This window comes from Thermobia domestica, chromosome 7 (assembly GCF_964235325.1).
Source record: "Thermobia domestica chromosome 7, izTheDome1.hap1.1, whole genome shotgun sequence".
Lineage (NCBI taxonomy): Eukaryota > Metazoa > Arthropoda > Insecta > Zygentoma > Lepismatidae > Thermobia > Thermobia domestica.
The window spans coordinates 293,203,071-293,491,428 of record NC_137460.1 but is presented as its reverse complement, the minus strand read 5'-3'; the positions used below and the strand labels follow the sequence as shown (position 1 = coordinate 293,491,428).

Below are 288,358 nucleotides of genomic sequence, written 5' to 3'. Positions count from 1 at the left end.
TCAGAAGACAATAGTACAAGCTCGTTTAGCCGAGTACGAAATTCCTTGAACGGAGTACAGCAAGAAATATTTGATATCATAGAAATAAATTTCTTATTTGAACTGTTTATTAGTCTGAAGTAATTACTGTATATCAAGACATAGATATGATCGTACATAAATTCACGTTTGATGTTTTTAGAATACTATATTCACTCACCTTCTTTGAGATTACGCAGAGTTACATGAAATACTTCTCAGTCTAGAAGTACGAGTATCGTCCACAAAAAGCAACATATGATTTTCTTTTACAACTGCTTTCATATTTACCTGTCGTAACTGTCTTTGCTTTGAGAAAAACAAATACACACATTCACAATAATACCAAGATTACAAGCTTCAAATGTTGAATACTGATAATATTAATCTTCTTTCTTTCCTTCTAGTTAAGATCAACTACGAAATAATTATCGGTACTATATCACTTCACCAAATAAAATAATGACAAAAAATGTTGCTAGTTAAAAGAGATTGTAAATGCTTTGTGCAGTTCAATTTCTTAAAACGAGCAGCGAGAATTCTGTTGAGCTACTCCCGAAACATCCCATTTACATAATAAAAACTAAAATAACCATATATATGCAAAGATTATCATTCCTGTCCATAAGTATTCAAAAAATATGAAAGAAAAAGAAAGGAATACACTAACATGGCTAAATATGACCAATGAATATAATGAAAAGGTAGTTGCTAAACTATTCAAATAGTTTGCTAGGAAAAGTTCCCTTTTATAGCACTACGACACTCTTTACTTCGTATGTTTTGTTTAATTAGAAAGGACTTCGATATTCCAATCAACAGATAGCTTCATAATTAACTAATATATTGAATGTGAGATACCAAAAGTAGCAACTGTTTCACTATCTCCAAGTTGACAGTTAAGCATGCACTAGCAAACCAGTACGATACGAAGGTAATCTGTATTTAGTCCTCTTATACATAACATGATCCACTATACTTCATCTGTGCCGGAATTCACCATTGGCAAGTAGTAGATAATATCACTACGAATCTCTGTTCAAGGGATGAAAATTTGTATTATTCCATGTGACAAGTTATTCTGGATAATATTCAGTATTACTTTACGTCATTCAACCTTTTCAGCTCCAGGAATTAACTCACAAAATCAAACTGTTCACCAACAATCTCCTTTGTTCATTGAACGTACACTGCAGCTTGTATAAACTGGTTTTGGTATGATCCCATTTGAGAATCAAAACACTTCACTTTATGCAGTACTAGCAATACATTGTACTACAGTAGTTCGTACAAATTATAAATGTTACTTTTCTCAATGAGTAATATTCTTCCTTTATCCAAAATATACAATGCACACGTGACAAAGTTGCGAACTATGTCAACGGAATATTTTTATAGTACGTCGCAAGAATTTCAACTTCACAATTCTTTCACCATAACTACAGGTCAAAAGCAAACTGTATACAACAATTCTATAATGGTCACACACAAAAAAACTTTCATAATCAAAATTAAAATTTGTAATTCAACAATGACTTCCTTTTGTATTAATTTTCTTCCCATCAGTGCACAGAATAACGTGCGCCAATTACCCATTACCAAATAGAAGAAGAAGACAACGAAAGCTAAATAACTAGCACCAACAAAGAATGCTGAAATGTCCTTATTTAAGGATTAATATAAGTATATAAACTTACTGTTATTTTTGCATCATATTTACCTGCAACTAAAAGTTAAAATGAATGTCACAAGTAAATAAATATACATACATGGAGTAACCAAAATAGGGTTACGACAGAGTTCCCGTGTGGTCGAAAAAAACTGAAGAGTCAGCGGAAGTGTTTTTATCTTGAATTTTCTAATAGCTCTGCCTTCTTTTCCCTAGAACAATTCAGTAGCTTTAAATTAGAGAAGTTTTGAGTACCTATTGGCTTACCATCTAATGTACTTAATTGGGCACTGTTTCTAAATATTCTTTCGACAAGATACGGACCAATGTAACAGTCTAAGTATTTACCAATTCGTTTATGCAAAGCAGACCTTTGATAATGAGTTTTTACCATTACTAGATCGTGTTCATGTAGTTGAGATTCCGCTAGAGATTTCTTGGTTTTATTCTTTCGTTGATTTTTAGTGACATTCACCTCTAGCATCAGATGTTTCTCTTGTGGCGACATCTTAAGTTTTTCAGGACATGGATACCTGGACTTAAAATTATCAATGGCAGAGAAGTTCAGGAACAACTCAGCCGGAGCAAATCCTGTAGGGATAGATCGCGAATTATTTAACAAAGTTTGAACTTTGTGCAATTTAGTACACCATTAGTGTGATCCTTACTACAAAAACATCTAATAAGCTGATTTATTGATCTATGCTGCCGTTTAACTGGATTAGCCTTTGGATTGTAACTGCTAGTAGAAATGAGCTTGATACCCTTTTTGCAGTAAAACTCCTTTTACAGCCTAGAGGTAAATTGACTTTCTTGATTAGTGATGACATGTAAAGGATATGGATAATGATAAAAGTATCTTTTCTCCAATACACCTAAAATTTCATTAGTATTAGCAGTACGTAAAGGGTAAAGACATACATAGCGAATATATACATCCGAACCTGACAGTATATAGTAATATTTGTCACTCCTAGGTAGCTTACCAATTAGGTCAATACTGAGCTTTTCGTGTGGCTTCGTTGCTTCTATATGTATGGTTTGCCTGGTGATTAATTGAGATGAAGGTTTAATACGAGCGCAAACAATACAATCATTTATGTACTTAGCAAAATCCTTTTTCATGCTTTTCCTATAAAATATTTGCCTAGCAAGGGAATAACATTTTATTAGTCCAAAATGACCTCGATTGTGAATTTTAGATACTATTTCATTCACTAAAGACTGTGGTACTACCAAACGCCACTGGACTTGTTTACTGGTTGAAGATTTACTGAAAATCAAACCATTATATACCTGCAAATTCTCATTTGAATTTACTTTACGTGCTAATGACAAATAATATGGATCTTTAGTCTGTTCTATCTTCCAAATTTCATGGTCCAAAAATAACTTATTTATTGAAATACGAAATTCACATTGAATTCTTTTGTTTGTCCATTTTTTCTGGAGGATTCCTTGACAAAGTGTCTGCTACAAAATTGGGCTTTCCGTTAATGTGAACGAATTTTAGATCAAAATGTTATAATCTAAGAAGTAACTTAGTAGTACGTACATCTAAATTTTTAACAGTAAATGCATGTGTAACGGCTTTGTTATCTGTATGTACTATGGCAGGTCTACCTCTAATAAAGCAAGCAAAATATACACATAAACAACAGCAAGAAGTTCCAATTGATACATTGACAACGACAATTCGTGTGGCTTAATCCGGCGGCTGGCATACGCTATTACTTTCACATCATCTTCATCATCAGGGATTTGAGAACATATCCGGCTAAACTCTCGGAATTTGCATCTGTAAATAGATGGAACGGTAATTCAAAATTAGGTTGACAAAGTGCGGAAGGGGAACTTAACAACCTTCTGAGAATATAGAAGGATTCTAAAGCTTTCTCGGTCATCACAATTTTCGCTTCCTTCTTTGTGAGATCAAACAATGGATTAGCAATAGAAGTATAGTTATTTATGAACTTTTTTCTCCACACAGCTATACCTAAGAATTTTCTTAAGTGCTTCTTAGTACGTGGTACGGGGAAGTTACGAATTGCTTCATTCAGTTTTGGGTCAACCTTAACATGTTTTCCACTAACAACATGGCCTAAAAATGTAATCTCTCTCATTAGGAATTTAAACTTGTTTAGATTCAAGGAAAGATTTGCATTCAAGAGAGTTCTGAAGAGTCGCTCTAAATGTTCAAAATGATTATCTAAATTCTCTGAAAAGGTCAATATATCATCAATATATATAATTACAAAGTTTCTAGTGTTCAAACTAAAAAGCTGATACATTGTCTTGATAAATAGCACAACTGGACTTCAGACCCATTGGTAAAACACGAAAGGAGAGCTGTCTACCTTCAAACACAAAAGAAGTACACTTATAAGAGTCAGGTTGTAATGCCACTGAATAATAAGCATCCTTGGTATCACATGAAGAAAAGTAAGAAGCTCCCGCAACTCGGTTCAACAGGTCATTAATAGGTTCTACCTGAATATGAGGCGCTTCTACTTTCTCATTAAGAGCTCTTAATACAGGGCGTACACCACCATTTGGTTTCTTTACGCAGTGCATAGAGTTTCGGTATGGACTTGGCATCTCTACTATTATGCCCCAATCCAACCACTTCTGGATATGAGCTTCTAATTCTTTTCTCATGCTACACGGCACTGGGTAAATTAACCCTACCACAGGTTTGTCGTCACTCAACCGGATCTTGTACGGAGAAACATTGAGAAGACGAGGTTTCTCTAAAAACAAAGTTCGATATGTTAATAACAGCTTCAATAGACGTTCTCTGACATCAGGATCCAAGTCTGACCTAGCACTTACAGTCATAAATTTCTGTCTCAGAAACTAAATGTCTTTCATCAATATCAGCTGAAGAGCTATTAATTTGCAAACCTGCAAGGCAAACATTAACCTGAGATAAATTTATTTTTACTTGACAACCATGCTTATCTTCAACTTCTAAAATATTCTCTCTTAAATTTAAAATAGCCTTGTATTCCTGAAAGAAAGGCATACCTAAAAGCATGCCAGTTTTTAAATTTTTAATTACATACACAAGCACTTCAAACAATGTTCCATTAATGTTTAAATTTAATATCTGCATTCCCTTTACACTATAGTTAGTAGGACCAGCAAAACCTGAAAGTGAAATATTAGTAGCAGGCAAAAGCTTTGCCGAAGGAAATTTATCTTTAATTTTTAACCACACTTCGTAGTTTAACAAGTTTATCTCACTGCCTGAATCTATAGTACATTTCAATTCCATGCCTGCAATGCAACCTCCTATAGTCGTGGACCTATAGGTAACAGAGTTTAAATCGTAGGTATTAGGTAAATCTTCTACCACGAACCTTACTTGTATGGCTACTGGCCTATCAAATTGCTTGCTATTAGACGGAAATTCCAAATTCTTATTAGTGGGATTAACTGAAATAATTTTTTTAACACCTAAAAGATTATCATCAACTATACTTGAACTATTCTCGAAAACAGACCGACTTACACCTGTTACTTCACTGCAGCCAATCAGCGGCCTGGATGATGACTGCATGAGAAGTTTCCCTCATTACTACCCCTTACTGGCGCAGATGGGTAAGTTCGACAGTGGTTTGTAATATTAACTGAATCGTCTTCAGCATGCACTTCAGCCTGACAAACTTCAACCTCTGAACGCGATTGTGCATTTCTTCCCTTAAACGTACCATGATTTGCATCATAACTCGTGCTCTTGGGTTCAGTTGGCTCAGTGTTGTTAAGCTGATTACTTATTTCTTGATTGTTTTTCTCTGCATTGGTATTATAATACGGACGACGATTTTTCTTAAAATACCAATTTTTCTTCTGATTATGGTATTCACAATTACAGTTACATTTTCCTTGCCTAGCAGTACTACTCTGACTGAAAATTTTCTTGTCAGCAACAGTATTAGCATGTTTATCTGAATAATTAATCACTTGTTTGTCAATAGTACCATTATTCTTTTCATTATTGTTATCACTCCTATCCTGCTTTCTACTAGAGTCAAATGGTACATTCCTTACATTAAATAACTTTTATTATCTCTTTCGTAATTTACTTTATGTGTTTTACCAAAACCGTAACTCAACTATATTCCCAACTTACTCTTTTCTTCAAGAACATTCGAATCTAATTCCATTTCAGTAATGCACTCTACTAATTTTCCTACTGTACAACAATGCAGTAATCTTAGATATTTAGCATACGAGGAAGGAATAGCGTCTAAACAAAGATTTACAACTTTTTCCTCATCCGGGTTTTCTATTAAGTTGGAATATTGGTAATATAACGACCACACAAAGTCTGCTATGGATGAATATTCCGTACTATTGTATCTCAAAGACTGTAACTGCTTCAAATGAGCTCTAATAATTCGATGATTGGTATACTGCTTGAGAAACAGGATGCGAAAATCTTGGTAGTTTTGTATCTGCTATTTCACGCTATTAAACCAAGCTAAAGCAGACTCACGAAGCCTCTTTCCAACAATTATTAGCTGATCTGTTTTATTTATCCTTGCTATTTCAAAATCTTGTTCTATTTCTTTCAAGAACTTTTTGGCACTATAGTTTAGAATTTGACCGGTAAATTCAAGAAAATTAGGTAAATCAGAAAGCTTCAATGCTTTTCCAACATTTGTGTGGCTGAAATTGTGATTTTGCCGCAAAGAACTTCCTGTTTCTACCATTTCAAGTGTTTTGATCGAACTTTGGAATAGCGGCTGTCCATTAATTAAATTATTCAAAGAAATAGGTGATGAGTGCTTACATGTAGGCAAAAACTCACTGTGAGCGGCATCATCAAAACTAACAATAGGTTTGCTTGTGCTAGTGAACGTAAGACCTGTATTACTGGTTTTATTGACCGAAAAGTTTGAATTATGAGACAAATTACTGGGAAATGGCAAAGATATTAATTGATTGGAAACCGATGTTCCAGCTATAGTATTAACCACGCTACTAGTAACTACGGAACAACAGCTAACTGTTACCGGTACGGTTCCTAGGTAAGTATTAGCCGAAGAATTGACCAAAATTTCTCTTTTATTAGTTTCCTTAACTACCGAACTCTGTTTCCGAATGCTTTCTACGACTGAACTTAATTCGGAACGAATTGACTCAACTTCACTTACAAGAGAATTCTCTCTACTCTTACACAAGTGAATTTCATTCTCTATCTCCACGAATCGATCATTCAACCCTGACATTCTTTGTTCTACATCAGTCTCTACATTATTTATTTCTTCTCTTAAACTAACATTCATCTCATCAGTTTTATTCTCAAGTGAATCTACTTTTAATATTATTTCACGTAATGCCTGTTTAGTTATTTCAACAACCTGTTTAACCTGACCCTTAAGTTCAGCACTTTCTTTAGTAACCTCATTAAATCTTTGATTCATATTTTGATTCAAACTATCTAAATTTCCTTGCCTAGTATTCTCGAAACTAGCTAATTTCTCTAGGATCAACATTATATTAGTAGTTTCGCTTCCAGTATCTTTAATCACTGAAGACGCTGACGCCTGACGACATTCCTTACACACAAAAACAACAGAAGGTTCGGTTAGCGTAGCATAAGCACTTGCTGCTAACCCTTCACATTTTAAGTGCCTCCAAAATTTACACTTACTACACTCTACAGCTCTACCTGTAGATTTATCACAACATGAGAATTTACTATCTACTAGGTCAACGGTTTCTTCTATGTCTGACATTTTTTTTTACCAAACTAAAAGTTATGCTGAACGAATGAAATATGGATTTTACTCCCAAATAAAATTACTCAAAACAGTGAATAGCTCAACTTTCTCACGCTCACCTTACGGATTTGAACCGCAATGTACACATTCGATCCCTTTTTTTTTACTTCCGATCAATTAATATCATACAAGACAAAATCCTGGCTGGGTCGCCATTAAAATCTGTAGCACCTACTATTTATACGTACCTATGTTATCTACAGATAATCAGAAGGCAATAGTATAAGCTCGTTTAGCCGAGTACGAAATTCTTTGAACGGAGTACAGCAAGAAATATTTGATATCATAGAAATAAATTTCTTATTTGAACTGTTTTTTAGTCTGAAGTAATTACTGTATATCAAGACATAGATATGATCATACATAAATTCACGTTTGATGTTTTTAGAATACTATATTCACTCACCTTCTTTGAGATTACGCAGAGTTACATGAACTACTTCTCAGTCTAGAATTACGAGTGTCGTGTACAAAAAGCAACATATGATTTTCTTTTACAACTGCTTTCATATTTACCTGTCGTAACTGTCTTTGCTTTGAGAAAAACAAATACACACATTCACAATAATACCAAGATTACAAGCTTCAAATGTTGAATACTGATAATATTAATCTTCTTTCTTTCCTTCTAGTTAAGATCAACTACGAAATAATTATCGGTACTATATCACTTCACCAAATAAAATAATGACAAAATAAAATGTTACTAGTTAAAAGAGATTGTAAATGCTTTGTACATTCAAATTCTTAAAACGAGCAGCGAGAATTCTGTTGAGCTACTCCCGAAACATCCCATTTAGGCCTACATAATAAAAACTAAAATAACCATATATACGCAAAGATTATCGTTCCTGTACATAAGTATTCAAAAATTATGAAAGAAAAAGAAAGGAATACACTAACATGACTAAATATGACCAATGAATATAATGAAAAGGTAGTTACTAAACTATTCAAATAGTTTGCTAGGAAAAGTTCCCTTTTATAGCACTACGACACTCTTCACTTCGTATGTTTTGTTTGTTTAATTAGAAAGGACTTCGATATTCCAATCAACAGATAGCTTCATAATTAACTAATATATTGAATGTGAGATACCAAAAGTAGCAACTGTTTCACTATCTCCAAGTTGACAGTTAAGCATGCACTAGCAAACCTGTACGATACGAAGGTAATCTGTATTTAGTCCTCTTATACATAACATGATCCACTATACTTCATCTGTGCCGGAATTCACCATTGGCAAGTAGTAGATAATATCACTACGAATCTCTGTTCAAGGGATGAAAATTTGTATTATTCCATGTGTCAAGTTATTCTGGATAATATTCAGTATTACTTTACGTCATTCAACCTTTTCAGCTCCAGGAATTAACTCACAAAATCAAACTGTTCACCAACAATCTCCTTTGTTCATCGAACGTACACTGCAGCTTGTATAAACTGGTTTTGGAATGATCTCATTTGAGAATCAAAATACTTCACTTTATATAGTACTAGCAATACTTTGCATGTAACGCCCCTATACAACTTGTCTACAATTGTATTACTAGTATAACTTACAGTGTACTTCTTGTAAATGTATGCATTTGGCAACCCTGTTGAAACATCATGTTCGCGGGTGCGCGCAAAGGATTCTGGGTACTCAACCAGGAACATGAAGATGTAATGGGTGATAGTAATCTTCGCCTGCTAACATAATTTTGTTACATCTTACTTATTAGGGGTCATCGTAGTATTCAAAATGGTTTTAGTTTACTCTGCAACCTAGGGAACAATTTCTCACAGTTTTTCGTGTGCAACTAGTTTGAATAGCATCAATTTTTAGATGGTGTTGGGAAACAGTCTTCCGCCTTAGCCCACCACGTGAGTCGACATTGTGTGTGCGAATTTCTCAAGCTTTCTCTTATAGCGTTGTAAGAACATATGTACATTTCCAGTGCACAGTCTTGTGGAGTGGTTTAGTCATCATGTTAGTATTAGCACACATTTTCAAATTACGGCTTGAATTAAATAGTATCATGTGCAGCTAAGCTCTTAGTTGCGGGGCCCCACCCGTCCACACTGTCCATGAAGCAATGTAATAATTGAGCATCCTCTCCGTCTGTTTTATCAATTTACATCAGTGCAGTTATTTACTATGGAAGTACCAGGAGCGTATAGTAAACCCATCAGTGACAAGATAACTTTCTGTGAGTGGACTCCAGGAAGCAGCCAACTCTGCAAGCCAAGTGAATAGTACGTATGGCTGCGTGATTACCGTATTTTCATAATAATCTTGAATTTATTGCTCAGCAACTCAAGCTCATGTAACCCTTTAATCAATGTGAGCAGTCATTTTCGTTGGCTACGCACGAGGTTGAAAATGTAACATCACGTCATGTAGATGAAGTGGAACCTTGTATTTTATATATATGGAGTTTCAGTCAGTGAGAGTTATTTGCACGTATTTTTATCAGTCGTCTCTTCAGAATGTTGACAAGGCACCCAGTCTCCAGTTTATTGTAATAACCCAATGTTCGTGCTATTCACCTGTTGGATTCAGGCTTATAATCTCAAATAGGTGTATCATCACCCTATCATCCGGACTGCCCAGTGACCTCCAGGAAGTGGATGCACCACCAGCTCCTCCCTGCCCCGGGATAGACCGTTTGAAATGAAGATATTTTCTTACACTGAATCTCCAATGCTAAATAATCCAGGGGACCAACCCAGCAGTAGTGATTGGTTAATTTATCCAAGCCTCAGCGTCACGTGTGTGGTTGATGCAGTAATTTGTGTGTATCTCGTGTAATTAGTGTTCTTTTGGAAATGTTTCTCGCTTGTGTCGAAAGTGCATTTGTGAAAATTATAGTAAGTCACATCTACCCCATACCTGCCATAAGGGTAAGTACCTTGTGTTATAAGAGCCCGCCTTCGCAGCCGGCTAATAATTCTGCTTCGCACAGAATTTTTGTCTTCACTTTTCGTGATTTGTTGACGTAACGAGTACATATTGCACCCTCATGTGGATTTGCTGGTGCACGTTTAAAGAATGTTGGTTTGCAGGTATTTATTTGTACTTATCAATGTCTTAGCTACGTCAGAAGCAGCCTATGAGTAAGATAAAGTGCATAGCTCATTACAATCCCTCGAGATTATTACTGTTAAGCCACGAGCACGTCTCTCACGTTTAAAGTTTGCTTGGCCATCTAGCACAGATTGGTCAAGAGTGTTGTCCTCTTAGTTTATTATGGTTGTGTGACAACTGATTTAATTTTTGCAAATTCATAATGGTCTCTCTCTAGTTCTTTCTTTTTAATCTCTGCCTGAGGTGTTCAAGCCGCAGCGATGTTCCACTGCAAATTGATTACATGGGTTTTTATTAAGTATGTCACTATGTCTACATTACTATGGTAAGTCACAATGTTTATTGGCGTGACTGGTTACAATGTTTTATGGCTATATTTGTCTAATTTGTCTACCTCCTGTCCACTGTAGAAAGTCTTATTCAATCAGGATCGTTCGTTCGTTTCGGGCGACGTTTACCATAATTAAAACCAATCTAGCATGATGTTTCTTTTGGGGTTCATTAGCATTCTGATAATAATTCATTGGTATATGATGGTTATACTTATGCATTACTTAACTCTATGTCCACCCGGCTAGTCGTGGTTAGTAAAATTGACTCGCTCGAGCTATTTTGTTATTATACATGTCAAAAACCATGGTGAACTCATTAACATAACAGTCTTCTAGTAGTGTATATTATTTGCGTGTTTGTTTAACTATATACTATGTTTAGTTTATCACTAGTGTTTTGTTGTATCCAGTATAAGTCTATTTAGTCATGTAACTGTGTAAGTTAAAAATGTCACAGAAAGTTCATTAACTGATTCTAGTCTCACTTTCAGTAATCTTAATTGTGAAAACATACTTGGCAAATAAATGTTACTACCCATATAATCCCAAGTGTTATATTCCATGAAACCAAACTTTACAGGTTCATCTTTTAGCGGCTCAGTTTTCTTGGATTATTTATAGGTAAGGAAATCACTACACGAGGAAAGGGCTGTTCTCTGTGCACTCGTAGAGTGTACAGGGTGCAGTCTCGCACATGTTGGATTCGTTTACCGTTGTATAGTTGTGTTATGTCTTTTCCTTTTGGATCCTTTAAAAATGCAGATTTATCCTGTTTTTTTGGTGTTTGTTTATTTCTTTCCTGTGTTCTAAGCAGTTCACAGGTGGCGACCCTGTTTTTTCAGTTATTAACTCGGTGCTCCGGCACTGAGCGTTCAACTTAGCCGTAGCCTGCCAGGGATTAGGGCCCTCTGGGGCGCTACATGTACTACAGTAGTTCGTACAAATTATAAATGTTACTTTTCTCAATGAGTAATATTCTTCCTTTATCCAAAATATACAATGCACACGTGACCAAGTTGCGAACTATGTCAACGGAATATTTTTATAGTACGTCGCAAGAATTTCAACTTCACAATTCTTTCACCATAACCACAGCTCAAAAGCAAACTGTATACAATTCTATAATGGTCACACACAAAAAAAACTTTCATAATCAAAATTAAAATTTGTAATTCAACAATGACTTCCTTTTGTATTAATTTTCTTCCCATCAGTGCACAGAATAACGTGCGCCAATTACCCATTACCAAGTAGAAGAATAAGACAACGAAATCTAAATAACTAGCACCAACAAAGAATGCTGAAATGTCCTTATTTAAGGATTAATATAAGTATATAAACACACTGTTATTTTTGCATCATATTTACCTGCAACTAAAAGTTAAAATGAATGTCACAAGTAAATAAATATACATACATGGAGTAATTAAAATATTGTTACTACAACCTTTAAATAAAAATGTGGGAAGTTCATCTGGGCCACTACTCCTGCTAGATTTCAATTGCTTTATTGGTTGCTGAATTTCATTTTTACAAATATGTGTTATTGCTAAGCTATAGCTTATAACTGATTCATAATTTTCATTCAAAGTATATGTAGTTGGATTGGATCATAAACACTGCCAAAATACTTAGCGAACCCATTTGCAATTTCTTGAGGTGAATTTAATGAATCATTCCTGTATTGCATTACAGAAATATTAGATTTTCTTTTTCTTTTACTATTCAATAAGTTCCAAATTTCATAGGGTCGTGTTTGATTATTTCTTTATAAGATTTAATGTAGTTGTTATAGGCAGTTTTTATCAATTTTTTCGAATGTCTACGAAATTCATTATATTGTTCGTCATGATAATTTGAAGTTCTTCTGCGTCTTCTATGATACTCTTTCCTTTTTAGAACATTAATTATTTCATTATCGAACCAGGGCGGAAATGTTCTTCTATTTCTATTGTTAAACTTAGGTACGTGTGTTTCAATAATTTTATAAACTGTATCATAGAAAATATCTAAAGCGTCATTTATATTCCTAACGTTTCTTAAATCATTCCATGTTTGATTCTTTAAGTCTCTATAGATACTACAAAAACTTGCCTTACGATAATTATAAGAACAGACGTCACATCTCTTTCTGGTATCCTTATAATTACATGGAATATTAAATACCAACGGTGGGTGATGTACATCAACTGATACCAGAGGTGAGGTGCATAACTCAACTTTAATTACATCACCATAGCCGCATAAAACCAAATCACGTGTTCTGTGATTAACATTTAAGACATTATTCACATTTGTTAACCCTAACAATAATATAAAATTATTAATTTCTGTGATGAAATTATCATTTGCATTCCAATTTGTTGCAGTACCGATAAGTTATGGTATGTTAAAGTCACCTATAATTAATAATTTATCATTATATTTGACAAATAAATACTCTATTTTTGAATACAACTCTCGATAAATATCAAACTTGTACCAGGAGGTATATAAAGCACAATAACCATTATCCTAATAGCTCGTATTACAATTCGTGTACAAACAATTTGAATGCCATCGATACTAGTATCAATAGAATAACTATTATATTTGCCTGTAATGGCTAATATTACACCTCCTCCTGTAGTCCCCAATCTATCCTGTCTATAGATTATATATCTGTTATCTAATATTTCTTTGTCAAAAACATTACTGGTAAGCAAAGATTCTGTAATAGCCATTAAATCATAATTCTCCGCCAAGGCTTCCAAATACAAGTCACATGATTTGTTATTAATACTACGGATATTTTGATAATAAACAGATAAATCATACTCACTAAACATGTCTACTTATGCGAGAGAGCTTGTATATCTGCCATCGAATTCAATGTGTATACGCGTCTGTCATTGACTGATTTTCTAAGCTTAATCTTACAAGCCCAGTCTATCCAAACAAACTCATAATTATTTTCAAGCTTCATCTTCCTTGCTTCCTTGAACAAGTTTCGCCAGTAACTAGTAAGGTTCGGATTGACATAGATAGGGTTATTAACCTTCAATCCAATATCACGACAGGAAAGATTACGTTTAACCTTTCGTTTTTGAAGGAATGCGTCCCTATCTTTTCTCCGGACTAACTTTACAATTATGCCTGGAATGGAGTTACCTGCTGTAGAACTTAATCTATGACAAGTATCGATCATAGAAGTGTCGAACTTACAATCAAACGCATTACCTACATCTTTTATTATTTGGGTAACATTTTCGTTATTCGCAACTGGAATACCATGCACTTCTAGTGTATTCCTACGACCATATTGGTCCAATTCTTCAATTCTTGACTCCAGCACATCAAGTTGCTTAACTAAATTAACAGTTTCACTTTTCACTTGTTCTTCTTGCTCAACACACTTTTTAAGGTCACTATTGTATTGCTTTAGCATGTTGTTATTTTCTTCTATTTTCTCATGAATAAATTCAATCGATTTTCCGAATTCCACTACCACTGTTTTATTCTCCTTTTTTATTGTCTTAGTTTCCTCCTGTATTGACAATAAAAGTTGATACACCTCTAATAATATAGGACATGAATTTTTGGGTAATACAGGAGAATCACCACCACCACTTTTCCTCCGAATATTTACATATGTGTCACATCGCCACGGATTTTTAGAATTACGTATTGATTTAACATTCTCCTCTTTCAAATTTGCGCATTTAGAATGAAACAGATTATTACAGGAAGTACATCTCACTTTCATATCTTTGTCCAACCTGGAGACGGATTTTGTACATTTTCCACAGACACTAATTTTTATAAAACTACGATAGTTTCGATTTCTCGATTGTGCTCCAATAATTCTTAACTTAGGGTTTGCAACACAGATTTCGACTGTCGTTTGTTTGTTTACATTCCTCGCGAATTCCAGACAAGAGTTAATTGTTTTATTTTAGTTAATTTTGTATAGATACTGAATACCGGTACTTATTATTCTATTTAATATTAGTACTTACTTGGTTGTAATATGCCACATTACATGCACACGCTTCTGGAAACCCCACTCAAATAACATAATTTCAAAAGCACAATCACAAGCTGCTTATCACTCGAAACCATTTTGTATATTCTTTTTTAAATGAATACCGACTGTACCTTTTCCATGTATACGAGGCAACCCTAACAAGAAATTGAACTGCATATCTTTTGATGTATGACCATTGTTAAGTATAAGTACCTGAAGGAGGGTCAGAGAATCATTTAAAAGAAAATACGATTTTCAGTAATTAAAGGGATAGGATAGTCTGAAATATTTTTTTAAAAATTAACCAGTATTTCCGGTGGCCCCACACCCGTGCTTACTGAGAGAGAAGTAGAAATCATTTGTCAATAATCTAAAGAGGAACATGATTCCCAACCCACCGAATTCCGTGCTTTGTTGCTAGATTTTTTCTTGATATTTGGTTGATGGCTTGGCATTTTAATTTGTGATAATCTGCAATAGTGCACAGAATATTATTTTGCTAAGTCAGATGTTTCCGTTTTGTGAACAAATAGAACATTTCGTTGACTAAAGCTTGATGTGCATATGTAACATGACGTGAACACTAGAGTATAATTTTCGTGGCATTTCAGTATGCCATAGCATAGCATTATCAGCGTGTACCCTCCCTCACTCCCATTTCAATTTCTCCCAGTTACTCTTGTCTGAAGTGGATTAAGACTCAATGTACTATACGTTGACGCAAACTTTATGTTATGGTTTTATCTTTTTCAATGAGTTGGCAATACTGTGTGTGGTGACTTACAATGCCTGTTCAAGGCACAAAGGAAGATAAAGCAGCAGTAACACTATAAATAAATAGTTCAACTAACTCCAACATCATCGATGCTTATCCTTATCATTTTTAGTATTGTGATTATGTAACTTTCATAGTGAATAAAAATGACACTTGACGATATGTATGCTGTCTATGAAAAGGTGCTATTCAATAATAAGCGTAGTTAGTATCTGGCGTAAGAATACAGACGCTTGATGCAAAAACGCGCGAAGGTGTGCTTCGTGACGACGGCTGCATAGACAAACCCTAAAATGCGGCGTGTGTTAAAAAATCTTAAAATTTCTGAACCATCGTTTTAAGTGTTGTCGAATTAGTATTGGAAATTTGAATTATGATTAATGCAATTATTTAGACATGAAACTTTCATAGAATTAGTGAACGTATGTATAAGCAAAGGATATTATTGAAAGTAGTACGAGTCCACGCTATAAAACAAGGAATTGATGCAATCGCAAATTTGATTATTGTCAAAGCTGAGCGGCAATAACCTGGACCTAGCCAGAGATGATTATTGGAGAAAGGACATAAATCTGTAAGGAATTTCTTCACAGGAATAACTACAAGGTCCCCCCCAAATTTCAACAATCTGTAGTTTGGTGAAGTGGAGTGTAAATGAATAACGTATGCTTAGTGTTAATATATCGTTCAAATTTAATTTTAGCCGGCAACTACGGTGTGAAATTTTTTTTAAAATTAATCTTTCATAATCATTTCTTCATATAAATCTCAAACAAAATTCGAAATGGACTAATATGTTTTGAGTACATATTCTAATAGAGTTATCAATAAAGTTGTACACGTAAGTAAATCTAATATGTGACTTGCTTTAATCAAATAAAATTTACTTCGTGTATATGTTTTGTTTCCAATTATCTTTACCGTATTCATTACATGAATCACTGTCAAATCGTGGGTATTATATCCTGGTGCTTGTGTGCACTCTGTAGACGTTAACGGGCTTACCGAAGACGGTGGGTACGCGCGACTGCAACCTCAGTCTAAGTTCAAACTGGTTCGTGATCCAACTTGGAGGTTTGCTTGTTCTTTATTGTAGCATTACTAGTTGCGGAGTGAAATGCATGTTCTCTCTAATCACTAAGTCTACCATAAATGAAAATCTTTAGTGCCCGAACGAGAGAATCTAACCCAGCCGGGTCACAAGAAAGGCGTACCGAACAAGATTGGTACCCAGGCGAGTTACAAAAATGGCGCCCGAACAGGGACCTAGTAGAACCTGACGACCTTCTACACCCGAAAGCTGGAATGTTAGCGGTACTTTACGTAATAATGATGTTCTAACATGGTTCTTTAATGGATGTTGTCAGACGGTTTGGTAGGTCATTAGGGGTTGATGACATGGATTTGGAAAGTTGTTATATTTCTGTTTTTAGTTGTGCTGACATGGAAAGGTCATGTACTCTTTTTCGAGTGTGTATACGTGTCTGTAGAGACTTTATACTGGGTATTTTTAAAAATAATAATAATGGAAATTTGAATTAAATCTGTTGATACGTCATTCTGAGAGAATAAAAGATTACACGAACAATATGTGGAGAGAGAATAATATATTTAACGGTTCGATTTCTATGAAATCTCATAAAGTGGTAGGAAATTTGTTTTATTTGTTAAAAAAATAAGATGTGAGAGAAAATAAAAGATTACACGAACAATATGTGAGAGAGAATAAAAAGATATTATACAAATGGATTTAATTTAACCTCTCGTAATAAATTTACTCGAGAAATATATATAATTTGGAAAAATGAAATATTTGAGTCCCACCTGTTGGGCTAAAGGAGATGGTGATTATTTTATTTGTTAAAAATAAGATTACTCGAACAATATGTGAGAGAGAATAAAAGATGTGTAAAAGTTTATGTGATACGCACTGGGATTGAACCCGGGACCCTTATTATTGGAGCTGAATACTGTATGATGGGAGGGAAATATTTATTAATGCGGGACTTTTTACTCATTCGTAATATGTAAAATATTACTCGTTGGTAATAATCTGAAAGACGTCGTGTATAAAATATGTATACTTTGGTATGATATGTAATGCCGGTACATATACAGAGCGTGGTTTCCGTACGTCTTTTGCTGATGAACTTAAGACATGAACTGAACTTTTCCCGCGCTTTTGGAAACCCGGTTGGGTAGGAGTGATGATGTGTGCTTGCACGGCGTTGCTAAAACTTGAATTTTAATACAAAGGAAGATTGCTGACACGTTTGGTAACCATTACAGAATGCCGCCAGACTAATAGAAATAACTTTGGCGCCGCGGTAGGTGAACAAAAGGAAGATTGCGGACGTGGGAGATAAGCATCACAGGTTGGAGACAGACAGACCAATAGAAATAACTTTGGTGTCGTGGTAGATCCACAAAAAAGACATTGTTGGTGAAAACATAAAAGAAAGATTGCACACGTAGAACATTAGAAATTGGGGACAAACTAATAGCAATAACTTTGGCGATGTCGGTGAAAACATAAAAGAAAGATTGGTGACTTGGAAGATAAACATCACAGGTTGGAGACAGACTAATAAAAAACAAGTTTTATGATAGTTTGTTAATAATGAATACAAAGAAAGTTTTTACATTACGAATGGTAGAACATATGAGGTCATTGAACGCGAATGCAAAAGAACATTCACCTATTGAATGATGATCATGTTGAAACATGAAGGGATGTTAAATACGATTGCAATAGAAGATTGTTATATTAATGAATGAATGAATGCAAATACAAAGATAGTTTGTGGCATCCGTTATTTTACGTGTACAATATGCTGCTGTATGTAGGGTCAATGTCTTGTTTACATGAATAATAATAGAAGTTGTAAATAACAGATTTTATTTTAAAAGCATGTAAACTATTTATTTACACGTGATGTATCTAAATCTGCACATAGATGACAGATGATTAAATAGTACGTCTTATGAATACCGTTGTAAAATTGAGAGGATTGATTTTACCAAAGTGAAAATACCAAATGTTGATATTTTAAAAGATTATATGAGAACATGTTTGCTATTTCTATATTTATAAAAATTCCATAGAGAATTGGAAAAGTACATATGAAAATATTTTAATTGGCGTGGTAGGACTGTTTGAAAAATGTTTAAAGTACCACGTGATATGATGTTATCGATAAAGTTTTTTCCTTATATACTGGTTATGATGAGAAGACTAGCATAGTATCATCATGGATTCGTCTGCCAGTATAGTACAACGAGAAATTCAACTTTGCAACGAAGTAGATTGGGATTCTACATCTGACTATGTAGAATCTCCAAGGAAAAAGTTCAAATCCAATAGAGAATCTCCGGATTTGTTTATCGATGAAGAAACTTGCTATTTTTCTCCAGCATCTCCAGATGTTATTATAGAGGAAGAAACGTGCTATTTTTCTCCAGCATCTCCAGATGTTATTATAGAGGAAGAAACGTGCTATTTTTCTCCAGCTTCCCCTGATGTTATTATAGAGGAAGAAATCATCGATTTAAGAGAAGATCCAGTATTAATCCCAACATCCCCTGTTGGATTAAGAATAACCTTACCTGTACCAGTAGCAGAAACACCAAACCAGAAGTTTCAAGTTCCATCCATAAAGTGGACACTTGCTAAAGAAGCAGAAGAAGAAGAAGAAGAAAGACCAACATCTCCCGATTTATTTAATGAGGAAGAGGAGGAAGAAATTTGTAAGTTATTGAGTGAGATAGAAGAGTGCAAACCCAATACGCCATCACCAAGTGTTTCACAGTTGGACTATCCATTTTCACCCCAAAAGGCACCATTGGATTTGCGTGTGCAGAGGAAACAGTGTCAGTGCAAATGTAGTAATGACTTTATAAGTGAAACATGTGTTAAGGATAGTATTTTAAAGTGGGAGCCAAATACAGTTTTACTTTGCATGGCTTGCAACCTAAATTATTTCAATCAGTTGGGGCATCGGTGCCTTCTAGCAGATATATTGACTCTTGAAGCAGAAGCATGGCAAATTATGAGCAACAAAAATGTGCGACACAAAGTGTATAAAAAATATATGAAGTCACATCCTGCTAACAAAAGAAATGAACATTTATTTAATGAAAATTATGACAACTTATTAAAGAACCCGAAATATATTGAAGGACTAGTAAACATCTTATTAGAAAAAGATAGAAACAGTGCAAACTGATTTCTTTTTTTTTGTATATAATATAATTTGTATATATATTATTTTCATAGTTGTGTGTGTTATTATTATGTTTGTATATATATATATTATTTTCTATTCTTGTTTGTTTGTTTGTTTGTATATATCTTTATATCCAAATAAATTTATACGAATTTCATTTCTTTATTTTTATTTAATATTAAAACTGTCCTAAATAAAAAGTATTATTGACATTTTACAAGGTGAAACTCATTTATGCTTTCTATCGTGTACTTTTTGGAAAATCGTTTAAAATGAGTATTTGATGACTATTTTTTTTATTTTTACTAATACTTTGAAGTATTTAAAAGTTTGATGAGTATTTTACATTGACAAGCTTGCGATTTTTGAAAACAGTTCCTCAAAGTTTGTGTAACAAATATAGGTTGAATAAGAAAAGTTTATATTTTTCTTGATTTTTACTAATACTTTGAAGTATTTAAAAGTTTGATGAGTATTTACAAGTTTGTGTAACAAACAGCTTGAATAAGAAGAGTTTATATATATATATATATATATATATATATATATATATATATATATATATATTATTTTTACTAATACTTTGAAGTATTTAAAAGTTTGATGAGTATTTTACATTGACAAGTTTGTAATTTTGAAAACATAGTTTCTTGTAGCTGCTCTTACGACTTTCTATAAGAAAGGAGATTATAAAAATAAGATACGAACCAATTTTAATAACGAGCTTAGTATTTTCGAAATTATTTGTAGGTTTACACTACAAGTGTTCTGAGATTTCATAGAAATCGAACCAATAAATAAGTTGAATTTGCTAAGCAAATGAACGAATAAATAATCACAGCGTAGCTGCTTTTATGACTTTCTAATTTTAAAAACGAGCTTAGTTAGTATTTTCGAAATTATTTGTAGGTTTGCACTACAAGTGTTCTGAGATTTCATAGAAATCGAACCAATAAAATAAATTAACACGGAACTTCTAATGAAGTGATTGAACAAAAAAAAGCAAATGAACGAATAAATAATTAATATTTCGGAACATCTTTAGTATGTTCACACGAAGTGTTCAACTAATTTACAAGCTCTCAATTTTTAGTATTTTCGAAACAAGTTTCTCTTTATGAGATTTTATTCTTGAGAGTTTTCGTAGAAACAAGTTTGTGTAACAGACGAGAGAATAAATAATTAATATTTCGGAACATCTTTAGTACGATCACACGAAGTGTTCGAGTAATTTATTAGGAGCTTTTTAATATTTCGCAGGGTAGCTGCTCTTACGACTTTCTATAAGAAAGGAGAATATAAAAATAAAAAGCGATCCATTATTAAAATTAACCGACTTTGCAATGGCATAGGAGAATATAAAACAGAAACTCAGTAATATTATAGTATGATCTATATACTTACAAAATGCAAAAAGTTTTCACATACATGCAGAAACTAATTTTACAAACGCGAATCCTAACATGCAGAAAGTTTTTTCACATACACGTGATATAAATGTCGAAAAGTGTTTTTTCAAAAACAAATAATTAACACCAATTTTAAAAAAACGAGTCTGTGTAAGTGTTATTTTAAATAACACGAACCAATTTTAATAACGAGTGTTATAAATAACACGAACGAATAAAATAATCGCAGCGTAGCTGCTCTTAGCCTGTGTACGAAGCAATCGGTAAAAGATAAGAAAGGAGAATATAAAAATAATATACGATCCGTAAAAAATATGAAGTGATTGAACAAAATTAAAAGTGAAAATGTAATTTTCAAAAAAAAAATTTTAGAAATGCAAGTTACGAAAACGAAAATACAAGTTGTCAAAATGAAAATGCAAGTTGTGAAAATGCAAAACCGTAAACTAAAAAATGTGAAAAGCGTTTTTCACATGCATGCAATATAAAACGCACAAACAAATTTTATGTAGGCGAATCATAACATACGGATTTTTGTTATATGCACATGTTAAAGTCCTAATTTCATGAAAAAAATTTTTAAAGAATTTTTCCCTACGTATAAATTGTAAGTCATATTTGAAACATAGTTTACTTTTACACTGTAAGTGTATTGAAAAAATTTTCGCGTTGAAGTAAAATATATAAGATGTGTAAGGAAATAAATAAAACATGTAATATAAAATGAAAAAAAATTTTATTTACAAATTTCAATAATATAGATATATATAGTTTACATACAGATACATTCCTTGATATATTGTTTAATACAATCTATATTTATATTAGTATATGCACAAATACATACTGGCCAATTTATTGCTGAAAGTCTTTTATCACTTGCTTTTGTTAATTTATACACATTGTTTTTATTATTATTATTTTGTAATTGATTACCAGAAGAGTTTTTATTTTCCATTATTACTATTTCTTATGCATATTATAATGTAAATCTTTTACTAAGAATAACTCTGTAATTAACTGAATGTTATCTTTGTTTAATAAAATGTTATATAATGTCCATGTAAATTCCCAATCATCAATTTCAGTATCAGAATGCACTCTTGCAAATTCTTCATATAAATCATCAAAAGTTTGTCCGCTTACCATTGTACGCCATGCATTATAACATAACATATTATAGTCCGAAGTAATACAATCGTGTTCTTCTATTTTGCTCTTGTTTTGAAAACACCCATAACACAAAAGTTCTCGTGGTGGTTTCCAACGATCAATACACATTAATACACATTGTTCTTTTATAGAAAAAGAAGAACATTGATATTCGCAATTGTCATATGTTTTTAGGAAACGACATTGGTACTCACAGTCTGGATTGTTGATACACATATTTATCGTGCTCAAGATATGCTTCTCTTAAGTCAGAAATATGATAATCATTAAACGTGATTTCTTGATATGAATAATTAAATTTGTTTATAAGATGGGGAATAATGTTTACATCTATATATTTCACATGAATCTTTAGATAATGTTTTAATATTTGATCACGTGTTGATTTTTTGATTAGGAAATTCCACACAATAGTATTTAATTCTTCATCACTTTCACTCACACATTTATGATCAGTTTCTTTCTCACTACGATTCGCACAGCCTTCACAAAGTAATGGTTCAGAAAGTTTATATTTTTCTAGTAACTGTTTTACACAAACTTCATTTACTTCATTAGGAGTACAACCACACTTCACACCATTGAATATCAAAATATCATTAGAAATTGTATTTTGATTTACTACAACTTCCTCTTCAAAGGGTATTTCATTTGGGTATCTGAAATTTCGTCTATACACAGCATCGTCTATGGTAATTTCCTGTGTTGGATAAATAATCCTATATCTTTCAGCGTCTTCTTCAGGAATGTCAGGATCATTTGGATGTACAAGAATAATTTTCTTTTGTTTTTCAAGTTGAAAACGTTTTTCACGTGGTGAAATGTATTTAGATTTTACACATTCACTTTGCAATAAAGAAAGATTGGTTTCAATTTCACTTTTTCGTTTCTTATTATTATGAGATGAAGAACTAGAATTTGTTTTTTGCTTTTTAACTGCGGAAACAAATTGCTTTTGACTGTACATTGTAACAACGTATTACTTCCTTTATATGATTTACTACAGCTATACGCATGCGCGCTTTTATATTATATTGTGACATGCGCGAAGCCCAAGTACAAGTATACATACACATCTGACATGCGCGAAGACCAAGTACAAGTATACACACGCATCTAACATGCGCGAAAATCTAGTACGAGTATGCGCACGCATAGAATTTATATTGTTATTTCTAAATACATCGTGAAAAGAAATAGGTGTGATTATATAAAGTTTTTTTTTCATACCATTATTATTATATCATTAGAACATTTATATGTAATAATAATCATGTACATGATTTGTTAGGGATGAAATTAATAATATTAACAATTTCATACTTTGTAACTCATTTACTAACACTTAGTGTTTGCTAAAGCAATCTTGGCACAAACAATATATATATATATATATATATATATATATATATATATATATATATATTGAAAAGTAAATAAATAAATAAATAAATTATGATATCAGAGAAAACAAGATTGGATTGTAATTCATGTGCTTACAAACTTAGTAATTCAGATAGTTTGTTTAAAGACTATGTGAATTCTTTCCTTCAAATGAAGCAGGAATCTTCAGGATTTCCTGTTTGGTGCAAAACCAAAGGAGACAAACAAAAAATACATTAAAGAGTATCATGCCCACAAAGGCATAGAGTTAATGGAGAATAATATCAGGAAGAACCCGAGATTGAGGTATATCTCCAAAGTATTCCTCAATTCGCTTTATAGGAAATGGGGACAAAGAACGGACTTGTTGCAATTCATGATTGTTAACACACTGGAAAAACTTTTTGTATTATCTATGGGCACAACAATACGAAGTACAAAGCGTATTACCCATTGGAGATAAACATCTTATTCTTACGTATCACAATACAGAGAATAAGAACAAACCATGGAAATTCTCAAACCTTGTTCTTGTGGCGTTCAATACGTTATGGGCACGGTTAAAACTGTATGACCTATTGACTGCTGTAGGGACTGAAGCCATATTATATTGTGACACGGACAGCATAATGTTTGTACAACACCGTGATGAGAAATTTCCGCTTACATTAGAGCCCTACTTGGGTGAACTAACCAACGAAGTAAAAGATGGGTGGGAAATAGACAAATTTATAGGTTTTTTTTATTATTATTATTATTTCAGTAGAAGAATACATTATTTCGATTACAGATGACTTCTACAAATGTAAACGAACTAACTCAATTGTTAATCATGGCAAAACGGTTCGGATATGAAACATCCGAAGTTGTTTACTACAGATGGAAAATGATAGTAGATAAATTTCATAGCATTGGGTGCATGTACGTAGTTTTGAGTAGAAACGATTTTTTTTTGGAAGCGTTTGGTGGATACTTATCATTCTAAGGGTGTGCGTGTACCCAATGAAAAATATTATCAAATGTTAACAGAGTTATTAAAACAATTTAAAGGAAGACAGGATGTTATTTTGGCATCCTGTGAAACCGATGCTGATATTTCTGATTTATACCAGTGCGGATTTTTCCACAAAGATGATATAAAAAAAATCAGAATTGTAAAAAGTTCAAGCAGCATGTAAAACAGCTCACTTATTTGTTAAGGACAATGCTAAACTACTATTAGGCAAGCTTACCACGACCAAGTTCTCCTAGTTTTGGGGAACCTAAGAACTAAAATGGGTTTTCAAGAAGTACCTAAGATAATGGATGTATCAGAATTTGAAATAGTAAAGAGTATATCATAAACATATGCGTACTTTGGGTTAAAAGGGGACAGAAATAACCATTAAGTGTATGGAATCGAAGATCCGGAAAAATATATACGAAATCTGTTTGATTTCGGAATAACCCATACAATAAAGGGATGTTGACAAGAACACCTATATAGGAATAACTATCGAGAGCACTACCTTAAACTTAAAACATTGTACACAACATGACGTCCTAAAAAAAGGAATTGAACCCGGAGGCCCTATTCGCAATAGTGGAAAATACCCTCAATAGCAATGAGAAAATTTTAATTGAAGGTGCATCTCCGTAAAGGAAGAGGAAAAAAGGTGGATTGTAAGATCCACATTGATAATCCATGCAAGGGAAGATGTCGAACCCGTGGATCGACCAAGTATGAGGAATATACAACTCTTTTGGAAAAGTGTACCATCCCATTAAACAAGGACATATAATGTCTTTCTAAGACTATTATCCTCGAAAAGGCTAGGGCCGATCAAAAATATAAACAAATGTATAAATTAAAAAAAACAATCCTGAGCGATTGTTGAAGCAGACTAAGGATTTGTGTGATGATGTCAATGTTACTATTGAGCATCGAAATGGATGTACTATTAATGATTTGAAAAATTTCAACAATACCTGACACCCAAGTACCAAATCATTGTCTTTGAAAAGAAACTTAATAGTCGTGAATTTTATGTGATATATTCAGAAATAAAGGGTGGTAAGCAAATATATTTACTGTACAAAGATAATTACTACCAATTAATAACTAGTGTACGTAAACTTTTGCTAGCCGAAGGCTTTTGCGATTATTGTTTACAAAAAGTACAATAAAAAAAAATCTACGATTTATTATTATTCAGCAATATGAAGCTTGTATAAAGTCTTCATTTATTCAGCAATATGAAACATCTTTCATTAGTTTATATTGTTTTTTACACAAGTTTTTTAAAAATGTGTATTGTGTTAATTAGTTTTCAACTCATTCACATAAATATTTGAAGAAATGTTTAGTATGATAGCACTGCACTGTACTACACAGTAACTATTTTTTCTTAGATATTTACTTGAGTAAGATTTACTTGTAACGTTCACAGAAAAAAAATCATGGCAAATTGTACCTTTTTACAGTTTGTACATGTAATATACCTACAGAAGAGTAACATTTTCATCCATACGTCTTCATATTTTTTTTTTCAATCACAAACACTATCACTATCACTTTGTTTTTTATTCCAAATTAAGAATTTCTTAAAATCTTTCTGCAAAAATATTTCTATCAGTTGATTAACAAATGTATCATTATGAATGGCATCATCATATATATGAAAAAACTGTTCTAATTTATTAAAAGTATTGTCGTTCATTTTTTGAAAAGTATACCAAATTTCGTTTTGTGTGTCCATATCCATAATAACATTTAGTACTTTTGTTTTCAATATATTTTTATGTAACAGAATGCAGTCATGGTTTATTGCGTCTTTCAATCCACGTGCACACCCACTGCAAAGAAGCATACTTCTTCTTTTAGATTCCCACATTTGAAAAGCATTTATTAAGCACTGAATGGTGATGTGAATATTATCGCAGAAACAGACCAATACGTTTTCAGCATTAGACATTTTTCAGTTCGACAAAGTAAACGAATTATATAATAGTTCACAACGTAGTTGCTTTTACGACTTTTTAATTTTAAATAACACTGTAAGTGTTCGAGTAATTTATTACGAGATGATAAATTAATATGAAGTGATCAAACTAAAATAAAAACACTAGGCACAAATATCTTCATTGACCACCATACAAAGAAGAAGAAATCTTTTCATCGACTACAAACAGTACAAGAATATTCTTATGTAGCTTTCTTAACCGCGGTATTTATACTTTTCACCGTGGGATGTAATGACATGTTTGAATTAACCAATGAAAACAAGTTTAAGGTAGACCTCAAACTCATAGTTTCCACCCCCTATTAGTTTTTAGATACTATTCTTTTATTATCCAAATTAGCTTGAATATTTCATCTTTGCATCAGTTTTACAAGCGACAAAGTCACCCATACCGTTTACTGCGCGTGCTTGAATTTCTATATATTCACATTGAAAGCAATAATTAGAAATCACTATACCTGAAACCTTAATAGCTCCTTTGTATTTACTTGTCTTTTAATTAGCCTGTTGGATTTCAACGTATCAATAAATAATAATGCTTTTTAAATCCATTTTTAAAAATATACTTTTGGTTATTTTACATTTAAGACATGGTGGATTACTTCCTTTTGTGACAACTTTTACCAACGAGTGGTGCTATCTTATCTACAGAATACTCCACACTTGAAAAAATTTATTACTGTTGTTATCATAAGACAATAATTATTGAACTTTCGCTAAATATGTTTACAGATAAAGTATTGCGTACAATAGGGAGAAACAAAATGCTATCGAAAATTCGCCAAATGTTAAGGATTCTTGTAGACAATCCCTGTAGTAAGTTGTGAATATATGTTAAAACTGAAGCCTACATTATATATTTGATCAGTGCTAGAAATCCCTGTGAATTTTCATTAGGTAGTCTATATGTTAAAAGCATAGGAAAGAAAAAAACTAACACCAACTTTTGCAATGGCAAAGGAGAATAAATTGTTTCACAAACTTCTTCTTCTTATGTCTGAAGTTTCATGAAAGTAAAATTTATTTATTTGTACAAGTAATCACTGATTTATTTCCTATTTATCTGTATTCTTTTTTCATGTCTATATGACATATATTCAAAGATCATTTACTTATTTAAACAGGTTTTTTATGTCGATGCGTTAGGTTATATATCTCTATTGTATTGAATTAGATTCAATCTCCCAACATGACCCTCCTCCTCTTTGCTAAACGGATAACGTACTTGTTATCGGTGGTAACAGACCACAGCCATGTAGAAAATCATCATTATTTTAGTTACACTTTTCTTCACGAACAATAACTTTGTAAAATTATATAAAATACCCATTACTGTTCAAAGGGGCGGTCAACTAAACTACCGCCTTTTTCCTATCATTTCATTTTAACCACTTGTTTTTTTTAAAAAAAAAGAAGGCCAGTAGAAACAATTTTCAGTTCAAGTTTTTGAAAACAACCACCTTTTAGTATGTATTAATCTTACTTATTTGACACACAGTTGTTTATTAATTTTACTTATGTACTGTTCAAAACAGAAAAGATTTGTTCAAAGATTTGATAATAAATCTATAAGTACGTTAGCCATAGTTCACTATTGTTTTTTATCGAGACCAAACTTTTATTCTTTCATAACAGGTCCGTCCCATGATTCACATTTAATTTTAACACTTTTGAAAATACAATTTCCTTGAGCATCCAATAAAATAAAATAAAATTATATGGATTACTATGCTGACAAAGTTTCAATGTTTAGTTTTTCAGTGCTAGTTGGTTTCTACAGTTAGACTTTTCTTCATTAGGTATTCATTTATCAATATAAGATCATAATGGCTCAATGGTAAAGGGTTCATTTTCACTATTTAGGGTTTCTGGTTCGGTTACCGTTTACATCAATTATTTCATTTCTCATAGCTGAGCCATAAGGGCTCAGTGGTAAAGCGTTCATTTCCACTGTTTAGGGTTTCTGGTTCGATTACCGTTTGCATCAATTATTTCATTTCTCATAGCGGAGTCATAAGGGCTCAGTGGTAAAGCGTTCATTTCCACTGTTTAGGGTTTTTGGTTCGACTACCGCTTGCATCCATTATTTCAACATTTTTTATGACAACATTAAGTTTGGATTTATTTCTTATAAATTGTGCTGAACAAACAAAGTGTTCTCCCACTTCTTCTTCATTCCACCAATTTCATAACCTTTTCTAAAGTGATCCGACATAATCGTGGGACTCACAGATTTCATTTATTATTCAAAATAATTTCATAATTAAGCGTACACAGATACCATAGTAAGTAAGTAATTTTTTATTTCTAAGAAACAATTTGCTATTTAATCTTTACAATTATTCAGAGTTCGATTCCATGCTGCACAAAGTATCTAAACTGAACTGAACTAAAGTTCTTCTTTGGGGATTGCGATGGGTTAGTGGTCACCTTTAGTGCTTGCTCTCGATCCTAGGATACTCCAATTATTTGAACATTTTATGACAAGTATTTGTGTTTCTCATGGCCGCTTTTTTATAAAGTGTCTAAGAGACAACAAATCTTCATGACCTAAGTGTACGGGACTCCATTTCATCCAAATAAATAATGGTATGCCAATTAACATATATGTCATTCTACACTGAAACCCTTTATTTATATTTACCTTAAATAGTTGGATATTATTGTGTTTTTGCACAAATTTTATATACAATACCGTGGTTCGCAAATCCACAGCTTCAAACCCAAAAGAAATACCTAGTTAATTATTCAAGGAATAAAAAAAACTGATTTTATTATATGTTCCCTGCCACCAACTACATTTTTAGTGTTCACAGAAGAAAAAAAGTATTCAAATTCTCTATCTTGTCTTCATAAAATAAGTTGCTCTGAGTAATTTATTAGGAGAGTATCTTTTATTCTCTTACATATTCTTCGAACATCTTATACATGTGAGTGAATAAAATAAATTCATTCACTCATCTTAAACGGATTTAATCAAAAAGTAAAAATTCAGACCTTTCTTTCAGTATACTATCATTTAATAGCAACAACTAATTAGTAAACGAAAATGTTGTTGTTGTTTTAATTCTTATTTATGGACACCAGCAAATATCTCATTAAGCTTGTTTCACCCTACAACTATGTATTTTGGTTAAAAATAAAAGGAAAACTCATGTACAATTTGATATTGAAGGGAAATCAAATTATTTATGATAGCATAATTAAAATCTTTTCAATTGAAACTGTTAACTAAATAGTGCAACGTACTGAAAAGCATAAAGATTTTTTTTTCCTGTTTTTTTAAAAATTCTAACAACAATTCTTATTCAGAAAATATCTTTTCTATGCTTCGAAACGTTACTGTTAATAAAAGGTATCTATAAGTTCAATATGACACGGAAAAAAAGTTAGACATTTTTATGATCTTTGTTAGGTAGGTTTTAAAAATTCAAAGGAAAGGAAACTCAAAATTTACCCATTCACCCAAAAACATGATTTATTTACATTATATTTACAACTATTTACAAAATTTTAGAGCCCCAAAATTACCTCCCCTCCCTCCCCTTCTTCTTCCTGATCCATTTCTTCTTCTTCTTCTGCCTCCTTCTCTGCGTCTTGCTTTTCTTCTTCTTTTTCCCTCATCCGTCCCTCCAAGTCCCATGGTATCCCGATTATTTCCCCATCATTACACTTTCTGTCTTTTTCTTCTATATACATTTTTAAAAGTTCCATGTTTACACACATATCACATGTATGCCATTTTTCAGTTTTGTTTTTATTTTGTGGGCATACATATGATAGAAAATATGATTTTCGATCACCACGGTTTTTTATTTTTTTACGGCAGTAGTCGTTTGCGGTGTACGCTTCAAATTCAATTTCACTCATTTTCTTCTTCTGCAAAATAAAGAAAAGTATTATTATTAGTACAACTTATTTTCACCAGAATGGAATCAATTATAATCTACACTAATAAAAATTCTATTATTCTAATCACAAACTCAATTACATTGTTTACCTTGGACAACTTATGTATAATTTTAAAGGGGTTAACTTCACAAAGATTTGACCGCTATGTAAGAAGTTATGTTTGGTTTCCGGTGTGGATTTTATGGTTCCAATTAGTGCTAAAAAATTTCCAGGAGCAAAGTTTTAAATCTGTGTGAGATATATATTTAATTTTCAGTTTTTTTTGTTCTGAAAAAACCTATAAGAAAAATATCAATCTTAAATCAAGTCTAGTGTTCCTGTGTAGCCTAACATAGTGATTAACGCTAATAATCACGCTATTGGTACAAACTGTCCCGAATTTAATTTCCGGTGGTGGTAAAATACTAGTTTCATATAGCCATGCTACTGAACAAAACAGTAAACTTAAAATCAATTCACTTTATGTAGGTACATGTCTCATATACCCATGTTACTGAACGAAACAACAACAAACTCAGAATCAATTTAACTTAGGCAATAGCATACGTCTCGAAGTTTTCAAGTTTATTTTCCAATAATTATTAGTTAGTTAATAGGTTCATGTTTCATATGTCAATGCTGCTGAACGCCTTGATTAACTGAAATTAAGCTACTATTATTAAATCTTACAGTATGTTCTTATATTTTAATAAACGCTGCTAACAAACACGAATTCAATTTCCGGTTGTATCCTAAAAGTTTCACGTTAAGGATGGTGCATTTTGTTAAAATGAATCACAATTTAATTTGTAATGGTTCGACATGTTCTAACCCTTAATGCTTTTGCCTTTGGTGCAAACAAAACCATGGTACCGTATTCACTAAAGTTATCATCATCTTTACTGCAAACATATTTCCGTTCTCAAGTACAAATTTCACATGTCATAATTTTTTAATGTTATTGCCTTTCGTGCTAAGACGTACAATTTTAATTTCCGGGCAAGTCTACCCGCATAAACAAAGTCACCTTAACATTAAAATGCGGATTTAATTCCCGCGTAGACCTGCCACTGGCGTGCAGGTTCAAATTCCAAGCGGTCCTACGCATATAAGCAAAGTCACCTTAACAGCGGCGTTCGGGTTCAAATCCCAGGTGCGCTTACGCGTATAAACAAACCACTCTTAAATGCCCTACAGCAACAACGCTATAAAGGTTTGGAAATTAATTTTCAATAATAAATATTATATTTAATCTCGGGTTTTATTCAATGTTACTCCAATCCAGTTAGCTATAAAATATTCTCCCACATTCAAATGTATTCTGCGATATTTAAATATATCTTTCACGCCATTTCCCTCAAAATCTGACGGACTAAACAAATTAAGTTATTTTTTTTTCACTGTATATAAATCAAATTTCCACCCAGACAAACTCAAACAAAGTGATTATTAAAAATAAAATACGTTCGCTTCATATAAGCATTGTCTCTAGTTCAAACCTTGAATCGGTCATAAATAAACAAACGAAATGTATATCAGTTTTCTTATGCATCTCTATATCAATTTTAAACTTATAAATATTCTTTCAACAAGAAACAAAAATAAGATTGTGTATGTGTTTTCAATAACCATATTAAAACAGTAAAATTACATTTCTTTTTCTTCTATACTTTTTTTTCTTTCTTTCATCGAATAATCCCGTACTAATTATTATTATATAATTCTCTTCAATCATTTGTTTTCATTACTTTAATACAAAATCAACTATAATAGAAAATTGTGGTTCTATGCCATCTGTCGGAGAAATTTTAAATTAACTTTAGTTTAGTATAAGCCGTGTGCCGTGTTGACGTATTTATTATTAGTCCTGAATATATATTTATATTTTAAAGGTACAGTATGATATATATTTCTTTTTAGCCATTAAATACTACTGATAGCATTAAATAAGTACCCTTCTCGCAGTTGTGTTCTGTTAATAAAACATAATTTGTGAGGGCATAGTTGATTCTTCTTCTATCAGTAAACCACCAAACGTTCATTATATTACAAATCCCTAAGGGGGACCCACCAACACATATGACCCTTCAGTTGAACATAATTATCATCATCATTATGTTATTACCTATTCAGAAAAACCCGTAATTGTAAAAACTAACTAATGGGGAACCGGTAAAAACAACCCCACATAATTCTCTTTTTTACTATAATATAATGCTGCTAAAATCTAGGATCGCCTATAACTAATGGGCCCCGCCAGTTATAGCTACGTAATTTTCCTTTTGCTATAATGTAATATACTGTTAAAATCTAAGTAAACCTGGGGGCCGTGGTGGCTCGGTGGTAGAGCGTTCACCTTTGGTGTTTGGGGGTCCCGTGTTCACACCAAATATTTCAACATTTTCATGACAAACATTGTTTGGATTTATTTTTTTTATAAATTGTGGTGGACAAATATCGTACATATGAAAATTTCTCGGTAGTTTTCCCGTTTCCTCCCACTTCCTATATACTTTTAAAAGCTTATTTTAGCTCCCATATTTAGTTCAAACACCTTATTTTTAACAACGAGTTTGCACAGCAAACGATTTATTTTGCAAGTTCACACTGTAAGTGTTCTGAGCTTCTTATAAAATGGTTTTCTACCACTTTCTATATACTTTTAAGAGCTTTCTTTGTAAAGCGAAGCAATATAAAAACCGGCATAACCGTGGGACTCAAAAATTTCTAAGTAATCCTGTGACTGGGACCCGCCAGTTATACTACAAATAGGACTACATAATTTCCTTGTAATACAATACTGTTTAAATCTAGAGGAACCCATAACTAAGAGGGGAAGGGCCCCCGTTACTTGTAAAAATATACTACAAATAGTCGTACGTAATTCTCTTTTGCTATAATACTGGTAAATTTAGGCAATCTATATGACAGGCAAAAGCCCCTCGTTGAGGGACATGGGCTCTATCTGGGAGGCAAAAGCCACTTAATTGGAGGGACATCATTTCAATTCGCTTCATTATAATACAATACTGCTAAAATCTAGAGGAACCCATAACTATGGGGGAAGGGCCCCCGTTACTTGTAAAAATATACTACAAATAGTCGTACATAGTTCTCTTTTTGCTATAAGATAATACTGCTAAAATCTAGGATCGCCTATAACTAATGGGCCCCGTCAGTTATAGCTACGTAATTTTCCTTTTGCTTTGCGGATATACAACAGGTTTTCAAGTCAAAAGACAGTGTTCAATAACCAATGTATTTAGGGGTTTCCGTAAATTTTCTTTCTTGACATTAAAGCTATTGTTTGCGCTATGTGGCTACCACCCACGCAAAATAACTAACATTCAGTAATATTTACTATTAAAACACGATAATGTTGGGGGAAAAGCGCTCCCCCCAAGACTAAAACATTTCTTTTTGCAAATACTAGTCTTAGTTCAAACATTTGCGTTCCTAAAAGATTATCATTTGTGTTACCAAAGCGTAGTAGTATGCCATCTATTGGCAAATGAGCTTACTTAAACAGTTCAAGTCCCATCTGTACAACGTACATATATTAGGTATAAGTGATTTAAAGTGCTCGGTATAACAGTTAAAAAAAATCGTAACAAATGAATCAAACATATTGTAATTAAGCATCCTATAATTAAGCAAATAAAACTCTACAAGTAAATGGTCCGTCTTTTATTTGTAGGTTCACATTTTTAATATGTTCTGAGCTTGCTTAGCATACAATCCAATAAATAAGTTGAATTTGCTACGCAAATGAACCAATAAAATAAAATAACACGAACGAATAAAATAATCGCACTACAAGTGTTCTGAGCTTGCTTCGCATACAATCCAATAAATAAGTTGAATTTGCTACGCGAAAGAATGAATGAAATAAAATAACACGAACGAATAAAATAATCACAAATAAATTTGTTCAGCGTATAACATACGATCCGTAAATAATAATAATAATAATAATAATAATAATAATAATAATAACTTTAGTAATCGAAAATCGTAATTACATTTCAAGCGTTTTCAGTATATCGCAAAGCTTATCCTCTTGCATGATTACAAAAAAATGGTCGTAGGTTTATTTCCCGGATAATGTTTCTCAGAAGCAAATCGTGTAGTTTTTCAATAATTATTCAAAAACTCATTATTATAATCAAGTAAATAATACACGGTATTAAAAAGTTCTCACCTTAAAAAATCAGAGTTCGTTCTGTTAAATCAGTCACAAAAAAGTTCAACACACAAAAAATCAACACACACACACACTATGAAACGGTGTAAAAACAATAATAACAAACTTCATTTCAATACTATATATATATAAGGATTTCATTATGTCCCTCCCCCAAGCATCATGTTTTCATCGGGTTTTCAGCCCGATTTCATTAATTATAAATAAATAAATAAGGTCATCATATCCGCTAACATCGTTTATTCAGTGTTACGGTAAGACATCTAAAATTTCTTATTTTTCAGTTCGTCAACCGCTGGAGAAATCTCATTCAGACAGGGTATCGATCGATCAACATTCAGGACAGGCTATGTACGGTTTTCATCTAATTAAGGAAAATGCTTACATGTTCATCAGATATTAGATATTCTGCCAAAATCAGATATTGCCACAAAAATACATCTTCTAAAGAGAAAGAAACATAAAATTTCTATCTGTCTTCTTCATCACTGCAGATAGTTATCGCAGTGACAAACATCGTTAATGGAAAAATATTTCAGTATGTCATCAGTCAAAGTTCCAACAAACAAGGGAGAAAGTGTCTAAGGTTATTCCAGTACAAGCGGAAATAAAATTAGAAAGTGCATTGACACTCTATACATGCGTGTCACAAGTCATAGTTCTAACGGATGCCTGGAGAAATCATGTAAGGCAACGACCCGGAAATAATGGCATTTTACAAAAATAAAACTCTATTCATTCTAAGACAGCCTTCTCTCAGAGACGGAAGAACAATTCACTCGCTCCGTATTTCAAACTTGGCTGTAAACACGAAGTTAACTATAAGGAATAAAAATAATGAATATTAACAAAATAAATAAAGCATTCAATCATACACACATTTAGTATTTCCCATATGTTTTTTTTTCTCACCAATTTACATGTGAGAATTGCAATAATTCTCAGTACAATACAGCGTTCACCATTGGTGTTTGGGGGAGTCCCGGGTTCAGTCCCCGTACAATTCAACGTTCACCTCTGGTGCTAATGGTACCAGGCTCATTTTCAGTACAATACAGCATTCACCACTATTGCTAAGGGTCCCATATTCATTCCCCGTACAATGCAACATTCATCTCTTGTGCTAAGGGTACCAGGCTCATTTTCAGTACAATACAGCATTCAGCACTGTTACTAAGGGTCCCATATTCAATCCCCGTACAATGCAACGTTCATTTCTGGTGTTAAGGGTCCCATATTCAATTCCCATAAAATACAACATTCATCTCTGATGCTAAGGGTCCCATATTCACTTCCCATAAAATACAGCATTCATCTTTGGTGCTAAGGGTCCCATGTTCAATCCCCGTACAATAGAGCATTCATCTCTTGTGCTAAGGGTACCAGGCTCATTTTCAGTACAATACATTGTTCACCAATAGTGTTAAGGGTCCCGGGTTCGATCCCAGTGCGTATCACACATTATAAGTGTTCTAAGCTTCTTATTTTTAACAAATAAAATAATTTCCTACCACTTTATGAAATTTCATAGAAATCGAACCGTTAAATATATTATTCTCTCTCCACATATTGTTCGTGTAATCTTTTATTCTCTCAGAATGACGTATCAACAGATTTAATTCAAATTTCCATTATTATTATTTTTAAAAATACCCAGTATAAAGTCTCTACAGACACGTATACACACTCGAAAAAGAGTACATGACCTTTCCATGTCAGCACAACTAAAAACAGAAATATAACAACTTTCCAAATCCATGTCATCAACCCCTAATGACCTACCAAACCGTCTGACAACATCCATTAAAGAACCATGTTAGAACATCATTATTACGTAAAGTACCGCTAACATTCCAGCTTTCGGGTGTAGAAGGTCGTCAGGTTCTACTGGACCTACGAGCATCAAACCCTTCCGGTTACAAAAATGGCGCCCGAACAGGGACGAAACTCCTGCACTGTTAAAGCAAAAGTAGTGATTCATGTTTAGAAACGTAAATATAAGTTTCTGACTCGTGTTTAGAATTTTTATATAATTGTGCAAAATGGATGAAAGTAATGTAAAGTTACTCTTGGACACAATTAATGCAAATAAAGCTGAAGTGCAAACTCTGCCCAAATCATTAGAAAATAAAATAAAAAAATAATTAGTCTTTAGAAAGTAAAGTTAAAAAGTTAGCGAACAAACTAATAAGGTACATGAATCCTTAGAAAGCAAAATAGAAGAAGTGAGTGAACAAACTAATAATGCACCTGAGTCCTTAGAAAGTATAATAGTTGAGATTAGCGAATCTTTCGAAAGTAAAATGTTAAAAATTAGCGAAATAACAAAAAAGCAGATTGACAATAAACTTGAGGTACAATTAGAAGTAGTAAGGAAAGAAATGTTGGGTAAATGTGAAGAAAAGGCGGACGGAGCATTCGAAAAAATTGAATCAATCGAAGCGCCAATTGAAAAGTTTAGTTGTGCAGATGTAGAACAAGGGTGCCAAAAGTTTGTACATGATTCAGTCGTTGCTAGCGCTTGCGCTGTTAAACAAATAAGTAGTCAGCCAGTGTCAAACAAATGTAAAGGTTCAGTTAGCCAAACTGTTACGTCAAGTAGGCCTAATGTTCGTTCGAAGTCTAAACAGCAGATAGATGTGTTGAACATAAAATATTTGTCATGTTGCGGAGGAAAGTGCATTGATAGGTTTTGTGCGTGTAATTGTACTAATCTAGTAGTATTAATTAATGGAGGCAAGAAATTGTGCTCTTTACTCATTAGTCACATTTTGAAGTTAGTGGAGCTAGGATGCGTCCAAAGCACGTCACAGACAGACCGGTTAGAATGTATTCCAAGTAATGGCATATGTTCGTACTTCGTGAACATAGTTATGGTTCAGATTGACAATAGGCAAAACAGCGGTAACAGTTCCCACTTGGTAGTGACAAATGTGTATGTTACGAGCTTCAAGCGCATAAGTTTTTATTGTTTTCTATGCACCCAAGTATGTGTAATGAATGAGGAAATCAGTTCAGGCACTTGTAGCATTAATGAGAAGAATTTTGGCGAAACATCATGGCGCAAACCAATTGAAATTTGTCAAAATAATTTTGGAAAGTTAGAATATACTTTGAGTAAATTTGTCAGGAAGTACAAATATTGGTCACGGCTTAGCAAGCATAAGCACGGTAAGAAACAAAAGTTGAGTAAACTAAAACGAAAAATAAAAGGCATGCACAGAATTTTGCAATCTTTTGAAAAATTTTCAAGATTTGTCCGTAGGAATGTTAAGAAAACCCAATGTCAGCGTAAAGGAAATTGCATGGTGGCAAGTATTAATGAAAAGAGCAATGTAATCACTCTAGAGAAATCACGATCAGAAAAGGTAAGCGAAAACCGAAGTGAAAAGTCAAAATTTGGTAAGCATTGTAAGTCGTTCAAAAAGTTAAAAGTCAATAAGAAAGGACACTATACGCGGAAATTAGTCGTAAAAATTATATATGGCGCCCGAACGGGGACCGAAGATAACCAAATAGTTCTATTAAACCCAGCGTAATCGATGAAGATTTTTACTATTTTTAATATTCTAATTATATTACTTTAATGGTAAATACATATAACACCTTTCGATATTTATATTCACTGTAAAAAATACTTCGTATAGATATTCTTAAAATTTTTCTCCGTCACCACAAGCGCAAACATACAGACGCTTGCTAGGACAAGGGCGAGAACGTTGCTATGCCGATGGAAGCCACAGAAGAAAAGATGTTAATAACTTACCATAGAAGTCAATAAATAAGTTGGTAATCGTTTATATTATTGTGCTAAAAGGTCAATTTTTGTATTGTGGAACTCACATAGTTTCGTTACATACGTAAGTTGAAGTGAATTTTAACGAAAATACATCGAAATAACTTGACTTATCTAAGATCAAGGATAAGCACATTTCGGGAAGTGAGAATGTTGCCAGCGATGCATTGTCAAGAATAGTTTTGGCCCCTCCTAGTGAAATTTTAGACATAAACAATTTAGAAGTCCTCCCTTCATTCTTCAGAAATCTCACACCAGGAGAGTTAACCGAAAAACAAAAAGAGCATCCTGAGTACAGTAAAATTATTAAATTTTTAGTGAAACCGAACGATCCTTACAGTAAAATTCAAAATAGAAATGTAGAGAAATTCTACAAATTGGAAAACGGAATTTTGTTTTATAAGAACTTTCATTTCCCTAACTGTTGGAGAATTTGCATTCCACCATCTTTAGTAAATCTGGTAATTGAAGAAATGCATAACAACCGTGGACATTTCGGATGGGAAAGAACAGTAAGCTTCATCAGTGAATACTGTTATTGTAAATCTAAGCGGCGAGACGTGATGAACTGTATTAATGATTGCCTCGAGTCTAAACGAACTAAAGTTGATACTCGACCCCCAGCTAGACCTTTAGAAACTGTACAGGTGAAAGGCCCTAGGAGACTGATTTCAATTGATATCATTTGGCCTCTCGTGCCATCTTCAAAATGTATGTTTATACTTTCAGGTTTGAACGTTTTTACTCGCTACCTTGTTCTTTATCCGATCCGAAACGCTACTACGAAGTGTGTAGTTAAACGTTTGGAATTATTGTATTTTGTGCACTTCAGAATGTCTTCAGCTATATTGGCGGACAATGGTAGTTGTTTTATTTCTAAAAACTTCAAGCAGAAAATGGAAGAATATGGTGTTAAAATATTTTATTCCACGCCGTACCATCCAGCTTCGAACGCAGTTGAGAGAATCCATAGAGAGACGAACAGATTATTCAGAATATTTTGTAAGGATGATCAGGGTTCCTGGGAGAAACTTATACCACAAGTTGTTGTATTATTGAATTATTCTATATCAAGTAGTCTTGGCGCAAGTCCAGCTAGTTTACATTTGAACATTCAGGCTAAAAAACCTATCTTCGAAAATTTTGGCATTTTTACGGATGATACAAGTGAAAATGATAATGGAAGTTGGGACAATAAATTGGTAATGGCAGATTTCAAAAGAAAAGAAGTGGTTCGAAAGCGAAATGAGAGGTACAACTCCCAACAGGAGAGTAAAAAAATACAGGTGAATGCTTGTTTTTTTTTGAAACAGACAAACTTAAGTTCCGCAACAGACAAGAAAATTTCAAAATTCTTTAATGTGTTTAAGGGACCCTATCTTTGTGCCAATAAACCATCAAATTCAGAAAAGGTGTTCGAATTGTTAGATTCTTTAACTGGTAAGTCAATTGGAATGCATTCGGTAGATCGACTTAAGGTATGGAAACCTACGAAACAAACTCGAAATATTTGGTTCGATTTAGCTGTAAGCACAGTTCTCAAAATATCACGAGGTAATCTCGAGTGAATTTAAAAATTCAGATTTAGAAAGTAGTATTGAAACAGTTTTTTGCAACGCATTAACCACTGTACCAGTATGTTTGTCTCAGAGGGTTCAATCAAGAAGTAATAATGAACGAATACACAAAATTTTGGAAAAAATGTTGGATGTTGATAAGTATTTGAATTTTCTGTACTGTAAAAATCTATGCTCATCTGATGTATTGGAATTTGCGTTGGTAAATCTACAAAATCCTTATGTGTTATTAAATGAGCGAGTCCAAGGTATGTAAAAAGAAAGAAAGGTTTTCTGATATGATATAAGCAGGCATCTGTGATTAGCTATGCGATTTCCAGATGGCCTTTGATATTTTCTTTTCAAAGGTAATGGAAAAAATAGCAAAGATATATGCCAAGTCATTGAGATGAGGTTCTCCCCCCATATATTTTGGGTAATATAATATTTCTTTAAAGCTCGCAGTAAGCAATTTGGTAAGTCCCATTCTTTATTATTTTGAATTTTATCCTTGTGTTCTATATTCCAGCTTCATGTCGGGATGGGAAACAAATGATTTGTTGTAGGTAGGTATCTTCGAAACTTAGACAGGTAGACCCTTGTCAAGTGGTTAGAGAGAATCATAACTGAATTATTACATTGTAAAAATTTAGCTGTGGATCTTAGAGGCGACGATGAATTTTATTAAATCTCGACAAAAACGTATATTATTCAATATTATGATGAAAATAAATTTTTTAATGTGTAATATGTTTTGAAAAATTATTTACTAATAAGAGAATTTAATTCGTATGTTCATGCTACTATATTATTGCATTGTATTTGAAATTAACTCAAAGTTGATATAATGTCGTTTAAATGCTGTATTTTACATGTCTGATTAATGAAAATAATACATGATTAAAAGTTATTTTGAGAATTATTTATAGGTAAATATATATACGTTTTGCATTTTATATTTCATTCTCTTTAAAATATTGAAAATTTCATATGTTCAGTGTAATATAATAAAAATGTTTAGTGTAAGATGTAACAACACGAGTGAGATACTTCCAAAGAAGAAAAAAAGAGGTTGAAATTTTCTGATCTATGTAATGGTGTAAGGAATAAATTGGTCATTTGATATAAATAAACATAATAGGAAAAGTATACATAGGTGATATAAAATGAAAATATAATAGATAATCAATATGTTATTCAATTTGTATTAAAACATTGTGTTATGAGCAAAAATATAATCTTGTACTTGTACAAACAAAAAAGAGCCCATTTAAAGTGAATAGCCCATAAAATAAATAGCCCATCTACGTTTGTGTAAAGTGTTAGTGAACGATAATATATCAAATATTAATAGTGCAATTAAGAAGAGGAGTAATAACCGAAAAAATTTAATTTTAAGAAGAGATAAAGTTCAAGATTTCAGGATTCTCATAATCTTCAAAGATCATCGTCCCTTCCGCGCGCCATATATGAGCGTGTACCTTCCCTCACTCCCATTTCATTTTAATTTTTCCAGTTACTCTTGTCTGAAATGGAATAAGGCTGCATGTACTATAATTTGACGCAAACTTTATGTTATGGTTTTATCTTTTGAATGAGTTGGCAATACTGTGTGTGGTGACTTACAATGCCTGTTCAAGGCACAAAGGAAGATAAAGCAGCAGTAACACTATAAATAAATAGTTCAACTAACTCCAACATCATCGATGCTTATCCTTATCATTTTTAGTATTGTGATTATGTAACTTTCATAGCGAATAAAAATGACATTTGACAATATGTGTATTGTCTATGAAAAGGTGCTATTCAATAATAAGCGTAGTTAGTATCTGGCGTAAGAATACAGACGCTTGATGCAAAAACGCGCGAAGGTATGCTTTGTGACGATGGCTGCATAGACAAACCCAGAAATGCGGCGTGTGTTAAAAAAATCTAAAATTTCTGAACCATCGTTTTAAGTATTGTCGAATTAGTATTGGAAATTTGAATTATGATTAATGCAATTGTTTAGACATGAAACTTTCATAGAATTAGTGAACGTATGTATAAGCAAAGGATATTATTGAAAGTAGTACGAGTCCACGCTATAAAACAAGGAATTGATGCAATCGCAAATTTGATTATTGTCAAAGCTGAGCGGCAATAACCTGGACCTAGCCAGAGATGATTATTGGAGAGACACAAATCTGTAAGGAATTTCTTCACAGCAAGTAACTACAAGGTCCCCCCCAAATTTCAACAATCTGTAGTTCGGTGAAGTGAAGTGTAAATGAATAACGTGTGCTAAGTGTTAATATATCGTTCAAATTTAATTTTAGCCGGCAACTACGGTGTGAATTTTTTAAAAATTAATCTTTTATAATCATTTCTTCATATAAATCTTAAACAAAATTCGAAATGGACTAATATGTTTTGAGTACATATTCTAATAGAGTTATCAATAAAGTTGTACACGTAAGTAAATTTAATATGTGACTTGTTTTAATCAAATAAAATTTACTTCGTGTATATGTTTTGTTTCCAATTATCTTTACCGCATTCGTTACATGAATCACTGTCAAAATTGTGGGTATTATATCCAGGATAAAATGGAATTCATTATCAAACATTGTCCGGGGAAAGGGGAAGAAGGGAAGTGACCTCCGACCTGTACATCAGGTACCATCTGAAAATTTGCCTGGTGAAAATGAATACACCCTAGCAAACACTTCACTCGGACTCACGAAAGCCGTTACACGGTAGCCGTGAAAAGCCGTTACACCTTTGCGACCAAATGCCCCTTCAGGAATCGAAACCGGGACCCCTCGCATTTTAGTTGAGACCGTTAGTGACTGCGCTATGCAGAACTATCTAATATGTATTATGTTTTTTAATTATTACTTCACTATTTTGGAGGAATTGGATAACTCGTTAACGAAGTAAACATGACGTATGGAGCACGAGTACAGCAGGTCAAGGTTTTCTATTTAGCACTTTCAGAAAAATGTTCAGGACACTGTAACAATTGCTATACCGTCGTATTTTCACATTTTGTTTAGTAAAAATAAATATTTCCTTGAAAAGGTCTTAATTTAGGATGCTCACTCTGTCTTAAAAAGAATGTATTTATTAAGTTTCTTTCTTAAAAGGAATGAATTTCAACAAAGCAGAATTCTGAGGTGATCAAAATTATGCCTGTTGTTTCCCAAATTTTCACAAAGATTTGAAACCTTGCTATTTGTTACTTTCTTAGCTCCTTAATTATTAGGTTTTTTTACACGTTTCTACAGACCATCAATTTCCATTCACCCCTTACGTATCCTTAATTCGTGAACAAGACTATCTGAGATTGACTTTTATTATTTTGCAATGTTAGCGCATTTAACGAAGACATAGTTGTAACATTATTTGTATTACCAAAGTATAATAAAATTTACGGATCTATACAAGTTTTAGAAATTCAATCATGATCTGCATCGCCGATACATATATATCTTGATGCTTTCGTCGCAGATAATTTGCTTGTATTAAAATAACACATTACGGAACAGGCGTATGCTCGAATTTAAGTTCCTGCGTTAAGTTTTAAGAATACAATACAATCTTAATTTTCACAGAATATAAATGACTATCAAAGTAAAAAAATATTGTTGACAGTTACTTAGTGAACAAAAATCGTTACAATCGAACATCATTTTAATAAATAAATCATGCATTACAATTATTTTGCAGTTACACTATGTGCTACACCTCCAGCTACAGAAACATGCTTTTTTAAATTGTGTATTTTTATTTATTATTTTGCGATTTGTATACTACTTTGTTTGATAATGAATTCCATTTTATCCGTTTGTCTTTCTTTAAACTATTTCGTTTGTTGTACAATTGTTTCTTATTTGACAGTTATAGTTTTATTTTTATAAAAAGGAACCACATGTTACATCGTAATAATTTTAGCAACGAACGTTATTATAAAGAATGCGAAAGAATAAATAAGCTAAGAATATTATTGTAAATAATACGAACGACTAAAATAATCACAATCAAATATTTTCTGAGCTTTTGTAGGGATTGTAATATTTTCGTAGCTTAGCTGCTCTTCCGAGATTAAGTAGAACTAACTAAAGTTGCTATGGAATTATTTAGAAGTTCACAACTTTTTAGTATTTTCGGAACAATTTAACAACGAGTATGCTTTGGCACACGAACTAACATATATGGTGAACTTTCTATAGAAACGGTCCACAAAAATTTTTAGAATATAACTAATGAAATTTCGTGAGGAATTATTTAGAACTTCCCAATAAGTTTGGTCAGTTGGAGTACTTTATTTATTTATTTCGTCGCAACGATTGCTCTGAGTTTCTTTTCGTAACAAACGATGCGATGAATAAACAGTTATATTCTTATTGATTTATCGTTGTGTTTATGCATAATTGATATTCCATTTACACGTATCACATTCTATGAAGTCCAAATGATCTCAATATAACGAAATGAAAATAACAGGACTATAATTTAAGTTATGATCCAATAGAAGTACATCAAGTATCATTATTCATTTTGTTGTTTTCAATGCTGCAAAAATCAAATTGAAAACCTGCATCATGTATTGGAATAAAATTTCATTTATCATCGTCTTTTAAACTTTTGATTTTCATACACATACATTTACAAAAAATAAAAATTAAAACTTTAAACTAATACTGGTAATAGAGTTATTTGTACGGTCACAACTTAGCTCCTCTTATGAGATTCCACCAGGAATCGAACGAATTAAAGTTAACAACGAGTTTGTGTAACAGACGATAGAATACACAGATATTCTGCAAGAAATGAATTATTTGTGGTATCTCAGCGTAGCTGGTTCTATGAGATTCCACTAAGAGTGGAAAGAAGTGGAGTTAGCAACGACTTTGTGTAACAAACGACAGAATACATAAGCAGAATTTCTGGAACAAACGATTAACTTACATGTTCACAATTTTTCACTATTTTCGGAAGATAATTCTTCTGAGCTTCGTATGGAAGCGATCCATAAAAATTATTAGGAGGATATAGGTAAGATGAGATTCCAACAGGAACGAACGAACTAAAGTTTAAAATAGTTGATTTATTTACGCAAACGAACTAATTGCTATTGCAGAACTGAATGAATAAGATTAGGAGAAATAAACAGTTTTATAGAAATTTTTCTTTTCCAATGTTTTTAGTTAAATTATTTTAGTTAAATGAAAACATTAAGTTATTTTCTTAAATTTTGGATCAGATCTTTTATTTTCTTAATTTTTCTTTCGCTTTTAAGGATCGTTTCCTTGAGAAACTGCTAGTTAATATGTGTAGATGTACGAGTGTGTGTATGTATATAAAGTAAAGTGTTTTAGTATGCATTCATTTTCAAAGATGTTAGGGTTTCAACATTCCCCTACCATTTTAATTGCTTGTTCCTCACGAGCAAGTAAAACCTGTTTTGTAATTTTTTTTGTTAAATGGACATAATCACATGTTTACTATAAAAATTAATGAAATTGTTTGGTGCAATCATACCAAACTTGGATGCAGGTTCACAAATACGATTCGTCGAAGGTATTACAGATGTGAATAATTTCGAAATACATGAAAATTCATTATTAATATGAGATGATTTAATGTCTTAAACAAATGATGAGGTAGCAAATTTATTTACAAAATATGCATATGATAAAATAAACTAATATGCATTGTATCCTCGTCGCCAAAAGTGCCTTTACATCGCCGTGACTGGTATGTGACAGCGCAGTACTCTAAGGAAGGGATGGTTGCATAAGAAATTTTGATTAATTTTGAAGAGTTTTTATTTTGACTAGGGAAATAACGTGGTATAGGGAGTAAGGGCATAGATTTAAAGCATGAGTGCAGTCATCTCTGAAAAGATTTGTATTCTCAGTTTTTCAAATTATTGTCTTATATGTTAAGTTAAAAACTGCTAACAACTGCTACTAGCGCTGTTACTCTTCAGGAATTTACTACGACATGTTCGGGCTTGAATTATTTCATTCGCCTCACTGTAATTATTTGAGAATGGAAACTGATTAAGCTGAACATGAATATGTTTCGTTCTCTTAAAGCAAAGGCCGTAATAAATGTAGATAAGGTTCTTATTATTATATAAAACACATAAGTATTTATTCCGTGTATAGAATAATATAATACAGTAACTAGGCAACATCATAATCACTAACGCCCGCAGGATTTTTTCCAAGGGGGGGACCGATATAGAGTTTTTCGTTTTATTCCATATATATATTAACAGTCATAACATTTATCATTGATAGCGTATATCGTCTTTCGCCACTGTAGCCTATTAGTCAGAACATTCATCTCCAGATATGATGTCGAAAGAAAAAATAAATTGATATGACAGTGATGTGATTAATTTTACTGCACCCTGGATCGATCTATCTTCGATTTACTCATACTCCCCCAGGCCCCCTGCCCCAGGTATTTCAGCTGCTACGTTATATATATGGTTCCATGTCAGAAGGGCCCGACAAAAGGGCAAAGACCGAAAGGCCAGAGTCAAAATGGCCCGCGACAAAAGGACCCGAGTTAAAACGGTCCTGCCTCAAACGGACCCGGGTTGAAAGAGACCCGCTACGAAGGGGCCCGAATAAAAATGGCCCATGTGAAAAGGGCCCGGGTAGAAACGTCTCCGCAACGAAAAGGCCCAAGTGAAAAGAGCCCGAGTCAAAAGGGACCACGCCACAAAAGAGCCAGACCACAATGGCCGCGCAACAAAAGTGCTCGAGTCAAAAGGTTTCCACAACAAAAGGGAAGGAGTCAAAAGGGCCCGAATCAAAACGACACTCATCAAAAGGGCCCGGTGAAAAGGGTACCATGGCAAAAGGGCCCGAATAAAAAGGGACTTGCCTCAAACGAGCCCGGCTGAAAAAGAGCCCTGCTACAAAACAACCCGGGTCAAAAGGGACCCACGACAGAATAACCCGAGTCAAAAGGCTCCGGATCAAAAAGGGGCATCGCTGCAAAATGGCCCCAGATAAACGGCAAGTCGTCAAAAGGGCCCGGTTCGGAAGGTCTCCGCAAAACTGGGCACGAGTCAAAACGCCTTTCATCAAAAGGACCCGAGCCAAAACTGTCCCACGACAAAAGGCCTCGTGTCCCAAGAGACCTGCGTCAAACGGGCCAGGGTCAAAATGGGTCCCGCTACGAAAGGACCTGAGTGAAATGCCCCGCGTCTAAAGGTCTCCGCAACAAAAGGGCCCGAGTCAAAATGGGCCGAAACAAAATCCCCTCATGAAAATGGCCAGGACCAAAGAGTCCCGTTACAAAAGAGCCCGAGTCAAAACTTTCCCACGTCAAATGGGCCCGGGTCAAATGGTCTCCGCAACAAAAGAGTAGAAGTCAAAAGTGTCTCCTCTAAAAAGGGCTCGAGTCAAAACGGGTCCACGAAAAAGGGGCTTGGGTCAAACTTCTCCGAAAGAAAAGAGCAGGAGTCAAAAGAGCCCTAATCAAAATGGCCGCGTCAAAAGGGTTCCACGACAAAAGAGCCCGAGTTAAAAGAGACCTGCCTGAAACGAACCCGGGTCAAAAGATGCCCCGCTACAAGAGGGCCCGAGTGAAAATGGCCCTCGTCAAAATTGCCCGGGTCAAAACCTCCGCAACAAAAGGGTTTGAGTCAAAAGACCTGAATCAAAACGCCCCTCATTTAAAGGGCCCGTGTCTATAGGGTCCCATGACAAAATGACCCGAGTCAGAATGCCCCGCGTCAAACATGCCCGAATCAAAATAACCCTCATCAAAAGGTTCCCACTAAAAAAGGGCTCGAGTCGCAAGGGCTCTGCGTCAAACGGGCCACAGTGAAATGGGACCCCGCTACAAAAGGACCCGAGTCAAATGACCCCCTGTCAAAATGGCATGGGTCAAAAGGTCTACGCAACAAAAGGGCCCGAGTCAAAAGGGGACGAATCAAAACGCTCCTCATGAAAAGAGCCTGGGTCAAAAGAGCCCCACGACAAAAGGGTCCGAGTCAAAAGGGCCCTGCATCAAACGGACCCGAGTCAAAAGGGGACCCGCTACAAATGGCCGAGCCAAAACAGCCCCGCGTCGAAAAGGCCCGGGTCTAAAGGATTCTGTGACAAAAGGGCCAGAGTTAACAAGAAACTGCGTCAAACGGGCCCTGATCAAAAGGGGCACCACTACAATAGGGCACGGGTCAAAACTACCAGGCGTCAACTGGGCCCGAGTCAAAAGGGCCCGCGTCAAAAAGGCACAAGTCAGAAAGACCCCGCGTCAAAAGGGCCCGGTAAATACGGTTCCACGGGTAAAAAGCTTGAGATCAAAGCAAGAGTGGTTATCAGGCATACACAAGAGGATTTTGTCCCCTTAGTAAGTTGAAGTGTTTGTGCAAATGAAGGAAATATATCTGTAGTTATTAGTAACAAATAGGAAATTTGAATGGTAATATTAGTTTTGTTTGCTTGTTGATTGTTTTGGAACACTTGCTATCGCTTAAGTCGTTCTCCATGAAAGTTTGCTTGCACTCCCGTCATAGGCGGACTGGGTGTATTAGGACCTAGGCCGCGGTTACCATGGAGGGCCCTCAGACTATAACACCAATTTCTAAAATAACGTAAAATCAGTGGCGCAACCAGCTATGAGCTCGGGGGTCCATGCCCTCTCCGAAACAAACCTGGTCTATCTTATACAGCAGCGCTGGTGAAATTTCAAAATAGATCAATGCGTAAATGAATATTGAATTAAGTCAAAGCACTGTACGAAAGGAGAAATACCCTGTGAAAACCCCTACATTAATTTCTTAGAGTAATAAATGTTAGTAAAGAGTGCGTCATTTTATGCAAAAATAAAGATGTTCAAAATAATTATTATAGCGCAAATTTTAAAACTTGTAACCGTTAGTAATAGGGAGTTTGTGAATTGGAATTTTCATTTTAAGGTTTTTTTTAGCATGTTAATGATAACTAAATTGCTTCTAATTCAAAATTTCAATTTTCTCCACATCAAGAGGTGCAGCACGTCGTTTGCAGACTACTGTACTGGATATTCTTAGCCCCTCCCGAAATAAAATCCTGGTTCCGCCACTGCGTACATTGAACATCTGCGATGAGCCATCGCGTTAAGCAGTTGTAAATTCGTTGTTACTTGATAGTTGTTGAAAGCTATAATTTATCTTTGGTCATTGGAAATTTGATGTCACAGCAAGCACAGGATTTCCAGAAACATAAACTATCAAGAGAATATTTTATAATTATTATTGTATTACCACACGGGGTGTCTAAAAAGTCCCCTGACATGGATAACTCTGTTATTATCAGAGTTACAGCAAAATGTAAGAGGAGAAACCGCCTATTTTAATAGACAGTAAGTTCATTCATTTATGTTGTGGGTCCGGATAAATGGTAACGTTGCATTTTCATGTAACATTGGGCGCATAAAGTGTACAGCCCAAACGGCTGGTCCGATTTGAAAAATTCTTGCACTTGAGATTGAAAACATCATATTTGGAGACCGTTTTCCCGTCTATATTTTGTTATAACTCTGATAATAAGAGAGTTACCGTATGTCATGGGACTTTTGAGACACTCTGTATAGTAGCTGAAACACTAAAAAATAATAGCGAATAAGTTTTACTATGGAATGAGCAGGACAGCTTACTAAAAATTGTAACACTAAACAACTAATAATAACTTTTGACTGTGAAATGAACACGATAGTTTTACTGAAAATGATAAACACTGCTAAACCACTAAACAAATAATAATTTTAAAAAGTTAAAATTCTTTGCAGTTCAGCTTATGAATTGCGGTGTTCCTGAATAACTTCGTTCACAGACACTAAATTTAACATGTCTTTTTCCATATTCATTAGTAAAAATGTGTCCAAAATATCTTCACACAAACTAGCTCTGAGATTTGTTTACTCTAACTTTAACTTTGAGAAGCACATTCCACATGTCACTTGCGTGCATGATAGAGACAACGCATGTTTGTATACAATGTATAAATTATTAAAGCAACTAGACTGACAGAAATTGGTACAAAATTTTCCCTGCACATGACAAACAATTTTTATACAAGGTGTTTGCAGCATCATTATCACTCTTACCGTGCATCCCGTCCAAAGATGTTCCATCTCCCATAGCATGCTCAGATGCTTAATCATCATCATCTTCTACGGATTCAGGGGCATCCTTCTCTTCAGGATCATCAAAAACCAGAACGTTTTGTGACAGTGAAATACACGACAGAGAACTGCTGGAGCTCTTTGTATATTTTCTCCTGTTTTATATTTAGTTTTTTTTTCGCAAGAACTCTGAAAGCTCTTGCAGATACATCATTCTTCTTGATTACTGAAAAGTGCTTGGGTTCCAGTATTTGGAGTTCTTTTGGCTTCTGAAATCTATCACTGACACATGTAACAGCTGTATTCAGAATTTTCGTTGAAGTTTTTTATTCTGAATAAATCATTTTCACTTATATTTAAGTTCTTTTCCAGTTCATCTGCTCTCCTAGCATTTTCTTCTTCTTTAAGATTATTCTGTGCAGAAAGTCTTTTTCCATTGCTATCTCTACACCAGATTGCGCAAGCTGTTGATTTATTTTCACACAAAATATTTTTGTATTTTCGTAAAGCATTAAACAGACATCTTTTGCCTCTATTTTCTTCTGAAGCTGCGGCTGCAAATTGTCTAGAAGTCTCCAGGTTGTAAGATAGTCCAATCCGTGAGACTTCAGGTATTTTGAGACAGGCTCCGTTTCCGTAAATAAGTCCTGAAACACAGAAGTCCTCATTACAGTGTTAAATTCTGTCCATTTATTCAGCAAAGTTTAGCTTAAAATTTTGATTTCGCATTAAAACCCCTGTCCTGTACATCATCACTGAGGAACAATAAAAATGAAAGAAATCTTGATGATAGACAGTCGTCCTCGTCTTGGCTTCATGTTTCGTAGCGAAATTCGTTAGTGTCCACTAATGCATTCAGTGCCTTGTTTCTGCTCCATCATTGTGTCGTGTCAACTTGAACTTTTCGTAGTCTGTCATGTCCCTCGTGGCTTGCATCAATCATTTTCTTACAAACATCCTTTCTTTTCTAGTATTCAGACAGAACGCGGCACTGGTTTCAAATAAATTTGCAGCTTCAGGGATCTACTCAGTCGAATTTGTCATAACCAAATTAAGAGCATAAGCCATGCATTTGGTGTAAATGGTTTCAGAATTATCCTTCTCCAGTAATGCTTTAACTCCCTAATAGCAGCCACTGAAGTTAGCAGCTCCATCAAAAGAGCAACTTACAATATCAGACATCAAAACATTTTTGTCACAAAGTACTCTTTTGATTTCATTATAAGTTACTTGTCTTATAGTGTCACTGTTTACCACTGGCGTCTCTGGCATATACAATTTGGGGAGGACATCAAAGAAAGTTATTTAAATGGTACTATCTAGCCCAACCTGTTTATTATCTTTAATTCCATTTGTTACATTTCTGCTTACCTTCACTGACCCCGTGAGGCATATCAAGAACTCTGTTAACAGCCTGAATATTATATGACAAATAAATGTAATTATTATTTATATGTTATTCTGTCGTTAGTAAATAAATTAAATTAGAACAAAATATTGAATATTTTGTACTTCATGCTTCATGTACGCGTCCCCCTCTTCCCCAGCCAGAGACGCCCAAGCTGTTTACGACAACTGCTAACAGCCGCTCAAATACTTGACCGTTTATAACGTAGATAATTACTATATCCAGCTGATTAAGCCCTGAAACATCTTGGATAGAATCAACCATTATGTTGAAAATGCCCGCTTTCTTGGCGTCTTCGATTGTTTTCTCCTGTTATTTTGTAAACTTTTTGATAGAAGAAAAATTTATGAAAATGCGCTGTTTTTCCATTTTTGACATCAAATATAGACCTACAAGATGTGTTAACATCCATAAAGAACCAATCAGGCTGTGGTTAAATATGAACCCAGCTACAAACCAGGCACCAGTCTTCAGCCTTGAAAGGGCCACAACTACCCAACATTATGAAAGAGAGGTCCCAGGTCCCAACAGCTCAATGTAAAGAAAGAAGGCCCCAACTGTCCAATATATTGAAAGAAGGGCCCAAGGCCCCAGCTACAAACTAAATCACAGTTTCTGATAATAAAAGACCATAGTGAAATATGGACCTAGCCACAAATCTAGTAACAAAAGGACCCTATTGAAAAAGATAACTTACTGATTGATGGAAAGATGGAAGAGGAGTGTGTGTTGGTAGCATAATAACACTGAGCTACCGAATTATTTAGCTCTCTTTTGTTTTAGCTTTTCTTTATCTTTCTTTCTTTATTCTTTCATCATTGTTTTCTTAGAGGGCCTAGGCCGCGATTGCGACCTAAGGGCCCTGGCCAGTCCGCCCCAACTACCGTCTTTCTGAGTTTGTATTCTCGTGACATAGCCCAATCAAACTTTATCTATTGCTGACTTTCTCCTTACTTCTAAAATTCCATTTCTACTCCTGGATCAAAGTATGAAAATACATATTAGTATGAAAAATATTCTGTGGAAAACATTAGCTTAATTTTGCTGTGAGAAGACATATGTGGATCTGTATACAGGGTTATTGAAAAGTATTGGGACAGAACAATAATAACGACATGTCAATTGCATTGATTTGGAATGTGGTCACCATGGAAGGCATCTTGAATTCCGCCATATTGCATATCACACAATATTGTTTTAAATGTAAAAGGTTATGATTTTACACTTCAATTTAGACTTAAATATTCCCACAAATGAGAATGTGAATTCATTTTTGACATTTCATCTGTTTGAGACAGGGTGTGCTATGTTTTACATATGTATCAAATAGGGAAAGTATTATGACAGGGCTGTAAAAAAGCGACATATAGACGGAGGAAAAGCAAATTTTACAATTTGGCATTGGTGTATAAACTGCGTTAAATGATTTAGTGCACATCATGGCAGCCATCTTGAATTCCGAATATTGTATACCACACAATATTTTTAAATAGAAAGAGGTATGTATTGAGTTTTGATTTAGAGTTTAACGTCCCGTTCAGCAGTGATGTTATATGAAAATAGATATGTGTGTCACATATATTGATGCTAGAATCTTCGTACAAACTACATTCATCGTCCGTTTCAAAAGCATCTGAGTCTACATTATTTATTATTTCCATAATTTCTCCGGACGAAAATACACCACTATCATAAGAACCACGACTTGTCGCGGTCGTATTCATTAGGTATGGCCTTTTTCAAAAAATCTGTTTTTCGATTTTCGAAAATTTCATTTCTCGTTTTTTCGTTCGTTTTTCAAAAAAAAATGTTTTTCGTTTTTCGGAAATTTTTCCGTCTTTCATTTTTCGAAAAAAAAATTGTTTTTCGTTTTTTCGAAAGATTTTTCGTTTTTCGTAAAAAAATCGTTTTTCGAAAAAAATTCGTTTTCCCTTTTTCGATGATTTTTCGTTTCTCGAAAAGTTTTCGGAATTCGTGGAATGATAATGTGGGAGGAAATGAGAGTATCCCGGGAAAATACACGGACACGATGTTGTCTGCCACGAACTTACTTGGCCTGGGATCAAATGCACAAGAGGAAAGCGTTCTAACACTGAGCTACCGTGCTCCTTGGATTTGGATCTAATGAAAGGATAGTGTGTAGTGCCTACTATTGATGAAACTCATACAATCACGACCAAAATTAGTATGGTTGCGGACTGCAAACTATTTAGTACACACGTTAAATATTATGGTGTTTGGGACTTTGGTTCCAGAGTTATTGCTAATCAAATTTGTGTTTTAAGTTAGTGATATCAAGAAATTTCACTAAGTCGCATTTGATTAAACTCAAATGATCTTGACGAAAGTTGGTAGGATTGTAAATATTGACAAGCTTGGTGTGCATGGAAGCTCATGTAAAATATTATGATGTACAGACTTTTTGTTCCTGAGTTATTAGCTATCAATGTTAGGTTTGGAATCAGTGAAATCAAGAAATTTCATTAAACCGCGAAAGATGGAACTCATCCAATTTTTACCAAACTTGGTAAGGTGGTAGATCTTGACGAGCTTAGTAACTATAAAGGTAGCCAAGAAAGATATGTCGCTTTTTCACTCAAGACCTTCAAACATCGATATTTAACCTAAGACATACCTGGAAGATCAAAAATAGTCTCCTTCTGCCAACGTTTTGGAAGGCCATGTATTCCATCGCGGTAGAACTTGGTGGGCCGTGAATCGAAGAAGGTATCAAGTGCATTTTGCACCTCTACTAGTGATTTGAACTGGCGTCCTCTAAGCTGATTGTCCAAGGAATGGAAAAGGTGGTAATCGGACGGTACAATGTCCGGAGATTATGGCGGATGCAATAGTGTTTCTCATCCAAAGTGTAGAATGGTGTCCCGGGTCATCCTAGACACGTGGGGCTTAGCGTTGTCCAGTAACAGGAGGACCCCTTTGCGATTCAGAAGTGCTGGCTCCAGAGTCTTGGGTTTTTCTTGAACACGGCTCAACTGCTGACAGTACACAGTTGCATTGATGCTATGACTAGCCTGTAGTTGTATTTTTTCTCAAAATACTGTCCACAAAAACTGGACTTGAACTTAGTTAAATTAATAAATTTCATTAAAACGCGTTAATCTCATCCGATATTGGCCAAAGTTGATATGGTCATAGACTTCAACGAGTCTGGTACGCGTGCGAGCTCAGCGTGAAATATTGTGATCCACAGACCCTGGGTTCTCGATTCTTGAGGGATATAAATTAGAAATAATAATTCACAAAGGTAAACAGTTGAAAATTTGTATTTTACAGAATATTAAAAAATAATTATTTACTAATAGTGATTATTAATGGGTTATCGACAATATGGCATTACTGCTGAATCGCCGGACCAATTTGAAAATCAAAAAATGGAGCAAAATATATTGCATTCGGTTATATTTGGTTGGATTGCACTAAGTTACGTTAGATTATGTTTTTAGATGCGCAGTTTTTCTATACGGATCCATAGTATAAGTAGGAGTAGGAGTAGCAGTAGTAGTAGTAGTAGTAGTGGGAGTAGGGGTAGTGATAGTAGTAGGAACGGATTAGAAGCCCCACAGGGGTTTGTTGGTTTCTGTTCTCGACATGAAATGGGCAAATTAAAGATTGCTCAAATTTATCTATACATTTTACAATCTATGGATCCGTATAGTAAAACAAGTGTACCTCTCCGCGAAATAGTCTGCCGCTTACAACATCAAAAACAACCAGCAAATACAATCACTATCTGAGCTTTTGCAATTCCCCTTACCTGACTTTCAATCACTCTTCCTCATAAACTTAAATAAATTCCCCAATTGACCCGGTAAATTTCCTAAAATTTGTCCGGCGATACAGCAATTAGCCCGACAGTATATTTTATAATGTAAAAAAAAAAAGACTAACAAATTACCAAATAGAAGGATCCTGTATAAACCGATCGTGATAGTGTCAGGCAACTCTGTAATAAATTCACTTTTAACAATTGATTTTAACAAAATATGAAACATGAAGTGATCATATGTTCTGATATTAAAGACTTCTCACTAAGATCCCTCATTCATTTCTCTTATTTTCTATAACTAATTAAGTCAGTATCAAAAACCATTTGATTCTTTCAAAAATAGGCAATTTAATACTAACAAAATACTATTGAATGGTTTATTTGTTCTAAAGATGTTTTATATACGGTAGGACAAAGAACTAAGTATCTGACTATAATAATCTCATCAAACGAGAATTCAAATTTTAAATAGGTGGGTCTTCGTTTTCGTATTAGTTTTTACTGCTACTAACTTCAGTAGAAGAATACTGCTAAGATGAAAATTTTTTATTTGGTTGTTTGTTGAAGTTCAGCGTCTCTTTTCAGTATCGAGCAAGACTATACAAGACGTAGACCTACATTTTAAAGTGGAAACCGAACCACCATAACACGTTCAATGTTTTCCCACTCGGGACCCTGTGCATCAAAGGAATACCCGCTAGCAACTAGACCAATGGCAGGGCTTAAAATCTTTTCTTGGAATAATGAAATTATATATTTAAAAGAAACGTTTGTCGCTTCCTAGTACTTCTCTCGTTCGATGAGAAAAAAGATTGTAACCAGATATATAGTAAGTATTTATCACTTTCGGTTGCATGAAACTTAGAGATGGAAACTACCATTGTGGCACAGAATCCATATCAAAAACTGCTTCCGGCTATCGTCTTTTCTTTACTATGAAATCGGAAATGGTAGTTTCTCACTATTTCCGGTTTACATAGAAGGATAGCGATCGATATGACAATCTTCGAATCCTGGATTCATATATATAAACATATCTCATTATCTCTTATTATCTTTGCTCTATGGTGATCACTATTGAAATTAGAAGTGGTAGTAAATTTCTACCACAGGATAAAACTTGGACATAGTCTATTGCGAAGGTACTGAATTCATGCTTCTCGCTATTACCATGCTTGCTCTATGGTGATCAATACTGAAACCGGGAGTTGTGATCAGGGGCGGATCCAGGACGGACTTCTGGCGGGGGTTATAATACTGCTACTTAGAGCTATTTTTACGAGCTCCAACTCTGGTATGGGTTTTATTTATATATAAAATAAGAGTGTTCTCTTCTGGGGGGCGATCGACCCCTGGATCCCCCCTGATTGTGATACATGTTTCCTACTTCCTGTTTTGTAGAGAAACAAATTAGTTTCGTTTCACAGTGTAAAACTAAAATAAAAAAAAAAAACTAAGACTTGCTATTCATGCGAATTGAATATTCAAACTTCAGTACAACAAGTAGCACAACTAACACTCTTGGTTGGAATAGATTAATAAGATCAAAGATAGAATCTGTTCCTCGGATGCTGAATCTGTATCAGAAAGCTATTATTAGCTATCACTTATCGTTTTTGTTCTATGGCGATAAAGATTGAAAGCAGGAATGGCTAATTTGAACCACTTCCGGCTTGAATAGAGGGTTAAGGAAGGAGACGGAATCTATTTTTAGGATGCTAAATCGATTTTAGAAAACTTCTCGATATCTTTTATAGTTTTTGTTCTATGAATATAAGTATTCGAACCGAAAGTAGTAGTAAATTTCAAGCATTTCCGTTTACAACAGAGTGAAGCAGGTTATGACGATATGTTCTCTTAAAACGCTGAATTGATTCCAGAAAATTGCTTGTTGCTATCTATTACAATTTTTGTTTTATCGCGACAAGTGTTAACACCGGAAATTGTTAATTTGAACACTTTCGGTTCAAATAAAGTGTTAACGAAGAAGGTGGAATCTATTCTTGAGTTGCTGGATTAATTTATATAAAAAAAATGCATCTCGATATCTCTGACCGATTTTGCTCAATGAAAATTAGTATTACCTACAAAATCAAAAATAGTAATAAACTTCAACCATTTCTGCCCTTGTGGAGTGTTGCTGATTGTAATTGTATTTCCTCTCGAGAACCTGAATCGATTGTAGGTGAACCACTTGACGCAATCTATTACCAATTTTGTTCTGTCGCGATTAATGTTGAAACTTGTAATCGTTAATTTGAACCACTTCTGGTGTGAATAGAGATCAAGGGAGAAGGTAGAGCCTATTCTTAGAACGCTTAGTCGATCGCGAAAAACCGCATCACTATTTCTTCAATCTTTTGCTTTATAAAAATCCGTATTGAATCCCTATTGAATATACTAGTAAATTCAGCCACTTTCAATTTCGATAGTATTGTGCGTTGAGATGATATATAGCTTATATACTCTTGAGATGCTGTATCGATTCGTTTAAAAAAAAAACACACACACACACACTTGTGGCTATCTATTACTATTTTTGTTCTATATCGATCAATGTTAAACCGAAAATGATTATTTTAAACAACTTCCGATCAGAATAGAGGAATAATAGAAAAGATAGAGCTATTTCTAGGTAGTTGAATCGATTGCAAAAATCTACATCTCGATATCTCGTAATTCAGTATTGAAACCGGAAATAATAGTAAATATAAACAATTTCTGGTTTTGATTGAATGTTGTGGATAGTTGTATGTTGTCTTAAGACGCTAAATTGTTTGCAATAAATCGCTTCTCGCTATCTATTACTCTTTTCGTTCTATAGCGATACAAATTGAAACCAAAAATGGTATTTGAACCACTTACGGTTTTAAATGGAAGGTTAATTTAGGAGATCGAACCTGTTTTAGGGGTTCTAAATCGACTTCTCATTTTAGGGGCAAGAAACGACTTCTCAATATTTGTTACTCTTTTGCTCTGACACCTCTCGACAGACAGACGGACAAAGCCATTCTAAAGACTTCCGACAGTTATGCATAGCTTAAGCTGCAAGTGTAATAAGGGCGAACATTGAATATATTCTTGGGACACTGAATTGGTTCTGGAGAACCGCGTCTTTCAATATGTTACCGTTTGTGTTCTGTGTTGATCAACAATGTAGCAGAAAGCGATAGATCTCTACCACTTCTGGATTAAATAAAAGTCAAATGCATTAGATGAATCTATTCGTGTTGCAAACCTATGCTTCTCGTTATTTCTTACCGCTCTTGCTCTGATACCAGCTGACAGACGAACGGAGGGATAGGCAGACAGATGAACATAGCCGTTCTATAAGACCTCCTATACGTATGCATAGTATACTATAGTTTGGAAGTACTATCAAATGAAATAAATTCAGTTTGTTTTACAAAAAATATCCATTTTCCGTTTCTCGGTAGTTTTCGTTTTCCGTTTTTCGAAAAAAACGTTTTTCGTTTTTTTGTAAAAAAATTCGTTTTTCGTTTCTCGAAAAAATTTTTGTATTTTCGAAATTTTTTTCGTTTTCCATTTTTCGTTTTCAAAAAAGTATTTTTCGAAAAAATACGACCATCGCTAGTATTCATAGCCGAAAGCTCAACTAAAAAGAGGAAGTGAATGCTAAGCAAGCTACAAGAAGGATGTCAAGTATATATGTCAGAAGCTTTCACTGGCTAATAGAAAAAGGAAAACCAAAGTAGCTACAGATTTTTGCCTTTTGGTTACTCATATCTTTTGGGGAATATATACTTGACATAACATGCCTTTTAAATCTATGTGAGCTGTACGCATGAAGTTAAAAAAATATTCGTAAAAGGTAAACAAAAGAGATTAGTTTTATGCTTCTGTTTCCTAACAGTCAACTTCGTGTTCAACTGCAGGAACTGACCTTGATACCTACTAGTTGACTGAACGCCTTGTAACAAGAGGGCAACTATAATTACCCATAGGTCTCTTGCAGCTACACAGCGAGCTGTGTGTGTTATGTGTCACTCCCTCTCTGCCCCTAGCTGTGTTCGCAAAAATATTATATGCTTTTCATGCTTTGAGAGAAGGGGTAAGACACCCTTGCACACCTTCGAACATAAAATGATCGAAAGACGACCGATGTTAATGTAGAGTTCATAGTTTCAAACAGTGGCGTATACTGGTTTGAAGGCATGGGCTACCACTGACCTTGCATATTATTATTATTAATAAAAATGGTAATAATAATAATAAAAGTAATATAATAATATTTGGTCTAGGAATTAATTCGTGCGGGTGGACAAGAGATGGCGCAACGAACGGAGCGTCCCACAGTTCCGTGCATCCACACATGTGTTGCAAACCCCTGTCATCGCGTATCGTTCGTAGTATAGGGCAGTGGATTAAAGCGTCAACAACACCAGTTTGTAGTTAAGTAAACATGGCGCAATTTGTGCCTGATAAAGTGTTTTTGCGGGGTGTCCTGCTGCATTACTTTAACATGCAGAAAAGTGCGACTGAAAGTCATCGTATTTTTGTGGAAGTGTATGGTGACCATGCTCTAGCTGAGCGAACGTGTCAGAAGTGGTTTGCACGGTTTAGAAGTGGTGATTTTGGCTTGGCAGACCAAGAGCGAGCTGGACAGCCAAAAAAATTTCAAGACGAAGAATTGACAGCATTGCTCGAGCAGGATTCGTGTCAAACGCAGGAACAACTTGCAGCAGCATTAGGTGTTGATCAAACAACAGTCTCCAAACGCTTGAAAGCCATGGGAATGATTCAAAAGATGTCAGATTGGGTTCCACATGAATTGAAAGACAGAGACGTTGAAAGACGAAAAACCATTTGCGAATTGCTGCTTCAACGACAGAGCAGAAAGGGGTTTCTGCATCGAATTATTACGGGTGATGAGAAGTGGATCCATTACGAGAACCCTAAACGAAAAAAGGCCTGGGTGAAACCAGGTGAACCAGGTCCATCACAACCAAAACGAGATATTCACTGTGCAAAGGTTATGCTGTGCATATGGTGGGATATGAAAGGTGTGGTGTACTATGAGCTGCTGCAACCGGGTGAAACTATGAATGGAGAACGTTATCGACGACAATTAATGCGTTTGAAGCAAGCTCTGGCCAGAACACGACCAGAATGGGAGAACAGACATGATAAACTTATTGTTCAACATGATAACGCTCGCCCACATGTCGCAAAACCGGTCAAAACCTATTTGGAAAATGTCGGATGGGAAGTTTTACCCCACCCGCCGTATTCACCAGACGTTGCTCCTTCGGACTACTCCTTGTTCGATTGCATGAACAACGATTTGATTGGACAGCGGTTTACATCTTCAGAAGATATCGAAACATGGGTCTCTGACTGGATCGCTTCCAAGGATGAGGACTTCTTTCGCCACGGAATCCGTACATTGCCTGACAGATGGGCGAAAGTGGTGGCCAGCGATGGACAATATTTTTCTTAAGGTATTTATGCATTTTGTGTTTGTACTACAGCTTCAATGTGTGCATACCAACCGCACGAATTAATTCCTAGACCAAAATAATAATAATAATAATAATAATAATAATAATAATAATAATAATAATAATAATAATAATAATAATAATAATCACAATATGCATAACAATGAAGAAAAGTAGTTGATGTGTTTTGTTTGATCTTTTGTTTTGAGACTGTTATTGCGTTTGCACACGGCAATGATAATATCGGTGGAACCACCGATAATGTCGGCGGTGAAATGGACTTCAATGTATTCAAATCGTAGCTTGCACACGCCACCGATATTATCGGCCGATCCTTCGGCACGCAGATGCTGTCGGCCAAGCCCCCGATACTGTCGGTGGTATCGCCGACACCGATTTTGTCGGGGTCAATGTTTTCTTATGATTGAATGCACACGCCACCGATAATGTCGGCCGGCCAGCGGGTTAGATGAAGAGAGTGAGTGACAGGGCGCTGTGTATTTTTGTTTCGTTTCTTGTCTTTGGAATTTTGTTGTTTCCAATTTTTCTATTACAATTGTATATTATTATTATTATTATCTTGTCCTATAAACTTCGGAACAGCTTACTTTTTTTTTACAGTCTCTGTTTTGGAGTAGCTAATTCCCTTTATTAAATAAATATAAAATGTGGGAAGTTTGAAGAGTACTGGTTTCCCTCTAAATAGCTATTACCAAATAGAATATAGGAAATTTAGATAACCAATTTCTTGATTATTTTCCACTCCTTTTTTATTTTTGTTCTTTCTCTCCCTCTCACACACACACTCTTTGATGGTATATTTTTTTTAATCTATTAATGCTTTTAAATTTTAATACATTCTGGAAATTAACTTAAGCGTAATTTTCAGTTTGATACACTGTGAACATAAGCATATGGAAAAAATCCTGATTATTATTACTTTCTTTTATTTTCATCAGAATTGTGTGCAGATCACTTTTCCCGGTTCCACTCAATAAGCAATGATTGAATAGAATATTTGTTGACAAGTCAAAGTAGAATTAGTATTATTATTATTTTGAAACGAAACCAGCACAATCAAACACTCTTTTCAAAGCTCCAAGGACAAGTTACTCATTTGGCATTTTCTTGATTGTGATCTCAACAATAGGAATGTGACTTCATGCTTCACTTGTTGCAGATTTTTCCTCTCATTTCCAAAACTATCCCAAACCTCCCCCTTTTAAAAAATAATTTGTGGAATGGCAATTGAAAACAAAGACCAAAGCTATGTATCCAAGTTTTTCCTCTCCCCTTTATACCGGGATCGACCCCCTGATAGAGTTCTGCAGTTTAGCTACAGTGACTGAATGAAAAGGTTGTGTATTATTGCATTCGTATCTTTCTAGTTTTGCTTAGATTTTTAGAGATGGCAGGAATTTTTCCATTTGATATTTTAACCCTTATTGAACTTGTGGAATGTAGACCTTGCATATGGGATAATATAACAGACTCTTTCAAGGACAGAATTCAAAAACCAAAAAGCATGGCGAAAAGTTTATGCAAGACTTGCCCAGGATTTTGAGTTTATGGACAAAAAGAAACGAGAAACGCCAGGTGTGTAAGCAACAGCGCAAATCTGTCTTCAGCATTGCGGGGGGGGGGGGGGGGGATAAGATCGTTCCCATATTATATATATAGGAATGTTCAGACTACTTCTGTAGTCGAGAAACAATGCTGTCGAGGATCAGGGGAGCAGAGTTGTCTTCAACATTGGGAGGCGGGCAGATTTGAGGCTTATTCTGAGTGGACATTAATTTCATCTCATTTTCCTTTCTGGCGATCGGACACAATCAAATTTCTCTCCCAAAAAGCACATTTCAAATCGGTTTATTGGGGGAAGGCAATCTCCCCAGTTCCAAGATTGGAGGTGACATGTCCCCTTCATCCCCCCGGGATTTGCGCCAGTGTATGTATGGAGCAATGTAAAACAGAATTACTAATTTGAGTCTTATCATTTAATCTACTATGACATTAATGTTAATTGCATGGAAAACAAAATAATATACATACAATATGTAACAGTGTTCCAACAAAAAATAAAACTAATGTAGTTTCCAATGTACAGCAGCATCAATTCTCATCGAAACGAAAATAATATGTTTGCAGCATCTATTTAACACGGCACTGTTAAATCTAAACATGTTTAGGCATAGGACTATTTTCTCTAAGTTTTGTACCGTCCTCCACACCTCTTCAGAGCAGTTTTTGTAGTCCTTGTTTTAAAAAATAATTTTCCCAATTATTATTATTATTTTTAATTTGTTTTCATATATGGAGAAGATTTTTTGTGTGTCGCTTACTTCGCTTATCACCGGCAACGATATTGTCGGGGCTTCCACCGATATTGTCGGCGACGTATGCAAAGTACGCCGACACCGACATCGCTATTATCGGGGCTTCCTCCGATTTTGTCGGTATCGTGTGCAAACACACTTAATGTTTTCCACCGTAAATGAAATTCCACCATACATTTGCGCAGTTAACTTCTTGTAGATTGCGTTCGTAAAATGTTAATTTTTACCAATGTCACTTCCCTCAAGAGTCGCCTCTGTTACTGACGTTGCTTGTCATTCCGTACCAGTCTACACAAAAATTCTGCTGACATCATTATAATTGTTATGTTTATTATCCCTATCTAAATCTCAAATTTTTGCGTTGTGTTAACAAACGATTCTCGGGCCCTTTTGTTGCGGAGACCTTTCGAGCCGGGCCCTTTTGATGAGGGGCGTTTTGATTCGGGCCTTTTGTTCAGGAAACATTTCGACCCGGGCCCTTTTGACGCGGGCCCGTTTGACTCCAGCTTTATTTGACCAGAGTCCGTTTGACGCACGGCCTTTTGACTCGGGTCCCTTTGTCGTGAAACCCTTTTGACACGGGTTCTTTTTATGAGAGGCGGTTTGATTCGGCCCCTTTTGACTCCAGCCCTTTAAACCCGCGACCTTTTGACGCACGGCCGTTTGTCTCGGGCACTTTTGTAGGGGGACTCCTTTGGACTCGGCCCCTTTTTATGAGGGGCGTTATGATTCGAACCCTTTTGTTGTGCAGACCTTTTGAACCGATCCCTTTTCATGTGAGGCCGACTTCACTCGGGCCCTTTTGTAGCGGGGTCCATTTCGACCCAGGCCCGTTTAATGCAGGGCCTTTTGACTCGGGTCCATTTGCCGTGGGACTCTTTTGATTATGGCCCTTTTGATGAGGGGCGTTTTGATTCGGGTCTTCTGGCTCGGGCCCTTTAGTTGAGGAGACCTTTCGACTTGGGCCCTTTTGACGCGAGGCCGTTTGACTCCGGCTTTATTTGACCCGGGTCCGTTTGACGCAGGGCCTTTAACACAGGTAACTGTGTCGTGGAACCCTTTTGACCCGGGCTCTTTTTATAAGGTGCGTTTTGATTTGGCCCCTTTTGACTAGGGCCTTTTTAACCCGCGACCTTTTGACGTGCGGCCGTTTGACTCGGGCCCTTTTGTAGCGGAGCCTTTTTTAACCCGGGCTCATTTGACGCAGAGCCATTTGACTCGGATCCTTTTCTCGTGGGCTCCTTTTGACTATGGCTTTTTTTATGAGGGGCGTTTTGATTCGGCCAGTTTTGACTCGGTCCATTTTGACGCAGGGTCGTTTGACACTGTCTCTTTTGTAGCGGAGTCCCTTTTGACTCGGGCCCTTTTTATGAGGGTCGTTTTGATTCGGGGCCTTTTGACTCGGGCCCTTTTGTTGCGGAGACCTTTCGACCCGGGTCCTTTTTATGAGAGGCGTTTTGATTCGGACCCTTTTGACCCGAACCCGTTTGACGCAAGGCCTGTTGACTCGGGCCCTTTTGTTGCTGAGATCTTTTGACTCGGGCCCGTTTGACGCAGGGCCCTTTTTGACTTGGGTCTTTCTGTCTTTGCCCTTTTGTCTGGCCCTTCTGACATGGAACCATATATATAACGCAGCAGCTGAAATTCTGGGGCAGGGGGCCTGGGGAGTATGAGTAAATTGATGATCGATCGATCCAAGGCGCAGTAAAATTAGTTACACCACTGTTCATATCTATTTCTTTCTATTCTCTCGACATCATGTCTGGAGATGAATGTTCTGAATAATAGGCTACAGTGGCGAAAGACGATATACGCTATCAATGATAAGTGTTATGACTGTTAATATATGTAGGGAATAAAACGAAAAACTGTATATCGGACTTCCCCCCTCCCGTTGGAAAAAATCCTGCGGGCGTTAGTGATTATGATGTTGCCTAGTTACTGTATTATATTATTCTATACTCGGAATAAATACTTATATGTTTTATATAATTATAAGAACCTTATCTACATTTATTACGGCCTTTGCTTTAAGACAACGAAACATATTCATGTTCAGCTTAATCAGTTTCCATTCTCAAATAATTACAGTGAGGCAAATGAAACAATTCAAGCCCGAACATGTCATAGTAAATTCCTGAAGAGTAACAGCGCTAGTAGCAGTTTTTTACTTAACATATAAGACAATAATTTGAAAAACTGAGAATACAAATCTTTTCAGAGATGACAGTGCACTCATGCTTTAAATCTATGCCCTTACTCCCTATACCTACGTTATTTCCCTAGTCAAAATAAAAACTCTTCAAAATTAATCAAAATTTCTTATGCAACCCTCCCTTCCTTAGAGTACTGCGCTGTCACATACCCGTCACGGCGATGTAAAGGCACTTTTGGCGACGAGGATACATAACTTATTTCCGAAAGGAAAACATGCACGTGATATAAGTTTAAATGTACATTATATTATAGTATTTAAAATTCTACGTGATAAATTTCAAATACAACATTTAGTTGGACAAATTATGCCACGTTATAGTAAATAAATAGCCAATGTGTTCGAAGATGTAACACGTGAACCTCAGACATTTTTATTATTTGATTTAACGCAAAAAACAAATAATGCATGCGATTGCATACGAAAAATTTTCCTGATGAAATATTGCATGTATATGCAAATGTAAAATGCAGTAGTTCAGTAGTTCACCTTTACTTTAGTTCAAGATGGTGATGGTGAAGCAACACATTGATCCGTGCTTTGTGCAAATGTAAAAGTGCAACGTGGGAACAAATTATACGTCATGCATCCGGTGATTTAATAGTACTATTTCACAAGATGCTAAGAATACAATAAAAGGAAGCGTTCCGCTGAATGCTCATCAGAAACGTTTACGTATACATAAAAATATATTGCGTGTTTTATCTGCACAACGTACAGCATTTAACAAGAAAAAGAAAATTTTATTACAAAAAGGTGGGGCGTTTTTATCATTAATACTAGGACCATTCCTTGTGTCAATAGCAAGTAGTTTATTTAGAAGGTAAATAGATCAGAATTTCGCTAAATGATATTAGTTCCTGTAAATGCAATGAAACAAATGCTTAAGAATATAAAATCTATAAATACACATTAATCGCAGCTAGATGAAGAAGTGAATAGTATCTTAAAACTTAATGATGTTAGTATTGAAGAAAAATTTTAATTGTACCAGCAAGCATTGCACCAATATTTAAATTATAATTCACCAGTTTCAAAAAATCCGATTACATTACCCATTATTGAAAACGAAGTTCAAGAAATAATATTTGAAGAAAATAAAATTAATTACCGGTATATTTTATCCTTCGTATCGGACATTTTACAATCAGTACATCGAAGGAAAACAGAACTATTATTAAAACATTTGACAAGATCAAATAAAATGCATTGGAAACAATCGGGAATTGTAGGCATTTAAGGAAATACGATAACAAGTTCTAATATTATAGCTTTGATAAATCATGTTGTATGTACACGGAAATATTCAAGAAATACAATAGGTATTCATGAATTTAAAAGTTTATAAGATTAACTTAACGTAGCACTTGAATTTGTTTCTACACCTATAGTGGAATCACATAGTAAAGTTAAAAAAATAAGAAGTCCTTCAGCAGTAGCAAATATATTTAAAAATTGAAGAGAATATAAAGTGTAAAAACGGTAAAATTGTCAAAATTATACTATTATTATACGATTCCTGCTTGTTTCACAAGTATTAAAACATTACAACAGAAAACAAAATTATCGAAAAAGAAAATTAAAGATTGGTTAGTATCTCAAGATGTATATGCATTACATGCACCAGCACGTAAAGTGTTTGAACGTAAACAATATTGTTAGTGGAACGAGTGAAACATTACAAATGGATTTAGCAGATATGCAAAATATTGCAAAGTATAAGAAATTATAAATATATTTTCTGTTGTATATATATATTTTTACGACACACGTTTTGTGTTCCCTTAAAAATAAAAATAGGTCCTGAAATGCTTAAAGCAATCACAAAACGCGTGCACGAAGGGTGTTAGCTTCGAAATTCAGACACATTACAGTTTAGACTTTCTCATTTCTAGCATTTGTATTTATCACGTAATAAGTTCTTAAAGTCTATTCATGCGCAATCGTAATGGGTGTATATTTTTAGCATTATAACTTCTCTTTGTGCAAATTATATTTCTGAAAAATATTCCACTCTTAATTCGTAAACTTTATATATTCTTTGATCATTCATAAACATTTACATGTTTTATACATCGAACTTCAGAGAAGAATGAAAATGATATTTTTGACTTTCTGCATAAATGGCCATTTTATCCATCAGGTGTGAAGGATGACGTCCTTGGGCGATCATACCACCCTGGGAGGAGGGGAAGGAAGGAAGAGCATAGGACCTTTCTGTTAGGTATCATCTCTACATATCCCGGGTGTTAATGCTGGGACAATTTGAGTACAAATTTTAGTAAATTAAAAAGAAAGTAGTTTTTTGTACGACCATTGTTGCGACAGAATGTTTTCTTTAATTTTGAACACCACGAATTAACTATAATTATAGAGATATCCGGCAAAGTATAGTTTAATGGTAAGGATGTTGCTGATAGTTCACAATATTCAAACAGAAGACAAGCACTTTTTTAAAATGCAAGAGAAAAGGAAACGTAAGGTTTAAGAATTAAGGAACTATGTTATAGACTTCCTTTAAATACACAACCACACACTAATTTTGTTAACGAAACTGGACTTTATTCTCTGGTTATGAAATCAAACAAGGAAGAAGCGATTAAATTTCACGATTGGGTTCCCGAAGTAGTTTTACTGGCAATTAGAAAAACAGGAAACTGCGAACCAGAAAAGCCTAATAATACTTTTCAACTGCTTACATCTTTTAAAAATCTACTCGCTATTACATTTCGTCAACTGGAAGCACATATTTATTTTCTTAAACACAGAACTCAGCAGTTGGGTATTGATCTTTTTGCCCAGTATATTTAAGGTTTAATCCATCTTTAACTACATCACTTATAATTTTATCAGGTAAGTGTTTCGTAATTATAGGTGGAAGAAATACTTTATAATTATCACACATAACTAAAATACTTCTACCCAATTTATTTTCTACTTTTTCCATTATTGAAATCTGATGTTCTGTGTTTAACTCTAACTCTTGTAAATCTATAACTGGTTTCTAAGTTGCCAAGCTTATTTGAAACTAAGTATGTTCTAACGTATTGATTTAATAGAAAATTTTTATTTACAAAATCTTTTTACCTACCTTTATGATGTGTATCTCGTAACAACTCGTATGAGAAATATACCTCATAAAAGTTCTATAAATTATATCTCCTGTATTTATCTTGTCTTTATTTTATAAAAGATCATCGTCTAAGTAAACATTTAGAAGCTAAGATAAAAAAAAAATCCAATGTCTTTAGTGGCACATACATTTTTCGAGACATATTTAATGAGATACTTCTCGTGGATCCCAACAACGCGAACACTACCTTTTGAATCGGTAGATAATTGTCGGCTGTGGGAACCATCAGAACACGTCAAGAAAGAATGGATTGAAAAAGCAAATCAAAATGTGCCAGACATAGTTAACGTGAACTGAACAACTGTAAGAAATTGTTGCGATCATTATTATGAGGATCGGGATTATATATTTGCCTAGGTGTTAACAATTGTGTGACGTCACTATGAACTTTATCTATAATATCAGGGTCCTCGAACTACTCTCCAGTAGTGCGGTACCATGTATCGCCAGTCAAAAGGGCGATAATTATATTAACGTTGGGAACTCAGATAATAGAGAGTAATAGATATTCCAACACTTACAAAAGAAGAATTTTCCACACTGGAAACAGCAGAAGATAGAGGGGAGCAAGGAAACAATAGGGTAAAAACCTATTAAAGAATAATGATAGAAGGATCTTACGATATATGAATCATCTGTCAGCATCGAAAGAGGATACTTGTGTTTACGTTGCAACAAATAGCAACTTTGTAAATCTAGTGTTTATTGACCTGATGTCGAATGTGAAAGATGAATATTTGAATATTTAAGAGGAGCATTGTTCATTAAAAAAGTGGGCGCACGCCAACGTAGTGATAAGAAAAATTCGAAGGTACAACAGCTATCCATTGTTATAAGTGATTAAGAAGTGTAAGTTGTGTGTGTTATATATCTGCAATAATGGTATAAAAGTGATTGTGTATTTTCTGATATTTACTCTATAATGGTAACCATCGACTTGTGTCGCCGTGTGGCTACGACCATTAGTACACATACAGATATCTAAGAATATAAAAATGAGTGATATTAGCATTAGTGGATGTTGTTGCAGTATTTAGATGTGAGGAAGTTTTACGCTCTGCATCAGCATCGGGGCTAAATTGTTATGTGAAACTACAGTTTAAATATATCTCTTTCTGTATTTCTTTATAATTATTGGGTATATTTGTATTTTCTTTCACGAGCCATTAATATGCATTGCAGATTGTCGAGTTCATCATTTTATAGTCTAATCGAAATTGGGGAGATCAAAATCTATAACCGTTGGTCCGCGAAGACTTGGTGTGTGACCAGCGCTCTGAAACGTATTTTATAAATATTTCCTGTTTATTACGTTTAAAGGAAGTTTTGTTTTTTAAATTTAGGAAGGGAAACAGTGTGAACGTCCTGAAACTCAAGCTACTCCTATGCCGAAAGCGTCGGTGGCTCAGCGATACGCGACTAGTGACCTCTCGGGAAAAAATGTCTGCTTCGCAGCTACGATCCGCTTTGGCCCTACTTCTGTTTTAAAACTTACACCATCAGCAGCGAAGACGCACCAAAGAACCATAAAATTATTCTCATAAAATATGTTCAATCGCCTTTATGCGTGATTGTTTACATTAAAGTGAGTTTAAAAATAGTAAAAGAAGTACCCCGCGGTGGGCATAAACCATTAATCTTTTGACCTGTAGGTGCGAGTTCTTCCGACTTCGCCACGGAGAAGATGAAGGAGACGTCGCATGTAGAGGGATAAATCATTGAGGTCTTTTTAATTTGGCCAATCAAATTGTTCGTTATTGTAAACAACTTCAAACTCAAGGCATTAGCTTTTTACCACACGAGGAAATTTAAAACAGTTTTGAAGTTAATAACATTTGTATTAATGATCTTCATTTTGGAAGAAATGTTAAAACAAGGGTATTTTCAAATCTGCCTCTTTCCCATATAAATTCAACGGAGTAAGGTTTTAAATTCATATTAATAAGTTTTGAACTCCATGGTTAGTGAAGCTCATGAGCTAAAGAATCAAATTAATTTTATAACGCTAGTTACAGGCTATCGTTAGACCAGCCGTGGCGCAGTTAGTAAATCATTAACTGCGAATCTGAAAGTCGTTGGTTTATCACGTTACGTTCTTTAGGTTAAGACTACGAAATCGGTTTCAGAAATGGTCCCGATTTACATTATTATTATTTTTTACCTTCTAGCATCCAACGAAGAAAACACGGTAGAAATTAGTTTCACATTTTTTGAATTATACCAACACGTGTAGAAATATTGCGTTCTAAGTTTCTCCAACATAAGTACTAGTTTATTTTCTTATATTCGTATGAGGGATTGATGGCAGTGAGAAAGAATGTACTGCCATTAGAGCGATCCGGGTTGGAATTACGTTGTGGAAATTATTTTTTCTTTATTGGAAGGTATTGCTTTTTTTTAGGTAATTGATATCATAATTCTGTTATTCCTTTATTAATGCAAGGTCGAAATTTGGCTATATATTTTATATTTTATGAATTTTCTAATTGGATTTCAAGTCTTTTTTTGTAAGAATCAACACACTCCATTGTCGGAGGTTTGGGGGAGGGAAATATCTTGTTGCTTTTTGTTTGTTTACTTGCACGCTACACCAAGCCTGGATACTAGATTTCACCTTACTATATCTACGAGAAGTACGCTAAATTTTTTGAGGATCATAAGGAAGTAATTGAGTAAGTGATAAGATCAATGAAATTTCCACATTAGCAACATTTAAAGTATCAGGTTGCCGGAAAAGTCATGACTATTTCGGTAAAATAAGACAAATGATGATATGTGGATATACTAGAGTTATTCGGATCATGCAATAGTTATGTCATGAATAACTATGATGTTGAACGTTTTGTGCATTAATATTGCTCTTTATTTCGTTTGGTTTTACAGATTAGGCAACACAGAAGGAAGACTCCATTCCGCTCGCTCCCCTCATGGCACGGTACCTGGCTTGTTAACGGTTCGAAGCTCTCAAAAAGGCAAGTTTTTCCTTCATGGCCTTCCATGTTTTATGTCATTTTACTTGTTAATTTGAAGTTCAATTCTTTGGACTATTCTTTCTGAGTAGCACTAGTATTTATCATCACTGAAAGCAGAAAGTTTTATGATTATAACATTGGACTCGTAAAGGTGTGTGATTTACTAGATCATTGCACATTCAGTTTTTCCCTTCCCGCAGAACAGGATTGAGTTAAAGTAGTCGCTTAAGCGTTAGTTTCAGAAGGTTGGGGTCACGGGTTCGATTCCCGCTTAGGTAATTAAACAAATTTTTATGATTTGCAATTTTTATGATATTGTTAATTCTGATATATACAAACATAAAAATATCAATTTCCTTGTGTCTCAGAACTGTGACGATTTTCCTCACTGGTGAAATGCCAACAACACAAAATTGCGTCATCTGTATCGACCGTGGTTCCTACAGTGTGGGAGCGTAACGTGTTTAGCCAACAATAGATGAATGCATCAGGCTTGTCCCTACTGTTAGTATGGGCCAAAGTTGTGTTGCGGCTTCGTAGGAATTCGTTCCTACTGTGAACAAATTACAAATATTGGTCGAACTTACAACTCTAGTCAGGGGATTGATTCTATTTAAGTTGTCTCTTCACCTTTCTACCTGGAAGAGGGAAGAAACAAAATTCATAACCGTTATCAGGTAACAAATATTTATACTAAATTTCTTGTGGGCAAAAAATGTTAGTTCTATCTTTAAATCCATACACGTAATATATGGCGTTTGTGTGTAAACCTTAGAAATATCTGACATATATCTTCCGTTCCCATGAATAGCTTCGACTGTTACCTTTCTTTCCTTCCTTTGCCATAATATAAATAATAATATTAACAAAACAATAGAATTATATCAATTAGGTAAAAAGAAAACCTTCTAATAAGGAAAAAAGTAATAATTGCCACGACAAGATTGAATCTGGAACCAACAGGAAACGCGTAAAATATAAAACAACCCATATTGGTATCGAATCCATATTTTTTGGGGTCCTGAGAAAAAAATAGTAACAATCCATTGGCCGCTTGAACCCATTTTAGCCCGTATTAGAACTCCTAGGTTATGGGTAGGTTCTGAAATTTAAAAATAATTGAAATATTCATATTGTTTTGGAATCCATAGTTCACGGTGAGCTGGGATTAATAAGCGCACTGCTGATAGCGTTGAACCTCCATCGGCATGAGGATGAGAAAATGTGAAAAATAAACAGTTTCAAGTTATCTAGATTAGAGTTAAATTTATAGTTTTCGGGGTCACTAAGCCGCTAGCCAACAATGCTGATGACATTTAAGCGTGAAGAGAAGAATGAAAACTCCGAGCTGGATTGGGAATAAGAGTTATTGGTTGCATACTATTATATATATATATATATATATATATATATATATATATATATATGAAATTCTTTTCTAGCGTAACTCTGTAACGCCTGGCCAATTTACACCAAAGTTGGTAGCTATATTACAAAGACATTCAGTAACTACTATCTTATCATTTTGTCAGAATTGAATTACTTGGAAACGGAATTCTTGAAATGTAATGGAGAATTCCAAATCCGTTCAATCGTCACTTATGAATCAATATTTTTGTTATAATCAAAGATTTCTTGCGAAAACAAACTTTAAACAAATATTAAATTACAAATTGTCCCTTTGAAATATTATTTTTTAGTTATGTGTATACTTAGTTAAATATTAATTTCTAATTCCGGCAATTTTATCGCTCTCCCTATTTTTACAAACCAACAGTACAATGACGTTAGTTGGTGGCAACACAAAGGATATGAAAAACAAAAGGATTGGGAACTAATCCTCTTTTCTTGGAACAAATGGTTTCTCTCTAACGAATTAGCAAGTTTTTCAGACATAGCATCTGACTTGAGGGTCGTAGCCAGAGCCTTAGTGTAAAAGACATACAGACAGAAGCATATATAATATATATGTACAGAGCTCAAAAAATGCTGACAGGATATACGAGTGTTGCTCGTAATTAATATACGTCTAAAACATGTACTGGTATATCCAATGATTTAAAGAAAGTGGTTTGCGTCAATCAAAACTCTTAGAGATACAATTGCGTTCAACTGCCTCATATGGAAAATGGATTCAGAAACAAAATTTCGAATTCTTCGTTTAATATATATCAAAGCATAACTGAAAGTTTCATTAAGATGGCCGGAAAACGTCAGTATTATAGTGTTTGAATTAGAACATATACCTTCTCACATTCAAGGTGGATCAAATTCTCTTCACCAGTTTTGGCGTTTCTCACGCGTACCTGTAAATCGTTGCTTTCAACAGTTTCAAATTTAAGTAAATTCTTTCTAGCACTGTAGGCACTATGAGGTTTCTAACACTATGTATATTATGTGCGTTACCAAACGCTGTTTAGTAATAAATTCATCTTCATACGTTTGATATATAGGATGACAATCTCTTTATACAATGTAACCACTTGTGAGGTATTTGGCAAGATTTTATTAAGATGCGTGTAGGCACATGATATAACAAATCTTTTGGCACACCCATGGTAAGTGTGAGGTTTTTCTCGTATGTATTAGCATGTGTTGTGCTAAATAGGATCTTGGAAGAAATCTTCGTGATAGTATTGTCAGGTCTGTGACGTTTTACATCTCTTTTGTTTTAACATGTGTTTAGCCAAAGTAGACTTAATTAGGCCACATTTTCATTTTTAAGGTTTAATAATCCGTTAATATGTTCTTTGCAAAATTATTATTTTTGACTAAATTTTTCTTAAGTCCTGACGCTTGTGGGGTTACATACATCTATGTATTATTACATGTTTTCTTAAGCTACACTTATGTCTAAATTCCTTTTTACACTCATGGCACATGTAAGGTTTTATTCCTCTATGTATTAACATGTGTTTTGCTAAAGTAGGCTTTTCCCTAAATCCTTTCTTACACTCTTGGCAGTTGTGAGGTTTTACACCTGCATGTATTAACATGTGGTTTGCCAAATTGCTCTTATCACGAAATTCCTTCTTACACTCTTGGCACATATAAGGTTTTATACCTCTATGTATTAACATGTGTTTTGCTAAAGTACTCTTTATTGTAAATACCTTTTTACACTCTTGGCACTTGTGAGGTTTTACACCTGTATGTATTAACATGTGGGTTGCCAAATAGCTCTTATCACGAAATTTTTTCTTACACTCTTGGCACATGTAAGGTTTTATACCTCTATGTATTAACATGTGGCTTGCCAAATGACCCTTTCTTCGAAACACCTTCTTACACTCTTGGCATTTGTGAGGTTTTATACCTGTATGTATTAACTTGTGGTTTGCCAAATTACGCTCCAACCTAAATTCCTTCTTACAGTCTTGGCACATGTAAGATTTTATACCTGTATGTATTAACGTGTGTGCTGCTAAATGACTCTTTTGTCTAAATTGCTTTTTACATTCTTGGCACTTATAACGTTTTATACTTGTGTGTATTGACATGTGTGTTGCTAAATGACTCTTTTGTCTAAATTCCTTCTTACACTCTTGGCACATGTAAGGTTTTATATCTCTATGAATTAACAAGTGACTTGATGAAGTACGAATTCTTCTAAATGCCATCTTACCATCTTGGCACATGTAAGGTTTTATACCTTTATGTGTAAAAATGTGTCTTGCTAAATTGCTCTTTTGGCTAAATTTTTTCCCACATTCTTCACATGTGTGAGGTTTTGCACCTGTATGTAGTAGCGTGTGTCTTGCCAAGCTATTCTTTTGACTAAATTCCTTACAACACTCTTGGCACTTGTAAGATGTTATACCTGTATGTATTAACATATGCTGTGCCAAATTACCCTTTTTACTAAATCCCTTTCCACACTCTTGACACGTGTGAGGTTTTTCACCTGAATGTATTAAGATGTGTCTTGCCAAATAAGACCTTCGAATAAATCCTTTTCCACACTCTTGGCATGTATGAGAATATTCACCTCCATGAGTTTGCATATTTCTTCCCAAATATGATCCAGTATACTCCTCGCAAGAATGCGATTTCTCATCTGAGTGGAAAATTGCTGTCTTTCGAGGGGCTTTTATGAAAACAGTATATTTATGGAAGCTGTAAATATTCAATAAAGAAGATAACGGAAGTAAACAATATGAAACATCTAAGAATGCAAACGCTTGTATGTAAAATAAAGCAACAAACGTAAGATACTTTTCTCTTGATAGTGTATATTCAAAGCTCTGGGTTTCCAAACTCTCATAATTTAAAATAAATGATAAAAGGAACGGAGATGTAACGACGCGTTTCCACATCATTTATATTCTCTGACAAAGAAAATATCTTTTTGTTTTTTCTTTTTTTTTTCGACATCTCGACTTCCATCTACATTAATATACACAGTATCAGACTTAAGTACATAGCAAGGTTCATATGTTACACTATGGAACGAACATATCATTATAGATGAAAATGGAGATATGAAGTCACAGAAATGTTTATGTATTACTGATGTTAGTGCCAGAAAATTTAGCAATTACGAGAGTTTCTTGCGATAAGCACTACCAGGATCTAGGATCTATTAATATAACGACAATTAAAAAGGGAAGACTAAGAACTCTTCAAATTTTAAACAAAATGTAACATTTCAATGTATATATCGATCTCTACATATGTTCTTAATATTCTCGGAATGCTTTGAGATATTAAATTTTAATATTTAAAGATCTTCACGTCTGTTCTAATATATCTACATGGTTAGATATCATACATAACTAACCACTTTAACGACAAATTTATTTTCATAAACTTTAAGTATTCAGTTTATTCTAACCTTTCACCTATTTACTTGAAATAACAGACATTATGATTGAAGACTTCGAAGCTAAGGTAATAAGCAGATGTGTTAACTCATTCATCGCCCTTTGGTTATTACTGTTGGAAGCTTCTAACGATATCATGCTGTAATGTCCTTGGTTTCCAAGACAGAATTAAATGTGATTATTCTATGTTTTCTCTTTACCTAATGTATGCCAGTCGAGAAATTACAATTCAATACTGGGTGTGAGAAATTGCTATTCCAGGGTGTGACTACAATAAAAACTTCCGAACGTTATTTGCATCGTGACAAACTTCAATGTTTATTATTTATTACTTTAAAAGTTAAAATGGCGTGTAATGTCAAATGCTGTATATTAAACAAAAGAAACATTTTATACATTACATTCAAGTCAGAATGTGTTTGGTTATGGTGTATTTTTCATTAACGTGAATATGCTAATAATTACAACTTATTTTCTCAACGAAATAAAGCAATTATTTTGTTTTACTTTCCTTTTCTTACTGTATATCTCTCTTTATTTCCCTCTCTGTTTTACCAACTTGCCACAAAAACCAGATTCACTGCGCAAATGTCTACCATCCCAAATTGGGAAGGATGCATTTCGATACAAACACCGTTAATAGGTCTAAAGTGAATGTTTTAATTAACTCAATGCAAATTGCATGATACAACTGATTTGACATGAAATGAAATTCAACTACGTAATACACCAGACGTATAATCGTAACTTTAAATTACATCCCATGCAGATTACACTAACAATAATACTCAGAATCTACTATTATTCGATTTAGAAAAAAAATAATAATATACCATTTTCGGAGCTCGGCCCTTTTACGAATGATTATCGACGTATTTATCAGGTGGCTATTGCATTAATATGTCTGTAATACTCACAACGATTTCTGTTCAATAGGTTAAACCTGAAGTTCACCATTGTATCGTCCGACCTTACAAAGTTGCAGGGGCCCATAGCTGATCCTATGAATTGCACGCCGAAGTTTTTATGCTTTCACGCGCTGAAATCTTTAGAATCTTCTTCGTTAATACATTAGCCCATGAAGCTTCACTTTGAATAATGGCAACATATTAAAATATTATTATCATACATATTAACCTGAAGAACAGTTCACTTCTTCAATATAAAGCTCACCAAAGCCCTGCTGACAGGATGGGTGAGCGAGGTTTTGCGCTGCTCCTCTTTCGAGATCCGAGTCCACCGCCCGAATGAACTGTCATTTCAGCCAATTCCAATGTAGTCTTGGCTCTAAAGGGAAATTCCCGATAATCACTTCCAAAGTCGGGACTGAACCCATGGATAAATTAAGGATAAGACCCTTCTATGGAATGCACTGCCGAATGATTTTCTTCCTTTTTCGCCATATGAGGAGCTCTTGCGATTCGATCGCAGCAACTAACCTACGGACACAGATGCAGACATGTATGTATATGCTAGCGAGAGATTTTTCCGAATTTTGTTGATACGAGGTCTGTTTGATAACATTGAAAGTTTACCCTGCTTAGATTTTCTCCTTTTGTATAAAACAATGAGCCTCAGAAAAGTAATAGAAAAGGAGACAGACAAACCATTAAAAAAAAATTCTAGTATGCTGAGTGCGTACCTCCAACTGGGTATTTTTCATGTTACTTTCATTGAAATGTGTATCATAAGGAGAGGGGGGATTAAAAATGTGCGCCACTCACGAGTCTCTCTTGCTAGAGAGAGAAAAATTTTAGACTATAAGCTCATCACTTAAAATAAAGTGGTGCGTCCACAGCTTGTCTCTAATTAGCTCAGGAAACGGGTGAATCACTTAAAATTAAATTTCACATTGCAGGTAACAGTGTCTCTCATCCGGTTATTTTCATATTTTTAACGTTAGTTTCATTATAATTAGAATCCTATGAGGAACAAAACAAATTTATATTGTACACCGAGAATAAAGTGTCTTAAGGTTGGACTATTTATCGAAGCGGAAAATACTACGTATTCTTTGCTGAAAAATAGTAGACAAGTGACCAATGGTTTAAGCGATGAAAGCTGACAGTTTTATAGTGGCCTCAGTAATAAAATTACCATATGATATGAAATATAATATTTGTTGTACAGATTCCATCACGCATCATCAGATGTTATTTAGTAACGATTTAGAAGAAATATTTTCTTATGCGAATATCATGAACAGATATTCAGCAGTGAACCAACAAATCTAAAACAAAAAATATTGATTGTTTCGGTATTTTAACATTCGAAGCGCCTACAAGTCTACGTCCCGTGGCATAGGACCTTAGAAATCTCCCCAGACAAATAAAACAATTTGATCGTTATTCTTGCGTAATTTACATTCATATTTCGTGTTGCATTCTCTGTTTTCTAAACTACATCTTTCATGGGAAGTAACTTTAAGGACTTCATACATGATATACATTTTCTAATTGAGGGAGTAAATATTACGAGATACCTTCTTTTCCTCTCTTTACCAACATATTCTGGAGAAAATAGATAATTAATTTATAAAGATAACGAAAAAAGTTTTATCGCTTTTTCGCCCAACACCTTCGGACATTGGTATGTCACAAAACACGTATATGGAAGATCAAAAATAGTCCCTATCAGCGCTGACGATCTTTTGTCAACGTTCTGGAAGTCCATGGATTCCATCGCGGTAGAATTTGGTGGGTCGTGAAGTAAAGAAGTTATATCAGTTATATTTTGCACCTATACTAATGATTTCAATTGGCGTCCTGTAAGGTGATTGTCCAAGGAATGAAACAGGTAATAATGGGAAGGTGCAATATCCGGGGGGTATGGCGGATGTAACACGAAGCCACAGAATGGTGTCCCGAGTCACTCTAGCCACGTGCGGGGTAGCGTTGTTCTGTAACAAGAGGAATCTTTTGTGATTCAGTGGTGTTGGCTCCAGAGTTGAGTTCCTCTGCTACTCGGCTCAACTGCTGATAGTACAGTTGCATTGGTGTTCCGACGGCTGGTACCAGTTTCCGATGCACGATGCCGAGAGTAGTCCACAAAAAAAACCCAGGAGGTCCTTCTGCCGCAGTGCTGGTTTTGACTGTTTGGAACTGGTTCACGCGATACAAACCAATGACGACGGCGCCGTGGAGCTTCATACAGGACCCAGTTCTCACTACATGTCAACACCCTCTCCAAGAATGCCTCCTTCCTCAGACGAAACAGCAAATAAACAGTTATGGGCTCGCGCCGAATTCTGGCCCGGAGTCAAATCACGTGAGACCCATCGGCAAATCCTACAAATCATGGAGGGAAGAGGGGGACATGTCACCTTCAAGGTTGGAATTGGGGGCTGACTCCCCAATAACCCGATTTGAAATGTGTGTTTTCGGGAGAAAATGAAATTTTAAGTTCTACTTCACACGGCTATGCCGGTTAGGCTAAAAGGCGGCGGTGATGATGAGGGATCAGTGAAATGGTGGAATGAAGAAAGTGGGAGGAAACGAAAGAACCCCGAGAAAATTCACGAGCACGGTGTTTGTCCACCACAAAGTTCACACAGCGCGAGCTGGCATCGAACCATGGACCCTAAGCACCGGAGGTTTGTTTTGGGGAGAATTGTGATTGTGTCTAACTGCTGCAAAGGAAAGTGAGATGAGATTGATGCCCCTAGAATAACCCTCAAAGCTGCTACGCTCCGAATGTTGCAAAAAACTCTATTTTCCTGATCGTACACAGCATTGTTTTCCAACTTCATAAATAGTTTGAACATCACTTAAAAAAAATTATAGGAACTGTCTTGCACGTCCCACCAATGTTCAAGACAGATTTGAGCCGCTCTCAGCGACCCAAATTGTAGTGCTTCCCAAGTTCATGGAACTGCTGCCAAATGGTTTCTCCATTCACACTGCCGCGAGCCGCATTCCCAAAAGCTCTCCACTGACTTCTTTCCTTAGCCAATTGGATCCAGTTTCTACTTTGTATTCCAATTTTTGGGAGATCCATCTTAACCCTAGGAACACTAAGGTATTTTTGGGTTACATGGAACACCACGGGGTCCTCTGAAGTCCATATCATAAAGGCCTTTATTTCTCACGGAAAATAATTTATTCTTGTCTGATATGAACTTAAAAGGTCTAAGACATCATATAGTTTTATTCTCTATTACTACTAGGTTTGTAAGGACAGTGCTACCAAGTATATGTGGGCAATTGTTTGTTACCATTTTCTATTTATGTCAGTAACTACGACTTATTGATTGCGTTTGTTTGTGTAGAAAAAAATATCAAACAGATTTCCAACATCAGGTACAGTACACACCGATCAGGTTATTGCATTCAGAACACAGATACGCACATACATTTGACATACAAACAACATTTGCATCTTGGTTTTACTTAATTAACGCAAGTGTATGAAAAAGTTGAGTTGATTTTAGTTTAGCGTCCCTTTCAGCAGTGAGGCTATATGAGACGTGGACCTACTGATTAACGTGGAATCCGAACCACTTGAGCTCCCGCCGGGAATCGAACCTGGGTCTCCCACGCCAAAGGCGCGTACGCTAACCGCTTTGCCACGGAGGAGCTCGTGTGTGTGAAAAAAATGTTTCATATTTAATGCGAGGTGTTAAGTTTAATAAGAATTCGTGTTAAAATAATGTGGCCACATTTAAGGTATTTCAAATTGAAGTGATAGAGTGTGAAGTTTTTACTTTGAAAGAACGAAACAGAAATAACTAAATTACCCGTAGTTTATCGATATTATTGATATTTACGTTTTGGAAATTTATTTGTTTATGATTTCATTGATTCGGGCTTTTACATTTTGTATTTTGAGTTAGTTGATTATAATTTCTATGGAGTCCATTATGGTAGAACAATTTCAAGCATGCTCTAAGAACAGTTAGATCAACAGTCCACTAAATTAGATCAATCAATAGCTGAATCAACAAGTCAAGTGCAAGCAATATATAGCAGAGTTAGCTCTCGAATTTAAGAGAAATCGAACTGAATTGGATACTAGGTTAGATAGCTTACGTAATGATATTATAGTAACTAATAACACCATAAAGGAAGTGCCTCTTGAATTAGCTAGTGTAACCAAAGTGTCGATTCAGGTAGGGAAGAATGTAAGAAAAGAGTTGACGAATTACGTGAATTTGTACGAACGGTAGAGCAAGCCAATGAAAGTCATCAGCGTGAAATCGATACCATTAGACAGGAAGTGCGAAGTGTGAAAGATCGGGTTGACGAAATAGAAAGGTAACAGGCGCATACATATAAGAAATAAGAAACTACCAGCTTTCGTATGAATAAGCATGAAAGTGTCCCATACATTAAATATGTATGTAAAGAACTCGTGGAAAAGACAGGTGATATAAGTGAGGAAGTCCAGGCCCATAGACAGGTTTTAGAAATGATCAACGAACGTCCAGATGAAATCGAAAACATTCTAGAAAGTTCTAGAGGGCATCATTAGGTACGGATGAGTTAATAATTGAGAATTTTGAAAAACAACTTGCCATTATTTTAAAATGCAAAGATAATCGAGATATTAGTCTAAAAATGCAGAAATTAGAGAAGATGAACCGTGAGTTGTTAGCATACCAAGAACATATTGAAGAAAAAATTCAACGATTACAGATAAATGTGCATCTATCACCGGATAGAAAGAACAAGTTCGATACGGTGTCTTCCATTTCAACTCAGGCAAAAAAATATAAAATTGTACCACCACCATCTCAGATATTGTTGAAACTATTTTATAGCAACTAGACATGTTTTTAAGAGACCCATATTTTTTTGTTTTCTCGAAAAAAAATTTCCCGCCAAGTAATGGGCCATCAAAGACGGGGAGTACAATTTATGAATTGTAGAAAACATGGAAAATAGTCAACTTCGGAGCCTCACAATTCGGCTATGGAGACAGGTCGAGTTATAATTCTTGTTGTAGTATGTACATAGGGATACAAACTATATTTTATTATAGTTTGGTTTGCGCATGCGTATCTTTTTGTACATAAATTAACAAATGAACTTCAATTTATCTGAAAAGTCGAAGATTGCGAATTTTTTTCAAGCACTTCAGGTCCGAATTTTAAAATTCTGTTTTCACAGTTGATAAGACCTGGTTACCCGCTTTCGGAAAATATTTTTGTATCACTTCTGTGTGCAACCGTTTTGTCGCAAAAAATTCGAGAAATTGTAAAATTTCCATAAATGGCCATTTCTGGGCGCCATTTTCTCGAAAACACCATCTTCTAAAATTCTGAAATTTTGTCAGATGGTTCAACTTTATATGAATAATAAACACACCAAATACCATTCCTATCAATGCTTCATGAATTAACTGCAGCCTTTTAAATTTAGTGAAGTTTCGTTAACTTTGATGTCACAGTTAGCAACACTGGGAACAATAAAATTGCAATGATTTGATGATGTTTGTGGTTCACATTCATTAAATGAAGAATAAAAGGTTTTCTTGACTTTCTTTTATTATTTTGATCAAAAAGGCTCTCTGAAATAGTAAAATGAGCCTCCCCCTACTCTTCCGTTTTCTTAAACCGAAATAATCTGAGGTGGAAATTACGATTACGAAACGTACAAATTTCAAGTTCACTTACTTAAAATGGTCTTCGAAAACCAAATGTCACTGTTTTTTATTTTATTTATTTATTTATTATTATTATTTTTTTGTACATGGACCAATCATTTGCTTGGTTGGTGTCTCCTTCGCCAATAGTATGTAAATATGCAGGTGCTCCAATAAGTGTTGGCTCACTCACAACTCGTCCAGGAGTGGATCTAGGGGAAAGAAGCTTTTTTATTTTATATATAAATAAAACCGATCTCAGAGTTTTGAACTCTTAAAAGTAGCTCTAAGTAGCAGTATTACCCCCTCCCCTTCCAGAAGTCCGTCCTCGATCCGTCCCTGCGTAGCACATTGTCGATAGTCACAAATGCTGTAGGTCCATGTGGAAGCATAAACAGCCCTTCAACTTCACGTAATTCATGATTTATTCATAATATTTCTCCTACGCACCACTGGTTATCATACATGTATGTATGTAACAAAAGTTCCTTTTTGCAGATTTCTTAAATCCACACTTTGAATTGCAGAAGTTCGATTTTGGGGGAAGCATGAAATTAGTTCATGGTGACCCGTTACTGCCATAAAAATTTTGCCATTTTCCGAAAGCCGAAGATGACTTCGTTGCATACCAGTTACCGGTCGCATACTTCCCTTTTTTCTTCCGGAAGTCGTCGAATTCAGTTCCAGGGAACAAAACGAGAGTAATACCCGGAGTTTGTACTTGCACTATACTCACTAATTCTTCTGCGGTTTTAGTGGGGGCTCGGTGGCTCAGTGGTAGAGCGTGCACCTGTGTCCCTGATTCGATCCCAGGTCACGCCGCGGGCTTTGTGGTGGACAAACACCGTGCTCGTGGGTTTTCACGGGGTTATCCCATTTCCTCCCACTTTCTGTATTCCACCATTTCATTCATTTCTCATAATCAGTCTCCTTTAGCCTAACCGGCATAAACGTGGGACGTAAAACTTAAAGATTTCATTTTTTTCTTCTGCGGTTTTAACACTGTGTATCTGTTTTTGCCTAAGGTTATGCCGCGTTTCCACATTCTTTGCACCTCCCCCCTCTCTTTCAATATCTTCCAAAGACCCTTGCATGCCCGGTTTCACTGCAAAACCACTGCTTTATCGGACCTGTCTGGATCTCGAACATCTGAATGCGATTTTTAAAGTGGGATGCAGCACCATCAGAAATCACTGACACGGTTTGGGAAATTGTACTCTTATTTTCTTGTATTCAAAAATTTTTCTATAAAATATATTTTTTCTTTTCTTCGAGTATTTTTAGAATCTTGTCTACGGCTATGAGGACATGAGCCGAATCGTGTGTTTTATCGTCGTTTATTACAACAAAACTGTCAGTTGTTTCATATTCCGGTGATAACTCAGAATTTCACTTTGCAGAATAACAGTCCAGTTTTCAGCGAAGTCCACATGAAGTAAAATAGATTTTGTATCTTGAAATTTTATACGGTACTTTTCGGTAGCAATTAATTGTCTTTGAATTTTCTTGATGTAGTTATGAATTATAATTCTTACAGTTAAACCAGCAATGTACGATACGAAAACAGAAAGTGGCACAGTTTTTTTAACGAGATCATTGTTTTCCCATATGGCATACGTAACACTTCTATTTTCATCAGGATCAATAATTAAAGAATCCACACTTATTCCTTCCACTTCAGGACATTCACCACATTCTTGAAGAAGACAGTCGTCATTTTCTATGGATCATCTACTACAGAAAATAGCTCTTTTACGACAGCTTCAATACAGGCTCCACCTTTAATTTGTAGCAACGCAGCAGCAGCTAACTGAAAATTTGCACAATACAACCCCCCCCCCCACACACATACAAACTTCCCTCGCAGGTTGCGGACTGACCCACTTTAGTCAAATATTCTAAAATTCCGGTGACCCATTCTTATGTTGGAATTGTTCTGTTTAAAAAGTCAGTAAATTTCTTTGGAACGCGTAAGAAAACGTTACGATTTTTTTAAAACTTTTTGTCCTTTTTCGATCACTGTAATGACATCGCACTTAATTGAGACATTGTGTGGAGCATTCCAAATCATCAGAGGTAATAGTTCAGGCTTTTCGTAGATCATCAGAATTTATTCGATGGCCATTTGAAGTAAACTTAAAATTTGCGTGTTTCGTAATCGTAATTTCCACCTCAGATTATTTCGGTTTAAGAAAACGAAGGAGTAGAGGGAGGCTCATTTTACTATTTCAGAGAGCCTTCTTGATCAAGATAATAATAAAAAAAAAGTCAAGAAAACCTTTCATTCTTCATTTAATGAATGTGAACCACAACATCATCAAATCATTGCACTTTTATTGTTCTCAGTGTTGCTAACTGTGATATCAAAGTCAACGAAACTTCACTAAATTTAAAAGGCTGCAGTTAATTCATAAAGCATTGGTCGAGAATGTTATTTTGTGTGTTTATTATTCATATAAAGTTGAACCATCTGACAAAATTTCAGAATTTTAAAAGATGGTGTTTTCGAGAAAATGGCACCCAAAAATTGTGATTTTTGAAAATTTTACATTATCTCGATTTTTTTGCGACAAAACTGTTGCACACAGAAGCAATATAATTTTTTTTTTTCGGAAAACGGGTAACCAGCTCTTACCAACCGCGAAACCAGAATTTTAAAATTCGGACCTGAAGTGCTCGAAAAAAATTCGCAAACTTCGACTTTTCAGATAAAGTGACGTTCATTTGTTAATTTATGCACAAAAAGATACACATGTGCAAACCAAACTATAATAAAATATAGTTTGTATCCCTATGTACACCTTGTCTCAAAAAGGTTGAGCGCATTCTTTATTGGTGTTTTGAGGGAAAAATTTTCTAAGTCCAGCTTCGGGTATCTTCGGAAAAAAGTAAATCAGGTTCGAACCTCCAAGCCAGCCTTTGCAATCGGGAAAAAGTTTGCAGATGTGTTTTTCTTCTTTTAAATATAATAAGACTTGTTATCAAGTGTAGAAAAAAAGCAATATTGATTGAAATACTTAATGATACAATATTTCGAAACCTTATATTAATGTCAGCACATTCTTGTTTGCCATTTAGTTCTCCATTCGTAATTGAACATTTAGATACGTTAAAGAATCTTTCCATATGTAAAATAATGCTCAAAGTTAAAACATAGAACGCAATTATCGCCTCAAAAACAGCGTTTGTACTGAATATGAATGTCATAATTTTCTTGAGAGCAGTTACACATGTTTCGCTAGAAGAATTTTTCTGAAATCCTTGTGTTAGCTCACTGGTAAGCTGTCGGATTTCAAATCGTAAGGTTGTGAGTTTGATTCTCATCTCGGTCAACGGTTTTTTTAAAATTATATTTTCAGCAATGCATGAAAAATTATATAAAATAATTACATTAAAATACATCAGTTATATATATATATATATATATATATATATATAACATAATCATTGCAGAACATAGTAATTATTATGTTTAAAATATAACATCTGAGATAGGTAGGTGTTCACAGCAGGTGGGTATTATATGAGAATGTTAAATACAAGTTAGGAAAATCGTTCAATAGCAATAAATAAATTATGTAGTGTATTTATTTGCAGCCATTTGTCATATAGAGGATACTTCTCAATATTCATATTACAGCATATCATTTATGTTCTTGAAAAATTATTCGATGCATAAAGAGAGGATATAAACAGAGAATCCAAAGTCGGAACGCTCGCAAGAAATTCATGAACCCCAAAGGTCACGTGAGCAGAGTGGAATTGTCCTTATGAAGCATGCCACAGCAGAAAGTCTTTAGATAGATTTTCAATTCAATTCCCATTGGCGTAACTAGGATATTTTCCTAAGAGGATGGGGGGGGGGGCTTGGTCTATTAGTTCTGAAAAATTGGAAGAGTCTTTTAGAAGACCTTGTTATGATGTCATATATAGTCTCCCTTACCCCGCACTCATTATCAACTCCAAGTTATTTAGTTCTAACACGACACTGTCATGTAACACTTCAGTGAAAATTTATTTTTTTGAAATTTACTTAAAATTGTATATTCCCTATATTCTGATACTACTAAATAACTACCTAAAATCTACTCTAATTATGAAAACTAATAATGTTCTATTACTGTTTTACTCGAGCAATTCTGAGCGAAAATACATTATTCGTAAACGTTAACTGTCATGCTCTCAGCTTACTCTTACACAAGGGTAAAAGTGGGTCTGAAAAGATAGGGGGACGGTTGACGTCACGCCGTCTTCCGTGCCTATTTTTGCCCATTGTATTTTTTTAGTAATTGGAGGGGCACCGTAGATAGTTTTGGAAGTGGGAGAAGGGTGTCCTCCTGTGTTCCCCTTTACTTTTACTCCTGCTCTTACATCTTTTAGAAACAAAAATAAATATACAAGAAGTGACATAATTTAAAGTTATAACTTTTCAAAAATCAGTCATGGGCTATTCATTGTCGTTTACTAATGTTGCAGTTTAATTACATAAATCTTTGCGAACAAAGAAATGCAATACATTTTTATACACAAAGCATTTTTAACTAAAAAAACAAACAATGGTATACAAAACAGTGGTAGAAATATAGTTGGCTAACTCCCGAACAACTTAAATATTAAAAAAAAATACAATTAGAGTGAAGCAGATCAACAATACGAGAGGAGAAGACATGTAGACGGACTTGAGGGACCCGTTTTCCTATAAAAGATGTTTCCCATTATCTTTTCAATTAAATATTAAATTACACACCTTTCAATTTTCGGGAGGACGTATGATAAGTGGCCCTGATGGATAAGCTGATTTGATTGTAAAACTTAAAACAACAAACATTTAATGAAACAAAGACTCAACCAGCAGAATTGATTGATAATAATGTTTATCACCACATTTTAAGAGAGAGAGAAAATATATCGACACTTATAATATTCCTGAATTACATTATGAGCTTTTAAGCGTATTGTTGTAGTTATATCGTTAGCGTCAACGGTTGGGAAATATTATTACAGCCAGGGGACACCCACAAAGAGGTCCACCGGACCCGAACCCTCAAAAAAAATATTATATATATATATATATATATATATATATATATAATGATTGTGTTTTGTCTGTACCAGGGAGCACTGATGGGAAGTCCATCCAATTTGGATCGCATGAAATCTTAGTGACTTGACATACATATGTGCACTTCCTTAATAAAACTATACTTGACTTAACAGTGAAATTATTATTGGTTTATTTCCGACGAACAAAGAAAAACTTAAATATTTATATTGGCTAATCAGTAAGCGCAAGAATTTTTCTAGATTAGGGAAATTTCCCTCAAACTACGAACACTGCTTGTTATTGCTGCGATACCCATGTAACTTTTACAGCATGAAACTACAATACCAGGTTATCAGGAACATATTTTTTTCTTTAGCATAGCACAAATACACTCCCTTTTCGAAAGCAAAATATAAAAATTGTTCATGTGGTGCACAATTTACGCTACTTGGAAATTATTTATGGTTTACTCGGACGCAGAATAACGTCATGTCTGTGTCTTGCAATATTGTACCCCTCCCAACTTTCGACACACTGAACAAAAATGTCTGGGTGCGCACCTGATTACAGTTTGTACCTTAAGAATGTAACTACAAACTTCAGTTCATAAATAATACTAATACTAAGAAGAAGGATGAAAAGCGACAAACGATATTGAATAGTGACTTTTGAATGGGTATTATATGCGTAATTGCTTCAGTTTAGCAGTTCAAGAGTTCGGCTTCTTTTTTTCTTTCCTTTCTAATTTTTTAGTGTACCTTAATAATTTGCTCTGAGAATCGTAACTGTTCAAACATTACTACAGTATGCTATAAATAAAATAATAACAATAAGACTGATTTATCACACATATATAAACAAGAAAAAAATACTACGTCAATAAGTGAATTACTTGAAAGAATACAAAAATAATTTACATTAATGAAGCTATCAAATGAAAAAAGTCGCATACAGCTCAAGTCGAGAGGTCACTGTACTGCCCGTTATCACGTTAGTCCAGGTATTTTATTACATTCAGGCACAAGGCCATAGACCCACCATAGACCCATATTAAAAAAAGTCGATAGGCGGACGAATATAGACACTATTAAACATGTCGAATGCAAGCATCATTAAAATTGTTATGAGTAAATTGAGATAAATTAATAACATTATTTTCATCCAGTATAAAAATTCTGGGGAGGGCCAGCTTTGCTTCTAGGGGGAGCCGGCACCCCCTGGACCCTTTCTAATTCCGCCTATGTCAATTCCTGATATATGCTTTTGCAATGTGGAAGTGGTGATGCCTGAGGCACAGTTGGCCTGAGGCAGATCCACCAAGAACTCAGGATGACCTGTGGCATCTTGTTTCCGGAGCATGGCTGGAGATAGGGTAAGGAGATAGATTTGTCACCCATTTAATAGATTCTATGCCCAGAAGAATGGAGCGTGTAATAAATTCAAAGGGTCTTGGACACAATATTAATGTCCCCGCCTTAACTCCCGAAAACAGCTTTTTTCAGGGCTAGCTAAACGCTTCTGAAAATATTTCTAGAAGTAAATCACTCCTTGTATCCGATTTCAGTGCAATTCTACTAACAAAAAAAAAGCGATAAATCGCTGCAAGCTTTGAACTCAAGACCTCTTCATTACCAAGCCCTTACTCTACCAGTGAGCTAACATGAACACGCAACCCAAACACGATTTTCAATTTCTGGTATTCGATGACAATGATGCTCATATACTTTGCAAATGGTGTATTCAACTTGGGATATTCCGCAACACACACACACACACATAAACAAAGCGAGAGAGAGAGAGAGAGATGAATATACAAAAGCATATTCAACGTATTCGAATGAGACTCTAAGTAACGACATTCCGTTATAAGAGAATTTGTGTTTCTTCCCGTGACGTTAAGGGGATCGGGAAAAATTATATGTCTTCAAGCAGGATCCGACTTTGGATACTCTGTTTATCCACTTTCTATATCCGTAGGCATATACTGTATTTCACGAATGTAAACACATGCTGTAATGAGAATATTGAGATGTTACATCTGTATGACAAATAGCTGCAAATAAATACACTACATAATTTATTTATTGCTATTGAACGATTTTCCTAACCTGTATTTAACATTCTCATATATATATTACCGACCTACTGTGAACACCTACCTATCTCAGATGTTATATATTAAACATAATAATTACTATGTTCTGCAATGATTATGTGATATATGTACAACTGATGTATTTTAATGTAATTATTTTATATAATTTTCCATGCCTTGCGGAAAATACAGTTTCATAAAAAAATTACTGACCTAGATGGGAATCGAAGTAGTAACCTTAAGATTTGAAATCCGACACCTTACCAGTCAGCTAACGCAAGGACTTTCGGAAACATGCTTCTAGCGAAACATGTCTAACTGTTCTCAAGAAAATTATGACATTCATATCCACTACAAACGCTGTATATTTCTACTTTGACTTTTATTTTAGTACTCAGGAGATAATTATGTTCTATGTCTTAATTTTGAGTATTCTTTTACATATGGAAAGATTCTTTAACGTATCTAAATGTTCCATTACGTATGGAGAGCTAAATGACAAACAAGAATGTGCTGACATTAATACAAGGTTTCGAAATATTGTATCATTAAGTATTTCAATCAATGTCGCTTTTTTTCTACACTTGGTAACAAGTCTTATTATATTTAAAAGAAGAAAACCACATCTGCAAACTTTTTCCCGATTGCAAAGGCTAGCTTGGAGGTTCGAACCTGGTTTACTTTTTTCCGAAGATACCCGAAGCTGGACTTAGAAAATGTTTGCCTCAAAACGCCAATAAAGAATGCGCTCAACCTTTTTGAGACAAGGTGTACATATTACAACAAGAAATATATCTCGACGTGTCTCCATAGCCGAATAGTGAGGCTCCGAAGTTGACCATTTTCCATGTCCTCCAGAATCCATAAATTGTACTCCCCGTCTTTGATGGCCCATTACTTGGTGGGAATTATTTTTTCGAGAAAAAAAATATGGGTCTCTTAAGAACATGTCTAGTTGCTATAAAAAAGTTTCAACTATATTAGATGGTGATGGTACATGCTCTGCCTGAATTGAAATGGAAGGCACCATACAGAGTACCACGACTCAGATTATAAAAGCGAAGAGTTCGAATCTGATGGATTTGATAGTAGTGTGAAACGAGTTTATTTAAGTAAAACTCGAGCTTCTTCGTGGTTAAGCAGTTAGCGTACGCGCCTATGGCGGGGAAACCCGGGTTAGATTACCGGCAGGAGCTTATGCGGTTCGAATTCCACGTCCCATATAGCATCGCTGCTGAATAAAAAAAACTCAATATCAAGTCAACTGAAGCAGAACTCCTAAACCATTGCGTATTATTCGAGTAAGGGACTTACAGTACCGTACTTGCCAAAATATACAGGGCTCCCTCATGGTATAAGTGCTCGCTCATATATTCAAGACCTGAAAGAAAAGGCTACAGCAGTAGGAATATACGATGATGATTTAGTTCATATCTTACCTTGTCTTGTTGAACAAATGGCCAAATAATGGGTCGCGAACTATCCGAGAAAATTTGAAACTTTCAATGAGTTTCAAAAGGCATCAGTAGATACGTTTGATTCAGATACTATTGTGGCTAGTCAGATTACTTCATGTAGAAGTAGAGGTTTCGACCAAAAAATCCATGACAGTGTTCCCATTTTTGCTACACGGCAGTATCAGTTATTAAAGGATTTAAATCTGAAAAGTTCACTTGCCTAAATCATTGCGAGCATTATTGATACTTTACTCCGAAGTTATCGGGAGAGTTAACGTTGCCTCTATGCACTTCGCTCCAACAGATTTTGGCCAGCATTGCTAGTATCGAATCGTTAGGGTTAACGGAAATCTGTAATGCAAGGCGAGGTTATAACATACACAATAGCAGTAATTATAAGGACAATCGCTCTTTTCGAGTGCAGCACGTCAAAACGATGATAATCGACGGAACCAAGGTAACGCAGTAAATAACGACAGGGAGAATGCACGTACGAATAATGAACAAGATCTGTCAGAAGAGCTTCGCAGTTATAGAGATAAAAATTGGCGTATTAATAACCGTAGATGTGGGCCACATCGAGGAAATAACCGAGGTCGACGAAATAATGGCTATAAATGGAGAAACTAAAATAAAGAGAAGAGAAACCGGGATCGAAATCGAGACCAGTGAGGCGAGATCACTCAAAACTGGAAGGATATGGGTTTCAAGTTGGGATATACGTGAAGATAAAGAAAATAGTGAAATCACGAACAATGAATTTCGCGTACGAAAATTTACACTTGAGTCTGACTCGCATTCAGGACGCAAGAACTTTCACTGAAAAAGATAAATTTGAAGAAACTGTTGTTAGGCCGAATGGTGACAATATCTTGCCTATATTAACACTCATATGAACGGCATAGAAGTAAAAACATTATGTGACACGAGACCGGGAACGTCGGTAGCGTCTTGCGATCTTCGAAAGAAAATTACAAAGGATATTTCATTTCCTAAATTACGATCAGCTGAATACGTCCCCATTATAGATTATAGTGGGAAGTTTAAGAGAAAATATAGAGGCAGGACTGTCATCCCCATTGAAATAGATTCACTTGCATTCACATAAGAAGTTTTTGTCGTAGCCGACCTTAATGAGAAATTTATTATGGGTTAGAATGCATCAGGGCAATTACAAAGTATCAATAATCTTAGTCACGATAACATTTAATTAGAATACAATAACATTAGAGCAGTAGTCTCTCTTTTTCCCATTGAATCAAAAAATTGCGGTGATGCTGATGACACTGGTCGAATCTGCTGTTGAATAATATATCAACACAAAAGTAATATCAGTTGTAGTCAAGATGATACGGTTGTTACAAGAGTTTGATTAAAACATAGAAAATCAGCTGTTAGTCGTACATGCGCACAAGATCACAGCCAAAAGAGCAGTTATAGGATTTATTGTTTCAGTATAGAGATATTTTAAAGAACTACTCCGGCAAGTTCAAAGGATTCCAATATGAAATGGAAATCGATACTAATGAATCAGTGGTTCGAAAACAGTATCCAATCACGTAGAAACACTTACATTTGTACGAGGTGAGATCAAAAATTTATTGCAATTGTGGATTATTACAAGTTGTCAATCCATTCACAGTAACCCTATTTTAGTTGTTAGAAAGAAGAATAAAAATAAGCTATGTCTCGATTTAAGATCCATTAGTCAGAATTGAGGTTTGTGGCTAATTGAACCAGAAGGAATAGAACATTTGTTGGTTAAATTGCAGAGAAAACCGTTCACCTCTGTTCTGGACCTCCATTCTTTGTACCAACAGTGCTACTTGCACGCGAAATAAAGATTTACAGCGTTCCATTTTGAGGGACAGTGCTATCAATATCAGAGAGTACCCTTCGGACACCGTAATGGTGGACGAGCCTTTAATGCTATGATGTGTCATGTGCTAGGCCCAGACTCACACAGCAAGATCATCAAATATACCGATGACCATTTGGTCAAAAATAACAATTACGAAGAACATATGAAGTTATTAGAGCAAATTTTCGCAAAATTTAAGGAACATATCATATAAATACATGTTGTCTGCACTGCAACTATCGTTTTAGGGATATGTTACTAGCCCAAAGGGGATAAAGAATGATGAAAAACTATGAAAGCAGTATGGAATTACCAAGGCTCACTAATAAAAAGATTGCAATCTGCATTGGGATTATTTGCGTGGTGTCGCAACTTTTTAACTTGGGCTATCCAAGCCGCCCCATTATATGAATTGCAGGCTAAAGACCGGAAATAGCAATGGAGTGAACAGTGTGAACAAACATTTAATAAGATAAAAGACGATATTTGCACTAACGTTTTGTTAGTAAATCCAGATTTTTCAAAACCCGGATTCCAGTCGATTACATTCAAGTGGATGATTCAACCGTCGGATTGGGCTGTACTCTTTGACAGGTACAGGGTAACAAAAAGCGAATTATTCAGTGTATTATCCAGCCGTACTTTGACTGCATACGAACATCGGTACACAATTAGAGAATTGGAATGCTTACCAGTGATCTACGCTTTAAGAAAATGGAAACCTATGTTACGAGGAAGACGCATAATTATTGTCACTGATCATCATGCTCTTTCTCTTCCTTAAACGTGTGAAACCATGGAATAATAGATTATTAGACCGAAGTGCGGAAATTACAGAATTTCAACACGATGTAGAATTTGTGCAGGGAAAAAAATGACAAATTCAGTGACACTCTTAATAGATTGTTTCCATCAGATGAACACAGGCTACTTAAAGTACATTCATTCTGAGAGGCATGAATTTACCTCGCACGTGGATGTTGATAACGTTTACTGAGTGGACAAAATGATCATATTTGAAGCACTTTTGCGTTGTAAGCAATTAATTTTAATTGAATGGCAGTCAATCAGAAATAGTCACTGAGGGCAAATTTAAATGCTAAAAGGTTATTTAAGACCGGTGTCTTCATGTGGTTTTTTTTGCAATATCCGCATGTAAACGTGATGCAAAAGACCGTAAAGCGCAACTCACTATTGAGGATGAAAAATTATATAAAATCTTTGATTTTTACCTCCCACGATTAGGCCGGTTAGGATAAAGAAGACGGTGATTATAAGGAATGAATGAAACGTTGGAATGAAGAAAGTGGGGCGAAGCTGGAAAACCCCGGGGAATCCCACGTACACGGTGTTTGTCCACCACAAAGTTCACTTGGCGGGAACTGAAATTTTATATATATATATATTATAATCAAAGACGATTTGGAAAAGAACGATTATGTTTTTGTATTTGATTATTAATGAAATGATTTTTAGTTTGCATAGTTTTTGTTATTGGATCAAATGTTATGAAAAAGGTGCATATACAAAATACTACACCACTATACACTCGTTAGAAATTTCGATTTTTTCGTACAAAAAGAAAAAAAAATTCAGGCAACACTTGCGAGACCAACACACACAACATGCATTTTTGTTTAGTATAAGTATTTTGGTGTTTGCGTTATTTAATATGCTGTTGTTTTCATGATATGAAGTCATATAATATACTCAATTAAAAAGATTGAGAAACCTATTGACATATATATTTATGGTGAGAAACTAATATTTAAAAAAAAAAAACGGATAAGAAAAAATAACTATATTAATGGTGGCCTAAAGGTGGCTTTAAAGTTATACAGGGTGAATAGTCTTATGTTTAATCAGACAACATGTGAAATGTGCTCTACTATATAGTGTTGTCCAATATGCAGTTCCCCACGGTGAATTCTCCGTAACTTGGAAGAATATACAGTGTGTTCCTTTTCACATTCAAGACTTAGTGTAAGGACAAGATTTATAGTAATTTACTCTTACATTTGGAAAGTTATTTAACTGTCGAACTGTCTCACCTCTTACAAAGTTAAGCAATAGGATGAGTTCTATTATCTGTGCAAATTTTGCGGTTCCATTAAACGAAAAAAAAATTACATATTTCATTAAGTATTAGAAGTATTGAAAAGATGTCACCGTTTTTCAAGCTTATCAATTGCTTTGATCAAAAGAATATAGAGAGTTTGTGTTAACTTCCAATTTATTAACCAAGGCTCGTATAAAACACGGGAGAACTTTTGGAACAGCATCTGTCACAAGCTTACACTTGTATGTTTGTCTATGTTATTGACCGCTTGGCTTCGCTCGAAGCACATTATATGGAGAAAAAGAAGGAAATCGCCCACACACGCACACACACTGCCTTCCTTAGGACTGTACTTTCGAGGAAAAGAAACCAAAAAAGAAGAATATGAAATGGACGGACATAAAGAAGTATAGTGACAAAATAAGAAAAGGCTTTATTAATGGTAGCTTAATGGTGGCGTAAAGCTGGTTTGAATGTCATACAGGTTGAAGAACCTTATGCTTAATCAGACAAGTGAAAATTGCTTTACTATATACAGTGTTGTCCAATATGCCGTTTACAAATTTTGAATTCTCAGTGACTTGAATGTATATACAGGGTGTTTCTTCTTACATTCAAGGTTTGGTGTAAAGATGTCATTTATAGTAATTTACTGTTACTGTTATGTCCTAAAACTTACAAAGTTAAGCAATAGGTTGAGTTTTTTCATGTGTTCAAATGTTTGCGACTCCATTAACTCAGTTTGTGGTAATGGAAAAAATGCATATTTAAGTAAGTATTGAAAGTATTGAAAATATATCAGTGTTTTTGAGGGTTATTGTTTGGATTAAAAGATTATAGACAGTTTGTGCTAACTTCGAATTTATTAACGAAGCCTGTTATAAAAGATGGGCTAGGACTTGGAACAGCCTCTCTCACAAGCTTACACATGTATGTTTATCTGTTTTTGTGCGCTTGGCTTCGCTCAAAGCACATTATATGGAGAAAAAGACAGGAAATTGCCCCCCTCCCCCCACACACTGCAATGCTTAGGAATGTACTTTCGATTTGGTCCCGTAGGTATGAACTTTCCGAAAACTTTCTCCCTGCAAGCGCTTCGCTGCATGGAGATTGGCCGGGGAGGAACATTTATTCGGGAGCGTAATTCCGAACTGCTCAGTACGGCTGTGATGAAACGCGCTTCCCGCTTTATTATCATGGATCAGTGGGTAGATTATTAAGATTAGTAAACTGTGCGGAAACTATATGTATTCAGATGTGATAGCTCAGTATGTTGAAACGCGCTCCCCAACCCATCGCTAATGTCTAAGATGGTCGAGCATCACGAACAATGATTTTTTAATTTACACGTGTTTCAATATTATTTTGTGTCTTCATATATCGAGCAAAAGTGTGTTGTTTAAGCTATCGAAGGCAAAAATCAAAAGGACCGAATTAGAACGCATTCCGCACTGACGTGGACAATGGTGGATTATCACTCACAGAACCACCTACTGACCCCTGCAACTGCTTCTGACACAATACCAAGACAGCGACGGCCTTAAAGTGGATTGGCCGGTCGAGCGTTCTCGTATCATAAACACATTCATGAGAAAAAACACCTACAAATCGTTAATAATATACAAAAGGTAGATCTCAGGAAAATGTAATATTATTAATTCGTGTAATTAAAAAAATAGTAAGTTTTACATATTTGTACGATTAATGTAACTTGCACATAATTTAGTTAAGACGCACGATTATATGCGTTACATACTATGTAGTAGAATTTTATTTTCTTGTATAGTCATTTTTAGCTTATTATTTATATCGAGTTAATCTACATACTCATTAGAAATTATGAGCACTTATTCTCATATCTGTCGCTCCCAGCTCCGGAGGAGCTTGGGTATAGGAATGGTAGAATCGGTTTTATTTGTGGCAATACTGGGAAAATAGAGATGGATATAGAGACGAAACCAAAAAACTAGCATACTCGTGTTAGATAAAAATCAAACCAGTTCGAAAAACGCGATTTCGAAAAAACATATTTATAAAAACACAGCTATGACGAAATAATGCATTTAAACATACCTGAGGCCCTGAGGAATGTATGTTCCTCGATTACTATTTTCTTCAACGTCTTCGTCCTGTCCGTTGTTGTCAATAATAGTGGCAGAGATGTGACTGCTTGACCCTTTTGTGTTGTGTGTAAAATCGGAGGATTTTGTCATGTTGTTACTGTTGAAACGTTTGGCATTTCCAAGTAATTCACTTGTTGGTAAACGCCTGACCAAACATATTGCTTTTGCAGTTAGTTTCCAATCTGATACTGTTTCATCTTCATTACTTTCTGAAGTGATATTCTCTCCTTCCTTTCCACTTTTTCGTTCCTTACATTCCACTCGTATTCCAAGAGAATCTTTATGATCATTGATGTTACTATTATACAGTTTATAATTACATTCTTTAATGGGCTCGTTTTCTGTTTTCACTTCAACTTTAATAGGAACGTCTTCTGCTTTCATTTCAGTCTTATTAGAGACAAATTTCAAATAATGAAATGGCATTTTGCTTAAAACTTTAAGTTTGAGATTTGAAACCTTCTGCAGATAATGTGAAAGGAAAACAAATAAATCTGAAAAGATAAAAAATATATTATTCGCTTTAACAAAATTTATAAACGAGCCGGGAGAAGACAACGGTGAGCACAATTTGAGTTAAGTTTGTCGCTTGAATAATCTGAGATCAGAATAGAAATGTAAAAAATACTGAAACCAATATTTTATAGCATCCGAGATCTTGTTACGACTTACACAAAAATAGCGAAATATCTAAATACCAAAAATACAAAACCATACTGAAAATATGGAAATACTGTCTAATATCCGATTTTTTTCTTTACTGACTAAGGCAAAACCTAATATATTTGTTCTCTTTTTCTTCTATTATAGGCCTTTATTATGTTTCATGTATATTATTATCGTCGTTTTTGCTATACACAGATACATTTTATGAAAGTACGATTCTTGTTCTCTTTTTCTTTTTCTAATTAAATGAAGCTACAGATTCTCTAACTACGATCAACGTTGCATGAGGAGAGAAAAAGCTAAAAAGTTAAAATTTCCTGTGCTAGATTACTAGCTCATATCTCTGAAATAAAACATGCAAAAAAGAGTTATACATATATTGTAGCGGTACCTGGTTGAAGTCCCCGCGAGGGAACAATATTCTACAGCGGTCGGTGGTTTATTCCTCGTTGGACATATTTCGCTACTTTCAACGTTAACGTACAGGCTGGTGGATAAGTGTTCTTATAGTGCTTCTTTGCGGATTTTTAATTAGCTTTAGTGTTTAAGTAAAGTAACGTTCCATTAACCAAAAAAGGACTTAACAGCACGTTGCACTATTGTTCGCTTTGCAAGTGCCCCCAGCTACATTCCGCCCGAGTATACTATGTAAGAATACCATTTTTATTACATACTGGTTCCGCGCAAAAACAAACCTGAAGGCACCCACAAAGTGTACCTGCCACAACCACCTTTTCCAACCTTTTTGACCCAGAGTACGAGAAGCAATACGTGCTTGTGTTACCTCGTGTAACGGTACAATATTAAGATGTATCAATAATTCTGACGCTAGACATCATATTCTACGTATATACGGACCTTTTAGTTACATGCTTGTGTAAAGTACTTTGTTTTTTTTTTGCATACGGAAGATCAGAAAAAACAAAAATATCATGCATAACTAGGAATTTATATATATAACCAAATATCACTACACACTTATGATAATTATTTTTATACAAATCGTATGTATTTACGTTTCTAAAGCGCGCGGTCGTCACGTTCGCGTATTACTCGTAAAGGGGGAAAAACCTTTCATACCTAGTACTTATCTGATTTATAGTAGTCCTTGTCCGTCCAGCTCTCTTAGCTAAGAAGACAAAACACTTTAGGCGAATACCATTGTATTTGATGAGTTTTCAATCTTCCACTTTATCGTTTTTAATTTACTTAAACTGAAAGTTTAGGAATCTCATTCTTTGAGACACCAACAATTTTGATGCAACAAACTGAAGTAATCCACTTCCTCTCTCCATCGTCCATGACAGAATGCATTCACTGCTCCCAGCCTCTTCTAACCCGGGGTGCTCCCACCTACCAACGCAAAGCAGTGGATAACGTAATAGTTAAAAATAGCCATGAAGCAATGCGGTTAAGACTGCATTGGGAGGAAATTTTCTCTTTGCACTACATTCCATAATCACATTCGAAGAAGTGACAGGATTTTCTGCGTCGCAAAGGCACATACATTCATATACACATTTGTATGTTTGCGAAGAAAAATTTCCCAGAGCTGCCTTTATGCGAGATTCACTTAAAAAGTTAAGATTTTTCTTAACCCACATTGAATGAGTTCTAGTTTACTGTTATAATATTTCACTTAAATGCAGATAACCTTTTCAACACGTATTAAACACATATTTGCTTGTTCTTTGCAGCTTTTTGTCTTAACTCAAATACATATGGTGCTACATATTTCTTGTAAAATTTATTTTACAGTCGTTATTGTATGCTTTTATAGTCAGATCTTGCAGTTTTTTGGTATTTTCGGTTATTGTCACTCGATTTTTTCTAGTAACTTATTTCTTGGTGATATTGAGGTATAGCGTTCATTCGAGTACTAATGTTATTTGAAACATAGAAGTACTGGTTAATGTTAGGTCCTAGCAGCATGTCGTCCCTTTCCGGCATTAACGCAGTAAGCGACATTTTTTTCGAAATTGACTTTTTACAGTTTTTGGCTCAGAATTTTAAGGCGTATCGAATGGTCTAATCGGCATATTTCTACTTTTATCCGTTGCCGGGATAGCTATTTCGCTTACATGGGTGTAATTAGTCTTACTGGAGGCAAAAATGTCGTATGTAACACTCAGTCGTTTTTATTAACTGTTTAAATGTTTTCGATGAAACGAAGATATTGACTTGTAGTCTAGATTGCTTCAAACACCAAATCATTTTCGTGCTTGGAGCAAATAAATGTGGTATGAACATGATTATTAAATTATTTCATGGCAATAGTGTAGTAAGCGACCGCTTGAAGTCGGTTCTGAGTCGCTTGAAACAATTTTGATGTAATTATATCAATGATTTCCAGTAATTGTTTCAGTTCTATTTACCTGCTAAGAACACATACTTTTCCTTACAGCAATTTTGCTATCTTAAAAATATACCGCAGAATGGGGTGAAACCGATCAACTGCACGTACCTGCATTGAGAGAGTGCTGTCATCTCTCAGTTCAGGTCGAATGTAGGAAAGGAATCATGAGAAGAAGGATGATTAGACAGGAGATCAGTGAAGAAAGTTAGAGCATGTTGCATGCAGATTCTGTGTATACTGCAAATTTGCTTAATAGTAAAAATGTACTTATTGTGGAACCCTTTTTCCGTTATATTGGTGTGACTACAGTATGTAGTTTATGGCTTTCGGTAAGACACTATATCGTAACAAGGTAAAACAGCTGGCCTGGTGTATGTTTGCATAACAGTATCAAAACTGGTATAGTGAGGGTGGGTTGCTTTACAAATTTATGCCAAGTTTAGGGGTGAAACCGATAATGCCGAGAAAATGTTTGAGACAAGTTAGTCCGTATGCTCTGCATAATTATATTGTAAAACATGAGGAAAAATGCAAGATGTACAGAAGGGTAGAATAAGTATCCGAAAGGCAGCACAAAATTATAACGTCCCATATATAACGTTTTGTGATAATCCTAAAAATAAGGACAACAAGAAATATGGTGGTCAAACAGTTCTCTCTGAGAAGGAACAGATGCATCTTGTTGAAGGACTGTTATGTGCTAAATGGCGTGTAAACTTCCCTGTGAGCAAAACCCACATTCGTTACTTTATTGGACAAGCGACGCACGTCTTTGAGTTCAACAGATAAGAGGTAAAGTTTCTTAGTAAAAAATGTAAAAAAAAGCAGGTTATATTTATGTTCCCGGATATTCCTGATGTACCTGTCTGATCTTCACCAGTCTGTCATGATTGTGACTAAAAGATAGGTGTGTCGGCGAGCTGTACAATTTCGAGGTCTCGATGTTTAAGGCGTGCAATAACTGTCACAGTGGACGTTTCTTTTTACCACCATTGTACGTCTCTATTCTTTGTAGTGTGTTCTGTGCTCTGATATTTACTGACAATATATGTTTGAAAGGTTCCTTCATGCTATGTGTTACCTCCCGGCCAGTCTTGTACCGATCATCCGCAGCAATAATTTTCGATTTTATTATTTCGCACGTGCAGATTTGTTTTCTGTAGCTTAGATGTAAATAGCGGACTTAGGGGGCATAATTCTCACCTAAACCAAAGTTTAGAAAATCTCTAGAAAATTCAAAATTCATGAAAATAATTATAATTTTCTGACATTAATTTCTACAAGTTGCGTCCACTTCCACAAATATTTTCAATAAAGCGAGAAATAGACATTTAAAATGAGATTTTGTTTTCCCTATTTAGTAAGTTTACATTAAGAACAATTAGAAATTATTTATCTATTGTTTTACAGTTAACTTTAGTATGTCAATTATACAAGGACCACTTTGATGGGGTATTCCATAGCCCCGGCTTGACCATATCCATCCGAGATTTGTCTGCTACGATTGATACGCCTCTGATCCGTGGGGAACTACTATCAACATACATGGCTTAAGACTCACCGTAGTAGACTGGAGATATTTTTAAAGAATATCAATGGGTCTTAGAATTTTAAACTTTGCCTTTGAAGCGTTGAGAATATCGTTGAAAAGCAGGACATTTTTCCGCTTAATGAACGATTATCAAAGTTTCGTGAACATAGTTTTCAGTCTTTAATAAACTTCCTGTGTACAACTGGATAAAGTAAAGGTAAAATATGAACAATCACTAAACGTGTGTTTTAAACGTTCCATCACATACTTGAAAAGGTGCAGAACAATATCCCGGTTTCATGCACTGAAAATCACGTAGAACTTCCAATAACTCATTCTTTTAAGATGTCTCTATGTGTACATGTAGTTTATGTTTGTTCACTAATATCTCAGAAAATTCTGATTTGAGCGCAGCCTTTTGCATTAGGTAACACTGTTCAGCTTACGGAATGGTGAAAGGATCGTTAAAAATTCAGTAAAAATGTTATATAAAATATTCCTATTGTTCACAAGTTATTAGAAAGATTATTTTATACACTAAGACTAAACGATCACTACATTAGAGGTAATTATCTAATAGCGTGTTCGTTCGCCTTTGTGGGTAATCAGAGCATTCAAACGCTCATGAATAGATTCCTCATGGTTAACTTCTTGTATTCTGCAGGCTCAGTCCAAGCCATTTATGCTGCAGCAGTTCCTGTAAATGGTGCAGATTTGGACGGAGTGCAGGACACTGCACAGAACATCTCAGCATTTTCCATGCTGTAACCCGGAGACGTATACTCATGCTGTTTCCAACAATCTCGTTGACATGGTTCAGTGAAAAGCGGGACTTACCACTGGAAATAACCGTCTTTCATTTATTCATAGTCCAATGATCCCTTTGCTTTTCTCTGTCAGCTGTATGTTCTTTCTGTGTTGTTGTAATAGTGCTGGTCTATGGCTATGATACCTTAACCTGCGTAAGGTATGTCCCATGCTCATCGTTTAAATTTGTTGTAAGACTTATTGACCCATATTGTACTGGTGCGTCAATTCCTCCATTAACATACGCCTGTGGTGAGATACAATAGTGCTATTCGTTGTTCATTTCCTGCCCACCGCACGTTCCAGATCCAAGTGTCATCGCTTGGCGGATGACTGACCGTCATAGGCACTGTTGGTAAAACCTTGACAATATAGCGCTTCAACATCATAAGAGTATGGCTATCACAGATGTACTGACAGCAGTTATTTGTGCTCCAACAGTGCGCTAGTGAAAATTTACTCACATAATTTTGTTTACCCATAACAGGCATTAGCTGCGTTCTATTATGTTCGGTAGGCTTGCGCGTCTTCTATGTTACCTTCTCATGACGTGGAATATATGTGTTATCGATATTTGATGGCGGTTATTCCTATTGTAATGATCGTTCTGTGAATATAAAATCTAGCTGTTAAGAAAGGTTTATTTTAGTAACTAATTAGCAATGTGAATTAGTTGTGATCTTTAGGAAACTAAGGATCAGGCCAGACAAGATTTGAGGGCAAGCATGTGGAAAGCCAGCAGCTCTGGCCTTACAGAAGGTGCCGTCCCAGCATTCGCCTGTTAAGACTGAGGAATATCACGGGATCCTCAGTTTGGATGACTGGCTAGAACAAGATTTGTGCTCACGTTCGACCTATCCAATGCTGTTTGGCAGACAGGCAAGTTGCCCCTGGTCCACCAGCCAGGTAACAAATTGTCAATGTTAATTATGTAAAAATTAAACCGATTTCAAAGAGCGCGATAAAAATAGCAGAGTAATATTTTCCTAAAGCTTCGATTAACGCTACCACGTGCCTACTACTTATAGTTGAACATTCAAGTCAATGGAAATCAAAGCTACCTAATTTATTTATTGTATGTAAGATTTCTACCAACTTCAAAAGTCAGCTTTATTTAGTAGGCAGGAGGTACTATTAGTCAAAGCTTTTAAAACTATTACTTTGCACTCCACTTACAAAAAAAATATTACTTTTATCCCATTTTTAGGTCGGTTTAATTTTTTTTTATTTTCTGCTTTCAGTTTTCCTGTGGGAGGAATACTTTAAATCTAACCAAACAGCAAGTTGAAGAACAAATCATGAAGCCGAGGGTACCAAACGAGACATATTCCAATATAGTTAACTGTTCGAAGAGTGAGATCATGAAAATGGGAGCCCTACTCACACCAGTGCAGACTATTTCTCTGACGATATCATACTTAACCAGGCTTGTCCTTCCTAAAACTCAACAGATTGGTTGGACACAACAACACCAATCTCATCAAAAAGATATATATTAAGAGGAAAAGGGTTTAAGGAAATTCACCTACAAAGTCGAATTCAGGTGATGGTTGCAATGAGGAAAGTGGTGCTAGGAAACGGAGGAAGATAATAAGTAGAATGATCACTTTTACACTAGAAAAGAATATCGTAGGCAAAATGGATTGGGAATTAAAAAGAAAACTCCTCAAAAAGAGAGAAAGAAAAACGATTAAAGCACAGTGACCAAGCCTACAACAAAAAAGGCAAGAAAGAGTGGAAAAGAAACAAATACAAACAAACAAATGTGTCTTGCCCAAATAAATGTTCTGATATTCCGGAAGAGAGGCGCCAATCCTTATTTAGACACTTTTGATCTTTAAAACCGAATGATCAAAGAAATTGGATCTTAGGAGCAACCAGACAAGTTACAGTGAAAAGAAGGAGGATTCAGAGAGAGAGCCCACGGGCATCATCTTTTCAGTATTTTATTAACTAAGTTGAAGGCAATAGAAGAGATTGCCTTCAACTCTTCTTTTCAATACTAGATATCTCGCAGAGGTTTGTGAATTACACTGTTCACAATCCAATGAAGGCTTAGCAAAACCTGATGGTCGAGGACCCACTTAGTTCGTCCCAATGCGACATCCGTGCAAGCTGTGAACCTCGTTGTTGAATTCATTCAAAGGCTTCCTGCAGTGCCTCCCCACTACTGTAGAAATAAAACACACGACTATATCTTCCCGAGGATCTAAAAAAACGTCACTTATCTTGTTAGGAGTAGAAAATATAGTCGTTTATAGGAATAGGTTGTAAGCGTTGAGAAAATAAAAAAGCACTAGCCAAAAGAAGAAAAGGAAGAAAAGAGATGTTTATGTTGCTAGGGACAGTTTTATGTTGTTGATTTGAAAATGTAGTAAAGTTATGGTTGATTCAAGAACGGATCTATTGCCATTTGAGTTTGATAGATTGAGAAAAATTGTTAATTGTTAAGTGTGATGTTAAGAGAGAATTTTATGTGTATCAGTTTGAAAAATAATAAAAGAGTAACAGAAGTTTTTGAGGATATTTTATCAGTGTTGTTTGTAACTCATGGGTTAGAATTTTGGAAGATGAACCAAAAAGAGTTTTGAAAGTGAACTGAATTTAACCTTACAGACTAGGGGAATAGAACTTAACCTATGAGACTTGGCTCAACTAAACATTGAAAGTTATATATTAACATATCTTTATACGATTTACTCACGTGCAATGAACGAAGAAGGAAATATTCCTGTGAGTGAAAGCGTTTTTGGGGATATATTTAACTCAAAATTCAACCTTAGGTTTCATAGACCCAAAAAGGAAAAGTGCCACAAATGTATCGCATGTATCGCATTTACCAACAAGACAGACGTAACTCAAGAAGAGAAGGCTGATTGCGCACGACATATTGAAGATAAAGAAGCAAATAAGGCTCGTTTCCAAAAACCAGCAGAGTTTGAGTGGTTGTCAGGAAGGACCACTTGTCGTGAGTTTCGATTTGCAGAAAGATTTGAGCGTACCTAATGGCGATTCCATGCTTTTATATTACACACGAAAATATTCCGTTTACAATCTCTCGATATATAAATCAAAAAGCAGAAATGCATACAATTACGTATGGGGTGAGAGCGAAGGTAAACAAGGTTCGAATAAAATCGCTTCCATCCTTTCGAGATATATAGATGTAGCGGACGAACGAGGTACTGTTTCAACTCTAATACTGTATTGCGATAAATGTGCCGGTCAAAACTAAAACAGAAATATTTTGGCTATGTTGAAATATGAACTTGAAAAATCCAAAAACTTGCAACGAATCCAGATCAATTATTTGGTACCGGGTCACACATATATATGCCTGTGGACGGTGTGCATAGTCAAATTGAGAAAGTATCTCATAATGAAAAAAATGAAAGTCCTTACCAGTGGATTACCGTTATGGCGAGAACAAAGCCACATAATGTTGAATTATTGAAGCATGATTCTTTTAGAAATTGTACTTTGGCAACCCAAATCTTCAGTGCTAAGAAACATGAGTCAGGGGAACCTTTCTTGCTGTCGAAAATTAGAGTTGTCACTTTTTCAAAAAATAGTGAATTTGCCAAAGTTAAGTATTCAATGACTAAGGACGCAGTGTATTTTACACTCAAACATCGCACACCAAGACAAAAGCTGCCAAGCAGACTTTATGCGGCAGCCATCCCTATCAGTAAGGTCAAATATCAGGATCTTGTCAAATTGTATAATCAGAATGTTCTACCAAAGCATCTACACAGGTTCTACCAGCAGTTGCCACACACGAGAGAAGCACAAGATACACTCACTGAGACAGATGAAGAGGACACCGAAGAAGAAATTTAAGATTGAAACATGTTGTCATCATTTTTTATTTTTTCTTCCAATAATTAAAAATTGATAAAGTTACAGTTTTGTTAAGTTTCGACAATTTGCATTTACTTATAAAATGTATGATTCAAATTTTCATTGTATCAGTAAGCTTAACAAATCAGTAATAATTTGCAATATTCTAATCTTTAAGAAATTAAAAAAATAACACTATAAATAAAAGACAAAACTAAGTAATGGTGGCAGTTATTATTAACTTAACCATTCAGATTAGATTATTTTTTTAAAATACTAGGTAAAGGAGAGGTAAACCAAAGTATTTTCCTTGGCAAATTGGTTTTAAGCAGCATTATTTCAAGAAACGTTCAGTATTTTAACGATCAGCATACAATTAATATTTTTCAATTAACGAATCAGCAATTTATTACCATTTTTTTTCTGTAAATGTTGCTTAAAGCAATCTCTTTATGACACCGTGTGCCTTAATGCATTAATACATTTCAATGAATGTCGTTTGAAGCATTGATTTGTTAAAAATTTTGTAAGCAAAAATGAATTATGCGTCAAAATAAGTGAATATATTGAAGCTATTATATACGTCACTGTTTTATTTGACGGAGCTTGTTGAATTATATTAGCTGTATTTTACTTACGAAAATAGTCCAGAAAACAAAAAGTTATCCAAGAAAAACCATCAAAATTTCAGTTTTTCGGCTCTCCTGTAAAATTTTCAAAATGTCGCTTACTGCATTAATGCCGGAAAGGGACGACCTGTTCTTACCAGAAATGGGTGCATCTTTCGCACAGAAGGCACTTAGGCTAAGCAAAGAGCACTTAGAGTCTTTTACATAGTTATATAATGGGGTATATACCTACTTAGTATTCTTATAGTCCAGGAAGTCACGTTGGCACAGTGGCAAAGTTTTGACTTCATGCGCATGGTGTTCTTGGTTCGATCTCAGCTTACGCCAACTGAGATTTGTGGTGCACAAAGACCGTGCTCATGGGTTTTCTCAGAGTACTTCCGTTTCGTCCCACTTTCATTGTTCTTTATCATCACCGTGTCTTTAAGCCTAGCAGACATACGCGTGGGACGTACAACCCAAAAATTTCATTTCATTCTTTCATTTTGCAGTCCAGCGCATCCGTACCTTAAACTAACAAATGCACAAACTATTACAGCAATAGTTGTACATTATATTTTACTGAACCACTTCATAAAACTATATCCGCTGTCTTGTTATTTTAGTTTTGCGATGTAATTGCGTATTTCGATGTTTATAACATCAAAATATATATAACGGAACCTTATCTTGTAACAGTCCTATCGGCAATATATGCCAATGAAAAATTTGTTTTCACAATTAAAGTTACAGAGAAAGCTGACAAAACTATGGTATCATTCTACTTAACTAATTTTCTAAAATAACTTTATTTTACTAAAATAAAAGCCTATCTACAATAACAGTTTCTCTTACGACGTAAAGCGTTATATTTTTTATTTGGATGAAGGGAACAGTCATTTTTTCCTACCGTAAAAATAAAGAATAGCATACTATTTTCTTTTCTTTTATAAAGATTGGTTTTAGTCAGACTTAGCTTTCAGTTCTTTATATAATTGTTGCCTTACAAACTCCTCCTAAACTGCCAAAGGAGTTTCTTCTTCTACGACATTCAATGCGACCTCCCACAACTACGAAATTCTCCCTATATTCTTCGGGTGGGAGTCAAAAGGGTTACCAGTGCTTTAGCAGTACGCCTTTTAATTTCAGAGAGAATCTTCTAAATTCATCACTGCAATACTTAATTACTCGAACGACATATTAACACTGAGTGCTAATCACATATAAAATCGCATGCTGGAAGTGCATTGTTTTAACTTTGTAACATGCTTAGAACAAAGAATAAGAAGAATGTTGGGATGTAAATGTAACTGTGTATTTGTATGAAATTAGGCGAAATGTTTGAGTAAATTGTCGAATGAGTTTGAGGGTAAATATTATACAGGAAATTGATGGAATTGTGATTAATAAGAAAGTAAGTTGTTAAGGATAAATGTGCTAAGATTATTAAGTTAATTAAAAGATAATTTGAGAATGTCTCAGTTAATTTAATGAAGAAATAACATGCAGTATATGGTAGCTAGTAGATTTGAATATACAGTATTTTACGGTTATTCAGTTACTCGATATCGTCAGAATCATCAGAAAAGGCACAGCAAAGACAATTAAATGCCGGAGTTGTCAATGCTTACATGTTAGGTATAATTCTCCTGCTTTGGCAAGAGATGTTTCAAATGCGCTGGAATCCATCACTTTCCTAATACTGGTATACTACAACTGCATACCGTAATAAACGAACTCCATATAGACGATCAAGTTAATCAAAATGTACAAGAATTGAAACAGCAAGTACAACACCCACATGAAATATCTTTTATATTAGACAAGAGTCAGTGCAATCCTTGTACCAATTATTGACATTGGACACATTGCATTATCAATCTTTGAGAGAGTTATTAAGAGAACTGTCGGGCAAGGAACAGGAAGATTTTAGTAACAACCTAATACATGAAGAAGTACTTCAAATTACGTTAAAAAGAAGCAGTAGTATAAAAAGTAAATCTAAAAAAGGAAATGAGACTGGTTCGGTGAATACTAGTGATTACAAGCTACTGATAGATTATGAAGGAGATTCATATTACACTTGATTTATTGTTATTAAACATTTCTTGCAAAAGACATTGTCAAACACACACACACACACACACACACACATATATATATATATATATATATATATATATATATATATATATATATATGGTATATATGGGTAATTCTCAAAAGAGGGGAAAAAGCTGTCTCCAACTGCTGACGGGCAGTGGGGATTATACCCAAAGAAAACCATTTAGGTGTTTTGCGCTTATAACTGAGTTTTCTATAAAAGCTCTTTTCTATTAGCACATGACAAACGATGTCTGTTTGCTTTGTGTTTGCAGTTGTATTAAAAGGGAATTAAAGGTTAAGATGTAGTGTCCATGTAGCCAGTGAATTGCAAGTATGTACTGTACAAAGAAGCACTTAAGTACGTCGCAGAAAGTTTCTTTCAAAATGGCTTAGAACTTTGATTTGATATTCTAATGTATTTGATACAAACCCTAGATGTTAAACACATTTCATTAAAATCTATGTAAAGTGAATTGGAAGTAATTCCTTTTCTAGATCAAATTTCAGAAATAAATAAAACAGATCACATTAGTTCAAAATCATCGGGAAAATGATACTAGATCTTTGTAATAGCTGGTAGCATAAGTTTAAACTTGCATGTGATGTAGTATATTGATTTTAGATCATATGTGCTGGGAATATGTTTTCTAAAGAATTATAAAAATACATTTGTATACCATACCCTTGTACATTTATTGAATATCATTGTCTTGCAGAGAGAAAAACAAAATAAATTATGACCGATACAATGACTGTTTCTAAGAAATTTCGCTACTTGACAACTTGACTCTTGAAAAAATGGACAGTTAAATTCACAGTTAAAATCCGTAATGAGAAACAGAAACCAAAAAGTATAAAAGAGCGTGTTCAGAAAAATTAATACTGATGAACACCAATGTAAATTTGAACGTTTGTAGCGACTTTTATTAATCGAAGAATTTTTAACATTAATCTTCTACTTTCTGATAAAACTTTAATAGATAATACAGTGATGATATGTGTTTAAAAATACATAATGTATTAAATTAATGTGTACAAACAAAATCATGGCAAATACATGATGCTAAAAGAAGAATGTCTCTGGAACTTTGGCCAAAAGCCCATAGTTTCGGATATTTAGGCTACCGAAAGCATAGAAAAATGAATTTTAGAGACCCCTTTATTAAACAACTCTCCAACATAGTGAGCGCGTCTTAATAAACCACTTAGGAAGTCCTAAAGGTTATATTTAAAAATACGTGTTTCAAAGCTGTTCGGTGCGTGTACAAGAAGTTCCTGCAACAATAACCAAAAATGAAATACCGTTGGTTCATCATCCCTTTGGGGAATCCTTTGCGCATACATCACACAGTTGGAAAATCCATTTTTAAATCGAACAGATAAGGCCTCCTAAGTGATTTATTACTCAGCGCTCCATATGTTTGATAGTGTTTAAAACACAGTTTTCTGAGATACATTTTAGAACGATTCAGGCAGCCTCTAACTTCAAAACTATGAGATTTTGGACAAAGCTTGTTTTCCTGCTTTTAGATCAAGTATCTCCCCGTACGCCTTAATATCAAACTTGATATTTATTTCCGATTTTGCAAATAGTCGTAATAAGAAATACAGTTTCTAATTGGTTTCGGTCATGGGTGTGACTTTTTGCTGTAATTTTTAACTTAAACTTCAGCAAAGAAAAATAAAAAAATTGGAACACAAATTGACACCTTCGACCGTAATTAACCAAAAAGTAGATTTCTAACTATTAGTATTTGCAAAATCACATAGCACACTTTCTATCGGCTATTGTGTGTACTTTGTCATCAGCATGGATTAATGGTTCACGTGGAAACAAATAATATTTTCTAAAAACTAAAAATATGCAGATTAAGCTCTGCTTAGTATCAAAACATACTTTTAAACTTTATCTGAACTTACTGAAAGAAAATGAGTGGTATTAAAAAATATATACTTTTACCACTTTCATTCCTCAATTTTGTTGCTAATTTGAAAATTACCCATATAAACACACACACACACACACATATATATATATATATATATATATATATATATATATATATATATATATATATGAATGAAAAAAAAAGCATTGTACGATGTTATAAGATATTTCCCATTAATTACAATTTTTAATTTACGCAATAAAAACAATCCTCTGGATAACTTTCTACATAAATTTTCTGTATGTTCATTCCAATTTAACTTTGAATCGACGTACATTCCTTACAGTTTTACAGATTTGCGTGTATCCGAATGACTTGTAGAATTACTAAGATTAATATACATAGTTTCTCTTTTATCTTGATTTGCTGTAAGTCTGTTACATTCAAACCATATAGAAGACAACTCTAAGAGCTATTCATATTTTGAACATCAATTATATTTTTGTCTGAATTTACAAAAGTAATACTGTCAGCATATAAAACACAACTATTAGGCAAAACAATTGGAAAATCATTTATATATACAAGAAAAAGGAAGGGGCCTAATACACTACTTTGTGGAACACCATTCGTTACACACATGAGACTTGTCTTCGTTTGCAATGCGAACAGTTTGTTGTCTATTACTAAGATACGATGCAACTAAAGATAATAATTCGCAATTAATATATTATGTGACACGGTATCGAACGCTTTAATCAAATCTAATAATGTAACCGCAACATGAAGATTGTTCTGCAAATTATCTAACACTTCTCATACTATATTTTCCACGGCTTCACTCGTAGAACACCCAGGTCTAAATCCAAATGGCATATTATAAAATAATTTATTTTCCTCAAAATATCTTGACAATTGTTTCTCAATACATATAGATGATCAACTTAATCAAAATGTACAAGATTTGTAACAGCAAACAGCAAGTACAACAAGGACAAGAAATATCTTCCATATTAGACAAGTCAAGTGCAAGCCTTGTATCAAGTATTGGAAAAATTGCATTACCCCACTCTGAATGATGTATTAAAAGAATTGTCGGGCAACGTACAGAAAGATTTTAGTAGCAACCTAGCACATGAAGAAGTACTTCAAATTAACGTAAAAAAGAAGCAGCAATATAAAGAGAAGTAAGTGTAAAAAATGAAATGAGACTGGCTCGGTGAATACTAGCGATTTCCAGCTCTGATAGATTATGAAGAAGTTTATATTACACTTACAGAAGACAACATAGTTCACCTACGAAACTGGAACAAGATAATTACAAGGACAGAAATAGAAAACACAATAAAAACTGGAACTACTACAAGAGAAGGCAGAAACTTACTAATGATGAGATATTAGATGTTGGGGAATATATTTTGAGTTCAAAGAAGAAAGTAATTCAATTCATTTTAAAGACCTAAGCAATTGGCAATGAAAAGTACTTAAATGTTGGGATATAATGAGTGACATAAAATGGAGTTTGAAAGAATCGGGCGAAACTAAATGCCCATGTAAGAACAATAAGGATAGAGATTGATGTCTTTAACAAATATAGAGAAGATCACAGTGTACAGTGCAACTAGGCTACTTCTTCTTCTTTTCTTGGTTGATACCCGGGAGGAATGTTGAGAGTGAAGTGTTTTAAGTTTGTAACATGCTTATAAGGAAGAATAAGAAGAATGTTGCTATATAAATATGACTGTCTTTGTGTAAAATTTACGAAATGTTTAAGTAGATTCTCTAATGAGTTTTAGGGTAAATATTACAAGGGAAGTTGATGGGATTCTCATTAATTAAAGGAGTAAGTTGTTAAGGATAAACGTGTCAAGATTATTAACTTAAATACAAGGTAATTTGAGAATGTCAGTTAACTTAATGAAGTAATAACATGAAGTATATGGTCGCTAGAGGATCTGAGTATACAGTAATTTACGGTTACAGGAGAGACGTGACAGAGAACACAAGAAATTAAAAATAATAAAAGAAACATAAGCATAACAGCGTCCTCCTTATGAAAATCTATTTTTAGTTTTCTTTCATACTTGAACGGAGATAGCAAGCTTCGATTATACCCTAGAACAGATAGTCTGTAATTTAGTTACTACATCATGCGGAAATGCTCTTCACTGCCCTGTTGGTTTGCTCATCCGATAGCGAAGTGAATGCTGCTTACGGCAAAAATGGCGAGAGAATATATCTGATTTTACGAGACCCCAAATTTTGGAACAGGAATTTAGCGAAGGTACCCGTAACCTTTTTTGATGCAGGAGTCATATCACACAGTTCAGTAGTTTTGCTCAATTTTTCTATACCGTACAACAAACTACTACCAGCAAGCTATTTCTTCTAAATTTATGAAAAGCTTTAACGAGCGATGGAATGCATAAAGGAGGGGATCCATGCGGGAATCTTTCGAAAGTATGTAATTACTAGACTGAACTCAGGAAAGCAAATTTCAGCCAAAATTCCGCCACAAAAGTTACATTCAATAGAGAAACATGCTTCGACTTTTGATTCATTTATGAAAAGAATTCAGCTCATGAGTCGATACAATATAGAGGAATGAAAATAATGAGGGATTTTTTCAACTATAGATACATAAAATTCAGTACGTAGAATATAGTGCATGTGCTTTCTGTTTGCATGTATGTCTCGTTAACCTTATATTTTTTTATGAATTATATGCAACACATAGCAATAATGCACTTCTCAATATTGCCATAAACCTCGCATGTAAAATACGATACACCAAAATAAAGCGAAAGCGTCAATCTCCTCAGTGAAGCAGCAATCTCCTCAGCATTACAAGGTTTCGAGATCTAGCACGTTTGCATTACGAGATCTAGTTATTTTAATATAGAAAAAAGTTTCCTTTTAAATGGAGGAGAACAAATATTTAGAATTTAACTAAACCAAATATTAAAAGAATTCGTGAACTTGTAATTCAACTGGTAATTATTTTTCGGTCCAACAAAAGGACAGGCCTGCACCAACTAGGCATAAGCTTAGGAAAGTATAAACACAGACTGCATTCTTGGAAATGTCTCTGTCACGTATTTCCACTCTTACCGTTTATGAGCAAAAGCAGAGTGGTTGTTAAAGTTCCATCTGCAGATGCATACCCGAACTGCTGCGAGGTTATACCAGATTCACACTGCCTGCCTGAGTCATAGATCCTTTGCTCTATTTGGTGATCACTTAGCAGAAGTTCGTTTGTCTGTTTTACATTGTGTGCAGCTTTAGTATACGGATCCATACACAAGTGCTTAAAAATATACGTCTTTATCTTTGCATTCACTTTCTATACTTTGAGGAATCACTTTTCAGGTGCGCACTTGTATTCTCGGCTCCAGATTTACTTTAAGATCCCTTCTGCGAAGAAAACAACTCTCCCGCTCCAGATGGTCAGTATAAAGTCCGAATATTATCTTAACAAAACGTAGCCGAGCGAAAGTGGCTTCAACCCCGCAGAGCTCGTTCTTTCCTATCTTTGTTACAGTTTACAGAAAATCCAAATGACCGCTAGAAAGCAATAGCATAGTTGAGCAAGCGAAGAGGTTAGAATCCTCCCTGGGCTCAGTTCTTTCTTCCTTTTATCGCAATTTAAATGAAGTTTTACTTCTCCTAATAAAATGAAGTACAAATTTTCAGTAACTTTTGGTTTGAATTGGAAAGAAATCAATAATTGTGCGGGTCAGCTTGACTTCAGGATGGCTTTCCATGAAAAATTCAAACTTTTCGAAATTGGTGTGGGTACAAATTCTAATTTGGTGGTACAAATTTGTACAAAGTGGGTACAAATTTTTGTTCAGAATTTCATTAGAATTTGAAATTTGTTTGGGCCAACTTCACGGCCACTCAAACAGTCTATACACCGTGCTTTATGGATGCTTGAATGTAAAAGAATCTGTAAAGTATTACACTTAATTTTCATTTTTTTTTTAAATGTAGAAATCCGTGTCGGACGTTAAACCACAAACTACTTCGATAGCTTATAAACTATTCTAATACAACATTATAACTACAGTATTATAACTACTTCACACAGTACATCGTGCAGGTTTACTTTCGGTGCACCACTCGAAATAATTGTTCAAAAACTAGAATTCTTTCACTAATTTTTCGTATTGTTTCCTGGACGATTTACACTGGACGAAATGAAAACTAAAAAAGCATATTTAAATTTCATGGTGGCAATCATAAACAATTTTTGGAAAGTTTCAACTCTTTTACGATTAGCGTATTAATACGGGCTTCAGATATATGTATAAAAAGTGCACCACAAGAAACATAAAACAACCTGTACTAGGTGGCAACTAAAACACGAATCCTATCTTACCAAGCCAGAGCAGAGTAAATCTGAAGGGCCGGAGCGTATCAAAGGGGTGCGTCCCAAGGAAGCAGGCGCGTCAACGACGGTTCGTATATAATTAAGCAAGGGTTTTAAAAACGAGAGGGGTTTGGCAATGATACGAGTTTCAGTACCACTTCTTTTAAATACAATCATCTCTCACATGCACTTACCTATTTTACCCGTAGAGAAGCACTTACTGGGATTTTACAATAATAACCTTAACTTATAAAATACAGGTATATTAATTTGTATTTAGTTGTATCGCTTGCAGTAATTTACTGTATTCTTTATAAATGTGTATTTTCATGCTAAGAATTGAACTTTACCTGTAAAATGTGGTGCGGCAAAGTAAAAAAATAAATAAAATAAAAAACAAGTACACATACATCTGTTATAACCTTTGGCAGAATACGTAGATACAACTTTTCGCTGTCAGTTTTGAATTTCCACGTAAATACACATATCAAATATCATGAACATCTAATTTCAATTATTTCCACACTACTCTATTAAAATATTATTAAAATTTCTTATGTAAATTTTACAAATATATTAATCTGTATAGCACATCCTAAGTTTATATTATAGGCCTATATTATTATTATGGACGAATGAGATGAATCTTTAGAGGTGATTGCAAGATGCCAAAAAACGTAGGTCGTTGTAAATATAGATAATATGCGTGAAAAACAGGCGAAGTAACGGTAAAAATTAATGAACTGACATTAAAGGGTATGACCCAACTCTGCATCTCTTTAATAACTCTCCACATTGCATTGTATATTATTATTATTATTATTATTATTATTATTATTATTATTATTATTATTATTGAAGTCCATATGATCACGCAAACTGATTTTAGCAAGAGCTTACTAAGAATTTATTCCAATAATTTCTAGTGAATCCCTTGAATTTAATTTATACTAGGTTGGATATTGTCATGTGGCCCTGCGAAAGATATTCGAGAACAAAGAGAAGAGCCGTTAGAAGTACAAAATCTTTGCTTGAAATACTAACCTGATTTATAAATTCATATTTTTAATTTTCATAAGCAAATGAGACGACTCGGAAGATACGGCAAGTGGATGGCAGTGATGCCAGTTTTTTAACAGCGAACTTCCCGTCTGAGGGAATGAAATTTCCCGATTAGACGCAAAATTTCCCTGGAACTAAAATAAGGCCGCCCTTCACTGCTTCCGAATATTATTGCGAATGCGAATTCATTTGCCTCTACTAGTTCCGAAGTATTTCGAATGCGAATCAAGTTGCAATGTCTCTTTCAAAGCTTCAATTTGAAATATTTTTGCTTGAAAATTCGTACCTTAAAGTTTTGAGAGCACGAAGAAGACGATTGTGGATAAATGACATATTTTTATCAAGAAATGAGGAGGGAGAATTTAACTTATTGCCTCACCTAGAGCAACAACAAGAGAAGTTTTTCGAATATTTTAGAATGACACCTGCAACATTCTATTACATACTTTACAAAGTCTCACCTGCACTTGAAAAACATTCCAATTTTCGAGAGTGCCTTTCTGCGAAGAATCGATTGGCTTTGACATTAAGGTAAGAAGCGATTATATTTTTCTTGTATCTATTATTATACCATCAGTTTTGTTTGTTAAATGAATATATAATTTATTTAGATCTTCTAGATATATATTCAAATTCATATATGGAAACATACAATTTAAATCAAATTATGTAGTTGTTACAAATTTCAGCAATTTTTAGATGTTCATAAATTGCCAACTACACACTATTCATTCCCTCGATTTGTAAGTATACATGAACATATGATGTAATCAGAGGGAAGTCACATCGAAAAAAAATAGTTTTATTGTTCGAACCAGATGGAAGAAAACTTACCTAATATAGTTATTCGTATACAGTTAGTACGGCAAACTATCTTATTTCCTTTTGTTTGAATCGATAAAGCTTTAATTTTTGTCGATATGACTTTCCTCAGGTAAGAACTCTGAATATAATATAATATAATATAATATAATATAATATAATATAATATAATATAATATAATGTAATATAGTAATATATGCAAGGGGTCCATATCAATTTATACAATTATTATATTGGCTACTTTGTACTTTTGAAACCATTTCCTCCTGGAATTTAATTCACCTTAAAAAATGCATACAAATTTATCAGCAACATAAGATGAAGTAGTAGACAATAGAATAACAATGTAATTTTTTCACTTTTTTCTGAAATTTATATTTAAATAAAAAGAAACATGGTAATTAGGTATAATTCCGAGTGATGATATTTGATGTTTTTGGATTCTGAAACCACTAGCGCAAAGTTACATAATATGTTGAACCTGTCTCATCAGTTTGATACAACAGTCCTTCTGATGTATGAGATAACTCGCTTGGCGAAGCAGATGTAGAACGTGATGGCGATATTGAAGAAACTGTTTCCTCCAATTGTTGTTCATCAATAAAAACTTGTTGAAGTTTAGAGCGTACGGCGAGCTTCCTATGTGTTGGGACTGATTTTAAAAATGAGTGTAAACTCATTAAAAACTGGTAATCACTGTCATTGTGCATAGCATTATTTTCGAGATACATCATCTTTTTTTCTTCCAACGCTAATAGTTTTTCACTGAAGTCAGATGACCGTTTTTTAGAAACTGGCTTCTTAAAGCGCTTGGTCCCACAGGCTACATCTGTATTTTCATGGGATGGTCCCAGTAACAGTAATTCATCTGGAACAGTCTCATCTGTTTTGGCAATTGCCTGTTGTACCTCCGAAGGCGGCGGTAACGATTCTACATGTTCCAAAGGAATATTCCCTGAGGAAACTCTTGGTATCATTGTTTCAGAGAGAAACATTAAAGATTTAAAATGAGGCCAGGATGATGCCGATTGTGAACTACCTGCGTCTCCCGAACGATCTGACCTCTCTCTTTAATTCCTTCCTAAATGTGTCCCGTAATCCTCTCCATCTGGCTCTCAACTTCCCCTCTGAAAATATTAAACATGTAATATTTAGTATTTTTAGTCTCTCAAATAATGAAGCATAACACACTGTTAAATTTATAAACTTTGTTTAATCTCTATTATGTATCCGGAAAGAAGAATAAAAACCAGTGACGGCACCAGCTTTACTTTCCTGGGGAAAAAGGGACGGGCAGAGACTTTTTTGGGGGGGCACTTGTTTCTTTCTATACCGAAAATATTTGTACATTACTTCAGCTTCATGATAATATAACATGTCTTGGGGGAGGGGCAGAGACTTTTTTTGTGGGGGCACTTGTTTCTTTCTATACCGAAAATATTTGTACATTACTTCAGCTACATGATAATATAACATGTCTTGGGGGAGGGGCAGTCGGGGAGTCTTGCTTTCCCTCTAGCGTCGTCACTGGTAAAGAAAACCAGTCTATTAAATATATCTTTGCACGTCTGGCTGGACATAAGTGCCACGTAAGATTTTTTTAAAAACATAAGGTAAAAATCATGGGTCAGTCCTGTTCACATATTATATATTAATTTTGTATGCTGCACCGCAGGGACATTTGAAACATTGATCTTGGGCTACAAAAACATTTATATCTATACTGGTACTTAAATTTGGGATTCCATACCTTTCAATACGCGTACAGATATGAATTGAGTATCATACAGCAAGCACGGGTATGGCGAACCAGCTGCCGAACGTTCAGCGAAAATTTTGCTCGTCCACTAGACATCGAACTCGGGACCATGCGTACAGGCTTGTTCACTAACTATTCAGTACAGTAAGGGTTCTCCAACATTTTTTTTTAAAAAAAGTAGTTTTAGATTTAATAATCACTGTTTGGGAATGGCTTTTTTTAGTTTTACGTCCCACACTTATCCCCTTTAAGCTAAAGGAGATGGATGAATAATGAAAGGGAAAGAACTGATGGAATAACAATGTGAGAGGATACAGGAGAATCTTAAGAAATCCCCAACAATGTTGTCTTCAGAAACTCACATGGTCTGGAATCGAATTAGGAACCCCAGGGGTTAGCGCTCTATAGCATAGATTAAATAATGTAATTAATCTATGTCTATAGCAACCACCACATCTTTTTAAGAACTCAACAACTCGAATCTGGACACAATAAAATATTATTTACATTATGAAACTTTGCTCCATTATTGAAAGAAGTGCCAAAATGATTAGAAAAGTGCAACAGAACATTTAAGTTCACTGCTTTAATTATTGTGCGTATATCACCTCTGCGGGTGTCGTACTTACGTCATAATTCAACGAAGGAACGTGAGCACAGACAAAACAAAATACAAGTACACAGTCAATATGATGTCACCATACCATTCATGCTAGTAGAATTTGCTGACGGAGCTAATGGAATTCTTTCTCTCCCTCTCTCCCCTTCTTTAAAAGGCAATCCAGGAAGGTGGTTAAAGCGCTGTTTCTGGCTCGCAGTTTCCTGTCTGAATATTTAATTTTTAAACATGATATCGTGTAGAAATTTCCTTGCGTTATTTCGATTTCCTTCACCATTTCCTCTGCTCGCAAATTATAGAATATTCATATGTATGAGTACCATGTACCGGTAATAATAGAGCTCCTTCGTGGCTAAGTGATTAGCGCACACGCCTTTGACGTGGGAGACCCGTGTTCGATTCCCGGCGGGAGCTCATGTGGTTTAAATTCCACGTTAATCAGTTGGTCCACGTCTCATATAGCATCGCTGTTGAAAGGGACGCTAAACTAAAATCAATCAATCAACCCATAATAATAGAAGCGTTAGCTAAAAAGGAGGGACTTGGAGACATTCCCACCATATTTTAGAAATTAAATTGTATCAGTATTTTAAGACCTGAAAAATAATATGTAACCATGTATGAGCGATTAAAAATATTTAAAAATAAACCAAAAGTAGTGAACAGGCCGTGACACAGAAGTTAGTCGAGCCTGCAAGTGTATCCCTTATTTAATGTAAACTTATACCAACTGATGGCATTATAAACATATCCTGCTTTTTTTTGTTACGTGAAGGATATATCCACAACGTTAGTTATCACATTAAAAGGAAAATAAGGGGATACGCTGATTTACTGGTAAAGTGATCAACAATGGGGCTAGGAGTCCCTAGTTCGATTCCCAGACCATGTGAGTTGGTGGTGAAGATCATGTCTGTTGGTTTTCTCGGGGTCTTCCAAATTCCTCACATATTCTCATTCCGTCAATTCCTTTCATAATAATTAACTAATCTCTGTCTCATTTAGCCTGCAGGACATAAAGTGGGACGTAAAACTTAGCAAATATTTAATTTCTTTTTAAGTAAACATATTTTAATGTAGTAAAAAGTATTCTATATATCCTTATTCCCTCTTTCTTTTCATTTCAGGTACTTGGCTACTGGGATGTCGTTTCGTGCATTGTCATTTTCTGTTCGAGTTTCCAATACCACAGTACGGAGAATTGTTCATGAAACATGTAAAGTTATTTATAATTACTTCGAAAAGGATCATTTGCCATTCCCATCTATAGCTTATTTGGAAGAGGTGTCGAACAATTTCTTTAAAAAAAATGGAACTTTTCTAATTGTTACGGTTCCATTGATGGGAAACTCACCTGCTTGTAATGTTCATCAAATTCTGGCAGCATGTATTACAATTATAAGCGTTTCTATTCCATTGTCCTTCAAGCCGTAGCTGACGCTTATTTTACAGATTTTTATTTATCGATGTTGGCCATTGTGGAAAAGAAAGCGATGGTGGAATATTTTGTAATTCCAGTCTTTACCACTTGTTAGAAACTGGTGCTTTTGGTATTAAGAGGGAAAAAGAGCTATCCGGACCAAATACTACATTGCCGTATTTCTTTTTGGGGATGAAGCCTACCCTCTGAAAACTTACTTGATGAAACCTTACCCAGACAGAAATTTACAACGTGAGCAAAGAATTTACAATTATCGTTTGTCACCTGCAAGACGTGTTATCGAGTGTGCCTTCGGCATCATGACAAGCAAATGGAGAATCTTAACAAAGGCAATTGAAACAAAACCAGAACATGCATATGATATAATGAAATGTGTTTGTGTACTTCATAATATTATAATTCATAAAGAAGGTGTTCACCCTGCTACTCTTCTTCATGTGCAAGACGCAGTATCAAGACAAGTCCCTAGACCAGAGCAGTCTCGAGTTCGACAGGCTTCAATTGGCCAAAACAGAGGCACCATTGCAGCATACAACATTCCAGAAGCACTTACAATTTACTTCAATAATCAGGGAAGGATACCACAGCAAATGAGTGTTGAATAAATTCGAAGTTCGGTATAAGATCATAACATACAAACTAAATCTGTAACTGTTACAATTATAGTGTTCAGGGTGGATATAACGGGGGCCGAATGGGTGCTTGCCTCTTCCAGATATTCAATGCTTTGATTTGTTTTTAATTTTTCTACAAAACGACGTACCTTGTTTGTAACCAATTAGTACATATTAAATATTGAAACGAATGGGAATTTTAGTCTCAACATTAAATAAAAATAAGGACTGTTGTCAAGGAGTATCGTACTTTTTCACAACTGTAAAAAGGAATTATAGTTAATATAGAAAGGTAGAAACATTTTTTTAAGAATCAGCATCCCTCCGGACAGGCATAAACACAGAAATTTATTTCGGAAGGGGTCCAAATTCAGTAAGAGAACAAATTGTATATAAATGTGTAAAATTAGGCAAAATTTCAAGAAAAGTCGGGATTTCGAGGGATGCGAACCCCAGGGTCCACTCCCTGCGTAGTCCTATATCCCTTCCTCTGGTGATAATCTTAATTACTACTGACTTCCAGCAAAAGAATAGGGGTTATACATAGGGGGAAAACAATATACCAAAATACTTCGAGTCATTGAACTTTACGTTTCACATGCTCTAGAAGGCACTTACTCCAGTGTGTAAAATTCGCACCATACTTGAGTCTTCAATAAATATGAAACTGTATGAGAGTGTGTTTTAAGATGTTCTTCGGGGTCTAAATAATAAAAATATCTATTAACTTCCATTCTAGTACTCTTTTTGATTCTTAAGAAAATACAATTTACATAAAATAAATTAAATTCATTTGTGTGCAAAGTAGAGTGAACGTCGCTCCCGTTATTATTATGCTTCAGTGGTAACCGCTACTATTTTCACTTTAAAATAAATTAACTAAATAAAATTACAGATTACATAATCAACACAGGGGCGGATCCAGAACGGACTTCTGGCGGGGATGGGCGGTAAGTTGTAATACTACTACTTAGAGCTATTTTTAAGAGCTCCAAACTATGGGGTGGGTTTTATTAATATATAAAATAAGAAAGTTCCCTCTTCTGGGGGAAGGGGGATCCGCCGCTGAATTAACCTAATTTCTAAGAAACTTTTCTCCATAAGTAAAAGAAACCCGTTCAAACATATTTGTCAATAATTACATGTATTCGTAAAATCATCATTTGAGGAACAAAAAGGAAATATAAATTGAATAAAAACTTTGCAGTTCGTGTATGAATTAAATCTTTATATTTAAAAGACAAAACAAAGAAAAATATACATACCTTTCACTCCAAGTTCCTTGCTTACATCTGCCCATAATTTGTTAATGATGTGTCTTTCACTGAAAAAAAACAGGTTGGATTGCACCTACAATAAAAATATAGTTGAAAATTGGATTGTAATAAGAACAAGAATAAAGTTGTGCAAATCATATATATATATATATATATATATATATATATATATATATATATATATATATATATATATATATATATATATATATATTGTAACTACTATATGAATTTTGCATTGTAACCATAATCAGAACAAGATAGTTGTGAAAAACATAAAATATAGTTAATTATTTTATGGCTATACAAACAATAAGTATTGCTCTTGTAACATTAAAGTGCTTACAATACTTAGTATTGTGAAATGAATCATATATTTATAGTCATGCGTACGATATGCGCATAGTCGCAGAAACGATAGGGCGCTTGCGCGAAATTTCAAAACAATCCGTGATCATGTCGTGGAAAAGTGTTCTTACACGAATGGGATTCGATACTTTAATTGCTAGATTTGAAGGTGAGTATGAATGTACCCTATGTTTATTTATGTAAAGAATATAGTATTATTGCTAGGATAATGCGGTAGGATTTCTCTGTAATTGTGATTTGAGCTTGCTAAAACTGCCCAGCAATTGGCCTATTACAGTGAAACCTGTAAACTTGACCACCCCTCTGAGTTGGCCACCTGCTTATCTTGGTCTAGTTCGTCTTGAATCTGCATTTTCCCATAAGACATTCGTTACTTACTACTCTATAAGTTGGCCACCCGTCTATTTTGGAAGTTGGCCACACTGAAGCAATGTTTACCCTGTGATTATAATGATAAATTTACCTGGGTATCTTGGCCACGAAAAGTACAGTTGTGTTATTTTTCATAACTCTTTCGAATTCCCATATGAGAGGCAGATGTTCTCTATTTGTGACTGGACACAAAGAAGCATAGATTCGCACGATTTGTTCTTGGAGGTCAATGACCAGAACACTACCCTCATAAAAGGGTGGTGAAGGAAGATGTGAATAAGAAAAAGTAAGTACAGGAATTCAGGAATTGGTTGTACGTAATTGCTTACCCTGTCTGTTATGGTAAAACCATTAGCTATATCCGCTGGTTTATCAGTGGGAAGCTTTAGTAATTCCGGAAAATTCTCAAGGTTAAAGCTCAATTGTCATTTATTGGCACCTGAATGCATGTCAAAAGGTAGTGGAGATTTTGAGGTATGAATTCCCTCAAGATTTTCTCAAAACATCTTTTGCTCCGAGGGAAACACTTCTAGCTCATTAACAGCCAAAAAGAATAAAGCAAATATGTCTACAATGAACCACCATTCGTAACAACTGAAAAGAAGTCATATAAATTGCATGCATTTCTCAATTTATAACTTAGCTTTTCTCGTTTTCAATCTCAATCACTCAGTGTGCTATAATATCAATTTCAATAAACTGCGTATTTTACACTTCTATTTCATGGTTGTTTGTGTTATTGTGTTTTCAATCCGAATAATCCAATGTACCAGACTAGCTTTCAAGAAGAGAAAGGTATGCATATATATTAAACATACTATCAAGAGCGCCGATCCTGGGGGAACCGAGGGGGCCCGGGCCCCCCAAAGCTCATGTGGTCCCTAGCTTATATATGAGTATATAACATTTGGTATAATTTGAGTGCAATTTGTCTTCAAATCTTCATATATATATATATATATATATATATATATATATATATATATATATATATATATATATATCCCCACGGCATTGTCGAGGCTCTATATTTGTATTTTACATTTAAAGTTGTAACCGGGTGTTTCTGAGTGCTGTATTCGGTAGCCCGATCATCACCCTTGTTCTTCGCGCGCACAGTCATTCGAAGAACTGAAAACGTACTCTATACACAAACAGTTTATGGTTGTGAACTCGGAAAGCCTGGTACTTCTGCTTGTCAAGGTCAAAAAGTGGGGAAAAAAAGGATGTGTAGAATGTAAAGAGGGTGCAACAGTGACTGATGCTTGTAAGGGAACATATTCATTTGTAGTTCGTGCACATTCCGCCTTTAGCGCTACTGTGGCACAACGTATATTGTAACTGTATAACTCTTGTACACCGCTAGTAGGTCTATTGGCGTTAGTGACGACCGAAACTATGTTGTTAGCTCTGACTGCGATAAGGCACTGCCGTGCTGCTTTTGCTTTTCTTTTTTCCCCTTTTTCATTTGTGAGACGCAAACATGTTGTTTTTGCTTGTGGCACGCGCTGAACGGGTTCCTGCGAGCGAAGTATTTAAGAAGTTGACTACATATTCTTGTTTACGTTAGTTTTAAATTGGTCAACTGTTGAAAAATATACGAAAATAAAGCTGTACTTGTTAAGGTATATTAGTCGACGACGTAGCTACTGACATTGTTGATTACAGATTTTCTCGAGGAAGAATTTAATTACAGTAGAGGTGAAAAGGAGACGTCCATTTAGACAGCCCCCCCCTTATCAGGCTCAATCGGAAATGGTCTCAATCGTTTGTACACAAATGTGCAGGCGAAAATTTAGTTTCTACACAATTAGAGGCGCCGCCAGAACGAAAAAAAATTGGGGTCTGCCCAAATGGTAGCCTCCCCACCATGTCCAATTCAATCACAAATTGTCGCAATCGTTTCCATATCGTTTGTACAGAAATGGGAATTCGAAATTTTCCTTTGCACACAATTACGGGCGCCGCCAGAACGAAAACAAAGTGGGGTCTGTCTAAATGGTAGCCCCCACCATGTCCAATTCAATCACAAATTGTCGCAATCGTTTCTACATCGCTTGAACAGAAATGTGGAAGCCAAATTTTCGTTTGTACACAATTAGGGGCGCCCCAGAACGAAAGCAAGTGGGGGCTGTCTAAGTGGCAGTCCCCCACTTTGTACAATTGAATCAGAAATTGTCGCAATCGTCCGTACATCGTTTGTACAGAAATCTGCAAGCAAAAGTTTCGTTTTTAGAAAATTAGGGGCGTCGCCAGAACGAAAAAAAGTGGGGGACTGCCTAAATGTTAGCCCCTCACCATGTCCAATTCACTCACAAATATCGCAATCGTTTCTACAGCTTTTGTACACAAATATGCAGGCAAAATTTTTCTTTGTACACAATTAGGGACGCCACCAGAACGAAAATAAACGGGTGGCTCTCTAAATGGTAGCCCCCACCAACATGTCCAATTCAATCACAAATTTTCGCAATCGTTCCTACATCGTTTGTACAGAAATGTGCAGGCGAAATTTTTGTTTGTACACAATTAGGGGCGCCGCCAGAACGAAGTCAAAGTGAGTCTGTCTAAATGGTATCCCCTCCACCATGTCCAATTTAATCACAAATTGTCGCAATCGTTTCTACATCGTTTGTACAGAAATGTGCTGGCGAAATTTTTGTTTGTACATAATTAGGGACGTCGCCAGAACGAAAACAATGTGGGGGCTGTCCTAGTGATACCCCCCACCATGTCCAATTCAAGCACTAATCGTCGCAATCGTTTGTACATCATTTGTACAGAAACGTGCAGGCGAAATGTTCGTTTGTACACAATTAGGGGCGCCGCCAGAATGAAAACAAAGTGGGGTGTGTCTAAATGGTAGCCCCCACATTTCCAATTTAATCACAAATTGTCGCAATTGTTTCTACATCATTTGTACAGAAATGTGCAGGCGAAATTTTCGTTTGTACACAATTAGGGGCGCCGCCAGAACGAAAACAATGTGAGGGCTGTCTAAATGGTATGCCCCCATTTGCAATTCAATCACAAATTGTCACAATCGTTTCTATATCGTTTGTACAGAAATGTGCAGGCTAAATTTTTGTTTATACATAATTAAGGGCGCCGCCAGAACGAAAACAAAGTGGGGGCTGTTTAAGTGATAGCCCGCCCAGCATGTACAATTCAATCACAAATTGTCGCAATCGTTTCTACATCGCTTGTACAGAATTGTGCATGCGAATTTTTCGTTTGTGCATAATTAGGGGCGCCGCCAGGGCGAAAACAAAGTGGGGGCTGTCTAAATGGTAGCCCCCACCATGTGCAATTGAACCACAAATTGTCGCAATCGTTTGAATATAGTTATACAGAAATGTGCAGGCGAGATTTTCGTTTGTACACAATTAGGGGCACCGCCAGAACGAAAACAAAGTGGGGGGTGTCAAAATGGTAGAACTCCCACCATGTTAAATTCAACCACAAACTGTCGCACTTGTTTGTACGCCTTTGTACATAAATGTGCAGCTGAAATTTTCGTTTGCACATAAATGTGGCCCCGCCAAAACGATAACAAACTGTGGGCTCTCTAATTGATAGCCCTCCCACCATGTCGAATTCAACCACAAACTGTCGCACTTGTTTGTTACGGTTTTGTACAGAAATTTGCAGGCGAAATTTTCGTTTGTACACAATTGTGGGCGTGCCAAAACGATAACAAAGTATAGGCTGCCTAATTGGGTAGCACCTCCCTATGTCCGATTCAAAAGGAAATTATCTAAATTGTTTGTACATCGTTTGAGCAGCAATGCGCAGGCGAATTATTTTTCTACGCTATCAGGTGCGTGGACAGAACGAAAAAAAGGGGAGTTGTCTAAGTGCTCGCCCCACCATGTTCGATTGAACCACAAATTGTCGCGATCGTTTATACATCGTTTGTGCAGAAATGTGGAGGTAAAATTTTCGTTTGTTTTAAATAATATACGGATGTGAGTATTTTTAATATCTGCGATCAACGTTAACCGGTTTGAATAACGGTTGCTGAGTTTGAAAATGGTACCTATTACACTAGTCGAAAAAAAATTCTTTTTCTCTGGCACACGGAAGAAAATACCTGATTCTAATAGAACTTTTCACGTAGAATTCGAATCTGTAATCAGTTTTTCTCCATCACCCTTAGTTTTCTCGTGACAGAGGTGTTTTCAGAAAATTTTCCCTCAAATTTATTTTCTTTTTCTTTTTTCTTTTTTTAAAACCATTTTCATATTTGTAGCTTGGGACTTTAGGTATATAAACGCACAAACTATATTGTATGTTAGCTTGATTTATACTTAGTAAGCCCTCTAAGTTTCATAAGAATAGCATTATTCTATCTAGAGAAATAAACATATTTATATAAAAAATATGCTATGTGTACTGTTCATTTTACAATATTCATTAGTGCAGATAAAATCACATATAACTTCCACGAAAATTACAATATAAGTACGGTTTATATATTATTGGATTTGAAATAAAACGTATTTTCAATGATGTATACACGGTGTCACCATTTTATATCTACTTAATAAATAACACAATAGAAGTGAGTGGTGTCTTCTTAATAAATGGACACTTACTTACCTCAACTAATATGTTTTAGTTCTTGACTTTCTTCTGTGTTTGTTTTCTGGAACATCTCTTTTAAGTGTCCAACAGTAATAAGCTAGCATTTTCGAACTTCACTGTCACTGGTATCTCTTCTCCATGGAGGAATTGTCCTGATGAAAATGTTCCCCATACTCATCACTAACAGCACCAAGGTTTTCAGGAAAGAAATGCAGATGGGAGTCTAGAAAGTGAACTTTTACAACCCATTTCATTGAATGATTGCCGGAAATCACTCACAATTTCACGGTAATTTGGGGCTTTCTTGTTTCCTAAAAAATTCTCTGTTAAACATTTAAATAGACACCAAGCTGCTTTCTCAACCAGAGTTAAGAGATCCTCAAATTTTTGGTCACGAATCAAACATCTTATTTGGGGGTCTACAAAAATCCCTAGCGTCACTAACTCGAGGATTTTTTTCCTTGAGGTAACAAGATCCTGCATTATTTTGTCCATTGCCCTAACAAAGTTTTTGAAGAGCCCCAGCTTTATGTGAATAGGAGGTAGAATTATCTAATCAGGGCTCACCAGTGAGGCATAAACAACATTCTTCTGTCCAGGAGTTAATACACGCTTTGGCCATTCCTTCTTGATGTAATGTTCCGCTTTGTTCCTGGTGTCCCATTCGCAGAGGAAACAACAATATTTCGTATAACCAAGCTGCAAACCCAATAACAAAGAAATGACTTGTAAATCACAGCAAACGGTCCACTTGTATTTCTCATACTGAATTTTTTCTAACACTATTTCGATGTTTTCATAGGTTTCCTTCATATTACTTGCATAAGCCAAAGGCACTGAAGGAAATTTGTTGCTATTGTACAAAAGGACATCCTTAAAACTAGTTTTGGAAGAGTCATTAAACAATCTCCACTCTGTACTTATATGTGCATGTCTAAGTGTATCCATCACGGCACAGACATTATTACAATACACTAAATCATTTTCTTGAGAATAATAGTTTTGAAACTCTGTATGAAGGTTTCGAAAAATACACACTTTAGGGTCACGATGGAGCAGATTCCAGGCTTAGGTTTAGAATCAAGAAGTTCTGTCTGTGTCTTGGAGAGTTTTAAATCCCGTACGAGGTCATTTAGTTCACCCGGAGTTATCAGATGGGGATCCAATGTAGATGTGCTTCCTACATAAGTAGGATCATCATCTTCATTTGGAACTTAAATAGATGCCTCAAGTACGTAATTCTCATTTACCGTAAAATGAGGAGGAGGTACTGGTACAGGTAATTCTGCACTGTGTGGAACTAGCCTAATTGCTGATGGCAAATTAGGGTACTGTACTGTGTGGTTAGATTTACTGCTTATTTCTTTTATCTGTGTCATACAAAAGTAGCAGTCTGATCAATGATCTTTTCGTTCCTTCCAGATCATCGGTACTGCGAAATTCATGTTTCGTCCACCATTTGCCCACCCAGTCAGACGTTTCACGCAAGTACAACAAATGTGAGGAACCCAGTTCATATTCTGGTCTCCTACACAGCAACCAAAATATAACTGATAACACTTCCTCACAAGTGGAGTAAAACATCGACGTTGTGATTTCAATATCAGCTCCCCACATACATAACAGAAATTGTCCGGTTTATTTACACACTTCCTCGACATCTTGTATCCTCTAAGGTATCACATACACACACACACACACACACACACACACACACACACACACACACACACACACACACACAGGAATCTACACTCCATCAAATTCCCACAAAATCCCTCTAGAAATTTCCTCATACAAAAATGGTGACATGGTGTACACATCATTGAAAATGTTTTATTGGAAGTCCAATGAGGTATAAACCGTGGTATATTGTAATTTTCGTGGAAATTATATGTGTTGAAGACCGACCCGACCCAACCCAACATAAAGTACCACCCTCCTTATTACAATCTATCAATTGCAACCTTCTTACACACTCTCGCTCTCCTGATATCACCCCCTTTACTACATCTCTCAGAATGCAATCCCTTAGCAAGATCGAAACTTGTGATCCGTCCATTTTTTCGCTTCCTTATATCGTCTAATATTGCTCTCGTCTCTTGCATTTTTTCAGCATTTCCTAATTCGTTTTCCTCTCTACCCTGCTAACCTTCTTTATTTTACTCCACATCCAAATTTCCAAGGTTAAAATTTAGGCAATCAACTTCGAAAGTCAAAATAGAATTTGATTGAGTTCTGAAGACAAGTTTTGAAGACTAAAAGTATAAAAGTTCTGAAGACAACATTATTTTCTGGTAAGGAATGTATATAGAACTTCTTTTAATATTTTTTGCTGTGTAACACAAAAATTTCATCACGTTAACATTCCGATTTTTCTATTTAAAAACAGCGTTGCTGTCTGATAGAATCATAAGGAACTAATTGCACTGAAATATCATTCTGTAGGGAATTACCTTTCATTTTTTCTTGATTAATTTATCTAGAAGATATTTGCAACGTTATATAAGATTAGCAAGTATTTTATTGCGGAGAAAGTCAAATCACTACCGCAATAATAATAATAATAATAATAATAATAATAATAATAATAATAATAATAATAATAATAATAATTATTATAATCTGAAGATGACCAAGAAAGTTCTGTCTCTTTGTGGAGGTCTGTGTTCAATTGGCCCTCACACCGTGAGTTGGATGCGAATGGATATAAGGTGAAGGTCAGTTGTTGGACGAGACGAGACGAGACAGAATTTTCATGAAGGGGTACGAGATGAGACATAACTCTTTCAATAGAAGCATATGCACTTTTCGAGACAAGACTACCTTCGCGACACATTTTCGAGACGAGAATGCCCCAAACCTGGTCTCGTGAGCAACACTAGTAAGTATATCTAACATACTACTTGGTTGTGGCTGTTCAGATACACCGTGAACGTGCGTAAGGACTGAGTGAACATGGGGCCTTCACAGAGCGTCATAAGGGCTTGTTTGCTGTACGAGTTCAAATTGCTGCTCCGCGGGGCGGAAGATATGACAGGCCTTTGGTAAGGGTGTCGTGACTACGCGGAGAGTGCAGTGGTATGACAGGTTGAGGACGGTGACGAAACACTCGAAGACGCAACACGTGCCGGAAGACAAACAGATGTTCAAAATAAAGATCTTCAGGCAGCAATTGAGGCGAAGACAGACATGTGAGGAACCGGTTCTACATTTCAGTGTGAGTGGAGAAACCATTGGGCACCACCACCATCAACTTGGGAAGCACTGCAAGTTGGGTTGATGGGTCCTACATGATTTGACTTGGAGCCAGAAAGCAACGCGAGCAGACACCTGTGTTTCTTTTGTGTCTCGTCTGAGGAAGGAGCAATTTCTGGACAGGGTGTTGACATGTGATGGGAAGTGGGTGATGTACGAAGCTCCACGGCGCCGTCATTGTTGGTTAGCATCCCATGAACCGGTTCAAAAACAGCCCAAGCCAGCACTACACCAGAATAAGGTTCTCCTGTGCATTTTGTGGACTGCTCGAGGCATCGTCCATCGGGAACTGCTACCAGCTGGTCAGATCATCAATGGAACTGTGTACTGTCTGGATCCAGCGGTTCTGAATCGCAAAGGGGTCCTACTGTTACAATGCAACGCTAAGACCCACGTGGCTAAAATGACCCAGTACATCATTCTACCCTTGGATGGAAAACACAATTGGATCCGCCATACTCCACGGACATTGTACCGTCCGATTATCACCTGTTCCATTCCTTGGACAATAACCTTAGAGAACGCCAATTCAAATCGCTAGTAGAGGTTCAATATGCACTTGATACCTTCTTCACTTCACGTCCCACCAAGTTCGACTGCGATGGAATCCATAGCCCTCCAGAACGTCGGCAGAAGGTCGTCGAGGCTGATGGAGACGATTTTTGATATTCCAGGTACGTCTTAGGTTACATACCAATGTTCGAAGGTGTTGGTGAAAAGGCGGCGGAACTTTCTTGGGCACTCTTAAAGTTATAATAATAATAATAATAATAATAATAATAATAATAATAATAATAATAATAATAATAATAATAATAATAATGTGTCCTGCCCAAAGGCAGATGTTTGACCCGAAGGTCCATGGGTATTGATTCCAGCTGGTACCAAGTAAGTTTTCTGGTGGACAAAACACGGTGTGCATGGGTTTTCTCGGTGTTCTCCCATTTCCTCCCACTTTCTTCATTCAACAACTTCAATTATTTTTCAACCTCACTGTCTCTCTTAGCGTTGGTGCATAACGTGGGACGTTAACTAGATATTTCCTTTCAATTTCACTTAATGTGACATTTAACTTGACATAGAAACGCAGAAAGGAAAAAAGTCAGTAGTAATATTAATTACAATGACAATGCCAATTAGTTAATATAGGGTTAAATTAAAATTTTGTTACTATTTCACCTTCAATTAGTCACAATTATCATTCATTCACCAACTTCGAATTGAATTCTACAACAAATCTCCTTATAGTATTCCGTATAGAAAATAAGTGAAGAATGTGACGACCCGACCCGAGTGACCCGACACGAGCTAACCCGACTAACCCGACCCGACCCGTAACCCGACCCGTTTGAGATCACTATCAGAGGGGTACAATTTACAGTACAATTTATTTTGTATGGTTTAGCATATTTTAAGGCTACCATACTTTCCGAAAACAGAAAAAACGGGACATCTTACAAATTAGTAGTAAATATTGCATTTTGTATTAATTTTATCTTTCGAATTTTACTACAGTATCGCACTAGTTTACTACTTAAAATAATGTATTAATATAGTCCATACTTAATCAACAGTGCTAAAAATTATTATAGAAGCTAGAAGCTGTTATACAATATAAACGCAATCAGTGAACATACAATATTTAGGCAAAAATTATATTTTCAATATTATTACACATACCACCTTTACATGCTCTACATGTCTATAAAGAAAAAATTCAGATTTATGAAGTTGTTTCCAAATTTCAATAGACTGATTTATTTTTGTTAACCTAAAATGCGAACTAAAAGAAAGCAATTTGCATGATTGTTTTTTTGAAGCAGAAAAAAAATGTGTTTTCGGGGCTGGTCTGCAACGTCACAAGAATTTGTTGCCACCTTGGTGTATACATTCTTACTTTTAATGATAAGAGTGCTACTTAGGAGCATTTAAACATTGCATGTTATATCCAGGGAAGCAGCGATTGGAATAATAATAAAAACTAGAATGAAATTCTTCCTATAGTATTGTCGGAATTGAAAGCAAAAGGAATAAGTCGATTTTATTATCTTTTCAGAAATTTTGATATGTAATTAATAATAATAATAAAGAAAAAGCAGGACAAGAAGGAAAATTTCTACACACCGGAACAAATTTTAAGAAACCGGGGCGTATGGTAGCCTTACATACTTATTTGCATGCGGAGTGTCAGTACGGAGCCATTACGTAGCAGAGTTGAAACAAAACCTCGTAAATAGGTTGCCAACTCAGGAAAACTATATTACCGGCACACCCTCAAAATTCTCTGTACAAATGAGAAACTGAAGAATGTATTGATCGTTATTGTATTTACCAGCAATTGCCACTTGTTTAAAATTATCGAAACAGATTAATAATACTGGATATTAATCTTTATGTAACAATAGTTGATTCATAAAATTAAATTTACTCTATAAACTTACACTTCAAACAAAGGAAATTGCTTTAAAAAGTCATTTTCTACTCTCAATAAATGTATAAATTCTTTTACAATAAAATATAAGTGTTATCAAATTTGTTATGTTAAATAAATAAAAAAAATGCCATACATTAGAAAAAATATCGATAATGCATAATAAACAGAAATTTGTGTTTGTAAAGGCACTGTTGAAAAACTTCGATGTTCAATGTTATATTCTGGATTGCAGATTCCAAAATTCCGGTCAGAAGGGGGCTAATAAGAAGTTTCTACCGGTCACCGGCCTTAATGAAAATCACAGTAAAAACCGGCTAGTTAGCAACTCTACTCGTAAATCAGAATGCTGAATACACCAAAATACATCACCATGCATTCTATAGTTTCTGCAAAATGAGTTTAATGAAGATGATCAAATAAAACAAAATACTGTGTTATAATTTTCCCTTTAAGAGTATACTTTGTGAATTTGTTATATCTTCCACTTATCAATATCCTGTACGAGATGAGAATAACGGTTTCTGCGCAAGATAGAAAGAAAAAAATAAATTTTTCTCATAAGGATTCAGCTCACGTAAGAAATAATGAATAAGTTTAATAATAAGAGCCGAGTTTAATAAACTAACTCAGCAATAATGATTGTAAGTATAAATATAAACAAAAAAAACATTTAATTCCATCATCGTTAGAATAAGATCAATATAGTGAATCTCACGATAGTGTGAACATACCAAACCACACAATACAGTGAACAAAGTCCTGTTAGAAAATTACTCCATAAACGTGACACATCTTTTTAATGTTTCTACCATTTATACAGTCCCCCATATTGTTTTCGTTCTGGCAGCGCCCGTAATAGAGTACAAACGAAAATTTCGCCTGCATATTTCTGTGCAAATGATGTACAAGCGATTGATATAATTTGTGACTGAATTGGATATGGTGGGGGCTACCACTTAGACGGCCCCCACTTTGTTTTCGTTCTGGCGGCGCCTTTAATTGTATACAAACATTTCCCCTGCACATTTCTGTACAAACGAAGTACAAACGATTGCGACAATTTCTGATTCAATTGGACATGTTGGTGGGAAACTACCACTTAGAGAGCCCCCAGTTTGTTTTCGTTCTGCCGGCGCCCCTAATTGTGTACAAACAAACATGTTCCCTGCACATTTCTGTACAAACGAAGTACACACGATTGCGAAAATTTGTGATTCAACTGGACATGGTGGGGGGACTACCACTTAAGACAGCCCCCACACTTCTTTCGTTCTGGCGGCGCCCCTAATTGTGTACAAACGAAAATTTCGCCTGAACATTTCTGTACAAACAATGTACAAACGATTGCGGCAATTTGTGATTCAATTGGACATGGTAGGGGCTACCATTTAGGTGAACTCCCTCGAGAAGAATCACTCTACTTATTTAGTGCAAAAAGGAGAATTTAAAAATTCGCATTCGGCAAAGTTATCGTGGGAAGTAACAGCCGTTTGTATGTACGTACTAATATCGATAAGTTCCACTACGCGATCCCAATTAATACTTCATATACCCGCGCCACACACACACACACTAGCATATGTACACACGAAGATATACCTTTTAGTATCCACATGCTTACGCCGGAAACTAGAAAGAAGCAAAAAAAAAAAAAAAAAAAAAAAAAAAAACAGAGAGAGAGAGAGAGAGAGAGAGAATATCTTGTTGTACCTTTATACTGAATGCACCATTACTCACAAAATCAGTTAAAAAAGAAAAAGGAAAAAAGTTGTAAATGAAACTTTCAAAGATTGGTACCACTGATGCGTGTCACACATGAGATTGTTCCATAATGATTGATTCGTAATATGATGTATATGGGTTTCTTAATGGTAGTATAACAAAATGCCTTCAAATTGACCACTAAATAAAAAGTAAAATTTATTTCTCAAATTTTGTAAAATCGAAGTCGGTGGGCATTATGGGAACAGTCTACAATAACAATATATGCAAATAAATATTAATATACTTCACGTTTTCCAGTGGGTGCAAGAAAGCTTCGAATAGTGTTTGTTGTCATAAGCATTAGCTGATGTCCCCCCCCCAATTTACAGAGAAATCGGCGCTCTTGCATACTATAGTAATATTTTCTAACCTGTTTTCTGTAAGTTGGCCACTTTTCGATGGAACCGATGGTGGCCAACATACACAGGTTTCACTGTAGTTGATTACAGAAAGTGTTTGCAAGCTACTGCAAATGTTTTCGGATCTCTTTGCAACATTTACGTAACAAGTAAGAGTATCTTAACAAATAGAAACTGATACGTTCATTGCTGTCAGGAATCTTCGATTGAAGTTGAATGTTGTAGAACGCTCGAAACATTTTGGTTGATTACGTACTGTACCAAAGGTCATTACTCAATTCACGTAGTATTACCGCTAGGGAGCGATATAGTAGCTAGGGCTGTTCCTAATTCCGGAATTTTTCGGAACGGAAATTCCAATTCCGGAATCGAATACAGTTCCAAAACGTTCCGGAATTTCGGAACATTCCGAAACTTCTTATTGAAGAAATGATTTTTGCTGTTACCCCGAACTGAGAGCTGTGCGCAAAGCTTAGCTTTGAAACTGGATATTGATTCCGCTTCTGAAGTAAGGAGTTTTGGTCCACGGCAACTGGTTTGTTTCATTCTCTAGATCCGTCCACTGTGAACGATTACGCATAAGATTTGGAACTTTGTCTGGTTATCCATAAAGTCTCAATCATAAGTGATTCAGTGTAAATTCCGTGATTTTGTTGCAGAAATCGGAACATAGAAATTCGAGCTAGTTCTTCCCTTTAGTTTGGTTTATTTATTTTTATTTATTTATTTATAATAGTCCTCTACAGAGCCAAACTCCATTTAGAGAGAAACATATGTATACACACATAATTACAGTAGCGTAGCGTGGTATTCCAAAATGGGGATGCCAAAGTTAGTCACTTGTGCGATACAATACTACTAAAATCAGCAATACATAGCCATACCGATGGGAAATATAGGGTTGTAACAAATTTTAGGGGGGAGGCCCCCTAATTGGTGGCCTAGTGGGACAAACAGAAGCAAATGCGTGGATTACGTCAGAAGCCAATAAGCAATTGTTTCAGCTTCTTCTTACCACTACAGTGTGACAAGAAAACTCGTCCCGCTGTTGTATGAACATTGTTTCCAGTATAGTTGCCTTTATTTCTTTCTGGTGGGCAGCTTCTTTCTCCGCATACCATACTTTAATCTCGTTCTTTAAAAAGTCGCCCCTAGAAATTTGTCATCTTGAGTTCGAAACTCAGACGCCCATTCGTGAATATGGGCCTGAGTGTATACGTATATCATTTGAAGATGTAAATAGAAAACACTTAAACCAGTTCTGGGGGCCTGTTTCTGAGTATGTATTTCGTTGTCAGATATCCAGATACTGAAGGCAGGGGCGCAAATCTATTTAAGCGATGTTCAAAATATTTATGAAGTTGAAAAACAATGCTGTGGAGGATCAGAGTTGTCTTCAACAATTGGAGGAGGGCAGATTTGAGGGAGGAGGGCATATTTGAGGCTTACTATGGGGGCAGGGGTGATGAAACTCATATTACGGTAGACGAATCTGATTTCTGAGGTGAACCTGTTGTATATTATATACCAGGCGATGTAGATAAAATTGTGATACGTATCAAGTGTCGTGGACACAATCTGAATACATGCATATTTATAATTGATATGTTTCTATTTACGCATCCACAATGATCCACATTAAAATTTTAGGACACTTGTTTTGTAATAATATAAATAATGACTTCCCCAAAACTATGAAAGAAAATCAACTATGTATGGCGCAACAATACTCTTATTTGAGCAAAATTATGATGATCACAATAGCATTATAAAAATCGTTACAGGAATTAAACTAATAGTTGAAAATAGACTAACAATAATAAATGATAATGAAATATTAAAAAAACACAATTATTTTTTAAAAATGAAACAAGTCAAGGGAAACAATTTCATCCCACTTTCCTTTGTGGCATTCGGATACAAATCATCACAATTTCAAATCGGGTGGAGGGGACATATCCCAGTCATCTCCTCGGGATATGTGCTAATGACTGAAAGGCCTAAGGAATCTTTGCGAGGGGCGAGAATGCTGGCTCTCTTGGTCTACCAGATCGGTGACCGTGATTCTACAGAATGCTTTATATTTATGCTTGTTCATGTGAGCTCCCTCAAAGAATTTCTGGCCACGCCACTGGAGATACTATGTATTTATGATGAAGATTAATAGTTTGCCTTTAATTACGATAAAAATTACGATGCATTTAATTACGATTAAAGTATAACTATTTTTATACTATTATTTACATAACCGACAAGCTTCAAAAAGGCATTGAATAAGCCATTTCTGTTTTGCTGTCTTTCCTTGACGTTAGCGCTCGTACGTTCTGTACAGAAACTATAGCTTAGCTCAAAATAAATAGAGTTGGAAATACTTCAAGATATGCCAGCGTATATCTAAAGCAAAATGTAGAGTTGCAAGGGATGAAGGGAGTTAAGAAAGCAAGTAGTTGCGCATGCGCACTCCACAGAAAGCAGACGAAAACCCCCGACGAAAATCATACGACAAGAGGAAAGATAGAAAATGTGCATCTGAGTGACGCGCACATTAGGTTCCGCTTATCAAAGTAAGGCGAGAGAGCACATCCAGAAGATTGCAGTGGAAATAATTGTGATAATTACAAACAAACAATTTATATACAATGAAATACGTATTTTTTATTAATAGGGGATGCCGGGCATACCGGCGTTCCCTTACGGTACGCCGCTGCATAATTACATATGAAATATATCTATATACTGAAAGAAATAAAAAATACATATAAACAAGGAAAATACAAGTTAAATAATAAAAACAAATTAAAAATTAATAGTATAAATTGAAAAGAAAATGAAAAATATTTTTAAAAAATGAAAATATGAAAAAAATGAAAAATATAAAAGTCTCCAGCATAGGTTCAGCTCATAGAGATAAGTCATAGAGATAACACTTCTTAATTATTTAATTAATCCATACATAATGTCTTTTCAAAATATTATTTTTGGATATACGCAAATATACAGCGGTAAGATAAGAGAAGTCAAGATCCAAATCTGATGAAGCCAGCTGTTTGAAATTCTTACAAGCTTTAACTATGAATGACTCCTGGTGAATTGTAATATGAGATCTCGTTATGTTAAAGACTAAATTCTTACGCAACGGTCGTTTTGGTACATTGAAATTAATATATTGAAGCAAATTACAATTATCTGTTACTGAATTTAGTGTCTTGTACAAATATGTTTGTTGAATAAGAAAACATCTACTGTAAAGAGAATGCATATCAAATTTAAGTAAAAGAGAAGAATAAGAGATCTTATTTTTAGTTGCTGATATATGATACAATTTGAAATAAAGATGTTTCAAAAATTTAAATTGGACTCGTTCTATGCTATTTGCTTGTCATTTGTGTATAGGATCCCAAAGAGGACAACAGTATTCCAACTTACTTCCAATCATCGCTATAAAACGTTGTTTTAAAGCTTGGATATTATATAGGTCTCTTGTACTCCTTATTAAAAACCCTAGTGCCCTGTAAGACTCGGCATTAATTTTATTTATGTGACTTTTAAGTGTAAACTTATGATCTAGTAATACACCTAAGTCATCAACAGAATATACTCCTTTTAACTTTTCACTATTAATCTTATACTCAAAATATGGACAATTAATTTTATTTGAAAACGTTATAACATTACATTTTTTATGTTAAAATATAATTTGTTTCTGATACACCATTGCAGACAACTATTAATATCTCTTTGTAGTTCATGTCGATCCTTATTCACTTTTATAGCTTTAAATATTTTCATGTCATCGGCATATAATAAACAGTTACTATATTTTACAACATTTGGTAAAACATTAATGAATAAGGAAAAGAACAATGGGCCCAAATTTGAACCTTGTGGTATACCTGACTTAGCTACGTAAATAAAAGATTTTACAAAGTTATAATTGACAAAAATGTTCTACCTCGCAAATAAGAGATCATAATATTTATCAAAGAGGTTGAAAATCCCATAGCCGGAAGCTTGTTTATTAAAACCGTGTGATTTAATTTATCAAATGCTTTTTCAAAATCCGTATAAATTACATTGATGTTATATCCATTATTTATAGAACTTGCAATAAATTGAGAGAAAAAAGTTGGTCAAAGTTGAGCGTCCTGGGTATAAACCATGCTGAAAAGATTAAATATAGGATTTGACATGTGAGAAAATTCTATTAAATAAAATTTGTTCGAAAATTTTTGAAGGAACTGAAATTAGGGCAAAGGTCTATAACTTTCAATATTCTTAGAGTTTCCTGTTTTTAATATCGGTGTTATTTTACTCACCTTCCATTTATCTGGAACAAATTGAGTTTTCAAAATAAAATTGTATATCAAATATAGTGGAATTATTTAAGGTTCAGCACAACCTTGTAGCACCTACTCTCTATACGTATCTATGTTATCTACAGATAATCAGAAGACAATAGTACAAGCTCGTTTAGCCGAGTATGAAATTCGTTGAACGAAGTACAGCAAGAAATATTTTATATGATAGAAATAAATTTCTTATTTGAACTGTTTATTAGTCTGAAGTAATTATTGTATATCAAGACATAGATATGATCATACATAAATTCACGTTTGATGTTTTTAGAATACTATATTCACTTACCTTCTTTGAGATTACGCAGAGTTACATGAAATACTTCTCAGTCTAGAATTACGAGTGTCGTCCACAAAAAAGCAACATATGATTTTCTTTTACAGCTTGCTTTCATATTTACCTGTCGTAACTGTCTTTGCTTTGAGAAAAAAATACACACATTCACAATAATACCAAGATAACAAGCTTCAAATGTTGAATACTGATAATATTAATCTTCTTTCTTTCCTTCTAGTTAAGATCAACTACGAAATAATTATCGGTACTATATCACTTCACCAAATAAAATAATGACAAAATAAAATGTTGCTAGTTAAAAGAGATTGTAAATGCTTTGTACAGTTCAAATTCTTAAAACGAGCAGCGAGAATTCTGTTGAGCTACTCCCGAAACATCCCATTTAGGCCTACATAATAAAAACTAAAATAACCATATATATGCAAAGATTATCGTTCCTGTACATAAGTATTCAAAAATTATGAAAGAAAAAGAAAGGAATACACTAACATGACTAAATATGACCAATGAATATAATGAAAAGGTAGTTACTAAACTATTCAAATAGTTTGCTAGGAAAAGTTCCCTTTTATAGCACTACGACACTCTTTACTTCGTATGTTTTGTTTAATTAGAAAGGACTTCGATATTCCAATCAACAGATAGCTTCATAATTAACTAATATATTGAATGGGAGATACCAAAAGTAGCAACTGTTTCACTATCTCAAAGTTGACAGTTAAGCATGCACTAGCAAACCTGTACGATACGAAGGTAATCTGCATTTAGTCCTCTTATACATAACATTCTCCACTATACTTCATCTGTGCCGGAATTCACCATTGGCAAGTAGTAGATAGTATCACTACGAATCTCTGTACAAGGGATGAAAATTTGTATTATTCCATGTGTCAAGTTATTCAGTATTAATTTACGTCATTCAACCTTTTCAGCTCCAGGAATTAACTCACAAAATCAAACTGTTCACCAACAATCTCCTTTGTTCATTGAAGGTACACAGCAGCTTGTATAAACTGGTTCTGGAATGATCCCATTTGAGAATCAAAATACTTCACTTTATGCAGTACTAGCAATACTTTGTACTACAGTAGTTCGTACAAATTATAAATGTTACTTTTCTCAATGAGTAATATTCTTCCTTTATCCAAAATATACAATGCACACGTGACCAAGTTGCGCACTATGTCAACGGAATATTTTTATAGTACGTCGCAAGAATTTCAACTTCACAATTCTTTCACCATAACCACAGCTCAAAAGCAAACTGTATACAATAATTCTATAATGGTCACACACAAAAAACTTTCATAATCAAAATTAAAATTTGTAATTCAACAATGACTTCCTTTTGTATTAATTTTCTTAACCATCAGTGCACAGAATAACGTGCGCCAATTACCCATTACCAAGTAGAAGAATAAGACAACGAAAGCTAAATAACTAGCACCAAAAATAATGCTGAAATGTCCTTATTTAAGGATTAATATAAGTATATAAACTTACTGCTATTTTTGCATCATATTTACCTGCAACTAAAAGTTAAAATGAATGTCACAAGTAAATAAATATACATACATGGAGTAACCAAAATAGGGTTACTACAGAGTTCCCGTGTGGTCGAAAAAACTGAAGAGTCAGCGGAAGTTTTTTTATCTTGAATTTTCTAATAGCTCTGCCTTCTTTGTCCTAGAACAATTCAATAGCTTTAAATTAGAGAAGTTTTGAGTACCTATTGGCTTACCATCTAATGTACTTAATTGGGCACTGTTTCTAAATATTCTTTCGACAAGATATATACCAATGTAACAGTCTAAGTATTTACCAATTCGTTTATGCAAAGCAGAACTTTGTAATGAGTTTTTACCATTACTGGATCGTGTTCATGCAGTTCAGATTCCGCTAGAGATTTCTTGTTTTATTCTTTCGTTGATTTTTAGTGACATTCACCTCTACCATCAGATGTTTCTCTTGTGGCGACCTCTTAAGTTTTTCAGGCCATGGATACCTAGACTTAAAATTATCAATGGCAGAGAAGTTCAGGAACAACTCAGCAGGAGCGAATCCTGTAGGGATAGATCGCGAATTATTTAACAAAGTTTGAACTTTGTGCAATTTAGTACTCCATTTAGTGTGATCCTTACTACAAAAACATCTAATAAGCTGATTTATTGATCTATGCTGCCGTTTAACTGGATTAGCTTTTGGATTGTAACTGCTAGTAGAAATGAGCTTGATACCCTTTTCGGAGTAAAACTCCTTTTACAGTCTAGAGGTAAATTGACTTTCTTGATTAGTGATGACATGTAAAGGATATGGATAATGATAAAAGTATCTTTTCTCCAATACACCTAAAATTTCATTAGTATTAGCAGTACGTAAAGGGTAAAGACATACATAGCGACTATATACATGCGAAACTTACAGTATATAGTAATATTTGTCACTCCTACGTAGCTTACCAATTAGGTCAATACTGAGCTTTTCGTGTGGCTTCGTTGCTTCTATATGTATGGTTTGCCTGGTGATTAATTTAAATGAAGGTTTAATACGAGCGCAAACAATACAATCATTTATGAACTTAGCAAAGTCCTTTTTCATGCCTTTCCAATAAAATATTTGCCTAGCAAGGGAATAACATTTTATTTGTCCAAAATGACCTCGATTGTGAATTTTAGATACTATTTCATTCACTAAAGACTGTGGTACTACCAAACGCCATTGGACTTGTTTACCGGTTGAAGATTTACTGAAAATCAAACCATTATATACCTGCAAATTCTCGTTTGAATTTACTTTACGTGCTATTGACAAACAATATTTATCTTTAGTCTGTTCTATCTTCCAAATTTCATGGTCCAAAAATAACTTACTTTCCTGAAATACGAAATTCACATTGAATTCTTTTGTTTGTCCATTTTTTTCTGGAGGATACCTTGACAAAGTGTCTGCTACAAAATTGAGCTTTCCGTTAATGTGAACGAATCTTAGATCAAAATGTTGTAATCTAAGAAGTAACTTAGTAGTACGTACATCTAAATTTCTAACAGTAAATGCATGTGTAACGGCTTTGTTGTCTGTATGTACTATGGTAGGTCTACCTGTAATAAAGCAAGCAAAATATTCACATAAATAAACAACAGCAAGAAGTTCCAATTGATACATTGACAATGACAATTCGTGTGGCTTAATTCGGCGACTGGCATATGCTATTACTTTTACATCATCTTCGTCATCAGGGATTTGAGCAACATATCCGGCTAAACTCTCGGAATTTGCATCTGTAAATAGATGGAACGGTAATTCAAAATTAGGTTAACAAAGTGCGGAAGGGGAACTTAACAACCTTCTGAGAATATAGAAAGATTCCAAAGCTTTCTCGGTCATCACAAATTTCGCTTCCTTCTTTGTGAGATCAAACAATGGATTAGCAATAGAAGTAAAGTTATTTATGAACTTTTTTCTCCACACAGCTATACCTAAGAATTTTCTTAAGTGCTTCTTAGTACGTGGTACGGGGAAATTACGAATTGCTTCATTCAGTTTTGGGTCAACCTTAACATGTTTTCCACTAACAACATGGCCTAAAAATGTAATCTCTCTCATTAGGAATTTACACTTCTTTAGATTTAATTCTCTCTTTAGATAAAATTTGTAATTCAACAATGACTTCCTTTTGTATTAATTTTCTTCCCATCAGTGCACAGAATAACGTGCGCCAATTACCCATTACCAAGTAGAAGAATGAGACAACGAAAGCTAAATAACTAGCACCAGCAAAGAATGCTGAAATGTCCTTATTTAAGGATTAATATAAGTATATAAACTTACTGTTATTTTTGCATGATATTTACCTGCAACTAAAAGTTAAAATGAATGTCACAAGTAAATAAATATACATACATGGAGTAATTAAAATAGGGTTACTACAACCTTAAAATAAAAATGTGGGAAGTTCATCTGGGCCACTACTCCTGCTAGATTTCAATTGCTTTATCGGTTGCTGAATTTCATTTTTACAAATATGTGTTATTGCTAAGCTATAGCTTATAACTGATTCATAATTTTCATTCAAAGTATATGTAGTTGGACTAGGATCATAAACACTGCCAAAATACTTAGAGAACCCATTTGCAATTTCTTGAGGTGAATTTAATGATTCACTCCTGTATTGCATTACAGAAATATTAGATTTTCTTTTTCTTTTACTATTCAATAAGTTCCAAATTTCTTAGGGTCGTGTTTGATTATTTCTTCATAAGATTTAATGTAGTTGTTATAGGCAGTTTTTATCAATTTTTTCGAATGTCTACGAAATTCATTATATTGTTCGTCATGATAATTTGAAGTTCTTCTGCGTCTTCTATGATACTCTTTCCTTTTTAGAACGTTAATTATTTCATTATCGAACCAGGGCGGAAATGTTCTTCTATTTCTATTGTTAAACTTAGGTACGCGTGTTTCAATAATTTTATAAACTGTATCATAGAAAATATCTAAAGCGTCATTTATATTCCTAACGTTTCTTAAATCATTCCATGTTTGATTCTTTAAGTCTCTATAGATACCACAAAAACCTGCCTTACGATAATTATAAGAACAGACGTCACATCTCTTTCTGGTATCCTTATAATTACATGGAATATTAAATACCAACCGTGGGTGATGTACATCAACTGATACCAGAGGTGAGGTGCAAACTCAACTTTAATTACATCACCATGGCTGCATAAAACCAAATCAGGTGTTCTGTGATTAACATGTAAGACATTATTCACATTTGTTAACCCTAACAATAATATAAAATTATTAATTTATGTGATGAAAATATCATTTGCATTCCAATTTGTTGCAGTAGCGATAAGTTATGGTATGTTAAAGTCACCTATAATTAATAATTTATCATTATATTTGACAAATAAATACTGTATTTTTGAATACAACTCTCGATAAATATCAATACTTGTACCAGGAGGTATATAAAGCACAATAACCATTATCCTAATAGCTCGTATTACAATTCGTGTACAAACAATTTGAATGCCATCGATACTAGTATCAATAGAATAACTATTATATTTGTCTTTAATGTTTAAGATTACACCTCCTCCTCTAGTCCCCAACCTATCCTTTTCCTTGAAAAGGTCTTAATTTAGGATGCTCACTTTGTCTTAAAAAGAATGTACTTATTAAGTTTCTTTCTTAAAAGGAATGAATTTCAACAAAGCAGAATTCTGAGGTGATCAAAATTATGGCTGTTGTTCCCCAAATTTTCACAAAGATTTGAAACCTTGCTATTTGTTACTTTCTTAGCTCCTTAATTATTAGTTTTTTTTTACACCTTTCTACAGACCATCAATTTCCATTCACCCCTTACGTATCCTTAATTCGTGAACAAGACTATCTGAGATTGACTTTTATTATTTTGCAATGTTAGCGCATTTAACGAAGACATAGTTGTAACATTATTTGTATTGCCAAAGTATAATAAAATTTACGAATCTATACAAGTTTTAGAAATTCAATCATGACCTGCATCGCCAATACATATATATGTTGATGCTTTCGTCGCAGATAATTTGCTTGTATTAAAATAACACATTATGGAACAGGCGTATGCTCGAATTTAAGTACCAGCGTTAAGTTTTAAGAATACAATACAATCTTAATTTTTACAGAATATAAATGACTATCAAAGTAAAAAAAATATTGTTGACAGTTACTTAGTGAACAAATATCGTTACAATCGAACATCATTTTAATAAAAAAAATTATGCATTACAATTATTTTGCAGTTACACTATGTGCTACACCTCCAGCTACAATAACATGCTTTTTTAAATTGTGTATATTTATTTAATATTTTGCGATTTGTATACTACTTTGTTTGATAATGAATTCCATTTTATCCGTTTGTCTTTCTTTAAACTATTTCGTTTGTTGTACAATTGTTTCTTATTTGACAGTTATAGTTTTATTTTTATAAAAAGGAACCACATGTTACATCGTAATAATTTTAGCAAAGAATGTTATTATAAAGAATGCGAAAGAATAAATAAGCTAAGAACATTATTGTAAATAATACGAACGACTAGAATAATCACAATCAAATATTTTCTGAGCTTTTGTAGGGATTGTAATATTTTCATAGCTTAGCTGCTCTTCCGAGATTAAGTAGAACTAACTAAAGTTGCTATGGAATTATTTAGAAGTTCACAACTTTTTAGTATTTTCGGAACAATTTAACAACGAGTATGCTTTGGCACACGAACTAACATATATTGTGAACTTTCTATAGAAACGGTCCACAAAATTTTTTAGAATATAACTCTAATGAAATTTCGTCAGGAATTATTTAGAACTTCCCAATAAATTTGGTCAGTTGGAGTACTTTATTTATTTATTTATTTATTTCATCGCAACGATTGCTCTGAGTTTCTTTTTGTAACAAACGATGCGATGAATAAACAGTTATATTCTTATTGATTTATCGTTGTGTTTATGCATAATTGATATTTCATTTACACGTATCACATTCTATGAAGTCCAAATGATCTCAATATAACGAAATGAAAATAACAGGACTATACTTTAAGTTATGATCAAATAGAAGTACATCAAGCATCATTATTTATTTTGTTGTTTTCAATCATATGCTGCAAAAATCAAATTGAAAACCTGCATCATGAATTGGAATAAAATTTCATTTATCATCGTCTTTTAAACTTTTGATTTTCATACACATACATTTACAAAAAATAAAAATTAAAACTTTAAACTAATACTGGTAATGGAGTTATTTGTACGGTCACAACTTAGCTCCTCTTATGAGATTCCACCAGGAATCGAACGAATTAAAGTTAACAACGAGTTTGTGTAACAGACGATAGAATACACAGATATTCTGCAAGAAATGAATTATTTGTGGTATCTCAGCGTAGCTGGTTCTATAAGATTTCACTAAGAGTGGAAAGAAGTGGAGTTAGCAACGACTTTGTGTAACAAACGACAGAATACATAAGCAGAATTTCTGGAACAAACGATTAACTTACATGTTCACAATTTTTCACTATTTTTGGAAGATAATTCTTCTGAGCTTCGTATGGAAGCGATCCATAAAAATTATTAGGAGGATATAGGTAAGATGAGATTCCAACAGGAACGAACGAACTAAAGTTTAAAATAGTTGATTTTGTTACGCAAATGAACTAATTGCTATTGCAGAACTGAATGAATATGATTAGGAGAAATAAACAGTTTTATAGAAATTTTTCTTTTCCAATGTTTTTTAGTTAAATTATTTTAGTTAAATGAAAACATTAAGTTATTTTTTTAAATTTTGGATCAGATCTTTTATTTTCTGAATTTATTCTCTTAATTTTTCTTTCGCTTTTAAGGATCGTTTCCTTGAGAAACTGCTAGTTAATATGTGTAGATGTACGAGTGTGTGTATGTATGTAAAGTAAAGTATTTTTGTATGCATTCATTTTCAAAGATGTTAGGGTTTCAACATTCCCCTACCATTTTAATTGCTTGTTCCTCACGAGCAAGTAAAAGCTGTTTTGTAAATTTTTTTATTAAATGGACATAATCACATGTTTACTATAAAAATTAATGAAATTGTTTGGTGCAATCATACCAAACTTGGATGCAGGTTCACAAATACGATTCGTCGAAGGTATTACAGATGTGAATAATTTCGAAATACATGAAAATTCATTATTAATATGAGATGATTTAATGTCTTAAACAAATGATGAGGTAGCAAATTTATTTACAAAATATGCATATGATAAAATAAACTAATATGCATTGTACATAACTTATTTCCGAAAGGAAAACATGCACGTGATATAAGTTTATATGTACATTATATTATAGTATTTAAAATTCTACGTGATAAATTTCAAATACAACATTTAGTTGGACAAATTATGCCACGTTATAGTAAATAAGTAGCGAATGTGTTCGAAGATGTAACACGTGAACCTCAGACTTTTCTATTATTTGATTTAACGCAAAAAACAAATAATGCATTGCGATTGCATACGAAAAATTTTCCTGATGAAATATTGCATGTATATGCAAATGTAAAATGGAGTAGTTCAGTAGTTCACCTTTACTTTAGTTCAAGATGCAATGCGTGCGTCACTACAGAAAGGTTTACTAGAGTTATAATAAATTGCGTCGAAAAGGGGAATGAAAGTAGCCCATATGCGCAACCTTGTAGTGTAATGTATTTCTTAGAGGAAAATTGTTTTTATGGCACCTTGCTAACCAGTAGATTGGAATGCGTTCCGTTTCACAAAACTTGTTTATTTTTTGTGTATGTTAGGGTTGTAGAGATTTGTCAAGAGAAGAGTACTTTAAGTTGCGAGTTGAAAGTTAAAAGCATACAGATAGAACAAATGAATTATGTCATCTTTTGCATAGTTACTTACATTCAAATTGTGTATTTAGAAGGAAGTAAAAATGGTTTTGTGTCTTGTAGGCTTAATAGCAGTAACCATAACTCAGTAACGTGGGAAGAGAAATTAAAAACCTGTCAAGAATAGTTTAGTGGGTTACGAAATGTTGTTTGTCAAAGGACAAGAAAATATAGTTCACAGGTTCAATATGGCAAAAAGCACCGGCAATATAAAAAGAAAGTACGTAAAGTCAGACGAAAACTAAAAAGAGTTAAACGCATGCTATATTGATTTTCAAAATTTTCCAAGTATGTTCGTAAATGTTCTTTGAGGAATAAATGTAACAGTCGCACCAATGCTCAGAGAAGTAACCGAAGTTTAAAATTGAATCACACTAGTAACTTAGTGATCCATGACGTAGTAAAGAGGTCAGGTGCTGACCACTCATCACCTACAAACAAATATCACGAACCTTTTCAGGAAGAATGTGGTAATCGGGTGAATAAATCTTTTACGCACAAGCGATTTGAAAGTGAACGTAATAGGAAAATTAAATGTCGATCGCCAATTGTTGTCAGTGATGTGCTATCAGCTGATCGTGACGTCATAACAAAAGCTAAGCATACACGTAAATGGAAAAACCTAGTGAAAAGAAAAAAGCAATCTAGTGTTCAACCTAAATATAGTAAAATTGGTGCACATCGAAAATTATCACAAAAGAAAAGTTATTGCTACTCAAGTAGTGATAAGTTAGTCAATTTCTTGTGCTATGCAGTAGTCATACATGTTGAGAAACCATTCACGTTATTTGTTTATTGGCAAATGAAACCTTTGAAAATTGTTTTTGTGTTGAAAAAGCCTCGAGTAGGTGTAGGATAAACGAAACTTCGTTAAGCCGGACTGCTTGTATTGCATGAAACCGACACTTGCAATGGTTTTGATATTTTAACAAAAAAAAAAGGTTGGATTAGAGATACCATTTTTAAAATTTTGATATTTGAAATATACATAATATGAAATCACTTGTAATCGCATATTCTTTTTTTGTTAACGCATTCACAACAAAGTCTTAGTTTTTGAAACTAATTAGTGAAATCTCTCGATTTCCAAATAACAACTATGCGTCAATTAATAGTAATGTATACTTACGAGGTGTTATGTCAATTTATTTGTGTTAATCAAGCAGTATGCCTCTGGGATTAGTAATCAGCTGAGGATACTTGAATTTTGGTGTAGTAAGTTATTGTAGTAGTATGGTTTTACACCTGTACCCACCTTCATGACGCGTCGATTAATGAAAAGAAAATGTAATGAGACATCCTATTAAATAAGTATCAAGTAAGTGGTGTACATGCCAGTTTTAGCAACCATTGTTGCATTCACTTTGCATTAATCTTTTCGTTGAATACGAAAACATTTTTAAGTCTTAACTCGAAGACATGGAAGCAAAGGTCCCTCCAACTATGGGTTATTCATATTATGTAATGCCCGGAGTAGGCAATTTTCTTATTAGTCCCTTCTATATTATTTTTAAATTTTATCCAAATATCCTATCTTTTCACTTTGCTTCGGGGATGGAAATAAATGATATTTCAATGTGGGTAGGTATCTTCGAAATTTAGGAGAGCAGACACTTTAAAAAGTGTAATGGTGTGACAAACCATCCACTGTTCAGTCCATTCTTGGTCAAGTTTTAACCAGAATGTAATAAATGTAAAATATCATGATAAATTAGTATTGTTGTAGAATTAAGTAAAGGTTCTCATACTTTAACCAATATTTTGAAAAATATTTACGTGTGTTCATACTTGAATTTAATTTGTGTGCTATATTTGGTTTATAGTAGTAATGATAATTGAAATACTACTACTACTACTAATAATAATGACAATAAATGAAAACAGATATACAGTTATTGTGTTAATTTCAAGAATATTAGAAGTTATTTTCAATGAAAGTAAATATTGAAAATGAATGTTTTTTTGATAGTAATAAGAAAATTAATTCATGTTATATATAGAAGTACAAGGCACTACATTAGTAAACATTTTAGGTTACAATAATTATTAAATATATTTGTAAAGATAATATTTTGTGTTTAATGGTAAACAATGCCAGTAATTAGTCGTTCAATTATTAAACATGTTATTTTAAAGGAAAATAACAATAATTTTGTTTATATTTTGATGTGTTTGAAATTGTGGCACTTAAATATTTTGAAATAACAAATAATAAGATAATGAAAGACATTGATAAACTTTATTGAAATTATGGCCCAACCGTAATCCGAATTTCGTTTCGTATGGCCCACGTGTTCGTTACCGTACTTCCGAATGAACTTTAAAAATTTTTTCGTTATATCGTCACAAGAAGAGTTAAGTGATGTTAACCCTTTGAAGACCAATGGATGAAATTTGGTGACACTAGTGAAGTGATCAGTGTTGCAGGGATCTGTTTGTTTTTCTTCTTCGATCAGAAAACAAACGTCCTGTCGAGCGCCTTTGTAACCATATAGTTCAGCTTAGTTAATTTTTAAGAAGAAATTTTTAACTTTTCAAATGAACCTCGCATAAAAGTACTCACAAGAATTTTTCTCTCAGCCAACAAACGAATGTTCATATATGTATGTACATTTTGTCTGCGACGGAGATCGCAAGAGTTCCTCTCTCCTTCCCATATAAGAAGCTAAAATTCAGCTCAATGGACAATCGTCGTCTCAAAACATTCCTGTCTATGGGCTGTCATAGCTATTTTTAGCTTCTGACATCACCAAACTGCGTAGCAAACTGATTCTTTTGCCTAGCAACACGACGAGACGGAGAGAAAAGGTGCTTTAGTCTGACTAACACATTCATTGGAACTACCACGAGAATTTGGTGCGTACAACTGAAATGAAGAAATTACTTAATCAACATTGAATTTTGTCAAGTGTGAAACGTAATAAATTCAAAATGTAATAATATCGAACTAACGCTATTGTTATGAAGATTTGAAATGTTTTGAAACGTTTGTTTAGAAGTGTAAATCAAAGTTCTTCCGGCAAGGAGCTGGAGAACGGCATACCATTCAATTCACCGCAAGAAAGATGAGAGGAGAGCAACCCGCAACCTACAGGACATCACCCCTGAATATCCAATACAGTCCCCCTTCTAGTGTCAAAGTAAGTGAACAGTGCTAGTGGAGGTGTATAATCAGGAATGTAACGAAATATAACGAATAATTCGTGTCAACCGCGACATCCGCGTCTTACGTATTAAATGGGCTTAAAATATTGGTTATATAAAGTGAAGTGCTACCGCTTATGTAATTTTTATTCATGAAGTTCAAGTGTTAATTAAAAGAAAAATCCAAAAGTTGAGTATCCTTTCAAAACAATAATCATAATCTAGATTTACATGTATTAATTTTAAGAAATAATGTAACTTATTCTTTCCTTACAGCACGAGTGATTAGCGCCTATGCAACTTAATAATACGTGTATTAGTAAATTGCATCAGCGCTAAATGTACAATTAGAATTTATTTTATGTTGGTTCTTTAAAACGTTCTGGTTCGAATTCCTAAGATGTGTGTCCAGTGGCTATATGGTAGGCTGAAATGAATGATGCAATTGTTATCACATATTCAAGGAGACATATTAGTAGCAAAGGATCGAATCCCGGACCATGGTAGATTTCCGACCCCACCTAGGGATCTGTAGGATTTATGTACTGCAATTAAAGTCTTTACTCTGGCAACGCACACATGAGGATCGAACCCAGTACTATAATAATAATAAAAGGCGTACCGAACAAGATACGGACCCACGCAGGTCACAAGAATGGCTTCCCCGAACTGGAACCGAACCCAACACGAACCCTTCATGTTACAGCGTTCCGCTGAATGCTCATCAGAAACGTTTACGTATACATAAAAATATCTTGCGTGTTTTATCTGCACAACGTACAGCATTTAACAAGAAAAAGAAAATTTTATTACAAAAAGGTGGGGCGTTTTTATCAATAATACTAGGACCATTCCTTGTGTCAATAGCAAGTAGTTTATTTAGAAGGTAAATAGATCAGAATTTCGTTAAATGATATTAGTTCCTGTAAATGCAATGAAACAAATGCTTGAAAATATGAAATCTATAAATACACATTAATCGCAGCTAGATGAAGAAGTGAATAGTATCTTAAAACTTAATGATGTTAGTATTGAAGAAAAATTTTAATTGTACCAGCAAGCATTACACCAATATTTAAATTATAATTCACCAGTTTCAAATCCGATTACATTACCCATTATTGAAAACGAAGTTCAAGAAATAATATTTGAAGAAAATAAAATTAATTCTATTTTATCCTTCGTATCGGACATTTTACAATCAGTACATCGAAGGAAAACAGAACTATTATTAAAACATTTGACAAGATCAAATAAAATGCATTGAAAACAATCGGGAATTGTAGGCATTTAAGGAAATACGATAACAAGTTCTAATATTATAGTTTTGATAAATCATGTTGTATGTACACGGAAATATTCAAGAAATACAATAGGTATTCATGAATTTAAAAGTTTATAAGATTAACTTAACGTAGCACTTGAATTTGTTTCTACACCTATAGTGGAATCACATAGTAAAGTTAAAAAAAAATAAGAAGTCCATCAGCAGTAGCAAATATATTTAAAAATTGAAGAGAATATAAAGTGTAAAAACGGTAAAATTGTCAAAATTATACTATTATTATACGATTCCTGCTTGTTTCACAAGTATTAAAACATTACAAAAGAAAACAAAATTATCGAAAAAGAAAATTAAAGATTGGTTAATATCTCAAGATGTATATGCATTACATGCACCAACACGTAAAGTGTTTGAACGTAAACAATATTGTTAGTGGAACGAGTGAAACATTACAAATGGATTTAGCAGATATGCAAAATATTGCAAAGTATAAGAAATTATAAATATATTTTCTGTTGTATATATATATTTTTACGACACACGTTTTGTGTTCCCTTAAAAATAAAAATAGGTCCTGAAATGCTTAAAGCAATCACAAAACGCGTGGACGAAGGGTGTTAGCTTCGAAATTCAGACATATTACAGTTTAGACTTTCTCATTTCTAGCATTTGTATTTATCACGTAACAAGTTCTTAAAGTCTATTCATGCGCAATCGTAATAGATGTATATTTTTAGCATTATAACTTCTCTTTGTGCAAATTATATTTCTGAAAAATATTCCACTCTTAATTCGTAAACTTTATATATTCTTTGATCATTCATAAACATTTACATGTTTTATACATCGAACTTCAGAGAAGAATGAAAATGATATTTTTGACTTTCTGCATAAATGGCCATTTTATCCATCAGGTGTGAAGGATGACGTCCTTGGGCGATCATACCACCCGGGGAGGAGGGGAAGGAAGGAAGAGCATAGGACCTTTCTGTTAGGTATCTTCTCTACATATCCCGGGTGTTAATGCTAGGACAATTTGAGTACAAATTTTAGTAAATTAAAAAGGAAGCAATTTTTTGTACGACCATTGTTGCGAAAGAATATTTTCTTTAATTTTGAACACCACGAATTAACTATAATTACAGAGATATCCGGCAAAGTATAGTTTAATGGTAAGGATGTTGCTGATAGTTCACAATATTCAAACAGAAGACAAGCACTTTTTTAAAATGCAAGAGAAAAGGAAACGTAAGGTTTAAGAACTAAGGAACTATGTTATAGACTTCCTTTAAATACACAACCACACACTAATTTTGTTAACGAAACTGGACTTTATTCTCTGGTTATGAAATCAAACAAGGAAGAAGCGATTAAATTTCACGATTGGGTTTCCGAAGTAGTTTTACTGGCAATTAGAAAAACAGGAAACTGCGAACCAGAAAAGCCTAATAATACTTTTCAACTGCTTACATCTTTTAAAAATCTACTCGCTATTACATTTCGTCAACTGGAAGCACATATTTATTTTCTTAAACACAGAACTCAGCAGTTGGGTATTGATCTTTTTGCCCAGTATATTTAAGGTTTAATCCATCTTTAACTACATCACTTATAATTTTATCAGTTAAGTGTTTTGTAATTATAGGTGGAAGAAATACTTTATAATTATCACACATAACTAAAATACTTCTACCCAATTTATTTTCTATTTTTTCCATTATTGAAATCTGATGTTCTGTGTTTAACTCTAACTCTTGTAAATCTATAACTGGTTTCTAAGTTGCCAAGCTTATTTGAAACTAAGTATGTTCTAGCATATTGATTTAATAGAAAATTTTTATTTACAAAATCTTTTTACCTACCTTTATGATGTGTATCTCGTAACAACTCGTATGAGAAATATACCTCATAAAAGTTCTATAAATTATATCTCTTGTATTTATCTTGTCTTTATTTTATAAAAGATCATCGTCTAAGTAACCATTTAGAAGCTAAGATAAAAAAAATTCCAATGTCTTTAGTGGCACATACATTTGTCGAGACATATTTAATGAGGTTCTTCTGGTGGATCCCAATAACGGGAATACACTACCTTTTGAATCGGTAGATAATTGTTGGCTGTGGGAACCATCAGAACACGTCAAGAAAGAATGGATTGAAAAAGCAAATCAAAATGTGCCAGACATAGTTAACGTGAACTGAACAACTGTAAGAAATTGTTGCGACCATTATTCTGAGGATGAGGATTATATATTATATTTGCCTAGGTGTTAACAATTGTGTGACGTCACTATGAACTTTATCTATAACATCAGGGTCCTCGAACTACTCTCCAGTAGTTCAGTACCATGTTTCGCCAGTCAAAAGGGCGATAATTATATTAACGTTGGGAACCCAGATAATAGAGAGTAATAGATATTCCAACACTTACAAAAGAAGAATTTCCCACACTGGAAACAGCAGAAGATAGAGGGGAGCAAGGAAACAATAGGGTAAATCCTATTAAAGAATAATGGTAGAAGGATCTTACGATATATGAATCGTCTGTCAGGATCGAAAGAGGATACTTGTGTTTACGTTGCAACAAATAGCAACTTTGTAAATCTAGTGTTTATTGACCTGATGTCGAATGTGAAAGATGAATATTTGAATAATTAAGAGGAGCATTGTTCATTAAAAAAGTGGGCGCACGCCAACGTAGTGATAAGAAAAATTCGAAGGTACAACAGCTATCCATTGTTATAAGTGATTAAGAAGTGTAAGTTGTGTGTGTTATATATCTGCAATAATGGTATAAAAGTGATTGTGTATTTTCTGATATTTAGTCTATAATGGTAACCATTGATTTGTGTCGCCGTGTGGCTACGACCATTAGTACACATACAGATATCTAAGAATATAAAAATGAGTGATATTAGCATTAGTGGATGTTGTTGCAGTATTTAGATGTGAGGATGTTTTACGCTCTGTTTCAGCATCGGGGCTAAATTGTTATGTGAAACTACAGTTTAAATATATCTCTTTCTGTATTTCTTTATAATTATTGGGTATATTTGTATTTTCTTTCACGAGCCATTAATATGCATTGCAGATTGTCGAGTTCATCATTTTATAGTCTAATCGAAATTGGGGAGATCAAAATCTATAACCGTTGGTCCGCGAAGACTTGGTGTGTGACCAGCGCTCTGAAACGTATTTTATAAATATTTCCTGTTTATTACGTTTAAAGGAAGTTTTGTTTTTTAAATTTAGGAAGGGAAACAGTGTGAACGTCCTGAAACTCAAGCTACTCCTATGCCGAAAGCGTCGGTGGCTCAGCGATACGCGACTAGTGACCTCTCGGGAAAAAATGTCTGCTTCGCAGCTACGATCCGCTTTGGCCCTACTTCTGTTTTAAAACTTACACCATCAGCAGCGAAGACGCGCCAAAGAACCATAAAATTATTCTCATAAAATATGTTCAATCGCCTTTATGCATGATTGTTTACATTAAAGTGAGTTTAAAAATAGTAAAAGAAGTACTCCGCGGTAGGCATAAACCATTAATCTTTTGACCTGTTGGTGCGAGTTCTTCCGACTTCGCCACGGAGAAGATGAAAGAGACGTCGCATGTAGAGGGATAAATCATTGAGGTCTTTTTAATTTGGCCAATCAAATTGTTCGTTATTGTAAACAACTTCAAACTCAAGGCATTAGCTTTTTACCACACGAGGAAATTTAAAACAGTTTTGAAGTTAATAACATTTGTATTAATGATCTTCATTTTGGAAGAAATGTTAAAACAAGGGTATTTTCAAATCTGCCTCTTTCCCATATAAATTCAACGGAGTAAGGTTTTAAATTCATATTAACAAGTTTTGAACTCCATGGTTAGTGAAGCTCATGAGCTAAAGAATCAAATTAATTTTATAACGCTAGTTACAGGCTATCGTTAGACCAGCCGTGGCGCAGTTAGTAAATCATTAACTGCGAATCTGAAAGTCGTTGGTTTATCACGTTACGTTCTTTAGGTTAAGACTACGAAATCGGTTTCAGAAATGGTCCCGATTTACATTATTATTATTTTTTACCTTCTAGCATCCAACGAAGAAAACACGGTAGAAATTAGTTTCACATTTTTTGAATTATACCAACACGTGTAGAAATATTGCGTTCTAAGTTTCTCCAACATAAGTACTAGTTTATTTTCTTATATTCGTATGAGGGATTGATGGCAGTGAGAAAGAATGTACTGCCATTAGAGCGATCCGGGTTGGAATTACGTTGTGGAAATTATTTTTTCTTTATTGGAAGGTATTGCTTTTTTTTAGGTAATTGATATCATAATTCTGATATTCATTTATTAATGCAAGGTCGAAATTTGGCTATATATTTTATATTTTATGAATTTTCTGATTGGATTTCAAGTCTTTTTTTGTAAGAATCAACACACTCCATTGTCGGAGGTTTGGGGGAGGGAAATATCTTGTTGCTTTTTGTTTGTTTACTTGCACGCTACACCAAGCCTGGATACTAGACTTCACCTTACTATATCTAGGAGAAGTACGCTAAATTTTTCGAGGATCATAAGGAAGTAATTGAGTAAGTGATAAGATCAATGAAATTTCCACATTAGCAACATTTAAAGTATCAGGTTGCCGGAAAAGTCATGACTATTTCGGTAAAATAAGACAAATGATGATATGTGGATATACTAGAGTTATTCGGATCATGCAATAGTTATGTCATGAATAACTATGATGTTGAACGTTTTGTGCATTAATATTGCTCTTTATTTCGTTTGGTTTTACAGATTAGGCAACACAGAAGGAAGACTCCATTCCGCTCGCTCCCCTCATGGCACGGTACTGCGCCTTTTAACGGTTCGAAGCTCTCAAAAAGGCAAGTTTTTCCTTCATGGCCTTCCATGTTTTATGTCATTTTACTTGTTAATTTGAAGTTCAATTCTTTGGACTATTCTTTCTGAGTAGCACTACTATTTATCATCACTGATAGCAGAAAGTTTTATGATTATAACATTGGACTCGTAAAGGTGTGTGATTTACTAAATCACTGCACATTCAGTTTTTTCCTTCCCGCAGAACAGGATTGAGTTAAAGTAGTCGCTTAAGCGTTAGTTTCAGAAGGTTGGGGTCACGGGTTCGATTCCCGCTTAGGTAATTAAAGAAATTTTTATGATTTGCAATATTGTTAATTCTGATATATACAAACATAAAAATATCAATTTCCCTGTGTCTCAGAACTGTGACGATTTTCCTCACTGGTGAAGTGCCAACAACACAAAATTGCGTCATCTGTATCGACCGTGGTTCCTACAGTGTGGGAGCGTAACGTGTTTAGCCAACAATAGATGAATGCATCAGGCTTGTCCCTACTGTTAGTATGGGCCAAAGTTGTGTTGCGGCTTCGTAGGAATTCGTTCCTACTGTGAACAAATTACAAATATTGGTCGAACTTACAACTCTAGTCAGGGGATTGATTCTATTTAAGTTGTCTCTTCACCTTTCTACCTGGAAGAGGGAAGAAACAAAATTCATAACCGTTATCAGGTAACAAATATTTATACTAAATTTCTTGTGGGCAAAAAATGTTAGTTCTATCTTTAAATCCATACACGTAATATCTGGCGTTTGTGTGTAAACCTAAGAAATTTCTGACATATATCTTCCGTTCCCATGAATAGCTTCGACTGTTACCTTTCTTTCCTTCTTTTGCCATAATATAAATAATAATATTAACAAAACAATAGAATTATATCAATTAGGTAAAAAGAAAACCTTCTAATAAGGAAAAAAGTAATAATTGCCACGACAAGATTGAATCTGGAACCAACAGGAAACGCGTAAAATATAAAACAACCCATATTGGTATCGAATCCATATTTTTTGGGGTCCTGAGACAAATAGTAACAATCCATTGGCCGCTTGAACCCATTTTAGCCCGTATTAGAAATCCTAGGTTTTGGGTAGGTTCTGAAATTTAAAAATAATTGAAAGATTCATATTGTTTTGGAATCCATAGTTTACGGTGAGCTGGGATTAATAAGCGCACTGCTGATAGCGTTGAACCTCCATCGGCATGAGGATGAGAAAATGTGAAAAATAAACAGTTTCAAGTTATCTAGATTAGAGTTAAATTTATAGTTTTCGGGGTCACTAAGCCGCTAGCCAACAATGCTGATGACATTTAAGCGTGAAGAGAAGAATGAAAACTCCGAGCTGGATTGGGAATAAGATTTATTGGTTGCATACTATTATATATATATATATATATATATATATATGAAATTCTTTTCTAGCGTAACTCTGTAACGCCTGGGCCAATTTACACCAAAGTTGGTAGCTATATTACAAAGACATTCAGTAACTACTATCTTATCATTTTGTCAGAATTGGATTACTTGGAAACGAAATTCTTGAAATGTAATGGAGAGTTCCAAGTCCGTTCAATCGTCACTTATGAATCATTATTTTTGTTATAATCAAAGATATCTTGCGAAAACAAACTTTAAACAAATATTAAATTACAAATTGTCCCTTTGAAATTTTATTTTTTAGTTATGTGTATACTTAGTTAAATATTAATTTCTAATTCCGGCAATTTTATCGCTCTCCCTATTTTTACAAACCAACAGTACAATGACGTTAGTTGGTGGCAACACAAAGGATATGAAAAACAAAAGGATTGGGAACTAATCCTCTTTTCTTGGAACAAATGGTTTCTCTCTAACGAATTAGCAAGTTTTTCAGACATAGCATCTGACTTGAGGGTCGTAGCCAGAGCCTTAGTGTAAAAGACATACAGACAGAAGCATACATAATATATAGGCCTATGTACAGAGCTCAAAAAATGCTGACAGGATATACGAGTGTTGCTCGTAATTAATATACGTCTAAAACATGTACTGGTATATCCAATGATTTAAAGAAAGTGGTTTGCGTCAATCAAAACTCTTAGAGATACAATTGCGTTCAACTGCCTCATATGGAAAATGGATTCAGAAACAAAATTTCGAATTCTTCGTTTAATATATATCAAAGCATAACTGAAAGTTTCATTAAGATGGCCGGAAAACGTCAGTATTATAGTGTTTGAATTAGAACATATACCTTCTCACATTCAAGGTGGATCAAATTCTCTTCACCAGTTTTGGCGTTTCTCACGCGTACCTGTAAAACGTTGCTTTCAACAGTTTCAAATTTAAGTAAATTCTTTCTAGCACTGTAGGCACTATGAGGTTTCTAACACTATGTATATTATGTGCGTTACCAAACGCTGTTTAGTAATAAATTCATCTTCATACGTTTGATATATAGGATGACAATCTCTTTATACAATGTAACCACTTGTGAGGTATTTGGCAAGATTTTATTAAGATGCGTGTAGGCACATGATATAACAAATCTTTTGGCACACCCATGGTAAGTGTGAGGTTTTTCTCGTATGTATTAGCATGTGTTGTGCTAAATAGGATCTTGGAAGAAATCTTCGTGATAGTATTGTCAGGTCTGTGACGTTTTACATCTCTTTTGTTTTAACATGTGTTTAGCCAAAGTAGACTTAATTAGGCCACATTTTCATTTTTAAGGTTTAATAATCCGTTAATATGTTCTTTGCAAAATTATTATTTTTGACTAAATTTTTCTTAAGTCCTGACGCTTGTGGGGTTACATACATCTATGTATTATTACATGTTTTCTTAAGCTACACTTATGTCTAAATTCCTTTTTACACTCTTGGCACATGTAAGGTTTTATTCCTCTATGTATTAACATGTGTTTTGCTAAAGTAGGCTTTTCCCTAAATCCTTTCTTACACTCTTGGCAGTTGTGAGGTTTTACACCTGCATGTATTAACATGTGTTTTGCCAAATTGCTCTTATCACGAAATTCCTTCTTACACTCTTGGCACATATAAGGTTTTATACCTCTATGTATTAACATGTGTTTTGCTAAAGTACTCTTTATTGTAAATACCTTTTTACACTCTTGGCACTTGTGAGGTTTTATACCTGTGTGTATTGACATGTGTGTTGCTAAATGACGCTTTCTTCGAAACACCTTCTTACACTCTTGGCATTTGTGAGGTTTTATACCTGTATGTATTAACTTGTGGTTTGCCAAATTACGCTCCAACCTAAATTACTTCTTACAGTCTTGGCACATGTAAGATTTTATACCTGTATGTATTAACGTGTGTGCTGCTAAATGACTCTTTTGTCTAAATTCCTTTTTACATTCTTGGCACTTATAACGTTTTATACCTGTGTGTATTGACATGTGTGTTGCTAAATGACTCTTTTGTCTAAATTCCTTCTTACACTCTTGGCACATGTAAGGTTTTATATCTCTATGAATTAACAAGTGACTTGATGAAGTACGAATTCTTCTAAATGCCATCTCACCATCTTGGCACATGTAAGGTTTTATACCTTTATGTGTAAAAATGTGTCTTGCTAAATTGCTCTTTTGGCTAAATTTTTTTCCACATTCTTCACATGTGTGAGGTTTTGCACCTGTATGTAGTAGCGTGTGTCTTGCCAAGCTATTCTTTTGACTAAATTCCTTACAACACTCTTGGCACTTGTAAGATGTTATACCTGTATGTATTAACATATGCTGTGCCAAATTACCCTTTTTACTAAATCCCTTTCCACACTCTTGACACGTGTGAGGTTTTGCACCTGAATGTATTAAGATGTGTCTTGCCAAATAAGACCTTCGAATAAATCCTTTTCCACACTCTTGGCATGTATGAGAATATTTACCTCCATGAGTTTGCATATTTCTTCCCAAATATGATCCAGTATACTCCTCGCAAGAATGCGATTTCTCATCTGAGTGGAAAATTGCTGTCTTTCGCGGGGCTTTTATGAAAACAGTATATTTATGGAAGCTGTAAATATTCAATAAAGAAGATAACGGAAGTAAACAATATGAAACATCTAAGAATGCAAACGCTTGTATGTAAAATAAAGCAACAAACGTAAGATACTTTTCTCTTGATAGTGTATATTCAAAGCTCTGGGTTTCCAAACTCTCATAATTTAAAATAAATGATAAAAGGAACGGAGATGTAACGACGCGTTTCCACATCATTTATATTCTCTGACAAAGAAAATATCCTTTTGTTTTTTCTTTTTTTTTTTTTCGACATCTCGACTTCCATCTACATTAATATACACAGTATCAGACTTAAGTACATAGGAAGGTTCATATGTTACACTATGGAACGAACATATCATTATAGATGAAAATGGAGATATGAAGTCACAGAAATGTTTATGTATTACTGATGTTAGTGCCAGAAAATTTAGCAATTACTTGAGTTTCTTGCGATAAGCACTACCAGGATCTAGGATCTATTAATATAACGATAATTAAAAAGGGAAGACTAAGAACTCTTCAAATTTTAAACAAAATGTAACATTTCAATGTATATATCGATCTCTACATATGTTCTTAATATTCTCGGAATGCTTTGAGATATTAAATTTTAATATTTAAAGATCTTCACGTCTGTTCTAATATATCTACATGGTTAGATATCATACATAACTAACCACTTTAACGACAAATTTATTTTCATAAACTTTAAGTATTCAGTTTATTCTAACCTTTCACCTATTTACTTGAAATAACAGACATTATGATTGAAGACTTCGAAGCTAAGGTAATAAGCAGATGTGTTAACTCATTCATCGCCCTTAGGTTATTACTGTTGGAAGCTTCTAACGATATCATGCTGTAATGTCCTTGGTTTCCAAGACAGAATTAAATGTGATTATTCTATGTTTTCTCTTTACCTAATGTATGCCAGTCGAGAAATTACAATTCAATACTGGGTGTGAGAAATTGCTATTCCAGGGTGTGACTACAATAACAACTTTCGAACGTTATTTGCATCGTGACAAACTTCAATGTTTATTATTTATTACTTTAAAAGTTAAAATGGTGTGTAATGTCAAATGCTGTATATTAAACAAAAGAAACATTTTATACATTACATTCAAGTCAGAATGTGTTTGGTTATGGTGTATTTTTCATTAACGTGAATATGCTAATAATTACAACTTATTTTCTCAACGAAATAAAGCAATTATTTTGTTTTACTTTCCTTTTCTTACTGTATATCTCTCTTTATTTCCCTCTCTGTTTTACCAACTTGCCACAAAAACCAGATTCACTGCGCAAATGTCTACCATCCCAAATTGGGAAGGATGCATTTCGATACAAACACCGTTAATAGGTCTAAAGTGAATGTTTTAATTAACTCAATGCAAATTGCATGATACAACTGATTTGACATGAAATGAAATTCAACTACGTAATACACCAGACGTATAATCGTAACTTTAAATTACATCCCATGCAGATTACACTAACAATAATACTCAGAATCTACTATTATTCGATTTAGAAAAAAATAATAATATACCATTTTCGGAGCTCGGCCCTTTTACGAATGATTATCGACGTATTTATCAGGTGGCTATTGCATTAATATGTCTGTAATACTCACAACGATTTCTGTTCAATAGGTTAAACCTGAAGTTCACCATTGTATCGTCCGACCTTACAAAGTTGCAGGGGCCCATAGCTGATCCTATGAATTGCACGCCGAAGTTTTTATGCTTTCACGCGCTGAAATCTTTAGAATCTTCTTCGTTAATACATTAGCCAATGAAGCTTCACTTTGAATAATGGCAACATATTAAAATATTATTATCATACATATTAACCTGAAGGACAGTTCACTTCTTTAATATAAAGCTCACCAAAGCCTTGCTGACAGGATGGGTGAGCGAGGTTTTGCGCTGCTCCTCTTTCGAGATCCGAGTCCACCGCCCGAATGAATTGTCATTTCAGCCAATTCCAATGTAGTCTTGGCTCTAAAGGGAAATTCCCGATAATCACTTCCAAAGTCGGGACTGAACCCATGGATAAATTAAGGATAAGACCCTTCTATGGAATGCACTGCCGAGTGATTTTCTTCCTTTTTCGCCATATGAGGAGCTCTTGCGATTCGATCGCAGCAACTAACCTACGGACACAGATGCAGACATGTATGTATATGCTAGCGAGAGATTTTTCCGAATTTTGTTGATACGAGGTCTGTTTGATAACATTGAAAGTTTACCCTGCTTAGATTTTCTCCTTTTGTATAAAACAATGAGCCTCAGAAAAGTAATGGCAAAGGAGACAGACAAACCATTAAAAAAATATCTAGTATGCTGAGTGCGTACCTCCAACTGGGTATTTTTCATGTTACTTTCATTGAAATGTGTATCATAAGGAGAGGGGGGATTAAAAATGTGCGCCACTCACGAGTCTCTTTTGCTAGAGAGAGAAAAATTTTAGACTATAAGCTCATCATTTAAAATAAAGTGGTGCGTCCACAGCTTGTCTCTAATTAGCTCAGGAAACGGGTGAATCACTTAAAATTAAATTCCACATTGCAGGTAACAGTGTCTCTCATCCGGTTATTTTCATATTTTTAACATTAGTTTCATTATAATTAGAATCCTATGAGTAACAAAACAAATTTATATTGTACACCGAGATAAAGTGTCTTAAGGTTGGACTATTTATCGAAGCGGAAAATACTACGTATTCTTTGCTGAAAAATAGTAGACAAGTGACCAATGGTTTAAGCGATGAAAGCTGACAGTTTTATAGTGGCCTCAGTAATAAAATTACCATATGATATGAAATATAATATTTGTTGTACAGATTGCATCACGCATCATCAGATGTTATTTAGTAACGATTTAGAAGAAATATTTTCTTATGCGAATATCATGAACAGATATTCAGCAGTGAACCAACAAATCTAAAACAAAAAATATTGATTGTTTCGGTATTTTAACATTCGAAGCGCCTACAAGTCTACGTCCCGTGGTATAGGACCTTAGAAATCTGCCCAGGAAATAAAACAATTTGATCGTTATTCTTGCGTAATTTACATTCATATTTAATGTTTCATTCTGTATTTACTAAACTACATCTTTCATGGAAAGTAATTTTATGGACTTCATACATGATATAGCTTTTCTAATTGACGGACTAAAGATTACGAGATACCTTCTTTCCCTCCATTTACCAAAATATTCTGGAAAAAGTAGATAATTAATTCATAAAGATAACGAAAAAGGTTTTATCGCTTTACCACCCACCACGTTCGGACATTGGTATGTCACAAAACACGTATCTGGAAGATCAAAAATAGTCCCTATCAGCATTGACGACTTTTTGTCAACGTTCTGGAAGTCCATGGATTGCATCGCGGAAGAATTTGGTGGGTCGTGAAGCAAAGAAATTATATCAGTTATATTTTGCACCTATACCAATGTTTTCAATTGGCGTCCTGTAAGGTGATTGTCCAAGGAATGAAGCAGGTAATAATTGGAAAGTGCAATATCCGGGGGGTAGAATGGTGTCCCGAGTCATCCTAGCCAGGTGCGGTGTAGCGTTGTCCTGTAACAAGAGGAATCCTTTGTGATTCAGTGGTGTTGGCCCCAGAGTTAAGAGTTCCTCTGCTACACGGCTCAACATCTGATAATACACAGTTGCATTGGTGCTCCGACGGCTGGTACCAGTTCCCGATGCACGATGCCGAGAGTAGTCCAAAAAAAAAAAAAAAACACACAACACAGGACGTCCTTCTGCCGCAGTGCTGGTTTCGATTGCTGGGAACTGGTTCATGCGATACAAACCAATGACGGTGGCGCCGTGGAGTTTCATACAGGACCCAGTTCTCATTACATGTCAACAGCCTGTCCAAGAATGGCTCCTTCCTCAGAAGAAACAGCAAATAAACAGATTTCGACTCGCGCTGAATTCTGGCTCGGAGTCAAAACACGTGAGACCCATCGGCAAATCCCACAAATCATGAAGGGAAGAGAGGGACATGTCACCCTCAATGTTGGAATTGGAGGCTGTCTCCCCAATAACCCGATTTGAAATATGTGTTTTCGGGAGAAAATGAAGTGGAATTTTAAGTTTTACGTCACACGGTTATGCCGGTTAGGCTAAAGGAGGCGCTGATGATGAGAGATCAGTGAAATGGTGGAATGAAGAAAGTGGGAGGAAACGGCAGAACCCCGAGAAAATCCACGAGCACGGTGTTTGTCCACCACAAAGTCCACAGAGCACGAGCTGAAATCGAACCATGGACCCTAAGCACCGGAGGTGTGTTTAGGGGAGAAATGTGATTGTTTCTAGCTGCTGCAAAGGAAAGTGAGATGAAATTGATGCCCCTAGAATAACACTCAAAGCTGCTGCGCTCCTAATGTTGCAGAATACTCTGCTTCTCTGATCGTATACAGCATTGTTTTCCAACTTCATGAATAGTTTGAACATCACTTAAAAAAATTACAGGAACAGTCTTGCACGTCCCACCAATGTTCAGGACAGATTTGAGCCGCTCTCAGCGACCCAAATTGTAGTGCTTCTCAAGTTCATGGAACTGCTGCCGAATGGTTTCTCCATTCACACTGCCGCGAGCCGCGTTCCCAAAATCTCTCCACTGACTTCTATCCTTAGCCAATTCTATCCAGTTTCTACTTTGTATTCCTATTTCTGGGTGATCCATCTTAACCCTAGGAGCACTAAGGTTTTTTGGGTTACATTGAACACCAACGGGGTCCTCTGAAGACCACATCATAAAGGCCTTTATTTCTCACAGAAAATATTTTTTCTTGTCTGATATGAACTTGGGAGGTCTAAGACGTCATATAGATTTATTCTCTATTACTACTAGGTTTCTAAGTACAGTGTTGCCAAGTATATGTGGGCAATTGTTTGTTACCATTTTCTATTTATGTCAGTAACTTCGACTTATTTATTGCGTTTGTTTGTGTAGAAAAAACTATCAAACAGATTTCCAACATCAGGTACAGTACACACCGATCAGGTTATTGCTTTCAGCATACAGATACGCACGTACATTTGACATACAAACAACACTTGCACGTTGGTTTTAGATAATTAACGCAAGTGTAAGAAAAAATGCTTCATATTTAATGCGTGGTGTTAAGTTTAAGAAGAATTCGTGTTAAAATAGTGTGGCCACATTCAAGGTATTTTAAATTGAAGTGATAGAGGGTGAAGTCTTTACTTTGAAAGAACGAAACAGAAATAACTAAATTAACACTAGGGTTTCGATATTATTGATATTTACCTTTTGGAAATTTGTCTGTTTATTATATCATTGTTGAATTCAGGCTTTTACATTTTGTATTTTGAGTTAGTTGATTATAATTTCTATGGAGTCGATTATGGTAGAACAATTTCAAACATTGCTCTAAGAACAATTAGATCAACAGTCCACTAAATTAGATCAATCAATAGCTGAATCAGCAAGTCAAGTGCAAGCAATATATAGCAGAGTTAGCTCTCGAATTTAAGAGAAATCGAACTGAATTGGATACTAGATTAGATAGCTTACGTAATGATATTACAGTAACTAATAACACCATAAAGGAAGTGCGTCTTGAATTAGCTAGTCTAACCAAAGCGTCGATTCAGGTAGTGAAGAATGTAAGAAAAGAGTTGACGAATTACGTGAATTTGTACGAACGGTAGAGCAAGAAAATGAAAGTGAACAGCGTGAAATCGATACCATTAGAATGAAAGTGCAAGGCGTGAAAGATTAGGTTGACGAAATGGAAAGGTAACAGGCGCGTTCACATAAATAAGAAACTACCAGCTTTCGTATGAATAAGCAGGAAAGTGTCACATACATTAAATATGTATGTAAGGAACTCGTGGAAAAGACAGGTGATATAAGTGAGGAAGTCCAGGCCCATAGACAGGTTTTAGAACTGATCAACGAACGTCCAGATGAAATCGAACAAATTCTAGAAAGTTCTAAAGGCATCATTAGGTACTGATGAGTTAATAATTGAGCATTTTGAAAAACAACCCGTCATTATTGTAAAATACAAAGATAATGGAGATATTAGTCTGAAAATGCAGGAATTAGAGAAAACGAACCGTGAATTGTTAGCATACCAAGAAAATATTGAAGATAACATTCAACGATTACAGATAAATGTGCATCCATCACTGGATAGAGAGAACGAGTTCGATACAGTGCCTTCCATTGCAGGTCAGGCAAAAAAATATAAAATTGTACCACCACCATCTCAGATATTGTTGAAACTTTTTTATAGCAACTAGACATGTTCTTAAGAGACCCATAGTTTTTTGTTTTTTCGAAAAAAAAATTCCCGCCAAGTAATGGGTCATCAAAATTTTTTTTACAATTACTCGAATTTTTTGCGACAAAACTGTTACACACAGAAGCGATACATTTTTTTCTTCGGAAAACCTGTAACCAGGTCTTACCAACCGCGAAAACAGAATTTTAAAATTCGAACCGGAAGTGCTCGAAAAAAAATTCGCAAACTTCGACTTTTCAGATAAATTGACGTTCATTTCTTAATTTATGTACACAAAGATACGCATGCGCAAACCAAACTATAATAAAATATAGTTTATTTATATCCCTATGTACATACTACTATTTTCCATGTCTTCTACATTTCATAAATTGTACTCCCCGTCTTTGATGGCCCATAACTTGGCGGGAAATTTTTTTTCGAGAAAAAAATATGGGTCTCTTAAAAACATGTATAGTTGCTATAAAAAAAGTTTCAACAATATCTGAGATGGTGATGGTACATGCTCTGCCTGAATTGAAATGGAAGGCACCATACAGAGTACCACGACTCAGATTATAAAAGGGGAGAGTTCGAATCTGATGGATTTGATAGTAGTATGAAACGAGTTTATTCAAGTAATACTCGAGCTTTTTCGTGGTTAAGCAGTTAACGTACGCGCCTATGGCATGGGAGACCCGGGTTCGATTACCGGCAGGAGCTTATGCGGTTCGAATTACACGTCCCTTATAGCCTCGCTGCTGAATGAAAAAAAAACTCAATATCAACTCAAGCAGAACACCTAAACCAAAGCGTATTGTTCGAGTAAGGGACTTACAGTACTTGCCAAAATATACAGGGCTCCCTGATGGTATAACTGCGCGCACGTATATCGAACACCTGAAAGAAAAGGCTAGAGCAGTAGAAATATACGAGGATGATTTAGTTCATATGTTACATTGTCTTGTCGAACAAATGGCCAAATAATGGGTCGCGAACTATCCGAGAAAATTTGAAACTTTCAGTGAGTTTTAAAAGGCATCAACAGATACGTTTGATTCATATACTATTGTGGCTAGTCAGTTTACTTCTTGTAGAAGTAGACGTTTCGACCCAAAAATCCATGACAGTGTTCCCATTTTTGCTACACGGCAGTATTAGTTATTAAAGGATTCAAATCTGAAAAGTTCACTTGCCAAAATCATTGCGAGCATTATTGATACTTTACTCCGAAGTTATCGGAAGAGTTAACGTTGCCTCTATGCACTTCGCTCCAACAGATTTTGGCCAGCATTGCTAGTATCGAATCGGTAGGGTTAACGGAAATCTGTAATGCAAGGCGAGGTTATAACATACACAATAGCAGTAATTATAAGGACAATCGCTCTTTTCGAGTGCAGCACGACAAAACGATAATAATCGACGGAACCAAGGTAACGCAGTAAATAATGACAGGGAGAATGCGCCTACGAATAATGAACGAGATCGGTCAGAAGAGCTTCGCAGTGATAGAGAAAAAGATTGGCGTATTAATAACCGTAGATGTGGGCCACATCGAGGAAATAACTGAGGTCGACGAAATAATGGCTATAAATGGAGAAACTAAAATAAAGAGAAGAGAAACCGGGATCGAAATCGAGACCAGTGAGGCGAGAGCACTCAAAACTGGAAGGATATGTGTTTCAAGTTGGGATATCCGTGAAGATAGAAAAAATAGTGAAATCACGAACAATGAATTCCGCGTACGAAAATTTACATTTGAGTCTCACTCGCATTTAGATCAGGACGCAAGAACTAACACTGAAAAAGATAAATTTGAAGAAACTATTGTTAGGGCGAATGATGACATAATCTTGCCTATATTAATACTCATATGAACGGCATTGAAGTAAAAACATTATGTGACACGAGACGGGGAACGTCGCTAGGGTCTTGTGATCTTTGAATGAAAATTACAAAGGATATTTCATTTCCTAAATTACGATCAGCTGAATATGTCCCCACTATAAATTATAGTGGGAAGTTTAAGAGAAAATATAGAGGCAGGACTGTCATCCCCATTGAAATAGATTCACTTGCATTCACATTAGAAGTTTTTGTCGTAGCCGACCTTAATGAGAAATTTTTTATGGGTTTGAATGCATCAGGGCAATTACAAAGTATCAATAATCTTAGTCAAGGTAACATTTCATTAGAATACAACAACATTAGAGTAGTAGTCTCTCTTTTTCCGATTGAATCAAAAAAATGCGGCGATGCTGATGACACTTTGGTCAAATCAGCTGATGAATACAATATCAACACAAAACATCCTCACATTAATAATATCAGTTGTAGTCAAGATGATACGGTTGTTACACGAGTTTGATCAAAACATAGGAAATCAGCTGTTAGTCGTGCATGCGCACTAGATCACAGCCAAAGAGCAGTTATAGGATTTATTGTTTCAGTATAGAGATATTTTAAAGAACTACTCCGGCAGGTTCAAAGGATTCCAATATGAAATGGAAATCGATACTAATGAATCAGTGGTTCGAAAACAGTATCCAATCACGTAGAAACACTTACATTTGTACGAGGTGAGATCAAAAATTTATTGCAATTGTGGATTATTACAAGTTGTCAATCCATTCACAGTAACCCTATTTTAGTTGTTAGAAAGAAGAATAAAAAGAAGCTATGTATCGATTTGAGATCAATTAGTCAGCATTGAGGTTTGTGGCTAATTGAACCAGAAGGAATAGAACATTTGTTGGCAGGGAAAATCGTTCACCTCTGTCCTGGACCTCCATTCTTTGTACCAACAGTGCTACTTGCACGCGAAATAAAGATTTACAGCGTTCAATTTTGAGGGACAGTGCTATCAATATCAGAGAGTACCCTTCGGACACCGTAATGGTGGACGAGCCTTTAATGCTATGATGTGTCATGTGCTAGGCCCAGACTCACACAGCAAGATCATCAAATATACCGATGACCATTTGGTCAAAAATAACAATTACGAAGAACATATGAAGTTAGAGCAAATTTTCGCAAAATTTAAGGAACATATCATCACGTTGAATATTGATAAATACATGTTTTGTGCACTGCAACTATCGTTTTAGGGATATGTTACTAGCCCAAAGGGGATAAAGAAGGATGAAAAACTATCAAAGCAGTTATGGAATTACCAAGGCTCACTAATAAAAAGATTGCAATCTGCATTGGGATTATTTGCGTGGTGTCACAACTTTTTAAATTGGGCTATCCAAGCCGCCCCATTATATGAATTGCAGGCTAAAGACCGGAAATAGCAATGGAGTGAACAGTGTGAACAAACCTTTAATAAGATAAAAGACGATATTTGCACTAATGTTTTGTTAGTAAATTTAGATTTTTCAAAACCCGGATTCCAGTCGATTACATTCAAGTGGATGATTCAACCGTCGGATTGGGCTGTACTCTTTGACAGGTACAGGGTAACAAAAAGCGAATTATTCAATGTATTATCCAGCCGTACTTTGACTGCATGCGAACATCGGTACACAATTTGAGAATTGGAATGCTTACCAGTGATTTACGCCTTAAGAAAATGGAAACCTATGTTATGAGGAAGACGCATAATTATTGTCACTGACACCATCATGCTCTTCTCTTCCTTAAACGTGTGAAACCATGGAATAACAGATTATTAGACCGAAGTGCGGAAATTACAGAATTTCAACACGATGTAGAATTTGTGCAGGGAAAAACAATGACAAATTCAGTGACACTCTTCATAGATTGTTTCCGTCAGATGAACACAGGCTACTTAAAGTACATTTATTCTGAGGGGCATGAATTTACCTCCCACGTGGATATTGATAACGTTTACTGAGTGAACAAAATGATCATATTTGAAGATCTTTTGCGTTGTAAGCAACTAAGTTTAATTGAATGGCAGTCAATCAGAAATAGTCACTGCGGGCAATTTTAAATGCTAAAAGATTACACTAGTTAACAAAGGTTTTGTTACATAAAATTAAATACCTGTACTTAAAGGAACTTTTTGCGCTGAATTCGAATATGCACTCGGTTTTTCTCCATCACGTACGATTTTCCCGTAACAGAGGGATTTTCGGGAAAATCCCTCAAAAATTTCCCTTTTCGTTTATTTTACACCCCAAGATCTTGTCCCCTTGCATATACTAGCATAGAAATTATACCTAAGTATACTTTGATTCATATTTAACAAACCCTCCAAGTTTCGTAATAATCGCTTTATTCTTTCTAGAGAAATAAATATGTTTGTATGTATACTGTGTGTACTGTTTATTGCACCTTATAGTAATGCTTTCAGATCTCTTAAGTTGAGGTATAACGTTTTGCTTTATTACCACAAACACATATATAAAATATAATACAATATAATTTACAAGTGTGACAATTTACAATAAACAATAATACAAATGTACCAAAAGGTCATGAAAAGACAATCAAAACTATCACAATATATGAAACTTCCATTGGGTTACAAAAACGTACACTACTTCCTTCTTTTGTAAGAAATGTTGCATTCTCTAACAAGACCCCAACAATAGTCCCCCATCATTGAAGGATCCCATCGTCCCTGGTACCTTTTCTCCATTGCCATTATATCTTGGTGGAATCTTTTCCCCTGTTCGTCGCTGAGAGCACCTAGGTTAGCAGGAAAGAAGCTGAGGTGGGAGTGCAAAAAGTGGATTTTTAAAGACATCCTACAACCCAACTCTTTGTATTTCTGTATCATCTCCTGTACGATTTCTGTGTAACTCTCAGCTTTGTTATTGCCCAGAAAGTTGCGCACAACACACTTAAATGCTGTCCAGGCAGCTAGCTCAGCACTGTTTAACTTGCTGTCAAAGCTATCATCAAGCATTAATTTCCTAATTTGGGGACCAATAAACACTCCCGCTGAAATCTTAGCATCACTCAGGTTAGGGAACTTATCTCGCAAATACTTGAAACCTTCACCAGATGTGTCCATGGCTTTGACAAAGTTTTTCATAAGTCCTAACTTGATATGAAGTGGCGGTAGTAATATCTTATTAGGATCTACCAAAGGAGCGTATTTGACGTTGCATTCTCCAGGTACGTAATTCACTCTAGGTTTCCATTCCTTCACTTCATAATGTTTGTCATCAGCTCGGCTATCCCATAAACATAAAAAACATTGGTACTTCGTGTAACCGCACTGCAGTCCTAATAAAATACCAACTACCTTGAGATCACAACATATTTGCCAACAATGGTCCTTGTAATTTATAAGATTTAGCAAAGTTGACATGGTGTCATAGGATTCCTTAATCTTCACTGAGTGCGCAAGTGGTATAGAAGGTTTTTTATTTCCATTATGTAAAAGGACAGCTTTAAGGCTGACCTTTGACGCGTCGATAAATTGCCTCCATTCTTCTGGAACGTAAGGAATTCCTAGCTCCGCCATCAACCCATTTATATCCGTACATACGCACACATTATCTTGCATTGAGAAATAGCTTGAAAATTGAACATGCCTTTTCCTGTACACTGATATGTTCGTTTCTGCATCCAATAACTTCCACTGCTGGAGCCTTGATCCCAGAAGTTCCGCTTCTTGTTTTGTCAGGTGCAAATCACGGATTAGGTCATTAAGTTCACATTGCCGGATGAAATGTGGCTCGCGAACACAGTCAGGGATGAACGTTGGATCCTTGGATGTACATGTTGATGTCGATGCTTCATCAAGGTCATGATCATCATCAGTCTTTTGGCCATATCTCTTCCCACTTGGTAGGGGGCTCGGGAAGTGGAAGTTCATCCCCGTGCGGAATAGGTCCAATTGCGGATTTAACGTTGGGATAACTTATTGTGTATTTGCTTTTTTTTAGAATGTCCCTTAACTACTGTGAGACAAAAATAACAATCATCCAGATGGTTGGTGGGTTCTCTCCACACCATTGGTACAGCAAATTTCATGAACCTCCGTTTCCCTTTGGCCCATGCAAGTAAAGTGACGTAGCACGACGCACAAATTATGTTGGGTGCCCAAGTTTTGTCCTGATCTCCCACACGACATCCGAAATATATATAATATGCTAGTTTCACCGATGGCGTAATGGATCTACACTGTTCTTTAACTACAAACTGGCCACACACATAACAAAAAATATTTGGTGAGTTAACACACGAACGCCGTCCTCTTGACGCCATTGTACTGATCACAAACTAAACTTCTGGTCTTAGTTGGGTATAATGCCGTTAAGATCAAACATGAAAGCACTCTTAGCAGCAAAGACAACTTTGAAAGTGAAGTAGTGTTAAACCACACGTCAATATAAAAATGTACAAAACTCCCTCACCAGGTGTCAAGAACACAAGAAAGAAAGAAATGCGCGGGGGAGGGGGGAAACGATACCGTAGTGGAAAATTCAGACTGCATTAGTTCATTGTTGTCAACAATGAGTCTGTATTCCATTCTTTCTTTCTTTTGCATTCTGTTAGATTTGATAACAAATATTGATAACCATTTCATGAACAAAACGAAAAAACTTGGAGAATTGTATATATATGTATTAAGATATACATATACTGTACGTTTAAAAAAAATATACGTTGGAAGTACATTCTATTTTTATACACGTTTCTAATTTACAGAGAGCAATACAAGTGTGTTGTTGACTATTGTAAATATTCATTTTTATGTCTGTGTTTGTAGTAATAAAGCAAATCGTTTTTACCCCAACTCAGGAGATCTGAAAGCATTACTATCAGGTGCAATAAACAGTGCACACAGTATACATACAAATATATTTATTTCTCTAGAAAAAACAAAGCGATTTTTACGAAACTTTTAGGGTTTATTAAATATAAATCAAGGTATATTTAGGTATAATTTCTATGTTACTAAATGTAAGGGGACAGGAGCTAGGGGAATATCTGAAAAAGGGAAACTTTTGAGGGAATTTCCCGAAAATCCCTCTGTTACGGGAAAACTGTACGTGATGGAGAGAAACCGAGTGCATATTCGAATTCAGCGCAAAAAGTTCCTTTAAGATCAGGTGATTTTTCTCATGTAACAAACAAAAAGTTTAAATTTGTTAACTAGTGTTATTTAAGACCAGTGTCTTCATGTGGATTTCTGCAATATCCGCATGCAAACGTGATGCAAAAGACCGTAAAGCGCAACTCACTATTGAGGATAAAAAATTAAGTAAAATCTTTGAGTTTTACCCCCCACGATTAGGCCGGTTATGATAAAGAAGACGGTGATTATGAGGAATGAATGAAATGTTGGAATGAAGAAAGTGTGGCGAAACTGGAGAACCCCGGGGAATTCCACGCACACGGTGTTTGTCCACCACAAAGTTCACTTGGCGGGAACTGAAATTTGATATATATCAATATATATATATATATATATATATATATATATATATATATATATATATATATATATATATATATAAAATCAAAGACGATTTGGAAAAGAACGATTATGTTTTAGTTTTTGATTATTAATGAAATGATTTTCAGTTTGCATAAACGGTTTAGTTATTGGATCAAATGTTATGAAAAAGGTGCATACACAAAATATTACACCACTATACACTCGTTAGAAATTTCGATTTTACCATACAAAAAGAAAAACTAAATCAGGCAACAATTACGAGACCAACACACACAACATGCATTATTGTTTAGTATAAGTATTTTGGTGTTTGCGTTATTTAATATGTTGTTGTTTTCTACATGTATGAAGTCATGTAATATACTCAATTAAAAAGATTGAGAAACCTATTGATATATATATTTATGGTGAGAAACTAATATTTAAAAAAAAAAAAAAGGAAAAGAAAAAATAACTATATTAATAGTGGCCTAAAGGTGGCTTTGAAGTTATACAGGGTGAATAGCCTTATGTTTAATCAGACAACAACTGAAATGTGCTCTACTATATAGTGTTGTCCAATATGCAGTTCCCCACGGTGAATTCTCCGTAACTTGGAAGAATATACAGTGTGTTCCTTCTCACATTCAAGACTTAGTGTAAGGACGAGATATATAGTAATTTACAATTACATTTGGAAAGTTATTTAACTGTCGGACCGTCTCACCTTTTACAAAGTTAAGCAATAGGATGAGTTCTATTATCTGTGCAAATTTTGCGGTTCCATTAAACGAAAAAATACATATTTAATTAAGTATTAGAAGTATTGAAAAGATGTCACCGTTTTTCAAGCTTATCAATTGCTTTGATCAAAAGGATATAGGGAGTTTGTGTTAACTTCCAATTTATTAACCAAGCCTCGTATAAAACACGGGAGAACTTTTGGAACAGCATCTGTCACAAGCTTACACTTGTATGTTTGTCTATGTTTTTGTGCGCTTGGCTTCGCTCAAAGCTCATTATATGGAAGAAAAGAAGGAAATCGCCCACACACGCACACACACTGCCTTCCTTAGGACTGTACTTTCGAGGAAATGAAACCAAAAAAGAAGAATATGAGATGGACAAACATAAAGAAGTATAGTGACAAAATAAAAAATGATTTTATTAGTGGTAGCTTAATGGTAGAGTAAACCTGGTTTGAATGTCATACAGGTTGAATAACCTTATGCTTAATCAGCCAACAAGTGAAAACTGCTTTACTATATACAGTGTTGTCTAATATGCCGTTCACCCATTGTGAATTCTCAGTGATTTGAATGTATATACAGTGTGTTCCTTCTTACATTCAAGGTTTGGTGTAAAGATGACATTTATAGTAATTTACTGTTACTGTTATGTCTCAAAACTTACAAAGTTAAGCAATAGGTTGAGCTTTTTCATGTGTTCAAATGTTTGCGACTCCATTAACTCAGTTTGTGGTAATGGAAAAAAATGCATATTTAAGTAAATATTGCAAGTATCGAAAATATATCAGTGTTTTTGAGGGTTATTGTTTGCATTAAAGGATGATAGAAAGTTTTTGCTAACTTCGAATTTATCAACCAAGTCTGTTATAAAAATGGGCTAGTTCTTGGAACAGCCTCTCTCACAAGCTTACACATGTATGTTTGTCTATGTTTTTGTGCGCTTGGCTTCGCTCAAAGCACATTATATGGAGAAAAAGACAGGAAATTGCCCCCCTCCCCCCACACACTGCATTGCTTAGGAATGTACTTTCGATTTGGTCCCGTAGGTATGAACTTTCCGAAAACTTTCTCTCTGCAAGCGCTTCGCTGCATGGGGATTGCCCGGGAAGGAACATTTATTCGGGTGCGTAATTCCGAACTGATTAGTACGGCTGTGATGAAACGCGCTTCCCGCTTTATTATCATGGATCAGTGGGTAGATTAATGAGAAAAGTAAACTGTGCGGAAACTATATGTATTCAGATGTGATAGCTCAGTATGTTGAAACGCGCTCCCCAGCCTATCGCTAATGTCTAAGATGGTCGAGCATCACGAACAATGATTTTTTAATTTACACATGTTTCAATATTATTTTGTGTCTTCATATATCAAGCAAAAGTGTGTTGTTTAAGCTATCGAAGGCAAAATTCAAAAGGACCGAATTAGAACGCATTCCGCACTGACGTGGACAATGGTGGATTATCACTCACAGAACCACCTACTGACCCCTGCAACTGCTTCTGACTCAATACCAAGACAGCGACGGTCTTAAAGTGGATTGGCCGGTCGAGCGTTCTTGTATCATAAACACATTCATGACAAAAACCATCTACAAATCGTTAATAATATACAAAAGGTAGATCTCACGAAAATGTAATATTATTAATTCGTGTAATTCAAAAAAATAGTAAGTTTTACATATTTGTACGATTAATGTAACTTGCACATAATTTAATTAAGACGCGCGATTATATCCGTTACATACTATGTAGTAGAATTTTATTTTCTTGTATAGTCATTTCTAGCTTATTATTTATATCGAGTTAATCTACATACACATTAGAAATTTAAGGGCACTTATTCTCATATTCGTCGCTCCCAGCTCCGGTGGAGCTTGGGTATAGGAATGGTAGAGTCGGTTTTCGTTGTGGAAAGACTGGAAAAATAGAGATAGTTATAGAGAGACGAAACAAAATAACTAGCATACTCGTGTTAGATAAAAATCAAACCAGCTCGAAAAACGCGATTTCAAAAAAAAAAAAATATTTATAAAAACATAGCTATGACGAAATAATGCATTTAAAACATACCTGAGGGCTTGAGGATTGTATGTTCCTCGATTACTATTTTCTTCAACGTCTTCGTCTTGTCCGTTGTTGTCAATAATAGTGGCAGAGATGTGACTGCTTGACCCTTTTGTGTTGTGTGTAAAATCGGAGGATTTTGTCATGTTGTTACTGTTGAAACGTTTGGCATTTCCAAGTAATTCACTTGTTGGTAAACGCCTGACCAAACATATTGCTTTTGCCGTTAGTTTCCAATCGATACTGTTTCACCTTCATTACTTTCTGAAGTGATATTCTCTCCTTCCTTTCCATTTTTTCGTTCCTTACATTCCACTCGTATCCCAAGAGAATCTTTATGATCATTGTTGTTACTATTATACAGTTTATAATTACATTCTTTAATGGGCTCGTTTTCTGTTTTCACTTCAACTTTAATAGGAACGTCTTCTGCTTTCATTTCAGTCTTATTAGAGACAAATTTCAAATAATGAAATGGCATTTTGCTTAAAACTTTAAGTTTGAGATTTGAAACCTTCTGCAGATAATGTGAAAACAAAACAAACAAATCTGAAAAAATAAGAAATATATTATTCGCTTTAACAAAATTTATGGGCGAGCGGGGAGAAGACAACGGTGAGCACAATTTGAGTTAAGTTAGTCGCTTGAATAGTTTGAGATCAGACTAGAAATGTAAAAAATACTGAAACCAATATTTTATAGCATCCGAGATCTTGTTACAACTCACACAAAAATAACGAAATACCTAAATACCGAAAATACAAAACCATACTGAAATATGGAAATACTGTCTAATATCCGATTCTTTTTTCTCTACTGTCTCACTTGCTAAAGGAAAACCTAATATATTGTATTACTTTCCATTTTATTTAATAGTAAACTTTTTATCAGGAAACAGACAATCTGTCCACTTACAATTTCCAATACACAAAGTTGCATTAATTTATAAAAGTCATACATAATATAAAAATGTAAATTAAATGACTAACCAAAGAACATAAAATAAATTAGACATGCAAAAGATTAAAAGAAATATCCTCAACCTGTCATAGATAAAAAGTTAACCGAAATATACAAAGAATTAATGCATTACATAATATACGAAATTCCAGGCAACACTGTGCTGTGCAATGTGATATAATTGAACCTTCGTATAACAGTACTTGAATATGTTTCTCTTTTTCTTCTATTATAGGCCTTTCTTACGTTTCATGTACATTATTATCTTTAGACACAGATACATTTTATGAAAGTACGATTCTTGTTCTTTTTTTCTTTTTCTAATTAAATGAAGCTACAGATTCTCTAACTACGATCAACGTTGCATGAGGAGAGAAGAAGCTAAAAAGTTAAAATTTCCTGTGCTACATTACTAGCTCATATTCCTGAAATAAAACATGCAAAAAAGAGTTATACATATATTGTAGCGGTTCTTGGTTGAAATCCCCGTGAGGGAACAATATTCTACAGCGGTCGGTGGTTTATTCATCGCTGGGCATATTTCGCTACTTTCAACGTTAACGTACAGGCTGGTAGATAAGTGTTCGTATAGTCCTTCCTTGCGGATTTTTAATTAGCTTTAGTGGTTGAGTAAAGTAACGTTCTGTTAAACAAAAAAGGACTTAATAGCACGTTGCACTATTGTTCGCTTTGCAAGTGCCCCCAGCTACATTCCGCCCGAGTATACTATGTAAGAATACCATTTTTATTGCATACTGGTTCCGCGCGAAAACAAACCTGAAGGCATCCACAAAGTGTATCTGCCACAACCACCTTTTCCAACCTTTTTGACCCAGAGTACGAGAAGCAATACGTGTTTGTGTTACCTCGTGTAACGGTACGATATTAAAATGTATCAATAATTCTGACGCTACACATCATATTTTACGTATATACGGACCTTTTAGTTACATGCTTGTGTAAAGTACTTTGTTTTTTTTTTGCATACGGAAGATCACAAAAAACAAAAATATCATGCATAACTAGGAATTTATATATATAACCAAATAACCTTTCATACCTAGTACTTATCTGATTTATAGTAGTAATTGTCCGTCCAGCTCTCTTAGGTAAGAAGACAAAACACTTTAGGCGAATACCATTGTATTTGATGAGTTTTCAATCTTCCACTTTATCGTTTTTAATTTACTTAAATTGAAAGTTTAGGAATCTCATTCTTTGAGACACCAACAATTTTGATGCATTAAACTGAAGTAATCCACTTCTTCTCTCTCCATTGTCCATGACAGAATGCATTCACTGCTCCCAGCCTCTTCTAACCCGGGGTGCTCCCACCTACCAACGAAAAGCAGTGGATAACGAAATAGTTAAAAATAGTCACGAAGCATTGCTGTTAAGACTGCATTGGGAGGAAATTTTCTCTTTGCAGTACATTCCAAAATCACATTCGAAGAAGTGAAAGGATTTTCTGCGTCGCAAAGGCGCATTCATTCATATACACATTTGTATGTTTGCGAAGAAAAATTTCTCAAAGCTGTTTTTGTTCGAGATTCACTTAAAAAGTTATTTTTTTTAACCCACATTGAATGAGTTCTAGTTTACTGTTATAATATTTCACTTAAATGGAGATAACCTTATCAACACGTATTAAACACATATTTGCTTGTTCTTTGCAGCTTTTTGTCTTAACTCAAATACATATAGTGCTACCTATTTCTTGTAAAATTTATTTTGCAGTCGTTATTGTATGCTTTTATAGTCAGATCTTGCAGTTTTTTAGTATTTTCGGTTATTTTCACTCGATTTTTTCTAGTAACTTATTTCTTGGTGATATTGAAGCATAGCGTTCATTCTAGTACTAATGTTATTTGAAACATAGAAGTACTGGTTAATGTTAGGTCCTAGCAGCATGTCGTCCCTTTCCGGCATTAACGCAGTAAGCGACATTTTTTTCGAAATTGACTTTTTTGCAGTTTTTGGCTCAGAATTTTAAGGCGCATCGAATGGTCTAATCGCCATGTTTCTATTTCTAACCGTTGTCGAGATAGCTATGTCGCTTACATGGGTGTAATTAGTCTTACTGGAGGCAAAAATGTCGTATGTAACACTCCGTCGTTTTTTATTTACTGTTAAATGTTTTCGATGAAACGAAGATATTGACTTGTAGTCTAGATTGCTTCAAACACCAAATCATTTTCGTGCTTGGAGCAAATAAATGTGGTATGAACATGATTATTAAATTATTTCATATCAAAAGTGTAGTAAGCGACAGCTTGGAGTCGGTTCTGAGTCGCTTGAAACAATTTAGACGTAATTATATCAATGATTTCAAGTAATTGTTTCAGTTCTATTTACCTGCTAAGAACACATACGTTTTCTTACAGCAATTTTGCTATCTTAAAAATATACCGTAGAATGGGGTGAAACCGATCAACTGCACGTACCTGCATTGAGAGAGTGCTGTCATCTCTCAGTTCAAGTCAAATGTAGGAAAGGAATCATGAGAAGAAGAGTGATTAGACAGGAGATCAGTGAGCATAGAAAGTCAGAGCATGTTGCATGCAGATTCTGTGTATACTGCAAATTTGCTTAATAGTAAAAATGTACTTATTGTGGAACCCTTTTTCCGTTATATTGGTGTGACTACAGTATGTAGTTTATGGCTTTCGGTAAGACACTATATCGTAACAAGGTAAAACACCTGGCCTGGTGTATGTTTGCATAACAGTATCAAAACTGGTATAGTGAGGGTGGGTTGCTTTACAAATTTATGCCAAGTTTAGGGGTGAAACCGATAATGCCGAGAAAATGTTTGAGACAAGTTAGTCCGTATGCTCTGCATAATTATATTGTAAAACATGAGGAAAAATGCAAGATGTACAGAAGGGTAGAATAAGTATCCGAAAGGCAGCACAAAATTATAACGTCCCATATATAACGTTTTGTGATAATCCTAAAAATAAGTACAGCAAGAAATATGGTGGTCAAACAGTTCTCACTGAGAAGGAACAGATGCATCTTGTGGAAGGACTGTTATGTGCTAAATGGCGTGTAAACTTCCCTGTGAGCAAAACCCACATACGTTACTTTATTGAACAAGCGACGCAAGTCCTTGAGTTCAACAGATAAGAGGTAAAGTTTCTTCATAAAAAATGTGGAAAAAAAAGGCAGGTTATATTTATGTTCCCGGATATTCCTGATGTACCTGTCTGATCTTCACCAGATTGTCATGATTGTGACTGAAAGATAGGTGTGTCGAGGTGTACAATTTCGAGGTCTCAATGTTTAAGGCGTGGAATAACTGTCACAGTGGACGTTCCTTTTTACCACCATTGTACGTTTCTATTCTTTGTAGTGTGTTCTGTGCTCTGATATTTACTGACAATATATGTTTGAAAGGTTCCTTCATGCTATGTATTACCTCCCGGCCAGTCCTGCACCGATCATCCGCAGCAATAATTTTCGATTTTATTATTTCGCACGTGCAGATTTGTTTTCTGTAGCTTAGATGTAAATAGCGGACTTAGGGGGCATAATTCTCACCTAAACCAAAGTTTAGAAAATCTCTAGAAAAATCAAAATTCATGAAAATAATTATGATTTTCTGACATTAATTTCTACAAGTTGTGTCCACTTCCACAAATATTTTCACTAAAGCGAGAAATAGACATTTAAACTGAGAGTTTGTTTTTTCTATTGAGTAAGCTTATATTAAGAACTATTAGAAATTATTTATTCATTGTTTTACGGTTAACTTTAGTATGTCAATTATACAGGAACCCAAGAACCCTTCCATAGCCCCAGCATGACCGTATCCATCCTAGACTTTCCTGCTAGGATTGATACGCCTCTGATCCGCGGGGAACTACTGTCAACATACATGGTTTAAGACTTACCGTAATAGACTGGAGATTTTATTACAGAATATCAATGGGTCTTAGAAGTTTAAACTTTGCCTTTAAAACGTTGAGAATATCGTTGAAAAGCAGGACATTTTTTCGCTTAATGAACGATTATCAGAGTTTCGTGAACATGTTTTTCAGTCTTTAATAAACTTCCTGTGTACAACTGGATAAAGTAAAGGTAAAATATGAACAATCACTAAAAGTGTGTTTTAAACATTCCATCACATACTTGAAAAAGTGCAGAACAATATCCCGGTTTCATGCACTGAAAATCACGTAGAACTTCCAATAACTCATTCTTTTAAGATGTCTCTATGTGTACATGTAGTTTATGTTTGTTCACTACTATCTCAGAAAATTCTGATTTGAGCGCAGCTTTTTGCATTAGGTAACACTGTTCAGCTTACGGAATGGTGAAAGGATAGTTAAAAATTCAGTAAAAGTGTTATATAAAATATTCCTATTGTTCACAAGTTATTAGGAAGATTATTTTATACACTAAGAGTAAACGATCACTACATTAGAGATATTTATCTCATAGCGTGTTCGTTCGCCTTTGTGGGTAATCAGAGCATTCAAACGCTCATGAATAGATTCCTTATGGTATACTTCTTGTATTCTGCAGGCTCAGTCCAAGCCATTTATGCTGCAACTGTTCCTGCAAATGGTGCAGATTTGGACGGAGTGCAGCACACTGCACAGAATATCCCAGCATATTCCATACATGTCTAACAGGATTAAGTCTGACAATTTTGGATGTTAGGGTAGTATTGAAAACTCATTTTCCTGTTCCTTCTACCATTATGTAATAAACGCAGCCCGATAACACGTTCCGTTCTCCTGCTAGAATATGGCGCTGTTCTCTTGGACTTGGAGGAAAGGGTTGCAATATCTTGCAACATGAAAAATTTAATCGAGTAAGAAATATCTGTGCGTCGCTTCCCAGATCCAGACAATAAAGAGCACCGCCCACGTCCTATTGAATTACCATGCTCTAACCCGGAGACGTATACTCATGCTGTTTCCAACAATCTCATTGACATGGTTTAGTGAAAAGCGGGACTTACCACTGGAGATAACCGTCTTTCCTTTATCCATAGTCCAATGATCCCTTTGCTTTTCTCTGTCAGCTGTCTGTTCTTTCTGTGTTGTTGTAATAGTGCTGGTCTATGGCTATGATACCTTAAACTACGTAAGGTATGTCACATGCTCATCGTTGAAATTTGTTGTAGGACTTATTGGCCCATATTGTACTGGTGCGTCAATTCCTCCATTGACATACGCCTGTGGTGAGATACGATAGTGCTATTCGTTGTTCATTTTCTGCCCACCGCACGTACCTGATCCAAGTGTGATCGCTTGGCGGGTGACTGACCGTCATGAGCACTGTTGGTAAAACCTTGACACTGTAGCGCTTCAACATCATAAGAGTACGGCCATCTCAGGTGTACTGACAGCAGTTATTTGTGCTTTAACAGTTTGCGCTTGTCAAAATTTACTCACATAAATTTGTTTACCCATAACGGGCATCAGCTGCGTTCTATTATGTTCGGTAGGCTTGCGCGTCTTCTATGTTACCTTCTCATGACGTGGAATATATGTGTTATCGATATTTGATGGCGGTTATTCCTATTGTAATGATCGTTCTGTGAATATAAAATCTAGCTGTTAAGAAAGGTTTATTTTAGTAACTAATTAGCAATGTGAATTAGTTGTGATCTTTAGAAAACTAAGGATCAGGCCGGAGAAGAATTGAGGGCAAGCATGTGGAAAGGCAGCAGCTCTGGCCTTACAGAAGGTGCCGTCCCGGCATTCGCCTGTTAACACTGAGGAATATCACGGGATCCTCAGTTTGGATGACTAGCTAGAACAAGATTTGTGCTCACGTTCGACCTATCCAATGCTGTTTGGCAGGCAGTGAAAGAGATCGTAAACCAGGATGAGGAGAAAACTGAAGAAGGGAAGGAGAAACCAAAGAAGCATCAGGAGACAGTAGCAGTGGAAGGGAACGTAAACGAAGATGAGGAGAACACCGAAGAAAGGAGGGAAAACCCAAGCAAGCATCAGGAGACAGTAGTAGAGGAAGAGACCCTAAACCCGAATGAAGAGGGTACTTTAGAAAAGAATCGAGAAAGAGATGAACATTATTTTTCTGAGAAACGGAACTTGAGAAGAAAAAATTTGGAACTGAGCTATTTAGACTATTTCTCTGACGATGATACCATATTTAACCAGGCTTGTCCTTCCGAAAACTCAACAGATTGGTTGGACACAACAACACCAACCTCATTAGAAAGATATATGTTAAGAGAAAAAGGGTTTCAGGAAATTTAGCTGCAAAGTCGAATTCAGGTGATGGTTACAATGAGGAAAGTGGTGCTAAGAAACGGAGGAAGATAGTAAGTAGAAACATCACTTTTACACCAGAAAAGAACATCGTAGGCAAAAGGGATTGGGAATTAAAAAGAAAACTCAAAAAGAGAGAAAAAAACGATTAAAAGAAAGTGACCAAGAATACAACAAAAACAGGCAAGAAAGAGTGGAAAAGAAACAAATACAAAAAAAAAAAAAAAAAAAAACAAATGTAAGTCTTGCCCAAAAAAATGTTCTGATATTCCGGAAGAGAGGCGCCAATCCTTATTTAGACACTTTTGGTCTTTAAAACCGAATGATCAAAGATTGGATCTTAGAAGCAACCAGACAAGTTACAGTGAAAAGAGGGAGGATTCAGGGAGAGAGCCTACGGGCATCATTTTTTCAGTATTTCACTAACTAAGTTGAAGGCTATAGAAGAGATTGTCTTCAATTCTTCTTCTCAACATTAGATATATCATAGAGGTTTGTGAATTACACTGTTACACAACCCACTGAAGGCTTAGCAAAACCTGATGGTCGAGAACCCACTCAGTTCGCCCCAATGCGACATCCGTGCGAGGTATGAAGCACGTTGTTGAATTCACTCAAAGGCTTCCTGCAGTGCCTTCCCACTACTGTAGAAATAAAACAACACGACTATATCTTCCCGAGGATCTAAAAAATGTCACTTATCTTTATACGATTTACCCAACTGCAATGAACGAAGAAGGAAATATTCCTGTGCGTGAAAGCGTTTTTGGGGATATATTTAACTCAAAATTCAACCTTAGGTTTCATAGACCCAAAAAGGAAAAATGCCACAAATGTATCGCATTTACCAACATGACAGACGTAACCCAAGAAGAAAAGGCTGATTGCGCCCGACATATTGAAAATAAAGAAGATAATAAGGCCCGTTTCAAGAAACCAGCAGAGTTTGAGTGGTAGTCAGGAAGGAACACTTGTCGTGAGTTTCGATTTGCAGAAAGTTTTGAGCGTACCTAATGGCGATTCCATGCTTTTATACTACACACGAAAGTATTCCGTATACAATCTCTCGATATATGAATCAAAAAGCAGAAATGCATACAATTATATATGGGGTGAGAGCGAAGGTAAAAAAGGTTCGAATAAAATCGCTTCCATTCTTTCGAGATATATAGATGTAGTGGACGAACGAGGTAATGTTTCAACTTTAATACTGTATTGCGATAACTGTGCCGGTCAAAACAAAAATAGAAATATTTTGGCCACGTTGAAATATGAACTTGAAAAATCCAAAAACTTGCAACGAATCCAGATCAATTATTTGGTACCGGGTCACACATATATATGCCTGTGGACGGTGTGCATAGTCGAATTGAGAAAGCATCTCATAATGAAAAAAAAAAAAAATGAAAGTCCTTCCCAGTGGATTACCGTCATGGCGAGAACAAAGCCACATAATGTTGAATTATTGAAGCATGATTCTTTTAGAAATTGTACTTTGGCAACCCAAATCTTCAGTGCTAAGAAACATGAGTCAGGGGAACCTTTCTTGCTGTCGAAAATTAGAGTTGTCACTTTTTCAAAAAATAGTGAATTTGCCAAAGTTAAGTATTCAATGACTAAGGACGCAGTGTATTTTACACTCAAACATCGCACACCAAGACAAAAGCTGCCAAGCAGAATTTATGCTGCAGCTATCCCTATCAGTAAGATCAAATATCAGGATCTTGTCAAATTGTATAATCAGAATGTTCTACCAAAGCATCTACACGGGTTCTACCAGCAGTTGCCACACACGGGAGAAGCACAAGATACACACGCTGAGACAGATGAAGAGGACACCGAAGAAGAAATTTAAGATTGAAACACGTTGTCATCATTTTTTATTTTTTTCTTCCAATAATTAAAAATTGATAAAGTACAATTTTGTGAAGTTTCGACCATTTGCATTTATCTAGAAAATGTATGATTCAAATTTTCATTGTATCAGTAAGCTTAACAAATCAGTAGTAATTTGTAAAATTCTAAGCTTTAAGAAATTAAAAAAATAACACTATAAATAAAAGAGAAAACTAAATAATGGTGTCAGTTATTATTAACTTAACCATTCAGATTACATTAATTTTTAAAAAATACCTAGGTAAAGGAGAGGTAAACCCAAGAATTTTTCTTGGCAAATTGGTTTTAAGCAGCATTATTTCAAGAAGCGTTCAGTATTTTAACGATCAGTATACAATTAATATCTTTCAATTAACGAATCAGCAATTTATTACCAATTTTTCCCGTAAATGTTGCTTAACGCAATCTCACTATGACACCGTGTGCCTTAATGCATTAATACATTTGAATGAATGTCGTTTAAAGCATTGATTTGTTAAAAATTTTGTAAGCAAAATTGAATTAAGCGCCAAAATAAGTGAATATATTGAAGATATTATATACGTCACTGTTCTATTTGACGGAGCTTGTTGAATTATATTACCTGTATTTTTCTTACGAAAGTAGTCCAGAAAACAAAAAAAGTTATACAAGAAAAACCATCAAAATTTCAGTTTTTCGGCTCTCCTGTAAAAGTTTCAAAATGTCGCTTACTGCATTAATGCCGGAAAGGGACGACGTGTTCTTACCAGAAATGGATGCATCTTTCGCACAGAAGGCGCTCAGACTATACAAAGAGCACTTAGAGTCTTTTACATAGTGATATAATGGGGTATATACTCACTTAGTATTCTTATAGTCCAGGAAGTCACGTTGGCTCAGAGGCAAAGTATTGACTACTTGCGCACGGTGTTCTTGGTTCGATCTCAACTTACGCCAACTGAGATTTGTGGTGCACAAAGACTGTGCTCATGGGTTTTCTCAGGGTACTTTCGTTTCCTCCCACTTCCATTGTTCTTTATCATCAATGTGTCTTAAAGCCTGGCAGACATACGCGTGGGACGTAAAACTTAAATATTTCATTTCATTCTTTCATTTTGCAGTCCAGCGCATCCGTAACTTAAACTAATGAATGTACAAACTATTACAGCTATAGTTGTACATTATATTTTACTGAACCATTTCATAAAACTATATCCGCTGTCTTGCTATTTTAGTTTTGCGATGTAATTGCGTATTTCGATGTTTATAACATCAAAATATATACAACGGAACCTTAACTTGTAATAGTCCTATCGACAATATATGCCAATGAAAAACTTGTTTTCAAAATTAAAGTTACAGAGAAAACTTTGTTATCATTCTACTTAACCAATTTTCTAAAACAACTTTAGTTTACTAAAATAAAAGCCTATCTACAATAATAGTTTCTATTATGATGTAAACTGTTATATTTTTTATTTGGATGTAGGAAACAGTCATTTTTACTACCCTAAAAATAAAAAATAGTATACTATTTTCTTTTGTTTTATAAATATTGGTTTCAGTCAAACTTAGCTTTCAGTTCTTTATGTAATTCTTGCCTGACAAACTCCTCCTAAACTGCTAAAGGAGTTTCTTCTTCTACGACATTGAATGAGACCTCCCAAAACTACGAAATTCTCCCTATATTTTTCCGGTGGGAGTCAAAAGGGTTACCAGTTCTTTAGCAGTAGGCCTTTTAATTTCAGTGAGAATGTTCTGAATTCATCACTGCAATACTTAATTACTCGAACGACATATTAACGCTGAGTGCTAATCACGTATAAAGCGTCTGTTGGGAGTGCATTGTTTTAACTTTGTAACATGCTTAGAACAAAGAATAAGAAGAATGTTGGTATACAAATGAAACTATGTATTTGTATGAAATTAGGCGAAATGTTTGAGTAAATTGCCGAATGAGTTTAAGGGTAAATATTATACAGGAAGTTTAGGGGATCCTGATTAATCAAAACAGTAAGGTGTTAAGAATAAGAATAAATGTGATAAGATTATTAAGTTATATAAAAAATAATTTGAGAAGGTCAAAGTTAATTTAATGCAGAATTAACATGGAGTATATGGTAATATGGTAGCTAGTGGATTTGAATATACATTACTTTACGGTTAAATCGGATAAGTGAAAGAGATTACAAGATAATTAAAAATATAAAAAAGATAAGCATAACAGTTGGCGCAGTCTGTAGTAAAGAACATAACACTTTTAATTACTAAGAATGGCTTCATTTAGCACCTTCGAACCTTTTGACGTGTAGACAGGAAGAATACAAATTTGCATTGAAAAATTTGAACAAGTGACATTATCAGCAAGCTTACTTGAGGATACGAAGATAGCAACATTTTTAGGAATGGGTGGACAGGCTTACGAACAATTGCTAAATTTGTGCACTCGAGATATACCTACACAAACGTCATATGAAGAATTAGAAGGATTTATGTTGCAGCATTATTATGTTAGGAGTAGCAAAACAGCTGAAAGGTTCAAGTTTCGTAAGTTAACATGAACTTCAGACGTTTTAACAAATTGTGATGGAGTTAGGAAACCAAGCTGCATACTGCAACTTTTGTACGTGTTTTATATTTTCTTCAGGAAACAAGTTGTGTTTGGAATGAAAAATGTGTAGCTCGAAGAGAGATTTGGACATGTAGCTTTTTCAATTTTCAATCCATAATGGATATTGCTGCAGTTATAGAAAACGTGGAGGAGCAGATGATTTTATTCAGTAGTGCGAGTGAACGAAATGAACTTCAAGTTAACCTTATGCAATCTAAAGGAATAAGAGAAAGAAAAGAAGCACAAGGCAGATTAGCGTATATTATACGTGCTAGTAACTCTCCAAGATCTTGGAATTCTTCAAATCCTGGTAGCTCACCAGCAAGTACAAGGCAGAAATTAAGTTATTCAATATCGTCAGAATCATCAGACAAAGGCACAGCAAAGACTATTAAATGCCGGAGTTGTCAACGCTTACATGTTAGGTTTAATTCTCCTGCTTACGACAAGAGATGTTTCAAATGCGCTGGAATCCATCACTTTGCTAATACTGGTATACTACAACAGCTGCATACCGTAATAAACGAACTCCATATAGATGATCAAGTTAATCAAAATGTACAAGAATTGAAACAGAGAGTACAACACGCACATGAAGTATCTTCAATATTAGACAAGAGCCAGTGCAATCCTTGTATCAAGTACTGACATTGGACACGTTGCATTACCAATCTTTGAGAGAGATATTCAGAAAACTGTCGGGCAAAGTACAGGAAGATTTTAGTAACAAACTAGCACATGAAGAAGTGCTTCGAATTACGTTAAAAAGAAGCAGCAGTATAAAAAAGTAAATCTAAAAAAGGAAATGAGACTGGTTCGGTGTATACTAGTGATTACAAGCTACTGATAGATTATGAAGGAGATTCATATTACACTTGCTTTATTGTCATAGAACATTTGTTGCAATAGACATTGTCAAACACACACACACACACACACACACACACACACATATATATATATATATATATATATATATATATATATATATATATATATATATATATATATGGGTAATTCTTAAAAGAGGGGGATATGCTGTCTCCAATTAATATTTTTTTAAAAAAGAACACTAATTGCTCAAAAATTGAAACATATGTGTAATTCAGTTCCTTCAACAATGCCATGTACATTTCTTCCTCAAAATGTATTATTTGTAAAAAAAAATAGCTTGGTACGAAATTTAAAAATAAATGGAGAATGTCATTAGCATGGCTGCCACCAACTACATTTTCACGGTTTTTTGTTCTTATAAAGTACCTGTTTGTATCCGTACTCTTTTGATATTAAGCGACAACTTTTAGGCGATGTTCAATTATACTGAGCTTCAAACAGAGCTTTGAGTCTTAATGTATTCTTATTTTAGACTTTAAAAATTTTGTTCCCATTTCTGCAGTCGTCAGCAAAGGCGCACTATAAATTGATATGCCGTTCGCTGGAAAGAGAAATATGATCTGGCGACCGTGCGACCAGAACGGTTTTCGTGTGTCATTTGTTGGTCAGTGCAGTTGGAGGGAAACTGTTGCCCAAGATAGACATTACATAAGTATTTGTATGATTTTCCGGCAGGATGGCAAAATATATTGTCAATAGTGTGGAAATTAAAGTATTTATTAAATCAGTGCGATATTGTTTCTGTAAATTAATACATTAGGAACTTAAGGTATTCAAGTAATGTATTTCATAATTTGTGGGACGGGTTGTTGTACAAGCTCGATTAAATGCAATTTCGTCATTAGCATGGAAATTTTGGCGTTAATTTATATTCTCTTGTGATTTATTTAATTTGAGGTTTATTGTTGCTTTCCTGAGAGTATTATTTATTTTTTAAAATAAACTTGCCTTGTTAGGTGATTGACAGGCGCATACCCAGAAATTGTTTTTGGGGAGGGTTCAGAACTTTACCTGCGGATTCTAATTCATATTAGGAGTTTAAATTACATAAAAAATGTTGACTAAATTTAATTCGATGAATTTTAATTTTCAAAACTAGCGGGATCAAGAGAGAAGAGTCAAGACGGACAGTGGGGATTATACCAAAAGGAAACCATTTAGGTGTTTTGCGCTTATAACTGAGTTTTTTATAAAACCTCTTTTCTATTAGCACATGACCAAGGATGTCTGTCTGCTTTGTATTTGAAGTTGTATTAAAAGATAATTAAATGATAAGGTGTAATGTCCATGTAGCCAGTGAAATGCACATTATGTACTGTACAAAGGAGCATTTAAGTACGTCGCAGAAAGTTTCTTTCAAAATGGTTTAGAACTTTGATTTGATATTCTAATGTATTTTATACAAACCCTAGATGTTAAACACATTTTATTAAAATCTATGTAAAGTGAATTGGAAGTAATTCCTTTTCTAGATCAAATTTCGGAAATAAATAAAACAGATCCCCTTAGTTCAAAATCATCGGGAAAATGATACTAGATCTATGTAATAGCTAGTAGCATAAATTTAAACTTGCATGTGAGGTGGTATATTGATTTTAGAAGATCATATACGCGTAAGTGCTGGGAATATGTTTTCCAAAGAATTATAAAAATACATTTTTATATCATACCCTTGTACATTTATTGAATATCATTGTCCTGCAGGCAGCAAGAAATAAATACAGAAGTAACAGTGAGAAAAACAAAATAATAAATTATGACCGATACAATGACGACCGACGTAGCATAAATTTAAACTTGCATGTGAGGTGGTATATTGATTTTAGAAGATCATATACGCGTAAGTGCTGGGAATATGTTTTCCAAAGAATTATAAAAATACATTTTTATATCACACCCTTGTACATTTATTGCATATCATTGTCCTGCAGGCAGCAAGAAATAAATACAGAAGTGACAGTGAGAAAAACAAAATAATAAATTATGACCGATACAATGACTGTTTCTAAGAAATTTCGCTACTTGACAACTTGACTCCTGAAAAAATGGATAGTAAAAGCCATAGTTAAAAGCCAAAATAAGAAATACAAACCAAAAAGTATAAAAGAGCGTATTTAGAAAAATTAATACAGTTGAACACCAATGTAAATTTTGAACGTTTATAGCAAGTTTTATTAATCGAAGATATTTTAACACCAATCTTCTACTTTCTGATAAAACTTTAATAGATAACACAATGATGATATGTGTTTAAAAATATATAATGCATTAGATTAACATGTACAAACAAAATAAGAGCAAATACATGATACTGAAAGAAGAATGTCTCTGGAACGTTGACCAAAAGCCCATAAATTCGGATATTTGGGCTACCGAAAGCATAAAGAAATTAATTTTAGAGACTCCGTTATTAAACAACTATCCAACATAGTGAGTGCGTCTTAATAAACCACTTAAGAAATCCTACAGGTTATATTTAAATATGCGTGTTTGAAAGCTGTTCGGTGCGTGTACAAGAAGTTCCTGCAACAATAACCAATAATGAAATACTGTTGGTTCATCTTCCCTTTGGAGAATCCTTTGCGCACACATCGCACAGTTGGAAAATCCATTTTTAAATCGAATACGTATGGCTTTTTTAGTGATTTATTAATCAGCACTCCGTATGTTTGGTAGTGTTTAAAACATAGGTCTCTGAGATACATTTTCAAACGCTTCAGGCAGACTCTAACATCAAAACTATGAAATTTTGGACAAGGCTTGTTTTTTTGTTTTTAGATCAAGTATCTCCCCGTATATTTTTTACGCCTTAATATAAAACTTTATTTATTTTTGATTTTGCAAATAGCCATAGTAAGAAATACAGTTTCTAATTGGTTTCGGTCATGGGTCTGAATTTTTGCTGTAATTTTAAACTTAAACTTCAGCAAAGAAAAATAATAATTACAACACAAATTGACACCTACGACCGTAATTAACTAAAAAGTACATTTCTAACTATTAGTCTTTGCAAAATCACATAGCACACCACTTTCTATCGGCTATTGTGTGTACTTTGTGATCAGCATGGTTTAATATTTCACGCGGAAACAAATAATATTTTCTGAAAACTAAAGATATGCAAATTAAGCTCTGCCTAGTGTCAAAACATACATCTAAACTGTATCTGAACTTACTGAAAGAAAATGAGTGGTATTAAAAAATATATTTTTAGAACTTTAATTCCTAAATTTTGCCGCTAATTTGAGAATTACGCATATAAACGCATATATATATATATATATATATATATATATATATATATATATATATATATATATATATATATCAATGAAAATGTGAATGAAAAAAAAGCATTGTACGATGTTATAAGATATTTCTCATTAATTACAGTTTTTAATTTACGCAATAAAAACAATACCCTGGATAACTTTCTACATAAATTTTCTATATGTTCATTCCTATTTAACTTTGAATCGACGTACATTCCTTACAGATTTACAGATTTGCGTGTATCTGAATGACTTGTAGAATTACTAAGATTAATGTACATAGTATCTGCTTTATCCTGATTTACTGTAACTCCGGTACATTCAAACCATATAGAAGGCAATTCTAAAAGCTATTCCTACTTTAAACATCAATTATATTTTTGTCTGAATTTACAACAGTAATATAGTCAGAAAACAAAACAACTATTGGACAAAAAAACTTGGAAAATCATTTATATATACAAGAAAAAGGAAGGGGCCCAATACACTACCTTGTGGGACACCATTCGTTATACACATGAAACTTGTCTTTTCGTTTCCAATGCGAACAGTTTGTTTTTTATTACTAAGATACGATCCAATTAAAGATAATAATTCGCAATTAATACATTATGTGACACGGTATCGAACGCTTTACTCAAATCTAATAATGTAACCGCAACATGCGGATTGTTCTCCAAATTATCTAGCACTTCTGATACTACATTTTCCACGACTTCACTCATAGAACACCCAGGTCTAAATCCAAATGGCATATTATGAAAACATTTATTTTCCTGAAAATATCTTGACAATTGTTTCTCATTACATATAGATGATCAAGTTAATCAAAATGTACAAGATTTGAAACAGCAAACAGGAAGTACATTAAGCACAAGAAATATCTTCCATATTAGACAAGTCAAGTGCAAGCCTTGTATCAAATATTGAACATATTGCATTACCCCACTTTGAATGACGTATTAGAAGAATTGTCGAGCAACGTACAGAAAGATTTTAGTATCAACCTAGGACATGAAGAAGTACTTCGAATTAAAGTAAAAAAAAAAGCAGCAATATAAGAGAAGTAAATGTAAAAAACAAAATGAGACTGGTTCGGTGAATACTAGTGATTTCCAGCTCTGATAGATTATGAAGGAGATTTATATTACACTTACAGAAGACAACATAGTTCACCTACGAAATTGGAACAAGATAATTACAAGGACAGAAATAGAAAACACAATAAAAACTCGAAGTACTACAAGAGAAGACAGAAACTAACAAATGATGAAATATTAGATGTTGAGGAATATATTTTGAGTTCTAAAGAAAGTAATTCAGTTCGTTTTGAAAGACTTAAGGAATTGGCAATGAAAAGTGCTTATATATTGGGATATAATCACAAACATAGAATGGAGTTTGAAAAATCGGGCACAACTAAATGTACAGGGTGTCCGAGAAGTCCTTCCCTGATTACAGAAATTGATAACTCAGGCTAGAAATAAGAAAGAAATATGAAACTGGTGTTGAATTGTTTACAAACTATAAAAGTTTTTGTCTGTGTTAGGTTTGTTCTGTTTTACCAAGTCTCAATAACCACAGTCGTTGCATCGATCCCTCCAGTGATGTTGGCTAATGTGTGGATGGAAACTGAATATCGCCTAGATGTGCTACGTGCTACCAAGGGTGCTCATGTGGAAGTGTACTGATGTGACCAAAACTTTTATAGTTTGTAAACAATTCAACACCAGTTTCATATTTCTATCTTATTTCTAGCCTGAGTTATCAATTTCTGTAATCAGGGAAGGTCTTCTCGGACACTCTGTACATTTATGAACAATAAGGATAGAGATTGATGTCTTTAACAAATATAGAAAAGATCACAGTGTACAGTGCATTTCGACTTCTTCTTTTTTTGGTTGATCCCCGGGAGGAATGTTGAGAGTGAAGTGTTTTAAGTTTGGAACATGCTTATAAAGAAGAATAAGAAGAATGTTGCTATGTAAATATGACTCTCTTTGTGTAAAATTTGACGAAATGTTTAAGTAGATTCTCGAATGAGTTTTAGGGTAAATATTACACAGGTAGTTGATGGGATTCTCATTAATTAAAAGTTGTTAAGGATAAACGTGTTATGATTATTAACTTAAATACAAGGTAATTTGAAAAGGTCAGTTAATTTAATGAAGAAATATCATGGAGTATATGGTAGCTACAGGATTTGAGTATACAGTAATTTACGGTTACAGGAGATATGTAAAAAAGAACACAAGAAATTAAAAATAATAAAATAAAGATAAGCATAACAGCGTCCTTCTTATGAAAATCTATTTTTGGTTTTCTTTCATACTTGAACGGAGTTAGCAAGCTTCGATTATACACTAGAATAGATAGTCTGTAATTCAGTTACTACACCATGTGGAAATGCTCTTCACTGTTCTGTTGGTTTGCTCATCCGATATCGATGTGAATGCTGCTTACGGCAAAAATGGCGAGAGAATATGTCTGATTTTAGGAGACCCCAAATTTTGGAACAGGAATTTAGCGAAGGTACCCGTAACCTTTTTTGATGCAGGGGTCATATCACACATTTCAGTAGCTTTGCTCAATTTTTCCATACTGTACAACAAACTACTACCAGCAAGCTGTTTCTTCTAAATTTATGAAAAGCATTAATGAGCGATGGAATGTATAAAGGAAGGGATCCATGCGGGAATCTTTCGAAAGTATGTAATTACTAAACTGAACTCGCGAAAGCAAATTTCAGTCAAAATTCCGCCACGAAAGTTACAGTTAATAGAGGAACATGCTTCGACTTTTGATTCATTTATAAAAAGAATTCAGATCAAGAATTGATACAATTTAAAGGAATGAAAATAATGAAGGTTTTTTTTTTTTCAACTATAAGTGCATAAAATTCAGTACGTAAAATATAGTGGATGTGCTTTCTGTTTCCATGTAGGTCTCGTTAACCTTATATTTTTTGTGAATTATATCCAACACGTAGCGATAATGCACTTCTCAATATAGCCATAAACTTCCCACTTAAAATATGATACACCAAAATAAAGCGAAAGCGTAGAGCTTCTCAGCGAAACGTGTCACAACGTTTGCATTACGAGGTTTGAGATCTAGCACGTTTGCATTATGAGATCTAGTTATTTTAATATAGAAAGAAGTTTCCTTTTAGCCAGAGGAGGACAAATATTTAGAATTTAACCAAACCAAATATTAAAAGAATTAGTGAACTTGTAATTCAACTGGTAATTATTTTTCGGTCCAACAAAAGACAGGCCTGCACCAACTAGGCATAAGCTTAGGAAAGGATGAAAAAAGACTGTATTCTTGGAAATGTCTATGTCACGTATTTCCACTCTTACCGTTTATGAGCAAAAGCAGAGTGTTAAAACTCCTTCTAGAGATGCATATCCGAACTGCCGCGGGGTTATACTAGATTCACACTGCCTGCCTGAGTCATAGATCCTTTGTTCTATTTGGATCACTTAGCAGAAGTTTGTCTGTCTGTTTTACGTTGCGCGCAGCTTTACTATACGGATCCATACACAAGTGCATAAAAATATACGTCTTTATCTTAGCATTCACCTTCTATAGTTTAAGGAATCACTTTTCATGTGCGCACTTGTATTCTCGGCTCCAGATTTACTTTGAGATGCCTTCTGCGAAAGAAACAACTGTCCCGCTCCAGATGGTCAGTATAAAGTCTGAATATTATATTAACAAAACGTAGCCGAGCAAAAGTGGCTTCAACCCCGCAGAGCTCGTTCTTTCCTATCTTTGTTACAGTTTACAGAAAATCCAAATGGCCACTAGAAAGCAATAGCATAGTTGAGCAAGCGAAGAGGTTAGAATCCTCCCTGGGCTCAGTTCTTTTTTACCCTTATCCCAATTTAAATGAAGTTTTATTTCTCCGAATAAAATGAAGTTCCACACCTCTCGTCAATTTGTACTGATAGTTATGCACTACCGTAAATCACTCATCACCTGATTAGTTACAATTCCGGAAAGAGACAAAATTAATAGTCTTCTAGTGTATAGGCCCACGTACTACATTACGAAGATGTAATAGTTTCGCTCTTTAAACTCTTGACTTTCGTTTACCGGTACTCTGACTCTGTTTCCATGAGATGTCCGTGAAGTTGGTCTACAAAAATTTCAAATCACAATAAAAGCCTTACCAAAAATTTCTACTCAATATGTATCAATTAGAACAAACAAAATTATAATTTGTGCTCCCAGCAATTTCGATAAATGTTAACCTTTTATGGAAGGACAGCTCGACATCAAATTCGCACGCACAATATATTAATCTTTTCAATTCAAACCAAATTGGTACTAAAAATTTGTACCCAATATGTACCACCAAAAATTAGAATTCGTACCCCCACCAATTTCGCAATATTTGAGTTTTTCATGGTGATCAGCTTGACGTTAATTGGAACGCACAAGTAATTGTTTTTTCCAATTCAAATCAAAACATTTCCAAAAATTTGTAAGCAATATGTACAAATTGCTACCACTAAAACTAAATTTCTGTCCTCCAACGATTTATCGAAATTTGAGTTTTTATTGCTCGGGCCAACTTGTCAAAACTTGACTCGCGGAACACATTTCTTTTACAAGTTTTAATTTAAATGTTACCAAGAAATTGTGTCAAATATATACAAATTCGTATTACCAAATTTAGAATTTATATCCCCATCTGTTTTTAGAAATTTTTATTTTTATTGCGGCCTGGGCGGTAATGCAGCTTTTATTATTTTTTTTATTTGAATCGAACGAACATGCGTGAAAAAATCTCCCTTGAATGCGTAAAAAGAGCACCAATAATTTACATATAACCTCCATCAGCAAAATAATGAATGAATAAAGATTAGAGGTTGTTATTTAACGATTAGCCAATTTGTCACCAAGTCAAATCTTCTTACGCAAGGGCATGTTTAGAATTCAAACGAAAATTGTCTAAGGAACTTTTTGGACAATTTGTAACAAGAAATTGAAATTGAACTGGCACCAATTCAGTAAATTTAAGAATTAAGTCAAATATGTGGATCTGTTTGATATGAAAGTAGTCAGTATAATCGTACTTTTTAACGTCGACGTCAAGAATTTCCAAACGAATTTTACACTGTTTCCATTAAACATTTTTCATCTGGTGCTTAATATTGATGATAATAAAAATTACCTATATCAATTTCTGTCGCCAAAGTTAGAACTTAGATTCTGTTATCGAAACGGAAATATGAGTGGATGCCGACGATTTCACAGCAACCTAACCCTCTGAACGAGTTCTATATTAACAAATATTTCCATGATCACAGATCGTTGGAGGAAAGAATCACCCATCCATAAAATATTTTGGCGTTCTTAACTTGTGTAATATTTGACCCCCCCTAACCCCAAAACTTATAAATTCCAATGATATCTATTTAATCTACCGCCTCCCCAATCAATTGCTTTGTGATAATGCTTTCTTTTTTCTTTCCAGCACTGTGAAAGAATACTGTCGGCCAGCTTGATTCACCATAAAATATTCAAGTTTCTCTAAATTGGTAGAGGTACAAATTCTAATTTTGCATGCACAGATTGGAACACATTTTGTAAAGTTTAGCTATTCTTTTGATTCGAATTGGAGTGAAAAATATGTTATGCGGGCAATTTTGACTCGCCATCGATTTTTTTTTAATTGCTTGATGTACGAATTCTAATCTTAATTTTACATGTTGTAACACATTGAGTACAAATGTTTGGTACCGTTTAATTCAAATTGGAAAGAATAATACATTGTAAAATCCAGCTTTACCTTAAAAAAAAAAAAAAAAAAATCTTGAAATTGGTGGGATATATATTTTAATTTTCATGTCACAAAATAGTACATAGCCATTACAAATTTTTGGTACGGTTTTATTCAAATTAAAAAGAAAATAAACTTTTGAAGGCCAGCTTAACATCTACTTTGCACGCCGACAAATGTACAAATTTCTCGAAATTGGTGTCGATACAAATTATAATTCTGGTGGTACATATTCGGACATATCGAGTACACAATTTCGGTACCGTTTTGATTCCAATTCAAAAGAAAAACAAAGTGTACGGCCCTGCTTGACCAGCCATCAAACACTCAAATTTTTCGAAATTGATGCGGTAAAAATTCTAATTTTGGTGGTACAAATTTTGACATATTGTGTACAAATTGCTACTACTGTTATCATTCGAATCGGAAAGAATAATTAGCTCTGGCTAGCTTGACACACAATAAAATTTCAATTTTTTTTAAATTAGTGGGCGTACAAATTGTTACATATTAAGTACAAATTTTCAGTACGGTTTTTGGTATGAATTGGAAAGAAGAAAATAATTCTACGGGCCAGGTTGACTTCAAGCTGGCTTTCTATGAAAAATTCAAGCTTTAAGAAATTGGTGGGGGTACAAATTCTAATTTTGGTGGTACAAATTTGTACATATTGGGTACAAATTTTTGTTCAGAATTTCATTCCAATTTGAAATTTGTTTGGGCCAACTTCACAGCTATTCAAACAGTCTATACACCGTGCTTTATGGATGCCTAAATGTAAAAGAATCTGTAAAGTATTACACTCAATTTTCATTTTTTTAACTGTAGAAATCCGTGTCGGATGTTATACCAAAAACTACTTCGATAGCTTATAAACTATTCTAATACAATATTAGCTGTACTTTATTACAACCACTTCACACACTACATGGTGCTGGTTTACTTTCGGTGCACCACTCGGAAGAATTGTTCAAAAACTACAATTCTTTGACCAATTTTTCATATTGTTTCCTGAACGATTTGTACTGGGCGACATGAAAACTATAAACGCATAGTTAGATTTCGTGGGGGCAATCATAAGCAATTGTTGGAAAATTTCAATTCTTTTACGATTACCGTATAAATAAGGCCTTCCGATATATGTATAAAAAGTTCACAGCAAGAAACATAAAAGAACCTGTACTAGGTGGCCAATAAAACAGGAATACTATCTAACCAAGCCAGGGCAGAGCAAAACTAGAGGTCCTGAGCGTAACAAAGGGGTGCGTCCCAAGGAAGCAGGCGCTTCAACAACGGTTCGTATATAATTAAGCGAGGGTATTAAAAACGTGTGGGTTTTGGCAATGATACGAGTTTCAGTACCACTTGTCATGGTTTCATACTACTAGCGTTCAACTTGAAACATAAAATACAATTCAGTACACTGTGTACAAATACACCGCCGGTTGAAAATACTTTTAAATTCAGTCATCTTTCACATGCACTTGAATATGTTACCCGTAGAGAAGCACCTATTGGGATTTTACAATAGTAGCCTTAACTTATAAAATAAAGGTATATTACTTTGTATTTAGTTGTATCGCTTGCAGCAATTTATTTTTTATAAATATGTACTATCATGCTAAGAATTTGAACTTTACCTGTAAATTTTCCAAAATGTGGTTCGGCAAAGTAAAAAAAAAAATAATAATAATAATAAATAAACAAAATAAAAAACAAGTACACATACATCTGTTATTATTTTTTAGCAGAATACGTAGATACAACTCTTCACTTTCAGTATTGAATTTCCACGTAAATACACATATCAAATATCATGAACATCTAATTTCAAATATTTCCACCCTACTCTATTAAAATATAATTAGAATTTCTTATGTAAATTTTACACATCTCTTAATCCGTATAGCACATCTGAAGTTTGCATTATAGGCCTATATTATTATTATGGACGAATGAGATGAGTCTTTAGAGGTGATTGTAAGATGCCAAATAACGTAGGTCGTGGTAAATATAGATACTACGCGTGAAAAACAGGTGAAGTAACGGTGAAAATTAATGAATCAACATTAAAAGGTCCTCAACCAACTCTGGGTCTCTATAGTAAATCTTGCATAGTATGTTATTATTATTATTATTAAATATTATTGTTATGGACGAATGAGATAAATCTTAAGAGATTGTTATAAGATGCCAAATAACGTACATCACAATAACATACACAATAGACGTGAAAAACAGGTGAAGAAACGGTGAAAATTAATGAATCGACATTAAAGGATCATGAACCAACTCCACATCTCTTTAATAACTTTCCACATTGCATTCTGTATTATCATTATTATTATTATTGCAGTCCATATTATCACGCAAACTAAAAGATTTTAGTTAGACCTTACTAAGAATTTATTCCAATAATTTCTACTGAGACCCTTGAATTTAATTTATAATACGTTGGATATTGTAATGTGGCCCTGCGAAAAATATTCGAGCACAATGAGAAGAAGAACCGTTAGAAGTACAAAATCTTCGCTTGAAATACTAACCTGATTTATAAATTCATAGTTTTAATTTATATACTCAGATGAGATGACTCGGAAGGTACGGTAAGTGGACGATGGTGATGCCAGTTTCGTAGTACCGAATTTCCCGTCCGAAGGGATGAAATTTCCCGATTAGACGCAAAATTTCCCGCGAACTATAATAGGTACAATTTACAACACGTACTGATAAATACTATTGAAAAATATCACTTTAGATGGCCTAAAACATACAGTTGAACTCATAATATAAAAGCCACTATGTTCAATATCTGAAATGTATGACATCCCAAAGATGCTGCCATAATATAAAAAAAAAAAAAAAAAAATTCGAAAACAATGTGAACTTTTTTTGACGAACACCGTGCAGATGACGCTAATATTATAGTAAAAGGTAAAACAAATGACGTTATTGAAGGTATTGCAAACGATATCCTTTGTAAACTATCTCTCTGCGTTAAAGAAAATGGGCCGTATGCAGAGTCATTTTGAAGTATGATTAGCTCATTACTAAGGGTTTGACTAAAGTATTTTTTTTATCAAAAGTGTATTCAGTGTCCCTGATTAGCACATAGTAGAGTACTCAGTTAGACACACAATTCCTATTAATTTATAGCAGCTCGGACCTTAGTTTTTAGACACGGTTTAGCATGGTAAATTGTGATTAAAATGGCGTGTGAAGTAGTGCTGCGTGAATAGAGCGGGAGATGATGCAGAACAATTATACAAGATTTTTATCGAGTTTTATGGTCAAGTGCTTCAAGAATTAATAAGAATGTTCAGTTGCGCTGGGTGGCAAATTGTATATATATATATATATATATATATATATATATATATATATATAGGTTTTCCTGAAACAAACCACTAAATTGTAAACCAACTAGTAAGAACAATTTTACCGTTTGTTGTGACAATCTACCAGATGTTAGCAATTTGTAATGATTGTAGTGTATTCTAGAAGGTGCCGGTCAGTTTTAGGCACATCACATCCGGCAAAACTTAGAGATTTGGTTTAGGTACACCACATTTTCCAAATTTGCAGGTGATGTTGAACACTGAACGGGTAGAGGAAAAATTTCTGCAAATGACATGTAAATAATACAATTGATTTTAAGTTCGGAAGTGTATGCCGTCGCATGGTAACTTTACTTTGGGTAAGGCAGTGATATCCTGTCAGTACATAGTTTTTCCGACGAGCGTTTGCGAATGAAGGCGGGTTAGAGCCCTGGAGGGCACGTTGTTTTCTCTCTTTCCTTCTTGGGAACTGTAACTATAATTCCGAGAACCGGTTAAGATGACTTGGTTATTGCCAGTGCCTTGCCTAAAGTAAAGACTTGCCGGTAGCAATACTAGTGTAAAATTAAAGTGCTGTGCAGTTTTACTATACATATTGTAAAATCCACATATAGTAAAATGTACAAAAAAAAAAAAAAAAAAATCGGGAAGTCTTTAACTTGCCCATTTTATGACGAGAACAGAATCCAAAGAACCCCTGTGGGGCTTCTAATCCGTTCCTAATCCTACTTCTATTACTACTTATACTACGGTATGGATCCGTATAGTAAAACTGTACGTAAAGTGCTGTAGTACGGTGAAAATAAGTAAGTCATATAAAAAGGACGCCATTACTTGAGCAGACGGTTGTACCTAATTTTGACATATTTCTTATATTTTGACGTTAGGTTTGAAGTTTGTATTTCTTTTAGCCAAGCATGAGCTGTATGAGAAACTGCATTACTACTTGGAGATTGTTTGCGGGAGGGTTCAGTAAGTGTGGAAGTATGACAAGAACTAGTGCATAAAATGAACCAACTTGTAGTAGGTAACCACTAAAATCTACGAGGTAAGAGTGCACTTTGTGTAGAACATCCATAAGAACCAATACTTAACCCTTAAATAATCGCGCGGGATGTACACTCCCCCCAACAGGTAAATTTTGTGTTGCTAGCCAGAAGTCCTGAAAAAAGATGACGTCTTTGATTTTTACGTCCCACGCTTATGACGGCTAAGCAAAAGGAGACGGTAATGGTGAGAAATGAAGAAAGCTGAAGGAAATTGGAAAACCCCAACGAAACTCACCACGCATACGGTGTTTGTCCACCACAAAGTTCACTTGGCGGAAGTTGAGATCGAGCCAGTTACCCCTTGCACCAAGGTGAACGCTCTACCAGTGAGCCACTGCGGCTTTCCCTGATGGAAGAATTGAACAAAATGTTTCAAAACGAGTACAAAATATCCAATTGTAACAAATACTTTTAAAAACGTGTCTAGAGTGTCACCGTCCTACAGCTTATTTTTTGCAATTTAAGAGAAACATTGAGAAAATAGATTTATTCTGAACTTTATTAACCAACCCTCGAATAAACCCAAATGTTCTAGAAACTCGTTGTCATCGCTTTGGAATGCTTGTTCATCTGTGTTAGTAGACTTCCGTCAGATTTCGTAACCATATATGGGCATCCGTTGCAGAGACAGTGATTTCCTTTGTGAACGCTCTCAGTCCCGAGAGCAACGGGAAAGTCGCAGAAATAATATACTCCTTGTCATTGCTTAACGCTGATTTGACTAGTTAAAATGCCCGCACTTCTGCAGCCAAAGAGCGCGAACTTAGTAGTATACGTCATCATCTGGGTGCTCTAGCGCGCAGAACATATACACAATAGTTGACTGGACAAAGGGGCAGTCGCCGTGGACCAGCTTAAGAGGAACGTGTTGACGTTCGCTCGCCCGAATTATATTTATCTAAAAGCAGCATTCAGGCTGCCTAGTTTTTTTTTTATATACAAAGTGACAGCTATATTTTTCATAGTGATTTTTTTCTATAAGTGCACTTAGTTGACAATACAGCAATAACGAATTTTTGGAGCAAAACCTACATTTGTAGATCCCATGGAAACCATCACGGAAGAAGCAGTAAATTAATTTTGGGACCTTAACGCCAAAACCAGCACACATCGTCGAACACAGGACAGCGGAGGAGTGACATCGACAGGCTGGCCAAAGAGACACGTGAGTTAATTACCCTAATGCCACCTCTTCGTCTATTATTAAAACAAAGCCACTAGCGTAAAAACAGTGTCAGATTACTCATGGTGAATATATTGCAAATACAAACATATGTAATATTTGTGCTTTTATAGTAACATTATATTTGTCTTACCAAAAGTAATTTTATCATTTGTATAGTTAATATCAACTCCTATTGTACTTGTAGCCTAACAAATTTATTTACGTTGTCTACACTTTCGTTTATTGCGTTTCCGGCTACCGCATAACGAAACTGTAGGCATGGGTAAGTGATCGTATACGTCGTATAGTAGCTGGAAAATAAAAGGAGAAAGGGGGGCAGTATGAGACTGAGAAATTAATCCGAACCACGACGCAAAATAACGATTACACCCGAAATGGCTCAACCGTGACAAGACGTACTTTAATCTTCGGATAGAACTACATTTAATTGTTTCGGTGTTCATTTATTAAAATACGAAAATAGTAAACATTTGAACCACGTAGTCACAGAGAGCTACTCAGTACAGAATCATGCGTAGATTGTTTTAACTCGTGAAAAGAAAAGAGCAAGAGGAAAGAAAACAAAAAATATTGTTTGAAAACAGAAAGTAAATTCAATTACCACAGAAATATTAGTAGCATAATTTGTTTTGTGCGAGATTAAAACGTTTCGTCCATTCGCGAACTTTTATTCCGCTAACTTTTCACAGTACGGAAGCACAGAACAGCTGATTACACATACACATACACATACATACACAGTTGTAGTTACACATGCACCTTTCATGAGTAAAGAATGAAAAAACGTATCTTGTGTAAGATATTTGGTTATGTTTGTGTCATTTGCTAGTGAAACATCTCATTTAGTGGAAATTTAAAGTAAGTGTTGTGTAATTGAAATTATACGGGCTTTACAAAAGTGTTTGTTTACATTGTTATTTACTTCAAGTGCTTGTTGCCGCATGTTTTGTATTGTGATTTAGTTATTTGTAAGTTAAGTAAACATGGAGAGTAGTATTACATTAGAACAAATTCAAGCATTGTTAGAGAAACAGTCAGAGAAATTAGAGAAACAGTCTGAGAAATTAGAGCATAAAATTGATAGTACTAACGAGCGAATAAAGGAATTGGCAAATGAGTGCGCGAACAATAAGTCAGAATTGGAAAGCAAGTTTGATTGCAAATTCGATCAGCTAAGTACCGGCATTACAACTACTAATAATTCCATTATTGAGGTACATTCTGGACTAATTGATGTGACCAATCAAGTTGAGGCAGGAACTGTTGAGTTTAAAACTAGTGTAGCAAAATGCAAGGAAAGCCTCGTCGAGTTTCATGAATGCATGCAGACGGCACGACTTGAACGCAAAAAAGTGCAAGGCAAAAGTGAAATCGTAAATACTCTTGAATTCGCGCAGGTTCCCATTGCGGAAGATAGATGCCTCATAAGTCAGAAAGTTAGTTATAGTCAGGAAAAGGAAATATGTAGTGTGGAGGTAGCAGTAAACAAAAGCTTGTTATGGGTATCCGTAGACAATTGTGATTCTAGTATACTTAGCGTTATTGATTTACCGGCTAGGGATGCCGATGGCTCACACATAATGAATGGTAGCGTTGGGAATACGCGTACCCACCCTCGCCAAGAAGCCAGGAAGGGCTTGCGAGTTGAATTGTTGTTTTTGTGTGAAGATGTAGTTACAGTGTTGTCGTTTTTATGTCGCGGGCAAGTGGTCTTGCGCGACTTAACGGATTCAAATTTGTCTTTGGTACCATACACGGCCAACGTGAATTGCATTTTTATACTGCAGATCCATTCCGACTTTACTAACTTCGAGTACGGTAGTAAGAGACAACTCCAGATTAGTAGTTTGAAGTGTAGGCCTATCCAGCGAATTGTGTTTTATGTGCTAAGCGCTTTATTTGTGGATAACTTGTCAGAAACGTTTACGGTAGCTGAGCCTAAAAGTAACATTCTTACTCAAGTGCATGCAGATAAAGGGAAATTGTCACCCGTGAAAAAGTTAAAATGTAATACCGAGGTCAAGAATAACAGTGAGATAGTCCACAATAACCAGTTGAATTTTGCTAATTCGGTAGTTTACCTGAATTCGGTCTCAATGCGCACTAATACTATACATGCTGTAGAAGGGCGTAAATTAGATTCTAGTATGGTCACCTTTCACCAAGCCAGTACGTCATTATTGCGAAATCGTAGAAAACGAAGGTTCAAACGCAAATCTACTCGAAAACAGCTGATCGTTCGTGATTATGCTCATGCTCATCAATTTCCATGCAAAACGTTCTCACAGCGCGCACAATCCCGCATTAGGTATGCAGCGAATAGCAGGGCAAAAGTTAAACAAAAGTGTTCTCGAAAACGAAAGTCGGCACAAAGTAATCGTGGGAGAAAGAAATTTAAGTGCAAATTGAAGTTAGCGGCGTATCAACAAACTTGTGAGAAAGCGAAGACGCGAAAAAAGTGTATGTCGGCTCCGAAGAATGCTAAAAGGCGCAAGCGCAAATACGTACGAGCCTCGTGCAGCAAGTTACACGGTAAATACATTGGTAGTAAGTGTAAACTTAAAAGAAAAGTTGTGCATGATCCCAAATATGCGCCGTAAACGAAAACGCGTTACTATGTGGAAGTTCAGTAGGTGCGCTGCAAAAAGGAGAAAAGTTCCACAAATCACAAAAACTAACTGGAAAAGTACTCGTAAGCGTATGAAATTGCAGGCGTACAAGTGTAATCGGCATCGGTGGAAAATGAAAGTTGTAGCGTAACCAAAGCGCGAACTTTGCCCGAATTTAGACTGAACTCCCGGAAGAGACGAAAAATTAAACACCGAATACAATTTTTAAGCTTTTATAGAGAATGAAAATAGAGATTATTACTCTTTTACTTCAATTATTCCCCCTCGAATCTCGAAAGTTAGGAATTTGTTTTTCAGTTTCAAGTGTGTGCACACGGTCACCGACGCGCCCAGCCAGAGGAACCACCAGTATCCATTCATAATCAGGTACGTTTATTTAAATGTCATGTTTTATTGTTTCTTTACAGTTTTTGGAGATGAAAGATGAAAGGAAAACCAGAGGAAGAACAGTATTGGAAATTTTAAATAGGTAATCAATTTAGATCGCGATCTCGGACTTTGAAATTTTAAAACGGCCCCACCACTTTTGAAAATTATGGTTATCCCGTTTTGGATATGGAATTTCTGTATCAAATTTTTGTTAGGATGTCTATGTTTTGTATGTTTTATTTCTTTTCAGGTACTTCCAGTCCTGGGAACCAAATGCCATTAATAAAATTTTACCACTCCATTTTCTTTGAGTTTTTATTCATTTACCTTGTATGATTATATGAACATTTAGCTGTCCCCATACTATTAGGCATTTAGAGAAATGTTAGGCAATTAGAGATACTTAAAACTCAATTAGAGAAACACTAATGAATGTTACAATTAATTATGAAATTTGAGTTAAAAAAAAAAAAAGTGTGGTTTTCAGTTAACGAATTTCTCCATCTGATTTTGTCATGAAGTATGTGCAAAAGTATAATGAGTTTTGTAATATAAGACTAGCTAGGCGTCAGAACATTGAAAATTAAATAATACTTAGTATGATTTCGTAAATACTTGAAAATAACGTTGAATTTAATAATTTGCTTATGAATCCATTCACGTATAATGTTCGTTATGTAAAGTCAGTGGGTATTTGTTACGACATTAATGAAGCTTTGAATTTAATTCAACTCAATCACGAAAACTATTCTACAAGTTAAGAAGAGATAAAAGGTTGAAAATTATAATTCAACCCCTAGAGGCGTCACTACTATTCTCTTTCAAAATTACAGTGACGAAATCGGTTTGGCATCCGGTTGGGCCTCAGCCAGTGTGTGAATTTGGCCTTCAGACACACACACTTCTAAATTCTATTTCGGCTTATGACATTCTAAATCTATTTATTTAAGAACAAGATATTTAATTTGACGCTTAAAATTTCACATTTTATTAGATATTCATTTTTAATTGACGAAAAAGAGATCATAAATTGCGTTTATTTGGGTTTTGGCAAATAATTTTCCTCTTCTTTTCTTCTTGTAGTGCGCTTTTCGAGAAATATTACGTATAGTTATAATAATGTTTCTCGAAAACTGAACTACCAATGATAACCGACACAATTTGGTATCGACGGATAAAGTGTTTGTTTTGTTTAGGTAGCATTACCTATAATATATTCGGTACATTTAAAAGTAAAATATTTTATTAAAAGTGAATAATATTTCGCATCGTAAAGAATCCAATGTTGAAGTATTCTCGTTATTTGTGTAAGTTTGAATCAGAAACTTGTTTCAGCTTAGTGAAATGTTTCGAAATTAGTTTTGTTCAGTTTGAAACGTTAAAAAAAAAAAAAAAAAAAAAAGAGACGTATAGTGGCAGTAAGTAATTGGGATATGTAAGGCAAAAGGCCAGTTGTAATTTAAGAACTATGATTGGGCAAGAATGGATTAAAAGGAGCTAATAAGTAGCTTCCATGTTGCGGGTTAATGCCGGTGTCAAAGGCTATTTTGAAATAGCGACACCGATGTTGCGTTTCAGGATACTAGCGATAATATTCGCATACAAGGCGATCATAGCGTATAAGGCCTATGGAGAGGCAAACGCTTGTACCGAGGACCATGAATTATGTATATTGCGAAGTATGCACGATGCAAAGGGCAATGAAAGGCCGCATCTGTGTTTTTCGAGGTTGATTTTTCCCTCGTTATCGTTGTTAAGTTCCCAGCCAAAGGTGCTGGAGGAGGCAAGAAGCCTATATTTTGTGTGTTTATATTACTAGATGACAATGGTCCACAAGGTTGATATGTATATCCCTTTATGTGCGATGTTGTGAATGTTCAGAAGATATTTCTAAGAAACGCCCATTCTTTGAGGTGAATTCATCCCTCTTATGCTGTGTAAAGTGTCTTTTTAAAGACAACCGCAATATGAATTATTCTAGCTCAGTTTTGTAAGTGCCCATAACCCAGTTAGTTGCCATTAAACGTCCATTACGAAATTGTTGTTGATAAATTGTTATAGCCAAGTTAAAGTAAATAAATAAAAACTTAAGATGCTAAGTTGGGATTTCAAGCAATGTTTTTTCAGAATTAAATTTATGCTATGAGAATACATCAACTTTGTTACGTAACAGCAGGTGTTAAAATGTATTAATGTTTAATCAACAAGTTATAAAACATTATGAAAATTTGATAATTTAATTTATTATTAGCTCTGAACTCATTAACATTGTCGGTTTGATTTTAGACAAAATCTGATAAATATTGTTTTAAATTTTGAAATAAGTGTATTTCAGAAATTGAGAAAATATGAATAATAGATGCCATAAGGTGAAATTAATTGAATAATGAATGTGACATTCTGATTGTAAGTGAAATGGTCACCACCCGATATGGCTAAATGTATTGACTTATTCCCGATTGTGACTTTAATCTCGGTTATGACTTATTCCCGGACATGACGGTATTACTGATGTTGATAAGTGCAATTTGCTAGTAAAGCCGCACAATTCTTTTGTACCGGCTGGCGCTCTTTGATAGAATACTTTGTAAACCTACTAATTTTGTAGGTATGAGCGAGCCAAAAATTATTAATAATCAATAAGTGATTAATGGTATCAAATGCAGGGTTGTAGTATCGAACTTTCCCTCCCCCAGGGTATTCTTCTTGTCCTTTTCATATTTTTTTTTTCTAAATACCTTCTGCAGGTCTAGATACTGACAGCCCAATTGGGGTTGGAAAATTTTACCCGGTTATGACATAGCTATGATGCGTAAAGCATCTAGCTGGGAGGGATTAGGATTTCATGCAGAAGCGATTTTATTCAAATCGTCGGGAAGGTTGGCGCTCCCGCATACTTCAAGCTGTAAGAAAATAGTAAGTCGGCGCTCATTGATCTTCGGGATCAACTCATTAACCTATTTTTTGTTTAATTTATGACTTACGACCTGCTTTGTCAATCAATGGCACGCAGGATGGCGCGTCGAAAGGCCTAATCGCCGTTTAACTTATGTATATATATTAAAATGTTTTAAAGTTTACTAGTTAGGTTATGTAATGTAAATATATAGATTGATATTTTAACTATTTTGCATATTATGATATAATCCGTAAAATGTTAGTATATAGGTGAATTTTGTTTAGTTTTGAACTTCACTAGTTTATGAATAGATTTTGCATATTTAATGAGAAACTGTAATCAGAATTTGAATCTCATTCACATATTGTATCACTTTTATATATTACGTTCGTATATTCCAATCATTATTCCGGAAAATAGATATTTAGAAATGAATAGGTAAGCTCAGTGTGAAAAACATATTAAAAAAAAAAAAAGTTTAATTTTGTAGTTTTTACAAGTTTATCTATTGCTCAAAGACTCGCACAAAGGAGAGAATACCTAATTATATTTTGCTTGCTTTAAATAATTCATACAGGTAGAAAATTTTTAATTTAATTCACTTTATTAGAGTTTTATTCCTGTCAATTTGAGAAAAGTATCAGTTGGAACTTTCGCTACATAGTTCATTTGAAAAGTGTGATTATGATTAACGAATTACTTTGTTGTTTATCTGATTATTTTCATGTTCAAGAGTTTAAAAGGAGAGAACATCGTTTCGAATCAACACTTGTCAATAAACTCACACAACTATAACAAATTTTAGATTGAATTTGAATTTGAGAGTTGAGAATTTGAAAAATAACAGTAATAATAATAATAATGGAAAGAATTTGGTTTGTTGTACAATTTAACAGTAATTGATAGATCCTATTGTTTATAGTATGATGAGGCAATCAGGTTTAAATCTGTTAGGCACGTTGATATTGATAATGATCATCGAGCGAACAAAATGATTGTGTGCAAGGTATTTTGAGCTGTATACGTTTGAGTTCAACTGAACGGCAATTGAGCATTACAAGTGAGTTAGGGCTATTTTGAGATGCCAAAGGCTATATAGAGCGGCATTCTTATTTGAATTTATTGTTACGGTATACGTGTACTTTACCGTGAAACCAAAGGCCATTAAAGGGCGGTTCACGTTCAGAGATGAATACTCCTTGAATACCTAGCTAGGGAATGCTAGAAGAGTAGAGAGAGTTTATTCTAAGTGTTTAATGCGTTTAGAGGTGGATTGTATATCCCTCTTGCTATATGTGTTTGCCTTTAATGCCCGTAAAATGGAGTTGTATTTTGCCTTTGCCAATGAGATGTTTGTTGAAAATGAGATTCGGAAATGATTGTATCAGCTAAAAGTAGTATGTTCGCTAATGTTATACAAGTTTCGTGCACTAGTGTTGATGCTCGCATACTTATTGCAATAAATAAACAAGTAAAATAAAAGTTTACGTTTGTTGTGAGTAATGCTGCTAATTAAAAAAAAAAAAAAAGTGAGTTGACATGTGAATCAAAATTTATTTGAAACAATTCGATGAATCTCTTGTTTGGTGTTTGAGCAATACGATTATTGAGACTTGATAGTATAATTGATTTTGTATTCTTTTAGTATTTTGATGTTTAATAAGCTGAAATATAGTATTTTGAATGATTAGTATGTGATTTACAGTATATCTATTTTATGAACTTTTGTTTTGAAAACTCTTTTGGATTATTAATATTTTGCATTTATGAATATATATTAGTTAATATAGTTATTTTGATGTTATTTTAGAAAATTTAAGTATCAATTTTGTTGTAAGAAGGTGCATATACACACGTTACACTACACAAACTACATGTTAGGAATTTCGATATTACCGTTCATTATGTTGTTAGGCTACACTTTCGAAATTGGTATACACATTTTACTATTGTTTAGTAATTAAGCATTTTCTATATTAATGTTCATTTGTACATTTATTTGGTTTAACATGTCTAAGTATATCATGTGTTTTGCAAAAGATAATTGAAAAGTGAATTAAAATATTTTTTATTATGGTGAGAAACCAGTATTTGAAAAATAAATAAATAAATAAACAAATAAAAGAGACTATAAACTGAAAAAATGAACAATCTATTAATGGTGGCATAAAGGTGGCTTTGTTTAAACAAAAGGTGGCTTAATTAAAACTCAAAAGTGGCTTAATTCGGACTTACAAGTGGCTTCATGTAAATCAAAGGTGGCTTTAAAGGACACAATAGGTGGTTTTAGTAAAGGTGGCTTGTTGTCATACAGGGTGAATAGCCTCACAGTTAATAAGTGAAGTGCTATATATACAGTGCAGTCCCAATACGTCGAATTTTCATAGTGAGTCCCTAACGATCTTCGATTCACATACAGTGTGTTCCATAATATAGTGATTCTCTAATAACACTTCAGTACACTAGTGGAGTGAATTATATACAGTGTAGTCCCGATATACTGAATCTTTATAGTGAACTCTCGGTGACGGTTGATTTATGTACAGGACGTTCCCAAAATACAATGACCATTACGTGACATTCCAGTATGGACTATTGACCCCTCAACGGTCAGGGTTCTCTTCACAAATTGAAGCAATTTGCTCGGACACTGCTCGGGCCCCAATAGGATGTCACCGTCCTACAGCTTATTTTTTGCAATTTAAGAGAAACATTGAGAAAATAGATTTATTCTGAACTTTATTAACCAACCCTCGAATAAACCCAAATGTTCTAGAAACTCGTTGTCATCGCTTTGGAATGCTTGTTCATCTGTGTTAGTAGACTTCCGTCAGATTTCGTAACCATATATGGGCATCCGTTGCAGAGACAGTGATTTCCTTTGTGAACGCTCTCAGTCCCGAGAGCAACGGGAAAGTCGCAGAAATAATATACTCCTTGTCATTGCTTAACGCTGATTTGACTAGTTAAAATGCCCGCACTTCTGCAGCCAAAGAGCGCGAACTTAGTAGTATACGTCATCATCTGGGTGCTCTAGCGCGCAGAACATATACACAATAGTTGACTGGACAAAGGGGCAGTCGCCGTGGACCAGCTTAAGAGGAACGTGTTGACGTTCGCTCGCCCGAATTATATTTATCTAAAAGCAGCATTCAGGCTGCCTAGTTTTTTTTTTATATACAAAGTGACAGCTATATTTTTCATAGTGATTTTTTTCTATAAGTGCACTTAGTTGACAATACAGCAATAACGAATTTTTGGAGCAAAACCTACATTTGTAGATCCCATGGAAACCATCACGGAAGAAGCAGTAAATTAATTTTGGGACCTTAACGCCAAAACCAGCACACATCGTCGAACACAGGACAGCGGAGGAGTGACATCGACAGGCTGGCCAAAGAGACACGTGAGTTAATTACCCTAATGCCACCTCTTCGTCTATTATTAAAACAAAGCCACTAGCGTAAAAACAGTGTCAGATTACTCATGGTGAATATATTGCAAATACAAACATATGTAATATTTGTGCTTTTATAGTAACATTATATTTGTCTTACCAAAAGTAATTTTATCATTTGTATAGTTAATATCAACTCCTATTGTACTTGTAGCCTAACAAATTTATTTACGTTGTCTACACTTTCGTTTATTGCGTTTCCGGCTACCGCATAACGAAACTGAAGGCATGGGTAAGTGATCGTATACGTCGTATAGTAGCTGGAAAATAAAAGGAGAAAGGGGGGCAGTATGAGACTGAGAAATTAATCCGAACCACGACGCAAAATAACGATTACAAGAGTTATGCTACATTGTCTTAATTATGGGGGTTATTGAACCCCCGAGAGAGTACTGCTGTCACAAAAAAGGGTGCGTGTACTTACCTGTTAAAGAGCCCTGCGGGGCTTTTGCTCAGCTATGTTGTCTGAAATAAACAGTACTTGTGATCTTATATTTACAAGATTGGGAGAGAAACTAGATATCCAAAATCACTTGCTCTACACAAAGTGCACTCTTACCAACCACGAATAGTATCTAACCGAGTCAGAGCAGGAGCGCAGCACGGGGACCAAGCCTTAGTGAGGTGGTGCGCCCATAGGGAGCAGGCACGTCAGCGATGAGGGGATATGCATAAACGAGGATGGTGGAAGAACACACGCGTATGACACTTTCACTAGCACTCAAAATTAATTTCAATATGCTGTGCACAGACAGTATTCACTTATATTCACAGCCCCATTCCTAAAAAAAAAAAAAAAAAAAAAAAAAAAAAAAAAAACACATCATATTTTAAACATTAATTTGGCAGAGCCTTCTTCTCGAGGAACCCAAAAGGACTGTATTAGACATTATTTTCTGACAATGTAGTACTTTTGCACAGTATACAATAGCTGTAGTTTTATTTTACAAGTGAGCGTTACTTAGTGTCAAACCACTAGAAGGGTCATAGAAACTGTCAGTGAGAAAACCCTCGTGTTTCCACTATCTACGCTTGCGCGCATACTCATCATCGCTGACACGTGTGCCCCGTACGAAGCACTCCAGTACTTTCACGGGAATAGCAGCATAATCGCTCTGCCTTGGGTCGATTCAATACTATTGTAGTTTTTTATACGCCACCCAGCACTGAGAGGTTTATTTTTTGCACTGTAGTTTTATGGCTTGTGAACGGACGCTGTATTTATATGCAAATCGTGAAAGAATTCTAATTTTTAACAATTACATTTGGCGGCTCACTTGAAGTTCATCTAAAATAATGAGTGGGGTATTGTCATGTCAGCTAGCGCAAATCTTAGGACAATACACACTCCAGATGCGCATCGATTAATAGGGCCACTTTAAAAAGGTATGGTGGAGTAGGGTAGGGTAGAATAGACTAAGATATTGATAAGTAGAGTAGGGGGATTATGAACGGGTTACTTAAGGTTAGTGGAGTTTGGATCCATTTTCATAAAATTAATAGTGTAATTTCTCGATTCTGAGTAAGTATACCAGCTGAAGCGGGCATTGTAAAGTTAACCTAAGAAAATTTCTGAAATAATTATAACGTTTCAACATTTATTTCGAGTGGTGTGCATATACTTAACCTGCACACTGGTGTAAGTAATAAGCGCTTAAGCAATGCACTCCATTTTTCATATCGGTATGATACTGGTACCCAGTATGTCAATAACTAAAAAATTCAATACCGGCATTAGAAACATGGTTAGCACATGTAAGCATAAGGTTAAAAGGAGGGAGTACCACTTTTTTTTGGGCCATTGGTTATCCAGTTGTCACATTTTACAGTGCAGAAGCATTACAAAAAAAGTTACATTTTGTACACTTGTGCCTATTATTTCTTGTTTGTATAGTTTCACTCGCCAGAATGAGAAGTACTATTCGTTTTATTTTTATTAAAATTATCTAATTACTCGATAACGAAGGCAGTAGTTAATCTATAAATATTAATTTTATTTAAATATTATTTGAAATCTGAGGTAATAAAATTGGACGGGTTGGTACTATGTCATGGTTTACATTTTATTCTACCTGTGCTGGCATACAACAGAAGAAACTTTTACACAAATTAAAAACGTTAAATCAAGATACATATTATGGAATGTCATAAATAAGCTTCATTAAATTTAATTTGTAATTGCACCAATTACTTCCATTAATAACAAGCGCGTTGAAGACAACATCCGCAAATTACTATTTTTGATTGAGAAGTAGAGAGGTTCTAAAGAATTCATGTGATGTTAGTCAAAAAGACAATTAAAAGTTGTTGCTAAATAGGCATTTCATTCGAGTAGTTTCGTGAATCCTGTAGGAAGGAAGATTTTTATGAAATGAATGGGCTTGTTCTCAGAAGATGCATATGCGAATTCGAGAAGGAAAACAGGACAGGAAGGCCAATATATATAGGTGTAGAGTTCTATTTAAGTTTTTATATTGCAGTAAATTTTACTTGATAAGTATTTTCTGCAAAACTGTACTGAGTAATACACGAAATACAATCATAGGTAGGAATGATAATTTTACTATCCTGTGAAGTTTAAAATTAACTATATACGTAGAGATAGAAGGTACATTTTGATATAAAGGGATTTATATTCTATGTTTTCTTGAGTTGACTTGATTTTCAATTTAACGTCCCTTTCTGCAGCGAGGCTTTATGAGACGGGACCTACTGATTAACGTGGAATCCGGACCACATGGGCTCCCGGCGGGGTTTTTTCTGTTTTCTGTTTAGTTGATAATGTCTTTACTATAATTTCATATGTTAGAATAGGTTAGTTACTTCAGAAAACTTTTACTTGAGTTTAAATGCTGTTTTTTTTTAAAAAAAAATATTTTTTTTAGAATCAAATTTTTGGCCCAGCTATTAAAGAAACAAATTGCTCGTCGTTTGCAAAGACAGAGAGACAGCAAGGAAGGAAAGAAAGTGATTACTTTAGTGCTGACGTGAGCGTCCTGAGGTAAATTTGAAATAATTACAATATTATAGTTTGCTTTCGAGGATTTATTCATATGAAATTTGCTTTTAGTTCATTTGCATAGATATTTATATAAAATGACCCGTCTGATTCAATACAAAACACTATAACGAATTCTCTTCTTAAGGCAGAATATGTGTAACCTAACACGTGTTAGATATAGATAGAGAATCTGTGGGCCTTATGCAGAGTCATTTTGACGCGTGGTTAGTGCAATACTAAAGCGTTCGACTAACATATGTTGCCTGTAGTAGTCAGGCATTTAGTATGACGCTAATTATACGTCAAAAGGACTCTGCATAACGCCCTGTATATCTTTTATGAGCATTTAATAAAAAGAAAATGTCGGGGTTTCGGTGGCTCAGTGGCAGAGCGTTCATCTCTGGTGCTTGGGGTCCCGGGTTCGTTTCCAGCTCCCGCCAAGAACTTTGTGGTGGACAAGCACCGTGTGCGTGGGTTTTCTCGGGGTTCTCCCGTTTTGTCTCACTCTTCATTCCACCATTTCATTCATCATGACAGTCTCCTTCAGCCTAACCGGCATAACCTTGGGACGTAAAACTCAAATATTTCATTTCATTTTTTTCAAAAAGAAAATGTAATCCTTACTATCATGCAGAAAGATCTTTGACATTCGGATCCTGTTCAATGGAATGTTGTATCACTTTGTATACAAAACCTGCTGCAATTTGTAACGTAATGATGTTCGCCAAATTATGAATTAAATACTGGTAAGAATGGGTAATTACTTTAATATAGATCAGTGCATCATCTCAATTTCTCTTTGCTCACGTTTGGTGTTATTATAATTCATAAATTTCTTGTAATTTTCTAGTTATTTTGTTCATCTTTTATCGATTGTTGTGTTGTTTATTATCATTATTTTCGTTAAGGAGGAAAACATGTTTTTCCAACTTCATTGGGAGATGGTAGTGACGGAAAATGGAGTGAGGATCCGACTTCGGATGTGTGTTTACTTAATTTTTGGATAAGTTCTGTAATGATTGTCGTCGCTGCTTCTCAAAGAACAAAGTCAGTTGGGAATCCTTTTTGATGCTGCTATTAATAGAAAATGCACCATCTTTTAGGGTTTCTTGATGTACTTTGTTGTTTTCGTCATCGTTGGAGGCACAGATCTTCGATATCACAGCGAGATGTTATTTATTTATTAATTATTATTATTATTTGTAAGATTCAATAATTTTATATGGATTACAGATTGTTTTCTTATGCTTAGGGGGCCACTGTAGCTCAGTGGTAGAGCGCACAGATGTGGTATTACGACATATAAATGTACAGTGATTTGCTTTTTTTCTTTCTTTTTAAATGTATAGGTCTATTTATATTTGGTGCTGTAGTATTTATGACCATATTTTATTTTACTTCTGATATTTATTTTTCTTTATGTAATATTTGTTGACATATTATTTGATTGTTAATTTCGTTACTGTTGATATGTTTGATGTATTTCGAAATTATATGTTTGTTTTATTAATACTGGGTGAGAATAATGTGATAGACAGCTGATTTTGTTCAATTATATACATAAAGCATCGATTATCAAAAACAATTGGAGACTAGTGGTGTTCGGATAACCAATCGTTTACGAAAAAAACTTGTATCCGTGTCATAGAAGAAAGAGGGAACAAAAAGACACAACTTTACATGAAGTAGTTTATTAAAGTAGACCTACAATTTAGTAAAGGGATTTGAAACTTTTAGTGTGCTTCAGAGCTGACACTCTTCTATTTATTTTTTCCCCGCTAAATCTCATACGTGTTTTAAAGACAGTATCATATTCTTCTTGTTTCTAACCACTTCATAGCCGTCTCAAGGCAGTAAATTTGGCGACTGAAAAAGGATTTTAAAATTCGAATAACAAGAAAAAACATTCGAATAAATTTGAAGGCACTACACTGGAATGCTTTCAGTTAACCGTTGTTTTGGGCGATCGATGCTTTACTGTATTTATTGCCACTCATTTACATCTATCTATATATTTCATTGCTTTTAAAATATACAGCTTCTTTGGGATTTAAGAGACAATTTTTTGTAATTTTAAAGTCTTAATTTTGTCGTTTACGTTCCATGGCAAATGGTGATTTGTTTAGATAAGGTATGCCACTGAAATTTAAAGAATGTAAAATGTATGACTTTACTGAGAATTAAAGCCTGGCCTCATCCTCACTATAACGGTGGGTTAACTACTACATTACACTACCGCTTCTTGGTCATCCAAACATATTTCCTCTTGTAGATAAATCACCAAATGGAGTGTATCACAACGTTGTGCTTGTAGAGCGCAGCACGTATGTCAATGAACACATGTTCAGCTCATGTGTGTTACATGTACATCTAATAAAACAGAGAATGTTGTTACGCTTAATACTACTCTTGGCATCCAAAACAGCCTACAACTAGCTGGAAATTGAAGCATGCAAAATTCTGCATCATGTTGAGTGGAATATTGAATTGCTCATCAGGCGAAAGCTGCTTCAGTTCCTTGGAAGGTTATGGTGATGGAACACAGAGTTTGCATTCGGCCTGTGTGCAAAGTAGGATGTGTGCTGGTTTGCACAAGTTGAGAGATTGTCACCACTGCTTCTCGAAGAACACTAAGCCAGTTGGAAATCCTTTCAGATGATGCTGTTATTAAAACATGCACCATCTCCTAGGATTTTTTTGCTGTGCTTTGTTATTGTCATCGATTTTGAGGCAAGAACTTTTGAAATGACAAAGAGAGAGGTTTATTTACCAGTGGAAAGTTTACGAAACTTCAGTTAAAATCTACTGTTCATAATGTTTCTTTACTGCCTCCATATTGATATATAAATTACAAATTATTTTGTTATGCTGATGGGCACTGTAGCTCAACAGCATAGCGCTCAGAGCTGATACTAAAGCATGCATACATATTGAGCAACTTGGAATTTTGTAAAATGAATATGTCCATTTATATTTGTTGCTATAATATTCATGACTGTATTATATTATTTTCGATAGATATGTTATTGGTAATGTTTTTGTTATTTAACATTTAATTTTTTGTTATTTAACATTTATTGCTATATTATTAGTCTTCCAAACTATACTATGCATAAGATCGCAAGTCTTACAGAATGTCTTTGTTCGTTCGTCCATCCATCGACAGGTATCACAGAAAAATTTGAGGATGGTTTCAACATTAATCATAGATCGAAAACTGTAAAAGAGCGAGAAGCGGTTTATGCCAACGATTCAACATCTCAATGAGACATGATTATCAACAATACTCTACCAAAACCAGAAGTAGTTCAAATTTACTATTACTTCGATAGAACAAAAACGGTAACGGATATAGAGATGCTGTTTTATACAATAGATTCAGCTTCTCATGAATAGTGTCTGTCTCCTACATTAACCAACTATTAAACTGGAAGTGGTTCTAATTAACCATTTCCGATTTCAACATTCATCGCAAGAGAAAAAGCATAGTAGAAAGTGAAAAACGGTGTTCTGCAATTGAGTCAGGACCTCCAAGACAATGTATCATCACACTACTAAAACCTGAAGTTGAAATTTACTTTTAGATCCGGTTTCAATACTGATTTACGCAGAGCAAAAACGGTAAGAGATCGATATATGGATTTTTTCAATTGTTTCAGCTTACCTGGAATAGGTTCAAACTTTTCCGTTAACGTTTGGTTCAAAGCAAAAGTGTTTCAGATTTATAATTTCCGATTTCAACATTTGTCGCCATTGAACAAAAACAGTAAGATATAGCGACTAATGCCTTTTTGGTATGGATTCCGGTTCTGAGGAACAGGTTGTATCTTAAATCTTATTACTCTAATGCATCCATCAGTTATAGAGTTACTACTTCAAAGTTGAGTATTGAATTCCCATAGCGGGCCGCGGTGGCTCAGTGGTAGAGCGTTCACCTCCGGTGCTTGGGGTCCCTGGTTCGATCCCAGCTCGCGCCGTGTGGACTTTGTTGTGGACAAACACCGTGCTCGTGGGTTTTCTTAGGGTTCTCCCGTTTCCTCCCACTTTCTTCATTCCACCATTTCATTCATTTTTCATTATCACCGTCTGCTTTAGCCTAACCGGCATAAGCGTGGGACGTTAAATTTAAGGTTTTCATTTCATTTTTGAACTCCCATAGGTTGATAGTCTATCGAAAGGGCACAGTGAGAGCGAAATTCACTTACTTATTAGTTTCGTTACTATTGTTATATTTGATGTATTTCCATTTTATATATTTATTATTAATAATATTGGGTGAGAATCGTGTGATAGGCCGCTAGCTCTGATTTTAATTTTTTGTTAATTTAATTATATATTCACTATTTATTCATTAATATATAATTAAGTTTTCATTACTTTCAAAAAAAGTTGTTTGGATTTGTATTTGTTGATTAGAAACTTGAAGTCTGTCCTTTTAATATTACGAGAAAGTTATGTCGTTTACTCGGAAATTAGTGCTCGCCAAGCAAGTGGGAACTCTCTCATTAAGAACACAAGATGCAATAGAATTTATGTACGAGATAAGGGAGAAGAGATTTCCTGCTGTTGGCCTAGCTTTGAAGAAACAATTTAATACTACAATGGAAGCAGTTAGTGTTCCCCGCAAGCGGAGTCTAATGGTGGGTGATAAAGTGGTAGTAGCCGTCCGTAACACAATTATTGAAAACCATTTTAGCTTTTTAATCAATTTTGTTTTGCAATAGGCTATCACGCAAAAGATCAATGTTTCGTCGCTGTAAAATTTAGTATCGTTCCATTCCCATCCTTCATGTAATGGATGGATTTTTAAACTGCAGCAAATAGTGCATTACACTTTACGTTTTCAAATGCGGTGATTTCAGGCTACAACTACCATTTCAACCAGAACATCTGACGGAAACTAAAAAGTCTAGGGTTAGTCGATGACTACCTCAAGATTAAAGAGATTCGCAGTCACGTCCGGATGTCACGTCCGTAGAGTATATTTCTAATGATTTGTTGATCAACATGGAGGCTGTCCGATTAGAAGAAGAGTCGAATTCTTCAATGATTACGGAGCAATGGGTGGAAAATCCAAATATTTCTCCGGAAAGTTCGAATTGTAGCAGCCACAGGAATCAAACAAATAAAGCAGTAGAAGAGTGGCACAAACGCTTAAACAAAATATTATCCAGAACCCCTGCACATTTCCAATCTTGTGAAGACTATTGAGGGAAGATTCTATATGTAATCATGTTTTCAGAAGAATGGAAATGCTGAGCATTACTCAAAAGAACGGAAAAGCCATGTATATGAAAGTTGACGATAGGATACAGTCAATACTTCATAATTTGAGAGAACATGTTGACCTGAGAAAATGTCTCAGTTGTTTGAGCTTTGTATATACCTACATTTCAGTAGTTAATAGCTGAATTTTATTTCAGACGTACGTTTTTGTCAATGGACGACATGCAGTTTTTACAGAATATAGAGGATGGGTTTTAATAGGCACCTAGAACTATGAACTAAATGTGAAGTGATATTTTAGTCACTACTTGTATTTCATGCTTCTGGTCGCATAAACTTTACTTCTTTATTTTATCTTTGTAGAATGATTGCTGTGGAATATTAAAAACGGGTTAGAATTATCAGAAGGGATATATGAGATCAGCTTTGAGCTTCGTAAGTTAATGTGTGCTTTTCTTACAATTGGCATTTTGGAACTTTTTCTACTTTTGTGACCACCCAAACGTATTATATATGCATTTCTTATGTATATAGGGGCCACTTTGTCTCACTGGCCAAGTATTCACCTCTGGTGCGTGGGGTCTGGTTAAATTTCAACTCATGCCAAGTGGACTTCGTAGTGGACAAATCGTGTGCGTCAGTTTTCTCGATGTTCTCCTGTTTTCTTCCACTTCCTTCATTTCACCATTTTTTATGCATTCTTATCATAAACCTTTCATTTGGCCGACATGGCATAATTGTGGGGCGCAAAACTGAAATATTTCATTTTTCTGACAATAGCTGCATAGCATAACGGAAAAATGGAACATTATATAACACGACGCATTATTAAGATCTATGTTAAATGGGAAAATGCAGTACTGCAATTACATCAACTTATGAAGCTATTGCGATATTAATGATGTTTTGTACAAAAAAAAAAAAACTAAGTTTTACGTCCCAAGATTGTGCCGGCTAAGCTAAAGGAGACAACGATGATAAGAAATAAATGAAATGGTGGAATGAAGAAAGTGGGTGGAAACGGGAAAACCCCGAGAAAACCCATGCGCACGGTGTTTGTCAACCACAAAGCTCACTTAGCGCGAGCTGGGATCTAACCAAACACCCCATGCACCAGAGGTGCACACTACCACTGAGGCACCGCGGCCTCTAATGATGTTTTGTGTAAGTTTGTTTAGAGCTTTATGTTCTTTTTCAGGAAAAAGCTAACGCTCGTCCCAAAGGCAAGAACTCTTGCCACTTATTTGCAGAGGATCAAAAATAGAGGTGCTTACCAAATCTTATCTTTTACGTTAAGTATGTGAATCTTCTCGATAACAAGATCTAATAAACCGCATTTAAAATACTGTGGCAAATCATGCCACATAACAACAAAATAGAATCGTGGCAAACAACGGGCCACCGCACGAAGTAGTATAGCTATAACACATAATTTCAAACATTAAGAAATAAAAAAGTGTGGTAGCATAATTCACATATTATAGTTCTGTTTTATCACAGATTTTTTTTACTTGAGTTAGTTATCCCGCGACACCCAAAGTGATAAACTGAAGTTGCAGCAAAGATTTTTTTTTCTTATTACAGAACGTCATAAGTAAATGAGCTTTTATTTCTGAGTATGGGAATAATACTCTGATTTTGTGCTTTTGTTTCGCTTTAATTCCCCATAGATAGTCAGAAACGTTGCCTTACGTTTTACGTTTATACCAAAATATATTTACAGTAGCGGATCCAGGTTCCAAGGGAGGGACTATATAACCATACTTTGCCGTTTTATCCAGTGTAAAGCAGGAGTGAACCCCATTTTATCCAGTGTATACCTGAGCGTCAAGGGGGTTATAGCTCCCCTTGGATCCACCACTGTGTATATATATATATAGTAGTTTCACGAAAAGTCCCGGGCGCCAAGCTATTTTTTAAAAATTAGTATTCCCAATTTTTACCTGCCAGTAGTTTCTGAGTTGGCACCTCATTTTTACAACTAGCCCCTAAATCAGAAGAAAATTTGACGAGTCATATATCAGTGGTAAGCTACAGGAAGACTGGAGGCTGGGATCACCGCTCATAAACATGGCCCAACCAGTGGTCCCTACTCAATGTGGCCATGTTGCCACTAACTAAAACATTGAAAACCGTAGTACTAGTCGATAATTACTTCATGCTACCAAATATTCAAAACTACTGCTAGCAACTGCGGCAATCTCTGTACCAGCCTTTGAGTTGACTATTAGAATAAAATCGTGTATTATAATGAATGTTAAGTATAAGGTCAGTGACGACGTCAGCTTTAATTTCTTCAAGGGGCAAAGAGAGGGACAGAGAAAATTTTGGTGATGGTGGGGGATCTATGTTTTGTACACCGAAAATGATAGTTCTATACAACTCAGGGGTACAGGTTTTGAGGGAGAAGCGACGCGTCGGTACAGAATTAGGTAAATATATTTGCTTACCTTTGTTTCCGAGAAAATAAAGTAGAAAATTAAAAAAGTGCTTTTCACTTACACCAGAAGTGTTCAAAGTTGTTTTAAATGTTTATTCATTCACAAATAAACGTTAATAAATATTAATAATTAGCTTTCAATTTCTATTTATGTTGAAACTGTGTTTTGGGGTCTCTTATCTTCCACCAACCACTCAGGCATAGATGAATTTGGAACTATCAAATAATCCTGATATTGTTTAGCCTACATTACAATAGGTATGTAGGCGGCAGTCGGGCCGTAGCGTTGCATCAAAGAACTATCCCCTTCCCCTCTTTGGCGTCGTCGCTAATTGTATAGATTTTTGCTAGATGAACACCGTCCATGTGGGCTTTCCGGGTTCTTCCCTTTCCTTTAAATTTCTTAATTCCATTATTTTGTTCATTAGCACCTCCCTTAGTTACGCAGCCCCATTCGAGGTCCCTCGTGACTATATGTTTAGCGTATGCGCCTTCGGCTCGGGAGACCGGGTTCGATTCCAGGCTGGAGCTCAAGTGGTTTGTATCTCATGTTACGCTGAGTTCACGTATAGCTAAGTAGGACGCTAAACTAAAACCAATAGCCTCATCATCATCGGAACACATTTGCAAGGTGTTAAGCTTAAAATAAAACCTAGATTGCGATACTTCTATTTATATGTTTTCTTTTCACTTGAAAAATATCTTTGGTCTCTTTAAAAGAAGGAAACGCAACAATCATTTGAGATTTTACATTTAAAAAAAGAAAAAATGATTAATTAGGCTTATATAATGGAACTTCTCCACTTCATAGTATAAAAATTTGAGATGGACCATTTATCTTGATACGCCCACGTAATTTTAAAACTAATTGATAAAAATGGCTGGAATTTTATAACATGCAAATAACGACAAGGGAACTCTGTCTACTAAACTCTGCAGTACCAATAAATTAAAAGTGTTGCCAACATAATATAAATTTATATTTTTAACGGCACTATGCCATGCTATTACATATCTCAAATCTAAATATTAAACGAAAACTTACAACACAAATTTGTTATCCAGTGTTGCAAATTAAGGACGCTGCAATACGACAGGCATCTAAACTTCAGAAACCTGATAATAGTATTAATAAAAGCAGAGGTGGATTCTGGACGGAACTCAATGGTGAGGAAAGAAGGTAGTGAAAAATTCTGTTTTTTTTTTTTTTCTCACCGACATTTGCAGCACTGGTGATTGTGAAGCTCAGGGAGGTGAATGACCATTCCCCCCTTGATCTGTCTATGAATAGAAGTGAGACGAACAGTGAAATGCAAAACCCGAAACACCCTAGTGTCGAATACTATGACCATGGCTTATTTCGAATGAATACAAGAATTTAAAATTAACTTTTTTCGAAAAATTTCTTACATAAATAGAACGTCTAATCACGTAGGTGATTCGCAAAAGACGTAAACTTCTCGGAGCCGTTACAGCAATTTGATATCTCAAATCGTTCAGGAGGTATGAAACACGTGAATACTGATAGCGATACTCCTAAAAATGACGTATTTGGGGATTGTTTGTAATGTATCTTGATCCTCTTTGCTTCTGTAACATTACAGAAACAGATTTTGGTACTTGTGATTACAATAAATTCTTGCAATTACATAATTTTAACCATTGTTGCAAACTTTACCAATGTGTATCATACCTCCAAATCAGTTTGAGATATCAAATTGCGGTAAACTGCATTATGATCTTTACGTCCGTTGAAAACCTTTTATGTTGTTGGATATGATACTCATCCAAGCACTTATCGAAATAAAATCTTTCGGGATAAAAGTCAAATTTTCAATCCCTTACGTGAAGACTAAGGAGCATGGAAGCTTCTCAGTTGCGGCAAGTGACTTGTCAATAATGGAAGACAGTGGCGTATTTACGATTTTGTTTCGGGGAGGGCTTTGCTAACTTTCGGGGGGCTTTGCCTGAAAATGTGAAAATTCTGCAAGAGATTTCGTATACTTTACTATAGTAAGTAAGATTTTGGGGGAGGGGCTTAAGCCCGGAAGCCCCCTAAATACGCCACTGATGGCAGAATACCTATGATGACAACTCTGTACCTATTTATTTGAAATAAATCATATCATGATTATAGGATATAACACTAATGTACTGTGGATGTGCATGCCCCGTCCATGTTATTAATTACTGTTATAGAAGCCTAAAACATTTGGATCTCTGTGGATGCTCGTGAAACTGTAGCATCCTTAGTTTGTAACAAAATTTCAGCCTTTTTTATATTATTCTAAAGGTTACAAGAGTGTAAAGATAAATAGTCCACTAAGAGTGTTCTTGTCACGTTTTTTTTTTTCCATTTTTACCCTAAGAGTGTTAAACACGAGTGTCCCTTAAATAAATCTTATATACCCCACTCAGGGAGGAGGGTAGAAGCTTCAAATGACACCAATAGATATGTATATACAATCACTTACCTCTGTTTCTCTTGTGGCTCCATCTCTGGATCACCCTCGGCCTCAATAATCTCTTCCAGTGACTGCTGTCTTGATGCTTCCTGTATAACACCAACGTGTCGTGATCTTAAATGGTACCACAAGCCAGTCGTTGAATTTCGATTGTGGATAATACTTCGACAGTAATTGCATTTTGAAGAAACTCCACCCTTTTCACGAGTGAAATGTTCCCATTGTAAATACTTCCCGAAAATATCTCTTCTTGCAGTTCTCTTATATAGTTCGAAACAAGCTCTGCGTTGGTAACTGATAACGAACGTCGGTTAGGTATTCCTCGTAACGAACTAATGCTTCTCCCACTAGGCCAATAAACATATCAGAAGTATTGATATCGTAGTACACGTGTCCTTTCTCTAAACAACAATCTTTTATTGTTACCAAAATATCCAGTCACAGCGAATATGAAACCACGTCTCAAATAGCTATTATGATTAGAACACGCCGCATCAGCGAAATATGATAATATTCAATTTCAGTCCAGGAGTAAAGCATATCTGTATGTAATGATGCGTTTCTTTTCTTTTGTTTTTAACTTCAATCAAACCAGGCAAGAAAGGAAATGTTGCTCTTTCGCAACTTCAAATTTCTCTTGTTTCGTTTCGTCCTTTCGTGTTCCATTTCCAAAACTTTGTCCCTCTGTTTCGAGTTTTTTTTTTTCGTTTTTCGAAGAAAATTTTCGTTTTTCGTTTTCCACTTTCCGAAAAAAAATTCGTTTTTTGCTTTCCGAAAAAATTTTCGTTTTTAGTTTTCGGAAAAGTATTTTTCGAAAAAACGCGACTATCCCTGATATTGGTCCAACAAAATTCAGCATCTGTTGGTGGTCCAGTTATTTCTAGCAAGATAACCAGCAACTTCCACTATTAACAGCACGTTCCGGCAAGATTTTCTTGCTGGTTCCAACATAAATTTTAACCTGGGTAGAGCTAGTCTACAAGAATTTAATCATATCTAAATACTAACTTATAGGAATTGACATAAGCGAAGGCTGATCTTCAAATCTACGTAAAAATGCAGTAGCGGCCAATTCGTTCTCGTTACATAAAAATTTCTGAAATGACTCTAAATCCCGCAACTTAATAGCTACCTTTCTTTCTTGATTTTTTTCCTTCGTTTGGTCGTTTTTATTATAGCAGAACTATTATCACCGTGGGAAACCGAAGAATTGATTATGCTTAACACAGGGTCAACATCATAATCTGGGAAATGGTTGGTATTTTTGCGTACACTAGTTTCAACTTTTTCCTGTTTGATTTCAGTCTCAGGTTTTATATTACCTACAAACGTTGAAGACCTAATTTGACTTTCGATCATGCTTTCACGCAAGTTTTTAGCTTCTGGACTTACATCAAACTTACTTTCTACGTTACCTTTCGCATCCTCAATCATTACTTAAGTGCGGTGAGCTACTTCACGGGTTGCAATACCAACTTCGTAAACCTCGCGAATATTTTGATCTAATTTGTGTACTCTAGTTTCGTGTTCTTCCACTTTACCCTGCATACGCTCAACCTTATCATTGACTAAATTGATATCGGAATTCAAATCTCTGACTTTATTTCCAATTAATATAGTACGTTCACCGATATCACTAACCTGATCTTCCAATTGACAAACTTCGGTATCATTAACAGCATCTTTAAGTGTTTGCATTTGTTGTGCGTTGGAGGTTCTAATTTCATTGATAGTTTCAAGCAGAGTTTGCAAAGATAAATTTTCATTTTCTGCCATGGTTATGCTTTGCAAATACGCAAACACAATAAACACCAATAATACTTCCAAGTTAGCGCATATAGCATATCATGAGAAATGAAACCCATCAAGTATTTTAGTACACCTAGATCGTCCCCCAGATGCTACATCCTCTACAAATCAGTTAATAATAATATAATTATTAATTGATCTATCCCATGAAGGAAAGCCATTCTATAACGCATCGTCCCTGTGAGGGACCGACATTCTGTAACAGTACGGCTTTGAGCGTCCCAGAATATCCCGTCATTCGGTGACTCCCGCAGAGCACGCACGGTTCTTCACCCCCAATCAATACAGCCTATTACTGAATTACTTGTGGGTTCAGAAAATGCCCATCTCTTCGTCATTTGCCCAACGATTCCGATATGCGCAATATACCTTACTATCAACGGTCCGGATTCGGGACATTGCATCCGTGAGAAGACCTACGCCAAGGAAAAACTGGAAATATTCCCATTTTTATTTTCCTTCCCACTGGGAATATTCCCATTGCTCATCACTATGCGTGGTAGAGGCAGACTAACGAATAAATGTAGATCGAATCATCTCAGGAGCCTCAGTGAGTTTCGTCAAATATGAAAACCAAATATATTAATTTAAAACAAATATATAACTCATGTTTAATAAAAGAAATGTTCCAAAATGTCCTAAATGAAATTAAATATTTTCCAGCGAAAAATATATAGTTTTAGTGTTGAAGTTCACTTTAGATACTTTGTCCGTCCAATTAAGGGGAATTTTCCGAGCACTTGTTGCCAGACATTTCTTTCCAGAAAATTAATTTAAAACAGTTAACAAATTCATATTTTATAAAGTAAATTAAATTCTTAAAAGAAATAAAATATTTTCTGGCATAAAATAAATAATTTTATTGTTGAAGTATTCACTTCCGATGTTGTGTGCGTTCAATTGCACGAATTTTCCGAGCACTTCTTTAGCGACTTTTTCTTTTCTTTCTTTTTCTTTTCTTTTTTCAGAAAATGCGTCTTTCTTTACGGTACATCGCAACTTCCAATAGTACGCAAGTTTGAATTCAGCAATTGAAATAATAAGCGTTACGTGGTTTTCGGGACTCCGAGCATTAAGCTTCTTAAATTTAACAAGAATTTTTACGCTATTGCCGCTGTTGATTCTACAGAATGCTTATTTGAAGAGTAGCAACAAAAAGCTGGACTAAACTGTTGTAGTTGGAAAACCAAATTTTACTGAAGAATACTTGTGTCACCAACAAGGGTAATAAAAAATAATACTACTAGTTTTATAAATGCACTACATTTCTACTGGTACCATCTACTACCCATCAAACATATGAGGCATAACTTCTCTCGGCGTCGCCGAGTACACTATTCACGGAGAGCATTTTCTAAAATATAAATTGCATATTTTATTTCAAATATTCTGTAAGCATAATCCATAAATTAATTTGTTATATAATTATCTCAAGCTATTTTTTTTAAATCCATTCATTTCATTCAGAACTTTATAAAACTATAATGTTGAATGTTGTGCATCTTAACGTGAAAACATCTAATTCGCCCAAAGAAAGTCCAAAATTTGATAAAAATCACTTTCAATATGATCATCTTAGTTGTACCAGCAAAGTACTAACATAAAGCTCAAAAACCCAGGTGGGTGTAACCCGAAACAAACCCAGTGGGTTTTTCGGTTTGGATCCACTTGTGCAAACCCTAGACCGGGTCCTCTAACAGTGCCTAACAGTGTTCCTACATACTGGCGAAGAAAACTGTAGCATTTTTGTGTGGCTAACGTCCCTATAAATGAGGGTCCTATTTGCAAAATACGCGTAAGATTACCGAGGTGACCACACTTGCTTCAAATAAAATATCGTTGATCAATATGGGGATGGGACGTATCTATTATCATTTTTCTTTAGTTTGTGATAATATTATTAAGTTTAAAATGAAGGTAGAGGCCCTGGTCGTCATGTTGCTTAGGAAAATGTAGGTTTTGTTCTCCTCTTTCTACTTTTTACGAAAATTGTTGTGTTTAGTACTCATATCTTTGATGAAATTTGAACAATGCACACTCGTTTAAAGAAAACAATTATATTTCCGCCATTAAATAAAAAGAAGTGTACCTTTGCACCAAATATCATAGTTGCTTCTACGACCACATACAGTACCACTTAAAAACATCATAAATAGCCAATAACCAGGCGTACCATACATTTCGCAGGTCCACTCTAGCAGACTGTTCTACAGAACAGAAAATTTATAGTTAAAATACGATGTGAAACACTTTTTTTTTTTGGGTGAAAGAATGGAAGTATGAATAAGTAATTCCTGTCAGTGCATACAGGGTGCGAAATCCCGGGGGGGACGGGAGGGATTTCCCCCCCACCAAAAATTTTACACTTGCTTTTCCCCCTCACCAAAATCTGTAAGGGGGGACACCTTAATAGGAAAATATAAGTAGGTCTATAAAGAAAATTTTCAGACAAACAATAATTTTAAATGCATGCTGTTTTAAAAAACGTAGTTTATTTGTAAAAGGATCAGGTGTTTAACTTTTTCGGTTGTTCGATTGTTGACGAGATGAAGACCTTTATTCTCTAGCGTACAGTTGCATGTAAAATTCGTAAAATTTCTCAAACAAACAGATTGTTTTTCAATTTCAGTGGACGAACCTACAAACAGGTTTGCGGATAATCACTTGCTGTTATATGAACATATGTGGACGAAGAAAATAAACCTTGTTGTCGTTTTTATAAATTAGTGCCTGTAGAAAATGCCGATGCAAAATCCCTTAAAGAGAAAATTATTCAAGCATTTTCCGAAGATGGCATAGATATTTTTAATCTTAAAGAAAAACTGGTTAGGTTTAGTTCGGACGGGGTGCAGTGTTTACTGGGAGAAACGAAGGTGTTGCTGCTCAAATTAGAAGAAATGTCAACCCGTGCCTAATTAGCGTATACTGCATGGCACAATGAATTGATCTTGTTTCTGAAAGAGTTTTTGGTGTTGTGAATGCTGTTCACAACTTTGCATGTTTGTTAGGCGAACTTTACCAGGTGTTCAGTAAGTCATCTACAGCTGCAACACTTAAAAGTATCGCGACAGTCACAGATGCCGCAGGACAAAAATTTGAACGATTACAGTGGTTCGGATTTCACCTTAAACTGTAAGTCCACATTTCATAGCCTCGCTGCTGAAAAGGTTCATTAAACTTAAATCAGCAAATCAATCGTATTATAGTGTTTGTGCTTTTATTCTCTAAAGTTTAACGTCCTATGAATATTCACCACGGCTAAGGAAGACGGTCATGATGAGATGAATTATAATGGTTGATTAGGATAGTGGAACGAAGCGAGAGGACCCCGAGAAAACCCCCACACAATTGTTTGTATACCACAAGCAGAATTTGGCGCGAGCTAGGATCCAACCGATGATTCCACGCACCTGAGGTGGGCGCTCTACCACTGAGGCAACATGGCTTTTTGTTGTCTATCAAGTATTTGTATTGAAATCATTATTTATAATAATATATTCTTGCTAATAATACAATATAGATACATAGTATTATTTAGACTTACAAAGGTGACCGTATATCTGAACGACCAAACTGAAACACTACGTACGTAGCGAAGAAACGAGAATTTCATAAATAATAATAAAAACTATACTCTGACTCTACAGCTCATGAGGATCTATGGCTTGCTAGGTGGAGCGCTTCAAGTTAGTAGTTCTAATGCTTGGTTAGGACATCGGTTCTCAGGGACTATTATTTCAGACTTATATATCTCTACTGCTATTTTCGCGAATGTAATCTTCAATATAATGGTAAACACAAGGGTACTGTGCTCCCACTAGAGTCTAACCCTGGACCATACGCACCGAAGTGTATATTAAATGCAGTAGATAAGTTACCAATTTTGGTTAAATGAATAAATAACATTAAAGTATTTTTAAATAACAATTACGACTAGTTTGAACATTTATTATTATTATTATTATTATTATTATTATTATTATTATTAATCCATTAATATTTCAATTTTTTGGAGGTTCCACGAAGCATTAGTGTGGATCGCTGAACTTCTTCCCCCCCACCATTTTCAAATGATTTCGCACCCTGAGTGCATAGCATATTGAAATCAATTTTGCATGAGAGTGAAATTGTGCACTTCCACTACCCTCGATTATGCGTATACCCTCCATCGCTGACACACCTAATCCATACAGTTGCACCTCCTCGCTTTCACTCGGTTCTCCCTGTCCTGACTCGATTAGATAACATTCGTGCTTTTCAGTGGCCAGCTAGCACAAGTTACTTTGTGTTTTGTGCACTGTAGTTTCTCTGCCATACGTCCACACTGTATTTATACTGAGCCCTCCTAAAGTCAATCTGCAACAGAGGCGGATCCAGGGGGAGGATAGGGGCGATTGCCCCTCCCCCAGATGAGGAAATTTTCTTATTTTATGTATATAAATAAAACCCATCCCAAAATTTGGAGCCCTTAAAAGTAGCAGTATGACAACCCACCGTCCCACCAGAAGTCGGTCCTGGATCCGCCCCTGATCTGCAATTAGTAATGGAACTCCTCATTTAATGCCTGCTCTGCTAAAAGAAATACAAAGCCCTATCAGAACTTGAAAATATAAGAGATGTGTTAAAATTGGTAGAGCCGTGTGCTCTAGTAATGCCCACTTCACTACATAAAAAACAAAAATTACCTTACTGATACACACTTTCCTCTCAAAACCAAAACAAATTGTCCAATTTATCCGGTAAAGTTTTTGAAATTGGTTAGGGCTTTGGCAATTCACAGAATATCTTAGTACAAGGGGCATATGCCTTGAAGTTTACTGCATGCTGTTTTCAGAACATTTTGACGCTTTTTTCCCCTTTTTCAAGTGATTGCGGCTATCGCTACTAATGCGTAAACTTATACAAAGACAAAGAATTATGTCACATTTGGGTGAAAGAGTAGAAGGAATCTATTCTAATGTGCATGCGCGGTAACAATGTACTTTAGCCAAAGGTAATCAGCTTCAAACTAGACACAGAAATATTTACTTTATTTAATTCCCATACAGCCATCTGCTGTACTGTAGCCCAGTGCAAACTGACGTGCACTCCATCGTGTAACAGTCTAGACAAGAAATAATCCCCCCCCCTCCAGTAGAAAAATTAGTAAATATTACATAGTTCAGAAAGTTTTCAACGCGAAGGGTGTAACTGGCTTACCTAAACTACGTTTGCCCTCTTAAAATCGATATTAATCATTTCAATGTTAATTAGTCTTAACATATTCTACATTAGCACACTTCATGCATGACAACCATAATCTACTGTATTCACCAACATGTTTTCATAAAAAAAAAGACCAAAATTATTTTATATAGAATGATTATATATCCTACTTACATTTCCTTTTTCTAAATCTTATTTTTTAAAAAGCACTTCGAGCACACTCCTTCTTCTTCTGAACTTCTAGCGATAATTAGTATACAGGTAACTCAAGGACCACACTACTTCTGTTCTTCTTCATAAACACAATATGGCAATCAACAACTGCGCATGAGCAGTACCGCAGTCTACCAACATCAAGCAAGATAGAAATAGCGACAATTTCCCAACGATAAAAAAATAGTGGTCGTGTGGTGGGGAAATGTGCTTTTCGTAGAGCGGTTCCCTGTCATTTAGCCAACGTTAAAGTAACGTATTTCTTGATTGAAAAAAAAATTGTACCATCGTTGCGTGAAGATCGGGATAATAGTTGGTTGGACAACCATACATTTAACCAACGTTGGGCCACTATAAGTTTTTCCGCTATAGGATCTCACCGACCATCATCCACCGTTTTGACCAAATTCCACTTAATTCCCAACGGAGGACCAACCAACCTTGCTACTAGGGTTATTTCGACCTTACGCTCATTCAACCTCACGCGAAACCTTAGCATCCTAAGTACAACACTTTTGATGAGAGACAAAAAATGTTCGATTTTCTTTTCGTAATTAAAGACTGTCTACATAGTTTATACGGTTTACCCAACATTGTTAGGGTCGTCAAGTCTAGGAGGCTTAGGTGGGCAGGTCATGTAGCTAGAATGGAAGAAAGTAGAAACGCTTTCAAAGTCTTGACTGGTAGACCCATAGGAAAACGACCATTAGGAAGACCTAGGCGCAGATGGGAGGATAATATTAAGATGGATCTCGCAGAGATAGGAATACAAAGTAGAAACTGGATCCAATTAGCTAAGGATAGAAGTCAGTGGAGAGCTTTTGTGAACGCGGCATTGAACCTCCGGGTTCCATAGGCCATAGAGTTAGTTAGTTAGTTAGTTAATTAAAGACTGTCTCAAATTTTGTGCACGATCATATCTCATTAGAAATCTTCATCACCGTCCTCATCTGTATTCTTCTGGTTGTAAGAATTATCTGCTTCTATCATGTTATCACATGTCTGAAGTTTACAGGCAGGTATGCATTTCATTTTGGTGTTAACACACTGACAAGTAGGGTATTGTCTGCTCTCAATATAACTTCCTTGTTGGAAGTCTTCAACTTCTTGGTAATTTGTATATCACTGAATGTCTTAAGCTTCAGTTTCGAGAGTCGGTCATAGAATTTTGTGGATACCTCATTGGCTTGCCTTCTCTCTTCCTTAAATTTGGCGAAAGCAATTTCCCCTTGGTCTTTGGCATTTAGAAGGTCCTTTTAAATTTCGATGGGAGCAACTCTGCCAGTAGACAGTGACAAAAATTCTTCTCGACATGAAAGGGATCCCTCCAACTATTCTCCATAATATCAAGAAGCGCTTGTACATCCTTCTCATCTTTTTGTATCCTAGGTAAACCAAGATCGGGATGCGAAAGACCAGACGTTTTTCTATCGGTCATTTCCTCAGATTTCGAAAGGCACGTGCTTCTCTACTCTGCTATTAAGTAATACCTGGCCATCGCGCCTGGGTGAAGACTAAATATTTTTACTCCACCAGCGGTTTGAGTGTCTCTGTTTACTGTTTCCTCTATTTCCTGGTCAACTAGAATCTTTCCGAATGGACTGTTTCCTCCAAGCTGCACAGAGAACCCTTCTCTGATGATCATACATTTTTTGATGCTCAATTTGCAACCTTGTCTTTCTAGATAGTGTACTGATAGGTATCTAGCATAGTTTTGCTTATCATAAGCAGAACACCAACGTATAAGGTCTTTAATCATAGCAAGGTGAAGAAACCAGTCTCCTTCTCTGGAAGCTCTAACAACGCCAAGAACGTTTTCTACCATATCAACATAGTTCATCCAAAACGATGATAAATCACCACTGGAATGTGGAACTTCCAAATATTTCTCAAAAAGAATCATAATTCGAAGACAAAATGGATTCCCTAGAACATCTTTTAACTGCTCATGACACACATTGTGATGAAGTAATTCAATATGTGTAATAGCATTGTTAAGCTCTGTGATATCATTCTGGTGACTTTTTTCATCCATTCAAAGAAACCTTTAAATATTAGTCTGAGTAAGGCTTCATAGAGCAACTTATGCATTCTAATTCCTCAATTATAATGCTTGCCTTCAAGTACTGCATTAATGGAGCTTTCTGCTGATACTCCAGCTTCCACAAGTAAGTCCCGTAGGCCAGCTTTTTTAAATCTCTGTTCCTATAGTTCCCAACAAGTTGCATATTGAGTGAAATGCACCGATTGTGATAACAATATGCCTAATCTTATCTTTATTTTCCAAGGTGATCTCCGCAGCTTTCGCAAAGAGAGCCTGGTGAAGACAGCATGCTACCTCCTTTAATTCGAGTGTTTCACATATTTTCAAAGCTTGGTGTAGGATCTCATTAACTGTCGACATATTTATCGCGGGAGCATTTATAGTAGGAAGATATCCTGTTTTGTCTTCTATTACATCAATACAATTCCTTGTTTGAATCTTGAAACCAGTCCATGAACTCACTCGCTGATTTTTAACATCGATCTGCAGTTCTATATTAAGTTTTTCTGTTGTGCAAGTTTAAAAGTATCAACGAAATCCATTTTTACATGTTCTTTGACAGAAGCACCTACCCTATTTCCCGAGTTAATTATTGAAATTAAAACGGAGGAGGCGTTATACTTCGACGCTTCGTTTTTTCATATGTTGGTAGCGTTCTTTGCTGCTCAACACTTGGCACATGGGGTTGAACTATTATACCGTTGACTCTGTGCGACATTCGTGAAACAGTTAAGGTTTCTTCAAGTATATCAATGTTATCGGAATCTTGATGTGTTGGGACACAAGGAAGAATGTTAGCGCTTATTGCATAATTAGATTCATCGACGTTTGTAACTATTGTAACCAAGATGGCGGCGTAGTGAAAGTTTGATATCATCGTCTCCAGTAAAAACATATAATTTATATTCATGTTGTAGCCCAGAGCATATATTTTATTTAATTTTCTATTTGATTAATCAATTTTGTCTTCTTGAAAAGTTAGAAATTATCCATTGAATTATTTTAGCAGAATGAGGTTAAGAAATATTAAATAACCAAAAACATTTCACAAGCTACAAGTTGTGTAGTTAGATTTATGTAATGATTATATAACTTTGGCATGAAGGAAGACATGATTCGGCACATTATTGTAACAGATGTAAAAGAGAAATGAATCTGAAAGTCATTACTTGGAAAGAATTAAGAAAATTTTATGTAACTAAATTTTGTAAATATTTGTTAACACAGACACAATTTCGAAAATGTTAAAAGTGCCAGCATCGCGGAGGTAGGCATTCTGGAGATTTTTATCACTGATCAACAATGAGAAAACTGAGAAGCTTCCTGAAGAAGGGACAGCACACCTCTGACGTAATGATGATGAAGCGAAATCCAGGAGAGAAGCTGAACAAAACTGGAGGGTCGCTGGTCTCGAAAAGGAAGTCGGACGAAGTTGGGAGAGAGAGAGAAGTTGGAGGAAAGATAGTCACAACAAACGGCGCGAGATTCTCGTGACGGACTGGGATATAGCAAGCGATATCGAACTAGGGATGTACAAGTCATCCGCGATAAGAACCACGTTACTCCGAGAATACCTAAGTTTACAAATGTTCATTTAAGACCCCATCGAAGAACCTCGCTAATCCAAGGAGAAGACAGAGCCCACTGACGTTCCAGGAGGTACATAATTTAAGTAGGTTAGCTTATTTCCCGTTCATTCTAGATGGTGAACGGAAGGTAACTTCCTGTGTCATCATTCCCGAACTTAGACCCCGACGCTGGGAAGTTAACAATATATTTGCATCTAATGTAGCGTGAAAAACATTGCTCAGTGTTTTAATCAAGAAGAAACACACATAATATATAATTTTAGTAATTATAATCAGTTTAATAGAATTATTGTGCAAAATGGCTAACAACACTCATTATAACAGCAGAAGCAATGGACTGAAGTCACCGGCTGCAGCTTCAAATAGGTCAGAGATTATGAAGGATATATGTGGTGAAGTTAAGCGTGCTATGCAGACATATGAAATCGTCAATTCAATAATTGAATCTGGAACGCGTGTTGTGATAGAACGTTTGGAAGAAACGCTGAATTTCAATAGCGAAGTGATTGAGGACTTACGGAAAGAGTTGGTACAGAGACAAGAAAATAAGTGATCTGCAGGAAAATATAGATGAGTAGGTCAATATCAGTGTAGAAACAGCTTAAGGATCTTCTGCGCACCTGAGAAGATAAATAAGAACACAGACAACCTCGCACTGAAAATCTTTGAAATAAGACTGGACGTGAATTTAAGTACAAGGGACATTTTCTGTTCTCATAGTGTAGGACAGAAGAAGCCTTGTAGTACACGGCCAATTGTTGTTAAATTTGTTAGTTGTCGCTTACAGGCTGAAGTGTTAAATCAGAAACGGAAGCTAAAGAACTCTGGAATTCTGATAAGATAAGATTTATGTAGTTTACGATTGCTGCTACGGCAAAAGGCACTTAAGAAATTTGACCCCAAGAATGTGTATACAAGGGATGAAAAAATTGTTGTCATCATCAATGGCGAAAAGAACTACGTTACGAACGCTTCTCAATTACAGGAGTTTTAAAGTTTGCACTCTACAGTGTGTGAATGATGACCGTGTGTAAAGTGCAAAAGTGTGTAACTTGTAGGTAGGGCAAAAGTGTGTAATGTTACAGTTATCTGTTGTTCTGTGTTAGAAATATATATTTTATACTTTAAAGGACAACTATGGTAAGTCGACATCAATTTTGCTCTTTTGTTATCTGTGTGCCGTGAGTTGACAAATGTGTAATATATTAGTGGACATAGAAATTGAACTTGTACCGATGTTGTAAGCTACTTACTCATCACGTTTCAAATCTCAACTGTACACGATGAAGTTAACAAGCCAGAAAATACTAAATTTTAAGTACTGTTTTATTATGTGTACGTTAAGTGATAAATACAAAAACGCCTATATTAGAACTGCATTTATAATGCGATCTTTTCCCATACTGTTATTTTTTCTTTACTGTAAGTTGAGTCATCTATGTTCTATGGTATTTTATTTTATGTTTATTAATAGAAAAGGCAGTCATCGTATCATGTGTGTCAGTGTAGCCTTTCAGTTTCGCCAGGGCTCAATTACTGCTTTAATGGTGTTTTTTACATACATTTTAGTTATAACCTATGTATTTGAATATAGGTAGTACAAACATGAACAATGTAAGGGTTTCAGATCCTTATTCAATATGCTGCTTCGTCCAATTTTAAGATTATGCATGCAAATATCCATCCTTTTTTTCCTAAAATTGACGAAGTACGACTACTTGCTGCCTCCACGAAATGTTCCATTTTGATTATATAGGAAACATGGTTGGACGATTCTATAAGTACAAGGCAAATTGAGATTCCAGGGTATTCAGTCATTTGCAGTGACAAAGCGATGTGGGGAGGCATGCTGATTTACTACTTAAAACATATTAAAGTGAAAGTTGTTAACTTTCAATCTAACGATGTTTATCAACATCTAGAAATTTTAAATCTTATTGATGTGGACCACTTGTCAATTGGTATTACTGCTGTATATAGATCTCCCAGCATACCGTATGGAAATCTCCAGCGATCGAAGATTTCGTATTGGAACTATATCCACAAGTCGACCAAATATTCGTTGTTGGTGACTTCAATTGCAATCAACTCTGGCCAGATAAAGAAGAAACTATTTACTTGAAATCTATTATTGACATATTAGGTTCCACCCCGTTAATAAATGAACCCACGAGAGACACTGAATCTACCGAATCGTTGCTAGATTTAATTATTACTGACAACACTGAACAAATACACTCGTTTGGAGTTAGTAAACCAATCGGAACATCAGACCATAGTGTAATTCACGTCACTCTCAAGCTTCATACAATATTCAAAACTCCCGGTAGAGTAATTCAGTGTCGTTGTCATGCTTCATTTAATACCGAATCGTTTTATCGTGATGCACAAAATTACTACTGGGATATGATTATTCAAATGGAAACAATAGATAATAAAGTTGCATTTTTACAAAGGATTATAGTCGATATTTCTGATAACCATGCACCGCTCAAGACGAAAAGGCTATCTAAGAACACTCTTCCCTTTATTTCAAGTAACACAAAACTTTTAATGAAGTTGTGTGACCGTGTTTACAGAGAATATAAAAGGACGAAGAATCAGTTGCATTGGGAGGATTACAGACGCTTGCGTAACTTTACAACTACTGTTGTTCGACAAGAAAAGACTGCGTATTTTTCAAATCAGATGAGATTTACTAATGATGCACGTAACATACGGAAAACTTTGCGTGATCTTGATGTAGGTAAAAGCGATACATGCCTGATTCTTCCAGATGATGTAAATAACATTGGAGCTATAAATTCACATTTCACAGATGTCTGTAAAATGTCTTAGACAAGCACTGAAGTACTTGATCAACAAACGCATTGACTTTCATCGCGTAAACTAAATAGCAATATTGAAACGTTTAAGTTTCACGCTGTAAACGAAACAGAAGTTAAAACTGCAATACTCAGTATTAAGTCCAACGCATGTGCGTTTGCTGGAATAACAGGAAAAATGCTTCGACTGTCTGTTCCGTTTATTTTAACTCCACTTACTCACATAGTAAATTACTCATTAACTGAAGGTTGTTTTCCAGAATTGTGGAAGCGATCGAAGGTGGTTCCACTGTCCAAGAAAGCAGTTGTACAGTCGCTTGATGAACTTCGTCCCATCAGTATACTGTCAATTATCTCCAAAGTACTAGAAAAGGTAGCATGTCGGCAATTAACACCTTATATCAACAGAAATGAAATATTGCCTATTACTCAAGCAGGCTTCCGTAAAGAAAATAGCACAACCACAGCCCTTTTAAAAATTACGGATTCAATTTTGAATTCAATGAAAAATTTAATGGTAACAGTTTTGGTCTTGTTGGATCTTTCGAAGGCTTTCGATCTCGTAAATCATAAACTCCTACTGGCCAAAATGAAATATTACAACTTTTCGGAATCAGTTATTAAATGGTTCTACAGCTATCTCTCTTGTAGACAGCAACAAGTAATACTAAGCGGAGAAAAGACTCAGGTATCTACCCCATCCCTGATAAAGGCAGGAGTTCCGCAAGGTTCAATATTAGGTCCCCTATTATTTTCACTCTTTTCAGCAGATATTTCTACAGTCATATAACATTCATCAGTTTACTTCTATGCGGATGATACACAGATTTTCATCAGTAGTACACCTGAAAATATTATAGACATAATAGAGTTACTGAATAGGAATATCTCAGCTGTTAGCAACTGGTGCCTAAAGAATGGTCTTTTACTTAATCCATTAAAATGTGTTTTCACTGTATTGGGAACATCACATCAGTTGAGCAAAGTCAACCCTGATCACCTAAAAGTAACTGTAGTGAATTCCAATATTCCATTTTCTCGCTTTGTAAAGGATTTAGGCTTCATAATAGATCAAGGGCTTAGATGGAATAAACACATTTCTGAACAGTGTATTAAAGCTAATCGCATCTTACGACAGCTTTAAAAATTAAAAGGCTATTTGTTGCAAGAAACAAGACTATATCTTGTTTACATTTACTGGGTGTTTTGTTTATCCTTAGTATTATTGAATGTATCATGTTATGTTGTTATTTATATCTTATTTGTATCTTTGTTTTCTTTGTAATGATGACAAGGGTTAGGTGGCAGAGCAGCCTCCGGCTGAACCTCCCCCGCTGAAATGAAGATAAATTCAGTTCAATTCCATTCTGAAGACAGAGGTATCATATTGCATATTGAAATATAAAAATATATGTAACATATTGCTTATTGAAAAAACCTACGTATATTTTCATAAAACTGTAGTAAATATTTTCTTTCATGTTAAACTACTTGACAGAATAGCATATCAGACTACTAAAAATGCAATCTACGCTTGCCTTTTGCTTTAATACTTAAATGAGGTCAGTAAGTAGTATAATAACATATCCACAAATATTAAGTTACTCTTACTTTAGAACAGTGATGAAAAGACAAAAATCAAGTATTCACTCTATTACATGTACAAAATAAACTGTAACTTTGATACGTGAAACAGATCATAGTTTATTCATGTGTAACCAGCACTCTAGTAAATTATGACTATGCCTATGCGTCACCATCAACTTTATATATTTTACAGCGGAGAGTCTATTTTCTAAAACATAAATAACAATTTTTCAAAATAGATCCACAGTAATTTCTCTTCCGCCATCTCTTTCAAACTTTTGGTATCTTTATCGTAATATCAATTCCACCATTTCATCCGCACTGGCAACCGTGTAGCCTGCACGTTATTTTTACCTATCTGGAGGAAGGTAAAATGCCCAGCTCTTTCCGTAAGACTTCCAACTTGAAGTTACTTGTAAAATACAGTTATATCGGATGCGAAAAATAAGACTTAGACTCCTGTGATTCAAAATTTGCACGAATTATTAATTCAACGAAAACCAGCTGACGTGAGAAATCTTATGGAAGGAACAGATAATTTTTATCTTGCTAGGAAATCTTTTTTAATCTGAATAAAACTAGCAATATTTCTGTAACCCGATTGTATACCTGGTTCCATCTAGTGAAATGTGACAAGTGCTTCAATCAGTTAATATTGTCGAGTTGTGCAGTAAGGACGGTGGCTTCATTAAAGGTACTTCAGTAGTTACTCCAGTTACATTTAGCTCCATGTGCGGTCAAAGCAGAAAGATTTATGAAGAAATATCTCCACATCATATTTGAACTTTTGTCTTTTGAACAAACCATTAATATAAACTTAAACAAAACATACATAGGACTGTATACTAACAGTCACCTGCATTTATCGCTTCTTAATGAAAATAATATCTCGAAGATTATAAAAAAGGAACCATCTAGCACAGTCACAAACGTTTCACCAAACAACTACAGCTAGTGAGCTAGTATTGCCAGTTTCTTAATACACAATAACTCTGCCATCAGTGGGGCCGCGATGGCTCAGTAATAGAGCGTTCACCTTTGGTGCTTGGGACTCCTGGCTTCGATCCCATCCCCCGCCAAGTGAACTTTGTGGTGGACAAACACCGTGCGCGTGAGTTTTCTGGGGGTTCTCCCGTTTCCTCCCACGTTCTTCATTCCACCATTTCATTTATCACTTATCATCACCGTCTCCTTTAGCCTAACCGGCATAAGTGTGAAACGTAAAACTCAAAGATTTCATTTATTTTTCTGCCATTAGTTTTATTTCTAACCAAACTTCTTAGGTGTTCCTCACTTTTTTAAATTGAACTCTGAGGGATAGTAAAAAAAGGGACTCAAACTGACATTTCTACCATAATTTCTCTTGTTCTAGTGAAAGTAAAGCGATGACACAACTTTTATTGGTTCTAACAGCCAAAAGATCATCATGTGCGACAAAACGCTACCATCCAGATCGAGGTGAACCTATCGAAAGGTTTTAAAATCCTACCTTAATGTTTTGTACAGTATGTCTATGTATCTTGTATCCACTTGTATCTACGAATGAATGTTTCAATTACAGATCTTCATACGAGAGAAATATTCATTTTATTCAGCAGAGATACCAAAGGGTTTGATTGCCAAAATATCCAAGAAATCGAATGACACATTATTTGGTATCCACTGAATCATCCGAATGACAGACAATATCGGGAGATTGTCCGTTGTTCGTCATCCGGATGTTATTGTGTCCGTCATCCGGATGTTATTGTGTCCATCATCCGGATACTCTCCATGTTCATCATACGGGTTTTATAAATAATCCGCATTATATCCACGTTCGTTATCCGGATATTATCCGTCATCGGGATATTACCCGTTGACCGGATATTTTATGTCATCCTGATGTGTAGTTATTCGGAAATCAAATAGACTTTTACTCTTTTCCTAAAATCTATACCACCATGTTTCAATTGAGACAGAGTCATCTGTTGCCAATCATGCGAAATGTTTGACAACACTTCAATCTAAGCAACTACCCCTTGTAATACATCAAATGCGATAACTCCGTTATTTTTAAAGATAGAAAAACAATACTTGGCTCGTTGGAAAGATCTTGAAATGGTTTATTGCGTTTGTTTGAAGTTGCTTTTTGTAAATCTAATCTTTTCGTAGTTATTTAGCGTTAAATATAAGAATTGTATGTCGAGTAAACTTTTCACTTCGAGGCGCTATATTTCAAAATGGCGGCCGTACATAACATATATTGATTATTGAAATCAACCCCTGGAATGTTTCCTAAGAAACAGAGCAAGAATGAAATTTCCATCATGAATGATATTGAAATTATTGTTTCTTAATGTTTATGAGATGAAATCATCTGGCGGCTATATTGATGACGACATAACAAGGACAAAGCTGTGCCGGAGAAAAGTCCACCAGGCATTTTTCACACTTTGGGGCAAGGAACTTTCCAAAAAGTATTGGGGATTTTGCCACCCTGAGTGGAACCGATCACCAAATTTTTGGGGCATGACTCAAGGACTAAAAATAGAAAGTAGCAAGTAGTCAACAGCATTCCAGTCTAAATTGTCAAAGTAAATTGTTGCAAATGAGTGATAGTAGCATTAGTGGATGTTGTTGCAGCATTTAGAGATGAGGAAGTTTAACGTCCTGCTTCAGCATCGAGGCTAAACTGTTATATGAAACTACAGATTAAATACATCTCTTTGTGTATTTCTTTATAATTATATTCTTTCACGAGCCATTAATATGCATTGCATATTGTCGAGTTCAACATTTTATCAGTCTAATCGATATTGGGGAGATCAAAATCTATAACTGTTGGTCCGCGAAGACGTGGTGTGTGGCCCGCGCACTCAAATGCACTTTTATAAACATTTCCTTTTTATTACGTTATTTCGTATGGAAGTTTTGCTTTTATTTTGAAATTTGGGAAAAGAAAACATAATGTAAACATCCTGAAACTCAAACTACCCCATACCGAAAGCGTCGGTGGCTTAGCGATAGGCAATTAGTGACCTCTCGGAAAAAATGACGGCTTCGCAGCTGCAATCCGCTGTGGCCCTACTTCTGTTTTAAAACTTACTCCACCAGCAGCAAAGACGCGGCGAAATGCCAAAGAACCACGAAATTTCAGCCCCGAAATATGTTAAATCGCCTATATGCGTGATTTATTTACATTAAAGTGAGTTTAAAAATAGTATAAGATATACCCCGCGGTGGGCAAGAACCATTTATCCTGTGACCAGTAGGCGCGTGTTCTTCCAACTTCGCCACTGAGAAGAGAAAGGAGACGTCGCATGTACAGGGATAAATCATTGAGGTCTTTTTAATTTGGCCAATCAGAGTGTTCCTTATTGTCTGAAACTCAAGCCATCACCTTTTTACCAAACAAGGAAAGTTAAGAGTTTCGAAATAAATAACATTTCTATTAATGATGTTCATTGTGGAAAAAAATGTTAAAACAAGGATATTTTCAAAGTTGTCACTTTTCCATATAAATTCAACGGAGTAAAGTTTTAAACCCATATTAACACATTTTGAACTCCCTGATTGGTGAAGTTCCTGATCTAAAGAATCAAATTAATTATATAACGCAAAATACAGGCTACCGATACAAACCAGCCATGGCGCAATTGGTAAAGCGTTAAGTGCGATTCTGGAAAGTCGTTAGTTCAGTTACCGAGGCCGAACACAGACCTTTTCCATTTCGTTCCCACATTTACACCGCAGATGCCTAAAGCCAGTAAAAATCAAATTTAATTGAAATGTACTGTTTCACCCCTGCCATAGAATCCTGGATGCGGCCCGATATAAATAGGGGTCGGGATGTTTGCGATGTGATTGAATCGGTTTAAAGAAAGCAATAAAGAGTACTACTTTGTACCAATAAAATATATATTAAATGTCATTTATATCCTAAATATCTTAAATAACCTAAATGTAGTATACACTACATTAGCTATGCAATGTTACACTTATTGCAATTACAGAAAATAATATAACTACATATAATGTAAGAGAAGTAGATAACTCATATGAATTCGTTGCTAGTACACACGAATGAAAATCTAAATTCTTTGATTTCTCTTGAAGTGCAAGTTTAAAATTTGGTTTAACTTACCGGGCTTGATATGAATAACGACACAGAGAAAATTTGAAACAATGAGCTAATTGTAACATTGTTTGATTAATGCATTACTATTCAAATTGATTGATATTGAAACAATTCTTAAAACCTCAGAGAAGCGTTCAATTTTTATTATTTTTGCGTCCTTCCAAGTATGCAACACATGAGAACTGACAAGTCCAAGTGTAAATTATAGGGTTCCAAGTACGGATCTTATGGAGTATTCGGCGTACTTTAGAAGTCCGTAGCGTTAGTCTTTAGTATGCAGAATGTGGTTTAACGGATCTTCTTGCCAAACGTACTATACTCCAGTAAATTCAGCAGTTTCTGAGGAATTAGACCCCGGACCGCAGGCTCTGTTCCTTGGAACCTCGCGGATGTGTGGCAATTCTAGACGCTCTTTCTTAGCGTCCCTTCAATATCCTGAAATTACGTTCCTGTGAAGAGGGCTTAAAATCTTTTGCTGGGAGCCGAAATCTGAATAGCTGCCACTGATAAAAAAGGCAAACAAGAAAATTAATTAGCATCTCAAGGGACTTCTATCTTAGGAAATTTGGAAAGGGCCCCGGTTACTCTTTAGGGCCTCGTAATCAGGTGTTGATTAACTTCATACAGCTGCATTCAATATACCTAATAAATATGGCTTATATCAATTCTCTCCTTTGGGGTTCATTCTTTTTAAATTAGGCAATTAAACTGCGCCTACCAAAATAAAGTTCTGTTGTTATTCGTGAACTTCTTACCAGAATAGCGTAGCCATGCATTCTATAAAAAAATATAAGGGTACATGTGGCCGTGGCCGTACAGAAGGGGTACCTATAATATATATCTGTTGACACAGTTAGTTCACTTCAGTGATAGTATGTGAAAAATATTATTATTTTTATTATTGACTCAAGGGACCAAGGCAAAAATTCCCACACGGGCAAGTCAGTCTGGCAGCGAGGGCTTCATTTTCGCCGCAATCCTACGATTCATCGCGAAAAATCCTGTAAGGACAAGCACGAACTATCGCCAGTCATGCGCAAGCGATTATTATTATGTATTAGTTTTGCCGGACGAATTGTTTCTAAAGTGAGCTCCGAGAGTCAAGAGTACCCCTTGCCTCTACATCATGCATTGAAAAATGTTGAATGAGTGCGTATACTTGTATGAATCTCGATGGCGACTGTCGCCGATCCTTAGAAAGTGAGTATGGAAGATGTATGAAATAAAGTAAACAGATGCGAGTAATTTTATTATAAAAGTATATGGCGAACGAGATTTAGTTTATCTCAAACGGTTAACGTCGAATATACACGGTTAAAGGAGCACCCTGGTGGCCAAGTTAAAACGACTCAATGATTTATCCCTCTGCAAGGAGTGTCTTGCTTTTGTGTGACAATAACTTACACGAAATTTCCTTCTTCAACTCTAAATAAAGTTATATAGACGTTCGTCAATGAGGAACATATCACGTAACGTTCTTCAGGTTAAGACTACGTAATCGGTTTCTGCGATGGTCCTGATATGCATTACAATTCTTCTTTACCTTCTAGTTTCCAACGAAGAAGAGACGGTAGAAACTATTTTCACATTCTTTGAATTATATCAACACGTGTAGAAATAATACGTTCTAAGTTTCTGCAACATAATTGCTAGTTTTTTCTTATCTTCGTGTGGGGAATTGATCGCAGCGTGAAGGCAGGTAACTGCCATTACAGCGACCAGGGTTCGAATTCCTTTGTAGAAATTATTTCTTCTTTATTGGAAGGTATTTTTTACGTAATTGATATTGTAATTCTGTTATCCCTTTATTAATGCAAGGTCGAGACTTGACTACATATTTTATATTTTATGAATTTTCTGATTGGATTTCAAATCTTTTTATGTAAGAATCAACACACTGCATTGTAGGAGGTTTTCGGGGAGGCCAATATCCTGTTGCTTTCTATTTGTTTACTTGCTCGCTACGCGAAGTCTAGATACCAGATTTCACCTTTCTATATCTAAGGAAGAACGCAAAAGTCTTTCATCATCATAAGAGAGTAAGTGAATAAGTGAGGAGATCAATGATCTTTGCATATTAACATATGTAGTATCAGATTGTCGGAAAAGTCATGGCTATTTCGGTAAAGTATGACAAATGATATGTGGATATACTAGAGTTAATCGGATCACGCAATAGTTATGTTATGAATAGCTAAGATGTTGAGCGTTTTCTGCATTAATATTGTTCTTTATTTGGTTTGGTTTTACAGATTCAACAACACACAGAAGATGGAAGACTCCATCCCGCTCGCTCCCCTCATGGCACGTTACTGTGCCTGTCAACAGTTGGAAGCACTCTAAAGGAAAGTTTCTCCTTCATGGCCTTGCCTGTTTGTATGTCACTTTAGTAGTTAATTTAAGTTGAATTCTCTACAGTATTCTTTCTACGTAACACTACTATTTTATCATGACTGAAATCAGAAAGATTTATGATTATCACATTGGAATCGTAAAAGTGTGTAATTTACTGAATCATTGCACATTCAGTGTTTCCCTTCTCGCAGAATAGAAATGTGTTACAGTAGTGGCTTGAGCGTTAGTTTCAGAAGGTTGGGGTCAGGAATTCGATGCCCGCGTAAGTAATTAATGAAATTTTTATGATTTGCAATATTGATATTTCTGATACATACTACAATAAAAATATTTAATTTCTCGAGGTTTCAGAATTGAGACGACTTCCCTCCCACGTGAAATGCCAAGAACACAAAACTACGTCATCTGTATCGACCTTGTTTCGTACTGTCTCGAAACGTAACGTGTTTAGCCAACAATTGATAAATGCATAAGGCTCTTCCTTATTGTTAGTATGGGCAAAAATTTTGTTGCGTTTTAGTAGAAATTATTCCTACCTGTACATAAATTACAAATATTGATTGAACTTACAACTCTAGTCACGAGATTGATCCTACTTATGATGTCATCTCACTGTTCTACCTGCAAGAAGGCGAAACAAAATTCATTACCGTTATTAGCTAACAAATATTTATACTCCGTGTCTTGTTGCCGCAAATGATAATTTTATCTTTAAATCCAAACACGTAATAATATTATTACTTTTACGTGTAAACCTTAGAAACATCTGACATGTCTTCCTTGTTCCTATGAATAGCTTGGACTGTATGAAATTTCATTCCCTTTTCGGGGGTCACTAAGCTGCTAGGCGGCAATGCTGATGACATTTAAGCTCAGGTTTACGCAAAAGAGAAAATAATTCCCATCTGGATTGGGAATCATCCGGGGCAGCACAAGAGTTACTGGTTGCATACTATATATATATACGTAGATATGCGAAATTATTTTCCACCGTAACTCTGGAACGCCTGGGGCAATTTCTACCAAACTTTGTAGCCATTTATGTAGACAGTCAGTCACTACTATTTTAACGTTTTTTCACAGTTGAATTACTTGGAAATAAAACTCTCGAAATATAAAAAGGAATCCCAAATCATTTCAACGTGACACATGAATCAATATTTTGATTATAATCAAAGATTCCTTGCGAAAACAAACTTTAATCAAATATGAAGTTACAAATTGTCTCTTTGCAATTTTTTTTTCACTTTGTGCAACGTTAATTAATTATGAATTTCTAATTCCGGCAATTGTAGCGCTCTCGCTGTTTTTATACACCAACAGTAAAATGACGTTAGCTGCTGGAAACACAAAGGATAAGCAAAAAAGAAAAAATTAGGAACTAATCCTATTTTCTCAGAACAAATGGTGTCTCCCTAACGAATTATCATTTTTTTTTTTTTTTTTTTTGTTTCTTGAAGAGGGTAAGACTAAAAATACAAACCAGGAAAGTGGCTGAAATTACGGTGAAAAACAGTTTCTGAGATATAGTTGAATACCTCTCTTCTCACCTCTTAAATATAGAAAATTGATCACGTAATAATTTACCACTGGCTTCTAAGTGGTGTTTGTGGAAAAAGGAAACTGAATCCACACAATATTTTTGGATTGCTCATTTTTGCAGTTATTTTTATGCTACTAACACGCATTTGTTTATTGGTAAATTATTTATTATTGCGCTACGGGCTTATAGCCGTTGAAGACTAGAAACACTGGAGTTCCATGTTTACATCGTGCAGTTACGTAGATATGTAACTGTTATTAAGTGCTAGTTTAGTTAATTGTCAATAAAACAAGATTGTTCAAGTGCTGGTTTATTCTCTTTTTTTATCGCAGAAGACATTAAATCTTACGTTGGAAATGTATTCTTATTCTAAAGACTAACTAGCACTGCAGATTGGTGGCAAAGTTATGACCACAGAATCTAACGTAAGTGTCGTAGCCAGAGCCTTATTATAAAAGACATACAGACACGAGCATAAATAATATATACGTACAGAGCGCAAAAAATCCTGACAGGATATACGAGTGTTGCTCCTAATCAATCTACGCCTAACACATGTACTGGTATATCCAATAAGTATAAGAAAAAGATTTGTCAATCAAAACTCTTAGAGATATAATTGCGTTCAATGCCTTATATGGAAACTTGATCCAGAAAAAAAAAATCGAATTCTCGCTTTAATATATATCAAAGCATAAATTAGTGAGTCTCATAAGGATGGCTGGGAAACGTCAGTATTATAGCGTTTGAATCGAAACATGTGTCTTATCACATTAGAGGTGGATCAAATTTTCTCCTGCAGTTTATGCGTTTCTCAGGTGTATGTATAAAACGTTACTTTGCACTGTTTGAACTTTAACTAAATTCTTTCTAGCACTGTCGGCGCAATGAGGTTTCTAACAGTATGTATATCATGTGCGTTGCAAAACGCCTTGCTGAAATAAATTTTTCTTCACACGGTTGGCATATAGGATGACAATCTCTTTATACATTGTTGCCAAGTGTGAGGTATTTGCCCTCAATTTATTATGATGCGTGTAGCGACATGATATAACAAATATTTTGGTACACCCAAGGCAATAGTGAGATTTTGAAGTGTACGTATTGGCATGTGTTGTGCTGAATGTGAACTTAGAAGAAATTTTGTTGCACAGCATTGTCACGTGTGACGTTTTACATCTCTTTTGAATTAACATTTGTTTTGCCAAAGTAGACTTTAGACTAAATCCCTTCCGCCGCATTTCTCATTTTTAAGGTTTAATAATCTGTTAACGTGTGCTTTGCCAAATTAGCAATTTGACTAAAATGCTTCTTAAGCTCTTAACTCTTATGACGTTTTATACAACCATGTATTAACAAGTGTCTTGCTAATTTACCCTTATGTCTAAATTCTTTCTTACACTCTTGGCACATGTAAGGTTTTATACCTCTATGTATTAACATGTGGCTCTCTAAATTACGCTTTTCCTTAAATCCCTTTTTACACTCTTGGCACATGTAAGGATTTATACCTGTATGTATTAACATGTGTGCTGCTAAATGACCCTTTTGTCTAAATTTCTTTTTACACTCTTGGCACTTGTAAGGTTTTATACCTCTATGTATTAACATGTGCTTTGTCAAACTACCCTTGTCACTAAATCCCTTGTTACACTCTTGGCAGTTGTGAGGTTTTACATTTCCATGTATTAAAATGTGTGTTGCTAAAGTAACCTTTTGTGTAAATTCCTTTCCACATTCTTGACAAGTGTGACGTTTTTTACCTGTATGTATTAGCAGGTGTCTTGCCAAACTACTCTTTAGCATAAATCCCTTACTACACTCCTGGCACTTGTAAGGTTTTATATCTTTATGTAGTAACATATGTCTTGCCAAATATGACGTTCGAATAAATCTTTTTCCACATTGTTGGCATGTATGAGAATAATAACCTGCATGAGTTTGCACATTGCTTCCCAAATGTGTTCGACTATACTCCTCGATAGGATGAGATTTCTCGTCTGAGTGAGAAATTGTTCTCTTTCGCGTGGCTTTTATGAAAACAGCATATTTATGGAACCTGTAAAAAATTCAATAAACAGGATGATGGAAGTAAACAATACGAAACATCAAAGAGTGCAAACGTCTGCATGCAAAATATGAAAAATAGAGCAACAAACGTAAGATACTTTTTTCTTTATAGTGTACATTAAAAGCTCTGGGTTTCTAAGCTCTCATACGTCAAATTAAATGATAAAAGGAGCGGACGAGTTTCCACACCACTTATATTCTCCAAGAAAGATAATGTCCTTTTTTCGAAATCTCGATTCCATCTACGTTAATATATACGGTATCAGACTTAACTACATACTAAGGTTTATATGTTACACTATAGAATGAACACATCATTATAGAGAAAAATAGAGACACGCAGTCACACAAAATATTTATGTAGTGTTAATTTTAGTACCAGATAATTTAGCAATTATGAGAGCTTCTTACGATAACCACTACCAGGATCTCCTAATATGACGACAATTAAACAAAGAAGACTAATATTTTTTTCTAATTTGAAACAAAATGTATCATTTCAAGCAATAAAGTTCTCCACATGTGTTCTTAATATCCTCGGGATGCTTTGAGATATTAAATTTCAATCAAATTAAAGATCTTTACGTCTGTTCTAATATATCTACATGGTTAGGTATGATACATATCTAACCACTTTTCCGAAACACATCCTTTTCATAAACTTTGAGTATTCAATTTCTTCTAACATTTCACCCATTTCTTAGAAATACCCGACATTATGATTGAAGACTTCGAAGCTAAGATAATAAGCACTTGCGTTTCCTCATTCGTCACCCTTGGGTTATTGCTGTTAGAAGCTTCTAGAATATCTAACACTATCATGCTGTAACGTCCTTAGTTTGCCAGGCAGAAATAAGTGTGCTATTCTACGTTTTTTCGTTACCTAATCACAATCAAGATATCACAATTTTATACCGCGAGTCAAGAAATCACATTTTTATACTGGGTGTGAAAAACTGCTTTTCCAGGTGTGACTACAACAACGTCTTCCGAATTTGATTTGCATCGTGACAAACTTCAATGTTTACTGTATATTACTTTAAAAGTCAAAAGGGCGTGTAATGCCTAATGTTTCACTCTGTATATTAAAAAAATTGTTATACATTAAAGTGAGTTTGTTTGGTTAGGTACATTTTTCATTAACATGAATACGCTACTAATTACAACTTATGTTCTGAACGAAATAAAGTAATTATTTTGTTCTACTTTCCTTTCCTCTGTATATCCCCCTTTATCCCTCTCTCTCTTTTCCCAACTTGCTGCACCAAACCAGTTTCACTGCGCTGATACCAACCATATATCGAAATTGCGAAGGATGTATTTCCTTATAAGCACCGATAATAGGTGTCAAGTGAAGGTTTTAATTAACTCAATCCAAATTCCATGCTAAAAACCGAGTTGACGAGATCAACTACGTAATACATCAGACGTATAATTGTAACTGTAAATTAAATCACACGCAGATTACACTAATATGAATACTCAGAATGTACTATTATTTTATTTTCAACAAATTAATAATATACCATTTTGTGAGCTGGGCCCTTTCACGAATTACTATCGACGTATTTACCAGGTGGTTATTGCATTAATATGTTTGTAATACTCACAACGATGTCTGTTCAATAGGTTCAACTTGAAGTCCGCCCTTGTATCGTCGAACCGTACGAACGTGCAGGTCCCAGAGGCTGATCCTATGAATTGAAGTTCTGAGTTTCTAAACGCCAAAGTATGTATGCGTTCTCGCGCTGAAATCTTTAGAATCCTCCTCGTTAATACATTAGCCAACGAAGTTTCATTTTGAATACTGGCACATATTAAAATATTATTATCATACACATTAAAGCAAAACAATCTTCACTGATTTAATGGAGAGCTCAGCAAAGCCTTTGTTAATACCACGGGTGAGAGCGATTTTGCAGAGCACCTCTATCGATATCGGGTTACTCCGCCCGAAAGAATTGTCATCTCTGCCAATACCAATGTAATCTCGGGCCTGGAGAAAAAATCCCGATTTTCACTTGTAACATCTGGGCTGAAACAATGCCTAAAATTAACGATGAGACCCTTTCATAGAATGCACTGCTGTGATTTTCTTTCGTTTTCGCGATATTAGGACCTCTGGTGATTCTATCACAGCAACTAATTTATGCAGACAAATGGAACATACATGTATATGTTTGAGAGACAGGAAGTTTCCGGAATTGTCTTCATACGAGGTGTATTTAACAAAATGATGGAAGTTTGCACTGTTTAGACTGTCTATCTCCTGTTGATTAAAACAATTATTGAGCCTCAAAAACGTGATGATATCCTTTATGGCGCCCAAAGGTTTCTGAGTAAATTGATTCAATTTTCTTAGAGAATCCTGCCCTTCGAAGGGTTAATAGATTTCACTTAAGTGCCACTAGGAAAGTCGCTGTATTATGGAACAGCCTGTATACGGATTTAGGTCATTGGAAATTCACTACCGAGTAATGGCATATTGGGACCACACTGTATATATGAAAACACAATGCACTTCTTGTTCCATGAAACGTAAGGCTATACATCCCAATGACGTTAAAGCCACCAATTCTTTTAAGGCAAAGTTAGGGCATCATTAATAGTTTATTATTATGATTATGATTATTATTATCATTTGTATATGTGCATCTTGTGTTATTTTATATTTTATAATTTGTTTTTCAGATATTGCTGTCTCACTAAAGTTACACGTTTCGATGTTTCTCAATCTTTTTCGTTGAACATAATGTATAAACATATATATATATATACAGGGTATTTCAAAATAACACCAACAACGTTAGGTGATTCTTGACACCAAGATAAGCAAAAAGTATACACAAACCTGGGTTCACAAATGCTTCCCTTCGAAGTTATAGACTGCCGAAAACACGAAAAAATTTAACTTTGGAGGTCCATAGCTCGAATACTTTGGGAACTACCGTAGCCCGGTCAAGACTTCACTTAAGAATTAGTATGTGTCCTCCACAAATATCCATGCATCAGGATCCTGCGGCACTTGCGCAACAATTTTAATAGAGGTAGTTTTTGACTACTTCAAGATATATCAACGTAGCCAAACTCCCATTCCAAACATTGCTGCGTAAGTACCTTAGGATTCTGAAACACGTATTTTTGGATAGTACACATATTGGTTTCAAAGTCGTATTTTAGTCGTGTCATCAAAACGTATCTAAGTCAAATAAGACATATTTTAATTGTACACTAAGCATTAAAATTCTCAAATTGCAACAGCATATTAATAAAATACGAGATTCTTCAAAATCTAAAATTTTAGTAATTGTCTTGCTCGAACGACAAAATGTAAAACACATTGATATATTTCAAACGAATTTAAGATTCCATGTCAACTCACAAAATTATTTTGAATTTGTCATTATTTAAAACCAATATAAAAGAAACATTTTCCTTTTCTTTTCTCTTTAAATTACTAGTTGCTAAGAAGGTAAATTTGCGTTTCTAACATTGACTGGAGTATTACGTTCGCATTGACATTATTGCTCGGATTTCTACAATATTAGTAACATACAATTGGTGACTCAAACAAACATTTATAACGTTGTCTTCAACAAGCCATTTTACTGGCAATAGCAAATATATTCACACTAAAACCATCTATGGACATCAACCACAAGTAATTTTACAAGAAGGATACTCTATCTACCGCTAGAATTATCGAATAATTATAAAAAACATTCTCTACTCTTCTAGTATCTACAAAGAAGGTATTCTAGAATTGACGACAATTAACCATCATTTTCAAAATATGTCCTTTGCACGACGTTACCGTACGCATACTCTATAACAATAAATGTGTAATAGAGGGTCCTCTTTATTAGCCTTTTAGTATCTTAAAATAGCACTAAAATAATTTTCTGCTCAAATGCCATTCCCTGCCGTTACGAACAATACAGAACTATCTTCCATATAATTGTTATGTTCACTCAATGAGCACTATCAATATCCGCGTGCCTACTTAATCATTAGAATACCAATTTTTTAATGTGAATATTCTTTTATATGTACGACTCCTTTAATGTGGGATATTCTTGACATCTTTTCAGTTTTGGAAATAAACTGTCCCCTAGTCACATCTGAACCGATGGAAGAACAACATGTATTTCTTATTAGAATTTTGTAAAACAACATTTTCAATTATGTTTGAAATATTTCCATAGGATACATGTATTCCGTTGCTAATCAGAGGGTTAGTTCATGATTAATAATTATCAGAACAATGAGATGTTGAACTCATGAATAGTACATTGTTACAGTCATTTAGTAAAATGGAAATATTTAATTTCGAAGTACGAAATTCAACTCAATATGCCGAATTAAATTCTTCATTATTTAGCAGAAAGTTCTAAATCAAAACAATGATTTCTTTTTCGAGCCAATGAGCGCTTTCGCCATTGGGTGAAAAATGTTGTTCATATAAATAATATAACGGAAGTTCCTTTAACCTTATATCATTTATAATCAAGGAAAACAAAAACTGAAGTAAAATTTGATTAATGAGATTTTTAACAAGAATTAATACTCCAAACGAAATTAGGCTTCCTCTAATTTATCTGTTAGTCGTTGAGCAATGGACGAACTGATTAAGGATCATTAAAACAAAATGACTTCATATAACTTTCTTTAATATGTGTCTTTCATGTTTGTAAACAGGTTCATTCATGTTCATTCATTTATATGTCATTCAAAAAAAATCGTTAAAATATACTAAAACAAAACATTTCACAATATACTAACGAAGTTTTAATACTAACTATCTTCCAATTACAAAGCACAAAATATCTACTACAAGATTGGTAAAATTTCAATAGCTAGACAAAAATCTATATATTTGCAATTATCATCATGAGACAAAATTCTACCTAACATTTATATACTTTACATAAATACATATAAAATAATTAAAATAACTATATATTCTCTAACGTGACTACTTATTCGTGAAACATTTCGACATATTATAAATGGGTTAAAAAGTGCTGAAGCCCATAAGGCGCTATCCTGTAAACTGATGCATCACAGGTGTAAGCCAATGATATAAAAAAATATGTAGGTTAGTGAATTAATTAGTAATATCAACGACCGCTGACTTATTGTCTTTCACCCCAAGTATGCAGGAGTGGCCAAATTCTCCTGACGATTCAGAGTGAATCGCTTCGTACATTAAAACCTTTACCACCCTAGTTGAATGCTTATGCATACTTACCATGACACATCTGAGTATATTTTTCCCATCCCAATTTGAACTGTCGACATCTAGGCCTTGAGGAGGCATTATACGAAAAGAATTCAATGAAAACGACAATAAGAAATCCCTTTGGGGGAAAATGGCATCACAGCCCCGTATCAAAACATATTTATTTATACATAATGTTATCTATTGCCTAGTACATTTAGAAAATGTAGATTTATGCAGCAATGGCCAATACATTATGCGGTCTCACTGACATGTGTATTTGATACTATCAGTAGCATGGTCAAATCTAGCGGTGTCTGTCGTACCACTGTAGAAAGCCACTGCGAACTGTTTTTCCTTTTCCCCAGGCCAATTCACGACGACAGTAGAAGATAGAAAATAGAGTTATTTCAAGACCCAGTAGGGATAGTATTTAGTTATTTTCCTTTTAAATCGAAACAAAACATTATGTTAACGTCTAAAATCCAAACGACAATTTTATTTACTTTATCCCTTTTTTCTTAAGATGACAAATACTAAATGCCTAAAAAAACTTTTGAGATATTTAATCAACTGGCAAACGTTGTACATACCTAAGGATTCTAACCGGTCACTACCCTGATTCACCACTGTATCATTAAAAAGAGAGAAGTGGTGTCCTTAAGTGTGGTGGTTGAATTACAATATTTCCAAACTCTTCTTGCATTATAATACCGTTATTGCTGAACTCAATTTATGTCTAAATTATAGTATTGTTGAACAAATACATATTGATTATTCATTGTCGATATTTTAGGCAAACAAACTGACGAATAGTTTTGCAAAGCCAAATAAGATTCGCCAAATTCCTTCAGTATTGCTTAAAATTTACCGAATTCACAATATGTCAATGGCACATTAAAAAATTCAGTGTATCATTGATATTTGCCAACAGAACCAAAGCAAAAAAAAAAAAAACTCATTAATTGAAACAGACAATAGTTAGTTTGAAATTAGTTAAGTTTAATTTAATATTTTTTCTCTAAACAAGTCTGTGGATATCTTCAATTTCCTAATCATTTCTCTAATCATATGATTGCATGGAGACAGATAAACAAACATAAATATAAGGGAAAATAAATTTAACTCCAAAAAGGATTATGTAATAAGATTTGATTATAGCTTGTCACCTCGAAACTCGAAACACTTGAAAATGAATAAATCATCCAAAAACAAACATTCTAACAAGAATTCGATACACAGAATCTGTATCCGAAACGGAATACTCTTAATTTTAAAAAGTGGTGGTTCAGTATAAAATTGCGAAAGCCGGTTCTAAATTGTGTACCTGTTCCGAAAATTTTAAATACTGTAATTTCTCTGGCTTCCAAATTCATTCCTGCATCTCCAAATGCTGTAAAGGAATAACAAATCATAACATTTTAAGCAAACGTATCCGTTTATGAGTTGGTATCGTTTACTCCTCGGGCTGGTGGATCGATGACGATGGGTATTTCCAGAAAACTGAAAAAAAAACCTAATATTCGAAATTCGATGCGGATAAATTAGATTAATGACCAATAATTTTTATACATTTGAACTAAATGTTTAGAGGAATTCAATTCAAATTCTCTCTTTATCTCAACCCATCTCTTGTTTAATGCCATTATTGAAGACCACAAGGAAAGTTGGACATAGTGACCCTAAGACAATCACTGGTACATTCTGGTGAGCGCATTCAAAAATCAGTGGCATACAGATCACGTATTTTATACAAAAAATAATGTAACCTGGGCGCTTCTTAAAATTGAACACAATATTTCATAACTTCCGTCTCATTATCCCCTTCACTGATTATAAATTTTATACTCCGGTTGCAACAAAGGTATTAAAGTATCAATCTCTTCCAACTGATTGGGAAGGTCTTTTACCAATTACATTCTCAGGTGTGTCTTTTCAAACAACAACCAAGTACTAAATGTTTTTGGTGTGGGTGTTCACATTTTAACTCTATTAATAGAATGGTAATCTATACTTCCTCTATTTAAAGGGTCCCACTATTCTACAACTCTGTCATTACTTGACACACTTGCACAAATATACGACCCTCGGAAAAGTTCAACAAATTTTGCAATTTGTTTCTTTATGAGGCTGCTAAAGTTATGCTGTCGTAGAAACACAAAATCTCCAACGCGTACTATTCGTCTATGCTTTTAAGTTTCATTTCACCTTGGTTTAACCTTTTATTTTTTTTACATGTTTTTCCGTTGACCAAAATTAGTTTGTTGCTCCAGTCAGTCTCATCCTGTGAAGAGATGTATTTTTGAACATTAATGCCAAAATGGAAATATATTGGACGTGAGAAATCAATGTTTAAATGCAAACTGGCTGGAAAAACTTGATAATTTTGTGGGATCGAATAGTTGTACAAGACTACATCTTGTGTCAAACTTCAGCCCATTTAGTGTGTAACTGTGAGCATAAAGTTCTTAATGTCTGCACTAACTCTTTATTTACTTTCTTCACGAGAGTGTGGTAAATTACACAATATCTCACAACTACATATTAATTTTTCACAGCCTGCAGGAAACATTTGCTGTGAAAGATAACAGCATTATCTGTCAAAATGAAGTTTGGTAGACCTATCAAAATGAATTCTTAAAACATCTAACGATTGCTTTAGCGGTTGAACTCAATGCAAACGAAGCACAGTAACGTATATTTAAATCCATAATGACAAGGCCAAAGCGCTTTTGCGATTTTCCTACTGGGTAAGCCACCAACATATCAATAGAAATACAATCTTGTGGTCTTCGACACGGAATGGTACTTAACAACTTAGCTTGTGGGTTTTGATTTTGTTTTATACGAGCACACATAATACAATTATTGATGATGTTCTTAACTGAATTTCTTAATCCTTTCGAATGAAATGCTTTGGATATAAGTGCTAATGTGTGGTTAGCACCTGGATGTCCAATATTAGTATGGTACGCGGTGAGTATGTTGCCCACCAGGACTGGTGGTACACAGATTTTTCAGTTATTAGGGTGATGAAAATATCTAATGAGCAAGATATTATTATCTCATTTATAATATTGTTTCCCAGATATACTATTTCGTAATTGTTTCGTGGACGATTCCACCTAAAACACGAGCTACATTTATACAATCTGAACATTCTCCTTAAAGTTCAGCCAGTCGTTCAGGGAACATATTCAGAACTTTGTCTTGCAATACTAGAAAGGAACTTTGGGTCAAAACTTCTAGTTCCACACGAGGCAATCTGACTGTCTATAGTGGTACCTGAATCGAACGTATCTATTAATACCTTTTTAAACTGATTGAACATCTAATTTTTCGGATAATTTGCAACCCATTCTTTGGCACTTGTTCGACAAGACATGGGATGATGTGAACTAATTCATTCTCATATATTCTCACTACTCTAGCTTTGTCTTTTAAATTGTGAATATATGAGGGCGCAGTTGTAGTACCTGGGAGCCCGTTTTCTAAACGCAAGTACGTAAATTCCTTGACTGAAAGACACACCTGGATTTAGAGGATTTACGTCAATAAACTCGTTTCACACTACTATCAGATCCATCGCATTCGAACCCTTTGCTTTGGTAATTTGAGTCGTGGTACTCTGTATTGAACTGGTTCTTTTTACACGGTGATGAACGTGCACTAACCTGTAAACGTTCGTTTTTATCCTCAATGTTATTGGCGTGCCAACAACTCACGGTTCGTTCTCTCTTATTTATGCATTTCTTGTGAAACATCTCGATTGTTTTCAATTTCGCAATAACAACCATTTTTTTTTATCAAAATGCTCAATTATTTATTTAGCCCTAGCTTTATTGTGCTCCCTGAAACTTAGTAACGTTTGTTTAATTCCGTCTGAACGTTCACTGTTTATTTTAGAACCTGCATGTGCGCTTGTACTTCCTAATATCACCTCCCTTTTGCGCGAATACTTTTACGTACATAATTAATTCATGTGTGACAACTTCCTGCCTATTCATACGAAAACTAATAGCTTCACATTTCTTATCCGTAAGCCCCTGTTGCTTTTCTAATTCGTCAACCTAAAATTTACCCCTCACACTTCCTGCTAAACAATATCGATCTCACGTTCTTGAACTTCATTGCCCTGCATACATTCATCCTGTACCGCTCGTACAAATTCATGTGGTTCACCACACTTTTCTTACATTCAGCACTGTATGAATAACCGCGTTTGGTTAAACTTGATAAATGAAGACACACTACTCTTATAGCATCATTGGTGATCATAATGTCAGTACACACCTCCTTTAACTTATTTTCCAGTTCAGTTCGATTTGGTTTACATTCCGTCACTAATGCTGTTATGGAATGCTTACATTCAACTACTGATTCAGCTGTGGAATGCTCTAAGTACTGGACATTAGCTTAAATTTTCTCTTCTAATTTTGTGGACTGTTGGTCTAATGTTATTTTATTGATTGGATGTAATAAGCTCCATGTTAATGAAAATTATAAATAACTAACTCAAAATGCAAAAAGTACCTCGGTTCAAAAAGGAAATCGCAAACAAATTTCCAAAAGATAGACATCAATAATATCGGTACCCTATTCTTAACCTACATACCACTAACGTTTATTATTATTTCGTATTTCTGTCACCTGTTTTTAAAATAAAGTTCACGGAATAGCCTTTTTTTTTAAAAAAAAAATAAGTCGCACTTAAACCTACAGTGAAATCTCTGTTACCTTACTTCCTTATTTCAAACTATATTTTCCTTAAACTCACGAACTTATATAAGAAATCTACATTGATGAACTTATATGTTTACTTGTATTACTCAGCAAAGATCAGCTGTCAGAACTGCGCAAGTAAAATCAGCTCTAAAGATTTTACAATAATAGGTTTTGGGGCAACGATTACAAAACTATTCTTCGAAAATTGCTTTGATTTTGTCGCGGTTCATTATTAGTTGAGAGCGTGTTATGTTGTGGTTCATTTTTTATTAACACGAATAATAGCTAATTACAACATATATTGTGAACGAAATAAAGTATCTTGTTTTACTTTCTTTTTCTCACTGTTTATCTCCCTTTATTCCCCACTCTCTTTTCCCAACTTGCCACAGCAAACCACTCTTACTGCGCTCATATCTATCCTCCACCGACTTTGGGAAAGATGGATTTCAATACAAGCACCATTAATAAGTATGAAATGAAAGTTTTAATTAACTCAATGCAAAATGCATGCTAAAAACGGATTTGAAAAGAAAATGAAATTCAACTACGTAACATATGACACTAATAATTGTAATTGTAAATTAAATCACATGCAGATTGCATTAACAACATGAACACTCAGAATCTATTATTCTTCGGTTTACAAAAATTAAATAATATACCATTTTCCGACGTCAGCCTTTCAGAAATTACTATTGACGTATTTAACGGTGGCTATTCCGTTAATATGTTTGTAATACCCAAAACGATATCTGTTCAAGATATGCAACTTGAAGTCCGCCATTGTATCTCCGACCGTACGAACTTGCAGAGGTCCGAAGGTGATCCTATGAAGTTCAGAGTTGCTCCACACCGAAGTATTTATGCTTTCTCGCGCTGCAGTCTTTGGAATCCTCTTCGTTAATACACTAATCAACGAAGTTTCACTTTGAATAATGGCACATATTAAAATATTATTAATATACACAGTTCACTTATTTAATATACAGCCCACCAAAGCCTTGCTAACAGGATGGGTGAGCGAGGGTTTGCGCATCACCTCGCCCGGAATTTTCCGCCCGAATGAATTGTCATCTCAGTCAATCTCAACGTAGTCTTCGCTCTGAAGGGAAATTCCCGATTTTCATTTGTAACGTTGGGCTGAAACCATGGCTAAAATTAACGATGAGTCCCTTCTATGGAATGCACTGCCGAGCGGTTTTCTTTCTTTTTTTTTCATATAGGGAGCTCTTGTGATTCGATTGCAGCAACTAACCCGAACAGATGCAAACGTATATGTGCGTGCTTGCGAGAGAAGTTGTTTTCGGATTTTCTTCATACGAGGTTTGTTTAATAATGCTGAAAGTTTGCCCTGCTTAGACTGAATATTTCTGAACACCTGCTTTTTTAAAAAATGTATGAGGTTGTTAGCCTCACAAAAACCCCGAAGCTGGAGAACTACTACTTCTCGTCTGTCTGCAACTGCTTATTCAGTGTATTCACAGATAATCTATGCATTTAGAGGCCCTCTCCTCGACCCGAAACTTTAGGACGCGCCATGCCATGGTGACAGGAACCCATATTCCATGGGTTTCGCTGCTACACAGATAGAAAAAATCTGCATATATTCGCGAAAGTATGAACGAAGATCGAAAAAAATTAAATATTTGCAGCACAGCTGAATTATAATTGAAGATTTGGTAGCAATTTACAATGTAATTTTAGCAGCAAACGTTACACACTGAAGTGAACAGAATATACGTTCCACTGTTAAACAATATCACACATTTGGTATGATAAGAGACTCATTCAGCCAGTGATTAACCGAACCTGAAGGTTCATAGCCTCAGTAATAACACATTTCTGCTGGATATCACCCTGGTTTAAATCAAGCCACCCTGGATTACTATCACCCATTTTCATACGATCCGGTTGTATGATATACTCTTATCGCATTTTGACTTACAATATCGCCTATATAGATTTGTAACAAGAATTGTACAATATCTTTGCTTAGTATCTACGCAACCGACGTGATCCACATATCTTAGAGATTTCGATTTCTTTTTGTAATAATAAGTTATTACTTCGTGTTATAAAGATCAGCTTTATATATAGCGATGTAAATTTTATTTTCTTCAGCTCACTCTAAGTAACTTAATCAAAACTTTGTGTTCAAAATTCACCAGCCTTCTTTCCTTCATGTTAGCAACCAAGTCTATAATATGATAGCCTGGACTTGTTAAATTGGGACGTAATGAGCTTAATTGAAAGCGACTTGCACCCTAAGTCTCAACCTTATACAGCATTCAATTTTGACGAATTGTGTTACCAATATCAGAATATCTTCGGATACCATTATGGCGGGCAAGCCTTAAAAGCAATAATGTCTCACGTGCTAGGCCCAGACTTACACAGTAAGATCATCAGATATTCACAGATCAGATACACAGTAAGACAATTTTGTCACGAATAGCACTTACGAAGAACATTCGCAGTTATTAGAGCAAATTTTCGCTAAATTTAAGGAACTTAAGATCACGTTTAATATTGATAAAAAGAAATCGGTGCACAGGAAATACTGTTTTCAGGATATATTGTTAGCACATAGGGGATAAAGAAGGATGAAAAAGCTATCAAAGCAGTTAAGGAGTTATCGACGCCCACTAATGTTTAAAGTTTGCGATTTCTATTGGGAATATTTGCTTGGTGCCAGAACTTTCGAACTAATTACGCTCCCCATTACATGAATTGCAGTCTAAAGGGCGGAAATGGGAATGGAATGAACAGTGTGAACAAGCACTTAATAAGATTAGAGGATATTTCCACTAACGTTTTGTTAGTACATCGAGATTTTTCAAACCCCCTTTATATTCAGATGGATGCTTCAACAGTCGGATTGGGCTGTACGCTTTGGCAGGAACAGGTTGAAGAAAAGCTAATTATTCACTATAATAGCCGTATTTTGACCCAAGCGAACGTCGGTACACAATTTCAGAATTGGAATACTTAGCAGTCATTTACACTTTAAAAAATGGAAACATATGTTACTAGACTAGGGCCATCGTAACCTGAGCTCTGACAGATCTAACATCGTGTAAGTTGACGACAGTGTTGCGAACTGTCATAGCAAGAAGAATAAAAGCGACTACATCACAGAACGATAAAGGAATCGAATTACTTTATCCTGATTGAATCAGATTATAAGTTGAAATATTTACAAACTAGATATTTAAAAAAATAATCGTACTTCACTTTACTTCTCAACATTCCAGCACAACGTAGTTCCACTAGGCCTAAAGTTATTGTCACAATAATGAATACTTTTTTTCTTTTCCACTTATTGACACAACTCTGTTCTTCTGACAAATTTGCTACGTAAATAGAAGTGGGGTTACATGGAACAACAACCGGTCCACCTCCCTAATGCCACAGGGAGTAGGTTTTCGTGGAATTGAAAGCGAAGAGGGTAGTGAGTCTGTACGGCTCTTCTCAAGTTCAAGGGCAATGAACTATTATTTGGAATGTCAGGCTGAAATGAGTATAATTTCTAATAATCTTTGTATGAAATTTGTTGACATAAGGAAAAAATGTACCTACATACTCTATATTTACAGAGATTGTTATAATGAGCTTTTCATAAGGACTGATTTAGAAATTGAGTGGTTGGAAAGTAACGAACGTGATCCAACTGTTTGTCTTTTCGTAGAAGACATTTTTTCACCAATATGTGAAGGGGAGGATAGGTTTAGACCCACAAAAACACATTTGGAAACACTAGGTTGTTTCCATGGTAACCGAACAGTGTTGTCACATTTATAGCTACTCATTACTGTGAAAGATTTTGTGTTGTCATGTAGTTTTGATTTTTTGTGCTATCATCTCAGTGCATTGGTGTGAATATTGTGTTGTTATTTTTATTCTTCAGTGGAACATAGTTTGTATTCGTATTATTTACATAGACCTAAAATATAAATTTGGTATGTGTATGTGTGTGTGTGTGTGTTTATGAACACAATGCCTGAAGTGCGTAAGAAGTGCAGAAAGGGGGTGCCCTTGACAAGTCAGGCAGGGAATTTGTTTGAGTTTTACGTCCCACGTTTATGCCGGTTAGGCTAAAGGAGAACGGGAATTTGTGTTTAATCTTAGGGAATATTTGGAGAAAGAACGTAACGACGGTCCTTTATTGCCATTGAATAAAGTGATTGAAGGAGTAGATTCAGCTTTATACGTTAGCCCTAAAACTGTGAAAAGAATCACAAAAGAGAAGTGCCTGAAAGACCTCGCTGAACCGACGGACATTTTATCCACCCTAGGAAAAAAGCGTAAGATTTCCACAGTAAATGGAATTAAATTATCTACAATTGAAAGTCATTCTCTAACGTAAGAAGTTTTCATAAAAAAAAAAAAAAAGATATAACATTATGGGTCTTAGCAGAGTCGTTCTGACGCGTGTTTAGTGTCATACTAACGAGTTGAACTGATTTTGAGTTTAACGTCTCCTTCAACAGCGAGGCTATATGAAACGTGGACCTACTGATTAACGTAGAATCCGAACCACATGAGCTCCCGCCGGGAATACAACCGGGGTCTCCCAAGCCAAAGGCGTACGCTAACCGCTTAGCTACGAAGAAGCGCGATCTCATACTAAAGAGTTCGACTAACATATGTTTCCATGCAGTAGTCAGGCATTTAGTATGACGCTAATCATATGTCAAAACGATTCTGCATAGGGCCCTATGTGTTTAGAAGTAACTGTTGTATTCTTTACGATTTTGTTAACTATCTTAACGCAATACTAATTTCTTTGTTTCTTTTGTCTAATACTTTCGTCAGGCATAATGTTAAATAATATTTTTGTTGTAATACATATATGATTCATTTCCACAAAATGTGCCCCTTCTTATATTTATATTGTTACAGAAGATAAATGTGGCAACCGCGCTTGATTGCACGTGAGAGTTGTCAGAGCTCTTCTTAGCGCGGCCTTACTCTAGGAAGACGCATAATTATTGTCACTGGCCATCATGCTCTTCTCTTCCTTAAACGCGTCAAACCATGGAATAAAAGATTATTAGGCTGGAGCGTGGAATTTAGGAATTTCAACGCGATCAGGGAAAAAATAAATTGAGTGACGCTCTTAATAGGTTGTTTCCATCACATGAACACAGGCTACTTAAAGTACATTCATTCCAGGTCTTACAAGACGAAGTCTTAATATTTCTACTGAACGTTTCGCAGATCTTCAAAGAGAATGTTCAGATTATGTAAATGTCATTCGTGTTTTAGAAGGAACCGTGCACGAAACAAAATTTCGAAATAGTAGATCTTGGAAACAACATTATAAGCTAGACAATAGCATTGTACTCACTGTTTTTTTTTTTTATCATCCTAACAAATGGAAGGTTTGTATACCAGAAGTTTTGGTGAACAACATAGTTACCGCGTACAATACTGATGTAAGACAATCAGGTACTGATCGTACAATACCACTCATCTAAAGCATTTCATTGGAAAGGTTTGAGAAAAAAAAAACTTCATCAGAGATTGTATCACATGTGCTCGTATGCAACCAGACAAACACACACCGGCTAAATTGTTAGATACTATCCTATCTGGAAGACCACAAGATTATATTTGTGTTGATATGTTAGGGGCTTACTCTGTAGGAAAATCGCAAAAGCGCTTCGCCCTTGTCATCATGGACTTGTATGCACGTTACTGTACTGCATTTGCATTGAGAAGTTCAACTGCTAATGCAATTGTTAAATATTTTGAAGAGTATTACTTTCCAATGCTAGGACTACCGAACTTTATTTTATTGGATAATGCGCTACTCTTTCACAGCAAATGGTTTCCCCAGGTTATGAAAAATATAATGTAGTTATCAGATACTGTAAAAGTTACATGCTCCGAGTTCTCTCCTGCAGAGAGTAAATAAAAAGTTAGTGTAAACGTTAAGAATTTTGTGGTCACAATCACGTAGTGAATGGGCTGAAAATTTGACAAGAGATCTACTTTTACACATCTATTCAATTTCACAAAATTTAACTTGGTACCTTTCCCATCAATTAGATGCGATTGACATTTCATTATATTTGTTGCGACCGGAGTGCTAAATCCATAATCAGAACGAGCAAGTAAGCGAAAGAGATAATGAGACACAAGTAAAACAATATTGTGTTCAATTGGAAGAAGTGCCGAAATTGAATCACTTTTTGCATGAAATACGTGAATGGACCAGTGAATGTCTTAAAGTTCTTATGCCCAAATTTTCCAGTGGACTACAATTATGGCATTTAAAAAAATTAATAATAAAGTGGAGGAGCTGAAAGGAAGAGAGAAATTGAGTTAAACTTGTGTAGGCTTTTAGTTAAAATATAAAAGTTTATTATTTATTCAATTGCTCCCCTCGAATTTGGAACCTTAGGAAACTGTTTTTCGGCTTTAGGAAGATACCCAGCATCATCGACCCGCCAGCCAAAGGAACCACTAAAACTTATTAATAACCAGGTATGTTTATTTAAAATGTCATGTCTTTTGAATATCTTTACAGCATTTGGAGATCATGGATTGAAGTTGGGAAACAGAGGAAGGACAGCATTGAAAATTTCAAAAGAGGTAGTCAATTTGGATCGCGAATTCGGAATTTCAAATTGTATTATGCCCCATCACTTTTGAAAAATATGAATATCCCGTTTTCGATACAAACTTTCTGTATCAAATTCTTGTTAGGATGCTTGTGTCTTTCTTGATTTATTTATTTTCAGTTATTTCCAATTTTGAGTCCTGGGATTGTAATAAAGTTTTATTTCTTAATCCCTCTTGGAGTTTCATTTATTTCTCCTTCTATTTTTGTGTAGCTGTATTCATGGAATTATGCAATTAGAGAAATGATACGAAATAAAGATATCCACAAATTTAGTTAGCGAAAACTTATTAAATTAAATTTAAAAGTAAAATCTCAAATGATTAAAATAACGTATTGTTTTCTGGTTAATGAGTCTTTTTTGTTTTTGTGCTGTTAGCGAATAATATGAATGATATATTGAGCATTAAATATAGGTTCTAATTGATAACGAGATACTGTGAATTAAGCATAAATTTCAAACAATAGTGAAAGTACTTAACTATTTTTATTGGGTTTGATAAATTATTTGTCAGTTTGTTTGATATATAATATTCACGATTAAAAGTTAATATGCGTTTGCGGAAACAGTAAAGAGATATTGGTTTTGACTGAGCTTAGCAATAATGACACCATGAATCAAAAAGAGTTGGAAGATATATTGATACTATCCCTTAGGGACATCGTTATCTGTCTCAAAATTACACGATAAATCGGAGTAGCGCCCGATTAGGTCCCAGCTATACAGTATTTTTGGCATGTATAATGCATCTCAAAATTTCGTTTAGGTCTTCATCATATACTAGTTTAAAGAGTATATAAATAAATGAATAAAAGATATGAAAGTAAAATTGACGTTTGAATTTTTATGTAATTGTAATATTTAGTTTGGCTTTAAAGAAAACAGATAAATATTTTTTTTTTTTTGACTTTGAAAATGACTTTTCTACTCTTGTGCCAGGCACATCGAACTGGTTTCAGAAAAAAGAGACACTAGTTCACTATGCCTCAGTACCACAATCCTGCGGCAAACACTACCGTATATGACCATATTGTCGATAATAAGAAGTGCACATGCTAGTTAAAGCCGCACGAATGTGTTGGCCAGTGCCCCATATGTGTATATTTTTTGTAACCCTACTAATTTGGTAGGTACGTGCAGGCTAGACTTAACATTGATGTATAAACAGTTAATATGCTAGATACGAGGCTGTGATATCATTTTCCACCCAAGGGTTTCCTAACATCATTTCATAGTATTCCCTCTTTTTAACGTCTCCTAGAGGTCTCGATGTTTACAGCCTAAATGGGTTTAGGAAAATTTACACGGACGTGTCATAATTGAAATGTATAACTATTCAACTTCAGAGTTAAATGGAATTAATGTACAAGAAGTTCATTTTGAATCGTCAGGAGAATGTGGCCGATCCCGCATACTTCAGGCAAAAGATAGTAAATCTGCGTTCGTTGATATTAAAGACCAATCCATTAATCTATATTTTATATGAATGAATTGCATCTATGTTGCTAACTTATAACTCGCAGGTCTGCGCAACGTTCGCTTAACCAATTTTTAAACTCATTTATATGTTAAAATGTTTAATGAACTAGTAGTTATAAGATACAAGTATAAATAAAGTGCTGCAATCATTTTTACGTATATTGATATGGTATACATGAATGTTATATAGATTTGCTTTGGATATATATAGATTTTATTTAGTTATTGAAATTTCATTACTTTTTGCACTAAATTTTCGTATTTAGTAATGAAAGATAATTAATATAAAAAGTTTATTAGTATATCCCAATATATGTATATCGTGTTAGTATATTTCAATGATTTTATTAAATAATATATAGCTGAAGTGACAAAGCTGTTTAAAAAACGTGGATACAATATTAAATAAGAAAGTTAGATAAAATTATATCTCATTATTTTTTTGATTAGTTCGTCTATCGCTCAACGACTCACACATAACGGGGAGACAACCTGTTTTGTTTTGAATTTTTATTCAGGTGAAAAATCCGACTTACTGAATTTTACTTCAGTTTTTTTTTTTTATTTACTTTGAATATAAATGATGTAATAGTCAAGAGACTTGCTACATTACCCATATGCACGAAATGTTCTCAATTAATGGGGAGAGCGCCTATTAGTTTGAAAGAGAAACCATTATTTCAAAACAGCACTTGTCAATAAACTCACACAACAACAAAAATTGAAGAATTTAAAACGGCATAATGAGTTTAAGGATTATGCTTAAAAAAAAAAAAAAAAAAAAAAAAAAAAAAAAAAAAAAAAAACGAGAAATATTTCGATTTTATTGTGTGGCTATAATAATGTACGATTTATGATTAACATCTGACTGTTGAGGTATGAATTATCCAGGCATATGGACACTGATAACGTTCATTGAGTGAACAAAACGATCGTATTTAAAGCACTTTTGGGCTCTGAGAAATTAAGTTTAGTTGAATGGAAATCAAGCAGAAATAGTGACGTAGGGCAACTTTAGAAGCTAAAAGGCTATGGAAGAGCAGCATCTTTATGTAGATTTACTGTAATATGCTCCTGTAAACGTAATGCAAAAGGCCGTAAAGGGCAGCACACGTTTGAGGATGATGGTTACTCCTCGTCACTTCTCGAATACCTAGTCTGTAAATACTAAATGAGTAGAGAATCTTCATTGTAAATGCTTGATATTTCTAAAGGTGGACAGTGTATCCCTCATGTAAATTTCGTCTGCGATTAATGCCTGTGAATATTATTAGCGTGCCATAAGCTCATGATTGTTATTGTGAGTAAAATATTTTGTTGAAGACAATGTTAAAATCTGTTTCATTTAATATTGATATGTACACCAATTTTTGTAAAATACTTTGCACTAATGTAAATGCCAACGTAATATTTCAGTCGATATTGATGATTTAGTGAAAATGCAAATTCACATCCTTATAGCAACTAACAACTCAAAGGGAAAGAAAAAGAAAAATACTTCTGTCATATTGGTTAAGTAATGGAGAGCTCGAAGAAAATAATTTGTGAGTTGACCTGTGATTCTAAATTCATCGGAAATGTTTCAATAAGTAGTACACTTTGTTGTTTGAGCAAGACAAATTCTGAAATTTGAGATTTTGAATAATACCCTATTACTTTATTATTTTTACGTTACTATGATTCTAGAATTCTAATAGTCAATGTGTCATTGATATAATGCTTACTGTAGAAAATGCTGGTTTTAAATGGGGTTTCATTATTATTTTTATGTATGAACATATATATATATATATAATCAAATTTGACATTAGAAAGAATGGTTCTCTTCTAGTATTTGATTATTAATGAAATGATTTTTAGCTTGCGTAAAACCTTTACTTATTGGAGCAAGTCTTGTTGTAAAAAAAAAGTGAATATACACAATATTAGACCACATCATACACCTGTAAGCAATTCCGATTTTACCGTAAAAAAAAAATTATCAGGCAACACTTCCGAAAGCAACACACACATGTATTATTTTTTGCTATTTAAGTATTTTGGGTTTTGCGTTATTTAATATGCTTTTGTTATTCTAAATGCATGAAGTCATGTAACACACTCAATGAAAAAGACTGCAAACCTATTGAGATATATATTTATGGTGATAAAGTAATATTTAGAAAAGGAAAACAAAAAGACCATGAAATGGAGACATAAAGAAGTATAATGAAAAATAAACAAAAGACTTCATTAATGGTAGCATAAAGCTGGCTTCAATGTCATACAGGATGAATAACCTTATGCTTAATCAAACAACAAATGAAATGTGCTTTACAATATAGAGTGTGGTCCAAAATGCCGTTCACCCATGGTGAATTCTCAGTGACTTCGATGCATAAAGGGTGTTTTTTTTTACAATTAAGGTTTGGTGTAAAGACAAGATTTATAGTAATTTACTGTTACGTAGGGAGTTTTATTTAACTGCCGAACTGTCTCACCTATTACAAAGTCAAGCAATAGTTTAAGCTCTATTATGTGTTCAAATTTTCGGATTCTATTAACTCAGTTTCAGGTAAACGAAAAAATACATATTTAACTAAGTATTGCAAGTATTCAAAAGACATTACCAGTTTTGAGGCTTATGAATTGCTTTGATCAAAAAAAGATAAACAGTTTGTGTTAACTTCGAATTTATTAACCAAGCGTCGTATAGAAGATGATAGAATGCTTGGAACAGCTCCCTCACAAGCTTATTCATTTATGTTTGTCTATGTGTTTGTGCACTTGGCTTCGCTCAAAGCATTATATGCAGAAAGACAGGAAATCGCCCACACACACACTGCATTCCTTAGGACTGTACTTTAGATTTGGTCCCGTAGGTATGAACTTTCAGGAAACTGTCTCCGAACGCTTTGCTGGATGGGGATTGGCCGGGAAGGAACATTCATTCGGGTGTGTAATCCCGAGCTGATCAGTACGGCTGTGTTGAAACGTGCTCCCCGCCTTATTATCAAAGAACAGTGGGCTGAGAATAAAGATTAGTAAACTGTGCGGAGTCTATATGTACTTAGGTGTGATAACTCAGTGTGTTGAAACTCGCTCCTCAGCCTATCGCTAGTGTCTTAATGAGTTGAGCATCACGAACAGTGACTTATTCTGAATTTACACGTCTTTCAAATTTTTTATGTGTTCATATATCGAGTAACAGTGTGTTGTTTAAGGTATCTAAGGGAAAATTCGAGAGGACTGAAGGTGAGAACGAATCCCGCATTGACGTAGACAATTGTGGATTATCACTCATAGAAGGACCTACTGGCCCCTGCGACTGCTTGTGACTCAATACCAAGACAACGACGTTCTCAAAGTATATTGACTGTTCAAACATTGATGTAAGTGTCATAAACACACTCATGCAAAAACCACCTACGGATCGTTAATAATATACAAAAGGCAGAGCTCATAACAAAGGAATAATATTAATTCGTGTAAATTAAAAAATAGGAAGTTTTACATATTTCAACGATTAATGTAACTTGCAAGTAATGTAACTGATAAGCACGATTATATGTTACATACTATGTAGTAAAATTTTATTTTCTTCCACACTCATTTGTAGTTTGTTTATATCGAGTTCATACACATACTCGTTTACACATTTAACGGCACTATATCCGTCGATCCCAGCTTCGGTGGAGATTCGGTATAGAATGGTAGAATCGGTTATCGTTGTGGCAAGACTGGGAAATAGAGAGGGATATAAAAAGACAAAAGGAAATACCGGTAAGTAGCATACTCGTGTTATTTAAAAACCAGATCACAACGAAAAAAGCGATTTAAAAGAAATATTTATAAAGACATAACTCTGATGAAATAATACATTTAAACATACCTGAGGGCCTGGGCATTGTATCCTTCTCGATTACTATTTCCTTCAACGTCGTCGTGTCCATTATTATCTATAATAGTGGACAAGGTGTGACTGCTTGACTCTTTCGTGTTGTGTGTAAAATCGGAAGATTTTTTCTTGGTGTTACTGTGAAAACGTTTGGCATTTCTAAGTACTTCACCTGTTGATAAACGCTTGACCAAACATACTGGTTTCGGAGTTAATTTCGAATCTGATATTGTATTCTCCTCATTACTTTCTGAAGTGACATTCTCTCGTTCCGTTTCACTTCTTCGTTCCTTACACTGTACACGTATTGAAAGAGGATCTTCATGATCATTGATGTTACTATTATACAGTTTATAAATGCGTTCTTCAAATGGCTCGTTTTTTGTTTTCACTTCAACTTTAATAGGAACGTCTTCTGCTTTCATTTCAATTTTATTACAAGTAAAGTTAAAATGATCAAAAGCCATCTCCCTAACACAAAGAATTGTTCATATTGGAGATTTGAAACCTTCAGCACATAATGTTAAAGGAAACCAATCAAACCTGAAATCAATAAGAAAAATACTATTAGTTTTAACAAAACTTATGGACAAGCCGGGAGAGGACAACAGTGAACACGATTTCGGATAAATTAGTCAGTATATGGAATAGTTTGGAATTGGATTAGGGATGTAAAATATACTGAAACCATTATTTTAAAGCATCCGAAATTTTGTTTCAACTCATGTAAAAATATAGATACCTAAATACTGAAAATACAGTATCATACCGAAATATGGAAATACAGGTTAATATTCGATTTCTTTCTTTACTATCTGAATTGCTAAAGGACAATCTAATATACTTTTCTTAGAGTTTGCACACAAGTATATTATAGGTCTATTATGTTTTATGTACATTATTATTTTTATTTTTGCTATCCATAGATACATTTTATGAAAGTACAATTCCTCCTTTTTTCTCTTTCCTAATTAAATGAAGCTAAAAATTCTCTACTATCAACGTTGCATGAGGAAAGAAAACGCTAAAAATCAAAATTTCCTCTACTGCGTTACTAGCTTATATTACTGAAATAAAATATGCAAATAAGTGTTACACAAATATTTCACTTAAATGTAGATAACTTTTTCAAAACGTATTAAACACAGATTTACTTGTTCTTTACAGCTTTTTGTCTTTACTCATATACATATAGTAAAATTTATTTTGCAGTCGTTATTGTATGTATTGATTTACAGGACTATCCTTTTTTTCAGTATTTTCGGTTTTCCAGCGTCTAATTGGGACGATTTTTTTTTCTAGTAACTTATGTGGTTTCTTGGTAATATTGAAGTATAGCATCCATTTTAGTACCAATGTTATTCGTAACATGGAAGTACTGGCTAATGTTGGATTCTAGCAACATGAGTTCTTACCGGAAATGAATAGATCTTTCACACAAAATGCTCTCAAGTTAAGCAAAGACCACATGGAGAGCTCTTATACAGTGATATATTGGGTTATATACCCACCCAATATTCTTTTAATCTAGGGGGTCACGTTGGCCCAGTGGCAAAGGATTAATTTCTGGAGCATGGGGTTCGTGGTTCGATCTCAACTCACGAAAAGTGATTTGTGGTGAACAAACACCGTGCTGATGGTTCTTCAGAGTACTTCCGTTTTCTCTCACTTTCTTCATTCTACATCACTAGGTCCTTAAGCCTGGCGGATATATCCGTGGGACGAAACACTTAAAGATTTTTTTTGTGCAGTCCAGCGCATAAGTACACTCATGTCCAAAATGATTGCCGCATATATGTAACTGTCTTCTTGTAAGAATATAATTTGATAATGATTTTGCAGGGTATTTTTAATACTGACACTATATGTATAGTCGGGAAATGTATATTTATGGTAAATTTCACAGGAAAAGAATTATAAATACGAAAATTAGAATGATTAAACCAAAATGTTGCTATGTGGACAAAAAAGTTTTATTTTCGTTTTATTGTTCTTATTTACTGATCTTTTGAGATGAAGTTGGCCACATACATGTCTTTGCCGATTGTGAACATACTAGCATTATAAGAAATACCGGGAGAATTCGTTATCAAATTATATTCCTACAACAACAATTTTATAGACATGCGACAATAATTTTGGACATGAGTGTACCTTAAACTAACGAAAGAACAAACAAATTATAGCCGTAGGTGTATTTTATGTCTTACTGAACTGAACCATTTCATAAAACTATATCCGCTTCCTTGCTGTTTTAGATTTGCGATGTAATTTAGTTTTTCAATATTTATAACAGCAAAATCAATATAACCAAACCTTAACATCGAACAGTCCTATCGGCAATATATGTCAATAAAAAAATAGTAATTTCTTTTCACAATTTAAATTAAAAAGAAAGATAAGCGATCCACGTTACCTTTTTACTTAACCAAACTTCTAAAATGACTTTATTTTACTCAAATAAATAAGTATCAATTTTTAATCCTTTCTTTTACGATTTAATCGGTTACATTTCTTATTTGGATAAAGGAAAGTCATATTTTCCTCCCATAAAAATAAAATGAAATCTTTGAGTTTTACGTCTCACGGTTATGCCGGTTAGGCAAAAGGAGACGGTGATGATGATTATTGAATGAAATGGTGGAATGAAGAAGGTGGGAGGAAACGGGAGAACCCCGAAAAAACCCACGCACACGGTGTTTGTCCACCACAAAGTTCACTTGACGGGAGCTGGGATCGAACCCCATAAAAATAAAGAATAGTATACTATTTTAGTTCTGTTTTATAAATATTGGTTTCAGTCAAACGTTGCTTTGCGTACTTTATGTAACAATTGCCAGATAATCTACTCCTAAACTGCCAAAGGAATTTCCCCTACGACATTGAATGCCACTTCCCAAAGCTACGAAATACTGCTTAAACTTTTTGCAATGGGAATCAACTAGGGTTGCCAGTGCTTTCGCAGTATGCCTTTCAATCTCATTGAGAAATCTTCTGAATTCATCGCTGCAACACTTCATTACTCGAATGCCATGTTAGCACTGAGTGTTAATCACGTATAAATGCGTCTGTTAGGAGTGTATTCTTTTACGTTTGTAATATATCTATAAGAAAGAACAAGAAGAACGTTGCTATATAAATGTGACAGTGTTTTTGTAAAATAAGGCAAAATGTTTGAGTAAATTGCCGAATGTCTTTAAGGGTAAATATTATACAGGAAGTTCATGGGATTCAGATTAATTGAAACAGTAAGGTGTTGAGAATAAATGTGCTAAGATTATTGCGTTCAATAAAAGGAAATTTGAGAAGGTCACAGTTAATTTAGTGAAGAAATAACATGGAGTATATGGTAGCTAGTGGATTTGAAAATACAGTATTTTATGGTTAAATCAGGTGAAAAAGATTACAAGATAATTAAAAATAGTAAAAAAGATAAGCATAACAATTGGCGCAGTCGGTAGTAAAGAACATTACACTTTTAAATTCTAAGAATGGCTACATTTAGCACCTTCGAACGTTTTGACATTTAGGCAGGAATAATACAAATTTACATTGAAAGATTTGAACAAGTGATATTATCAGCAGCCTTACCTGAGGATAGGAAGTAAGCAACATTTTTTGCAGGTTTGGGTGGACACGCTTACGAACAATTGCTAAATTTGTGTACTTCAGATAACACTGCACGAAAGTCATATGAAGAATTAAAAGGACTTAAGTTGCAGGATTATGGTGTTAAAACTAACGAAACAGCTGAAAGGTTCAAGTATCACAAGTTAACTGAACATGAACTTCAGACGGTTGAACAAATTGTGATGGGGTTAGAAAACCAAGCTGCATAATGCAACATTGCTACGTATATAGAAAATGCTTCAAGAGACAAGTTTGTGTTTGGAATGAAAAATAATGTAGCTCGAAGACAGATTTTGAGATCTAGCTCTTTCAATTTTCAACACGTAGTTGATATTGCTACAGCTGTAGAAAACACATCGTATTCAACACTGCGAGTGAACGAAATCAGCTTCAATTTAACATGATGCAACCTAAAGGAATATGAGAAAGGAAAGAAGTAAAAGGCAGATCACCGTACATTACAAGTGCTAGTAACTCTACAAGATCTTGGCATTCTTGAAATTCTAGTAACTCACGAGGTAGTACAAGGCAGAAATTAATTTATTCAATATTGTCAGAATTATCAGACACACAAATTCCGTACTGCCCTAAAAAAAATTGTGTTCGATACATTCTTGACTACTTGAACACCGCTATCAACTCATTTCTTCCGTAAATCATCCTACTTTTTGCTAATTTTGGCCCCCCAATACAGAACAAATACCCAATTTTTAGTGTAAATGGAAATGGAACTTAAAAAATCATATTACTAGTTATATAAAATACAGTCAAATAATATAAAAGTTTTAAATCTCCAAATTCTTTAAAACCTAGAAGTAAATCATAATATATTAAAGTAAACTAATTAGTCATATGGTTCTTATAATTTCCAAGATAAAGTAAAGAAATGGAAATAAATTCCTTCCCGCGAATTTATAGGCAAGGGAAAAAACCCGGGAGTACTACCATTTTTAAATTACTTCCCACCGGGATTATGCCCACTGCCCATCACTACGTAGATACGACTTTCCACTCTCATTTCTATATTTCCACGTAAATACGCATTACAGATAAAATGGAGATATTTCAATTATTTACACCCTACTTTATTACAATATTATTAGAAATTTCGGTTAGTGTTTAACAGAAGGGGTCCAGATATTCTTTCTAAAAAATGCTGTAATTTCGGTAGTTTTTCTTCACATTAAGTTAGTTTAGGTTACCTGAAATTAGATTATATTAGTGTAGGGATCCAACATATTTTTTCGAAAGTGTGATAGAATTTTCGTTGTTTCTTTAATAATAAGGGATAAAGTATACATTAAGCTGCATCAGTTCCCGAAGGAGCAGGACGCTCACACTTTTAGGTATTATTCATTGAGTATGTACGAACTTACAAAGGGGGTAACAAAGCGACTTTTATTTACTTATCGACATATACGAAAATAAAAAAGAACGTACGTGTACTTTATATCTGCATGTGTAGTGCCCTTGTACTTTATCTATGACTATGTGTGTGTGGGGGGGATTTAACGCATATCGCATATCTTGTGCACATGGATCTTCTCACTATTGCTCTACGTAGAAAATTTATGGTATTTCATGTAGAAATGGTAATAGAAGACAGAAGAAACGCAGATCAGGAGATTCTTATGTATACTATTACCATAATATCTTAGTTCAGGTTAGTATAAGTTTAGTTAATTTCGTTTTGGTTCAGAAGAAACGCAGATCAAGAGATTCTTATGTATAGGCCTACTATTACCATAATATCTTAGTTCAGGTTAGTATAAGTTTAGTTAATTTCGTTTAGGTTAGGTTATATTAGGTTCAACTACTAGCATCTTCCATTTCCCTCTTAAATTTTGCATCACTTTTGGACCCCGCTTTCTACACATTTACTGAAATTTCATACGTAAATTTAACAAATCTATTAATCAATCCGTATAGCACACGCAATTGGCATTATTTGTTATTGTTATGGACGAATGAGATGAATCTTTAGAGATGATTATAAGATGCCAAATAGCGTAGATCGTTGTAAATATCGATCGTGAAGAGCAGGTAAAGTTAGGGTGAAAATTAATGAATCGACATTAAAGTGTCCTGAGCCAACTCTGTATCTCTATAGTAAATCTCCAATTTGCGTTGTATATTCTTCCTGTTATTATTATTATTATTATTGAAGCCCATCTTATCACGCAAACTGCATAAGATTTTGGCAAGAGATTACTAAGAATTTATTAACAATTTCGAGTGAATCCCTTGAATTTCATTTATACTTCGTTGGATACTGTCATGTGGCCCGGCGAAAAATATTTGAGAACTATGAGAAGGGTCGTTAAGCGTAAAAAATTTTAGCATGAAATACTAACCTCATTTATAAATACATATTTATAATTTATATACTCTTGAATGAGACGCCTGCGAAAGTACGGGTTCTCTCTCTCTCTCAATCAGCGTTGCCAACTATTTCACGGAATATTATGCTAGTTGTTGCTCAGAATTATGCTATTTACTAGAAAATTATGCTAGGCTTAATATTTTAAAATAATAATAATAATAATAATAATAATAATAATAATAATAATAATAATGATGATGTAAAATTTATTATTATTATTACTATTATTATTATTATTATTAATGTGCAAAATTTATTTTGTAAAGTAAATTGATTTAACGTACTTAAACAAAATAGTTTGCTTACCTAAAAATAAGAACCTTGATTGGAGTCCTCGATATATGACGAAAACTTGCTTAGTCTATAGTCTATACAACACATAACATAGGCATACATATATATACTGTTATACGTTGTTGTGTTGTTTCTGAGGTTGACATTTATAATTGTGTACACTTTCTTTTGTGAAATCGTAATTGAGATCACTCCTCTACTCTCCACCCAGTATTACAGAGTTGATTCTGAGTCCAACTCCCTTTAAGCCTTGGTATTGAAACGTCTTTGGCCTACTGGTTCGAAGATGATGAGAAAGTGCACTAAAAATCTCAATAGTGGGGGAGACTCGTATTTCAATGGTAGAGCTTGTACTGGAAATCGAAACCCAGGTAACATATGAAGACTGTGAGCTGAATCTAGATAGGGAGAGATAGCTTGACTAAATTAAAGAGACCATTCCATTTTACATTTTATTTATAAGAATAAAAAAAATATGAGAGTACAGATGAATTTCACAAATCGGTTACTTGGAATTACAACTTGAAATTCTTACTACATCACGTTTATGGGCACAACCCCTTCGTAACCAAATGGGTGCTAGAAGGTTTTTATGCTAAACCGCGATTTATGGAAAATAGTGAAATTGAAAACCCGTACATCGCAACTTGCATTGGCCCAAAAGGAAAAGTGTTAATTCTCGAAGAGGGAATTTGGTCTCGTGTTGAAAATAAACTTCATATTCGGCACTAAACAATCTCAAGATGCTCATCCCGAGTCGAGGGGGGAACTTAGAAAAAAATAATCACATACCTGATTTTCTGAAGAGCGTCCCTAACAAGAGCGAAGTACACTGGTTGTCGGCAGGCCGCAGAATCTCCCGAGACGGCGAACAGGCCTCGCTTATATAGGCGCTTCGTCCCACGCATTTCTGCCAGTCTGACGTCGCTCGAAGCTACGTCACGAGCCTCGACGAGCTTGGAGAAGTTTCTTCACGCGCATGCTCAATAGTGGCTAAGACGTCTAGTTTTTCTATGATTTGTCCCTATCACGCCGGGGTTGAAATTTCTAATTTACATTTACTTTTACATTTTTATTTCACGCATAGCTCCAAATACATAATGTTTTTTCATGTACTTATTGCTTGCGTGGTATTACCTAAATTTGCATCCGGGACCCGGCGCTGTGATCTGAGTAAATCAAAGCCAGGGTCATACCACTATTACATGCGTGTGGGTTGGTGTCAATGAGGCATCAGGTTGCTAATACAATCAGAGCCTCACTTGACTCCGTTCTCCCTTTCTCTCTTTTCCTTGCTACACACACAATTTGAAAAGCGCGGGCGTCTCGCCCCATAATTTGAGTCCGGCTTAGGACTTCGAGGCATAACTGTGTAACAGTTATCCGCCGACCTCGGTAAAAAAAATAAACAAAAAAAATGTCGAAAGTTATCTTCCTAATAAAATAATACAGAATCGGTTATCCAAGGCAAGTTGCTGGGGTTTAAAGGGTTAATATAGAATGGGCCTTACGTAAGGCGCTAAAAAACTAAAAAAACAAACTTTCCTGAGAATCTGTAGATTAAGAACGAATAACTTGCAAGAGACGGGATTGTAAGATTTCATGCGTTTGACTATACTACGTTTAACTGCTACAACAGTTCCACTAATAAACTAGTAGGTTAAAGAACCATGTTTAGTATTACCATGTTTCGTACAAGTCTATATGGCTTGAAACTTGTAGAATGAAACCTTACAATCATTGTATCCTTCTAGCTTATAATTATCAAAAGGTTTCGTGTGAACTCACAATAGTAGATTTTTTTTAAACCAATTCCTAACCATATTATTAAGCATGACTTTGAACCGATTATGAGTACAACTTCTAGTATCATAAAGAAAATTAAGATTTTGTGAGTTTACTGATTTGCTAAAGACAATTATATTTACTGCACTGAGTACAATTACAGTCATACGTGTTAAATGTGATTTGTCTCAGGCTACTAATATAATTCAGCTAAAAATTAAAAAGATCAACATTAAATACACTCAAAGAAAAAATAGTGTGAAGCGCTTTTAAATGTGACTGAGATGGACGATAAAACTACAAGAGCAGTTTTCATTGGTTATAGTATAGCCAAATGGGAAACATGCAATGATATAGAATAGTACACTCGATTGTGTTTGCCTTAATTCTTAAAATATTGCGGGGTTGTGCCTTACAGTTTGTGAACAAAATTCCTTATGTTGTTCCAACATACCATGTATAATTCATAAAGCATAGGCGGTACTCTACTTTCCAGAATCAAGTGAATACTGAATATTTATGACATATAAGAAAAATATAATTTGGAAAGTCTTTGAGTACAACATTACATATCCTGTAATATATTTATTGTAATATAGAAGCGATTGCATACTAAATGCTTACATCGCTTATGTAAAATAACTTGAATAATTAGCAACGAGCGATTAAAACACAATGCTTAATAAATGTTTCAAGTGCGTCTATAAACATTTGATATTAAGACTATTCCAATTTTTTTTTTTTTTTAGCGAAAAATATCACCAACCTTATTAGCTATTACTATCAACATTGGTTGCCATAAGTGTAATATATTACAAATATTACAATCTTATTGCATAACTGTGTCCTATACTAGTGATCAGAGTATATATATATTTTTTTTAAATTCTACTCATTTTTCTTTTTTTGTTTTTTTCTCATCCTGGGTGGTATGCACCATGCTTCACACATTGGCATTTATGTATACTGGCAATATACAGAAATTGCAAACTAATTAGGGCATTTTAGCGCACCTAGGGATTACATAGAACAACTCTAGATTTCTTTTCCATGAGAGGTTCTGGTAGTAAGAGGGAGACTGAATAGTCGAGGAACTGCCCTTATGGTTAGTGTGTAAGTTTATGCCCTAATGGCCTAGGGTAATAACGGATACAAATTATAATATTCAGGGGTGCAGTTACATTTACTATACTATAGTACATGTTTTAGAGGGGACTGTATAAAGTTTTTTTTATAATTAGAGGGATGTTTGGGGGGTCTGTAGGTTAGTATTGTTAGTATTCCTATTCTTATTATTATTAAAAGTAGTATTGGTATTAGCCTTCATATTTTATATCTTTTTTTTAATACAAAGCGAAATCGAGAGGGATTTCCTTGTGGGTACAAAGGAAATTTACGAAGTAAAGTTACATCATGTTTCATCATGTTGGTGGTTTTTGTTGTCTTATAGTATAGATTTTTAAACACAAAAGTTAACCACAACAAAGCTATGGCTGAGCTAGAGAATTTAAAAAAAAAATATCACCGGAAGTATGTTCCGTTCTTTCTTTTAATTTAACTAACCTTGACTAATAACAACCATAGGTTTCCGTTGGTGGTGAACTTTCCTGTTTTTAAATCTTAAACACATGGTGTAAGTGATTTAGTTATTCAGAGAATAATTCTACATAGAGACGAAGTACATGGTGACATGTATGTATCCTGTTGTTGAGCAACAGTTGAAGGCAGATATGATTAAATTCAATGTGCTATGGATAATTTAATAAAATACTTCCTTGTTCTTTTTCGCTTCGGTGTTTGCCAAAAGATAAACATACAGAGGTTCCAAAAATTACGGTCTCTAACATAGTGGAACGAGAATGTGGAGAGTCGATTACCATACTCACATATAGGCTTCTTCAAATATCTGAAACGAACCTGTGCTTTTACTTGACCAAACAATAGGAATTTAATTTCTATATTCAGACAATAACTTTCCAGGGCTTTTGGTACATTAGATCGTGGTTATTACAATGAAATTGAGTGATTTCAGATATTGAGAAAGTATTAAAGTCTCTTGACGTTGCTTACAATCTTCTTATGATTTGTCACAACGCTGATTTGAAATAGTTTTGATTCCTTTTATTTTGAGTCTTATCACTTGTCCAAATTTTGTGTTTGTACTGGTACGATAAGAGTTTTTCACCTGTAAGCAATGAACTGAGGTAGGTCAATGGGAGTCTGTCCGTAGATAAAAGAGCTTTCCTTGTCACTGCAGAAGGTTATAAATTTTGTGGCACAGAGAAAGTTCTGTATCCGGATGGAAGTTCAGTTTTTAGAGAACTGTTGTCCACTAATAAACAGTGATGGATCGAACAATAATAATAATCAATTTCCATATCGTCCCTCTGGGTCAGCCCTGGATGGGGCCGTTACTCTGTGATCTGGATCCTTGGGTATCTCCAGATACCAGGACGGTGGAGGGGGGGCTTACTCTAGACATCACACTGGGAAGACAATGGATAGAGATCTGCAATCAAAGAGACTATTAGCTTACATTATCATTAATGCTTTACATAATAACCTTGGCTTATGCAGAGTACTTGTTTATATAGGAAGTCCACTGTATCCTTCTATTAATTGTTCATTCTTTTTAAACTGGGCTGACCACACATCAGTTTAGGAAAGGTATAGTGATCGATGGAACCTGCGAAGGTTACCAATAATGAGGCTATCTGAAAATGAGAGTCGAATAAGAAAAATGTTTTTTATTCACATATCCTGAGTGTGCTGTCCACACATCGTCAAAGTCTAGGTATAGATACCTGTTTAAATAATGTATGTGATTGTATTAATATCACAAGAATTAATTTTGTACCATGAACAAACTAAACCGGAAGCCTAGAAATAAGTGTATGTGCGCTGACCACACATTATTGTTCGAATGCCTCTTGTGTTCAAGCTGTGACTGTGGGTGAAGATAAAGATAACATCATGGTAGAACAAGTTTTTCACAAATTGATTGAGGAACCTAACTCGGTTTGTTTCTTCGTGAGTGGAATGATAATGATGGAGGAAAGTGAATTATTAAAATATTCTTTTCATTTACTGCAATGATTAATGGGTGATGAATCATATGGTGAGTAAATCCAAGGTACTTTACACGATTGGCAATACCTTGTTTGGTATTAAAACATTGGGATGTAATTGTCTTATTGACATACATGTGCCGTATATTTTATTTCCAGATGTAGTCAGGTTGGGGAATAAAGTGTTAAAAGGAAGTTTGAATTTAGCCAGCGTAGCGGAAGTGATCTAATTATACAGCTTGTAAATTATCAGCTTAGCTGACGAATGTTCGGAGAGAGAGGGGAAAGGGGGTTTTTGCATCGCAACTGAGAGAATACATCTAGTATACTGTTACAGACGCCGGCTTCAGACCAGGGACATCTTAACATTGTCAGATAAGTATATTTGCATTGTTTTTCTAAATTAGAGGATAGGAGTGGTCAGTCGTTTGGATTACTATGCATGAGTACAAAAAGGGTGTTGTATACGGTATTTTATACCTTGAAATGTTAACATTATCTACCTCTTTTTTTAATTGTATTTTAACATAGATAAAACATAACAAGTTGATGCAATGCTTTTAAATAACTCAGTTAAATAATCATGGAACTAATAAGCAGAGTTTAGATTCAAACAAGATTTAATTACATTTCTTTATACCTTTGCAAGTATGCTAGTTAGGATAA

At 34.8% G+C, this 288,358-nt stretch overlaps 3 protein-coding genes across 6 annotated transcripts; all 3 read right to left on the bottom strand.

Annotated features, from left to right (window-relative positions):
* Nucleotides 1-13,711: 13,711 nt before the first annotated feature.
* LOC145689800 (uncharacterized) lies at nucleotides 13,712-30,554 on the bottom strand. The gene is made up of 2 exons (XM_081764005.1): nucleotides 30,387-30,554; nucleotides 13,712-14,407 (listed from the first exon to the last, which is right to left on the bottom strand). Exons 1-2 carry the CDS (start codon nucleotides 30,552-30,554, stop codon nucleotides 13,712-13,714), a joined length of 864 nt encoding a protein of 287 aa, XP_081620131.1.
* A 42,614-nt stretch (nucleotides 30,555-73,168) lies between these two features.
* LOC145691052 (uncharacterized) lies at nucleotides 73,169-236,539 on the bottom strand. 4 transcript variants are annotated; one of them, XM_081766688.1, is made up of 3 exons: nucleotides 236,427-236,539; nucleotides 97,729-98,272; nucleotides 73,169-75,850 (listed from the first exon to the last, which is right to left on the bottom strand). In XM_081766688.1, exons 2-3 carry the CDS (start codon nucleotides 98,202-98,204, stop codon nucleotides 74,539-74,541), a joined length of 1,788 nt encoding a protein of 595 aa, XP_081622814.1. In that variant the 5' UTR covers nucleotides 98,205-98,272; nucleotides 236,427-236,539; the 3' UTR covers nucleotides 73,169-74,538. The 4 variants fall into 4 exon arrangements, with proteins under 4 accessions (XP_081622814.1, XP_081622811.1, XP_081622812.1 ...); XM_081766685.1 differs by lacking the exon at nucleotides 236,427-236,539 and adding an exon at nucleotides 203,725-203,943; XM_081766686.1 differs by lacking the exon at nucleotides 236,427-236,539 and adding an exon at nucleotides 116,998-117,068.
* A 7,913-nt stretch (nucleotides 236,540-244,452) lies between these two features.
* Nucleotides 244,453-282,624, bottom strand: LOC145691051 (uncharacterized). Its single transcript, XM_081766684.1, has 3 exons — nucleotides 282,517-282,624; nucleotides 276,527-277,075; nucleotides 244,453-254,587 (listed from the first exon to the last, which is right to left on the bottom strand). The coding sequence occupies exons 2-3, from the start codon at nucleotides 276,997-276,999 to the stop codon at nucleotides 253,849-253,851; spliced, it is 1,212 nt and encodes a 403-aa protein (XP_081622810.1). The 5' UTR covers nucleotides 277,000-277,075; nucleotides 282,517-282,624; the 3' UTR covers nucleotides 244,453-253,848.
* Between the last annotated feature and the right edge of the window lie 5,734 nt (nucleotides 282,625-288,358).

What these genes read in the sequence shown, in the direction of transcription:
- LOC145689800 (XM_081764005.1), bottom strand. Translation starts at nt 30,554, where the DNA reads ATGTATATAGAAGAAAAAGACAGAAAGTGTAATGATGGGGAAATAATC. An exon ending in AAGAAGGGGAGGGAGGGGAG is followed by an intron (nt 14,408 to 30,386) that starts GTAATTTTGGGG and finishes TTGTCAATACAG; the next exon opens with GAGGAAACTAAGACAATAAA.
- LOC145691052 (XM_081766688.1), bottom strand. Translation starts at nt 98,204, where the DNA reads ATGCCATTTCATTATTTGAAATTTGTCTCTAATAAGACTGAAATGAAA. An exon ending in TACATTCCTCAGGGCCTCAG is followed by an intron (nt 75,851 to 97,728) that starts GTATGTTTAAAT and finishes GAATATTTACAG; the next exon opens with CTTCCATAAATATACTGTTT.
- LOC145691051 (XM_081766684.1), bottom strand. Translation starts at nt 276,999, where the DNA reads ATGGCTTTTGATCATTTTAACTTTACTTGTAATAAAATTGAAATGAAA. An exon ending in TACAATGCCCAGGCCCTCAG is followed by an intron (nt 254,588 to 276,526) that starts GTATGTTTAAAT and finishes AATTTTTTACAG; the next exon opens with GTTCCATAAATATGCTGTTT.